The sequence below is a fragment of the Microtus oregoni genome, unplaced genomic scaffold, assembly GCF_018167655.1.
Source record: "Microtus oregoni isolate MIOR12 unplaced genomic scaffold, Mior012 000001F_ref0000356, whole genome shotgun sequence".
Classification (NCBI taxonomy): Eukaryota; Metazoa; Chordata; class Mammalia; order Rodentia; family Cricetidae; genus Microtus; species Microtus oregoni.
In genome coordinates this window covers 92,789,873-93,078,230 of record NW_024543060.1, presented here as the reverse complement: position 1 = coordinate 93,078,230, position 288,358 = coordinate 92,789,873, and the positions used below count along the sequence as shown (strand labels likewise).

The window sequence follows — 288,358 nt, the reverse complement described above, 5'->3', positions numbered from 1 at the left end:
CTCAAGGGCTGGGAAGGCAGGGACGTGACAGTGGTGTCCTTGGTGTCCTCAGAGCAGCTCGAAAGCAGCTGTGTCTGTTTGCAGAGGCTGGCACAGCTGGGTTGATTGACTGAAGACATTCCCTCCTAGAAGGAGGGGTAGGGCGGGCCCTTGACCTTCCCCAGAGTGGCCAGCTGCTTTCACCAGCCATTTGTGTGCAATTCTTCTCTAACTGCTGTGTCCTTAGGAAGGATCCTGGGGGGAGGAGGGCTAGGTAACGGGGCTCCAACGTCATCATGTGTGCCTTAACTTCTCTATTGCTGTGAAGGGACACTATGACCAAGGTAACTTATAAAAGAAAGCATTTAATTGGGAACGTGCTTACTGTTTCAGAGAGCTAGCCCATAGCTCTCAAGGCAGGAAGCACTACAGGCATAGCCCTGTAGCTCCTGGGAGCTTACCCCTCATCTATAAGCAGCTGACAGAGCGGGCTGGGCTTACCAGGGGCTTTTAAAATGTCACTTCCATCCTCAGTGACACAGCTCCTCCAACAAAGCCATACCTCCTCGTTCCTCCTAAACGGTCTACCAACTAGGGACCATAGACTCAAACACGTGAGCCTTTGAGGGGAGCATTCCAACCACTGCACTGTTTTGGGTACAGATTTACCAGCATGGCTGCTTTAGGGTCCAGCCTAGTGTTCATAGGCTCCGTGGAGCAGGCCTGTAAAGGTCCCAGACCAGCCAGCTATGTCCTGCATTACAAGTTCCTGCCACAGGGGACCAAGCCCTCCAGCTACCATGCCTCGCATGGTGGCTACCCTCTAAATTGTGATCCAAAAGAAACCTTACATTGCTTCTGCACACACATTGCAGGGACAAGAAAAATAGCTAATACAAACTCTCTTTATAAAGGGTCTATGGTCGGGGCTTTTGTGATACCCACAGGGAGAAAACTGCCATAAACACCAGTTTGCAAGGAAGTCATTGTTCGCCTGTCTGTCTTCTAGCCGATTGTTTCCCAGCAGGCCGATTGTTAGCTCCACAGACACACATACTGTGCCTGTCTTATTTAGCCCTGGATATCACTGGCTGCGCATGAGATAGCTCGAAGTGTATTTGCCCAATAGTGGCGGAGGGGGGCAAACCCTGGGGATGATGAGATCAGTGTACGAGAGACGTTGGGAAATGTGTTGTTGAAACACCTTGGCGATCTGTAAGGGAAATGTGTTGTTGAAACACCTTGGTGATCTGTAAGGGAAATGTGTTGTTGAAACACCTGGCGATCTGTAAGGGAAATGTGTTGTTGAAACACCTTGGTGATCTGTAAGGGAAATGTGTTGTTGAAACACCTGGCGATCTGTAAGGGAAATGTGTTGTTGAAACACCTTGGTGATCTGTAAGGGAAATGTGTTGTTGAAACACCTGGCGATCTGTAAGGGAAATGTGTTGAAATACCTTGGTGATCTGTAGGGGAAGTGTGTTGAAATACCTTGGTGATCTGTAAGGGAAATGTGTTGTTGAAACACCTTGGTGATCTGTAGGGGAAATGTGTTGTTGAAACACCTGGCGATCTGTAAGCAATTGGTGCTGCGGGAGACAGCCCAGGAGCCCACTTGAGGCCCGTGTTGCTTGATCCTAGAGAGCAAGTGGGTCTGGGAATCAAGTTTGAGTTTGAATTCTACCTCTTTCTGTGATGACGTCTTTCTTTAGGTATTTGGTTTTTCCTCTGTATAATGAAGACAATAATAATGCCATTTCATGGGGCTGGAGAGATGGCTCAGCGGTTAAGAGCACTGACTGCTCTTCCAGAGGACCTGGGTTCGATTCCCAGCACCCACATGGCAGCTCACAACTGTCTGAAAATGCAGTTCCATGAGATCTGACACCTTCACACCAACAAACATAATAAAGTTAAATAAATAAAAAAAAAGTTTTTTTTAAAAAATAATGCCATTTCATAGAGACAGAGTTTAGGAAACACTATATATATATATATATATATGTGTGTGTGTGTGTTTCTCTAATATATCCAATACTAATGCATAGCTTTTATTGGTGGAATGAAAGAATTAATGAGTTAAATGCTGTGCTGAGGAATATAGGAAAGCTGCTATGGAATAAAAAGACTCATTTTTTTTTTAGAAATATTTTTATTTTTATTTATTTTATTTTTCCATTCAAAAATTTACATTTCCTCCCCTCCTCCCAGTTCCCTCCTGCTCCCGACTCATATTTTTTTTAGATGGAATAATCTTTTAAAGACAAATATAGTTAGTCACGGGAATTTACGCTCCTAAACGGTTCCTTAACTGAAAAATGTAGGCTGTTGACTCCTCACTACCGAGGAAGCAAACTCGTTACCCAGCAGTTGGGGAACGCCCATGTCGGGCAGCTTTGGAAAGTAAGCGCACAGAGCAGGGTATGACTAACGACGCCCAACACGTCAAAACTGTCCAGTCAGACCCCAAATGTAGATGGGGCAGGTGTGACGAGACAGTACCTAGAAACAGCAAGCCGCTGTCCCTGGTGAACGTGGGGCAGTAGTCACGGTCTTACTGATGTCCTCACCCACAGCCTGGCTTCCGGCTGGCATTCAGCCACCTTGGCCTCAGAGGCTGCGCCTCTGCCTCCGCTACTCCAGGCGGCTGCAGCTGAGGCTCGTGGTAGTCTTGGCAGCCTCAGCGTGGTTCTTCCCGCTGAGGGAGGACTGTGAGTGAGAGGGTTCGCCTGCACTGCAGGGCCAGGGAATGTGAGCTGGCACCCTGGCTTGGGCACAAAACGTGACTTTGGGCTTCACAGTGGTTCCCTCATCACTGAAATAAGGGAAATGGGGAAATAATCCCCAAGGAGCCTTAGAGTTCCAGGACTCTGGCTCCTCCCATTCAGCATGTGTCGGCTGATGCCCGTGTGCTAGGCTTCACTGCAGATGTGGATGTGCGCGCGCGCGCGCGCGTGTGTGAGTGGGTGTGTGTGTGTGTGTGCGCGTGCGCGAGCATATGCGGTTCATAGCATATGTACATTAGGACCATTTGGAGGCGCTAGTCCTCAGCTTTCACTGATTTTTCTAATTATGTGGCAACTGGTTATTTTTTAAGTTATGGTTTCAGTCACCCCAGGATTAAACGGGGTCTTCAGAGCAATTTGGGAGTATTATATTCCAGATTTGTCATCATCTATGAAAGCCCTCACGCCTCAATTTTCTCACACCCCTCAACCATGCTTTTCCTGAGACCTATAGGAGAAGCAGATCAGGTGCATCCCCTTCATGTGGACATACGGGATCAGGCCTCCCAGCCCCTGAACCTAGATCCTTATATAACCACATCTGGTGTTGGAGGTCCTTCTGTCTATATGTTGCTTTTATTGATTAATACATAAAGAAACTGCCTTGGCCTGTTGATAGGGCAGAGCTTAGGTGTGTGTGTGGGGGGGGGGGAACTGGACTGAATGCTGGGAGAAGGAAGGTGGAGAAGGGACGCCATGGATCCATCGCCGGAGATAGACATGCTGAAAATTTGCTGGTAGGCCATGGCCTCGTGGTGATACACAGATGAATAGAAATTAAGATGTAAGAGTTAGTCAATAAGAAGCTAGAACTAATGGTCCAAGCAGTGATTTAATAATATAGTTTCTGTGTGGTTATTTTGGTTCTGGGCAGCTGGGATGAACAAGAAGCTCCTTGCTACACACATCCCCCAGGGATTTGGGTATCCAGCAAAAGCTAAGAAGTCCCAAACAGTCGTGCAATTTTCTCCTGGTTTGCTGTAGACCAAGTGTGAAGCTATTTGTACTAATAACATCCTTTTTCTATGTGTCGGAATTCTGCTAAATACTTTATATGCATGGTCTCATGTCTTCTTCCTTATCCATTCATCGGTCGAGGGTCATTTAGATTGTTTCCAGGTTCTGGCTATGACAAACAATATTGCTATGAACATATTGAGCACATGTCCTTGTGGTACGATTGAGCATCCTTTGGATATATACCAAAAAGTGGTATTGCTGGATCTTGAGAAGGTTGTTTCCTAATTTTCTGAGAAATTGCCACACTGATATCCAAAGGGGCTGTACCAGCTTGAATTCCCACCAGCAATGCAGAAGTGTTCCCTTTACCCCACAACCTCTCCAGCATAAGTTGTCATCAGTGTTTTTCATCTTGGCCATTCTTACAGGTGTAAGGTGGAATCTCAGAGTTGTTTTGATTTGCATTTCTCTGATGACTAAGGATGTTGAACATTTCCTTAAGTGTCTTTCAGCCATTTTAGATTCCTCTGTTGAGAATTCTGCTTAGGTCTGTACTCCATTTTTTTTTTAAATTAGATTGTGTGTTCTTTTGATGACCAATTTCTTAAGTTCTTTGTATATTTTGGAAATCAGCCCTCTGTCTAATGTGGAGTTGAAGATCTTTTCCCATTCTGTAGGCTGTCGTTTTGTTGACCATGTCCTTTGCTTTACCAGAAACTTTTCAGTTTCAGGAGGTCTCATTTATTGTTTCTCTCAGTGTCTGTGCTGCTGGGGTTATATTTAGGAAGTGGTCTCCTGTGCCAATGCGTTCAAGTGTTCTTCCCACTTTGTCTTCTATGAGGTTCAGTGTGGCTGACTTTATGTTGAGGTCTTTGATCCATTTGGACTTGAGTTTTGTGCATAGTGATAGATATGGGTCTATTTTCATTCTTCTACATGTTGATGTCCAGTTATGCCAGCACCATTTGTTGAATTTTCTTTTTTCCATTTGATATTTTTTGCTTCTTTGTCAAAAATCAGGTGTTCAAAGGTGTGTGGATTGATATCTGGGTCTTTGATTCAGTTCCATTGGTCCTCCTGTCTGTTCTTATGCCAATACCAGGCTGTTTTCAGTACTGTAGCTCTGTAGTTGAGTTTGAAGTCAGGGATTGTGATACCTCTAGAAGTTCCTTTATTGTACAGGATTGTTTTGGCTATCCTAGGTTTTTGCTTTTCCATATGAAGTTCAATAGTGTTTTTTTGAGGTCTGTGAAGAATTTTGCTGGGATTTTGGTGGGCATTGCCTTGAATCTGTAGATTGCTTTTGGTAAGATTGCCATTTTTACTATGTTAATTCTGCCTACCCAAGAGCATGGGAGATCGTTCCACTTTCTTGTATCTTCTTCAAATTTCTTTCTTCAAAGATTTAAAGTTCCTGTCATACAGGTCTTCCACTTGTTTGGTTAGAGTTACTCTGAGATATTTTATGTTATTAGTGGCTATCGTGAAATGTGATGTTTCTCTGATTTCTTTCTCAGGTGATTTATCATCTGTATAAAGAAGGGCTACTGATTTTTTTGAGTTAATCTTGAATCCTGCTACATTGGTAAAGGTGTTTGAGTTGTAGAAGTTCCTTGGTAGAATTTTTGGGGTTTCTTATGTATATCATATCAGCAAATAGTGAGAGTTTGACTTTTTCTTTTCCGGTTTGTATCCCATTGATCTCCTTTTGTTGTCTTATTGCTCTAGCTAGGACCTCAAGAACTATATTGAATAGATTTGGAGAGAGTGACAACCTTGTCTTGTTCCTGATTTCAGTGGGATAGCTGTGAGTTTCTCTCCATTTAGTCTGATGTTGGCTGTTGGCTTGATATATATTTTCTTTATATGTTTAGGTATGTTCCTTGTATCCCTGCTCTCTCCAAGACCTTTATCATGAAGGGATGTTGTATTTTGTCAAAGGCTTTTTCAGCATTTAATCAGATGATCATGTGGTCTGTTTTTCAGTTTGTTTATATTGACCCATTATGTTAACCACGCAGTCAGACATCACGATCTTCTAGACGTCTTGAGTGACTGTTCTTAGTTCCGGGTTTTGCTATCTAGATGTGTGTGCCCTGTAGAGCATCTCCCTCTTTCTGTGAGCTTGGCTTGACGTTCACTCTGGAGACAACAGCTCAAATGTTCCCTTCAACATCACATATCTGCTCAAACCTTGGAGTTTCAGTTAGGGTAAAATTAGGAGTCTCTTAATCCTTGTTTTGTTCTTCCTATGGCCCATCGCTCTGTTCACCAGTCACAAAGCGGGTCACCTGGATGGGAGTCCTTAGTTGGGGATGCAAGGACCCCACCTGGCCTCTTGGATGGAGATTCAAATGAGGTGCGGGAAGGGAAGGTTTTTGTGATCTGTCACTGACTGCAGGAATGTCCAGGCCGCCATGGCTCACAAACATGCTCACCTCACACAGCTAGTGACGGTCAGAGCTGGAGCATTTTTCGTCACAGGGTGATTCCACTAGGGTCACATTATGCTTTTCTGCTCTAGCCTCAAACGTAAAGCTCAAGCCGGCCCTGAAGCAGGGCTCTATTCATTTCCCAGGGGATCCTTCCGGCTGACCTACCGCCGGCCCGCCCGCGCCTGCCCGCACCCCACACCCGCGCCCGCCTGCCAAACATTCCTGCCTCTAAGTTTGTCTAGGCTCCCTGAGCAGGCAGGGTTGAGCCTGAAGCTGCAGCAGCACATTGGCGCGCTGGCAGGGATGGGCTTTTGTTGTCCCTCTGGGCTGCACCCCCCTCGCTGAGGCCAGTTTCACTCATTTCTCCTGGGAGCTGCTTCACCACAGAGAAAAAAGCCTTTGGAACCCTTCTCTTTTCAGCCCGTCTTTATTGAATTTCACCTCCATGTTTTCTTCTTCTCAAATAGGAGCGCCATTTATCTTGGGCTTTAAGCTGCGGAGGTCTTTAGAAGCTTTCCTTTTCCCCCAGCTGCATTTGTTGACACACAGTCAATCTGTTTCTTCCCTCGACTCCCCTTTTCCTCCCACGAAGCCCCCCAAGCAGGCCATAAAGTGTCTACAGCTGTGCCTTTATTACCCTTCCCTTTCTGTGGCCATAAGGGGGACGAGCTGAAATACAGCTCAGCCATTACCGCTGACAAAAAGGGACAATTTTAAAACATTTTTGCTTTTCATCAGGAAAGCTGACCGCACAAAAGAAAGTGCATCATTTTATTGTAAATGCTTTTTAAATATGGGTCACTTGGCCATAATCAGTCCCAAAGGACAGAGAAGTTCAAAGCCCCAAAGCGGCCCCAAAGATACTGAGTTTTTTCCCCACTCGGCCTTTGCCTGTTAAATTATGCTAATTGACACCAAGGAAAAGGGGAGTGGGGGTGGGAATCTCCAGCCAGCCCTCTCACTCTGCCTGCAACTCCCTCCCTTTCTTACACAGAAAAGCGCGAACATGCACCCGCTAGGCCAGGAGCGGTGACTGCAAACGGTTCGAGCCATTTTTCTTTTTGTTTCATTCCAGGGAGTACTAAGAGGAGGGAAGGCACTTCTGGTCTGGTTTTTCAGGATGGGGTGACTTGCCCAGCCCTAGTAGGGAGGAAACTCTTGTTATCTTCCTTGCAGAATTCCAGGGGGAATGTGCTAAGAGCCCCTTGGTTTGGGATTATGAGTTGATTTTTCAGGGGTACACGGAGGTGTAAGGGTGGGCAGCACAGCCCAGGGAAGGGGTGAGAGGTCCTCCTGTTAAAGTATTTATAGAGTGGTTCTCGGGGTTATAACAGAGTGGAGGCAGCAGAAGGGAGGGACACCCACGTAGAATGTGAAAGGTGTCCCCAGCTACCCTCCCCCTTTACAGTCTAGACCCCCCATGCTGACGCTGACTCTTCCTGCTTGAGGCTGTCTCTGGAGAAGGGATACAGATCATAAGATCCTCCTAGTGGCTGGAGTGGGGTCAGGGTTACCAGTCCCTGTGAACCAGTTGCCCACAGGGCCCCACAAGGACCTCGACGGTGCAGGCCGAAGAGCTGGACTCAAGCCTTGGTCAGTGCTGTTTGCCAATCCTGAGACACTGTGGAATGAGGTGACGGGGAAGGGCACCCAACACCCGGCACCCATATGGGATGCGTCTCCGGCAATGCTTGACAAGGCTGAGACGGCACTGGGCACCAGAGCCCCAGGATGGCTGGACCCCTTTGGAAAGGAATTGGCACTGAGGGTGCTAAAAAGGCCCGCCCACACTGAAAGGTACAAAGAGCCCTATTGGGTGAGACCAAGTGTCATACACCCAGTCCCGCCCCCCCCCCCCCCCCCAAGGGCAGAGAGTCTGATCCAGGATACACTCCTCTGTGCTAACCACTAAACTCACGGTTAACCAGGTCAGACTTTGCCTTCTCAGCCTCCATATCCCACCAGCAGATGAAGAATAAAAACAGTAGCTAAGCCCTAGCTTGTGGTGAAGACTGATTAGATATACAAAGATCTGTCACAGGCCTTGCCAGAGTGAATACTGTATTCCAGTATTAGTCCTAAGAACGTGAGGTGAGACGCGTGCGCACATGATCTCTCTCTGCCTCTGTCTGTCTGTCTGTCTGTCTGTCGTCTCTCTCTCTCTCTCTCTCTCTCTCACACACACACACACACACACACACGCACACCCCTCTGCATGCACATGTGTACTGACTGTTACCGTGTAGAGTCTACTTTCCACACAGTGTCTGTTTAGCCCCGGTGTCACTTCTCTCCTCAGAGGACCCAAGTGTCCTTTCAGACAGTGTCCCCACCATGCTCGCTGCTCTCTGACCACCATTTTACCTTGCTTGCTCTTTGGCCCTACGCTTACTTTTGGGTATCGCTTCCCTGATCTTTCCTTTCTGGGTAACAGCTGAAGCCCGCAGTCAGAATTAGTCACTAATCCGTAAAGGAGGAAAAGCTCCCTATCTTTTCGGTTTTTGGCCTCTTTTTTCATGTGAGAATTTCCTCAAGATCCAGTGACCTTTGGCTATCTCTTCAAATTGAAGAGACACGGAACATCGACGTGGGGGCTCCTCCAAGGTTGGCCTGATCTGCTGTGCGGCTCTGGCCTCACTTTCCCTTTCCCTTTTAGTTCTGTTCTAGGAAGTATTAACACTGGGAGGTGTGGCACAAATAATAAAAACCCAGAGACAGATATTGGGGTTCAACCTGAAGATCAGAAAAGCAAAGCAGCCAAGCCACTAGAGAGCTCTTACCTCTATGAAATCTTCAGACAGAAAAAGCAAGTTCCTGTTTCATCCTGCCTTGTATTCCTCTCTAGTGCTGGGATTAAAGGTGTGCACCACCACAGTCTGGTCTCTATGGCTACCTAGTGTGGCTGCTGGGACTAAAGGTGTGTGCCACCACTGTCTGGCCTGGGCGGCTGACTAGTGTGACTGTCTTGCACTGACCTTCAGGCAAGCTTTATTAAAATGCAAATGAACTATCACTACCAGGAGGCTTGTTTGGTCTCTCAGGATGGTGTGAACCCTGATCCTAGCGTCTTCCTAGAAGACGGCAAGGCTGTACCTACTAAGGACTCTGTGTGGAGCGTTACTGAGTCTAAGCCTTATAGGGAAGGTGTGAGGGCTGGAAGCAGCCAGGGATGGGTTGCTACCACTCTCTGCTCAGGTTGAACTGGCCTCCTGCAGTGCCCTGGTCAGACCAAGACTGTACAGGGCCCATGCACCTGCTGTGCCTTCTGTGTTCTTGTAGCTTCTTTCAGGTCTCAGCCCAAGCAGCACTCTGTTGGAAGCATTCCCTCAAGACCACAAAGCTGAACAGAGAATTCTCAACAGAAGAAGTTCAAATGGCCAAAAGATACTTAAGGTCATGCTCAACTTCCTTAGCGATCAGGGAAATGCAAATCAAGACAACTTTAAGATACCACCTTACACCTGTCAGAATGGCTAAAATAAAAAACACCAATGATAGCCTTTGCTGGAGAGGTTGTGGAGAAAGGGGTACAATCACCCATTGCTGGTGGGAATGCAAACTTGTGCAACCACTCTGGAAAGCAGTGTTTCGGTTTCTCAGGAAATTCGGGATCAACCTACCCCTGGATCCAGCAATACCACTCTTGGGAATATACCCAAGAGAGGCCCTATCATACAACAAAAGTATATGCTCAACTATGTTCATGGCAGCATTGTTTGTAATAGCCAGAACCTGGAAACAACCTAGATGCCCTTCAACGGAAGAATGGATGAAGAAAGTATGGAATATATACATATTAGAGTATTACTCAGCAGTAAAAAACAAGGACTTCTTGAATTTTGCATACAAATGGATGGAAATAGAAAACACTATCCTGAGTGAGGTAAGCCAGACCCAAAAAGAGGAACATGGGATGTACTCACTCATATTTGGTTTCTAGCCATAAATAAAGGACATTGAGCTTATAATTCATGTTCCTAGAGAAGCTAAATAAGGCGAATCCAAAGACAAACACATAGGCATCCTCAGGAATATTAACCTTCATCAGGCGATGAAAGGAGACAGAGACAGAGACCCACACGGGAGCACCGGACAAAAATCTCAAGGTCCAAATCAGGAGCAGAAGGAGACGGAGCACGAGCAAGGAACTCAGGACCACAAGGGGTGCACCCACACACTAAGACAATGGGGATGTTCTATTGGGATCTCACCAAGGCCAGCTGGCCTAGGTCTGAAAAAGCATGGGATAAATCCGGACTAGCTGAACATAGCGGACAATGAGGAATACTGAGAATTCAAGAACAATTGCAGTGGGTTTTTGATCCTACTGCACGTACTGGCTTTGTGGGAGCCTAGGCAGTTTGAATGCTCACCTTACGAGACCTGGATAGAGGTGGGCAGTCCTTGGGCTTCCCACAGGTCAGGGAACCCTGAGTGCTCTTAGAGCAGATGAGGGAGGGGGACTTGATCGGGGGGAGGGGGAGGGAAATGGGAAGCGGTTGTGGGGACAAGGCAGAAATCCTTAATAAATAAATAAATTTAAAAAAGAAAAAAAAATAAAAAAAAAAATAAAAAAAAAAAATAAAAAAGACCACAGAATCTCTACATCTGACGGTGTTGCCGCCTTTGCACACACCGGTGCAGGGACGGTAGCAGATGCTTAGCTCTCTTCCATTCACAGATACGCTGTATCTGTGAACTTTCTGCAGAATATCAGACCTTTACCACTGCTTTCATGTCCTCTGTAGCAGGTAGTGGTTCCTGTTTGATGCATGAGTGGGTGGTGACAGCACCAAGAACCATCTTCCCATTTCAAGGAAGGACTCCTGTATTGTTGCTTCAGGTCTTTGGGCCAGTTCTTCCAGAAGAAAAATGCTGTGTGCCAGGGTTCTCAGAGTTGCCTGGACAAAGACTCAGAGTGGGGGGCACCTACCTTTATTTTTTTTCCACCTCAGAAGGGACTCTTCCCTGTCTTCTCTGCTGGCATAAGGTCTGGAACCCTTTGGATCAACCCCTTCTTAGGGAAACTCTTGAATTACGGGAGTCTGGGGTGTCATACAGACCAGGAATCCCATGGTTTTGTGTATGGTGGGGGCTGGTAGGGAGAGAATTTGCCAACCCTCACCACGAATCAGTCAGTCTAGGCTCTCTGCGGCTCTGCCGGTGACTGCTGCAGATGTAGGGGAAGGCCCTGGCAAGCAGTGCTGGCCAATTCCCATGGTGTAAACCCTCCTACCATAGCCAACATCGCAGGGTTTTTATAAATCCCTTCATAACCTTTTGTAACCGCCCCTCCCGCAATAGAACTGCGATCCACCACCTGTTTTCCTTGAATGCCTCCAGGCGCTTCAGATAAGCAAATTTTGGTTTTCTTTTGATGTCGGTTACCAAGGACTTTAAGTCTTTAATTATAAGATCTTTTTAAAGCCTGAATTTCCCAGCTTCTCCTTTCCACACAATTGCTGAACACAGTAAAGCCTAGAAACAGACCTCCACCGTCCCTGATACCAGGATGTATATATACATGCAGTGCTTGCACACTCACGGCACAGTTTGTGTGGTATAGAAATGCTTGGGAACTGTAGTCTCTTCTTCCCTAAAGGGTGATGTATTAAAGGCTTATTCTTCAGCCTGGGCCTACTGGGAAGGAATGGAGATGTGGGGAGGTGGGGTCTATTGGGGAGGCACTGATCAGTGGGACCATTCCCTGTTGGTGGGATGCAGTCCTTTCTGTCCCCGCCTCCATTTGCTGGCTCTAAGATGAATCCGGCCCCAGTACACTCACTCGCCACCTTGCTGTGCCCCAAAGCAATGCCGTCAGCTGACCTTGAACTGAACCCGCCGAAGCACTGAGCCCACGACTACCTAGTCTCTTTTACGAGACAAATACCTTGATCGTTTTTAAATTACAGAAGCTAATACAGTGACCTGAAATTTTTGAAGTCCTGGAAATAGTTCTTTTTTGTTATGTATGGGTATTTTTCTGGCATGTATGTCTGTACCATGTGTGCCTGGGATTGCAGTTACAGAGGTTTGAGAGGCACCATTTCGGGGCTGGCCCTCTACAACATGCAGGGCTGTTAGCCATTGAGTCCTCCCTCTCGTGCCCTGGAAAGAATTCCTAGTTCTCAGTTACCCTCTTTGGCTCCCAACCCACTGAGTTTGAGATTCTCCACGAGCTGAATTTTCTTGCCTTCAGAAGAGATCGTGTTGATTGCGGTTTTAAGTATTTCTTGAATTCGCCCTCGTCCACGCCTTTTATGCTCCATTTCAGACCCTCCTTACCTACAGATGCTGCGACCATGGCTTTTTATCTTGTCTTTCTTTCCTCCAACCCAGTCTGCCCCATAGCGTGGGATACCTGTTGTCATGCCTACAGTCTCTCTGTAGACACACTGTGTGCCTTTGTCTATGAGCTCCAGTTTGAGGCAATTCTGGCAGGAACAGCTTCTCCCCTGTACATGTTAAGTTCATGCTCAAGTTAGAATGCCAATTACAAAGCTATCTGATCAGGCCTTTCTGGAAACCACGCCAGGCTCAGCAGCACGTCTGCACTCTTCCCAGTCTTTCCTGGACCTCGCCCTTTGCTCAAGTCTCATCTCCGCTGTTACTGACTTCACCTCCATGACTTCTTCCTAGAACACGGTGCATTCTCTGCGTTGTGCTCGCCACACTCCGACAACGTTGCTTGTCCCCCCCCCTCACAACCACAGGGGACACCTCTAAAAGAGCTGGTACCGGGCTCCCTACCAATCAAGGCTGTCGTCTTTGCATTTCCAGGTCCTCTGGGAGGCACCCTTGCTACCCACTTTGCAAGACTTTCTGATCTTGCTGCCATGGCATGCCGCCACAGTTGCTCTTCTCCAGTTGTTGCAGCTCTAACAGGCAGAGGCGACATCTTTTTAATGGGTGGGAGATGGGTTATCGATCATCATGCTGGCTGCAGAGATCTACGGTGTTTGCCACACTTCATGTAATGGAAATGTCACAGCCATTAACATTTAAAGAATATTTATTGGTATGGGAAAATGCTCACAATATGTTAAAGAAAGCAGGGTACAAATCTGTAAACACAGCATGGTCCAATCTTGTAGTAAAATAAATTATATATGCATAGAAAAAAATACAGGAAGGGGAATACACTAAAGATTACCAGTGATGCTCTGGGGTGGGGGACGACTCTGAGTCAATCATTAGTTTTACTGCTTCCCGCACTTTCCAAACATTCTACCAGGAGCACGGATGACTTTGATAGACAGGGGGATGCATGTTGAATGAGACTCATGTGCTGAGGAGCGATTAGTTACTTATAAAGCTTCAGCCTGTCCTATACGAAGGAAAGGTGGCATCTGCCCTGTCTGCTACTGAGGGCCACTGGGCACCTGAAAGGGTCACAGCCATCTGGGAGCTGTTCCGTCAGGCAGCTCGGATGCTTTTAGGACACACTTCTCCATCCGTCCTTCACCTCCAAAGTCTGGTGTGGGCAGAGTGCTGGAGACTGCAATGGTCTCTGTCCCATCACCCTCCCTCGAGAGGGAATGGCCCTACACCACTGGTCTCTGACCTAGCGGTGCCCAGGTCTTCATCTAAACTCTAACTGACCAAGCTTCTCATGCCCATGCTGGCACCTCCCTGGTGGGAAAGACTGAGACTGCTTCTGCTAAAACAGTTATTGCTTAAGATGGCCCGAGAACCGCCACCGTGCTGTTTCCATCTTAAAGCCTCTGGCTACGCGGCTGGGCACACAGTAGAGAAGGTGCTGACTTCAAGCCTGCGACTGGACTCTGGCCGGCGGCTGGGCTGGAGAGCCAAGGGGAAGCTCTCTGGAGAGGTGTTGCCTCCAGATAGGGTGAAGCTACAGAGCGGACACGGAACTGGATGCTCAGTGCTCTTTCTGTGTGCGAGGCGAAACTACTCCCCCTTCTTTCTAAGAATTAATCCTTTAGAAAAAGAAGTACCCCGTACAGAGAGATGGAAAGGGAAAGGGATGCACGGGACGTCCAGGAGCACAGCTGCGGCCGTGAGCACAGGGCCAGCGAGGGGCACCCTACCAGGCACGGCCTGGGGGACTAGGCGGCTACTCACGGAAAAGCTATCCAACCAGAGATTATAAAAATACTTTCAAAATGCATTTGTAGAATGAAATAACAAAATAAATTCCCTTGCTCTGGATTTTTCCATTTAAGCTAAAACTGCAGATGCCATTGGCCGAGACATGGAACACAAGTTCTTCCCAGCGACTATGGGTGGAAACCCTGGTCGCTTACAAGCGTTTTGAACTTGATTGATCAGAGCGGGTCATTAGGAAATATGTCTATGACCACAGCATCACACACAGTATTTTCTGGGTTGACTCTTTAGGTACATAGAGTCCCAGGTTTGCTCTGCCTTGGACAGCGGGTTTCTCTCCCATCCTGACATGCACCTGACCCCATCTGCACTGTGACGAATGGGTCCTGCAGGCCTTCCACCCTCAGCGGGCCTCCCTTGCTTTCAGTGCCCCTTCTTAAGTCTAGTAGACTCTTTCTGCTTTTGTGTGTGCGTGCTGGGGTGAAGGGAGTGGGGTGGGGGTGGGGCTTTTAAAGCCCAAGCAATCACACATTAGAAATAAACGTAAATCTTAGTGATGCAATGTTCTTTAAGGTTTCCCCTCTGAGTAAATTTTAAGAAACTTACATCTCTGACAGCTCAAAGGCCTTTTGCTATTCAATTCCTGATGTGCAGCTTTGTCAGGAATAATTTAGGATAAAAGCCATTCTCACTAGTACTACGCACGCTTTGCTCATTAAAGAAAGAGGGTAGGTGATGACAAGTGAGGGAACAGACGGAAAAACACTCTCAAACATAAACCGGGCAATGGTACCCAGAAAGAAACACACACACAGATGGCTAAATTGAATCATCCCCAATGTTTTATTTAATTTAAAGTTTTAAAAGGCAGTGGTTAAGCACATAATCTATGTGTGTGCATATATGCATGTGTGTGTACCTACACATACATATATGAAAGGAAACCAACCCCTTTTCAACTTTAGCCACTGATCAACTTGGCCCACTGTCTACATGATTGCACATCTACTTCATATGACCATTTCTAAGAGTAAAAATAAACAGCCTTAATCAGTTTAATAGTAACTATTTGTGTTTCTTTTTTAAATAAATAAAGTTACCATTAAACTGATCACATATGGTAGAAAGAACACACACAAATACACACAGAGACCCTTGTTTAAAACGTGACATACGAATGACCTTTATGTACAAATGGTGCTGTTGGCTCCCTACCCCCAGCACAGGCCATGAGAACCCCACTACTGGGGAGCCCCATCCTCTCTGTTGCCTGGAGGATGAGTGTGCACTCGGCACCCTGAGAGCTCAGAATGCGCGCGCTCTGGATGCCACAGTACGGATGGTGGTCCAGCCCTACGGTACGTGTAGTGTTCAGAACATGAGGGATGAATAGGCACGTGTAGCTGCCTGGAACGAAGCCGTCATCTAACTCCTCAGGAGAGCTGTGTTCTCAAGTTTAGCGGGGTGACATACAAACTTTGTAAGTCTGGGGCTCTGTGCATGTTTCCATGTGTATACAAAACTGAAGGGAAGTGTGGGGCTGGGTCACTGAGGAGTCCCCTGCCTCAGCCCTTGGTACTAGCTCCACAGGCGCTCATGTGCCTCGGGTTCTGGACAGACTCAGAAGGGGCGGTTTACATGAGTGGGTGGAAGGACACGGCTGGATCTTCAGCTAGGAATCCCGGCAACAGGACTGCCAGGCTGGACCAGGCTGCTGTGCAGAGTGAAGTCCACACTGCATCCTGATGAAATGGAATGACCGTTTCTGCTCCTAGCCCGCGACTGCCTAACTCCAGCTCTGTGTAGATGCCTCGATGTTGCAGAGAACACAGGACCACCTCTTAAATATGCTGGTTCCCCAAGGAACCAGCTCATGTGTTTCTAGCCAAAGCAAGGGCATACATGTTTAGAGAAGAAGATTCCCCTGGAGCTACAGAGAGAAGATGCTGATAAAAGCCATATTGAGAGTGGAACAGGCGACGGTGCTCTTCAGTCCGTGTCGGAGCTGGTCTCTTCGATGACGGAATACTGGCTGAGAGCTTCCTCCAAAGGCGTTATTGTCCCATCAGGCTTTAGTCCCATTGGTTTAAGCAACTCCTCTCTGGAAAAGAGATAAAAGAAAGAGAAAAAAGTATTCACCAGCATCACACACACCCCTCCCCCACCCAGAGCCACATCCTTTTAAAAAGAGAAGTTTCTAAAACCCAAAGTATTTTCTCTCAAGCTCTCTCTCTGTGTTGGTAATAGAAAGATGAAAGGGGCATGGGAAGAAAAAGGGAGATGAAAGACTTCATTCACACAAGCCAAACCCACTAAGCCAATTAAAGTATGAAAAGTCAAGGTCCAAATGGGCTCAGGACAAGGAGCAGGTCTCTTCTGTTTTGAATAATTAACTTTTTTTCCTCTTGTGGATTCATTTGTTTTAGAGAAGTTGAAGCTGCCAGAGTTTCACCTGCCCAACTTAGAATTAAACGCATGTTTCATTTAATGGAATCAATTTGTCAAATTTGGTTTTGTTCCCACCATCTCTGACTCAATGAATACTTGTGGATTCATTTCAAATCAGCTGAATTTCCCCACGTTTTCTTTCCTTTTTCTCGTTTAAAACACCATTGCTTTTGTTTGTGGCAGTTTAATTATGGGATTGACAGCCATTTTTAATCTCTTCAAAGCTCCCCAACTGTCTTCACCTAATCCAATTGTATCCACTCCACAAGTTACAGCCTCATCTAAGATGGTTAATTATTGATTAAGCCAATCAAAAAGCATCAAGAAAGATTTATTTAATCTCTTCATAGGCCGTATTTATTATTGCATGGAGGTCGTGACAAATCTACCTACTGAGTTGCTAACTCCAAGCCTTCCACTCCCAACAGGCTGGTAGTGCGCTTAAGAGTGCGTCGAAGGCACGGGAGTTGCTTAAAACTTATTTCTCATGGAGACGGGCACCACTGTCTGAGAATATGACGCAGCCGCTGTAACGCTGGTGGGCTCTGGTGTGAAGGGAAACAGTCACACCTCCCCTCTCCTTGCTACTGTCCCTTCAGACAGCACAGTGAAGCCTGGGGAGGTGAGCTCAGCTCAGTGACTGGGTTAAAGGAACAGGAGCCTATGTTATGGCTCTGGCTAGTGTCAGAGGATGACGCCTGAGGCCAGAGTCTGGGAAATGTGGCTGGCTGGCTAACTGAGGCTCCTGCGTGTTCTAAGTAAGAAACAGGATCAAAACCATAAAGCTCGAAGTTGGAAGGAGCCTCAGGGATCATTCAGTCCAACACCCTTTTTGAAAGGAGGCTGAGCCACTTACCCAAGGCCGCTTAGTGGCAGAGTTGGGCATGGGACAGGTCTCCTGAAACAGAGTCCTGTGCTCTTTGCAGTAAATCCATCTCAGCTGCCACCCTAACTGCACTTTTCCGGAAAAGCAGCCGAGTTCACTGCTCAGTGACCATGTAAAAGGAACTGCCACTTGCTGGGCAGACGAGGAAGACAGGCGGCAGCGGCTGCCCTTGACAAGTGGACGAAACAAACAGACCCAAGATGACCTGGGCCACAGATGGGGTGCGACAGTGGCTCCTGAGAAGCACGGCCGCACTACCCGAGGGAGGCAGAAGTCCACACAAATGAGGAGACTGTGCGGTCCCGCTGTCTTGTATGCCTGTGTTAAGTTGCTTTTGCTGCTTTGTGCTCTTATAAGGCTGGACAAGGAAGAAGTGAAGGGAGAGGGAAGGGTAACATGGCCAAAGGAAGGAGCTCAGCATTTGTCCTGGAGTGTTCACTGGTTCACACCCTCTGGGAGCGCTGTGCAGACTCACCAGGATGGAGGCCATTGTAATGGTGTATGGAAAATGAAAGAGATGGCTTGTGGCTGAGGCTGTGGGAAGGAGAGGCCTCACGCTTCAGGTGTGGAAGGGGCTGGGGAAGGAGAGTGTGGTTAAATGTCCCTTTGGCTCCAGGACAGGTACTAAGGCACTCCCTACAGGAGCCAGAACACAGGCAGATTCGGTGGAACGGTGCCTTTGTGGCAAACAGATAGAAATGCCAGTGGAGAGCCACCAGCAATGCTCTTGGCCTGCTCTGACCTGGCCACGATTGAGAATCCATGTTTTTCTAGTTGTGACTGTGATGAGGAACTGTGTGATACTGAATCCTAACGACTGATGTGAAGGAAAGGGGTACCTTGCTGAGAACAGCACACTGCAGGCTAAGAAAATTCACATCTGTGAAAACAAGAGCCTGGCTCAAAAGGCCAAAAACCCAAACACAAAACTTTAGAACCAAATGACCTAGGTTTAAAGGTGTTGGTAACTGAAGGCTGTGAGGGATGGTAGGGAAAGGCAGAAGCAGAACTGGCAGGGGCCCGACCAAAGGCAGCGAGGAACTGCCTGGCAGACACACCATTGACAGTACTAACACAATTACATTTCCATAGTAACAGGTCCATACTGGGACCAGCCGCCAGTGTGTGAACTGCCCAGCGACTTCCTACTCTTTAGTCCAACTTTACAACTGGGAATGGCTCAGAATCTTAGTTTTATGGAGAATTTACAAGAGTTAATTTACAGAACAAAGGGCACCCATCTTTTAATTCTCACTTGTTAACTGTTCTCCAGCATTTAGGGGTGCCCTGTATCACCTTGCACACGGCTCCATGCAATGTTCGTGTCTACTGACATTTCTGTAGGAAAGGCTTCAGTGCACCCTGACCACAGTCATGCATTCATGCAAATAAATTAAGACAGCACTGTGACGTGTGGGAAGAGCGAGGCTAAGGTCTGGACTCTTCCACCTACCAGTGTGAGATCTTGGGCAAGTCTGTGAAGTGGGGTCATGGTAACACTAGCTCTGCCTACTTCCCAGTGATGATATGAAGTCCCAGCACCACAGTGGTAGCAACAACAGCACCAGTACAGATCAAAGGGTTCTGGGGCCTGGAGAGGACTCAAGGATTTACTCTGGGAAGTGAAAAGCATATACAGGTTCTAAAGCCAGACCTGGTTTTTAGTTCTAGATCAACAGCTGAAGATCAACCTGAAGACCTGAAAACTCTAAACTTGGATTTCATTTTCAGTAGAATGGATCAGAAACACCTCACTAAGCAATCATGAAGGCACACACCACAGACTACATACAGTGTGCAGTGTAACGGCTGGGGTAGAATCAGAACCCACAAGCTTTACTCTAGTTCCTTGTGTTTACAGGAGGCTTCCCCGTCCTGATAAAATAGTGTGAGGGGTGGTGGGGGAAGAGTACACAGAGGTAAATAACAGATGTGGTCCCTGTCCTCAAGAAGTTTCAGTGTGGAAGAGAATACGCACATACATTAAACAATACCAAAGGATCACAGAACAGCAGATCAACAAGCTAGGATGATTGACAGGCAGAGCCTTCCAGCTCACTAGCAGACTCCTATGTGTGGAATGTGTTCAAGAAAATTTCTTGTCTTGTTTGGGAGCAGAAATGATCACTTACTAGTTTGTGACAGCTTTACCCATGGACCTGGATTGCTTCTCATATTCTCACGTCTAACTTTTCTGTTCTTCTCTATCCTGAAGCTAGCACAGCAACCTACAAACACCAAACACAATCTCTGCTCTAGACATGCTCATGGCCTGGTGGATGGGGGTTATCTTAGTTTCCTGAGGTCTGTTTGTGCCCAGGTTATTAAGACTGTCACCTGGCGATGCACACACAGAAAGGACATGGAAGGAAAGGGGGACATGTTACTACGGCTCTCTGCAGGAGGCAGACTGGAGGCCACACCGTAACAGCACTGAAGACACGCATCACAGAAGAAAGGCATCCCGGAAGCAGAATTAGTCAAGCGAAGGCACACAAGAGAGAGTTAGTCATGTGCGGGACTGGCAAGCAGGCTGGCTTGGCTGAGGAAAAGAACGAAAGCTCAAAAGTGCTGAGGCAGGAAAGAGGGGCTAGAGACCTGGGCTCCAAGGCTGGAACTGGACTCTGAGTAATTTCAAGAGTCACCTTCCATATTTAAGTGTATTTATTAACAATAACCATTACTATGACGTTTGAAGGCTGCAAACAATACTGCTCTGACATACTAAAAGAAACTGTTCTATGCTTTAGTCAGTTTTAATATCCTTCTGCACTCTGGCAAAGGGCCTTACAGAGCACAGCTTCAGTTAAGCACCTGTAAGCTACACGTAGCTGGTCTTTTCACAAAAGTCATGATCATACAGGCTTCTTTCTCGTAACTAAGTCATGAACAAGACACAGGTGAGATCTGTAAGCAAATTTGTTTTCATCAAGATTTACAGAACCAGGAAAGGATCCTAACCCATACGACACCCTGCAGAATGCTTTCCAAAGGTTTGCTGCTCTCAACTTGAAGGCAGAGTCCATGTCTTCTCGGGCTGTGGTTTTCAATGATCTGGTCTAGGACAGAGCACACAGGAGGTGCTTGGTGAGTGTTTCCTGCAAGGATGTAGTACATGGGCCATGGCAGAAGTGGAGAACGGCAGAGGACCACATGCCAGGAAGCATTCCTGCCAGCTGTGGTAGCTTCCCTGAGTCAGCACCAGCCCAAGTCAGGCGTCCTTGCTGTCCACCACTACCTGGTACAGACTCAGAGTCCTACGTCAGTCAGAGACTCTGGCCTCGTACAGTCTGCTGATCTGTCACAAGACCCTGAACAAGTCATTTGCCTCTTGAGCTATAATGAGGGGGTGGACAAGATGATCCGCACTATTCTATACTGATTGTAAAAATAAGTATCAGGCTACTAAATTTCAAATCACATACAAAGCTCCTGGGGTTTTAAGATACTCAAAACCACCATCCTAGGCCTTTCTGCTAATCAAGGTATTCTAACCCCAACGGTCAATGAAGCAGACCTCAGCCCGTCAGCAGGGAGGGACGACTCCTGAAGCAATGGCAGGCACCTCCCACGGGATCCAGAATGCATCACGGCCCTCACTGGTCATTCTACTCTAAAACATGCTAGGCGAGTGTCTAATAAGCATCACGGTTGAAATGTGTATCAGAATACGATATTCACAAACAACAACTGCTCCACACTTACCTTTAGTGCTATACACAGGCCTTAACAGTTACGACTGCCCCCGTTATCACCAAAAAGTACAGTGATGTCTACTGGATAAAGAGCCCATTCTAGGCACTGGGACAGTATCATGGCGGGCTTCTCATCTGATCAGGCATCTGGCCAGGGAAGAGATAAGCCTCCAAGAATGTTCAACTGGAACGAAACATCATTTAGAAATTTGATCTTACTAAACGATAAGGAACCATAGTCTGTAAGGGTGTGGCCAGGCAAGAGGACACAGATAAAGTACGTCCAAGGAAAGAAACCCTACTTCGCCCCAGCCTAACCTTTGGGACTGCCAATGGAAACCAAAAAGGGGTGGAAACTTATGGGATTTAAACATATTTAAATATATTGTTCTGTATGTTAACATCTTCCTGTTGGGATGGTACTCTGTGATAGTTCTTCAGAACTGTGGAGGTGGTCACAGGGTCCTATGTGCGGACCCCAGCACTGGGGCTCGGATAACAGCATGCCCAACTGCACGGTGCATGTTACAGAACAGGTCAGGTGTGTGTGTGTAACACCTTACTTGACCTGGAAGCGAGACACTACTCTTGTCCACAGCGTATGTTCTGTGCAATATAAACAAAGCATTGGGTTCAGTGCACTTGGTGAAAGCAGGACATAATCAAGCAGTTGGTAAAAACACATCCTTGTTCCCACTTGTAGGTCTCCCAAGAGTCCCTTCGAATTTACCTATACGAGTTTCAGCTTCCCGCTTGCCACTTAGCTTGGTAACGACTCAAAAATCATTCCCTTGTTTTCAAGGGCTCTTCTTTCTTGTCTGCTCTGTGTACTACAGGGCAGTATTGACACATGGAATTAATGACAGGGTCTGTAAGGAAACAACAGTCATGCAAACACCAGTCTGCTCTTTTGATAAAACAGCATGTTAGAGACCTATTCACCTCCCTCTAATTGAGTACTGCATAATAGTTCCGATCCTTTTGTCGAACATATTTTGTTCTGTGGTTAGAAAAGGAGAAAAAAGGGAAAACTGCTTCCTCTAATCACCCCTGATTAATTCTCTGCTCTAATGAGGGTGCTGCTAGTTAGCCAGGTTCTGTTACTTGTTTTGTTGACTTCTGTTCAATGTATAACAAAACCCAAGACAAGATAATTGGGAACCATTACTTTGACACAAGGATTCTTGTTCTTAATGTGAGGTTGGCCTGGAAAAAGAGCCCTGACATGTTAAATTAGCCATTTCATATTTAATTCCTTTTGGCCTTTGGAAGATGGGATGAAGCATTAGTATATAAATGAAGTATTTTAATTAAGGTAGGATGCCTACGGGGATGGATCCCGCCAGCCCAGAGGGTGCGTGGGACTGAGACCTGGGCTTCTCGCGCTGTGACAGCCTTGCTGACTGACAGTCACAGAACCCTGTTGATGCCGTGGGGGAGGGGTGGCCTTCGCGTGTGGACACTGATGCTTTACATTTTATCAATGGCTTCCGAGTGCAAATGCTCTTTCACCAGGACACTTGACAGAAAAGGAACAATAGGAATGGTGGCTTTACCACAAGAAAAAGGCCTTCCAATTGCATCTTAATAAATAATCGAGACCTTTTCCTCAGCCCTTATCATTACGTTCTAAGTTGGGCACTCGTGGAAAAGCAAAATATGCTGTGTAAGTATGCTGACCCAAGATAAATGGACACAGTGAACTGCTCACAACACCACACCCTTCCACTTTGTAATGGGACTGGGAACTAAAAATTCCCACAGGGAAGCTACTTTAAAGTGAAGATTCAGTAACGTGATGACGTGGGTACCATACTCATTCTCTTTTAAAAAGAATGCCCAAACCCAGTTTTAACAAAGGATCTTAGGACTTTTACTGCTTCCCTCATAAAGCCAGTTCTTTAGCTAGTGACGCAGCATCTGACATGGAGCAGGAAACTGGGGTGCGCGATGCTTTTCCACCATAACCTGCAGTCCATCAAAGCAGACCTGCTCCCTGCTGGCCTTTGGTGCTTCGCATTCATTTACAAACTGCTGAGCGTAGCTGGTAACTTGTCAGAACAGCACACTATCTGAGAGTTCTGGAGGGAGTCAGCCCTTAACCTGTGACGGCTCACTCCTCAATGATACCTCCCATCCTACTTAGACCACAGGATTGTCTCAGGACAACAGGGAGCACACATAGAAGCTTTTTGTTTGTTTGTTTTGATTTTTACATTTTGAAGCACTGAATTAGTTTTTTATTATTCTCATTTCTGTTAGAAGATAGCATGCAAAGCTCCTGAGCCTCAGTCACTCCCCATGTTAGCGCAGTGAGGAGCAGTGGGGGGAAGGCAGGGGCACAGCTGAAAGAGCACTGGTTAGTTTACCTTAAATAATGACATCCTTATTTCTGGGTGACATTGTGAGAAAACTTCTCTGCTCTATTGTCTACGTTAACACAATTACATGAGGTCTGCAGGCCAGCAAACTCCACTGAAGGAAGCAGCACAAATGGAAATTCTAATAATCTTTCCAATCAGGAAAATCTGAACGTTAAAAGGCAGGCAGCTAGGAAGGAGGCTATTTTTATTTTGTGTTTTGCTAACTGTCAAAAGCCATTTCAGCTTGTGCTGTAACCAAGCACTCAGTGACTCCAATAAAAAATACAAAGGGCACATGACATCGTTCTCTGGTGTCTAGCCAACCTAAAGAGGAGCAGACTTAAGCCTCTCAAAAGAGTCCTCTCGTTCTTGTAAGGGCGTGTCAGCTGAAAGCACCGAGCTCCCTTAATTGAGATTTCATGGCACCGTCATGATGGAGAACAGTGCTGCAGTCAGAAACATGAGCCGACCAACCACGGGGGCTGCACGTCAGTGGTCAATGGCCAGCTAGCCAGACAGAAAAGTAACGGGAGGTAAAACTGATTTCAAAGCTAGATTTAATTTAATCCCATACAAAAATTGGTCATTTTAAACACATAAGCTACTAAATAGTCAATGAGACACTTTCTACTCCCTTTTTGTCTTCAGAGGACATTCTGATCTGGATTAACCACACTTCAAGGGTTTAGTAGTCCTGAGGGCGGCTGCGTCTCTGAAATGCACCTGAGGAGAGATCTGGCCAGCTTCTCACAAAGGCGTGTGCAATTACAAGTTTTGGTATTTTTGTAAGTTGAGCAATAGAATTTATTTCTATGGAAAAAGTTATGATGCTACTTTTTATCCATCAATCTCTCATAACTTTAGACTTGATGCCAGAATTAAGAAAGCTATGTCCCCCATACCAATATGGCTGGCAAAAATGGGGGTGGGACTGGAAGCATGGTTAGTGCCAGGGAATGCATGGGAGAAGGAGGTGGTGGCAGAATAGGTATTGTTTGTTTACATGCAATTTCAACCAGTGTCCTGTGTAAGCAAACAGGCAATGTGCTCGGTAAACAGAGCTGGAGTGAGACTGGAAGGTGAGATCAGTCCACCCGGTGTCGATTAAGGAAATAAAGGGGATGCGAGGAAACACAACTGTGATGAAAATGCCCTTGGCCCACACCGGCTGAAGGCCGCGTCCATGTGTGCAGCCGCGTCCGTGTGTGCGCTGCTGCTGGGTGCAGGGGGCTGTGTCAGGCACTGGACTTCCTACCTACACTGCACTCCAGCTTCCTGCTTGAGAGCAGGCGCTTATTTTTGCTTTCAATGTCTGAGGAGGAGAGAGGAGGTGGAGAGGCAGGCAAGTTACAAACATCATATGATGTTTTCTGTAATCTTATATCTCAGGCTTGATTGCTAAATATACTTATCATTCTAGATTAAAGAAATTCATATCACTAACTTAAATCAGCCAGCCATGGCCCACATTTCTTTATGATATTCCTAAGATTGGCTAAGAAATGGACCTGACAATTACACTTTGAAGCCTTGAATCCTGCAGGTTATTCTATAGAGGAAAAAAAAAAACAGAACCAAACCAGACTTCATACTTGGAGGTTGGTCCTTTCCATCCCTGTACACTGGGGAAACCACAGGGCAAAAGGCACCGAGTTAGCTCTACAGGGCAGGGCTTACATGGTCCAGGTGATTTCCTAGCTTTGAAAACCCCCTGCATAAGGACTAGACACATCTGACACAAACATGATCTCCGTCCATACTCAGTCAGAGTATTCTAAGCACCAATCTCAACACCTTTCGAATCCTAGCTGGGATGAGGATCCTTAGGGCTATGTCCAGTGTGAAGGTTAGATGGACAGGTGACCTCAAGTTTCACAGTAATGGTTTTACACTTTTGACAGTAGTGTCTACACCCTACACCAAGCTCAGGAAGAGTATGTGGCATGACCAACCTTAGTCATCACTTTGGAAAGTGCTTTGGCACGGGCCACTGTTGCTAACCACCATCCTGGTGCAGGGGCTTCACATCTGCTCTCCTAGGGATGAGAAAAGGAAGTGTCTAGTGTCCACGCCTCGGCCACGCCACCTCCAGTCCTAGCCTCAACTCTCTCGGGCAGGAGAAACTGCAGAGGATGCTAAGAAGTGCTCTGGCAGACACTGTAACACAGTGGACAGAGCAAAGGCCTTGAGTTCTGGAAAATGAAGTTCCTGGTCTCACTTTATTTTCAAGCTGAAGAGAGCACACATGGGTGAGTGTACGATAAACTGCGGTCATCCGCTTAGAAATGCTTTGGGCATTTCTGTGTCCTTGCATTTCCCACCGGTCAGTGAGGTTAACATGCTACCTGAGCTCCTTGGAAGAAAGACGCAGTAAGCAAAGTCCAAAGACTTGAAAGGACCAAGTCTCTCTCCCTACAGTGAATGGCCGTTTCTCTCCAGAGCACTTCTTCCACTCCATGACCAGCCCACTGTCACTTCCGTTCCCTGGGAGAGGCACCCTGAACAAACTGCTTCTTTTCTTCAGGACACACAGTTCAACACATAGCTTTTGCCACAATTTCTCCTTTTATTTCTGAGATAAATTATACACCTGTTTCTCCCACTACAGTATGAGTTTTCCAAAAGCAGAAACTGTCTCACTTGCCTCCTAGCTCAGTGCTCTGCCCATGGAAGCTGCTGAGTACTGAACCTAAGTCTACTTAGCTGTATGGCATCTTATTTTTTCTTATTTTACCAAAAATAAGAAAAAGTCAATAGAGAGATGAAGCTTAAGACCGATGAGTAATACAGCACAGCAAACATGAAAGACACATGAAGGAGTGGTTTCGTCTGCGTTCTTGCTCTGGGATGCCTACGCTGACGTCTGTACAGATGTCACTGTCATTAGTGAAAGCAAATGTTAGAAAGCACACACAGGCAGACAATGTAAAACCACCGTACGTCATGCAAAAAGTCAACACGACTACGCTCAAAGTTACTTTTGCTTCAACTTCAATGGCAAAATAGGTTCTATCAGGGCCAAGACAAGACATCCTAGCTCTGTTCTGTACAGGCAAGCATAAGAGCCACCTTCAGCGTGAGCCAGGCACCTGCTGGGTGCTTCTCGGTCAATGTCTGTCTTCTTTGAGACATAGTTTAAATCAAGTAGGGCATTTCAGAATTAACATTTATGTGTTTACTTATTTAGTAGCTTCTAAACTATGTATAAAATATGTAGATACCCCTGGGATTAAAAAGAGAATTGATTTATGTGAATTAATACGGTACTTTATAAAATTGATTATCTATAAATAAGCCAAGTATCCAAATTACACTGTTTCCTCGTGCAGGTTGAATGGACCAACTATAGTAACTGTTAACTGCAGGAAATGCCTATCACCACAATAGGAAATGTAACTACTTGAGTGATCTACTGAGCTAAAACACTAACATGTTCCACTCAAGGCCTTGCTAACAATTTCCTTTCTGGCTTCCCCCAGACAGATCTACTGATCTTATTCTAATGTACTTATACCATCCTGCTTCATTAGCTACAGCAGACCCACTCGGAAGCTGTCAGACACATACAACTTATTTTTATATATATTCTTTTTTAGGAGAGGAGGGTGCTGGGGACTGAACCCTTTCCCCAGCTACCAGATCTTATTCTTATATATTCACATAGAGCTCGTTATTCTGCTCTAGTAAGAGTCTTATGACTATTACTAATTCCTTCTGGGAAAGGACAGAAAGGTAGGAGCAGCCGGCAGTCATCAAGTCCTACAATGCTCTGTAGACAGGGAAGCTACTTTTAAGCAGCTTCTACACATTACCCCTGTTACCCACCACAGAGAGTCACAAACAGCGCTATCTGCTATAATTCTGTGGAGCCGCAGTCATCCACCTCTCCTTCAGCTAAGCCTCTGGCTACAAATGTAACCTTGGCTTTCCCTGGAGCCCCGCCCCTTCCCTTCCCACCACCAGTCTCTGCCTGTTCTTCTCCAACTGTCATTTCTCTTAATGGATGAATAGCAGCCTTTATGGTTATGTGAAAAATGAAATGAACAGAAAAGATGTACCTTTACGTGGTGGCTGTCACCAACACAAAGAAACACTCACTCAAGATGACTTACAGGAGACAGTGGTTTAATAATGACTGGAAAATAAGGCAACCCATCCAAGCCTGCAGGAATCAGCTCTAGTAACTCCTCAGAAGAGGGAGTTGTTGATTAGCATATCTTCATTTAATTATCTACAAACTAGTTATTTTGGAAAGGAAGGCGGGGTGTGAAGCAAGAGGGGCTGGTTGCTTTTGGAATCCCTAATTAGTAAAAGTGCCGGCTTAAAAAAAAAGTCCTTTATCTGAGCTATTTCTTTTCACTTCTTCCTGAAGAGTATATGGCATTTTAGAATCCTTGGTTTCAGCAGCAACTCAAAAAGCAATACGGCAAACTTGCACATCGAAAAGGAAAGGAGAAAAAGCGCACCATGGTTTCAAACAAAAACCAAAACAGACTGAAACAAAAATACAAGAAGCAGCAAAATCACTGGCCCTAACTCAAAGCATTCTTTTAAAGAGAGGGGGTTAGTCAGTTAATATCAGAGCCGCCTCTAGCTCCTGCTCAGCACTGAGTGTTGACGTGACTCACTGACACACACCCAGAAGCGGCACCTAAGTCCTCTGCTGCCTGGCCTCCCTGCTTAGTAGACATGGATTCCAGAGTTGCTGTTCTATGGTGACTCTCAGTGAGAGAGACAAAGAACTAGAACATTCTTAGAAACCAAGCAGAAAACGGATGGGAATACAATACCTGGAAAGTTTATCAAGCATGTTGACAAGTTTCATGGCTTCATATTCTTTTTGTTCTTCTGTCATTTCATCTATAGGGTTTGGCATGGGTTCCTCTAAATGACCAGTGATAAGATTAATGCTACAAAAAGAAAAAAAAGTTATGCTGTATGTTTTAGAATTATGCTCTTTCTATACTTTTCTGGTCCAAATTTTAAGTTATATAAGAAAGAGTATAAATAGCCAAAAATTGGCAATAATTTCAATAATAATTTTATTGTATAGAATTGCTATAGGAATGTTTATTATTATTATTGTTGTTGTTTTGCTTTGGAAAATTAGTTTTTTTAATTAAAACTGACTTGCCAACTATTTTTTTAAGGCATGGCTGCTTTTAAAAATATAAAATTTGATTGGTGCTGTTGGATAGATATCCTTAGATGCACATCTTACTCATTTAATCGTAAGGGGACAAATACTTTCAGAAGTGTAACGAGAAAATCCATTTTGTGATACAGCATAAAACAAACATGTCCAAAAAAAGAAGAAAAAACAAAAACTGGAAAAATGATGACAGAGAGGCTGCAATCTGGAAATGAACGCATGCCGATTTATAATCTCAGGAAATTAGTCCATTAGTGAGACCACAGAGGTAATGAGAATCCAAAACAGTAAAAGATGAAGTAGAAGAGTAATTTTAATTCAATTTGGTCTAACTTAGGAAGAAAATGCAAGCTAGCCTACCAAGAGACAAACAACAGCATCTTAGCTTTCTGGAAACAGATCTAGAACAATGCTCACAGCAATGGATTTCTTATACCAGCTTTGTATGAAGTTCTAACACCAAACAAATTATACTCGTAATAAGAAGGCCACATTTCTTTCTTTTTTACTAAGAAGGGAAAATAAAACAGCTGTTTCAGTGTCTAATGTCTAAATATCAATACCTTAAAGCAGTATTCTTGAGGAGACACAGACACAGTTACAGTGTCTTGTACCAGCCAAGTACAGGTTGTTTTAATGACCAAAATGCAGACAGCAGGGCCAGCATTGCTAACAAATGGCTTCCTAAGGTCTTCCAGATACAGGACCAGTGCTCGCAGGGATGGTCCGGGATAAGCAAACCAATAGAAACTGGGAGGCGTGGGAGGCTGGGGTAAACTGAAGAAAAAGCTTCCCATGAGCCAGTGAAAGGCAGTGTAACTGACTGGCTCCTCTGGTTGTTGTAAGCGCGAGCTCACGGGTCACTGTCACTACCACCAGACTTCCTTTTTACTGTACTCTTCAGAGGTTACAGACCACAACAGATCCACGATCTGTGTTGCTGTCCTCAGACAGGGTCTGTGACTACAGCTGCGCCTTAAAAGCCTGCTCAGCAGGGGTCTAATGCTGTGTGCCTAAGAAACTTACCAAGGTTTGAGGGGGCTGGGCAGCAGCTCAGGGGTAGAGCCCTTGCTGAAAAACTAGGTGTGAGGTCATGCATTCAATCCCTAGCACGTCCCTCCCTCGTCCCCTAAAAAGGCAAATGAATAAATCAAGAAAACCCCGTGTTCCCATCAGCAAATTATGTACAAGTCAGAAAGCCGCGGAATTCCTCAGGGACAAAGAAAATAGAGCAGGCAGAAGACACTGGGACCTAGAGCCCATCTGCTGGCTCTACCCCTTGTTTCTAGGTATCCTCTGTGGTTCTTCAGGGACTCTGGGATGACCTGAAAACACGCAGACTGGTCACTTATTTCTAGTCTTGAATCACTCGGGGAAACACTCTAAAGACAGAGCTGGCCTGCTTGGGTCGACGTGTGAAGTTCCCCGTGTGACCTTAATACACTGGGCTCACTCAGTGCCTGATCAGATATTGCCCTGTAGTTTCCTTTTTAAAGGTGTCCACAAAAGAGAAAGGGTCTCTAGCTAGAGGCCCTCACAGAACTGCTAAACGGGTCACTGTATTTCCCAAGCTTAAGAACAAAGAACTGAACAAGGTTTCAGAAGAGTCTGGAAATGCAGAGTCCCCATTGCTATTTCCTAGGTGAACAAAGGTAATTATTACAGCTAAAACTCAAGCCCAGGAGTCGGGCATTCCGGGAGAGCACAGGCGCAGGCGCAGGTCACTACACTCCTTGTCATTGAGAACAGGCTTCTCACACTGACAGGTGTGATCTGGAGAACCACACCTGCACACTTCAGAAAACAATGACAGTAGCACAAGCAATTATGTACCTCAGAGAAGGGTCAGGACACACAGGTGAGCCCTGTGCTGTTGCGGATTCCTAGGTTGAGCAGAACACAGAACCGTTCTTTTCTTGGTACCCACTCCCCAAGACAAGGTTTCTCTGTGGCCCTGGTTGTCCTGGAACTCACAGGGATCCACCTGCCTCTGCCTCCTGAGTGCTGGGACTAAGGGCGTGTATTGGTGGGATGCCAGAATGATTCAAGACTTGCTTTGAGGCTAGCTCCCAAGTGACAAGGTCCTCTGCTGTCTAAGCACGAAGGCAGCATTTTCATTCTCAAAGAGCAAGGCCCCTCCCCGACCCATGGAGAAAACACAATGCCCCAGTAACCCCAGGGACTCAAGGTTCATTTCTCCTTTTAAACAGACATCTTTTTTCTTCCTTATGGTACTCAGGGGAATGTAAACAAAACCACATAAAACACAAGCCGGGACAATGAACGGTGCCACTCCTCCATGAGAAAAATGTCAACGTGTCCTGGCAGAAGGGACTCTGTCCCCGCCAGCCAGTCTCGTACAGCTTCCCGCCCACGAGAAGAGAAAACAAGTCGCCATGACAATAGCAAAGCTGTATATTTTGGAATGAACACATACCTAGCACTGTTAGCCCCTACAGCCCAACACTCAGCTTGATAGGTTCTAAGATCCCAACACGGTGAAATTCTGAGGTTATTCTTCCTTGGTGTGAAGACAGTCTTCCCTGCTTTAAGGACACTGTGGTGGACCTTTGGGTGTCGTCTTTATTTTCCCTGTCTGTCTTCCCCTCTTCCATCCTTCCAGGCCTATGAGTAGTTCTATCTTCCAACTAGGTGACAAGTATCTGAACTCCTATGTATACTAACCATGATATTTTTTTAAAATAAGACCATTATAAGAACTGATGAGTTATGATCTGACAACAGGAGGATTATGGCAAAAAAAAAGGTATGAGCAAAAGAGCATGTGTATAAAAGTTGAACTACATTTCAATTCTTTTAACTGTTTCTGGTCAATATCAGTAACACAAAATACTTAAAAATTTATTAGTGTAGTCAACAAACAAGTGCATAAAGATAGATTTTTTTTTAAAGTCCTGTTCCCTTATAGAACTTATGTTCTAACAAAAAAAAAAGAAGAAAAAAAACAGACCTAAGGAATAGGGAAGCTTATGGTGTGCTGAAGGTAGGAGGTGCTGTTAAAAAAACAAACAAAAACAAAAAAAAAAAACAGCGCAAAGAAGAATGAGGTGGAACAGAAAGTTATGTGATGTCAGGCTCTACCGAGGACTAAGCAGCTGTACACAGAGGAGACTCAAGCAGGACCTGGAGGTGGAGAGGGAAGAGAAACAGCAGCCATCGGGAGGATGTGGCCCCACAGTGAGGACTTTGATCTTGGTCACCAGGCAGTTCTGAGCAACTGCGAATGGAGTCAACAAGGTCAGTGGGAGCTGCTTTACAGCAACAGAGCTGGGCAGGGCCTTGGTGCTGGAGCCCCAGCTCTCCAGCTAAGAAGCCCGGTTTCTGCCAGCCAAGGGGAAAAGGATTTCAGAAAGAGCCAAAGTTTCAGCTTGGTGACAGTTAAAAGCAAAAGACCCAACTAAATTCTGAGTGTTATCAAGATGGAGCCGTGACTGACAGGTGTGTGTGAGCATGTACTGGAGGACGCTGAGTCACGTGCACGCCTGTGCTCTCAGGACACTGATTTCTGTTTCGGAATTATTAAAGAAAAGTAGCCATGTTAAGGAGCTATGAACAGGGAAGCTGCATGAACGACAAGTTCGTCTCTGACTAGTGGAGTGGAGTGGTAGGTGGAATACAGGAGCAATTAAACCACAAGTCCCCACTTCTTATCCTTTAGTAGTTACTACTGAAAACAGACAAGCACCCTCCGGAAAAACAACACATACTGTGTTCATACAGCATCTTATGAACCCATGTTCACCTGCGGTGTAAGATATGCAGCTCCTCAGAAAACTGAACACACACAGGTGATACTCCAAAGAAAGGAAAGAAGGGACCTGAAGAGATACCAGGGCACACAAGCTCAGCACTGTCAGCCACCGGTGAAAAATGGTGCACCAGTCTCATAATTGCCAATGGGTAAACACAATGTTTATACAGTAAAATGGAAAACCTTCCAGTCTTAATTTGGGAGGATATTCTGATACATACTTCAATATGGGTGAGCCCTAATGACAGACTAAGTGAAACTGGCCGATCACAAAGGACAATATGTGATTCCACAAATATGAGGCTCCTCGATATACAGACAGGAAGAGGCGAGGAGAGAGGGCACAGGATGGAAGATGCAAAGTTCTGGAGATAAACGGGAACAACAGTACACAGCTGTAATCGTGGCATTCTCAAGGCTGTGGTCTGCAGAGAAGAAGAGGATGGGGCTTTCTCTGAAGCAGCTGTGTTGAACACGCTTATATAATCTCAGCGTTTGGGAGCTGAGGCAGGAGGACGGCTTGAGAACTGAGACGGTTCCATTTTGAAAATGCAGGTACAACAAAGGCTGATGAGTGTGAGGAGGGGGCGTGAGTGTGGCAGAAGCATTAATGATTTTGCTTTCATCCAGGGTCTTTTATGATGAGATTTTAGATGTATTTCACTGGATGCTTACAGTCAAAACCCTGCGTTCCTAAATTAGTTAAATCCTAGTATGTACAAACACAGTCCTGATTAGGCAAAGAAAAAAAATCTGCAAGTCCTGATCTGTGGTTCATTCACTTCAAGAAATATTAAACAGTATAATTTCTACAATAACAAGACAATTATTACCAGACCAGAGCGGCAGAGGGGAAGAAGACCCAGGCACTGGCCCGACACCTGAGGTCAGCGTACTCGGAACTATCCCGAGTGCTGGGCACAGCTCTGAGGCTCTGCACTCACAGGTCAATCACCCGGGTCTCCTCCCCCGAAGACACCTCTGGAAGCCTGTGCACCTAGCCACTAACGTTTAGAATGACATAAACCACACCAGTTATCAAGGGGCTCCATGCTCAGAGACATAAAAGGAAACAGTATAAAATTAAAATTGAGCTGGGTGTGGTGATACAGGCCCAGTAATTGGGAGGCAGAAGCAGGTATATCTCTGAGTTCTAGACCAGCTAGGGCTCCATAGTAAGACCCTGTCTAAAACAGAACAAATGAAGAGGAGCTTAGACAGCTGGTGTCCTTTGTGTGATAAAGGACTTCTCTGAACACTGGACAAGGCTAGATGTCCATGCGGTGTGTAACTGGGTTCTATGCCTAATTGCAAAAAACCATTTCCAGTTCATTAAATACATTTATTTTGACACAATAAAAAGACTGCTGTAAAATTAACTGTGTCTCAAAGCCTGGACAGAAGCTCCACACAATTCCTGGTTTTAGATTCCAATAAAGGATTACAGGTTACCTTGGTGCATTAATCAGAATCCACTTACATTTCTGACACCGGGACTTGGGCCAGCTGATGAAAGGTGATTACTGCTGTGAATAAATGGATCATAAGAACAGCAGAGTGGGATCCTGGGCAAGACTCAACGATAAAGGGACAGTAAAATGAGCAATCCCTTCTAAACTTTCTAAGTTTGCTCAGACTACTAAAAAGTGGGTCACCCAGAGTGACAAAGGGTTGCTTGTGACAAGTATTTTATTCACTGTCACTTCCCCAGGGACCCTGGAGGAAGATTTTAAAGTAACACTAAAGATTCCACCAGGTGTTCCTCTCGAGAGGGCAGACTTGAAAGCAAACCGGACACTAGTCTATTTGAAGGGTGCACGACATACTTGAAAAACTCCTGTTTACGCTGATAATGAGCAACATTCAAAGACCGGTTTACACTGGAAATGTCTGGCCCAGTCTGAGCTGAGAAGGATTTCATTAAGGCTGCAAAGCCTAAGCACAGTTTGTCCTGCAGCAGAGAGCAACGGCATCAACACTGACTCAAACAGATGCTTTCTGAGGTCTGACATCATTTCCTGCACTGGGGGGGAGGCATGGTGTTCCTCCGCCTTCTCTGAGCTCCTTGTTAAGGTAGCATTCTGCACTTCCTAGTTACTATGGCCATTCTACAGGTCATCTCTTGGGTGGAATAAAGCACATGAACGGAAATGCAGTCACCCGTGAGTATTTGAGTTTCTGACCTTAGCTGACTGTGTCCACAGGCCCTGAAATTTGAGAAACGGTCAATGTCATCTCCATCTTTGTTTACAACCACAGGACTCTTACGTGGTGGCTGTAGTGTGTGCTTTAAGTCTCAGCTCCTGGGAAAGCTGGGGTGAAAGACTCTGCTTGAGTCTAGGACTTGGAGATCAGCCTGGGCAACACAGTAAGCACCCGCCCCCACACCACCAAACAAGGGGGCTTTTCCAACTCGTATATCATGACAAAATGATGCGGAAATGTACTTTATGGGAAAAATTAAAAGCAACAGCTTGGAAAACTAATTCGGAGCGTTGACTTCTTCCTCTTTTGTTCTCAAATACTTGACAGAGACGTTTAAGCCACAGCATCTAAGTGACAGCAGTCTATAAAGCTCACTACTTAAGAGCCACCGCCAGCCTTTGTTTCTGCTGAAGCCTGGAGGATTAGGGTGCTAAAAATAACACCATGCACTCAAACCTGACTTGTCAAGAAACAGGTCACACTGTTCCTGCCTGATGAGAGACTGGCCATTTTTTCCACTTTATGGCAATTTAATATTATGTTGTCAACAGAACACAATCTATACTTGATTTTAGATTGTGATTTTCTATTCTTGGTTACCTACTTCATGACCCATGTCATTCTACAGAAGACGACCAGTAGAAAACAGAAGGCCAGTCCCACTGACAATATCCAAAATGAAGGTGCCTTACAGCAACCAGTCATGGATCCCAGGAAAAACTCAGCTCAAATGACTGCTAGCAAGTGGGAATTGAGGATGAGCACTGGAGAGGACCAGGAGGAAGAAGGAGGAAAGAGGTGGCAGTTTGAGAAAACGAGAATGTCTTTAATTGCACATACTGACTTGTCCTCCAGGGCACTGAGACACCTGTGACTACAGTTCTGCACAGAGCCCGCCTCTTCCTTTTCTTGCTATGTGCCTTGCTGCAATACTTTTTGACTTGTAAGAATTTTTATGCAAGGCTGCTAAGAATGACTGAAGCGTCAAATAACCAACTTTAATACTTGATGTTGTTAGCTGTACATTCTATTATGTACGCATGTGTTAGTTGTACATTAGGAAGCCTCACATAAAGGAAGGTAAATGGTGACAATGCTCTTTTAAATTGATCAGCACCTAAAACTGCCAGCACTCGTACTGCTTCAGAGAGGGTAATGGACTTGTTGAAAGAATCGTGCAGCACAGTCCATGAAATCCCACCCTGCAATCACCTGAAGTCACTCTAGGGTACTATTTGAAACTGTCTCTAAAAGACCAGTAGGTGGAAAACTTACAAATCCACAAGAGAAAGCCAAAGGGAGCGGAAGACAAACCACTAACTGAAAGACACAGCCACTTAGTAAACAGAAACTTGGTACTATACTTTGGTTTTGCATTTTTGTATTCTTCGGTGTCCGTGTCCTCGTCCTCTGAGTACCAGTTATCTCCTCTTCCTCCAGCCAAGAGGCCCCTGGCCGCCAGCAGTCCTGCAGCGTTCCCATAGCCAGTGTACTTCAGCAGGCTGTCCACTGCAAAAACACAACAGGGTTCAGACAGGCGTCCTAGGTGCTCACCACTGACACCCACCTTTCAGCAGAGAAGCTGGGGCCACCTGCCATGGCAGGAACCTTCTCAGAGAGAGGCCTTTAAACATAGAGTGGTTAGGGTGAACTACCTACAAACACCCTACCTGCTATGAAGACTTAAGATCCTGTTTTTAAGATATCAGCAATTCTGAAACTGCTCATCCGTACACACTCTGGCAAACGGGGGGGGGGGGGGGGGGGGCTCTCTCTGCCCCGAAAGTAAGAGGCGTGCACCAACTTCCTGATCTCTAATTTTATTTTATTTTCTTAAACTAAAGATAATGAAAGTCAAATGGTGGTTCTGCATGTGTTGTATGAATAACCTTAATTTTTTTTTTATTCCTTAAAGAGATAGGAAGGGAAATATATAGGCATTTTAACACCTAAGGGTATTAGCAAATTGGAAAGGTTAATATACCACTTAACAGGGCAGGGCAGGCTGGGAAGATGCTTGTGACACAGGCATGAGGAGCAGAGTTCAAATCCCCAGAACTCATGTAAAAGCTGAGCAGGTACTTGTAAGACAGAGACAGTACTAGAAAGTCCCAGGGTCAAATGAGAGACTGCTTCAATAAATAAAGTAGAGGGCAAGTGAGGAAGACATTCAACTTTAGGGCCTTCATATGTATACACATGCACACCTACACACACACACTAAAAAGTAACATGTAAACACAGGAAGCCCACTGAGTCCGACCAGCTAGATTTCCATATGATCACTATTATTACTAGCTGGTAGAACTTTGGCTCTGGCCCAGTGTCTGACCTGTAGAAATGGAGTAAGAGCTGCATTCCTCAGAGTAAGGCCACTGAGCTTCTCAGGAAAGCAAGCTCTCCTTCTCTTAAAACATGATGTAAAATGATCATGTTACACCCACACACACAGAGTTTGGGGCACTGGATACAGGTAAAAGAAGCCTGCACTGCAGAGGTGTGTGTGTGTGTTACATAAACTTTTAAATACACTGAACAATTACTGGCACTTCATTTTCTTCAGGTACAATTTCAAGGCACACAATTATGTCTATAATAAAAAGAATAAAAACTGTTAGAATTTCCTCAAGGTTTTAAAGTCGAATTTCATAAAATGATATCCTAAGGTCGAGTGCAGAAAACAAACCACATATTCATCCACATATGAAACCATGCTAAAATTGAAATAGCACAACTCATACCATCCACCTCAAAAAATAACGCTGGAGAAAATTCACAGACGTACAGACGGGTGCTGAGGAGGAGGAGGGGGAATTCACAGACGTACAGACGGGTGCTGAGGAGGAGGAGGAGGAGGAGGAGGAGGGAGAACACACAGACGTACGGGTGCTGAGGAGGAGGAGAAGGAGGAAGAACTCACAGACGTACAGACGGGTGCTGAGGAGGAGGAGGGGGAATTCACAGACGTACAGACGGGTGCTGAGGAGGGAGAACACAGACGTACAGACAGGTGCTGAGGAGGAGGAGGAGGAGGAGGGAGAACACACAGACGTACGGGTGCTGAGGAGGAGGAGAAGGAGGAAGAACTCACAGACGTACAGACGGGTGCTGAGGAGGAGGAGGGGGAATTCACAGACGTACAGACGGGTGCTGAGGAGGGGGAATTCACAGACGTACAGACGGGTGCTGAGGAGGGAGAACACAGACGTACAGACGGGTGCTGAGGAGGAGGAGGAAGAACACAGACGTACAGACGGGTGCTGAGGAGGAGGAGGAGGGAGAACACAGACGTACAGACGGGTGCTGAGGAGGAGCAGGAGGGAGAACACAGACGTACAGATGAGTGCTGAGGAGGAGGAGGGAGAACACAGACGTACAGAAGGGTGCGGAGGAGGAGGAGGAGGAGGAAGGAGAGTATGTGCGTGGACTTCAGCTGGGGATGGAGTCATACAGAAGGAGGAAGGGGAGAATCAATACTAAGAATGTTTGAAGAAGCCACAAGGACACATGTGATGAGCTTGCTCACAAATACATACATCTAGAAGTGTGTATGTATAGTTTACAGGCACTTATGTCACGTGGATGATAACACTCCCTACAAAGTGCCACAGACTAACAGAACTCAGTGTCAGGCATTAGAAACCTCCCTTTGAGTTGTTAGGGAAGTCCAAGGGACCCCCAAAACAATAGAGGCCATTGTCCTTGGTTGCTTCCCAGAACTTGAAGACCCCACTACTGGGACACTATACACTTCAGACACAGGACTGAGAGGAATCAAGCTGCACTTGCCGTGGAAGGCTCCTCTCTAAGGACTAGCTCATAGTATCTGAGGATGCTACGCGAGCTGCCAAGGGAGCCAAGCTAGTGACAATCCTACCCAGCTGCAAAGCTGAGGACTGGCAGGGCAACTATTTCCAGAGGTGCAGTAGTGGCAGCACCTGAGGCTACCCACAGCTGTCTAACTATCTGAGACCCACTCACTAGAAGGGAATTGAACCTGTCTGGAAAGGTCACAGATCCTACGGGAAACCTACTACTTCTGTCTTCCTAACCCAGCATCATTTTTAACTGCCTTCAAATACTGCCCTGATGCCCACAGACAAACAGAGCTCCTCTCTGCAGCAGATGGAGGGAGGGAGTGACAGTGGAGTGGACAGGCCCATTCAGTGCATCGACAGCGAACACCTACAGCTAAGACTCAGGAAACACTGCAGAAGGTGGGGCGGAAAGGCTGTTACAACTGCTAAGAGCCAGAGGTCCAGGACATCTGCCACCAGACAGTGGCTTCCAGACACAATAGGGATGCTGCACCCATGAGATCTAAACAGTGGGCTCTCCTAAATAAGACCTGGGTAATGATTAATGACACCATGAGTCCACATGCCAAGCGGATAGGACAAATTTCGTAGGGCCCCACCCTTAGGTGAAGATTACAGGCCATCAATGCCGTCTGAAAAAGGAGGATCAGTTTCTCCAGGGATGAGCCCAGGCCCCTGAGAGGTTACTGAATCCCAAGTGGCCAGCCCTAAACACATGCACATAACAGCAACACCAAATCGACTCAGTAGGTTCTTGGATATTTATGTGTGTGTGAACATGCATATAACTATATAATATTACAAGAAGTCACGAATTTGAGGGGGGGTGAGAGGCATGGGAGGGGTGGAAATAATACAAACATAGTAGTCATGTGAAAATTTAAAAAATAATTATCTTGAGGACATTAAAGTAGTTTAAGACAGAGAAACAGATAAGAAAAGGGAATATTCTGGTCAGAGTATGAAATTATAAGGAATATAAGTAACACTAATTAATTTGTTAAATTTTAAAATACTTCAACTAGAGAGCACTTCTTTGATAGAAAAAATACCTACTCTGGGGACATATGAAGGCATACCTCCTTTCAAGGAATATAGAAAACTGGGTACATTTGTAAAAATGGAAACATGGGTTGAGTGAGATTTATACCATAAAGCCCCAGTTGGCCTGGGGCTCACCTCCCTCCTTCCCAGGTCTCCAGGGCACCGAAATCACAGTAAGGTGCTACCACACTCCGCTTCAACCAGTCATTCTTAACCCCAGACCTAAGGTAGCTGTATTCCTTCTCAGTGGTACTGGCAAACACTATAAGTTTTTAATGAGGGAGAGGAATTTGTGCCCTTGGGTAAATCTGATATACTGTCTCTTGCTGCCAGAGCTTCAAGCTGCAGAGATTCAAGTAAGTCAGCAAATGCCTAGTGAGCTACTGAGGGGACAAAAGAATTTCTGGGGTACACAGGTATCCTTAATACTCACAGAGGTCAGACAGGATGTTAGTGGTCAGATACAAACCCTCTGGTGATGAAGGGTCACAGACATAAGCCCTCAGAACACTGATGTTTTTAACACAGCATTACTACGATGCTGATTTTTATTTGGCGTACACAGGCTGGAAAATGAACCCGGGCCTCACAGAGGAGCACTGAGCTAACCCCATTCTTGGACTTTTTAAAAAAATAAAGATGTTTAGTGGTTTCAAAAAAGTGACATTTACTAAAATTTTTAAAGTTTAAATTAAACATTATGAATAAATGGTTTAAATGAATATATTTAAGAAAGACACAAAGGAAGGGAAATGACTCAGTGGTTAAGAGCACTGGTTGTTCTTCCAGAGGACCTGAGTTCAATTCCCAGCATCCAGATGGCAGTTTGTAACTGTAACTCCATTGCCCTCTTCTGGCCTCCATGGGTACCAGTCATGACAGCGGTGCACAGACACACATGCAGACAAAATACACACAAAATACACACAAAGAAAATAATGCTCAAAAAACGAATGACATAAAATGGCCCAAGATTAAGTAGTCTAAGGTCCCAGCGGCTGTGGAAGGTCAGGAGAGGTTAGAGAGGAGTAAACAGGACACTAATAAAGTGCTTCCCTTCTATGAGAAACTTTGTGGAAGCTACTCACTAACAATGACCCGGGGTTTTCATAAGAACAATGTTACTGCTCTTTTACGGGAACGATAAGCCAATTCTGTGGGAAACAGGCTACAGAGACGATTTAAGACATATTATTGTCTTCAAGATAAAGTTAAATGAAATCTCATTAAGTTTTTAAACAACTAAAAACTGGGGAGCAAAGAATGGAACCAAAGGGAATACAGAACTCTAGCAGAGACGACTACTGGAGAAGCCTTAGCTACCTCTCACGGTAGGGCTAAAACAGACACCGGGAAAGAGGCTTTCTAAGGGAGGGCTTTCTGTGGTGTTACAAAGACACACACAAGGGTGCTTGTGCTTTGTCATCATGACTGTCTGTGAAGTCAAACAATCCCAGCAAGCAGATGCGTCAGGTGCTGGAGACCCGCACTGGCAGGCACAGTGCTGGAAGCCTACCCAGATGTGAGTTCTATCATTTTACCACAAGGCAGAGGAGAGCCCGCTTAGGAGACCATTGTCCCTTCTCAGAGGACTCTTTCCATCCAGAGATCCACACCACCAGCAGCTCTAACCAGTCTCCTTTCCAGCCATGTCCTCCCATATCTATTTCCATACAGCCACCTAAGCCACGCTTCGTTCCGCACAAACATGGCTCTCCTGCTTCTCCTAAAGGCTCAACCCCCAACCACAGGTCTATAAGAGCTCTTCATCTGGCAGCCTCTTTTCTAAAGCTGGTTTCCACTCTGTGCATGCCTCAGACCCTACAATGTCTTTTTCTGTGACTATTTTCCACTCCTCTGGCTCCTTATAAAAGTCCTTCTCTAAGATGCCACGGTAGGAAGCACAGTCTTCTCTTTAGGACGTTATTCATCATTCATCACTGTGGGGGAAATATGCAAGACAGCATGGCCGTTATACTGAATTCACAGGAAGCACAAATGTTTGCTCTTTTACTTAATATTTATGGAACAATTGCTATCTGTAAGCTAAAGAAACTCGGTGTTGGGAATGCAAGGCCTGCAGAGTCAGAAGTGTAACAACTGTGGAAAAAAATGATCAACCTGAATGCCACAGAATTTCTCAGAGATGATGTCCACACTGCTCTTCAAAGACAAAGCTCGGGTTGGGTGGTGGTGGCGCACGCCTTTAATCCCAGCACTTGGGAGGCACAGGCAGATCTCTGTGAGTTCGAGGCCAGCCTGGTCTACAAGAGCTAGTTCCAGGACAGGCTCCAGAAATACAGAGAAACCCTGTCTCAAGAAAAAAAAAAAAAAAAAGAGACAACTTAGCATACTGACAAAGGAAGGGCATCTCAGCAACACTAAAGTATCAGTTTGTATTCATGGCAGGGGAGCACATCAGCAGAAGGAAAACATCACAGAGGTAACCCAATAAAAGTTGGATCACCAGGCAATGATGAGACAACACTAAACATTTACATGGAGGGAATGAGAAGCTTGTGTCCTCCAATAGCCACCTCCAAGACACACAGTAAAATCTGATTGGAAACAGGAGATCTGACTATTTTAATATTTTAAGAAAACTATTTTAAAGTCATTTAACAAGAAGTGGTGTGGGAACAGAATAGGAGAAACATAAAGATGGTATTTAGGAAGTAAAATTTGTAAGGTGCAGTTAGTTGTATATGAAGAGAAGACAGGCAGGGCACTTTAGACAATGTGACCTTTACAGAAGAGAGCAGATGGCACAGAAAAATTGAGGAGCATGCGCACTGAAGAGAATGCATTCACTTTAAGACAGGAGGTGCAGGTGTCTATGAGAAACTCAGGTACAGATGTCCAGTATGTAGGTGGCTACATGAGGGGTTCATCCTGAAGCAGAAGCCACAGACAGAGAGGATGGGGTTCAGAGGATGACTACAGGGAGCTAGATGTGGAGCTGGGATAGGTGTCAAGGACATCTAGGACCCCCCTAGCACACACACACAGAGCAGGATACAGATGAAAAGATACCCATCGCACCAGAGAGTTAGGAACCCACAGTGGGGAGGGTAGCAGTGAGGAGGACACGTTCTCCTGGAACTGGGAAGGAAATGGCTGACTCATGGCAAGGGGAGGTCTCCCCGGGTAGTGGGGATACTTGGAAAGATGCCAGTATGGGAGAGACTGCTGACAGGTGGACAAGGACACACAAGGAGAGCTCAAAAAATTAAACCAAATCTAGAGAGGAACAACTCACAGACGAAGAACTGAGAAGACAAGAAGAAAAATATCAACAGCAAAGAGGTAGTGTAGCGACAAGCTAGAGAGAGGCCTGCAGCCTGACACTAGGACGGAGGCCCAGGAGATCTGCACCTGTGAGCTACAGGCCAGCACAACTCACGGCTGTAACTCAGCCCTACCACCATGCCTGCCACATACTGGAAAGAGCGCAGTATTTCACAGATCGCTTTCTTTTGATTAAGCCATGTAGATGAATTTTAAGGAGCCAGAAGGAAGTCAGTTTAAAATTATTTTAGAAAATTTTTATTAATGTTGGCATGCAAAGCGCTAAGCTTCTTTACGGTATGTTCACACACATATGTCGTTACAGCTGGTTCTTACCCACTTCCTCCATCCCATCTGCCTCTTCCTAGCTGGTTTCCTGTTTCCCCGACAATGGCCTTCCTTCCTGCACTCTATTACCCAGATACCCCGTGGTTCATATTCTCTCTCTCATTTAGACTTCACATATGAGAGAAAATATGTAGCACTGTTTGTTTTTCTGAATTTAGATTTTTTTCTTACCATGATTTCCAGAAAGCACTGACTTTACAGAGGATAATAAAATTTAGTTTTGCCACAGTTGAACACATGTTGGTGGCATGACCACAAACCAGCATGTGCTCCTGCAGGCTGGAGAAGTGGGCTGGCCTGGCACAGGTGGACAGTTTCTCCCAAGACTTTACCCTTCGTGTTTTGTTTCTGACAGCTGCTTACCTCTCCACTTTCTGGTGCGAACACAGATCACAGCTCTTTAACGTTCAACTTAGCTTTGCTACATTGAGAAAGTTTAGCTACTCTGACTCTTTGAAAGTTATCTGACCTGCCCACAGACCTCTGCTCTCTCTTCTCCCAGACCCAATCCTGAGGCTCGTCCCTAGCACTGCAATAGAACATCAGCTGTGGCCTGCCTTCCTGTCCACAGCTCCTGTGGATCCCACAGACCATCCCCTCCATATGTTCCCTCCCCTAACTTGTCGCTGCCATCCCAGCCTCTAACACTAGCAGGCATTCCCTGTGAACACACCAGCTGGGCAGGACAGGCAACACACTGAGAACCCAGAGAGGAAGTAGAGACTGACAAGCAACACACCGAGAACCCAGGGAGGAAGTAGAGACCTATAGGCAACACACCGAGAACCCAGGGAGGAAGTAGAGACCAACAGGCAACACACTGAAAACCCAGGGAGGAAGTGGAGACTGACAAGCAACACATTGAAAACCCAGAGAGGAAGTAGAGACTGACAAGCAACACACTGAAAACCCAGAGAGGAAGTAGAGACCGAGGAACAAAGCACACACGCAACAAAGGCAAACCCAGAAATTAGCACCTGGACCTACAATCACCCCAAACTGAGATGCCTAGATGCCAACGTAAGAACACAATCAGTAACAGCCAAGGCAGTAAGTTCACACCAGAGCCCACTAGCCTACCACAGCAGGCCCTCAATAATTCAAACATAGTTGAAGCATAAGAAAAAGACCTTAAAACCAACTATATGAAGATGACAGAGGTTCTTGAAGAGGAAATGAATAAATCCCTTAAAGAAAGCCAAGAAAGAAACAGTTAAAGGAAATGAATAAAACTGTTCATGACCTGCGGAGAGAGACAGCTGGAATTGAGGGTCATCTGGGGAGTGGTTTGGAAACCTGGTGCAGTGTAAACTTCCTGGAATCTATGAGGGTGGCCTAGTGAAGGCTCTAATAATTGGAGGCACAAAGTCTGAACTGGCATTCTTTTGTAACCCGGCAAGGCTTCCAGGGGCAGGACTGGGTTGTATTTGGTTAAACTGCTAGCTAAGGGGTTCCTGTAGTGATCCCAGAACAAACCAGGCTGACAGAGGGTCACTGTCCACAAACCAACCAAGGTCCCCAAGGTCAACACCCGCACAGCTCACTGAATGCAGAGAGGTGGGGCTGGTGCCTGCATGGAGCCTGCACACCCATGTCCTAGCCTCCTGGGTATGGGAAGGTGCTCTCTAGGCTACAGAAAGATACCTGGACACCCACCAGCCTTTGACAAACAATCTGTCCCGGCTGCCAGACGTGCTGGGGCAATGGTGCCTCAGAACTTGTGCTCGTGGCCAAAGTCTGCTTTAACTTGAGCCCCATTCCACCAGCGGGAGCCCATGTTCAACACTGCTTGGACAGCCAGAAACCAGAAACTGGATGGCCCCAGGGACCTGGGGTAGAACCAACAGGACTGGTTAAAAAAAAAAAATCAATGAAATGACTTCTAATGATATTCTGCTATACTCATATGATGGAGGAAGGTCATTGGTTAAATAAAAAGAAACTGCTTGGCCCTCATTGGTTAGAGGATAGGTGGGAGGAGTAAACAGAACAGAACGCTGGGAGGAAGAGGAAGGGAGCTCAGACTCCACAGCTCTCCTCTTGGGAGCAGACGCCTCAGAGAGATGCCATGCGCCCAGCTCCCAGGCAGACACACGCAATGAAGCTCCGACCCAGGATGGACATAGGCTAGAATCTCCCTGGTAAGCCACCTCGTGGGTTACACTAGAAATGGGCTAGTCCAGGTGCGAGAGTTAGCCGAGAAGAGGCTAGATAGAAATGGGCCAAGCGATGATTAAATGAATACAGTTTGTGTGTTGTTATTTCGGGCATAAGCTAGCCAGGCAGCCGGGGTGCTGGGGACGCAGCCCCGCCGCCCTTATTACTACACTCATAGATCAGTGCTTTGTCCAGTCATCCTCAGAGAGGCCTCCTGAGGCAGCAGATGGGAGCAGGTGCAGAGACCCACTGTCTGAGAGAGAGAGAGAGAGAGAGAGAGAGAGAGAGAGAGAGAGACTCAATCATAGGTCTCCACCAGGTCCCTTTCCTTGCCACTTGGAATCCCATGGAAAGGGGAAAGACTATAGGAGTCAGAGGGGACGGAGGACACCAGGAAAGCATGGCCCAAAGAATCAACTGAACAGGTCCAAGGTCCAGAGAGAACCAGGTCCTGTGTGCACACTGTGGCTGTCAGCTGGTGCTTTTGTGGGGCTCCCAACTGTGGAAGCCGGTGTGTCTCAGACTCTCTTGCCTGCTCTTGGGCTCTTCCCCGCTGGGCTGCCATGTCCAGCTTCAGTGTGAAGGTGCTTCCACCTCACTGTGTGTTTTGTTTGTTGTGTCTGCTCTTTTCTGGTGGGAGTGGGAGAGGGAGGGGATCTGAGGGAGAGAGGAGAAGAAAAGCAGGGAGGAGTGGGGAGGGAGTATGGTCGAGATGTATTGTATGAGAGAAGAATCTAAAGTTATTTGATAGTCTCCAGTTCCTTAATGGCAGCACCAAGTTGTATCCAGCAGCGCCTACTCTCCACCCCGCAGCCCCTTGTCCTTTCAGCCCTGCTCTCCAAGAAACAAACTATTGGAAAGAGTCGGTCTTCTTCATCTGCCATTTTACGTGTAGACTGTCTTATTTTCATTATTACCAGCCTGGCTGCTGAAGCTCTTTGCATAAGCAAATAACATGAGTGTGGAAATCTTGACAGTCTTGTGTTCTTCTCTTCTGTGTCTAGCTTAAAAATACCTTTTGGATGGATGAATTTAAAAATATTCATCACAGCTATTTACTTATTTATTTGTTTACTTTAGTTTATGTGTGTGCTTGCACAAATATGGAGTCAGAGGACACCTGCAATTCTCGGTTCTCCGCAGCATCAAATTCAACGCTGACGTTCAAGAACTATCTATGAGCCCTCAAAGGAATGATTTTACTCCAATATATTTATAGATTTCTAGTGACTGAAAAGAAAAACCACATGACCAGAGAAGTTTCAAAATTTAACTAAAAAACAAAATGAAATAAAAAAAAACACCAAAAATACCAAACCCACAAACATTACTGTGCTGCTGGTCTGAGTTGAGCTATATTATAAAACTTCCCAAGTACTAGACATCCTAGGAGGAGCAGTACCAGCTATCTCAAATGAAAACAACCGACAGAATTCACTAGCAAAAGCATGCCTCACATTTGCTATGCACTGACTCCTCAGTAAGGTGAGACTGTCCTTAGATATGTAATCACGTCAGTACCCATCCATCCATCCACCCACCCATCCATCCATCCACCCACCCACCCATCCATCCACCCATCCACCCATCCATCCATCCATCCACCCATCCACCCACCCATCCACCCATCCATCCACCCATCCATCCACCCATCCATCCACCCACCCATCCACCCACCCACCCATCCATCCATCCACCCACCCACCCACCCATCCATCCATCCACCCACCCACCCACCCATCCATCCATCCACCCATCCACCCACCCATCCATCCATCCACCCACCCATTCATCCATCCATCCACCCATCCACCCATCCATCCATCCATCCATCCATCCACCCACTCACCCACCCACCCACCCACTCACCCACCCACCCACCCACTCATCCACCCACCCACCCATCCATCCATCCATCCACCCACCCACCCATCCATCCACCCATTCATCCATCCATCCATCCATCCACCATCCATCCACTCACTCATCCACCCACCCACCCACCCATCCATCCACCCATTCATCCATCCATCCACCATCCATCCATCCACTCACTCATCCACCCACTCACTCATCCATCCATCCATCCATCCATCCATCCATCCACTCATTCATCCACCCATCCATCCATCTTTGTTTTCTCAAGACATGGGTTTTCAGTATTGTCCTGGCTGTCCTGGAACTCATTCTGAACTCATTCTGTAGACTACGCTGGCCTCAAACTCAGAAATTCACTTGACCCTGCCTTCTGAGTACTAGGATTAAAGGTGAGAACCACTACTGCCTGGCTCATATATGAATTTTTTTTTGGAAAGATTTATTTATTTATTACGTATACAACATTCTGCCTCTATGTATGCCCGCACGCCAGAGGAGGGCGCCAGATCTCATGTGGTTGCTGGGAATTGAACTCAGGACCTCTAGAAGAGCAATCAGTGCTCTTAACCACTGAGCCATCTCTCCAGCCCCTCATATATGAATTTTTAAAAAGTATACAATAAATGTGTATTGATTGAAATAAATCTATGAAGAACTAACTAGCAATCTTCTTAGTCAAGAGTAATAGTACTATTAATAATACATTAATATCGAAAACCTTTGAGTGTGCAAGTGAGAGAAAAGCTCAGCGTGCTCTCGAATCTCTCACTCACAGCTGGGTAAGCCTGGGGCTGTCCCTCCCCTTCTCTACATCCCATGTTGCTAGGGACAGAGTTTGCATGAGTTCTGGGGATCTGAACTCAGGTTCTCATGCTGCACACCTCCCCAGCTCTGACAGCCATGTTTAACTGGGTGGGTAACATATATGCTGGTTTAGATTAACGCGCGTGCACACACACAAAAACAGGTGTACATGTGTGTGCATGAGCATGTGGAAGCGAGAAGGCACCTTCAGGTGTCATTCCTCTGGAATGCTATCCACTGTCTTTTTTTTTTTATTATTATTCTTTTTTTGTTTGTTTGTTTTGTTTTTCGAGACAGGGTTTCTCTGTGGTTTTGGAGCCTGTCCTGGAACTAGCTCTTGTAGACCAGGCTGGTCTCGAACTCACAGAGATCTGCCTGCCTCTGCTTCCCGAGTGCTGGGATTAAAGGTGCGCCACCACCGCCCGGCCTATCCACTGTCTTTTGAGGCAGGGTTTCTCACCGGCCTAAAGCCTGAAAACCAAGCTGAACTGTCTGGCCAACAAGCCACAGGGATCCTTCTCCAAAGGACCCTTCTGTCTCTGCTTCTCCACTGGGATTCTAAGTGTGCGCCACCAAGCCTGGCTCACCTGCCAACCAGCCTGCTTTCAATTCAGATTCGTTTGCAAGCATTTTACTGACTAACCCATCTCTCCAGCCTCCATACAGCTCATTTTTGGTCTAAGAAAATAGGTACGATCAGCGACTATTTTGACAACACATGTAAGAACTACAGTAACTACCTGATTACAAGATGTAAATCAATCTTCTTTCAATCATGGAAGAAATTAACAGTTCAAGAAGACGAGACTGAAGTAGGATCACCTTAAGAGGGTCCTTACGGGATTAAGTGGGTTTGGGCACAGGATGTCAGGCACATGACACCTGTCATTTCTAAAAGCTGTCATCAACATTCTAACATTTCAATTATATTGCTAATAATGCATTATTCCTATAGGAACTCAGATGATTGAACTAAAAAGTCAGAAATAAGGTTTAAGAACACAGAAGGTTTAAATTTTGAGGGCTGGGAATATAGTTCAGTAGTAGGGCAATTGCCTAACATGTATGATACCCTAAGGTCAATTTCCAGCCTTGAAAAATAAATAAATAAATTAACAAATTAATAAATATTTTGGGAAGACTGTTTTTCATCTCTGAACTACCTCGTAAAATTGGAGTTCTTAAAAAAGTGAAATAAAAATGCTTCAGTGTGATTTTTCTGTACAAAGATATTAATAAATAAGAAGAAATATATTACTGTTACCTCAAGGGTAAAGCCATACCTTAGTAACTTTGGATTTCTACGCAGTATATTCTACAGTTAGTATTCTGTGACTTCAGACTGCAGAACTCAGTGCCATCTTAAGAGGAAGAGAGGAGCCACAGAACTGTACCTCGCCATTAAAACAGTGGCGGACCTCTTTCAACGGCTTCCAAGTCCGAGATGCGCCGGGGTCCGGGGTCCGCACACACGAGGCCAAGTTAGATGCTCGTGTATCTGGGAAGCATGTTTCTGCATGTCCTAAGGAATGTGGGAGCACTTAGCCCTGCTGTCGGATTGCCACTGCCCGATGTCTGGACAACCGCAGTAACAACAGGTGAGCAACCAGCTCTGCAGGGTGGACTCAAGTGCTACATCAACAGGAAATTCTCAAACTTCCTCCAAAAGATAAAGAGTAAGGCAAAGAGAGTTTCACTTACCTCTCTCTTTGCAGAGGACGAAAAGGAACTCAGCAGCAATTTGCTTGACCCCAAGGTCGACATGTGTCATGAGGCGCACCAGCTTATTCCTCACTGTCGAGCCCACTTCAGGCCGGTTTGTCACATCCCTCAACGGTGGTAAAACCTGACGCATAAATGAAAAAGCCACCATCAGTTGGGGCCCTGGTGTGTGACAATGGTACTGTGCCATGGGTCAGTCTTAGTTTTATAAGAGTAAAATAATCATCAACAACAGCCACACCTAGATCATCTCATGTGCAGAGCACGGCTCTGTTCCCTGTCACCTGGTTATCTCAACACTTGCAGTGCTTCTGGTGCCTAGCAAACTTAATTTAAGAGTCTTTATCGAGTTTCTCTTTCTTGCAGGGTATGGCAGTATACACAAGCACAAGGCAGGCTAAACAAGGAGGAAATGAGCTCAAAGTCTGCTTTAGCTACATAGCAGGGCTGCCTCCAAAACCAAAAGGAGGGAAGGCCAGTGGAGCAGTTTCTGTGAGCATAAGGACCTGAGCTCAGTACTCAGAAACCAGGGAAAGTCCAGAGGTGGTGGCATGGGCTTGTGATCCTAGCGTGGGTGAGTGGAGACAGGAGGATTCTTGGGGCTTGCTGGCAAGCCAGCTTAGCCAAGCCAGAGAGTTTCAGGACAGCAACACAGGAGTGAGGGGGAGAAAGAAAGTAGATGGTGTCCAGGAGTCCACATTCCATACACATCTCCCATCTGCACCAGCACCCAGGGTTTCCCATTCCTCCACATACTTCTTTTGTAGCTCAAACCATATGGACTTAACTCTTTCAAGTCTAGCAGCATATTCAGTATTTAATTTTTTAAGATCTGTATTTATGCTTTTTAGTTGTTTAATTTTATAATAAAAATGGCTATTTCAGGTTGAATATTCCTAACTCCAAAATGTGAAACCTTTGAGTACTGACATGATGCCATATATAGAAATTCCATATGACAGGGAAATGAACTTCATGTGAAGGGTTAAGTGAAGATGTGCTAACGATGGACAAATCATCTTAAAGCTCTGGGTCTATACAGAACAAAAAGAAGTTCATATTCACAGCAGGGTCCTAGTGCAAAGTATCTTACTGTGTAATCTATGCAAATCCCCCAAATTTTAAAACATTATAAATCTGAAACACTTTTAGACCCAAGTATTTGAGGAAGAGAAAATCTATCATCACCAAGCTGCAACAGATCACACACACACACACACACACACACGCATGCACACACCCCCCGCTCTTTCTGCATGCCCCTGTCCAGCTGTTACTATCTCCCCCATCTCCCACCATTAGTCTTCTATGATCCTGTCCATGCTCTGGCCAGCTGGCAGAAGAAATATTTATTGTGTACCCTCTTTCCACTGAAGTGCATTCTGTGATTCTTAGGAGGCATGCACTGGGGTGTGTCTTTCTTTCTCATCGTTTCTCTCTTAACCCTAATGCTTATCCTAATATCTTTTTTCAAAAGTAAGTTCCATAGGGACAGTTCTCCTTTCTTTATTAGTCTCCTCTCAGTGCCTGGAATATTATAAGTGTCCAATAAGTATTTGTTGATTTAGAGGGAAATGAATAAATCCAAGTAATTTTCATTACATGATGTATTGGTTCATTCTCTGCTACTGTAAGAAAAGACTCACGGCACACTATAACTTTACAAAGAAAACCGTTTTCTCTAGTTTACAGTTTTGGTGATCCTACCTACTGGTTCTACTTCTGGTGAGGGCTTACTGGAGGATGGTATCACAGAAGCAGGATGTTTGTAGGAGTCAGGGATTTAAGGGTCATGTCAGCTCCAGTTTGTTCTGTGAGAGCTAAAGGGTCTCATAGGAACTCTTAAACCATGCTGGGCAGTGCCCCCCAAGACCTTTCCATGTAAACATTTCATGAGTCAATACATCTTAAAGGTTCCACATCATCACCCACCACTGCCGCTTTGGGGACATCAAATTTCTACCGTGTTCATAGAGCAAAAAGCACACCCGAACCACAGCAAGTGCCTTCTGTATAAAGAATGAGTACTTGCACTAGGCAACAAAGCATATTACAAAGTCGAAGAATGATCTACTGTGCACCTATTCAGACTGTATAAATGTAGCAGTTCTTTAATTGATTTAACTAACTGGTCCCCTTCCATCTCTATGTAATGTACAGGGATTGGAAATACAGCTATAAATTAAAAAACAAAAAATTTCAGACAAGTAATCTATTCAAATATTTCTAGAAAAGGTGAGATTAACATAAGGCATAACTCTACCGGGTTTATTTCCTATTTCCCTGGGAGAATGAGTCATGTGATAGGCGATTTCTACAGTAGATACCTTAGTATCTACAGGAAAGATTAGCATGCAAAATTTGTTAGCTATTTTGTTGTTACATGTCACTCCCAAATGGCACATGCGTTTCTCCTCACATTATCCTTCAACACTTTCTTGCTAAGCTGTATCCAGTTTCTCTTTGTTCCACAGCTCTTCTATAGGTCCCTAGACTATACCACCTGGGTCAGTACTTTCCACTGCTTTCATTTGTAACTGCTCAAATAGAGCACCCCAGGGCAGTTTCCCTTGGTACATGTGACTTAGATTTAATAAAGTAGTTGCTACTACCTGCAGTAACTAGTTAACAGGGAAGTTTCCCTTGGTACACATGAGTTAGATTTAAAAGGTAGTAGTAACTAGTTAGACCTAACTTCAACTACAGTATTATCAAAGCTACTAATCTGTGAATCTCCTTGGTGTTAGAGTTAGAGTTTGTGCCAAGTACATGCTCTGAGACCATGTGCTACATTAAGCTCCGCCTTCTTTGAGTGCAATCTACAATGTATCCTCTTTAGAAGTTTGTCTCCTTCTCTTTTCTTCTTCTCCCTCCTCCCTTTCCTTTTTTTCATAATCATTTTGTTTTATTGAGGTTCCACTCTCTATCTTGTTACTGTATTGTCCCCCAACCCTAAGACTATATCTGCAAAATAAAGTTAGGTGAAGAATGTGTGGTTTTGTTACTCTTGTTTCATTGATAGAATAATTTTACTAAGAGGTCTCTAGACTTAGCTACCTAGCTAGAGGACTTGTTAAAGATCTTCCTCTCAGCATAAGTATTTTTCTTCGAAGTCCAAGGACTATTTGATTAGAGTTTGAGAGAAAAACAACAGGACAGGCAAGCTGTATGTTTTGGCAGCTGCTAGGAGGAAGATGAAGAAGAGGAAGAGGAAGTCAAGTCCTTTGAGTTGGAATCAGTCCTGGAAGTCTGTGAACAGCTGTAGAAAGGGGGTGGGGAGTGCTGGGGCAAGTACTCTTAGGGTTTTGGCCAGCAGCCAAAGAACAGAAAAGAGGACAAGCCAACGTTACAGTGAGGAGCTGTACGCACCTGTGGCAAGGGAGGGCCGTGGGACAGGTAAGGGTCCAGACTGTGCTGTACTCTCCATGGATTCCCCAAGGTTTCATGTGCGAAAGCATGATTCCTAGTGTGGTGGTGGCAAGAGGTGGGGAGCTGACCTTTAAGAGCTGAGGCGACGGGGAGGGTTTCGGGTCACAGGGGAGTTGTTCCTCAGGGATTAATGTAAATCTGCTGAGACCCTCCTGCAGGGTAAGCTGTTACAAGCTGGGGTGCGCTCACTCTGGCTTTCTGCTTTCAGACACCATCTTCCTCCTTGTATACATGCTTCTGACACAGGCAATGCAGCCCTCACCAGAGCCAAACCAATGCCAGTGCCTTACTTTTAAATCTGTTTTCTGTCAAGTCAGGCTGCCTCAGGAATCTCGTTATCGCAATGATGAGCAGCAGACAGACATAAACATGGCCCCTAAAACAGGGTCGTTCACTGTGACTCTACCTGAAAATGAGAATTTGACAGGAAAATAGAAAACAAAGTCATCACACTGCTACCAAGACCCTGACCATAATGGATCCATGTCCTATGACACTGCAGGGCCTGGAATTAGGAGTGCTTGACTAGTTTATTTGGCTAGAGAAATTTCAAAACAAGAAAACATTGGGGTTATGATATTAGTGTTCTGGCTATTGTTAGATCTATAGTAAGAGTTGGAAACAAAAAGGAATGAAATAGAAAGATTTGTAAACCTTGCAGCTTGCCCAAGGAAGGAATAAAAACTGTATGTAACTAAAAGTAGGCACACTGAGAGACTGTTAGGGACTGGCAAGAATGTTAATTATGAGGTTACATACAAGCCTTGAGGCCATCTCCCAAGTCTTCTAGGCCACTCCCCACCCTCACCCCAGGCCAAGAGACGGGTCTTTCAGGACAGCACTGTCTTAGGTACAGAGTTCGGGTGCTCTGTACTGGCTTACTATCCGGGACCACCTCAGGATTTGTTTTCCTGTGTCCAACTGGGGAAGCTCTGGCTGCAGCCATGGCTCAACCAGGCAGAAGCTGGGTTCATATCAGAGCAGACTTTCCTGCCTCTCCACGGGGCTGGTTCTGCAGGTGTGCAGAATTTAAGACTCATGAGATCACGATGGTGTCAACCACAATTTCAAAGAAAGGCAAGCAGAAGTCTGCAGGCTCAGAGCCCTTGCAATGAGTGCCCGGTGGGATGATGCATGGTAGAGCTGCTGAGGTAGAGCTACAGTAGGGACCCAAGAAGCAAAGGTCACTAACAACACGTCACACCTGCTCAGGAAAGCCACGCATGTGTTCGTCATCTGGGCGATGGTCAGAAAAACTGCAGGAACCACAGGGTGCTGAAGACGCCAGACTTTCAGTGTCTTCCCCACTCTCAGCTCTTTCTTGGAATGGAAACATAAGCCTGGTGACTGTGCTACCACGCACACCGGAAGTGGAGGTCATTTTGATTTTACAGATAGAAGGAATTTACCTTGAGTTTCTGAAACTTTGTATTTTTTTTTGTTTGTTTGCTATTGTGTGTGCACATACACGCAGACATATACACGGAGGCCAGGGGACACCTCTGTGCCTTATTTTTCTCTCTGCCTTATTCCCTCGAGGCAGGGTCTTTCATTGTGCCTTGCCCTACGCTAATAATGAACCAGTCATCCTCACCAGTCCTCCTGTCACTGTCCCCTGCAGTGCCCGAGGTTACAGTTAACACATGGCTATGCCCAACCATATTACGTGGGCAATGAGGATTTGAACTCAGGTCCTCGTGGTTATGAAGCAAGTGTTCTTGCCCACTGGGTCAACACCCTGGACACCTGTTATTGTTTTGAGTCAGGTTTCACTATGGATCTCAGGTTGCTACCACTATGTACCTTAAGGGATGCTGGAACAAGACTATCAGGAGTGGAGTGGCTATTTTGAACGGTGAGGATGTGAACACTGAACATGAACAAGCGAGCCCAGAACTGGCTTTCTCTTTCTTTCTCTGCTTGCAGGTTTGCTAAGATAGGAATAAACAGCTTTGTGTTCCTTATGTCACAACTAGGAGCTGCTGTAGCTTCCATGCCTTCCTTACTACGATGGACCAGGAACCAGAATAGACTCCTTCCCCTTGAGTGGCTTCTGTCCAGGACCTTTGTCCCAGCAACAAGAAGTGTAACTAAAGTATCCAGTGGTGTCCTCCATCTCCCTAGGAATGTGATCTCTCAACCTGGGACCCCCATAATGAGACACATCCTCCCCTCTGCAGTATCGTCACAGGCTAACAAACAGCTCTCTTTTCACCTGCCCTGTCTCAACACCTCACCCACAGTGCGGCGTTTCCCAAGGAGACAAACGTCTTGTACTCTTGTGCATCTACACAGCATGTGGCTTACAAATAGGTTTCCAGATATAGAAATAGGATGTCCATATCAGAAAAAATAAACACAGCCAGTTTACTTGAACCTTGACTCTGCTTTTATATTAACAAGAACACAGAAAATGAAGTCTTTTAAGAAAGCATTTATGCTTCTGTGTATGGGTATTTTACCTGAATGCACGTCTGTGCGAGATGCGCATGCAGTGCCAGTGGAGGGAGAAGAGGGCACTGGACCCCTAGACATGGAGGGACAGACAAATGCGAGCAGCAGAGTGGATGCTGAGAACTGAGCCTCCCTCCGGAAGAGAAAGCAGTGCTCTTAACCCAAGCAATCTCTCCAGCCCCATGAAACATTTTCATTTACTATTCTTCACCAGGTTCTTCTGGCCAAGGTACAATTCTTTAAAGCAGTCAAACCGGTAACCACATAGGGCTGATTAACTTATCTGGCTGAAACAGTGACCATGCTTTTATTATTTATCTGCTTAGAGGGACACGAGTTCCTGCTTTTTGAGGTCTTCCATCAGCACTACTCCGGGGTAGATACACAGTAAGGTGTCTACTTCATGTTCACCACGTATCAAAGTGATCCTGACTGATTTATCAATGGGAATGGAGGATGGGAAACGATGCACTGACTTGGGCTACACTAAAGGACAACATCCAATAGTGGAGTTACCTCCGAGCCTTCGCCAGCCGTCTCCAGGGGTCTAACTATGCCACAGGGCGGCATCCACTCATGCTCCACTATACTCTTAGACACAGCAGCTCAAGTATTTTCAACACAGATGCAGTCCTACCAAATCCTCTGAAAAGATTCCAGTGTTTTCTCATCTTACTTAGAGAGAATCCAAAGTGCTATGCAAGCTTGTCATCGCCCTGTGGACTCTGCTGCCCTGACCGTCTTTCCTTTCTGCCTTTTGTCCAGGAACACTGGCTGCTGCACGTCCCGCAGCATACTGAGGCTTCGCAGCTGAGAACTCTCAACATTCTGAGACACTTCTCAGTTCTCCAACTTCCTGCTCACTGTCACCCTTTGGGAGCACTCCCATATCTCAGCGGAGCACTCCCATACCTCAGCTCTCCTCTCCCCTTCTCTACAACACTGACCATGCCCTGCAAGGGTAAAGGACTCATGGTACCGAATACTTCACAGCAGACCTCAGTGAGCATGTGCCGGGTCAATGGGAAAGAGTAACAATGTACACAAGACCGTTTATTCTGGTTAGAATTCATTAGTTCTACGTTAACAACATATAAACAAAGTTTTACATTTAAGATGTAAGCAGTTACCTGATCTTTGAGAAATTTTCGGATGTTCCGATGGGCTCGGGAACACTCTGTTAATAAGCTGAGAACTGGAGTTAGACCCTCTCTATAGCTGCTTCCCTACAAAGAAAACCATGCATGCCATATTAGTCCAGTTCCTAAAGGATGGCTCTCCTCCGTAACCTGAGAATATGAAGACATTTGTTTTTTTTTTTTTTTTTTGAGGGGAAGAAGGGAAGAGGAGGACATATCTTAGGATATCTAAGTTTACAAACAATGTTTAAAGTTACTTTAAATAGTATTTCCATAAGTTGTCTCCATTTTACTTTCTAGTTTTGTCTTTTCTGGTTTTCCCTACGTGTTCTAGGGTTTCCACCAGCTTAGTTAATGCGCTTCAATGAAGCCAAAGATTGTGAGATACATCGAAGCCACACTGCTGCCTTTAACACATTTACCAGAGAACGTTGAGTGACAGACGAGAGAAACTGAGAACAAGACACTTCTGAAGATGTCATTTTGGAATGAATTAGTTCTTCTAACATTTACAAAGTAGCTATGCAGGGAAGTTACTCGTTTTTCCTTTGCTTTCAGATACTAGCTATAAATTTGGTGTAAAACTACAATTTTCAGCATAAATAAACTCACTTATTTCTAGCAATTTATCGTTATTATGATAAAATGTTTTTTAAAAGTACAGCTATATAGCAAGCCAAGTACAAAGAACAAGCTTAGTTGTGAGCGCAAGCTGTGTGGTCGTCTCTGGGCAGGGTACACTGGTCTTGAGATGTCCGTTCCAAGGACTCACACTAGCAGCCTTACCTTGTCAATTCTCTTCTCCATAAAACTGAGTAAGACATGAATGGCCTCCATATTCATGCCATTGTATACCATGGCATTGTTTGTCAAAGCTGTGTCTTTCTCCGCTGTTTTATCACTGGGCAGTTCATCTGGAGTCGTGGCCTCTTGGGCTGTTTCTTCGTGGGTTAATGGACAAATGAGAACATCCAAACAAGAGACTGGAACATTGCTTAAAAGGTTGACGGCATTGCTGAAAGGCAATTTGAAAATACAATATTTTAGTATGACTGAATGGGCTTTTAAAATGCAAACATAATGCAAAGTTTGAAGGTGACTTTTAGGAGTCAATTAAAATTTTTCTTTTTCAAAATGAGCCATTAATATTACTTGGCATTTACTCAGAGAAAATGAAGAACCGTCTCAAACACACACACACTACAAATGAACGAGAAGCCATGTTAAATGGACAGACACAATCACAGAATGACACGTCCCTTTCTGACACGCTAAAACAGGAATTAGCCAGCTGGAATGCCAGCGCTTTAGTTCACTATGACAATGCTGGCTCTCAATTTTCTTCAGGGGCTTGAACTCCTTTTGTGGATTCACTGGTGTTTATTATCCCTTAAATCACAACATAATAACCTGAGAAGCAACGCCTGTGAGCTGCTCGTCAGATGCAACACCATTAACACTGCTGTTCTAGTCTCAAGTCCAGCCAGGCTGTTCTTCCCAAGGATTACACACAAACCTGAGATACACACCCGCAGGGGGAACCCAAACCTTGTGCTTTTGGCATTTCCTAAAAACTATTCTGTTGTTAACAAGAACACAAGAGGTTAAAATGAGTAGAAATTCAGAATTAGGCATGTTTTCGGTGTACAGATTTTCGTCCCTGTACTACTTCCTATTTTTGACTACCAGGAGAGGCAGTGCTCATATGGAACAGGATCTTAACAGCCTGCACCCCAGGACTTCCTGATAAACAGCAATGGAAAGACAGGCCTTGCATTTCCTAGTGACACAGAGGGAGTCTAAAAATAACCACATCCTGACTAAAAATAAACTCTTGCAAATACAGTTTACAAGTCTAACCACTTGGAAACCACAGGCAGGGCTTAATCCAGCTGATGCCGTCTTAATTTAGATCATAGCCATTTAAAATGTAATTGATAGTGACACTAAAAACTAAGACAAAGCAAATAGAGCTTTTCCTTTCTTTTACATTGAAGTATGGTTTTATTTATCCATGAATTACTATTTCATTCTTTTTATATTATAAAAAATAATAATTAGTAAAAATCCACTACAAATTAGACAAAGCGGAAAATAAGTGGGAATAAAAGTGATACGAGAACCTTTTCACGACCAGACGGCCTCCGGTCCAGTGTGAGCTCGGCCGTCCTCACCGGAGCTGCAGCTCCTGGTGCAGTCTGCTCCGCTGTTTGTCAACACTCTTCCACACACTTTCACAACTCCTTATTTGTAGTTTACAATGACTTGCTTCTCACTTAAGCATTTGGAAACTGTTATTAAAAACCACAGTCACTGGAGAGGAGAAGAACTTTACCTAAGAATCACTTTCTAAAACAGTACAAGCCATTCTGAAACCCTAACGTCCCCCAACACAAGACAGCCAGCTCTGGAAACCATCAGCAGTGACTCTAAATCTATCACAGGCCAGCCGGAAGAGTTTGAGATGGTCACTCCATCACAAAGGGATGCTTCTCCTTTAGATTCACTTAAAGGAGGAGTTTCCAGGAATTCGTAGATTTAAGAAGCCAAATGTAGAGCTGGAATTAACAAATATTTGATGTTTAAGGCTTTTCAAGAAAAGTTCCCATTTTCTCATTTCTCACTGAACAACTTGGTTCTCAAACAGCTACGAAATTAATTCTCTGGCTCGCTGTGTCCAGCTACTCTGTAAGCGAGGGGTCAGCCTTTGAGCCCTGTCACTCCTCTGACAGTTTTATTCGTGGGAGAAGAGTGAGATTCCCCAGCGACCAGGAAGTCAGTACTGGTGCACACATTTACACAATGGTGTTTGCATTCCTCCTCCAGGGGGTAGGAAGGCTGTGTCCATTACTCTCCTTTTCAGTTCCTAGAGACCATTAATCACTGTGCCCTGACGCCCTCCCAGCCCCCTCCTGATATTCAGAAGCAAGGCTTACTTACAGCAACTTGGAGCCTTGATTAAAGGCTTGCAGCTGTGGGAAGGGGAAGACAATCCCAAACCTCGTCTTCCAACAATTGCTGAACTCAACAGAACGCCACATGAAAGCGAGAAGCAAGCTAACAGTTCACAGTCATCAAGAGCAAGTAACAAATCGTATGAACAAATCAAGTTTCTTTATATATGAGGTTTACACGTGCATTTTCAAGCTTGGAAAGAAAGACAAAAACAAACCTCAAGATCTTCAAAAGATTCTCCTGCTCTCTTTAGTTAAAAAAAAAAAAGTGGAGGGGGGTTAAGTTTTGTTTCTTTTGAGGTAAGAGCACTTAAGCTTAAGATCAACCCTTCTGCCAGGTGGTGGTGGCACAGGCCTTTAATCCCAGAAGGCAGAGGCAGGTGGATCTCTGAGTTCGAGGCCAGCCTGGTCTACAGAGCTAGTTCCAGGACAGGCTCCAAAGCTACAAAGAGGAACCCTGTCTCAAACAAAACAAAACAACCCCCCCCTCCAAAAAAAAAGGATTCTACCCTTTTTACCAAATGTTACATATATGCTACAGTCCTGTTAACCACAGACCCTGCTGGACAGCAACACTAGAAGTCACAACCACAAACTGTAGGTTTTTGACTGATACCACTCCCACACCCTGCCCCTGGCCCACTATCATACTTCCTGGCCCTATGAGTTTCTGTTTTAGATTCCTTACTAAAGGGGATCAGGCAGTGCTTGTCCTTTTGCGTCTGGTTTGCTTAATTTATTAGTGTCTTCTGTACCTACTGACAGGATCTCCTTTTCATCACACATATGCACTTCTCACATCTTACCCACGTATCTACTGTTAGACTTTCAGGCTGTGGCCCTATGTCCACCTCCTGTCTGTCTCTATCCTTCCCTTCTCCCTCTATGTTCTTTATCTTATCTGTTGACAGGCATCTAGGCAGTCTTCACGTCCCTGACATCGTGAATAATGATGAACATGAGAGGACAGGTATCTCTTTGAGACAATGTTTTTTATTTCTTCTGGATATCTATCCATCAGTGTGGTTGCTGGAGCCAATGCCACTTCTTTTCAATTTTTAGAAGAACTATCACACTGCTTCCCACAATGGCTACGTTAACTCACACTGCTGCTCCCCATACCCTAGTTCTGTGGTCTTTAAGCAGCCACTATAACAGATGTGAGGGGAATCTTAAGATTTTGATTTGCATCTTCCAGGAAATTAGTAATGCTAAACATGTTTTTAGATGCATGTCTTCTTGGAGGAATGTCCACTCAGATCCTCTGTCTTACCTTCGTGCCAGCCTGCCTGCCTGCCTTCCCTCCCTCCACTCTCTTTTCCCCCTTACTCCCCTTCCCCCCCCCCCCCCTTTTTTCTTGGCAATCAAGAGTCCTGTGCTGGTAATGCATGCCTGTAATCCTAGCACACAGGAGGCTAAAGCAGGGGATTACCAACTGAAGAGGAGTTTAGTCTACATAGTGAGTTCAAGACTAGCCTGAGCTACAAAGCAAGACACTGCCATCCAAAGCACAACAAAGAAACGCATTCCCTATAGGTGTTTTAGCTGCTTACTCCCTACCGAAGAGGCAGGGCAGCGATGAATAGCTTCCCATCGCACAGGTGTGATTTCACCTGGGCAGTTTCCTGTGCATGGCAGCTTTGCAGGCTGAGGAATTCCCACCTAACTATCTTTGCCTCGCTTGTCTGTTCCGGTGTCAGACCCACGAATTACTGATAAGACCAAGCCCTACAAGTTTGCTTACTAAGTTTTACTGTTTTAGACTTTATATTAAAGGCTTTAATACTTTTTTAGTTCCTTTGGTATGTGTGTATAATGTGAAGTCACAATTTAACTTCATTATTTTACATACAGAAGCCCAGTTTTCTTAACACCATTTCTTGGAGAACGTGCATTCTTTACAAGCATGTGTCAATACAGCTGACTACACATTTGTAGTATGCAGATTTACTTCTAGGCTCTCTATGCTGTTTCAATGGTCTACATGTCTATTTTCATGTAAATGCTACCGAAATTTGATTATTGGAGTTTCATCATACCTTATGAAATTGGGTACTGCCATACCTCTGAAATTTTGTTCTGACTCAACAACCTTCACTGTTAGGGGCTTTCTGTGGTGATGCGGGGGGAAAGATGACAGCACTCGGACTGAGTTTTCTGCTTCTCTTTATGGTCACATGTTTGCTGGTGACACTGAGCTAGAGTTGTCTAGGCAAAGTAGCAGAGGTGCAATTCTGATGACTGCCTGTTAATTCATTTGTGTAATCAAAAATGAATAGGTGAAGCCCACAGAAACATTAAGTTCAAAGCAATATTCTGTAAAGCAGGGTAGGGCACATGCAGCTGCAGAGAGGTACACAAAATGATCCACTGGGGCGCAGAAAGAAAACAATTTTTACCTACTTCCGCTTTGCTCTCTGACCAATGTACTGACACTGGTGCCCAGACTTCAGCCATAGGTGCCACTCCCCACACAAGCTTCAGTGACGCAGAGGGAAGAATACAGATTCTGGGATATGAGAAGACCAACCGTGACCCCTTTTCCTTGGTCACGCACTTGCATTCATCGGCATAGGCTTAGGTGGCTACGGACTGCTTTTCCACGCTTCTGTGGGAGGAGAGGGCTGCTCTCTGGGGCCTCACATCTGTTAAAAGCTATCCCTGAGCAAAATTGTCAGCCTTGCTTCTTAAGTTTTAAGTTGAGCAAATTCTTACAAAACAGGCGAACTGTTTTCAGTGACTCCTGCAGAGGAAACCTAAATTTAAGACATTACTTAAAATAGTAGCACATTTTACTTTCTTTCTGACAAGAAAATGGCAGAATCCTATGTTTTTGCTGAGCCATAAGGAAAGTCAGGACAATTCAACCGGCTGCAGCATGGACTCACGTTTCTGAGACTGGGTCTCATGTGACCCAGGATACGAATTCACTGTGTAAACTTTGAGAGTGAGTCCCCACACCAGAGTGGCCATAAGTTCACTGAGTAGCTGACAGTGACCTTGAACTCCTGACACTTCTGCCTCATTACCAGAATGTACCCACCAAAAATTTGTTTAAAAACATCTGAAACTTGGGCCAGAGAGTTGGCTCAGGGGTGCTTGCTTTATCCCCGGTGTGAAGAGGATACACACTCCCCATCTAAGCACACATAAGGGAAAGCAGGCATGGTGTCAGGGGCTGAGACAGGATTGTCAGCTGGGGACTTGTCCAATCAATGACATAAATATGAAAGTTAAAAATGTAAAGATGGGAATTCCACATTGTATTACTGACCAGTTTTGCCTGACCCATACCATATACCCTGAGGAATGAGCTAATGATAAGGCCAACTCAAGTAGCAGCACATCTGAAGCCAACTGTGTAAAATACACAGAAGAGGCTACTAATGGAGAATACAATAAACTTGTGAGAGGTGAATTTAAAATTTTATTTTCAAAAATTAATTTATTATCACCTTTACTGTTTATTTCTATATATAATTCATGATATATCACACATAAAACAGCTGTATATAAAGATAATTCACATGTAAGTAAACACACTTGAGGGTGTGTTCCAAAAAGTTTTCCTACTTCTTGTGAGACTCTGAGCAATGGGAGTGGGGGTGTCACTGACTCTTTTGCCTGCACTTGGGACCCTTTTCCTCCTACTGGGTTGCTACATCCAGCCATGGTATGAGGGTCTGTGTCTGGCCTTTTATCTTGTTAGGCCATGTTCAGTGGATATCCCTGGGAAACCTGCCCCCCCCCCCCCGCCTTTTAAAAGGGAAACAGAGGAGGAGTTGATCTGGGGGAGAGAAGAGGTGGGAGAGGGACTGGGAGGAGTGGATAGAGGGGAAACTGCAGTCAGATGCAATGTATGAGAAAAGAATAAAAGAATAAAGGTTTTCCTACTAGGCCTAGAGATGATCAAAACCTCTGGAGACCAATGGCACAGGACACACTCAAAAAACTGTAAAAGGCCGGGTGGTGGTGGCGCACGCCTTTAATCCCAGCACTCAAGAGGCAGAGGCAGGCGGATCTCTGTGAGTTCAAGATCAGCCTGGTCTACAAGAGCTAGTTCCAGGACAGGCTCCAAAACCACAGAGAAACCCTGTCTCGAAAAACCAAAAAAAAAAAAAAAAAAAAAAAAAAACCTGTAAAAGGACAGAAACAAATGTGATAACAGCTCTGAGGGATAAAACTTAAAAAAATATTACATCTTATTGTGTGTGTGTAACACACACACACACACAGAGAGAGAGAGAGAGAGAGAGAGAGAGAGAGAGAGAGAGAGAGGGCGAGCAGTGCACAGGGATGTATGTGTGATTGTAAGTACCCCCAGAGGCCAGAAGGGGGCACCAGAACTCCCGGAGTCACAGCTACAGGTGACTGCAAACTAGAGGACAGCTGGGCATCTTTAGTGAGCACGAGCAGTAAGTGCTCCTAACCACTGAGTCACCTTCCAGCCCAGTGGAAAAAGTTTTGATACAGATTTGTTTCCTCCTACAAATGAGACAGTTCTGAGCATATTCTCATTTTGTAGACTTAATACCCTCAAGGAGACCGAAGATCTAGAAGGAGAGATAATGCCAGGATAAATAAGGTCTTAGGAGGCAAAAGCAAAATGTGTAAAAACAGCCGCTTAAATGTCTGAGACTTGAAGGTGTAAGTCACAAACGATCCCACACCAGTTTGGAATTATGATTAGTAGAATGGTTATTTATTTAAAGGGGAAAAACTTACAGATCACTGTCCCAGACAACAGCCCTCCTCAGGAAAGGAGTCTAGGAGTTGGAAGCGGAGCTGCGTGGGAAGCAAGAGCCGCAAAGCACATGGGCTGGTATCTTAAAGTCTATTGGTTGAAGAAGCAGAAGCAGCTCCCGCAGCACAGACTGGCAGGAAAAAAGACAGAGACTGCAAGAGATCTATTGGTACTGCCAACCGGAGGGCTTGAGGAGTTCCTGCCTGAGTTTCCATCACTGTTAGGAGGGTGGCAAGATCGTCGCCTACCCAACTACCTTTCTGTTCAGTTAATGTTCACTGTACACACTACATACATAGGTGTGTGTGTGTGTGTGTGTGTGTTCATATGCACGTATGTGTACTTGTCTAGGTGTCAAGGATATAGTAGGGAATAAGAAGGTAAGTTCTTTTATCCCCCTTTAAAAGGAAATACTTCATTTGTGTCTGTCTGTTGTGTCTATATGTGGATATATACACGTGTGTAGGTGTACTCATGGCCAGAAGAGAGCCTTGAATCCCTTGGAGTTGACTTAGTTGCAGTTGTGAGCTGCCTGACTCGGGTCCTCTGGAAGAGCAGTATGTGCTTTTAACTGCTGAGCCATCTCTCTAGCCTGATCTTTTTTTTTTTTTAAGCTTAATACTTCTGGAGGGAAATAATAAATGTGCAAGAAAATAAAGGAACAACATTAGGTTAAGTTAGTGATGAATGCCATGAAAAAAATGAAGCAGATGATAAAATAGGAATATGATGTATTTGTGTGTGCACTAGTCTAAATTAGGAGGCTGGAGAAGGCCGAACTGAGCAAGTTACATTTGGATTAAGTGCTACACGGTGAGAAGGAGCCAAGCCCTCGAATACCTGGGTAAAAAGCATTCCAGCATTTCCAGACGGCGAAAACGCAAAGGCCCAAATAAGCAGAGTGTGTCAAGGGAAGAAGAGGGGCAGACTATTTTGAACACAGAGCCATCTGGTTTGTAGAAGGGGAGGCTTTCAGAGGCTGGGGAAGAGTGGATCAGTGCCATGAAAATGTTTTGCTTGACAATAGGAAGAGGGACCCTGCCAAAAGCAGACTGCTCCCCGAAGAGTGAGGCCACTGCCTCAGATCTAATTCCATGGATTTATCCACTATCACACACTGAGAGACAGTTTTCATTCAGAAGACAGCGATGTAACTGGCACACTGCCACGGTGCGAACACACTGCCCGGCTCATCACAGAGTCTGTGTGACAGTCAGCACAGCATTTTCCCTGAAGTCTTGTAGGAGGCTGGGACAATCATAGGCTTCTCTGGCTATGCCAAGAAACAGTGTGAAGGCTTTCGGGACTGCACAATCTTACCCGCCTCCCCCATTTGGCCAAGCCGTCTTCTAAGTAAACGCATGGTATGCACTCCCATGGCTGTGTGGGACCTCATGCAGGTTGTTAAGGTTTGGCAGACTCATGTATAGAGAAGAAAGAGGGAGCTGATCAGGGGACACAGTTTCCCCAGATGGGGCTGCAGGTCCTAGGTGTGGGCATCATAACCCAACGAAGAGTTCTTGAGTCTTATGACTGAGAGGGGCCATGAGAACTTGTACACAGACATTTGCTTTTGAAGAACAACTCTGTGCACAGTGGACATGAAGCAGTCTGTTAGTCCATAACTTCCCACCGGGCTGTGGAGGTTGCCTGACTAGAGGTGGGAGGAGGGCAACAACAGGCAGAGGACAGACCTGTGAGGAAGACCTCCCTTCAGACCACAGGGAGCTGGTCCTTCAGCGACTGATAGTAGACTCAGTCACTGAAAACTACTCAGAACTACCTTGTGGACTCTTTCTATTCTCTCCTTGAACTGTCTTTTAACTTTGACTCCCATTTAGTGTTGGTTCCACCACGGCACTCAGCGGGACCTGAAGAATTTCTTCACAGAGAGTGAGCTTAAAGGAGCCTAGAGCGTTAACTAGAGCAGCAAAGGCCTGCCTTTCTGACTTCTCCAAAGCAAACGTTGTCTGTACGCTCACGACGGTGCTCATGGGGGAGGGGACGGCTCATTTACTCGTTAATTTACTAACGGGTGAGCTGCAGAGAATGGACGATATGTTTTCATCATTTTTTGAACCCTAAAGCTCAAATTAGTACTTAACACATGGCTTAAGTGCTCACTAGCAAGTGAATATAAATGGAAATAAAGTCATCTTATTTCCAAACATTTAAAGAGTGAAATATATGATAATTAGGAAATAATATTGTTAGGAGTTGAATAGAAATTCAAGATAATTCCTACCAATACCTCAATGATATTTTTATAGAAATAGAAAAACTCATCTTTAAACGCATATGGAATGTCAAGAGACTGAACAGCCTGAACAACCTGGAGGATCAAACTTCCTGATTTGAAAACAATACTCTACTTTAAGCACAGAGGTATACAACTGGCCTAAAGATACTTGGACCAATGGGAAATAAAGAATTCAGAAATATTCTCTCTCTCTCTCACACACACACACACACACACACATACACACACACGGAAAGGAAGGCTATTTCAATAAATGATGGCCAAAGCTGGATATCCAACATACAAACAAAAGAAGAGGATTTTACACACACAAAATTCACTCAAGATGCATCAAAGACATGGATAAGCACACGCTGGGGCCCTCAGCATGGAGAAAACATGGATAAGCACACGCTGAGCTCAGCACGTGGAAGAACTGAGCGCCTCAAACAATCTACCCCATGTCTGGGTCTCGCCCTCCCTAGCAGCTTGGAGGCCATCCTTGTCTATTTCCTATCCACAATAAATCAGAAATGTCCAGGTTTGGGAGGGTCTAAGTATTAATGGGTAAGCTTATTAATTGTGATAAGGAGCGCTAAAATACTTTCAGTTAAACGGTAGAGACAAAATAGAAGCAGGGCATTGTTCAGCACAAAGGTGGCTGATACTAACGACCACTACTCCAGCTGCTAGGAATAAACAGGAGAGAGGACCACTACTAGACCTGAGCGTGGAAACAGAGCTCAGGCTGTGCAGCCATGGGCGCTAACTTGTGTACCGGGCCACATGGGCTTTCCCTCTCTGATGGAAACAATGATGCCGACTTAGAGAGAAATTGACCAGAAATTTGCCAGCCTCTTTGTTTTTTATCATCTTTATCATCTAATATGAATGGAATTTCTGGCTTCAGGAAAAAAAATTAGAGTATCAGAAAACAAATATCTTTATATGATCAAAGGATAACACAAAAATGAGTTTCTGAGTGAGGTATTAAAAGCTCAGGGAACAATCTATAAACTTTAGGACCGAGTCTTCCACCACAAATCAACACGCTTGGTAGTGTAACAGAAGAGACAGTGGATGTAGCTGCTGTTAGGACTCACCGAGCTTGGGCCAGGAAGCCTCACAGACACCCACATATTACCCTATCCAGGGTCACCAATCTCTACAGAGTTCCCTAAAACAACAACAACAAACGAAAACAAAAGCACTGAAAAAAGGAGTAAAAAAAAAAACCTTGGAAATAACTTCAAGAATGAAATAGAACAGGGATGGAAGTGAATATGATTGAATTATATTGTATGAAATTCTCAACAAATTAATAAAAATACTATTTAAAAGATGCCTTTTAAGTTTCATCTTAAATACCTGGCCTGCGCCTGGCACCTGTGCAGGCTTACACAGAGCTGGGTCCAGGACACTGCAGAGGTGCAGTCAACACCTCAAGGGAGAGTTCCTGACCCTGGGGCAGCTCTTGGCACGTAAGTGGATTAGCCTGGAACCACCACTGTCCAAACTGATACTAATCTCTTTCTTCTGATTAAAAGGGCATGCAAGGCCATACTAGGGTACTGCAAAGTCAGCAGCAGCCACAATCTCCCAGGAAGGCTTCTGAGAAAGCCTGGGGATCCTGACTGTGGCTCTGGAGTGCATCTCTCTGTGCACAGTGCAGCTGATGCATTTTATCAAAGCAACTGCAGAGAGAGGAAAAGACTGTAAAAGGCCGAGTTTGATTTCATTTCAAAATCTGAATAACCTCTGCAGTATCTCTCTTCCCAAAGACCAGCACTGCGCTAAGATCGGAAACCCTTTCCTCAGAGGCCACTGGCCGAGCCGTCTGTACCAGCACAGCAGTGGCCACGAGACTTCCTTCTCTTACAGCCCACGTGCTCCTCAGCCTGGGGTAACTCATTTCAAAAAGAAACAAAACTTTGAATTTTGATGTGGAACTGTTAGTGTTGCTTGATTATGGAAAGAAAAATCAGAAAGGGTAAAAACACTTAATATGGTCATTTAGGATGTGCAGATATGTGGGAACAGTCTCTGGAAAATTAAAGGAATGTTTGATGCATGGTAAGGAAATATTTGCACATTTTTTGGTTTTTGGAGTGAGGGTCTTACAGCACACAGTCCTCATCTCTGGACTGCTGTTTTTATAGAAGTGCAACACACATACTCACATACATATGTGTATAAAACTTCACTGGGAATGTGTGGTACATGTGCATACTGTTGTGTGTGTGTGAATGTGGCTGCCCACACGGGGAGGTCAGAAAACAACCCAGGTCAACTTGGTCCCTGCCTTCCGCCGTGTTCTGATACTGGACCTCTGTTTTCCTGCTGTACCCACCAGGCTAGCTAACCCAGGAGCACTGGGGGTTCAAACTGGGATCTGCATGCTCACATGGAAAGCATTTCTACTGAGCCAACTTTGCCCAACCTTATCAAATATATCCTAATAGAAGACATTATGAGTATATTCTTACTTTGTAGTTTTTTATTTAAATTATTACTGTAAAAATATTCTTTGTTAAATACCCTTAAAATGACATAGTGAAAATATTAGTTAAGTATAGGAAAGAAATGGAGACCTCAGTTTTCTTATCCTTTGAAAATTAAAAAAAAAAAAAGCTGCCTCAAAAGGTTGGTATGATAACTAAAATAAGAAAACTGGGAGTCAACCTACCTCAGGACCCAGCAATACCACTCTTGGGAATATATCCAAGAGATGCCAATCATACTACAAAAGCATTTGTTCAACTATGTTCATAGCAGAATTATTTGTAATAGCCAGAACCTGGAAACAACCTAGATGTCCCTCATTTGAAGAATGGATAAAGGGGCTGGAGAGATGGCTCAGCGGTTAAGAGCATTGCCTGCTCTTCCAAAGGTCCTGAGTTCAATTCCCAGCAACGACATGGTGGCTCACTGGCCTTCAGGCATACACACAGAAAGAATATTGCATGCATAAATAAATAAATATTTAAAAAAAAGAATGGATAAAGAAAATGTTGTACATTTACACAATGGAGGACTACTGAGCGGTAAAAGTCAATGACATCTTGAAATTTGCAGGCAAATGGATGGAACTAGAAAAAAATCATCCTGAGTGAGGTAACCAGACTCAGAGAGACAAACATGGTATTGTACTCAGTCATGGATATCAGCAAAGGATAACCAGCCTATATAGTCCATGATCCCAGAGAAACTAGGTAATGAGTTTAACCCTAGGAGAGACATAGGTGGATCCCCCTGGGAAGGGGAAACAGACAAGACCTCCTGAGAAAATTATGAGAGGGAGAGAAGGAAGGGTGGAAGGGGAGAAGGGAAGGAAGGAGGAGAACATGAGGGAATGAGATGCTCAAAAAGCGGGAAGGACAGCGAGGGAGAGAAAGGAAAGAGACATCTTGATTGAGGGAGCCATTAAAGAGCTACTGAGAAACATGGCTCTAGGGAAAATCCCTGGAATCCACAAGGATGACCTCAGCTAAAGACTCTTAAGCAGCAGTGCAGAGGATAGCTAAATTGGTCTTCCCCAGTAATCAGACTGATGACTACCTTAATTGTCATCATAAAATCTTCAACCAGCAACTGATGGAAGTAGATACAGAGATCTACAGCGAGGCACTGGGCTGAGCTACCAGAGACCAGCCCAAGAGAGGGAAGAGTGATAATATGAGCAAAGAGGTCAAGACCATGATGGTGATACCCACAGAAACAGCTGACCTGAGCTACTGAGAGCTCACTGACTCTGGACTGATAGCAGGGGAACCTGCATAGGACCAAATTAGGCCCACTGAATGCGGGGGACAGTTGTGAGGCTTGAACAGTCTGTGGGGCCTCTGGCAGTGGGACCAGGATTTTCCCTAGTGCTTGAACTGGCATCTAGGAGCGCATTCTTTTTGGAGAGATGCCTTGTTCAGCCCAGATACAGGGGAAAGGGCCTTGGTCTTGCCGTGAAGTGTTAGACTTTGTTGACTCCACATGGGAAGTCTGAGGAGTGGATGGGGAGGTGGGGTGGATGGAAGGTGGAGGAAGCAGGAGGAGGGGAGGGAGTGGGAATGGGGATAGCTATGTAAAATGAGAAAAGATTGCACTAAAAAATCCTTAATTTAAAATAACAAAAGAAAAGGGAAAAAACTAAGTTAGCTTTTCTTTTTTCCGAGGGCCTCATACATGGTGGACAAGTACTCTACCACTAGTAACTCCCAGCCTGGGAGCAAACCTCCATAAAGCACTTAGCACAAGGAAAGACAGAAGCTGTTCCATGATTGTGATGCTATTGTTCTGGCCGGGGTTTATGGTTGAATACAACAAACACCAAAGTCTTATGCAGGCGTCCAACAGAACAAAGGCAAAGAGAACAGGACACAAATTTCACACTAAGGCGTAGCTCTGGCCTACCTGATTCAACACAGTATTTTCACTTTCTTGTGCTCATAATAGCTTCTAACTAGACACAGAGAAGGCAAGAACGAATGGTACCCACCTGTGCAGCTCTTCCGTTTTGTCTTCAGTTGGACCTACGATTAGTAAACAATGGCGAAGGACAGCTGCCATGACTCGGAACTGGTGAGAGTCGCTCTGTGGGGGACAAAGAGAGGAAGAGTTGGGAGGCTGGTGCAATAGCACATCGCTGTTCCCCAAGCATTCCTTTGCTATAAAGGGGGAGGCCAAGGTACTCCAAACCTTGAAAGCGGTAAGCAAACTGTTGCCATGAGATAGCAGCCACAACCACCTGCAGAACGGCTGGTGCCAGAGGGTGCTGATGGAGACACCCTGTTTCACCTTTGTGAAAACAGCTCCACTTTCTCATCTCTAGAGAGTCTAGATTCTTCTGTTCACTGCGGCACAGTGCGCCAGTTTACTCACTATAAAGCTTCAGACAACTGTAAATGGTATTCAGACAGTTCTTTATAACTGGTTCTCTATTCTTAATGACAGTTTCATCTCTTAGCTTTCAAAAGTAATGAGCATAACAACTCTTTATTTTATTTATTTATTTATTTGAGAGGGTCTTACTATGTAATCCAGACTAGTCTTTAACCTGTGAACTTCTGAATACTGAGCTAGCAATATGTATATACCACCATGGATGGCCAATAATTTCATTTTTCCCCATCTCTAAGGCCTAACAAAGTACCACAAATAATCAGAACTGTATCCCCTTACTTTCCCAATACTTATCTATTGTACCACAAATAATCAGAATTGTATCCCCTTACCTCCCCAATACCTATCTACTGGCAGTGAATTAAAGACACAGAGCTAGAGAAGAGACCCACAATGAAAAATAAAGCAAGCACTGAGTAACTGTTTTGCCTCTGCATCTATAATGAGGTCTTAGGCCATTACAGTTTCTTTTCCTTTTTCGGTGTGTGTACACATGTGTAATGTACATGCATATGTGCTGTGTGTCTATGTGTGTGCACATCTGTGTGCAGAGGCCAGCGTTTGATCCTGGATGTTTTCCTTTATTACTCTCTATTTTATTTCCTGACGCAGCATCTCATTCAATCTCTAACTCACTTATTTGGCTAGTCTAGTGAGGCAGCTCGATGCAGAGACCCTGTCTTCACCTGGGGCATGAGACTCCAGGCGGCTGTCACACCTACCTGGCTCTTGGGATGGTGCTGAAAGCAGAAATCTGGTCCTCATGTCTGCACAGCAGGCACCACCTCACTAACCACCTGCATCAAGGTCCTCTAGCTCTTTATACATAACAAGACACAGCAGAAAAGAGAAATATGACAGCCTGCATATGCTACAGTACGGCTCTCAGTTATTTCAAAAGTAATAACAACTAAGCTCCCTAAAGCGAAATATGTGTGCATGTTTCTAAGACTCCTCTCACAGACCCCAACACACAATAGGGCACACTTTCATCACTCCTAATATGGCTAGGAAACACTTTAAACAGCACAGTGCATCTAGATTTGAGACAGATGAGAGCTTCAGTCAGAACGGGACAGTGTCACCCTGGCTGTCAAGCGGAGTCTGGGCTGGACCTCACGTCAGTCACGCGTCTCTGGGCTTCAGTCCCTTCCCACACAGTTGCGCAGACATGAGTTTCTGCCAGGATCAAAGAAAATGGTGCGCATGATAGTGCTCTAAACTCTGAGCAGAACACGAAAGGGAGGGGAGGTGGGAGGGTAGGAAGAAGTGGAGTGTGACTGTCAGAGCTGGGGGAGCGCAGGGAGCCAGCAAGGGCCAATGGGAACCAAAGGTGCTAACATCTAAGGGCCAGGAGAAAGCTGTCGCCTCACCGCCCATCCCCAGTTCTTGAGTGAAAATTCTCTCTTAGTATACTCTTACCTGCCCACATGAAACCTATGTCAAACTAAACTATTGCTTAGCCACTGATAAAATTACCTCCTATAATAACATAAGTATGTGTACATATATATTTATACCAGGTGGACGAAGTGCACACCTTTAATCCCAGTACTCAGGAAGAAGAGGCAGGTGGATCTTTGTGAGTTCAAAGCCAGTCTGCTCTTCAAGTTCCAGGACAGCCAGGGCTGTTACACAGAGAAACCCTGTCCTGGAAAACAAACAAACAAACACACACCCTGTCCTGGCTGTGAAAACTGCGGCAGCACTCTGGGCTTTTCTTGAGCCACATCTCCAGATCTTGATTGATTGATTGAATTATGTAACAGGGTCTCACTATGTAAGCCAGGCTGTCCTTGAACTCACACCCCGTATCGCTCCTGCTCACTGCCAGAGACCACAGGTGTGCAGTTCAGCATGACAAACTTCTACACAACTATCCATGTTGGCCTTTCTCTAGCCTACAATGTAAACACCACTTCCCACCCCACTGCCTTCTTTACCTCTTCTTCCCAATTGTACTTTCTGTCTGCAGTGTCCCCTTTGCCCTGTGTCTACTTACATCTCCGTAAGGCCCTTTGAAGAGCAACTTCTGAACATGGGCTGCCCTGCCTCTACTTCCTGCTGTTAATTCCTTTTTGACCTTAAAGAAACTCCTTTTGTGGCTACCTGATCTGTATCATTGTGTTTTGTTAAAGTTCCTTTTGTGGAATAATTTGTAATTTCACGTATTTAACTGAACTTATACTTCCTCCACTATTATCTTCATGAAGACAGAAGGTATGTGTTTAAACAGGTGAACAATAAATTCTAATTCAAGTGTCAAGTAAAACATGTAGAGAGAAAACTGCCCGAATTCTAAGTGAACAACTTTTCACAAAATGAATAGCGATTATAAGTACCACGAGACTGACTAATGTCAGTATTAAGAACCCCAGAACTCTCCTATCATGCAGACGGCATCCTCCAGAGCTCCAACTTCCAACATTACATTCGTGAGTTTGGTTGCTACTAAACTTGGTATGGCTGGAATAGAACGGACTCCCAGTTTCTCTCTGGTTGAGACTGACCTATGCTGTATGTGTTGGAGTGGTTCTTTCTGTGCTTGACAGCAGTGTTAGGTTAAGTGCTGAGCTGACCCTCATCTGCCACAGCAAAAGCATGTGAGCTCAAGAAACCCTCTGAGCAGCCTGACGTCGTGTGTGACACAGTACAGAGAAGAGCACCATTCTCATAGTGAAAACCATCTGGGGCCTTCACCGCAGAAGAGAACTCTGGGGCCGGTGCAGGAGCCCTGTGGGGGATGGTGCAGGAGCACCGCTGGGGATGGTGCAGGAGCACAGCTCGGGATGGTGCAGGAGCCCCACTGGGACTGGGTAGATGGCTGAGTGGATAAAGTGAGCTCTAGTTTCAGCAAGAACAAAGTGGGCAGTGATTGAACAAGACAGTTGACACACACATGCACACATGCAAGCCCACATACACGAACACATATAGACACAAAACAGCACTGCTATCACATGAGTGCACCGAATATATTATATCACCATCTACCTAGTCACCCTTCTCTGATGGAGGAAGGTCATTGGCTAATAAAGGAACTGCCTTGGCCCATTTTATTGGTTAGAGGATAGGTGGGAGGAGTAGACAGAACAGAACGCTGGGAGGAAGAGGAAGTGAGCTCAGTCTCGACAGCTCTCCTCTTGGGAGCAGACGCCTGAGAGAGACGCCATGCCCCGCTCCCGGGATGAAGCTCCGACCCAGGATGGACATAGGCTAGAATCTTCCTGGTAAGCGCACCTTGGGGTGCCATACACAGATGATTAGAAATGGGCTAAATTAATATGTGAGAATTAGCCTAGAAGAGAATGGGCCAAGCAGTGTTTAAATGAATACAGTTTGTGTGTTGTTATTTCGGGCATAAGCTAGCCGAGCAGGCGGCCGGAGTGCTGGGGACACAGCCCCGCCACCCCTATTACTACACTTCTCTCAATGGGAACTTTGTCTTCCTGTGTGGGACATTCTGAGACTGCTGCCATCAACACACTTGTTACACGTCACTGGAATATCCTGGGTTCACACCTAGAGGGAATGCTGCATCATCAGAACCGTCTACACTCACACTTTACATTCTGACGTTTCTAGAGAGCACTGCCAAACGGTATTTTCCAAGCATACAGTTAGGAAAACATCTCACAAAGCGGGTGCCCCACCCTGCACAGCCAACCCCAGAAGGGTCTTCTGACACTCTCCTCACTTCCTGCACATGTGGTGTGAAGATGACAGCCCTGCTCTGGCACTCTCCCCGGGCACTGGCACAGCTCTTTGGCAGTCCCTACTCAAGCTCTGCCTACTTTACTGCAGGGCTGACGGTGTGCACACATCAGTGGGCATCTGCAGCGTGCTCAGGGCACCTGTGGTGCAGATCCCACCCTTCATGTGCGCCTTCTGAGTACTGGGGTTCCAGAAGCCTATTCTTATCCTCAACAGCACTCATCTTTGAATTTATTTTAATTAAGATCAATTAATTTTCCTTTATGGTTTTGTCCTTCTTTTCTTTAGAAGTCTTTGCTTATTTCAGAAATGTTTGAGTTGAGATAAAAATCATGAAGGCAATCTTCTATAAACTTTAATATTTTATTTGTATATTTAGGTCTCCTAACTCAGGTCAATTTTTTTGTGTATTATATAAAGGATTCAAATCCATTTCCCATCCACTTGAACTAGTATCATTTATCAAAAAAAAAAACAAAAAACGCTCTTGCTTATCCTTCCAGGTATCATAACCAGTCGTGTGTGCATGTGGTTCACTTGTACACTTCATTCTACTCTTCCGGTCTACATCTCAACAAATGTGTTAGAGGCATGCTACTTTAACAACAATTATTTAACAAAGAGAGCGGGGCCAGAGATAGTTCAGCAGGCCAAAAAAAAAAAAAAAATGCTTGTCATGAAAGCCTGATGACATAGGTTCCATCCCTGAACTAAGATGGATGGAGAACCAATTCTACAAAGTTGTCGTTTGATCTGTCATGTGAACGATGGATGGAATGTATACATCATCTCTCTCTCTCTCTCTCTCTCTCTCTCTCACACACACACACACACACACACACACACGATAAATTTTAAAACTAAAATTTACTGTTGGGTGTTGCAGTATACAGCTTTAATCCCAGCATTTGGGAGGCTGAGGCAGGAGGATACCTGTGTGTTGGAGGCTACCCTGGTTACATAGTGAGTTCCAGGCCAGCTAGGGCTACACAGTGAGACCCTGCCTCAAAAACATAAAATAAGTTTAGGCGTTAAGAGATGGCTCGGTGATTCAGAGTATTTTACTGCTCTTGAGAGAACTGTGTTCGGTGAGCAGCATTCACGAGCACCATCAACTGCAGTTCCAGATCAGATGCCCTCTGGCCTCTGTGGGTACCTGCATGTGTATGGTGTGTATAAATCCACACGGACACTATTTCCCTCTGTTGGCAACCACTGTGTACATCCCCCCCCCCTGTAATCTCAGCTCTCTGATCTCTTACGTGTCCTCAGTGTCCTCATGCATCCAGCAGAGCTAACATTCCTATCTGACTGACACCAGCACCTTCTCTTAGTGAAGCGTTAGATAAACCGCACACACAGGTCTTATTACTTTATGACTCAGATATGCGGTCTTTAGGAAATCAGTGTTCTCACATCTCCTCTGACCTGACACACGGCCCAGGAAGAGAAGGAAGACAGGGAAGAGGTAAGACGGGCAGGCTGAAGAGGCAAAGCGTCTCTGAAAGTTCTTCACACAGCTGTTACTCTTTACGTAGGGTCTGCTATTACAGCCACTCTCCTCTCACAAACTGGGCAAGACTCCACTTTATCCGCAAAACCATTCATCAAAGTAACTGTTGAAATGATTCAACAATTAAACACTGAATAGCCTGAGCCTTTTTTTTTATATTCTACCCTTTTCTACATTTCCTTCAAAGTCTCTAGAACCATCCTGCAGTAGAGACTGCTCAGTTGCTCCTGGTCCGCCCAGAGCCGAATAATCATACAGAAAATATATTAATTACAACACTGCTTGGACAATAGCTGAAGGGTATTTCTAACCAAATCTTCTATCTGAAATTAGCCCATTTCTATTAATCTGTGTATCACCACCAGGTAAGGGGTAGGTAAGTTTCTCTGGTGTCTGTCTCCTTCAGCAGCTCCCTGACTCCACCTACTCTCTCTATATCTCTTCCAGCCTGGCTATATTCTGCCCTGCCACAGGCAAAAGCAGCTTTATTCATTAACTAATAAGAGCAACACATATACAGAAGGCTGTCGCACATCACCTCCTGTGCTCCTATGGCAACTCTTGGCTAATGTTCCTTGGGCTGCCTGTTACACACACTGTATCTTCTGGGCTTCCGTCTGTCTCCAATCTGCCTGCTAACCCTGTGCTCCTCTTACTGCATGATACTTGGACACATGGGGAAGGGAATGGGAACTAAGTCAGGGATCTCTGGAAAACAGATTGCTCCATCAACAGAGATGTTGGGGGAAATAAAATAGGAAAGACAAGATTATTTTAAAACCACCCTTTCTGGAACTAAGCTTATATCATCTCACTCGTTCAAATATACTATTCTTAAGAAAGGGGAGAGGGAGACAGGAAAGAGTAGGGGGGGAGGGGAGAGAAGAAAGGTGAATTCACAGGTGAAGATGACACCTTAAGGAAGGGGACCTTCAGATTAAGCCATTATAATGCATTTGCAGGAGGCAGGAACTTTAATGCTGAGGCAGAAAGAAGTGAAACGAATCTGTGAAACCTCAAGAAAAATCCAGTCATTAACTTTCTGCTTTTGGTGAAACACAAATGAAATAAAAATACCTGCGGAAACAGCTAGAACCACAGGAAAATAGCTCTATTTTCCTTAGTGTAACATGGGCATAAATATTTTTAGTCAGATGCCTAGGGATTAAAACAGTGTAGATAGATACACTCAGGCAGTATGTATTTAAAAAAAAAACAACAAACTTTTGAAATCCTTTTTCCATCAATTTCAGGAATGTAGACTTCACAAGAAAATTAATTATACTCATGCTTAAATGAGAAAGGCTGTAAAAAGCTGATAAATATAAATACTTCTATTTTTATATGTATACTCAGTGGTTTTATTTACCCTCACAAAGTGTTTTTCAATGTACAAGTATTCTTCCATAAGATTCATCATCTTTAGTATTTCTGGGTGAGAGAGCAGCCATCAAATTTGTCTTGGATGCAGAACCTTTTAGTCTCCAAACAAAATCTTAGTTAAAAGTTTAAAGAGAATAGCAATAGCTATTTTTTCCAAAGGTTTATAATTTTTCAAAGGTTCCATCTTTCTTTTTAAAATTTCTCTTTTTAGGGTAGAGATGAAGAGCCTGGGAGACTCACCCCACAGCCCACTCCTAGGGACCTTTCTGCCAGAGGGAATGCATTTTGAGAGCCTTATTCTTAAAAACGATTTATCTTGGCAAGTTGGAGGCTCAAATCTGGAGCTAAGCTAGGAGGTGACTTGAGCCTGCCCTCAGCCCTGAAAAGCACTGTTCTTCAAGGACAGCATGGAGGAGATGAGGTCAGAGTGACTGCACTCTGGGGAAGATCCCCTCTGCTCACATTATGCAGGAAGAGTAGTGGAGAGTGAACAGAGCTCGCCTTCTCGGGGGTCTACAGGGAGTTCACATCTTCTGGTCCTTTACGTGGCTGGTTCTTGTGTAGCCTATGAATCTACATTACTTTCCTAAGAAGAAAAATATTATTTATTTTAAAGTGGATTCTTCAGTTGCTTTTTCATATAGCTTTATTTTGGTTGGTACTTAAAGCATTAACCATTCCATTGGCTCACTCAACTGAAGTAAATGTCCTTGGTCTGACAAAAACAAGACATGGACTCCAAGGAATGGGCCTTCCCACCCAGCCTCTCTGTGCTGTATCTGAGCTGTGAGTGTCCCAGAAAAAGGCACCCTGTGCTCTGCTCTCTGCGTCCTGCAAGTGGTATTTAATTCTAGGAAACTTCTGTCCCTGCATCCTGCATTCTGCATGTGGCTAATTCAGAAGTATCTCCATCCTGGCACCCAACTCTGTTGACTTATTGTCCGTTTCCACCTACAAAACTAAAGTTTCACGAAGGCAAAGCTGCTTAGTATTTGCCAGTGTGTTCTCCAATGCTGGGACAATGTCTAGCAGATGTTTATAAACAGCACATGAAGACACTCTTTATAAACAGGTTGTCAAAGATCCTATTTTCAGTACTGTTTATATATCTGAAGACCAGTGCTGGCTCAGTTCACGACACATACTTCATAAATGCTGCATAACTGCCCCATGGCTCACACAGGTAAACCTATTCTAGGACCACTGACCCTTTGTGGGGAGAGCCTGCGTCTCGAAGAATGAGTTTCCTGGAACACAGAACGAGGCTTTACCACTTCACCGTTTCCAGAGCTCTCCAATGCCACAGTCACTTAGCTGAAAGACTACCAGACGCTGTCTCAAGTACTGATTCTCACCATGGGGCCCCCCACACACTGTGGAGCAGCCACTGAGGTAGAAGCCACCTTGTCAGGATCCAAACAGTGCAGTGTAACAATGGCAAACGAACAGTCTCAGAGGCACTTTTACAACCAATTGGAAATCTTAAAAATACCAACACAAACAGTGTAAGAAAAATAACCACAGAAGGTACCATATAAGCAGAGACATAACATTTTAAATACTTCCAAATATTTGGTTTGAAAGCATACATGGAGCATGTGGGCTTCCCACATCTTTTCCTGCCAAGTCTCAGCAAGGCTGAGTATACTGCAGTCATCTCAAACAGCTGTTAGCACTCATCTTCAAATATTTGCGCTGTACAACTCAGATGCCTGTGTGCCCCCACTATAGCTACGCTGAGATAATCCTTCTCCAGTAGGCTGCTGGCAAAAACACGGGTGAGAATTACTTCAGACATGGCTAATGCTAGCCTCAAAGGCGGGAGCTGAACTGTACTGGTTTTTAAAGTTCAAGAAGAAGAGAACGTGAGATGCTGAGTTCCTGATGAACAATAGTGTGCTCCTCACTTAGAACTGTGGGCTTCTCAGACTACATTTCAAGTTCAGCACACCGTTCTTGCAGGAACTCAAATACAAACTATCCAATCCACCTCACTTGGGGTTACTGGAAGGCTCAGGCCACAGAGGAAGATCTTAGTCTAGAAATAAGTAGAGTGGCTTAAATCATTTCCCCCTTTTTGGCATAATTGGCCTGTTTCCTAAGGCCGTATGTAAACTAAATATCTTGTGAGTCTAGGCCCCTGAAGGCTTCACAGCACTGCAACATAACACCTTGTGGACTGCAGGGACAGGTGAACTACAACGTAACACCTTGTGGACTGCAGTGACAGGTGAACTACAACGTAACACCTTGTGGACTGTAGTGACAGGTGAACTACAACGTAACACCTTGTGGACCGCAGTGACAGGTGAACTACAACGTAACACCTTGTGGACTGCAGTGACAGGTGAACTACAATGTAACACCTTGTGGACCGCAGTGACAGGTGCACTACAACGTAACACCTTGTGGACCGCAGTGACAGGTGCACTACAACGTAACACCTTGTGGACCGCAGTGACAGGTGAACTACAACATAACACCTTGTGGACCGCAGTGACAGGTGAACTACAACGTAACACCTTGTGGACCGCAGTGACAGGTGAACTACAACGTAACACCTTGTGGACCGTAGTGACAGGTGAACTACAACGTAACACCTTGTGGACCGCAGTGACAGGTGCACTACAACGTAACACCTTGTGGACCGCAGTGACAGGTGCACTACAACGTAACACCTTGTGGACCGCAGTGACAGGTGCACTACAACGTAACACCTTGTGGACCGTAGTGGCAGGTGAACTACAATGTAACACCTTGTGGACCGCAGTGACAGGTGCACTACAACGTAACACCTTGTGGACTGTAGTGACAGGTGAACTACAATGTAACACCTTGTGGACCGCAGTGACAGGTGCACTACAACGTAACACCTTGTGGACCGTAGTGACAGGTGAACTACAACGTAACACCTTGTGGACCGCAGTGACAGGTGAACTACAACGTAACACCTTGTGGACTGTAGTGACAGGTGAACTACAACGTAACACCTTGTGGACTGCAGTGACAGGTGCACTCAATGGTTTTACTCTTCCCAACAGACATCAGCTGTGGTTGGCGAAGCTCAGTTGACAGGGTTTACCTTAACTTCCAAGATGGAAGTCAATACAAACACCTATCATTAGCCTGCTGCTTCTCCCCAGGCTGTCACTCAAAAAAGATAAGATTATAGAACTCGGAAGACTCTATTCTTTCTTTACCCCATTATTTTTATTTTATTTATGCATATAGGTGTTTTGCTTGCATGTGTATCTGTACCACATGTGGGCCTATTACCCACGAAGGCCAGAAGAGAGCATCAGATTCCCTGGAACTAGAGTTGAGATGGTTGTGAGTCACCAAATGGGTGCTGGGAACAGAATCCAGGTCCTCTGGAAAAGCAGCCAGTACTCTTAACTGCTGAGCTATCTCTCCAGCCCTTGAAAGATTACAACTTAAGAAATACCCTGCAGTTTGGAGAACCAACTAGTGAAGGAACACTTTTTCATTTCCCAACTTAGCATTCTTTTGTGTGCAGCTACCCATATCCTTGATTCCAGTGGATGTGTGCACTCCTCCCAACCTTACCTCTTTATGCACCTTCCAACTGTCTACTGTCACATTGAAGAGAGCTTTGAGGGCCTCGATGGCACAGTCTGTCTCCTGAGGTGGAAGAGGAGGTCCATTATGGTCTATGGCCGACTCGTACTCATCGGTCCACTTGATGCTAAAGGCACTTTCCAAGATCTGGGTTAGCAGCGGGAGTCCCTGGAGCTCATAGCGCAATTGTGACCTGATGTCAGTGTGCAAAAGTGACAAGAGGAAGAGCAAACGCAAGTCAAAGCACTTTATGTCATTGATAAATTTTCGGTCCTTGCACTTTCTCAGGAGGTTACAGAGCTTTGCAGCGAGATTCAGTTCCAGGCTGAGCTGTTGGGCCATCTGACTGTTGAACACGATGTTACACAGACACTTTAACGATTCCACAATAACCGGGAACTCTGACACCTTCTCCAAAGAATCATCTGACTCGTGCAGCTTGGCTAGTCTCAGCAGTATTTGCATATTTTCCTTAGTTGTTACAGGAACTAAAATCTTTTTGTCTCTGGAGAGAATGCGGAGCACTTCCAGGCAGGACACTTGACAGGTTGTTGGGATGTCCTTTACAAGGACTTTAAATATGCCTTCACAGAGTTTCTGAAAAACAACAAGTACGCAAAAATCACTATCTGGCTGATATTACTTCAAACAGTGTAGGCTCAAGATCTGGCTGTAAAAGGACTCTATTTTTTATATAAATCTCAAAAACATCAGAACCAGAAGGCAACTTCTGTGTAGTACACATCTTTCACTTCTAGAGATACGGAAATCGAGGGCCGGGGAGGGTGAGGAGCTTGCACTGGGCAGTGGATTGCAGCATTGGAGGAGCTGAAGGATGCAATCACTGCCTTCTCAGTCCATTGTTTTTCTTACTTAAAAATCACATCTTTTTTTGTCTTAAATCACTAAAGTATCTTCCATAACTTTAATCTTAGCAGGGCTTTAAAAAGCATAGTATTGGGGCAAAGGGGAAAAGAGGGCAAAACGCAGCTGTTCCTCCCAAGAGGTAAGGCTATAAGTGGAGAACTGGTCCATAGTTCTGTGTGGGTGCCCGGGGAGGCAAGAAGAGGATGTTGGCTCCCTTGGAGCTGGAGTTACAGGCAGTTGTGAGCCACCAGGTGTGGGTACTGGGACCAAACTTTGGTCCTCTGGAAGGGTAGCAAGTGTTCTTAACAGCTGAGTTCTCTCTCCAGCCCTTAATCTTATGTTTCAAAAGTATTTGTATTGCCAAATTTAATAACATGGCCTCAAAATTCTTTGTGAGCTATCTTCTTAAACTGCAGGTCTGCATCTCTCAAACTTAATCTCAAATACAGACCAAGTAAGTGTTAACATTCTATTAAGACATATCTGTATTCCAATATTCTTTAGAAACAACAGACACAGTAAGATTTTTTTAAAATTTTATTTTATGTGTATTAGTGTTTTGCCAAGGGTTTCCATCTCCTGTAACCGGAGTTACAGAGAGTTGTGAGCTGCCACGTGGGTGCCGAGGACTGAATCCAGATCCTCAGGAAGAGCCGTCAGTGCTCTTAACCTAACTCTCCAGCACCAGTAAGATTTTTTTTTTTTTTTGAGCCAGGGTTTCTCTGGAGTTTTTGATGCCTGTCCTGGAACTAGCTCTTGTAGACCAGGCTGGCCTCGAACTCACGGAGATCCACATGCCTCTGCCTCCCGAGTGCTGGGATTAAAGGCATGCGCCACCACTGCCCGGTGACCAGTAGGATTTTTAAAATGAAGTTTCTATTAGCCTATCATTAGACTTTAGCTCTTCAAAAAGAAGCTACATGGGGTCAAACATGATTTTGCCAAGACTCCCAGGTCATGTGCAACGTCCAGATACAGGCTATTGATTAACTAACAGAAATACTATTCTAATAAAACGTTTTCTAAAGGTAATAAGGAGCTCTACTAGACAAGTTAAAAAAAAAAGACACTATATAACCATGTCAACTCTACCTTGCCTCATCTGGTACCATGGCTTTCTTTTAATGTCTTTATGTCACTGTTAAGGCAGTGTTTTAAGTGGGTGTCGTCCAGGGCTACAGTGTGGCAGTTATTAGAATTACATGGGACAGGGAACTGCTTCCGTTTCAGATCTGCCAAACTTAACACACATACACACACACACACACATTGTGCATACCATTTCTCATGTGGTATGATCCTGGGGTAAAATCAAATAATCTTTATCACCACACAGTTTTTTCAAGAAAGAAATTATATGTCTTTTCTGTACATGAAACCAATACAGTCTCCAGTCTGGAATACAGGACTGGAAGAGATGGCTCAACATTGGCTGCTCGAGAGGCCCTGGCTTTGATTCCCAGAAACTACATGGAGGCTCACACCTACCTATCGGTAACACATTTCCAGGGATACAACGCCTCTTCTGGCCTCCGTGGGCATTGCATGTACATGGTGCAAGCATTTACCAACAAAACACCCACACACATAATGAAAAAGAATAAGAAAATAACTATGGAATTAAGTAAGTATAAAATGTAACATGTGAATGTGATATAGTACACAGATATCTTTACCTTCTAAACTCAAAACAAGAACAATTACAAAAGTCTTCAGAAACAAGAAAGAAGACAGCCATGCAGGTGACTTGAATAGCCAAGGCTACAAACAGACCTAAGAAGAAAGTCTACGAAGTCAGAGAGGCCTACAGAGTTTATACTTTACACCTAGAGGTCACCACACATCTCCTGGAACGAAAGACAAGAGCTCTGGTTTCCAGCAGCTGCCATCTAGTTTCTCCCGAGCACGTCATCTCACGACGACACTTCACACAGTGACTGTAGGCAACTTTTTACCATCGTGTAACATCAGTTCTTAGATGTCAACTTACTTTCTGAAAATACAAGTACTTAAGAACATGTAGAACTGGAGAGGTGGTTTGGTGGTGTAAGTGCTTCTCATGTAAACATGAGGATCAGAGCCTGGAGCCCTAGACTTCAATGTGTGTTGGGTGGGCATGGCAGTCTGCCTAGAATTCCAGAGGGCAGGGGGCAGAAACAGCATCGCTGGACCAATCTGCTTATTTCAACTAGTGTACAGGTGAGCTCTGGATTCAAACAAGATCCCTGTCTCAATAAGTAAGATGAAGGGTGACCAAGAAGACACGTGATATCAATCTTGGGTACACACACAGCCGACCTGCACATAAATATGCATCCATATCCAACACATACACACATGCATACACACTACAAACACATAAAAGAAAACGTATAAAAGAAGCAAGGGGTATTTAATAGATAGACTTACTATTTTACTGGACACAATAATTTCTACTCAAAGGATTTTAGAAGAAAACAATTGTGTACCACATTTGGATCAGTCAGTAAAATTGGGTGTTTATGTTTAAACCAAGCAAGGGGCTGAAGAGGCAGCCTTCTCTATGGCTCTATCTAACTGCATGGACGACTTTCCCAGTATGTATCGAGTTTGTAGTGGTGCTGTAGACTGAACCAAGGGCTTTGTGGGTGGCAGATAAGTGCTCTATCACTGAGCTACAGACCAATATTCAAATTGATTTTACTCTTAAAACTGTATGCCTACAAAGACAAAGTGTAAGTCCCAGTAAGAAAAACTTAAGCATAAGTGCCCAATAGTTCTCCAGTGCCTACAGCCAGGGAATGGGTATTGTTGTTTAATCACCATCTTTTCTTAAAGAAAACTGGAAACCAACCATGTGAGAGGCACATTACATGTTGAAGGTTCACTCTGGGCTCGAAACCTGTTCATCTTACCAAGGCCACTACAACCAGATCAGGATGGTGTAATCAGGAACAGGAGAGGGCATTTTACTTGTCTGGATTCAAATCCTGCCTCTTGTATTTCTCCTGGTATGAACTTGGTTCAGTCACTTTTCTTCTCTGGACATTGCACTTATCTTTAATCTCACACACACAGCACTTAGATCAACACCTGGCATGTGATAAAGATTTAGCACAGGTCTCATGAGACAAAACATCCTACAGTCTCCACTTTGGCACATAAGATCCTCTGATCTGTCTTTAAACTTTTTAAAACATGTATTTGTGTGCATGCACACTGGCAGAGGTCGTAGGACAACTCTGGAAGTTGGTTCTTTCCTTCCAACATGTGAACATGTGAGTTCTGGGGAACAAACACCTTTATGTACACAGCATTCCTGCTGGCCTACCCTGTCTTTCGAGTTTTCTCTGAACTGTTGGAACAAGGTGCCCTCCGAGTCTGCACTTCTTCGCCAATTATCTCACATGCAGCTCTCTGGTGTTCTGACCCTCTCCCCTCTGTGAGCACCAATCCCTCTCTGGTGTTCTGACCTCTCCCTCTGTGAGCACCATCCCTCTCTGGTGTTCTGACCTCTCCCTCTGTGAGCACCATCCCTCTCTGGTGTTCTGACCTCTCCCTCTGTGAGCACCATCCCTCTCTGGTGTTCTGACCTCTCCCTCTGTGAGCACATCCCTCTCTGGTGTTCTGACCTCTCCCCTCTGTGAGCACATCCCTCTCTGGTGTTCTGACCTCTCCCCTCTGTGAGCACATCCCTCTCTGGTGTTCTGACCTCTCCCCTCTGTGAGCACATCCCTCTCTGGTGTTCTGACCTCTCCCTCTGTGAGCACCATCCCGCTCTGGTGTTCTGACCCCTCCCCTCTGTGAGCACCATCCCTCTCTGGTGTTCTGACCTCTCCCTCTGTGAGCACCATCCCTCTCTGGTGTTCTGACCTCTCCCCTCTGTGAGCACCAATCCCTCTCTGCCCGCAGTTTAGTCATTTTCTAAGTGAAGTTTAAATTTTACTTTAAGTTTTCCCTAACCATTTTAACCTCCAACATTCTTCCTTGCCAAGGAATATCCTAGCCACAATGTGTGGTTATTATCCTGTATTCAGTACATCTGTCCTGGTTTTTCCTATGGTTTGCCTCAACAACACAAGCTGTCTGGCAGCACAAGGACTTGTTTTTATAAAATAAAATGTACTGCAATGCTGTTTGAATCAGGAAGATCTTCCTTACTATCTGACTCTGCCATTAAGAAGTTCCTTTGGGGTTCTAGTTGTATAATTAGACATGGTGTTCAACTTACAACAGTTATGTTCTGAGCTTCAGTTTCCCACCTGCGTAATGGGAATAATAGCAAAGCATCTGATAAGCAATGTCATGAAACAGACATAAAAACAGTCCTTCAAGGTGACTTTCATTACTGTATTTTTCTGTAACTGTTAACAGAGCAAGTGGAGCACAGGAAACAGCCACAAGACTCATGGGAGTTCCCAGGCTGCAAACATTAGCGTCTGCTGCTGTGAGCAAAGGCTTCCCCACAGGAGACTTCTCCAGGAGGCTTAGATTACTTAGATGCCTATGTTGTTTAAAATAGAAACGTTTTTAAAAACAACAAGAAGTTGAGCAGGGGTATGGACCAGGAGGAATTAGGTAAAGAAACGAGTGTGATCAAACACATTGCATGAACATATAAACTTCAAAACCATAAGAATAAAAATAATACAACCATACTATGTTCTATATACCAAAGAGCTTTACCCTGGGTCAAGTTATTTGAATTTTAATAATATATTATTTTAACAAACAATTATAATTATGCATACCTAATTTTGTTTCCTGACATTAAAAAACATTTTCCCAATTGCTACAGGGTTCTTATATAAACACAATTCTTAAAAAGATTTATTTTTACTTCATGTGTATGAGTATCTTGCCTACATGTAGTATGTGCATCAGGTACATGCTTGGTAGCCTCAGGGGCCAGAAAAGAGCCCTAGATGCTCTGGAAACGGAGTTACAAACAGGGATGAACTATCCATGTGGGCACTAGGAACTGAACTTGGGTCCTCTAAAAAAGCAGTATGCACTCTTGACTGCTAAGCCATTTCTCCAGGACTTCACAAACACAGCTTTAAATGGATATGCAGGCTGCAATTCATGCTGTCACTGCAGCTTTAGCATGAAATGCAGCCTGTCCAGAAAAACCAATGCATACCCAGCTTGGCAATGGCAGGTTTTTTTATGCATCTGCAGAACTAAAGTCAACTTTGGCTTCAGCTGTGAAACAAGCAAGATAAACTACGAAGAGAACATGAACATGCAAATGATCTATTATTATCTGTGTACTCCTAGAAAGTGACCTCTAAAACTTTTAAAAGCAAATTTCGTTTTAACTATAAAGAAAACACTTTTTTTTTAGTTTTTTTTTATTTTATTTTATCTTATCTTATTTTGTTTTTTTTTAAAATTTATTTATTTATTAAAGATTTCTGTCTCTTCCCAGCCACTGCCTCCCATTTCCCTCCCCCTCCCCTAATTAAGTCCCCCCCCCCTCAGCCCGAAAAGCAATCAGGGTTCCCTGTCCTGTGGGAAGTCCAAGGAACCCCCCACCTCCATCCAGGTCTAGTAAGTTGAGCATCCAAACTGCCTAGGCTCTTTTTTTTAGTTTTTTGAGACAGGGTTTCTCTGTGGCTTTGGAGCCTGTCCTGTCACTAGCTCTTGTAGAGCAAGCTGGCCTAGAACTCACAGAGATCGCCTGCCTCTGCCTCCCGAGTGCTGGGATTAAAGGCGTGCGCCACCACTGCCCGGCTTTGTACATATAGATTTCATACTCTACTGCAAACTCTAGTAGTCATTTTTCTATTTAACACCAAAAGACAGGGGGCTAGTTCTACCATGCCTAGTTTGAACATTCCCGTGTTCCTCTCCTTAGCCACAATCAAGATTTCCCAGTGTCTACTTTATAAATCCCAGGTGGTGAGGAGAGACAACAGCAAAGGTCTAAAGGATTCAGAGTCAAGTGGATAGTTATGGAGAAAATATAAGCTATGTTAACACGGCGAGCACAGAAGTTTCTTGTATTACTGACAGTTTGGGTTAGAAAAATTCTTTGTTTAGAAGGCTGCTTTGCGTTTTAGGACATTTACAGGAACTTTCAATTTCTACAGGATGTTAGTAACGCACCAGCAGGGCACCAACTCCTCACAAGAAAAAGTCTATGGAAATTGTCAACAGTCTCCCAAGGAGCACAATCAGTTCCCTCATTGAGAAACACCGATCAACCACCTAGCACACGTGAGTAAGATTTTCAAGGTACTGTGTGTGTGTGTTTGGTGAGGGGGTGGACAAAGGCAAAATTCTGAGGCTGAGCAGATCACAGGCTGGTGAAGAAAGCAGAAAATAAACAGTTAAAATATTACGAATCATTGTAACAGAGGGGGCTAGAGGCTCTACACAGCTGGAGAAAGCAGAAAATAAACAGTTAAAACATTATGAATCATTGTAACGGAGGGGCTAGAGGCTCTAGGTGGCTGGAGAAAGGGCAGCCTGGTTCTGGACTGAGAAACTGTGAACACATGGCGTAGATGGCGCCGAGGGCAGCAGCGCTGTGGAGCCAGGCGTCTGCGGTGCTGGAAGCCGGGGCAGTGAGACTGGTGGCAGGCTGCCGTGAGATGGAACTCAAGGAAAGCAGGAACCAGCCATGAGGAGTCTTACAGACTTAGCTCAACTGCTATGAAAAGTCACTAAAGAGTTTAAGTAAAGAAGAACTAAACCCAGCTAAAATTTAAAAACCAAACCAGGCTGGTTGTCTACTGAGAAGAGACTAGAGAAGAGTAAGCACAGCTTCAGCTGGGGTGGTGGCAGGGGACTGACAGGACCTGCTGTGTGGGAGAATGTAACGTGTGGGTCTGCTTGTTGGGGTTTCTGTCCCACCCGGTCCCCCAGCCATTTAGTCCCAGAGAAAATCACACAGAGATCTCCATAAGATTATAAACTGATTGGCCCATTAGCTCAGGTACGGAGGTATAATTACGAAGGTATTAGCTCCTTTAACGTACAGTAACCCACTATTCTTATCTATAGCCACATGGCTGGGTACCTTTTCTCAGCCAAGCAGATTACAACTTGCTTCTTTGGTGGTCTGGGCTGGACTGCGGGAAGAGCTTCCTTCTTCCCAGAATACTCCTGTTCTCATCGCCCTGCCTCTACTTACTGTCTGGTTGACCCGCCTATACTTCCTACCTGGCCAATCAGCGTTTATTTAAAACATGATTGACAGAATACAGACAATTCTCCCACACCAGGAGAAGATTTCTGGCTTCATCAACACACTTACAAAGGAAGGGATGACAAGGGAAAGGACAGGCTTGGAGAACTCTATATAAGGTCACAATACGTCTGAAATGCTTATAAAAATGTCAAGTAGGAAGTTGAATGTACGTGGTAGAGCTGTAAGCAGCCATCAAAGCTATGCTTTCTGTATGGGTAGGAACATTTCACTTATGACTGGATTAGACCGACCGCATGGAGAAAAACAGAAAGAAAAGGCACAAGAGCCCTGGAAAAGCCAACACCATGGCTGGCCTTTAAGAGGAAATTTAGAAGTGTGGGTGTTCTAGGAGACAGAAGAGAGCGTTTTATGGACGAATGCTCAGCTGTTCCACATGCAGACAGCAGATCGCTAGGACCTTGATAAAGACGTTTCTAAAGTCTGCCTGGAAGCAGGGAAAGGGGGCAGCAGAGCTCTCAAGACACAGAAGAAAAGCGTGGAGGTGTGCAGGGGGAGCGTCTGGTGGAGAGTGAGTGGACTTACTCCAAAGAGCGCTAACCGGGAGGACGGTGACTGGCAGAGAGTGAAGCCAAGAGCCTCCCTGTGTTCAAACGGACAGCCTGGCCGCAGACAAAAGTGCTGAGGGAAAACTTTTCTGTCATAGCCCCACAGTGGTCACATCATATAAAACACAAGCCAGCTCAATAGCTAGAGACAGCTCAGAGCGCCTGTAATGACCTTTCTAAAACTTATATATTCAATTACTAGTGTCACGATATCCTTGGGGTGGGCCCAGTAACTTCTAAGTATCTGTAGGAACCTCTCTGCCTTCTCATTTTATATATTTAGAGTCTTCTCAACTGCTCACCTTGCTAAATTAGTCCTATCTTCAAAACCATCCCAAAGCAGGAAGTAACCTCTTACAGCTTTGGGTCCAGAGAACTTAATCTCTATGGCTGCAGAACTGAACACTATCTGTGGAGACGCATCTCTCGTATCAACCTGGAGGGAGGCAGGCTCTGTAACGTATCTCTGCTCTTCCCTGAGTGTGTCTGATGCACCGAATGTCTGCAAGCACACACACACACACACATACACTGGGAGCTACAGACACTCAACAGGGCGCTAAAGCTCTGGTCTCAGCTCCAGTGCTGTGACTTCGGGTACAATGACAAGCTCCTCTCACTTCCTCATCTGTCAAGAACATTTATTTCGTGGTTTGTAGGGAGAATGAAAGGAGAGGACACGTATATGACACAAGAAATAAAGCCAAAGCGGATGTTCCCAACATTAAACCCCACTCTGTACTAGCCCAGGACAGTCAAAGGAAATGGTGACTGATTCTCACCACTCTTACACAGACCTCAGTCCTTAAACACAGGCCTACAATTCTCACCTTTTCTTTTTAACGTTTTTGCTCTTCTATTGCAGTGGTATTGAAATATGCTCTCTTTACAGTCTGCCACGTTCTCCTCAATGAACATGGACTTCCCCTTGTTATCTTCCCCATCCTGAACACCTTGCTACTTCATCTGGAGTCACTGGAATCAATCAGTACCGCTCGAGGGACAGGATAGGATCCTAATCTTAAAATGGACTCTGTGCATTCACCTGGTGGTCCCATGTCAGAGTCCTCGTGTATCTTCTGGACCACAACGACACTAAAATACTGGGACGTGGGGTGTGCATGTTAAATGTGCGTTACAGATTACAACACAAAAGTCAAAGGAATTTTTAAATTTTTAAACAAGAGAGATGTTCAAGGAATATTTATAGTCAAAGCAAACTCCCTTGGATGATGTCTTTCTAGCCAGTGAAGGTTATGCCAACACTCTCCACCAGACGTCAGTGGATATATATTCCACAGGGATCTAATTTTAGTCCTTAACCGGAACTGAAGGTCAGCCACCTGAACATGATACCTCTCAACTTTGGTCCTCTGTATAAGCGGGTGAGCAAAAGCAAGAAAGGAGGAGGGACAGACATGATGGAAGGGAAGGAAGGAGAGGGAGGAAAGGAGGAGGGAGGAAAGGGGGAAAGGTGGAGGAAGGAGGAAAGAGAGAGGAAAGAGAGGGGGAGAGGTGGAGGAAGGAGGGAAGGGAGAGGGAGGAGAGGTGGAGGAAGGAGGGAAGGGAGAAGGAGGAGAGGGGGAGAGGTAGAGGAAGGAGGGAAGGGAGAAGGAGGAGAGGTGGAGGAAGGAGGGAAGGGAGGGGAGGAGAGGGGGAGAGGTGGAGGAAGGAAGGAAGGAAGGAAGGAAGGGAGAGGGAGGAGAGGGGGAGGAAGGAGGGAAGGGAGAAGGAGGAGAGGTGGAGGAAGGAGGGAAGGGAGAAGGAGGAGAGGGGGAGAGGTGGAGGAAGGAAGGGAGAGGGAGGAGAGGGGGAGAGGTGGAGGAAGGAAGGAAGGAAGGGAGAGGGAGGAGAGGGGGAGGAAGGAGGGAAGGGAGAGGGAGGAGAGGGGGAGGAAGGAGGGAAGGGAGAAGGAGGAGAGGGGGAGAGGTAGAGGAAGGAGGGAAGGGAGAGGGAGGAGAGGTGGAGGAAGGAGGGAAGGGAGAAGGAGGAGAGGGGGAGAGGTGGAGGAAGGAGGGAAGGGAGAAGGAGGAGAGGTGGAGGAAGGAGGGAAGGGAGAAGGAGGAGAGGGGGAGAGGTGGAGGAAGGAGGGAAGGGAGAAGGAGGAGAGGTGGAGGAAGGAGGGAAGGGAGAAGGAGGAGAGGGGGAGAGGTAGAGGAAGGAGGGAAGGGAGGAGGAGAGGGGGAGAGGTAGAGGAAGGAGGGAAGGGAGAAGGAGGAGAGGTGGAGGAAGGAGGGAAGGGAGGGGAGGAGAGGGGGAGAGGTGGAGGAAGGAAGGAAGGAAGGAAGGGAGAGGGAGGAGAGGGGGAGGAAGGAGGGAAGGGAGAAGGAGGAGAGGGGGAGAGGTAGAGGAAGGAGGGAAGGGAGAAGGAGGAGAGGTGGAGGAAGGAGGGAAGGGAGGGGAGGAGAGGGGGAGAGGTGGAGGAAGGAAGGGAGAGGGAGGAGAGGGGGAGAGGTGGAGGAAGGAAGGAAGGAAGGGAGAGGGAGGAGAGGGGGAGGAAGGAGGGAAGGGAGAAGGAGGAGAGGGGGAGAGGTAGAGGAAGGAGGGAAGGGAGAAGGAGGAGAGGTGGAGGAAGGAGGGAAGGGAGGGGAGGAGAGGGGGAGAGGTGGAGGAAGGAAGGGAGAGGGAGGAGAGGGGGAGAGGTGGAGGAAGGAAGGAAGGGAGAGGGAGGAGAGGGGGAGGAAGGAGGGAAGGGAGAGGGAGGAGAGGGGGAGGGAGGGAGAGGGAAGAAGGAAAGGAGAGAAGGTAGAGGGAGAGAAGGGAGAGAGGAAAGGGGATGAGGGGGAGGGAGGAGGGGGGAAAGGTGGAGGGAGGGATAGGGAGGGAGGATGGGGTGAGGGGGAGGGAGGGATAGGGAGGGAGGAGAGGTAGAAGAAGGGAGGGGGAGGGAGAAAAGGGGGTGAGGGGAAGGGAGAGGGAAGGAGGGGAAAGGGAGGGAGGGAAGGAGGGGAGAGGGAGGGAGGGAAGGAGGGGAGAGGGAGGGAGAGAGGGAGGTAAGATGAAGGGAAGTTACTTATTAGTAGTGGGCGATAAGTAATTGGTTGTCCATTCTCTAAAAGAACTATTCAAAAATTGTATTTAAAATACTAAACATCTAATGAATTGCTGCTAGAATCACAAAACATGCTTTTAATAAAGTCATAGAGAAGGATTCTGGGGGTCAAACTTGAGGTTTTTCTATATAAAAAAAAAAAGCTAAACAGATTTCCTAAATGAATACTTACCCATCTGAGTCCATGTTTACTTACACCAATGTTATATCTATACATTTGGGATTTTTTTCTAAATCATATTATGGAAGACAAGGGAACTCTCACTTTATTACAGATAGAGTCTCTGTGACTGAAGTCGAGCTATGCCTCCTCTTCCTGGATGTGCTCATCTTTCAGCACCACCTAGGTTCTCTGAGGAACACTCACTAAGCTGGTTTGGCTCAAGTTTCTTAGCTAATTAGCCATCCTGAGAACGGTGCGCTGTGCCATCAAATGATTCCTAACAGATGGGAAAGACAGCTTAGGTGTAAACAAAAACTTAAAACCACTCAGCTGTCCCTCCTTTCTAGACTGAGGGTAGAAAAGCACGTGTAAAAACGCTTTCTCTTCAAACATAAATCCAGTCCACTACATTTCTCTTACTATTTAGGTGTCTTTATTTTCCAAAAAGTCCTTTTCTCCAATCCAGATGCCAAATCTTAGTCTTTAAGAAAATATAGGTTGTTAACACTGGCAGTTACAGAAATATCTTCAGGGCCGGGCGGTGGTGGTGCACGCCTTTAATCCCAGCACTTGGGAGGCAGAGTCAGGCTGATCTCTGGGAGTTCAAGGCCAGCCTGGTCTACATGAGCTAGTTCCAGGACAGGAACCAAAGCTACAGAGAAACCCTGTCTCGAAAAACCAAAAAAAAAAAAAAAAAAAAAAGAAAAAAAAGAAAATATCTTCATTTCCTGCATGCCAGAATTCCTCAAAAGAGAAAAATTTTAAGAGAATTATTAAGTGAAAAAACATCTATTTTGGGTTAATAGCAATAATACAAGACTCAGATAATTTATATTTGGGAGATTTAACACATGGAAAATGAGTGAGTATTAAGCATCTTTCAATATACAACAGCTTAAATTATGTGTTAAAATACTGAATAAATAATCCAAGGACTGTAGTCACAGAAAGCTCCTTGGTAGGCGTGTTATTAGGGTAGGAGAACAAGGTTGCTACCTAGCTGGAAAGAGGTAACAGAGGAACAGTGAAACATGAGCAGAACCCGAGAGAAACATGGAGAAACTAAGAGAATTAACCAGCGCAGACCTTGGTCAAAGCTTCCTGGATGCAGAGTGGCTGCTGGGAAACTGGCATCAGATGAAATATTCAGAACTGATGCCTCTGGCTCAGAATACCCCAGGGGGGTACCTGTATGGGACAGCATCCAGGGCCGCGTACTACAGTGGAGCTCTCTGAGGATGAGCTACACAGCGATGATCGTTAAAGGCAAGAAGAGAAACTGAAGACTTATTCTGGCCGCAGCTTTCCCACACAAGTTGTAACCTTAGGTAAAAAACTATCTCAATTTTTTTATCCATAATAGGAATAATTAGAATTACTGGCAAAGTCTAGGCCCTATGAGTTCTATCAATTACAGACATATAAATATTCCACTTTCCTTGACATATGAGCAAAATTTCTGAGAAATGAACAAAGTACTGAATAAGGGAATCAACCTTACACTTCTAGCAACAACAAAGAAATTCTGATGTATCTGAAAAAGAATCTGCAACACACTGGAATTCTAGAGCCCAAGTCCTGCAGTCATCCATCCAGCCCCTTGTGGGATACTAGAGCCCAAGTCCTGCAGTCATCCATCCAGCCCCTTGTGGGATTCTAGAGCCCAAGTCCTCCAGTCATCCATCCAGCCCCTTGTGGGATTCTAGAGCCCAAGTCCTCCAGTCATCCATCCAGCCCCTTGTAGAATTCTAGAGCCCAAGTCCTGCAGTCATCCATCCAGTCCCTTGTGGGATTCTAGAGCCCAAGTCCTGCAGTCATCCATCCAGCCCCTTGTGGGATTCTAGAGCCCAAGTCCTCCAGTCATCCATCCAGCCCCTTGTGGGATTCTAGAGCCCAAGTCCTCCAGTCATCCATCCAGTCCCTTGTGGCATTCCAGAGGCCCAGTCTTCCAGTCATCCACACAACAGGGGCTGGATGTGGAAAGTATGCTCTCTGATACCCTTCAGTGCTGGAAATCAGCTCAGTGTCTACACTCTACAACAAAACTCGAATCCTGGACACTTAAGAGTAGGTTAATAAGCCATACAATGGGCCAGTCCAGCCCGACAGAGTGTAATACAGGGCTATGGTACCAGGCTGCTGAGGTCTGAATCCTGACCTAACCCCTCACCAGTTCAGACAGCACTTTCTCTGTATGCCTTCATTTCCTCTCCTGTAAAGCAAGAAAAACCACAGTATGGACTTTAAAGCTCTGTTGAGAGGATCAGATGTGCACACGGACATACAGGGTTTCTAAGAGGAACGGCATATAGTATACTTTATCTACTAATACTTCTTTCAAACCATCTTATTGAGATATGGTTCACACAAGTCCAACCTGTTAAAGTACACAGCCCATTTGTTTTTAGAGTACATATTCACACTTGTGCAACCATCACCTCTATCTAATTTTAGAATATTTTCATCATTCCCAAAAGCAACTCAATACCCATTAGCAGTAAATCCCAGCTCCTCTCTTTCCCTAGTCCTCGGTCCCTGGCAACCACTAATCTATTTTCTGTCACTAAGGATCTGTTATCCAGGATGTTTCACACTAACACAACATCTGTCTGGCTTCCTTCACTTAGCACACTTTCAAGGTCCATTCACTGTTAGCATGCACCAGTTACTTTATTTCTTTAACTGAACAATAATCTGCTGTAGGAATATAACATATTTGTTCATCATTTACATGCTGATGGACATCTGGGTAGTTTCTACTCTTTGATTATTATGCAGCATACCTGTGTGTGCAGTTTTAAGCGGACTATGTCCACACTGCTCTTTGTAGCACACTCGCAAGAGACACTCTAGATGCCTAGGGGTGTAACTGGCATGTTAGGGGGTAACTGGTGTAACTTCGTAACTGCCGGTTATTTTCCAGACTAGATATACTACTTTCTACAAGTAGTGTATGAAGGCTTGCATATTTCAGCATTCTTGTCGATATTTGTTATTATCTCTTGCTCTAGCACAGTAGGGGTAGGCTGATTTTTTATAGCAGTTTTGATTTACCTTTACCTGATATCAACTTTTTATTTTGGAAACTTAGCTCTTTAGTTCTCTGTCAGAGACCAGCGTCAACATTTTTCTGCTGAATTTGGTTTCCAGTTCCCAGTGCATGCAGAGGACTATAGATTGTACCCTTACTGTGAGTTTATCCCCAGATAAAGAAACCTTTGTTATACTCCATTCCAGGACATGGTGGAACATTTTGATACTACTACAATTTGGCGCCCAACGTGGAGCGGTACCTTAAAGGTCACTGGCTAACAAGAGTTCCCCAACAGTTCTCCATGCACTGTAAATTCAGTTGTCTTCTGAGTAAGAGTTCCTGGGACTGAGAGAAGGCTCTGCAGTTAAGGGTGTTTGTTGCTCTTGCCAAGGGCCTGGGTTCAGTTCCCAGCACCTGCATGTTTATAAACTATTCATAACTAGTTTCAAAGAATCCAATGCCCCCTTCTGATCTCCATGGGTACAAGAATGCACATGACACACAAACACACATGAAGGAAAAGATATTTCAACATTTTTTAAAGAGTTCCTTAAATATTTTAGGTGACTGATGGAGGAAGGTCATTGGTTAAATAAAAAGAAACTGCTTGGCCCTCATTGGTTAGAAGATAGGTGGGAGGAGTAAACAGAACAGAACGCTGGGAGGAAGAGGAAGTGAGCTCAGACTCCACAGCTCTCCTCTCGGGAGCAGACGCCTCAGAGAGACGCCATGCTCCCAGCTCCCAGGCAGACTCATGCGATGAAGCTCCGACCCAGGATGGACATAGGCTAGAATCTTCCCGGTAAGCGCACCTAGGGGCGCTACACAGATGATTAGAAATGGGCTAAATTAATATGTGAGAATTAGCCTAGAAGAGGCTAGATAGAAATGGGCCAAGCAGTGATTAAATGAATACAGTTTGTGTGTTGTTATTTCGGGCATAAGCTAGCCAGGCAGCCGGGGTGCTGGGGACGCAGCCCCGCCGCTCTTATTACTACAAGGTGACATTTTTGCCAAATATATTAATTCTAACCAACATTTTCTCTAACTTTACAGATTATCTTTTTTTTCTTCCTGATAGTATCTTTTAAAGCATGACTGTTTTTAATTTCAACAAGGTCCAGTTATCTGTCTCTTTTTTGTTATGTTTTTGGTATCATCTGAAAGCATGGAGATTTCTGGTTTCCCCGGTAAGTTTGATCTCTTAGATCAAGATCTTTGATCCAGTCTCATTTTTAAAGTGTTTTTGTTCATTTTTATTTTATGTGTATTAGTGTTTTGCCGACTGTATGTCTGTATGAAGGTGTCATATCCCCTGGAATTGGAGTTACAGACAGTTGTGAGCTGTCATGTGGGTGTTGGGAATTGAACCTAGATCCTCAGGAAGAAGAGGCAGTGCTCATAAGAACTGGGCTATCTCCCCAGTCCCCATTTTCATTTGTGAGTAGGATGTGGAGCAGGAAAGGACCCGACCACATCATCTGCACATGGTTGTCTAGGGATCACTTCTTTTGGTAAGAGCCACAGTCATTCTCATGCTAGTTCCCAGTCTTGGCCACCATGGCTCTGTCCATTTTAAAACTGTTAAACTGCCCCCACCACTCTTTGAGACATGTTAGCTCAGGATGCATTCAAACTTTTATAGCAGCCAAGGCTGGCCTCTACCTCCCATACACCAGGACTACAAGCACACCCTACCATACACCAGGACGACAAGCACACCCTACCATACACCAGGACGACAAGCACACCCTACCATAACCCACTCCATTTTCACTTTTCTCCTCCATGTTTCTCTTGGCTATTCTGCCTGTTTTAATTTCAGAACTGGCCTATCAACTTCTAACAAGAAGCCACCTAGAATTCTAGAAGTGATTATACTAGATTGGTGGATCAGTGGTAAGAATATGGATATTCTACTTGTAGTAAGTCTTCCAATTCATAAACAAGGGTTTTCGTTTATTTAGATCTCCTTTAATTACTCTCAGTGAAGTCTTAGAATCTTTAACATTTAACTCTGAGCTATGTACTTGTTCTCAATGGTTCTCAACCTGTGGGTCACGACTCCTTTGGGAGTTAAATGACCCTTTCACAGGTGCCACCTAAGACCATCAGAAAACACATATATTAATGATTTATAACAGTAGTAACATTATAGTTATGAAGTAGCAATGAAAATAATTTTATAGCTGGAAGTCACCATAACATGAAGAGCTGTATTAAAGGGTCATGGTATTAGGAAGGTTGAGAATCACCGCTTCAAGGCTTACTATATGCACCTGAAAGACCTGCTCCAGATTAATATTCATTTTCTGGAAGGTATAGAAGTATCATTCATATATAGTAATTTTTCTTTTGAAATACTGTTATATACATTATATCTGTAAATGTCACAAATACAACAATAATTAAAATTAATCATTTCTATCAACCTTTTTGTTTTTGTTTTTCAAGACAAGGTTTTTCTGTGTAGTTCTGGCTGTCCTGGAACTTACTCTGTAGAGCAGGCTGGCCTCGAACTACAGAGATCTGCCTGCCTTTGCCTCCCGAGTGCTGGGACTAAAGGTGCGCACTATCACCTCCTGGCACAGTATTTGTTTTATTGGCCTTGTTTAGTATCACTTCTGCTTCTTTTGATTTGTCACCGGGGAATCCAGCTGCCATCTGGAGTCACTTTAACACAATACAGCCCTGCTACCGTTCACCTGTGTGGGAGTTAGACAGGGTACTTACAGACACTGAAGGTCACTAAAGGGGATCACGAGATGGCTCAGTTGGTAAAGGATTTGGAAAATAAGCCTGTCCGCTTGAGTCAGATTGGCAGAGCCCATGGTGGAAGGAGAAAACCAGCTACTGAAAGCTAAAGATAAGGGGAAAATCTTGACGGCAGCCGTGGAGTGCTCTTTATTGCACCTGTTAGCTGGGGGTCTCAGCACACCTGTCACCAACTTACTTCTCTTACTGAGCTCCAGAAGTTTTTTCAGAATATGTTTTCTTCATAATGAAGCTAATCTTGGGATTAGTTTAAACAACAACAACAAACCTGTGTTCATTTAAAAGAAATAAGTTTCAGAGGTTTCACTGCGGTGAGGGTTTCCAGAGCTCCATACTCCGCCATGACTGAGAGACACGCTCACAGGCACGTTTAGATGAGAAGATATACCCCCAAACTCCGTAATAGCTATTAAAAACACAATTCTTATCACCCAGCCACAAGTCCCTGAAAGAAACACAAAGATCACACAGGCTGGGCCAGGGAGACGGCTCAGTAAATAAGTAAGCACTTACCGGCAAGCCTGATGATCCAAGTTCCGGGCTGGTGTGCTGGACTGTACTCACTAGAGAGAGGAGAGGTAGACAGAGGATCCACAGAAGCTGGAGGGAGTGCAGCTGCCACTCCAGGAACGGGGCTAGGGAGTCTCTCACCACCACACGTAGAGTGCCATGTCCATTCCCATGTGGATGCATGTGCACACATTTTTTTTTAAAAAAAATCACATTAAAACCCTAAATCAGAAGAATTTTTCTGACCTTTTCCCCTAGATTGATCCTTTTGATTCTTTGACAGAAAATCCACAGTGAAAGGTACAGTTTGGTTTAACTACCACTAGACATTCATTCTGCTCACAAGTCAAGACCTGTAATAGATTTCTGCTAGAGAAGAGCTTTAAAAACAAAACTCTGAGGTATGAATTTGGTGTGTGTACACATGTTTTAATGGGATAAAAAATATTTAAAGTTACCATCTGTGGCGGTGGGACACCCTAACCCTTGTTACCATCTGTGGGGAGGGACACCCTAACCCTTGTTACCATCTGTGGCGGTGGGACACCCTAACCCTTGTTACCATCTGTGGCGGTGGGACACCCTAACCCGTGTTACCATCTGTGGCGGTGGGACACCCTAACCCGTGTTACCATCTGTGGCGGTGGGACACCCTAACCCTTGTTACCATCTGTGGCGGTGGGACACTGGTGTGGGAGGTCCTTCTGTCTACGTGTTGCTTTTATTGGTTAATGAATAAAGAACTGGCTTAGCCTATAGCATGGGAGGAGGAGGGCGGAGTCAGAGTGATGCCATGGAGCCGCTGGAAAGAGATGCTGAAACTTTGAGGGGAGGCCTTGTGTATATCGTGGTGATATACAGATTGATAGAAATGGGTTAAATTAAGATGTAAGAGTTATCCAATAAGAAGCTAGAACTAATAGGCCAAGCAGTGATTTAATTAATAGAGCCTCTGTGTGATTATTTTGGGTCTAAGCTATCCGGGAGGCTGGGAATCAACAAGCAGCCTGCTACTACAAATTGGCCCCCAACAAGGTGTTTCAGAGTGAGTACTGTCTTTGTACTATCTACCTATGTATTCCTTAGGTAAACTCATCAAGGAAATTTTAATTCAGATTTACAAGCCATATTAAGATTTTTCTTTTAAGTGTGACAAAGGCTTTCAGAACAAGCACCTATGCTTCGAGCTATCCCTAAGAATGGATTTAAAGTTGAAGATTAACAGTTCTGTCTTGGCACATTTTCCTTGGAGGAAGTAATGCAAACATTTGCCATTTGTTTTCTATAGCTCATGGTGAAGCCAGCACCTACGCAACTGAGGATGCACCAAGCCAAACCCACAGACCAACAGCCAACTCAGGAACCTAAGCCTACCACAGGCCCAGATGCACAGGATTGGTGAGAGTGTGTGGGTTACAGGCGCTCTAATATGTTGGATAGAGCCTAATCTAAAGGAATATATATATATATATATATATCAGAAATAACAAAATTGACTTTTGTATCCATATACATTTATTTTACTATATAAACTGGTTTGTAAGTAATACTATTTTTATTTAGTAAGGTAATCAATAAAATTCAGTTTTAGAAAAAATGTACAATTAAGAAAAAAGAAGCCAGGTGGTGTAGTATACACCTTTAATCTGAGCACTTGGGAGCCAGAGGCAGGTGGATCTTTTGTGAGTTTGAGGCCAGCCTGGTCTACAGAGTGAGTTCCAGGATAGCCAGGGCTACATAGAGAAACCCCCTTGAAAAAAACAAAAAAGAAAAAAGAAAAAAAAAAAGAAAGAAAAGGAAGAACAAAGCATTGCTTTATGTTTATGCCCCCAACCATACTATTCTAAAATACTATTTTGTATTATACTATGTTGTTATAATTATGTTCTGAAATCAGTGCAGTCTATTATAATCCAAAAGTTTACAGAAAAAGAAACCTACTCCACAGCAGTGACCCTCAAGTAGCAGCATTCTGTGCATTTCCTTGCTGTATTTTCTGTGTAGTTGTTACCAGAATTACAGCTCCAAACATATTTATCTTGCCCTCTGAGTGAATATTGCGATTCTGAAGTATAACTAAGAGACACAAAGCACAAAACCACACAGCCTGCTCTCATCACAGGCGTGCTGGCTCCACCCAACGTCCAAATTCCTTTCCCCAGCTTTTTGTTTGTTTGTTTGCTGGTTTTTCTAGGCAGGGTTTCTCTGTGTAGCCCTGGCTGTACTGACCTGGAACTCACGGCTGGAATTAAAGGCTGTGTCCCCAGGCCTGGCCCCCTCCCTCATCTCACTGACATCACTGCAGTGCACCGCAGTGCTGGGAGCTGAGAACACAACCTAAGTCACTCAAGTGCCGGGTCCCCTTAAAGAGCTCACGGTTCCAAGTTAGCAAACACCCCATGGCTGAACAGAAATGAGTCTGGAATTATAAAATACACTTGAAGTTTGGGTATTGAAACACTGGTTCTTTTGAGGGCAGTATCTCACATACAGTTAGTAAGGTATTGAAAAGTTCATTCTTTTGAGGGCAGTATCTCAATACAGTCAGTTGTCCTAGACAACTGTGGCTTTTCCACAGCTGAGAACGCTGTATTCTTAGCCTCAGGTCAAGGAGCTTCAAGCACGCTACTCCTCTCTTCACTCCCCAGTACTGAGATTGAACTCGGAGCCTCACACGTTAGGCAAACTGTGACCCTGAGCTGTCATCCAGCTCTAGTCGTTTTATGATGTATCTTTTTAACTTTTATTGCAATACTCTTTCCTGGCTTTGAGGGACGCTTTGGTTAAAAACCAAAGCAAGAGCTTTCACTGTCTCAATGTGGGTTTCCAGATCACTCATCATCTCCCCCCCCCCCCGGATGTTTGCATGGCACATTTGTTTACGGGCTGACAGGTAATCGCAGACCATGACTTAGGTGAAGATGTAAAGCAGCGCAGGTGCTTCTATCCACACACACGATGACTCACACGCACCTGTCACAATGTGCATCGCATGCACAAACACTGGAGATGCATCTGACTTTATTCCTTAAGGAAAATCCACACATTCCCATTTGCTGACTCCCAGTGGTGTCTCAACAGTGAGGAAATAAGAGCTAGAACAAGGCCTCAGACCGTAATGTCAAGTATTCTAAAATCTGCTTCAATGCATGACAGAGACACAGAGCGGGGAGCACTGAAGACCTGCACACAGAAGGGAGTTCTTTCCACGCGAGGCGCCACCACACTCCAGCAGTATGAGCACAAACCTCAGTCCTCAAGGGCACTAATGAGGAGAAGCCCATCTCTATAAAACTAAGAACCATGGCAGAGGGTCGGTAGCCAGATCTAGAGAAGTCAATAGAATGAAGTTGTTGTTTTTTTTTTTTTTGAAGGCACTGCCCCTCACACTATACTAGGTTGTCACAAAATTTTCTTTTTAATATACGTAAGATATTACTATGGGAGGAATTTTAGTTGATGTTGCTTTTAGCACAGCACGTACTTTATGAAAGGAGGGGAGGGCTTGAACTTCTGTTACCAAGTAGCTACTGACAGGCTCTAGAGCAGTGGCTCTCAGCCTTCCTGATGCCCCAACCCTTTAATCCAGCTCCTCTGCTGTCGTGACCCCCAAACACCAAACTACTTTGTTGCTATTTCATTACTGAAATTTTGCTACTGTTATAAATCATAAAGTAAATGTCTGAAATGGAACCCCCAAAGAGGTCAAGACCCACAGGCTGAGAACCACTGCTCTAGAAGCATACTTAGGACAATATATAAGATCAGCAAAAGAAACTATTCGGTAATTTGATTTCCTGTATTTTCACATTGAACTCAATGGAGAGAAGCGCCTCCTACTGTTTCCACAGAGAGCGTGTGTGCGGTTAGCACTGGAGCTGTCCCACAGTTTCCCTGCCAGTGTCTGAAAGGAAATGCAAGCATCAGAGTCACTAATGGTTTTAACCATCGGAGACTGGAATGGATTTGTTTGTCAATGTTTTCCATTAATGAGAATTACCTAGAGAGGTCCCTACTGACACTTGTTTACAATAGACCTCCCAGGAAGCAGAAACCTACACACACTGCAATAAACAGTAGGGCAGAAGTTACTCTCTCCAGAGAGCTGAAGGCAGCAGAGGGCAATCTCCACACCACAGATGCAAACAACCTCTGGATCAAAACAGATAGGCATGTTTTCATCATCACTCACAATACGCTATCACTTTACAAAGCATTCATATCATAATAGGCACCTAGCGATGATTTAAAGTATATGGGAAGATGAGGAACTTGAGTATCTGGGGGTTGTGTGCACATCAGAGGAATGTTGCTGGGAGCACACCCATGCAGACAGAGGGTGGGGAGAATGGTTAGAAAATGACAGGTTTTCTACTACTCTACAGAAAACAAACAACATGGATAATTAATATAGGAAAATTCCCTTCTCAACTAATATTTATAATATCTGCATTTAGCTTTTTATACGCCCGTATGCATGTGCAGGTGGGTGGGTGGGGTGTTCCCAGGGATGGATGCTTTAGTCTCTCTTTAGTCTGAACTGTGGTCTGTGGTCTGAACTGGAGCCCCGATTGTGAAGCACACTCTACTGACTGGGTGCTTATGATGAGTGAGAGCACTATCAAAGACCTGAAGTCTGCCCCAGGAGAGCATCAGTGTTCAAGGTGCAGGGTGCGTTCTGCCCTCCTCCCGTGCCTCTGTCATGAGTCTGCCGTTCAATGTGCTGCATTTAAATACCTCACTTCTTCTTTTCCAAGAGCGCAGATTGTAATTTGTTTCTTTTTACTACTTTATAGCATTCTGTCAACATACCATTTGTTCTTCCCAATATCCCTTAACTGGCTGTTTCCAATCTTTTGCTGTTTATGTACGTTTTAACGAAAAGATTTTGCTCACTTGGGTTCAATCTAAACATAAAACAGATCTCCAAAAGTGACGTATTTTGGTCAAAGGGCAAAAGGTCTCTTAATTAAACAGGTAATACCAACTTCCCCTCCACGCACTGTGTCGCTGGAACAAAAACTTGTCCCTGAAGATTACCTTCAGATATACACATGCTTGGGACCCACTCCCCAGCTTCTGGGTGTTCCTAAGAAGGCCAATTTTTAAAGCTATTCAAAAAGCATCTCCAGTCAATAAACTGTACTGCTGAAGGTTTTGTCTGTCCACACCCAGAAGCGAGCCCTCGCTGCACTCCATGGCACTCGTTTAGCAGACTTCCTGAGTTCACCGTGTACTGAGAATGCAGATGTGAAAGGATGAGTCCTCAGGGCCTCTCACGGAGGAGTTAACAGATAAGGAGGGAGGAAAACTAGAAACAGAGTACTCTGTATGTGTAACTACGAACATGTACACCAGAACATAAAACACAGGGGCAACAGAGAAAACTGGCTGCGAAGAACAGAGAGCAGATCACGGCTGCCACGCCATCCCGTCAGCACCGGAGGTCACTGGAAGACTCCAAGGCTGAGAATGGCACAGCCAGGCTGCGGCCTTAGGCTATGGGCAGGCAGCTACAGCCAGAGCCACAGGTCACAGAAAGTGAAAGGACAGCTCAAGAACTAATGTAGTAGCAGGCAGTAGAGGCACAGGCCTTTAATCCCAGCACTTGGGGCAGAGGCAGGTGGATCTCTGAGTTCAAGGCCAGTCTGGTCTACAGAGTGAGTTCCAGGACAGCCAGGTCTACACAGAGAAACCCTGTCTCAAAAACAACAATAGAAAGTAAATCAAAATAAACTAATACAGTGATCCAGATGAAGGTCTGATCTAAATCTCAGGAGGTGTAGAGAAACTGAACACAGACAGAGGTAATGGGCCGGTGTAAGGTTATCAATCCTCTACCAGCATCTAAGCCTCTCTTTTTCAAGAGCAAGAGATGCACTCTGACTCAGTCAGACTCTTATCTGATCTCGGAATCTGTGGGGCTGGGACAGGGGTATGGGAGCCAGAAAAACAAAAAGGGAGGACTGGTTAATCCTCATCCACCAAGGAAGGCAGCCATGCACCGAAGAGCCCTCTCTCACAGGAGCTCCTGATTCCATCCTCTGTGACTGTGAGGCTGGTAACCTACACAAGGTGACAGTAAGCAGGCACAGAACAGCAATGGAAAGCTGCTTTCCCCACACTTAGCCCAGCACAGCCATGCTGTACAGTAGCCAACACTGTGTACAACCTGGAATTGAGCCAGCAAAACAGGGCAACCCGTTAGCAGTAAAAACTTCAGTGCTAGTCCCACCTGAGCCTTTCTCCTACTTAAGTAAGCCCAGGGATTCGGTAGGGATGAACAGGAGGGGTTTGTGTGTAACCCATCCTAAACCTGCTACCTCTCTTTCTTCTCAGGATACCTGAAAAAGACTGAACTGAAACCAAAAACTAATCAACAACCATTAGATGAAAACAAGTCCACTGCTTAAACCATCCAGGAGTAACAGACACACATACACCACATACACTGACACACACACACATCAAACCTTACCTTTCTTTTATCTTCATCTGTTGGTTCAAATTTGAAAGTAGCCCTATGCTGAGGGGGGGAAAAAAAAGGAAACAGTGTCATTTTAATATATACATTTTAAAGATTTTTTTGAACACAATATGTAAACTAATTTTCTTATAAGATACTGCTTTCTCATCTCAATATTCTTATTAAAGACAGACATAATAATATTTAAAAATTAACATAAAGCCACATGAAAAGGCTATGGCGGCAACACGAAGGGAAAAGAGAGAATTAGGACAGCAACTACCCAGAAGGGCGGGAGGCCTTGCACAAGGCACTGAGCAACTGAGCTGGAGTCTGAGGGGTAACAGGTGTTTGCTGTAGATGTGTGGACCATATACTCATGAAGCTAGCAGCTCTGAGAAGAAAATGGGACACTTAAGAGGGTGGCACACGGAAGATGAGACTGGAGACACAGATGGGGCAGACTACACATCCCATCAGTGTGCCGGGTTTTATTTTTTGTATTCCATAAAAAATCATCAGAAGTTGGCAGCGGTGGTACACGCCTTTAATCCCAGCACTCGGGAGACATAGATAGGTGGATCTCTGAGTTCGAGGCCAATCTGGTCTATAGAGAGAGTTCCAGGACAGCCAGTCAGGGGTACACAGAGAAACTATCTCAAAAAAAATGAAGAAAGGAAGGAAGGAAGGAGGGAGGGAGAGAGGGAGGGAGGGATGGAAGAAGGGAGGGAGGGAGGGAAGGAAGGACAGATGAACAGAAGGAAGGAAGGAGGAAGGAGGCATCAGAGACGAGAGACGAGAGACAAAGAGAGACGTTACTCTGGAAAGGAGCCTCTGTCACTCTCACTTACTAGTTGTGACTTCAGGCAGTCAACCACCTGGCTCCTCTTATGAGAACAGCACTTAGCTAAGGGGTGACTTCGAGGGTTCCGATAGCTGTGGCCCAGAAAACACCACCTCACTGCCTGGCAGTATATGTTAGGGTGCTGCTGCTGCTGCTAATGATATTAACGAAAACTTAACTGGAAGGGAGAGGAGTGTCACGGTTCCCCTGAAATGACAGCCACAGTGCCCTTCCCACTCTGCAGCAGAAGTAGAGGGGAATGGGTAGAATAACTGTCTTGTTTGCATTAGGAGTGGTGGTCATTAGGAGAGCGCAGAACTACAGAAACGCTCTCCCGAATCCCACCTTGGTTTCCCAAGGCAAACCAACCAGACATCCTCTGCGCTCTCCACTGCTTCCCTAACTTATCTCACTGTCCATACCGACCAAGGGAACTGCAGCCCACCACAAATTATGTGTGAAAGACAGCACCGTTTTGGTAGTTCTGTTTTGTACCTTTGCAGAAATGGTTTTTTTTTTTAATATTTATTTATTTATTTATTATGTATACAGTATTCTTTCTGCATGTATGCCTGAAGGCCAGAAGAGGGCACCAGATCTCATTTCAGATGGTTGTGAGCCACCATGTGGTTGCTGGGAATTGAACTCAGGACCTTTGGAAGAGCAGGCAATGCTCTTAACCACTGAGCCATCTCTCCAGCCCCAGAAACGGTTTTTGAAACAAAACGAGCTACAGAAATGTTGGGAGGAGGCAGTTTGAGTGTAAGAAATAGTTAACGGAAGACAAGGGTCATCTAAGGAAACCTAAAGAGGCTACTCAAACCTGGATCAAACCAACTGAAACAGGGGACGTGAGAGAGAAGGGCAAGATGCAAAACTTTACATCTGGCATGGCAGCAGGCTGCAGGTGACTGGGGAGGTCTAGGGTGGAATATGAACAACATTCTGGAAGAGAGGTTTGGGCAGCAGCACATAGGCCAGCTCAAGGCGGGCAAGAGTGAGGCAGAAAGCCATGGAGGAGGGGCATCACAAGTCACTGTGATGCAGGACCATTTGACACAAACCTATAAAGGGGAAGTGATCTGCCAACACATACTAGAAGCCACAAAAATATTTGACCCCATTTGACCCAGAACTCCTACTCCTATGCGTTTATTCTAATGAAGTTATGCAGAGTGAGAGAAAAATTATCTGTTAGCACATTCACAAGTGTTTTCTAATATAGTAAAAGAGGCAAGCAGAACATACAACACTGAAAAAACTGTGTCAAAATATTCTACTGAACATATCGTATCCATATCATAAAATACTGTGTAGCCACTAAAAGAAATGTGACTCATTGGGGTTACTTTATAATAAAGAATCTCAAGAATAAATGAACACGGGAGGAAAGAAGAGAAGAGGGGAAGAGGAGGTCGTGAATCTGAGGCTATTCTTAGGCATTTACAGACCCAGGGTTGACTGAAACCTAACATTAAAGATAAGGAGGTAGCAGGCTAATGTTCTAATGGAAGCTCAGTAAAAGTTCCTATCAATGAAAACAATTATCCTTAGAAACCAAGAAGTCTTGGCTTTTGTCATTCTACATAAAATATTAACTCTGCAAATTATTTGGAATAAATGTATCTAGTTGTTAAAACTTAATACTTCTCCTAAATGTGTTTTTAGCATTTATAAGGAGAGGACAGTAAAAAAAAAAAAAAAAAAAGTAATTCTTGTTTGGAAAGATACTCAGTAAGTTACAAAAATATCTTCTAAGTATTTCCTACATAGAATTATTTTTTAGGGAGAATTCAGAATAGTAGCAAGAGCCAATTTTTCACTTTTCTGTTGCTTTTTCACAGCAAAACTGATCAAGATAATAATAATAAATTTAAATAATAAAAGCAGCATTTAAAAAATGTTTTCAAAGGCTCCATCTAGTCAGCATGAAAGTTTAATTTAATTAGAAAATATACTAGCATGGAGGGTACTATAAATTAAACTCTAAATGGATCAAGTTATTTAGAAACTCAACCCAAAGATCACTGTACCCAGCAGATGCTGGATTTATATGGAGCTAGCTTCAGTCACCCAAGCTAGATCAGACCTAAAACTCTACACCTCTCCTTCCAACATTCTTGAAAGACTTTAATTCTTTGAGGCAAGGCTTTCTGAGTATCTCAGGCTGGTCTTTAGCTTCTGGTCCTGCTGCCTTGCTCCCCTTTCTAAAGCTCAAATGGTGGGAAGAGAACCAGCATCCAGGTTCGCACGCGTCTCTAGAGCTGTTAGCCAGCCGACAAAGGCTTCTTTTACATTTCACTTCCAGAACAGGAGCAAATGGAATAGAAGTCAAAGAGTAAAATCACTGCTCAACTTAAAGACCACAAACTAGAACCTCTGCATGACACACCAGACTCATGACTGCAGGCTTTATCACCTAGGAGAGCCCCCCAAACTCAGCCATCAGATAACCTCAAATTTGAGTCCAGTCCGACTGCGCACCATGGGCAGCCCTGGTCAGGCCGCACTCTACAATCCCTAAGGTTTCCTTATGCTTTTGAATGTTATAACTGGCACCTTGTACATGGTAGGTATTTATTCAATAAATGGCCACTTCTGTTGTTACTGCATGGTCTCTGGTAAACGCTGACCTGTTAGAGAATTTGGGGTTAACACACTGATGTCTACAAGTACACTCAAAGACTACTTTTTAGGAGTCAAAACAGACTGTAAAACAATTTGGAAATAAGTACAATGTGTAACAAGGATATCTCTATGCAAAAACCTATGGCAAGCCCAAAGTCAAAGCTCAGCCTCAAAACTGGAAAGCAAAACATCCTCCTACATGGTCCAGGACATTTAAATCCCCATTCAAATGCAGGGCTGTATCTCCAGAACCGTGTCCATGTGAGCTTTCTGTCAGTCTCGTTCTCCCAGCACATAAAGGACGGGCTCAAGGCTACCAGCAGTCCTCCCTCCTTCCCTGTTCCCAGCTCTTGGAGAACTTGAATAAGTGACAGCATCTTAAGTAACTCTGACCTGGGAAAGGAATCTAAAGACCACATCTGCCACTTCCTAGCCTGTATGCAATCACCCTGCCACTCTGGACCTCCATCTCCTATTTAAAGAAATATGAAAATACTTCTACCCCTCTTGTAACTCCTAATATAAGGGAATTGTGTGTGTAAATTCTTAGGAAAATACACAGTACCTACAAGGCACTCAATAAATGTTAATAGGTCAACTTAGGAGTGAGAAACAGCAACTCCTTTGCGGAGGTGGGAGGACGGGGAGAGGGGTTCAAGACAGGGTTTCTCTGTGTAGCTTGGCTGTCCTGGAACTATCTCTGTGGACCAGGCTGGCCTTGAACTCAGAGATCCGCCTGCCTCTGCCTCCCAAGTGCTGGGATTGAAGAACTGCATCATAACTACCCAAACAGCCACTCTAATTTAAAGAATTGTTGTCCTTCTGAAGCAACGTCCCCTTGACAAACAGATACGTTTTTTTCTTCTTTCTGGGATAGAGATCTGTCTCTAAGATAGCAAAGGTCAGTGAATGAAGCAAGGATGTTTGGAAGTGAACGTCTGCACTACAATAGAGACCAGGCATATTCTGGAAACACACAGCAAAGGCTGCTCTGAACAGTAGGAGATGGACCATGATGATAGCCCTGGAAGGCCCATGGCTAAGACAAAGAGTGGGGAAGATCCCCAGGATCTCACTGTGCTCCATCAGTTCAGGGCCACAGGTTTGCTGGACAGAAGAACGGAGAGTGTAGCAAAGTTGAGCCACTTGGTCTTGGCCACATAAACTGTAAACTGAGGATCAGCGTGCTGGGAGCTGGGCTCCGGAGCCGGCACTCTAGCCACACCACCTCATGAAGGATGCAGACCTTCAGCTCCTCATAACTTAACGGGGAAGACTTCGTAGGCACACTGTGCTCAGTGCTTGGCATTATAGTTCACTGAATCTACTGCATGAGAAATAAAAAGAACGGTGTTTTAACCCCTCCTTTACAGGCAGGGCAGCCGGGGCTCAGGCTTGAACTAACTTATCCACAGTCATGAACTATTAGCAGCAGATGCGAGATCAGAACCAAGGCTCTTCTGATGCCAGACCCCATCTTCTTTCTGCTATACTTGCAATGACCAACTTATTATAAAAAGGTAACATCAAGAGCCTTCCTCTTCCAGCCAATGAACAGTGTCCATTCCCCTTCTGCTTGGGCTCCTCATTGCCCCACAATCACTTCTGACTCTAAAAAATTATCAAATCCATCTTTCCAGATACGAAAACTGAAGGGCAAGATATCTATCCATCTATTTTCTTGGGGTGGAGCCATCAACCATAAATCTGGACAGCGTATACCTATTCTTCTTGCCTGAGTACTGATATCATAGATCACCTTCCTATTCATGTCCCCAGTTTCTCCCTTTGAGGGACGGTGCTGCAATGTAACACAACGGTCACCTGTTTTCTGTGTGTTCCAATCAGCCCAACTCCACTCTTCCTGCTACAGCTAACAGTAAACATGAGTGCTGTCTCCTAACAGAGCTAAGTGGTCTCTTTACACCAAATCAGAACACTCTCGGGCTGGGCTTGGCCAGTGTCTGGGAAGGCTCTGAAGCACTTCAGGACATCACCTTAAACAACAGAGGACGATCCTGACACACGGACAACATTTACACGATGAAAGGGGAAGCTAAGCTCAGACAAGACGTGGCCATGAGAGACAGGAAGAACCCAACCTGAAGGGAGATCAAGGAGAGGAAGGGATAAGCTAGAGGAAGCAAATAAATATGGGAGCTAATTGGTTTAGCCACAAAACAGTGACTACTACATTAAGATCCCAGTGTAGGTCTTTCCTCCTCCCTTCCCTGTAAAAGAAAGTCCCTATTATTGCTGGGTATCTGGTATACAGTAAGTGCTAAATAAACATTAGTCAACCCAACACAATCGCCAAATTATTACACTTCCTTCTGAAAATCAGCTTGTGGCTCCCCCATATCTTCTCTGGAAAGCAATAATAAATCAAGTTAAAATAATACAATCTACGAAATAAGTACACCTACGCATGAAATGAGTTTCTCCTAAACTAGGCAGGTATGCTCAACACCAAAGCGGATCAGAAGGTGAAGGGGCTAAGATGTGACAAGGAGACAGCCCATGGATGCTCCCAAAGAAGGGAGGGCAGCAAAAACAGGCCCTAGACTTGGAGCTGGACAGCTAGACTCAAATCTCTCTTCCATTTTTCATTGGTTGTGTGAATATGGGGCTAATTATCATCCTAAATTTTACTGTATGTGAAATGAGGACTGTCCCCACTTTGTTCACTAGGTTGTTGGGGAGATGAAGTGGGAACGAAGGGTCTTTTCAGAGTATGTCTCCTCGGGGGGTGTTTTCTACTGTGAAGTATAAGGGGCAGCAGCGGACCGAGGATGGGAGGTGAGGAGGAACTGATAACTAGGAATAAGATGTCAGTTACCTAGGGTGTACTCTGGTGCTGGTGTGTTTTCACAGAAGAGAGGCATCAATCATCCTCAGACAAGCCTAGTCCCCTAAACTGACTAAAGGAGCCAGGTAGGCCACTTACTCAGGGAAACTGCTCAAGAAAGAGCTAACGGTTCTGGAGGGACACTCTCCAGAGAAGGAAGTGGTATTTACAACCAGATACCATTTCCCTGTAAACTGATAGAATAATGAATGGAGAGTTGGAAGACCTAGGTGGGAAGACTCTGGCTCCCAAGAATGACCTTGGGCTAGTTACTTAACCCACCTAGAGACTCCAAGGCAAAACACAGATAATACCTCACAGGACCGCTGTCAAGATTAAATGAGATAACGAATAAGAAAGCTGTTAAGGCGATACAAGTAACAGGTATTATTAGGAGTAGGATTTTCCACCCACTTACAACATAAGTCCATGACCTTGGGCGTGATTTCAGTCCTCTGCACCTCGGTTTCCTCATCTATAAAATGGGAAGGCTGAAACCATCTACCCTATAAACACTCTGAGGATCAAAGGGGATCACACATAAGACATCGACGCCTGGAGAACCAGACAATGGTACTGGTACATGAAGAGCTGCCATGGTTGCTCGTATGTCAAGGGCCGTGTTTATGCAGAGAAGCATGTATTTTTTACAGTATACAGGTGAGAGCCTCGCATGCATTTTATGCATCCAAGAGTGGAGCACTGGGCAGATGCGCATCTATGGATTCTGGGGGTGTGACTTGCACGCTGAGGAAGAAGACCACAGGACAGGCTACTGGGCCAGGAATCGGAGGAGTGGGCGCTACAGTGGAGCGGGGGGGATGCAGGATGCACGGGTGGGAAAGGTTGGGGGCACAAACACGCATGCCCAAGCCGGAAACGTTTTCGGGGGAGAGCAATGCGCATCCCCGGAATGAGGGGGGTGGGGGAAAGGATGCGAAGTGCGAGCCCCGAGGGCGGCCCGGGGCGAGACAGCAAAAGCCCGGGGCCAGAGCTCTTTACCTTGTCGCTGTAATCCCTCAGGACCCGCTCGATAGCCCCCGCCTCGCCGGCCCGGACGATGTAGAGGGCGCGCTCTTCATCCATGGCCGCAGGTGCGGGGGAGCCGCGGCCGCTGTGCGCGCCCCAGCCGCTGCCTCCCAGGTAAACGCCTCGCGCCCCCGCTACCTCGCTCCTTCCCAGCTTCCTTCCTTCCCTCCTTCCCTCCCTCCCTCCAGTCTCCAACCCGCCAGCCTCCGCCCGGGCAGGCCGTACGTCACCGCCCCTCAACTTTCACCCCGAGACGTCACCGCTCCCCCAGCAACCGGCGCCTCGAGGCCTCCCCCTGCAAGGCCCAGGGCTTAATGGAGGCCTGACGAGCCGCCAGCAACGGGGTCAGGCTCTGCCCCTGCCTACTCTCATCGATCTACCAGCCTTGGAGAAGAGTTTAGATCCGGAGTTGGCTTTCACCAGCAGAACTGTCCCTCCTGACACTCTATGAATCATTCCCCTTAGCGGACAAGAACTGGCGGGCAGCTCCCCACCCATCTGCGAGTCCACGGCTACTGAACTACAATTCCCGGCATGCAACGGGGTCATCCCATGCAGTCATCTGAGTTGGTCGTGAGCCGAATCGCATGCCGGGATTTGTAGTCAGCCATCGGGAAAGACTGCCCACGGGGGGCATGCTGGAAATTGTAGTCCTTTGAAGACCGGAAACCAGAGTCCTGCGACCGCCCGGGGCTAGAGGCGGAGGGACCGTTAGTGGGAGGGTCTAAACTGTGTTCTGCTGGATTTTTTTTTTTTTTTTTTTACTTTGCTGACCTGCACCAGACGTGGCTGGTTGGACTGACTAGCGACGGTGAAAATGCCGGCCCCTGGTGGGAGCTATCAAGCGCCGGTTGCGTTGCTTCTCTGCCCAGTTAGCGGTTTCAATTCTCACCCGGTTGCAGCTGTGTTATGCACTAGGATGCAGCAACATGGGAAATTGAACACAGGTCTTTGTGGAACCCAAACTGATAAAACAGTTTGGCCTAAGCCCCAGGGATCAGTAAATGAGAAAGTCAAAATTTGAATCCAGGTCTTTCCCAAAAGTGGCCACCCTCCAACCACCCATAAATGTCATACAACCGAGTAGCAATGGAGGCAGTGGGGATAAAGGGAGGGGGCGTGTGCATGTTTGCCAAGTGTTATTTCTGTGCCGGGCACTCACACTTCACCTGGGTTCGCTTAATTCCTCAAAAATTCTCAACAAATATTTGAGAACCTGTGCCTTTCTGGGCAATCTTCAGTATGGACACAGTGACCTCAAAGCAAGTTTCCTCCTCACTTATGCCGTCCGTCCTCGGGAACATCACCATGAACGGGGCCCTGCTGTTCTCATCTGAAAATGATCAGTCTTGAAAAATTAAAATGCATAGTTTTAGAAGGAGTTAGAGGCTGTTCTGTGCTACCAGGCTTTTTCATAGGAAATAGATGAATTCTGAAAGAAATTTCTAAGTGTTTTATCTCCCAAAAAATCATCTTTGATGCCTTCCCTGTTGGCCTCTTCAGCTGAAGAGGAAGGAGAGCTGGCAAATGTTCATTCATTTTATTGGGTTTCTATTATAAATTGGAAATATTGGGAATTTGGAGCTAGACAACAGAGAAGCTGGGTCTACGGAGCTTAGATTTCCTGCGGGTTATACTTTAAATGGAGCCAGCATTTTATTGTACATGCAGTTGAACCAATCATTAAAGAGCAGGGGTTTGATGACCTTTTGTTATTGAGACAAATACTGAAGTCCATCAGTAAAGGAAAAGATTTGCTTTGGTCATATAAAACAAATGTGGTTTATGTCTGCATTGCCTGTGGCCAGGTGGTGCATCATGACTCCCTGGCAAAGTATGGCAGAGAAAGCTGCTCACCTCATGGCAACTGGAAAGCAAAGATCCAGAAAGGAGCCAGGGCCTAATATTCCCCCCAACAGCATGCTGCCATGGACCTAACTCTTGGTTTAGGTTTTAATGCCTCACCACCTCCCAACAGTGCCATGGACTGGGGACCAAGTCTTTAATAAATGGCCCAGATATTTCAGATGCAGAGTATGTAAAAGGATAGGTGCTGTATCTGTAATAAATAAGATCAGAAAGATTTTAATGTGATTCTCCAAAGAGAATACTTCTAAGAAAGGTCATGAAAACTACGATTCTAAGATTAAAATAGCATGTCTTTCCCTTTACAGACATATACTACCCATGATTTAAAGGGGTCCTTGAAACAAAACTTAATGGATCATTGACAAAGGATTATTTCCATTTTATAGAGAAGAGGTCCAGGTGAATTAACAAACTGGAAATCCAGCTGAATGTTGTCCAGTACTTTCTGAAGTCCTGTTTGGGTAATTATTTATTTGGGATGTCTTAGCATTTCTATTGATGCCATGAAACACATGACCAAAAAAACAAGTTGGAGAGGAGAGAGTTTATTTGGTTTACACTTCCCAAAGGAAGTCAGGGTAGGAACCCAGACAGGACAGGAATCTGGAGGCAGGAGCTGATGCAGAGGCCATGGAGGTGTGCTGCTTACTGAGTTGCTTCCCATGGCTTGCTCAGTCTGCTTTCTTATAGAACCCAGAAACACCTACCCAGGGATGGCACCACCCTCAATGGGCTGCACACACCCCCTTGGATCACTAATTTAAAAAATGCCCTAGAGCTGGATCTCATGAGGCATTTTCTCAATTAAGGCTTCTTCTTCTCTGATGACTCTAGCTTGTACCAAATTGACATAAAACCAGTCAGTAGAGGGGTCAAAGGTCTCCAGAAGAGAAAGAATATAACAAGAAATATCCCAGTAAGGATATTTAAAAAAAGGGGGGGTTCCCACTGGGTGGTGGTGGCGCATGTCTTTAATCCTAGCACCTGGAAGGCAGAGGCAGGCGGATCTCTGTGAGTTCGAGGCCAGCCTGGTCTACAGACCAAGTTCTAGGACAGGCTCCAAAGCCACAGAGAAACCCTGTCTCAAAAAAGAAGGGGGGGGGGCTCCTACACATCTTTGAAATGTCAGCTTGGCAGAAATAGGCTATTTTTTTAAGGTCCCAATTCTGTATTTCTAAGAAGAAATAGAAAAATGTGGACTTGCATGAATTAATAGCTTGGGATTTTGTATTTTTAATAATTTTAATAAGTATTTATATTCTGATTTTATGAATCAAAGTAACTTTGGCTCTAACTCAAGTTGTTCTTTAATCACCGACAAGACTCTAGTCCCAGAAAAAATGAAGTGGCTTGTCCAAAGTCAACAGTCAAAAGCAAACTCTGGGACGGAGCCTCGAGCAGACTCTTATGTTACTTCACCTCCCAAGATACTGGATACGCAATCCTTTCAGTGACTGAAAACGCCAGTCTATCACTAAGTCTAGCTTCGCTTAGGTGGCGTGGTGCCAAGGAATTAGGATTTAGAGCTTGAGTTATCAAAGCAGCAAACACTTAAAAGGTATCACTTTGGAGAGATGCTAGCGCAATGCAAACCTATGCAGAGAGCTTTGCGATCCTCAAAACACTTCCTTATAAATTATCTGACGTAACCTTTACAATAGCTAGAAAACATGCGATCAGTAGGACAGGCACTACCTTTATATATATAATGAAAATAGAAGCTGCAATGTTGATTATCTTACTCACAGGTGAATAAATCTGTTGGTTTAGCTAAGGGATGGATGGGCTCTGTTCTGTGAGTTAGGACCAATGAGAAAGCCTACAGACAGATACTAGTCATTTATTTATTCATTTCGGACTTTGATACATCTTGCTGTAGAATTTCCTCTGGTCTAGCAGCAGGGTATTGGACTGCGCCACCCTGAAAATCTTTCAGGGGATGCGGGCACGGTCGGCCCTGAAAACCCAGCGCTCCCACTCCAGGTACCGTACTTCTTCGGACGTTTTCCTTAGAGGCAGAAATTTAGAAATGATAAACAGCTCAGGATGGTAACTGTGGTTCCAGGGCAGGAGTTCTGGAAATTCCAGTCATTCAAGATAGGGCCTGTCACTTGGTAACCATCCTGTGTGGGGCAGCTACTCGGCCGCTCTTCACCCGGTGTCTTCAGTTTTGGCACCAGGATTGATTTGTCTTATTTTAGATCTTCTTTAAAAAAAAAAAACAAAAAAACCCCCAAAACCAAACTATTTCTAAACCAACAAAAAACATTTGCATATGCAATAGTTTAAAAAGTATATTTAAGTCGGGTGGTGGTGGTGCACGCCTTTACTCCCAGCACTTGGGAAGTAGAGGCAGGTGGATCTCTGTGAGTTTGGGGCCAGCCTGGTCTACAAGAGCTAGTTCCAGGACAGGCTCCAAAGCTACAGAGAAACCTGGTCTCGAAAAACCAAAAGAAAAAAATCATATTCCTGAGAATCACTTGTCAATTCTATGTTTATCATTGTGCGGACATGAAGAGTTCTGAGTCAGTCAGTCTGTGCTGAGGCCTGGGTATCGGTCAATCCAGAAGCTTGCCAGAGGATTTAAACAGCAGTTGGGATTTCAAAACCAGTGAATGGATATTTCTGAAAGAAGATCATGCAGTGGACTAGTTTTTGGGTGATCTCCTAAAAGTTTTTTGAGAAACTAAATAACATGGCAGAATGATTTATCTTTACTTCATTTTTATGAAGAATGAAGTCACCCTTTCATAGCAAACTAATTAATGTAGTTTGTTTCTCTAACGAATATTCTCCATGTTTTGGAAATATGACATTATGTTAGACTCCATGAAAAAACAAAAACAAGTAGAAGCAATTGATCTCATTGTTTGAGGATATAAAAACCAGACAGCAAATGAATTCTTCCTAAGAGATAAGAAGGGAATTGAATGCACTTACTACACACATCAAGCAATGAGAAAAGCGGGTGGTGAGGAAAGCTTTCTCAGGCAATAGGAAACGTTGGAATGAAATGCTGGAAGAAAGGCTCAGACTGTATGCAGTTGAGATGGTTCAGCCAGTGAAGGTGCTTGCTGCCAAGTCTAACGCCCCAAGTTCGGTCCCTGATCCCACCTTGTGTAAGGAGAGAAGCAAATCCTGAGAGCTATCCTCTGACATGTCGTGGTGTGCACAATTTAGAACTAATGGTAGCCAGCCTCAGCAACCTTTCCAGGGTTCTCACTAGTCTTTGGCAAATACACCTATGATTGATCTGTACTGACTGTATACAGTAGGTTTTCAGTTAGCACAGGAAATGGTCCTTGCCCTTCAGGAGTTTCTATTGACCCGAGTTCTGAATGTTGGTCAGCTCTATCTGCAGTTTATTGACTTGGAATCTGAAACACATCCCCCTTGGGAAAATCTAGCCCTTGGGGTGGCCATGCAGAACTGTCAACAATTAACCTGGCCTAGGAGATGGGACTCCTCAGTCCCAACTCACTGTGAGTCCCAGAAGCCAGTGGTTTGTCAAATATCTTTAAACCTTTCTTGAAACCAACAGGGAAAAAAGCCTTTAGTGAATGTTCACTCTGTTTGGGGTAAATCATTTGTGCTCCTGGGATGCTGATTTTCTCAGCTGCAATGAACCTACTTTGTGGGATGTCATAGGGTTCAAAGAGATGGTTGTCAGTGTGGCCAGCGCAAGAGACTTGGCATGGAGAGGCCATGCCCAGAGTTAGCTGGACAGAAATGGGGGAAGGGAGGTTGGTGTCCTTAAAATAACTCTGAATCTCCAGGATTAAGATAGTTGTTCTCGGGTTATTTCTTAATTTTGTTTTCTTTTTCTGCTACTGATGTTGTTACTACTTTTTAAATATTTATTTTTAATTATGCGTATACGAATGCATAGGTGCACGTTACACGTGCGCACGTGTAAATGCAGATCCCCAAGGAGTCCAGAAGAGTGTCGGAGCCATTGGAGCTGGAGTTACAGGCTGTTGTGCTGGGAACAGCGCACGCTCCTAACTGCCTGCTGAGCCATCTCTCCAGCTCTGCTGCAACTGTTAAGAGAGAAAATTCCAAGGCAATGCTTGCTTTGTATGACTTTAAAGTAACTTCTTTCACAATGCATGCTGCCATACAGTTTGAAGACAGTGACCCTGCCTCTGTGTGTGTGTGTGTGTGTGTGTGTGTGTAAATAAAGAATCTAAAGCACCCTTTCAACACCTCCTCAAACCAATGCCTTTGCAATTAAATGTATTGAAATTCACATGTCAGAGGAAATATATTCTCACACCCCTTTCTCCCAGCACCTCCTTTTGCAGTAAAGCATTAATTTACTTACCAACATTTGATTAAACTCTTAAGGTTCAACCCTAGGAGGAGGCAGCAGTGGACAAAGGGTTATTGTCATTCATCATCAACACATTTAAGTCTTCCCCTCCAGTCGCCTATGAAGGATTAGCATTTCCCTGAAAGGAGCAGGACGGAATAAATTGCATCCCTGGCCAAAGAACTGCCAGCCCCTTTCAGCTGGGGGCACATACCAGGAGCTTTTCCCATGTTAGTCAGCGGTATCTCAACTTTTGGGCAGGGCCTACATCTGAATTTCATGGGTTTCAGGATCAGTCAAAATAGAATTGTAGGGTTGTGGAGGTCAGAGGCCACCTCTGTCAAAGGGTAGTGACCTTAACAGCGAGAGGCAGCCAAGCCCTCTCCTACTTCCCCCCACACCCCAATGACTTCATTCTAGTGAATGCTTGGCTCATTGCTCCTTCCCTGTGGTGCTCCCCACCCCAACCTGGTAATAAAAATCCCCCTGAGACCTGATTTAAAAAAAAAAGAAAGAAAAAGAAAAGAAAAACGTTTTATTGATTTCCTTTGTTTCTGATCCTTTATAGAATAACTAAATCTTGGTCCTTGATTGTGTTTTGGTCATGCCTTCCTTGGGAAACGACAGAGGAAAAGCTGTCATCCTTGCACAGTGTATGGAATGCCACCTTGGGTGGAGGGGAAGCCCTGGGGCCCTTGTTAAGGAACTGCCTTCGTTTAACGATAGCGAGCAGTTTCTCAGAGCTTCCTAGCGTCTCTTGGACCCCAGTGCGCTGTGTTACCTCGGTCAAGCTTGATTGAAAAGCTGCAAAGTTGCTTAGAGAGGAACAGGGTAGGGTAGTGGGGAAACAAAAGGAGGAAGGAAGAAGGCAGTGTGCTGTCGTAGAAGGAGCTCAGATGGACCTGGGGGTACTGTTCAAATTCCAGGACTGCCCATTAAGCTGCGTGCCCTTGAACAGGGTGTAAACAAGAGAGGTAACCATGGACCAGGCAGGATTAGATGTAGATGCGGTGTATCTAATGTGTCGGGTACCTGGTGGACCCCAGGCGATAATGTAGGTGGGCTCAGCGCTCTCAGAGACTGAGTGTGAGCTAACAGTGACACAAGGGCCTTCTCTAACGACCGTCTTGCCTTGGCTACATTTCAGCCCAAAGACACCACCTATCTCTGTTCCCTTAGAGGTTAGTCTGTACCAGGACATCTTTGATACCGGCCTTCACAGGGGTACAGTTTGGCAGTTTCTTGAGAATGAATTTATCTCAAACTCTCCTCAGACCTCTCCATTATACTGTTATAAATACCTCACACCGGTCCGGCAGCTGTTTCTGAAGCTGATTTCTCTCACCCTGCAGTCATGGTCAGACCTGATTCCTTGTCATAAAGGATCACAAAGAACCGAAACCTTTATAATGAGAAGAGGAGGCGGAAGACTGGGGAGTTCTGGTTTCCTCACCCGCCATCTCTCTTCACCCACACACCTAGCAACAGCTCTTAACTCCGTGGCCCACGTCTTCTGCCCCACCTACACCAGCAGGAGCAAAATGTGGGGGTGTTGGGGGTGGTCTGAGGTTCAGGAAGAAAGAGCTCAGGAAGGAGGCTGGTGAAACACAGAAGGCCCTGACCGCCCAGGAAGAAGAGGAGTCTCCAAGGACAGTGTCCTGGGAGGCTGCCAAGGGACCAAAGCTGTGATGTCCCAGGTTAGGAGAGTCACGCAAAGTGACAGGGTCTGGCATGGATGGAGGGCCAAGTCACGGCACCACAAAGAAGGGAAGGTTTGATTGTGGATAAAACTAGCACAGCAGAGGCCGTGGAGAGGTGACAAGTTTGCATAGATAATGGCTCTCCTCTTTGGAGACACTGGGACCCTGTAGGAAAAAAAAGAAACCTAGAACTCACATGAAGTAGGTCCCTGAATCTTGGAGCTTCATGGTGGAAGGCTTGTGGTTTCTCAACCTTAAATATATATCACCCAGAGAGCATAAAAATCCTGGTGCCTACACAGTACCACATCTCCTGTTATAGGAATGTCCCTGCTGCAGCCTGTCCTTGGTGGGACCAGGATTTGGCCTCATTCACCGCTGCTTCACCCTAGTAAGAATATGCCAATAAGGAGATCCATCATTTGTTTTTAAGCGTCTGGGTGACTCAATACGAAATCTCTGTTCTCATTTCATTGCAGAGAGCTTTCCTCCTAGGCTTCTGGAGGCCCATGGCAACTCCTCTTTTCCCCCTTTGCCTGTAATAGCATATTTATGTCATGCCCTTTCCCTGGGTTTAATATTTCAAAATCTTGCCATCTGCTAATGAGAGAGGGACAGAGCCCGGGGCGCTCCCTGTATATCTCCAGCTTCACTGTGGACATTTTGATGGCTCCTGAGGCAGATATCCAAGCCAGTCCTGAACAGAGGGAAAATTGCAAAAGATTTCTGCTGGGAGAAGGGCTGGTGGGCAGGGCTGGATAAGAGGGGGTGATGGGGTCTTTGGAGGTGACAGGCAGATGTGCCAGCTGTGCTTGCCGGCATGGCCCTCAGGCTGAGTGCTGGCGTCAGCGGAGAAGCCTCCCTGAATCACTGACCAGCTGTTGCCCTAACTTGTGGGTCCACTCTCCTTCCCCAAATCTGCTAGCCTTGGTCTTTCAGCACAGACACCATGATCTGGAATTTCAGGGCCAGTTAACAGGCCTGCTTTGGGTCCAGGATACAGAGGAAGCACACCCAAGGTCACATGACAGTGAAGCACCTGCTACCCTAATGATCTGGGCTTTAATCCCATGATTGGGCTCCCTCAATGGCAAACATCCCCTATTTGTGTGGGTTGTCTTCTCCGAGGGGCCACACATCCCTTTCAGTTTAGATGTGGGATGACGAGGCATGGCGAAGGACACAGCAGGACAAACGGAAAGGATGCCACGGGCCTGCAGTGTGGGTGACATCCTGGCTGTAGATATTCATGACTTCAGACAGTCTTCAGCTCTCGGAGCTTTCAAGAAAAAGTCCTATTGCCAAAACTCTTCTGCGCCTCCTCTGAGAAGTGCCCAGCCCCACTTAGCCGCCAGCCTCTCTCATCCTCACTCTGGTGACTGGAGAGGAACCGCCAGAAAGAGAAGATGCCAGCCCCCAGGAGCTGTTCCCTTTCAGCGTCAGAGCATTTCTGTTTCTTAAGGTGCACGGTTTAACACATTTGGGAACACAGCTATGCCCTGGGCTCCTGGGGAGGATGCCCTGCGCCCGCTGGCCCCCATCTCAAGCTGCTTCCTTTGTTGGTGTCATTCATTCCTGGTTGAGCAGTGAGGGGCGCCTGCTCACTTGGAAAGGTCATTGAGCCTCTTCTCCCTCTCTCCACCCCAGGTTCTTGTTAATGGTGAAGAGCTTTCCCCTAACGGGCTGCTCAGCTAACGAACTTGTGACTGTTATTTGCAAATGGGCGCTGTTTATCCTGTTACCTGGCTGGAGAATTGATAATGACTTGTGGTTTGTTGTTGTTTGGGTTTTGGTTTTGTTTTGTTTTTGTGCTCCTTGAGACAAAGGTTAGACAGACCACACCTTTGTTTACACAGCACTTGCTTTGAAGTCATCCTGAGGTTTATTCTCAACAGTGCCTAAATTCCAAATTACATTCATCCTCTCTCTTGCTTTCATCATAGAAAGCTAATGGATTGTGAACCAAAGGTCAGACTAATTTACCATGAGAGAATGAGATCCAGCATCTATGTTCTTTTTTGTAGGATAACGCAGCTGAATATATTTAAGGGGAGGCTATGTGTAACACAAATAATTTCCATCTTAAAATCATCTTTCAGGTATAAACTTGTTATGTAATAGCACACAAGGGCTTGGCTTTAAAAATAAATCGAAATGCAAATTAACTTGTCACATTCTCATACCTTTGGGTTAGCACAGTCACTTCTGAATAGGCTTCTGGAAATCTGTGGTTCTGCATCTCTCTTAGCTCCTAGATTCTGAACATTTGGGCAAAAGGAAACCACTTCTTTTGTATCCCGTGCCCCTTAGCCACGGAACCAAAATGCTGAGCTGGAGAAGGATTTAACTCTTGGGAAGTACTCAGTGATGTTCCTGTTCTGTGGGTTCTCAGTTAAAGTGAGGCACTTGAAATATCTTCACACCCAGTGATCATCAAAGCATAATGAACTTGCTGCCAAGGGAGCGCTTGATGATGCTGAGCTGAGGGAGAATATTCCTTCCTGCAAGAGCAGGCTGGTAAATGGAGGGCAGATCCCATGCTGTGGAACAGGGCCTCTCCACACCCACAATGCGCTATTGGCACTGTGCTCACTCGGCCGTCTGTCAGGACAAGATGCATGGGCCTCCCAAACTGTACGACAAGTTGACAGGGAACTGAAGAAACAAACTGTACACAGTCACATAAGGCTTTTGCTGTTTGTTTATTTGCTTGTTTGCATTTATTTATTTATTTATTTATAGACCAGACCTAGGCTGACCTTGAACTCACTATTCTCCACCCTCTGCCTTCTCTGTGCTAGGATTATAGGTATATACCGCCACACTCAGCAAGGCCTTTAGTTTTGTTCTGCCTACCCATGTCCCAAGAATTTAAGAATGTTTTTTATATCATAGACACACAGCCGGCATATCAAATGCAAATGAAAACCAAATGGAAGCTGGTCATTTCAATACTTTTTATTTGAGTGTGAAACCATTCATATCTTGCACAACTGTACAGATAAAACTATTTCCATTTTAGCTGTAGACATGATTATCACACTGGGTGGTGTGATCAAACATTTTATTTACAGAACATTTGCTAAAACATCCGATGTCATATTTCGATTTATTTCTTACCCATAGGGTAATAGGTCCACCATAATTGCTTGGTGCATCTTATAATACAGAAAGAAAACCTATGTTAATCTCTAACAAACCTCACAAATATCTGCAAATCTGACAAAAAAAATACCTACGAAAAAATTTCCCCAAAGTACAATACATTTTTATTTCCACACATACACAGTATAGTATAGACTCAAAGGCACAGCTTTGAATTGTTTTTTCTAGCAAAGTGTCGGAAAATATTCTAGTCTTATGAAGGAACCAGGACAGCTGTCACACTTGGCGCTGGCTAAGTGAAAGTCTGATCCATCCAGCCTCACAAAGCAGCAGAGTGGAGGATGATGCGGACCGCCATAAACCCACACTTCTCACAGAACTCAAGAAAACCCTCTCCTGCCTTTCGCTGATGCCAGCCATTGTGCAAACTTAGGACACAACCTTGTACATAGAAGAACTGGTCCTACGGACATCAATCAACTAAAGGCGGAACACAACAGGCCTCCTCAGTCCCTCCAAACAGTGCTTACAATCCCAAGACAATGCAGGTGACATGGCAGGCGTGAGTGGAACACGCTGCTTAGCATTTTTAGGAACTTCCACGTAGCCCTAGGACTCCAGGAAGTAGCAATGCCACCACCACCACAAGTCAGGAGGTGGATAGCGCCCAAGGGCTGGGGGCTGTACAGTGAGATGACAGACAGGGCAAGGCAAATGCTCTCGGTAAACGACGTGCCCACCCAAGAATACAAACCGGATTCTGGCTCCAGTATCCATCTTTAAAGACTTAAGAGCTTTGTCAACGAGAAAATAAGTACCCTACAGGGAGTGGCTGCCATGCAAGGTCATGGAACAGAGGGGAAAGGCACGGGTTGGCCTGCCCACGATAGTGCTCTCTAGAAACAGTCAAGTCTGGCTTGGCGACAGGAACCCAAGCCCAGGGACTTTTAGTAAGTCCTGTTTCTGAACTAAAGTCTATTCATCCCAGGTTGACCATCCTCTTGCTCATTAGGAACATGGACGCTTAGGAACAGCCCGCGAATTATTATGTATAGAGATAAAGTCTTCTGGAGGGTGGGTATTGGGTTTATTATTATTATTAATTATTAATATTAAATATGAATTCCTATGAAAGCAGTCACTTAGCCCATCCAGTGGAGGCCTCTCCGTTGATGTAAGCAAAGCCAGGAAAGTGTTGCATGTGCTCGTACTCAGAATTCCTGCGCGTGGTCAGGGGTGGGTACATGTCACTCGAGTTCCCGTACCTCGTGGAATGCACAGATGGGCTCGTGTAGCATGCGTTGGCTGTTGGCACCTCTGGCCAGCGAGGAGTGACGGGGGTAGGATGCAGCCTGGGAGTGCCGCTCATCAAGCAAGGCTCCATCCTAGAAGTGGGGCTGTTAAAAGGGTACTTGTGGAGGAGAAACAAAGTCCACAAAATTAAGGTCAGCTTCAAGTTGCCTGCACCCAAGAGCATACGTATGTAAGCTAAACATTGCAAGACACTATTCACAGGTGGTGATGGAAAGGAATCGGTGAGCCTCTGTGCAAGTGTGAATAATCAGTGGGAGAGTCTCAGGGGTCTCGCGGCTAGAGGCTGCCCGTGCTTTGCTCACACGGAATGACTAACTGTGAGCTGTGGGTCTGAAATACTCTAAGAAGTCAAATGGTTCGAAGAGAGAACCATACCCAGCTGGGAATACTGAGTAGTAGTGGTGGTGGTGCTGCTGCTGCTGCTGTTGGGTGCTGTCGTTGGGGTAGTGGTGGTGGCTGGGGTGGTGGTGGTGGTCATGGTGATGGTAGTGGATGGTTGGGGTGGTGGTTGTGCTTGTGCGTAGTAGTAGGTAGTGGTGGTGGTAGTTATGCGTGTGTCATTGTGTATACACACTAGCAAGTATGTCCAGTTAAGTGTGATTGCTGGATAGGTTTGAGCTTTATCGATACTTAGGGAGATGTGATAAGTCCTATTCCATCAACCCAAGAGAACAGCCCTACCAGGTAAAACACAATGACATTAAAAATAGCATTTTACAGCTGAATTCAATCATGAACCTCAGCCACAAGCAGGCTTTTGAAGAGAAAGCAAGCCAACAGCTTCAAAGGTTATTATTAGTGCCTGTCATTTAAAGAACATCTCTCTCTTTTAGGTTCACATTCACTGGAGTCCTGGAAGATGTGCAAGGAGGAAATGGTAAATGAATGCAGAGGACGGAGTAAAGAGACAGGGAGGACGGAGTCAGGAGAGACAGGGAGGACGGAGTAAAGAGACAGGGAGGACAGAGTCGAGAGACAGGGAGGATGGAGTCAGGAGAGACAGGGGGATGAGTCAGGAGAGACAGGGAGGACGGAGTCAGGAGAGACAGAAGGGACAAAGTCAGGAGAGACAGGGAGGACGGAGTCAGGAGAGACAGTGGGGACAGAGTCAGGAGAGACAGGAGGGACAGAGTCAGGAGAGACGGGGGACAGAGTCAGGAGAGACAGGGAGGACAGAGTCAGGAGAGACAGGGAGGACAGAGTCAGGAGAGACAGGGGGGACAGAGTCAGAAGAGACAGGGAGGACGGAGTCGAGAGACAGGGAGTACGAAGTCAGGAGAGACAGGGGGGACAGAGTCAAGACAGACAGGGAGGACAGTCAAGATAGACAGGGAGGCAGCAGGAAAAGGAACTTTGGGGCGAATCAGGCCAAGGAACAGGTGTTGGCAGAGACAAGAGGAGGGAAGGCGCTCTAGAGAGTCAGGAGGGAGAGGGGCTCAGAGTCCTTCTTTTGCATTCTTCACTGTTGGAAGGACAGCTTTGGAAACATGGCCCTGTCAGAATGATGGCGAGGGAAGGGGCTAAGGCTCCCTTAGGAGTTCATGTTTGCAGGGCAGTCAGCACAAAGATGTCCTTGCTATGCTTAGGGCCAACAAGGACAGGAGCCAAGGAATCAGGACGACAAGGGCAACATGGAGGAGAGCATGTGTGAATTTCTGTCCCCCATCTGTCTACCCTGACAGTTGGAAAGTGGAGCCCCCAGGGATTAGGTGGGAGGTGCCTCCAGTGAGGGAGACAGACAGGCTGAAGCCTAGACAGCACCCTGGTGCTGACAGCAAGGAGCCCCTCGGCCTCTTTGAGCTGGATCCCCAGGGAAGCAGGAGACAGAGGGGAGGCTTGGGCGATATCAGGAGAACTAGCTACGCAGGACTCAGGAAGAGGGGTCTCAGGTGGAGCACTGAGAACCTTTCCCTCACATAGGACCCCTGCTTACATAGCGGAGGGCAGCTGCGCACAAGAAAAGAACAGTTAAGAAAAAGGGTGTAGGAGGTGTCTGGGAACTCCAGGGAGAAGGACCGAGGGCTGTTGCCAAGGAGACTGCAGACAGCATGCCAAGGTTTTCATAATCCCCATCAGATCTGCAGCACTGGCACAGCCCCATGTGCCGTGCAGAGTGAGGCCCCAGCACACTGTTTGGGAGGAGTCAGGGTGGCTCCTCAGGCCTGTGAATGAAGATTCTCAGGGAAAAAATCTAGATCCCAGATGTACTAAAAAGATGACATTAAGAAGAACCAATGATGCTCTCCCAAGCGAGACAGCTGGGTGCATGTTACCCTGGCCCCCTCAGAGGTCTCCCTTTTCATCTAGGGGCACGGTGGGCTGGTCTTCCCTTAGGTCCTACCCTTTTCCCCACTCTTTATCTCAGCTCAGACATCAACTCCTTAGAGTGACTGTTCTGAACATGCTGCCTCAAGAAGCCAAATGCCCTACCACCTCCACCCTGCCTGGCAGCTGTTTCTCCCCTGGCTTGCATTCAGATGCTCCCTGTGGGGCTTTGTTTTATTCATGATATGTCCCCAAAACTTGGTACAGCGCCTGGCACCTAACAGGTGCTAACCATATTTGGTAAATGTACACTGGGCCAGTCCTAGCAGAAAGGACCTTCAGGGTCATCAAGTCTAAACTCATTGTAGAAGCGGGAAAAGCTGGAGCCATGCCCAGTGTCACGGAGCATGACAAAAGCCCAGACCTCAGTGGCGCAATCTCCCCATATCAATCTTACTGATCTAAACGTGGCCTCCCTACCCCTTGCAAACACTTTATTCTTGCGTCTTCCTTCATCAAGATCTCTCCTCCTCCACAGAGATAGGCCTTGGAATGCTGACCCAGGCCACCGGAAGCCTGCTGGCCTCTCTGGCCTCGGTCTGGGTAGGTAAAATGTCACAGCATGGACTTGGAGCCCTTGCCACCAAACTCAGGAGAGTATAGTTCTTGTGCCTCATCAAGGACCCTCAGCACAGCTGTGCCCAGAGGTTGTGTCATAGACTCCAAAGAGCAATTGCCTGGAAATGAAACTGGCTCAAAATATCTCCAGTGTGACAATACAATTCTGTTAGCAGTGTGGAAAATTCTGTCCCATTAGGTCAGCTAATTGCACATGAGTCAGTGGCTTGCTTACCCCCTAGTGTAAGAGGGCACTGAGAGGCGGGATGGTTGGAGTGCCTGCTGCCTTGGCCCTACGGTCAGTGTGCCAGTGGAGACTGTGTGCAGTCTGCCGGGAGTGGCAGAGGCTGCACAGTAGCGTCCCCCCTCACCTTTCAGACTTCACATCTGGCTTCGTGCAAGGCCCTTAAGCATGCTGGGTACAAGCTCTGGGGTGCCAAGAGCTCAGGCCAGGATAAAGGAGCTTTTGTGGAGACGGGTAACAGGAAGTTATCAGTCTGGACCGAATCACAAGCTGTTGCTGCTCATTTTTAAGATAAGATAAATCACTAAATCATTACCACCTCTTGAAAGGAGTGCATGAGGTGCGGTATTGCCTGTGTGTGTGTGCATGCGCGCGTGCGTGTTTAAAGTAGTCAGCAAGAGGCTATGATTTAAGTCCATCTTGGTAGTGATGACTCTTGGCCTCTTTGGAACTGTATTAGGAAGTCTATTTTGGGAAACGACTCCCTACTCCAGAGGCGGACTTTCCTGTCCATGGAAAGGGAAGACTGAGCCCTTTATCCCTGCTCCTTACCACATGGCCGGCTGCTTGGGCAGGGGGTGAAAGGTGGCTGAGTCAGGAGTGAAAACTGTTTTCCTATGAAAGACAGCTCTCACTGTACGCAAGGCCTGCCAGGGGCTGCCCAGGGCCCCCCCCCACCCCCCCAGCAGCCTTCCTTTTGGCCTCTTCTGGATTAGTAGGACGTGTCTCTCAGACTCTTTGTCAGACAGTCCACATCTGCTGAGCTCTTAGGGTCAAGATTGGTCAAACGAATTGGAGTGAAATCACTTAGAAACTATGTTGTAAGTTTTCAAAATGTGCTGGCCATTACTAAAGTTCATTTTTGAAAGGCAGAGGATCGTGGTCTATTAGTGATTCGAAGAGCCTCGGTGACTGACTGGAAGGTCCCAGTGTTCACTTTCCAAGTGAGGGCAATGGCCTGCTTGAAGCCACATAACAACTCAGTGCTCAAACAAGGCTCTTTCATTTCATTGACATCCTGGGAGTATATCCTGGGCAATCACTAAAGACCCAGCTCTGGAGTGGGTCCTGGGAGTCTGAGGGGGTGAGAAGGGACTGGCTCTTGCCTCTGCAGAGCCAGAACAGAGCAGAGAGCAGAACTATATAAAATAGAACACCATTATAACTGAACGGCAAAGGATAATGATGAATGCAAACAGCATTAACTGTGAGCCAGATCTTATTCTATTCTTTATTAACTGCCTGACCACAGCTACTATGCCCTGTGAAATGGGTATTATAACTTATCTCCATTTCCCAGATGAATTAATTGAAGCTCAGAACTATTTAGAGGCAGATCTGGAATTTGAACCCAGGGAGTCTAGCTCAGCACTTAAAAGACTTTGCAACACTATGATTGATTGATATGTGGGTGCACACACATACATATGTGGCACATGTCTGCATGTGTGTGCATGTGCATGTGGACCAGAGAAAAACCCCAGGTGTTTTCCTTTTGTGCTGTCTACCTTTTTTTTTTTTCTTTGAGACAGGATCCCTCACTAGCCTGGAACTTACCAAGTAGGCTGACTGGCCACTGAGTCCCAGGAACCTGCTTGTCTGTCTCCTCAGCACTGAGGTTATAAACATATTCTACTACACTTACTTATGTTCTAGAGAGCAAATTTAAGAAAGCACTTTACTTGAGCTGTCTTCACAGCTGTGTGTGTGTGTGTGTGTGTGTGTGTGTGTGTGTGCCTGTGCATGTGTCTGTGTATTTTTCTCTACTGTGGTCCAAGAGGCTCCCAAGGGGGAGAACCCTGAGGAAGCTGGTGGCACCCCTGGCTGTGGGCTGGTTGGGGCCAGGCAGATGAAGATCGCAGTGGCCATGGCATTGGTCAAACTACACTTGAGCCATTCGGATGAGAAAGAAGGAACAGCTTTCCTTCCTCGTGGAGTGCGTGCCTAGCTGTATGGATGCTGGTTGATCGCGTGACTTTTGAACTCCTGGGCCATGTTCACACTTATGGTTGCTGACAGGGTAAAGACTGCATGGCCAGGTCTGACTGAGGCACAGAGATATCCCACCCACGCGGTCCGCTGTTATGTGATTCAAACTGGCCATAGCAAGCACGTGCTGTGTAAATAAGAGCCCTCAACAGCATACACATGTTCACGGGAAACACTAGTGAGTTTGGATCACTCTATAACTTAAGTGCTGGGGTGCATGTGAATATCACAGTCCTGTAGGCATCCTTCTGCTGGGAACTGGAGTGCTCATTTGTTTGTTTTTGATTTTTTTTAAGACAGGGTTTCTCTGTGTAGCCCTGGCTATCCTGGAACTCACTCTGCAGACCAGGCTGGTCTCAAACTCACAGATCTGCCTGCCTCTGCTTCTTGAGTGCTGGGATTAAAGGCATGCGCCACCACCGCCCAGTGCAAGTACATTTCTTTTAAAAGACATTGTTTGATCATGAATTTTCTTCTTCTTCATCCCCATGAACCTTCTGTAGTGCAATGTGTTGCCCATGCACGGGGAATTGAGACTTTGAGTTCTGCTCTGGGAAGCTGAGACGACTCGACCCTACAGTGGATTTCAGCCTTGTACATTCAACTTTAAATTTTAAAAACCAACTTGATATTCTCTCAGAACTTGAGATTTAGTGAGAATACAGTGCCAATCTCTAGGCTTTGTTGACCCCCAACCCAGTGGTTTTAAGTCCCTGACATGGGGCTGGGGCTCAGAGTTGAATTTGTGCTCAAGTCTGCTTTGCTGGATGGGTAAAATGGCCTTTCTGAAGTTGCTGCTTCATCTTTTTTAAAAAAATTATTTATTTTTATTTAATGTGCATTGGTGTGTTGCCTGCATGTCTGTCTGTGTAAGGGAACTGGAGTTACAGAGAGGTGTGAGCTGCCATGTGGGTGCTGGGAATTGAACTCAGGTCCCCCAGAAATCAGTCAGTGCTCTACTGAGCCATCTCTACAGCCCCTTGCTGCTTCATCTTTAAGAACTGGAGAAAATGCAGTCTTTCTGAGGTTGTTATGGGAACAAATGAGCCCATCTATTTCAAAGTGCCCAGAGGTGCAAGTTGCTTAAATGTTAATGGAAAATGAAACAAAGGTTGCTTTGTCTCTCTCTGTACAGGACCTTCCCTAAGAGAGGGACACTTCAACACCGACCTCGCCCAACAGCTTGGGCAGAGGATATGATATAATTAACTTTTACCCACCCCACTTTACAGATGGAGACTAACTAAACTGTGAACCATAAAGCTTAGTAGTGGTAGTAGTAGTGTGTGTGTGTCTGTGTGTGTGCACGTGTGTGTACGTGTGTGTGCTGGGGATGGTAGACTGTCAAATGCCCTTGTCCGAGAGGCACAGCACACGACGGTGGAGAGGCTGGTTGAGTCTTCATCTGATATGAAGGGTTTCTCTGTGGACTGGAGCTTAGCTCTTGGCCATTCCTATTAAGACCAGCCATTGCATGATAAGGGTCCCAGCTGGGTACTCTTGTGGCTTCCAAAACGGACACTGCAGACCTATCTTTGACCACCAGGGTCTCTGTGGCCTTTGAGGAGAACTTGGCTTCTTTATATGGTGATGGTTTTAAAAATATCACCCTCCCCCAAAAGGAGCTCTTGAAATTTCCTGGGGTAGGGGCATGAGGCAGTAGAGAAGGAAGATAACAGCCAAAGCTGTGGTGTGATGATGCTGTCCTTGACTGGAGTGCATGCTTCCAAAGCAGGATGCTTCTGCCTACTTCCCTACTGTTCCCCTGGAAGGTGCAGCTCTGCTCACATAAAGCAGGCACCCAGATGAAGTAAGGAGGGAAGGAAGGAGGGAGGGAGGGAAGAGTGCCTCGACTGTGTGGAGTGTAATCAGTCACACAGGGGCATTGCAGCCAGGCGCACAGGCTCTGCTCCCAGGAGAAGCAGCACCCAAGGAGCCGGCATCTCTGTGTCGCAGCCAGAGGTCTCTAATGAATGCCCCCGGGGATGACTTAGTGGAATCGACTCCTTGGCTTGTCTTGGGATTAAACCAGGGTTCCCCTTGGTACTGAGATGGAAATCAAAACAGACGACTGTTTACCCTGAGTGCCTTCGTATTGGGGATACATTTTCCTCACTGCCTCCCTTGGAGGCCAATCTGTGTGCTACAGGCTGATGCAATGCAGTCTCATCCAACCTCCCTCCATCCCGCCCTTGCCCTCCTAGGCCCCTGCCCACACCAGCCCCCTTTTGTGCTTATCCCATGGGGGGGGCACAAAGCCCACATGTGACTTCTCAACCTTCAGAGCAGACAAAGTACACTTAGCCTATCCCAACCATTGGCTCTGCTGACAGCTGCTTCCATCCACCCAAAACAGTGAGAGCCACATCTGGGAGACAGTGGGAGATTGTGCTCACGAGCCAGAAAGCAGCCACACTTCCTGGGCTCTGACCCTTGCATAAGTCGCTCTGTCTCACTTCTGCTAGGGTTATCTAGAGTGCATGCAAAATGCCAAGCACAGAGCCTGGCATATCTGGGAGAAGTTAGCGGACTTTTGATGGGTTCTGTGTGCTGTGAACTGGGGATAGACACTTAATCTCTGCTTGGAGACTCCTGCAGAGTTAGAAGTCCTGGCTGACAGGGTGTGGGGAGTGTGACTGGAAGAGAAGGCCCAGAGAGTGGCAGGCACTTGGTAGGGGCCTGGAGGAAGGAAGGGGATACTCTCAGGAGACCTGCAAGGCCATAAGATGTTCAGATGATAGGCAGAAGAGATTCCCAGCTCGGAGAACAGTGCCTACAGACAGGGAAGACAGGGACGTTGGTGCAGACGCAGGGCCCTTGCACAGCTGCCGGGGCTCTCACGGGGTAGAGAGTGGTAGGGTGGCCAGGAAAGGAGCCCAACATTGAGGAGTAAGCCAGGGAAATGACTGCAGTACGGTACCAGACTCCGCGTTATGGTTTTGGGTTTTCCAGAAGACCCCTCCAGCTGTAGGCAGGGCAAGCTTTAGAGACAGAGATCATCATGAAGGCCTGTTATTATCTAGGTTAGACATGAAGGCCTTGAGCTAAGGCAGGAGAGCCAGGATGTCAAAGACATTTTAGAACACAGAATTGAGGCTGGGTGTGGTGGCACACTCTTTTAATTCACCACTCGAAGGCAGATCTCTATGAGTTCAAGGTCAGCCTGGTCTACACAGTGAGTTCCAGGACAGCCAGGACTATGTAGAGAGAGACCTGGTCTCAAACAAACAACAACAACCTCAACAACAGCAAAAACTCAGAACTGGATGGACTTGGTGATCAGTCATGCTTGGGACAATGCAGAGGGTGTCTAATATAACTGGAATACCCACCAGTGGCAATCTAGCTACTTCCTCAACTTCCCACCACCCCAGGCTGGCCGTGGAGGGCTCAGTTTGCTAGGCTGTGATGGGTGGGAGTAATCAAGAGGGTCCATTTCCAGGATGCTTCAGGTTAAGATGCCATGTAGGTCAAATCTGAACACACCCAGAAAACCAAGAGACCAGCTCTCATGATGCAGAGATCCGACGGATGCCATGAGGGTAGCGATGGGGAAGCAGACACAGAACCACTGTGAGGTGGGAGCCTAGAAAGGACCAGCACAAACAGCGAGCTGGATTCTGGCGTCAGAGAGGTCAAGGAGAGTCAAGAACTCAGGAGAACAATTAAGCGACGTGATGTGTAGGGAAATGACGTGATCACGAGCACCACTTGAGGGCGTTGAGCTGGCTGCCCTTGAGGACCGGCAGCGGGCACACACATTGGCCTCATTAGCTGAGTTTAGTTGACTTGATTGGGCACCGAGCATAGCCAGCAAGACCTCTGGCCCTACACTCACCTGTGCAGAGCTCCTGTGGTAAGGGGAGTAGTGGAGCGGCCCAGAGATGGCCGTGTCGTGAGGCAGGGCTGGATACTGGCTCTGCATTGGGTGAGGATGCTGGTTGCCATAGCTCCCGTAGTTATAGCTTCCCGTGTACCTGAAAAGCAGCAAGCACAATGGATGTGAGTCACAGCAGAGAACAGTCAGCCTGACACCTTGAGAAAAATCAACCTCGTCTGTTTTTTCTTTTTGTCCCCCCACCACCGGTTTTTCTTCCACTTGATCCCTTCCAACACCCTATTGGCCTTGCTGTGGCAACTCTGAAACCCCAGGTTGGGTTTGCTTTTCCCTCAGCACTCTTGACAAGCTTGCACCTCAGGGGATGGAACCTGGCTCTGGGGGAACCTCCTCTCCCTGTGTCAAAAGCCATCGCACACCCTGAAGTCAAACGGGGAGAAAAGAACTGCTTTGGACTTTGTGTCTTTGCATTCCTTGACTTCCGCCGGGCAGTGCAGGTGAAGAGCCTGGGGAACTTGATGGCGAGAAAAAGCAGGTCAGAGACCCTGGTGCTGAGCCAGGCTCTGCTCTGTCTCGCACTGTGATAGGGACTCACTCATGGTCCTGCTTCTCACATCTGTGAAATGACACATAGGGTCATGCTGGAACCACTCATGTGACAACCATGCCACGTGTATGCAGGGTCACACGAGCACACCGGCCACTACTGCCATGACTGCATATTCTAGCATGTCCTGGCAAAGAACTGAGTCTTTATTCTATCATCCTTGTAGGTTGAAAAAAGGGTGAGAAATACAATTCTAAGAGCACATTGTGATGATGTAGGGAAATACCTCGGGGAATAATGACTGCCCCGTGGAGATCCTGGGGCTCTGAGCCGTGGGGACACACTGACCTATAGGCCTGTGCACACCTTCAAGCCCTCTATCTTCTGCTGGACCACCTGTGTGGGAGTTGCCTGAGATGCCCCTGCGCCGCAGCCATTTTGTGGCTTCTCTGGCCTGTGAGCAGCTGCAGGTGAGGCCCCAGCACTGTGTGGTCCTTCTCAACGCTAAGAGTGGTTTTGAGCCTCTGCTTGGGAAGCAAGGCATAGTCTCTGTCTCCTGACAGGCAGATCACGAGGCCAAGGGCTGCCCGAGTTCAGGTAAGGCTTCTGAACAGACGTGCAGGGCACATATCCCAGCAGCACCCCCACCCGGGTCTGCATGCAACACGGGCTAAACTGTTCTCTGATCTGAATCCTTCTGAAGTGAAATGCCAAGCAGGCCACCTACCCGTGCTCCTCTCTGTGGGAGTAGACTGGTATCCTGTGTGTCACAGAGGAGGAAGGCATGTGGGCGCTCCTCATACAGGGCAGTTGTTGCGAGTTCTCAGCTGGGGACCCAGCAGCTGTCGTCACTGTATATGTTAGCGACCACGTGTATGACTGCATTGCTCCTACGGAGACAGATTGCATGGCACTGGTCACTAACGGTTGTGGCTTCCCACTGCTCCTAAGCTGAAAGCCAAAATCGTTCGTTACAAGGCACCCCCAGGTTCAGCTCCCCTGCAGCCTCTGGTCTAGCCGCAGAATTATTTCCTGTGCCCACACTGCTTCTGCTGCCCAGCATCCATACTCTTTCCTCACTACCCACTCAGTCTTCAGAGATGAATCCAGAGAAGCTGCCTGCTAACTCCAGGCTAGCGGGGGCCCCAGTGCATTGTGGGCGTCTGTGGTCCCTACTTCAATCTTCAGTTCCCCATTCTGGAAGGTACGAGATTTGAAGGTGTGAGGTTTGATGGATGTCCTCCCCCCCCCCCCCGCACCAGAGTGCAAATTCCGTGAGGCTAGGCATGTGTCAGTTTGTCCAACCTGGCACCTAGGATAGTGCCTGACTGTCCAGACACTCAGTAAAGAGGAAGAAGAGGGACGGGAAAGACCAGAAGAGAGGAAGAAAAAGAATACAAGGCCTGGCACAGCGTGGCCCAGGCAGGCATCACAAATTAGCTTTCCATGTTCAACTTGGACTACTTTAAGCAATGTAAGCAGCTCACTCGACTGCAGCCCATCCCATGCCCACCACTAACTCCATCTGTTGCCTTAGTGCCTGAAACTGCTGAGGACCTGGGCCGTAGGGGCGGCTGACAAAGGTCCTCTAGAGGTACATTTTATACGACGGTTAGAATTTTTGTAAGAACAATTTAAAAGCTTGCTAAAAGCAGTAACCTCATTAGACAACTTAATTTCTGATAAATTTTAAAATGTTGAGAGCAGAAATAAAATCATTTCACAAGGTGTAAGGAACAGGATTCGGTGTTCTCTTTTGGGTACACAGAGAGCTGGAGAGTTGCTGCTTTTAAGGGGCTGGAGAAATGGTTCTGAGGTTACAACTACTCTTTCAGTCTGCTCTCCCAAAAGTTCAGTTCACATGACCACGCACAACCATCAGTAACTTCAGTCCCAGAGAGTATCTCCCTCTTCTGGTCTACATGGTACCAGGGGATAATGTGGTGCATACACACGCAGACAAGCAAAACACCCATACACACAATGTAAGATGAAAAATAAATTTTAAAGAAGATAAAGCAAAATCCTGTATTGTCTGCAGAAGCCCATTTCTACTTTAAAACTCTTACAGGAAGACAAAGAGTTTGCACATTAGAATTCAGCCTGCCCTTGCCCCAAAGCTTTGCTGATAGCACAGGGAAGGGTGGCAAGAGGGGGCAGAGCAGGTGGACTCGAGTTTTGTCATAGGGCAGAGACCTGGCAAGGAGGAGCCGGGAGGAAGGAGGGAAGGAAACCTTACTGTAAATGTATTGTTTTATTACTGAAAGTGCTTGGCACTAAGAACTTATGTAAATCTGCAAACTCGGAATGCAGATAATACCGTTTTTAATAAAGTGGCAAAGATTTACTTCAAGAGCATGACAAGGAGGTCTGTTCTGTTGAGCATCTATCACAGCCAGGCTGTGGGCTAAGTGCTTCACAAACATCCTTAAATTAGAAATTGCTCCTAAGAGCTGTGCCAAGATCAGAGAGAAGACTCCGGAGATGAGCTACACCTCAGTGACTGGATTAGATGTGCCTCCCTTCTCCAAGCCTGAGCCCTTCCTTAGGGGTGAGGAGAGGCTCCACTGGCAAAGCACTTGCTGCACAAGTGGGAGGACGGGAGTTCAGATCTTTAGAATGGACGTAAAATGCTGGAAGCGGCTGTGCCTGTGACCCCAGGGAGGTGAGGACAGGAGGGTGCTCCAGGTTCACAGAGACCTTTCTTACAAACAAGGTAGAGCGTGACAGAGGAAGCTACCTCTGGCCCCGGCATGTGCACGAATGCACAAATGCACCTGGGTGTACTTGTGAGCACTCGATTATGTACCCATGCACAGATAACAAAAGCATCACTTTCACAAGATTATTGCACTCTTAAAATTTTACATGCTTCCTTTTTTAATATTAAAATGTGCTGCTTCTGGGTGAGCAAGCTGATCATTTTTAAATTTTTGGTTTTATTTTGTGTTTTCTATAATAAACGCATTTTGCTTTTGTGAAAAGAATTCATAAAAACGTAAACAGATTTACTAGGAGAGCTGTAATGAGAGGGAGTGAAAAGTCTGAGAGAATAAGGAGCCAGTCACAACAAGTAAGCGCTTAGCCCTTCAAGCCCCAGTACCCCAGGCAGTGGGCAAAGGCAGTGGCTATTCAGAGAGGGGCAGTCAGGAAGGCAGAGGGAATGCAGCAGAGGGGGCTTTGTCTGAGCCCCTGGTGCACAGCAACTGTTAATCCAGGTCTTCCTCCCCAGCATCAGGCCTGCAGAGGCAGAGGTGTGCAGTAAACTTTGATTCCATTGAATCTGTTGTTGAAGGAGCCAGTACTACGAGGAATGGCAGTTATCAAACAGAGAGCTGGAACTCCTGGGAAAACAGGCCCCCTCGGTCTAGGGAACAAAACCTCTAAATGGCCAAGTGCCAGCATCTAATGCATCCACTCAGGCAGCCTTAAGCAGATTAACACCTACTGGCTTGGGTGAGAAGCAGTTTCTGTCTGGGGAGCAGAGACAGCATCCCCTGAGCGCCAGCTCTTGGGTGGGGACCTCCAGTGAGAAGCGCTGCACAGGCTGGGGCTCAAGGGACACTAATAAAGGCCAAGCTGACACAGCCCAAACGCTCGTCATTTGTTGGTTAAACAACAGGGCTTCCCTGTTGCCTGATTCCCATATTTCCTTCCTTAGCCTCCAGCCCCACACCACGCACACAACCCCATATGTTTAACGGTCTGAGGGTAGTGGTAGGGCTCCCGAACATTAAGGATTTTATAAAGACCCCCCCAAGGGGCAGATGATGGCTGCTTTATAATGCCAACACCACGATAAGGGACCATTCTCTCCACAGCCGCAGGAGGACACTTTCCCTCAAGGTTGTGTGGGTTTTGAATGGGGTCGCAAGCACAGGTACAAAGTGTGCTCGGAAAAGAAAGGTGGTCAATAATATCTTCACCCAACATAAAGTAGCATGTAACAACCCACTTCCCACTCCCAGATCCCCGGAGAGCCATGGGTCAGCAGGGAAAGGGGACAATGCTGCTGCTTCCTGTCACACAGCCTGCTGAAAGTAAGGAGCTTTCCACCAGTGCCGGGAATCGAATCCACGTGCTAAGCAAGCACTGAATTACATCCCCAGCTCAGAAGTTGTGAGATTCTACTGAACACTTGTGTAAACTGCCTTTTCTCCAACTGTCCAGCTCTACAAAATCACCGGACCTCTTCTCCCACCTGAAAAATCTGACCTAAGTCTTTGCTTGCAGTTTCTCAGGAATAAGCTCTGGTGAGTGTGTGGAGAATTTGGAACTCGATGCCCTAGACATTCGCCGCCAGTCACCTGCAGCTGATCAAACTTAAATTATCAAAACCACACGGGTTTTTATTTGAGGAGCTGTATCAATTGTGGTGGATTTTTGCCTGCTGTACGTGTGCGCACTATTTCCATGCACAGGGACTGAAGTTACAGAATGTCACGCGGGGGCTGGGAACCAAACCCAGAACCTCTGCCAGAGCATCCAACGTCTTCACCCCTAGCCATCTCTCCAGCCACGACAGACAATTTGCTTGTTTTTAATTACTATAATCACAAAAAGTTCTACTTGGATAATGATACTTGTTTCCTGAGATACACTAAACAAACTTGTATTATATCATCCAAGATCGAGACAGAAGGATTATGTACAGAGATCTGCCTGTACCTCTATCCATATGCTTCTGGGCTGCCTCAGCCCTTGGGCTAGCTGTGTTTAAGGAGCATGCCCACCGACATAGGAGGGAGCTGTGTTTAAGGAGCGTGCCCACCGACATGGGAGGCCTTGCCTGTTTGAGTTGTTGCACTAATAGCTCCATGGTCAACATTGGATTGACCAAAGTGCTCAGGGGCAACAAATGGGCTCCCAGGAAGACATGCTGACTTCACCTCCTGGCACGCTCCCTGACTCCCATGCCATAGCCAGTCTTCACTACACCAAGCTACTTCTGCCTCCGACATGTCCACATGCTCCTCCCCAGCTCCTCTGTGGTCGAGCCCTTGTGACTGACAGATGCCAGCTCCTCAGAGAAGCACACTCTGTGCACCGGCTGGGCAGGGCTCCACAGACTTGTTCACAACACACTGCTGTTTTGCTCCTGCCTCTCACAGCCATCTGGAGTTACACATTTACCTGGGACTTCACGTCTGTGTTAACTCTCACCCACCAAGGGGCAGCGGCCATATCTGCTTTGTTTTCACTTCTGTACTTCCAGGGCTGGGCACAGACTAAACACAGAACCCTTCTTTATTGCACGAACAAATGAATAAAAGATGAACAAAGTCAAGATGTGATGGATGGAGTGAAATCAGCGCATGGGAAACAATCTTTCTTTCTGCCCTGGTTCGCGTCCCCTAGTTCTGTTCCTTCAGTGAGGAGGAAGGAGCTGTGATGGAGGGGCCACTGTCAATGAGTCACCAGTGCCCACCATTGGGAGCCACCAGGCTGAGGCGTCCCAGTTGTCCTAAGAACAAGCGGCTTTTGTTACTGGGGAAGTCGAAGGGTTAGTTATCTTTGGGACATCCTCAACTGCTGTGGAGAAAGTACAGCTGGGCCGGCCAGATGTCCTACAGTCAGGGCACTTGTGAGGAATTCCCCTGTTTCACTGGGCGCCCTAACTTCCCAATGATTGAGTTGTCTGGTTTTGTGTTGCAGGGAACCTGGGTGGGAAGCTGAAAACATGAGCTTAATCGTTAACTTTTATTGTCATTGCTAAAGGAGGGAACACTTAACATGACATCATAAATGGGGGTTTTAGAGCCCTTCGGTGGCCTGCCCAGACAGAGTCTGAGTGTAACATTTTGTTTCAAATGACATTAAAGAAATGCAGCCCGATGTCATGTTAAATGGACGGATCAATTAGGCACCCCTGCCATGCCCGGAGGCAGAAAAGAGCCCCCTCCCCTAGAGTGAAACTTTCTGAACTTTGCCTGACCAGGAGGGAGGCAGCAGGCCCACAGAGATCCAGGTGGGTGGATGGCGATAGGCTGGGCTTTGCCCAGTGGAAATGCTGGTGTGGACTCCCATACCAGCCACTTATGAGATGTCCACAGGCTTTAGTAAATGCACTCGACACTGGCCTTGACCTTCTCTCCCGACTCCCACCTTGTTTACAAATGATAGCACAGTTTTAAGATAAAATCCATCTCTGTGTGGACATGGAACTAGACACAGACATGAATAAGTAGAGGAACTGTTTTCCTGGTGCATCGAAGGCCGCCACGAGGCTTTATGCTACTGATACCTTGTGCTACATGAGCACACATGCTATGATCTGGTCATTGCTGAAAAGCGAACATGTGTCCATCCAGAAGACGACACTGGCTTGGTGAAGAGACTCTGGGATCTGCCTGACCGTGACTCTTAACTCACCCTGATAATCGTTGATCAATGAAACCTGAACTTCTGGTCTGGCCTCCGCCTTGAGTCCTGTGATTACGGAGCTGTGCTGACACTGGCAGTTTTATGCACTGCTAGGAACTGAACCCCAGACTTCATCAACATCAGTCAAACAAAGCATCTTACCAACTAAGCTACACTCACAGCCCTGACTCTGGGCTCCTCAGAGGAAATGGCAACATGGCTCAGTGGGAAGGGGACTGGCCGCTCAACTCCATGACCTGAATTTAATCCCTGAAACTCAAGCAGGAGGAGGATAGAATCAACTACCACACATTCCCATCTGACCTCTGTGAGTGCACACATTCACACATACACATAAACAAACAAATGCAATTTTTCATCTTTAGCTTTTTGGAAAGTAGATGGAATATAAAACAGCAATTTAATAAAACTACCTGGCACCAACCTCATACACTGAGTTACCATTTTAAAGAGCACAATGGGTATGTTTTACTGGATTTATATAATCATTTTCTAAGTTATAATACTATTCAGTGAAAGTATGCACACGACCCCAAAGTTAAGAACTCTTCAATGCTACATTTATAGTATACACATGAAGCCATGCAGCTTCTTAGGAGATTATGTGTGTGTCTCTTCTAAGACCATGGCCCATTGCACATCAAGATCTGGTCTATAGATCCAGACTTGGTACTGGAGGAAAACAGTATAGATACTTTTATGTAGGATGACATTTTTAATGCCCTCTGGAGATACCTGAGAACAAAGCTGGAATGTGCCAGAATCTTCAAAGCTTACAATGTCTGAGGAGAGCCTGTTTCACATTTATACTTCCAAGAAGGTACTTTTATGACCTGCAGCACGTTGCACAGAAATCTCTCAACTCTTTTACGATATTCTTGTGGCCTTGGTGAATGTCACACCTGCCCCTACTTGGAGGCCTTCAAATCAAAGGAAGCCAGGCGGGCTCACGGGCAGGGTGACTCTGAGAGGCTCAAGTTAGGTTTCCCTGGATGCCCCTCACACCCTCCTGTCTCCCAACCACCCTGATCACACTGTTTGGGATGCAAAACTTCCCTGTGTGGTTCAGAACACAGGACAGCCATGACTCTGTGTTTGTCCTGGTGATGGTGGAACTGTTAGGAGCATGGCTCAGAGAAGTGGCTCTGGGCAGCTTGTTGCCCCACTGGAGACCCAGGGATGATGATAGAAAACTCCGACCAGGAAGGACCCCAGGGTGCTAGAGAGCTGTGAACAGCGCTGTCAGCCAGCAGAAATGTTTGTGTTTTACCTCCACTCGTTCTTTTCCCAGGGAGTGCCCCAACTGCCTGTCTGAGGTTTGTTCAGCTGGGTTCCAGAGTTTCCAAGCAGTGTGTCTGCAGGCACTTCCCATGAGCTCGTCTAAGCTGTGAGAAGCTGCAGGCCTGTGGGTCTAAAGACCCGCTACAATCCGGGGAACCTGATACTGGGAGAATGGGCACTTCCAAATGGCTGTATTTAAAACGCTTTCCTTGTGACAGAATCCCCCGTCAACCCTGTGTGCATGCATGCAGTGGGTTTCTGCTGGAATACAGACTTCCTTCCTTGGCAGCCCTGCAGTGTTAGTTCACACCTTGATTGCACTGTCTTCTATGATGCCTGTCTTTACTTCTCTCATCCCTGTGTGGCCTGTTGGTAGCAAGGCCACACCTAGCACTCAGCATCGGACTTGGCACCTTAAATAGATTATATGTATGTATGCATGCATGTATGCATGTATGTATGTGTGTATGTATGTGTATGTATGTGTGTATGTATGCATGCATGCATGTATGTATGTATGTATGCATGTGTGTATGCATGCATGTATGTATGAATGTGTGTATGTATGCATGTATGTATGCATGCATGTATGCATGTGTGTGTATGTGTGTATGCACACATGTACTCGCACTGCCCTTCTCTCACACACAACCTATGAAATAGGATTCTGTGCTAAAGATTTCCGATGCATGCTAAAAATACTGCCTCAGATGCTGACCCTGATATTGCTGATGAGAAGTCTGGTGTCAGTCTGAGTCTCCTTTGGTGATTATCTGTTTTCTTTGGAGCTGGTAATATCTTTCTAATTTTATTCAGTGAGTTTAGAGATGACTTCCACCCCTTAGCCCCATTTAGTCACCTCAGGATTCAAAGGAAGGACATGTTATCCTAGGTTTTATCTCGTTAGTGTTCTCTCTCTCCCACCTTTCCTCTTCCCTCCCTCCTGAGTTGGCCGTCTTTCTCCCCTGTCTCACTTCCTCCCTTCCCTTCCTTCCTTTCCTCTCTTTTTTTAATTTATTTATTTTTTAATTAAGAGCTCACTCTGTAGCCCCCTCCCACCCACCCAACAGGCCCAGTATGACTTCAAGCACTTAGCAATCCTCTTGCCTTACAGCCTCCTGAGTTCTGAGGTCACATGGGTGAGTCACCATGACCTGCTCTTTCTGGGAACACTTCCTTAAAGTGTGAACATTGGGCTGGGCACACACCTGCACTCCCAGCACTCAGAGGCAAAGGCAGTAGGTTCACCACAAATTTGAGGCTAGCCTGGTCTATTGATAGGGAGTTCCAGGTCAGCCAGGACTGCACAGTAAGATGCTGTCTCAGAATAACAACATGCTGTAATTCCTGAACGGATTGGCTCTTCCTCTCAGCAGAGCCCACATACTCAACATTATCTCTTTGCATTGACTGTGCTATCAGAGAATCTCTTAGCTCATTCTTTTAATTCTCTTTCAGTTGTATTTTATTTTCTGTCCCATCTCTGTTGAAATTTCTCTTTAAGCAGCTGTTTCTTTGAAGATCTCTGACTCTCATGAGTATCCCACTGTGCAATGCTGTTTCCATTGACAGCAGTGCTATGGTGTGTGTGCACGTGTGTGTGCGTGTCTGTGCATGTGCACGTGTGTGTGCGTGTCTGTGCATGTGCACGTGTGTGTGTGCGTGTCTGTGCATGCATGTGTGTATGTTAAAAGCACCTTAACCTAAAATCAATTACACCTTTCAACTCAGTGCATTTGTACATCAGTTGGGTTGTACATCTACCGTCATAATCCATCCCCAGAGTTTCTGATCTTCCCAAACTGAAGCTCTGCCCTTCTGTCTCCCTGTCCCCTGCCTCTATCCTCTATTTTACTCAATGAATTTGATGACTTTAGGGCCCCCATACAGTGGAGTCAGACATTTGTCCTTTTAACGCCTAACTCATCTCACTTAGCACAATGACTTCAAGATTCATCCAGGTTATAATGTTATATTACAATGCCATTTCTTCTCAAATTAAGGCTAAAATTATTCCATAGTATACTATGCTTCTATCCATTCACCCTTCAATAGGCAAAGGACACAGTGCGTCCTTTCCACTTTTCACTATTATCAATACTTTTATGAAAAGTGATATAAAAATATCTGTTTGGGGTTCTTTCAGTTGTTTTAGACATGGGTGGGTACCTAGGCTTGGGCGATTCTCGGGCATGGTTTGGCACATGAGAACACAGCATGTATCTTGTGCTGTGGGTCCCTCATCAGAACAGCCTTCCAGTAGTGAGCTTGACAAGTCACACTCAGGGTGGCCCACGTGTGGCCCAGGACCAGCTCTGTTCACAACGGCTGCCTCACTCAGTTGTGCTGTGGCTTGACACGGCCTCCTGCCTGTTCACCTTCCCTTGACATGGCCTCCTGCCTGTTCACCTTCCTTTGACATGGCCTCCTGCCTGTTCACCTTTCCAGAAACATCGCTCAGGTTTGGGCTCACATTTCTGGTTTTCAAGAATGCCTGTATACACCCATAACATTTTAATAATTCCAGTGGCTTACTTGGGGGAATAGAGATTTACCATATGTTTAATCTGCCCATCAGAGGCAGCGACATGTGGAAGACGTGCTAATGAGTGATTTGAGACCCGCCAGTCTTCCACACATTCCAAGATTCCCAAGTCTTGGTATCCCTCTGTCTTTTTAGGAAAACCGTTTTCCAGAAATCTCTTGCCTTCAGCATCTATCCGCCACCCAGTACTTTGGAGGCTCCCCTTACCTGTTGTGCTAAGGCCAGTGTACTCGGGGGATGGGTTGCTGGCAGGGGAAGATGGAGGTGGCACCTCCACAGATGTGGCAGATTTTTCTGGAGAAAATGACGGCACTGGTGAAGGAGTGGGTGGGGCAGCCTCGGTCAGGATAATCTCTTCCTGGACTTCCGCTACAAATGGAGAAAAGGTAAATTCTTAGATCCCAAGGTCAAGGCCGACTGCCTTCACAAACCACAGAACTGAAACACGCTTTCTAATCTGCATTGCACTGGTCACTCCCTGCTCAAGCCCGGCAGTGTTTCCACACACACAGGTGCCCCTCTACAGAGGAAGATGGTGTGGGCTCCTCAGCACCTGACCCCCTCACCACAGCTAGCATCTCCAGTGTGTGGAATTAAGGAAACAAGACAAGACAGAAGTGAGCGTTTAAGGCAGATGGCTAAGTCCCCACATCCCCACTGAAGGTTCTGCTCACCAGTGCTCCCCTCTCCCTTCATGGCTTGCATGAGCTCATTGGCCCGCTCCTGACAGTGCAGAGACTCTAGCAAATAGAGCACGTAGTCGTCAAACATCAGGTGAATTAGGTGGAAAGACCCTGGGGAGAAAAGATCACATGGAGAAGGGAGTCAGACCACCTGTGCATTCCCCCACCTGGCCGACCGCGCGCATGCTCAGGACCTCATTCCTTTCCTGCAGGATCTCCGCCCTTGTGGCTAGAGCGCTCTGTTCTTTGCCAATATTCCCAGCCAGGCCCATTCATTCCCCTCCATGCATATGGCACATGCCGGGCCACTTCCAAAGGTGCCTGCTCCCCCAGTTCCCGGCAGCACCATCCTGGCCCCCGCACTCCTCACTGCTCAGTGTCCATCAGCAGTGACACTCATTTCCACTCTTTCTGAGGCAGATCCTTTAAGAGCGTGCACGGCAGCCTTTTAGTTCACTACCAATGGACCTGATGTAATCCCAGGAGCAGAATTAAAATAGTAAAATTGCAAGAGTTATTTCCCTAAATGCTTTTTGAGACTTGTTTTGAAAAGGTACCGGGTGGGAAAGCAATGAGACTTTCAAGGAGTACTCATTTTGAGTGTAGATCATTACAAAGGAAAGCGAATGGTTAAAGACCATCCCGTGTACCAATGTCTGGGTTCAACAGTCTCCGAGGTCTAAATCCACCCTGCACAGACGACATTGTGATGTCTGTGGTTCAGCCTACCCTGCCTAATTCTGTTAAGAGAAACCGAGTTAGATTGAGTGAGTGCTGTGTGGCAACACTGTATCAGCCCGTGTAGGTTACTGTGTTTGATCTGCATCTCAGCCACAGGAGGGAAATAGCAGTTTCTCCCAAAGGGAGAGCATGGGCCTTAGGAGCCACGGAAATATGCAAAGCCACTCAGGTAAGGGGCAGATCCATGGAAACATGCAACGCCACTCAGGTAAGGGGCAGACCTCACGGAAACATGCAACGCCACTCAGGTAAGGGGCAGATCTCATGTAATGTGATGTTCTCTGAAAGGAAGACAGTGAGCTCACATTGCAGAAGGAGATAAGTATACAGCAGGTGCTTAGTAAGTGGTAACTAGTTATCTCAAGAACCATACAATGACTGATTCATCCAGCTACAGTAAACAAACAGTCAAAGGATAGCATCCAATACTCAGAGCATTCCTAATGAAGAAATTATTTTATTTGCTAGGATGTTGGTCTAAGCCAACATGGACGGAATGAAACATCCACGAACTGATCAATGAGAGTGGAAAACCCTGGGACACACCCAACAGGCGTGTTAATTTTCAATCGTTCTTCAAACAGGAACTCTGTAGAGCTCATGCCCCTGCCTGCCATCCTGCTGTGGTTCTCTGAGTACAGGAATGAATGAAGACCCTGTCTTAGCAAGGCCTGTTGTGTCCTTTAAAGCCCATCGTTAGGGTGATTGGATAACAAGCGGTTCCGTGCCAGGGTGTCGTGGTCCAGAGGATAAACATAGAAGCAAAACTGTGGAGGGGGAGGAGAGAGAGAGAGAGAGTGAGAAAGAGAGAGGGGAGAGAGAGAGAGAGAGAGAGAGAGAGAGAGAGAGAGGAGGATGCTGTAGAATTCCCCCATCCTCACTCTGTGCCCAGCAGAGTCAGCAACACAGCAGAGACCCAGCGCACACGTATCAGAGGGAACAGGAGTGGGCAAGCACTGCCCACTCCACTGTGTGCGGCGGGCTAAGCTCTTCAACCTTCCAACAGCAATGGGAAGGTTTATTCTTTTCAGCTAATATCTTGGGAGAAATGAAAGCTTAGAGAGTAAAAACCACTTGCTGGCTAAACTTTTTTAGCTTATAGAAAATAAGAGCATTCTAAAATGAACATTAGTATACTTACCATATAGCTTTATGATATGCTTAACGTTTTTCTATATTTAAATCAGATGTATTTTAATTGAGGGAAACATTAAGTCCCATGTTCCCTTCCTTACTGCAATTTCCCTCACCCCTGATGTTAATCCCTTTGAGTAATCAGTAATCTTGGATCTGTTATTGTTCATGTGTGCTGTAGACTGCGAATGTACATGCAGAGGTCCACAAGCAACACATGGGTAGTTTGCCGGTGTGAGGAAGATGATAAACATGCTACACAGTGTTACGCAGCCTGCTTTTGACAGTTCTCTGTTTGTAGATGCAGGCACCTTGGCCTGTAAGCTGTAGCTGAATGGCCCTCAATGCCACTTTGCCCATGCTAGGTAGCTGACAAATTTTCATCATTGAAAATACAAAACAATCCTGTACAATAAAGGAACTTCTGGAGACATTACAATCCCTGACTTCAAGCTCTACTACAGAGCTACAGTGCTGAAAACAGCCTGGTATTGGCTTAAAAACAGACAGGAGGACCAATGGAACCGAATAGAAGACCCAGATATCAATCCACACACCTTTGAACACCTGATTTTTGACAAAGAAGCAAAAAATATCAAACAGAAAAAAAGCATATTCAACAAATGGTGCTGGCATAGCTGGATATCAACATGTAGAGGAATGAAAATAGACCCATATCTGTTGCCATGCACAAAACTCAAGTCCTGATGGATCAAAGACCTCAACATAAAGCCAGCCACACTGAATCTCATAGAAGAGAAAGTGGGAAGTACACTTGAACGCACTGGCACAGGAGACCACTTCCTAATTATAACTCCAGCAGCACAGACACTGAGAGAAACAATTAATAAATGGGACCTCCTGAAACTGAAAAGATTCTGTAAAGCAAAGGACACCATCAACAAGACAAAATGACAACGTATAGAATGGGAAAAGATCTTCACCAACCCTACCTTGGTTGAGGGCTGGTTTCCAAGATATACAAAGAACTAAAGAAATTGGTCATCCAAAGAACAAATAATCCAATAAAAAATGGGGTACAGACCTAAACAGAGAACTCTCAACAAACGAATCTAAAATGGCTGAAAGACACTTAAGGAAATGTTCACCATCCTTAGTCATCAGAGAAATGCAAATCAAAACAACTCTGAGGTTCCACCTTACACCTGTAAGAATGGCCAAGATCAGAAACCCTGATGGTAACTTATGCTGGAGAGGATGTGGAGCAAAGGGAACACTCTTCCATTGCTGGTGGGAGTGCAAACTTGTGCAGCCCTTTTGGATATCAGTGTGGCGATTTCTCAGAAAATTATAAAACAATCTTTCTCAAGACCCAGCACTACCACTTTTGGGTATATACCCAAAGGATACTCAGGAACTCATACCACAGGAACATGCGCTCAACAATGTTCATAGCAGCTTTCTTTGTTATAGCCAGAACCTGGAAACAACCTAAATGGCCCTCGACCGAAGAATGGATAAGGAAAATGTGGTACACTTACACACTGGAGTACCACACAGCAGAAAAACTAATGACATCTTGAGATTTGCAGGCAAATGGATGGAGCTAGAAAACATCATAGTGAATGAGGTAACCCAGACCCAGGAAGACAAATATCATATGTACTCACTCATAAGTGGTTTTTAAACATAAAGCAAAGAAAAACCAGCCACAACTCCAGAGAACCTTGACAACAAAGAGTACCCTATGAGAGACACACATGGATCTAATGTACATGGGAAGGAGAAATAGATGAGATCTCTTAAGTAAATTGGGAGCATGAGAAGGCAGAAGAGGAAGGAGGAAGGGAGAGGGGCGGAGAAAAATATATAGCTCAATGTAAACAAACAAACAAAAAAGACAAGCAAAGCAAAAACATACAAAAAACAGGAGTCCGTTTTCTGGGCCTGCCCTGCAGCATGGCTGATATACGCAGCGACACTCTACTAGAGAAAACTGGTTTTCTCTTTTCTGATAGATATCAATCGCAAATAATTTCTCGGTTATGGGTAGGACTCGGTGTCCACTTCCCCTTCTCAGTGCTGGGGATTTTGCCAGGCTCTGGTCTGTGCAGGCCTTGTGTGCACTCTCAGAATCTCTGCAAGCTCGTGTTTCAGTCCTGTTGAGTCTGGAAGACACTTTCCCTTGGAGTCAGTCATGACCTCGGGCTTGTACAATCTGTCTCCTCTTCAGCAGAGATTGCTGAGCTCCGAGGGCCAGGGCTGGATAAAGATGCCTCATTTAGGACTAAGCACTCCCAAGTCTCGCACTCTCTACACCTTGTCTCAGCTGTGGGTCTCTGTTAATTCCCATAGCCTGCGGGAAGAAGCTTCTCTGGTGAGGGCTGAGCAGCGCACTGGCCTGTCAGTATACATTCTACTGACATATCAGTGTACGTTATACAGAGGCACAGGACTCTTTTATTGCTGTGTTCCTTTAGTTGAATAACAGTTGTAGATTTTTTCCCCGAGGGCCCATCCATAGGATTTCAAACCTCGGGGTAAGATAAAAAATATTTAAGGAATTCAATACAGACATGAGCATCACAGCACTGCGAAGAAGAATGGATGGAGTGAGGGGGCTGTGAAGTTGTTACATTGTTCAAGATGATAAAGACATTCACTTATGGTGAGAGGCGATAAGTCAACCACATGTTACAATCTGTAGAATGGAAACTAAAATTTTATACCACTTTCACTGTGATATAGTTCATATTCCATACAATCCACACATTTAAAAGGCATGATTTAACGGCATGTTCCATTTGCCAAGATATAGAAATGTTACTGTTTTATAATGTTTTGCATGCTTTGACTTTCCTCAATACAAACAACTAGTTCTAATAGGTTTTTGTGGTGTCTCTGGAGATTGCTATATGTAAAATTTTGTAAATAAGGACAAGTTAACATCTAAAACAAACAAACAAAAAACTGGCTACAGTGACTATTTTTGAATCTGTCCCCTAGTATCCAGGTCTAGAAGTCTAAGCAACAGAACCCAAGAACACCTACCCCTCCAGTCTTAAGAGGTAGCACCAAACCACCGCCCAGAATGATTTACACTCTCCCCAGAGCCATGTGAGGTGCTGGCAGAGAGGGTGGGAATTTTCAGGAGCCCAATTACTATAAAGACATGCGTAGTTTCATGTACTTACTGTTCAGTAGAACCTCCTCTTTCATACATTGCTGTTTGTATTTGTTGCTTATTTTTCATACTGGGGTATTTTCTTAAAAATAATTATTTAACTACCAAAGGGATATCTTAGTGGATAAGGGCATTTCAGTGAGCTTTACAGCTGACGTTCTTTCCTTGGGACTACATGGTGGAAGGAGAGAACCAATCCCCACAAGTTGTCCTCTGACCGTCACATGTACCTGTGCCCCCCATAGACAGACATATGGATAGATAGATAAATGATAGATGATAGACAGATAGATAGACAGATAGTAGACAGACAGATACATAGATGATAGATAGTAGATAGATGATTGATAGATGATAGACAGATGATAGATAGATAGATGGACAGATAGTAGATACATAGATGATAGGTAATAGATAGTAGATAGATGATTGATAGATGATGATTGATAGATGATAGACAGATGATAGACAGACAGACAGACAGACAGATAGATAGATAGATATGATAGACAGATGATAGACAGATAGATAGATAGATGATGGATAGATAGATGGATGATAGACAGATGATAGACAGATAGATAGATAGATAGATGATAGATAGATAGATAGATGATATATAGATGATAGACAGATAGATAGATAGATGACAGATAGATAAGTAGGTGGCTTATTTAGAGTGATTGCAGCATATTCTGGATTTTAATTATTTGATATTTATATCCATTACAAAACATCTCCCTCCCTTCCATGTCCTTTTTAGAAATGTTTTAACTTTGCTCATGGGACTCATTAAACACAGTTTAAAATCCCGCAGTGCCATCCCTGGGGTGGCTGCAGTTCCACCAACTGAGCCACGAACACAGCGAGAAAACGCAGTCATGGGTGACAGCAGAGAAAGGACAGCAGGAGCGCACTATCTGGAAATCTAAAAACTTACCAGGAAAACAAGTGATCACAAAGTGTGTGTGTGGAGGGGGGGACTGGCCATGAAGAGCAGGCCCAGGGGCGGAAGGTAGAGCAGGCCCAGGGGCGGAAGGTAGCTATATTTGTGAGTTATCCTGTGGTCACGCAATATCCTACAGTGTCTCTGGCATCATTCCCTTGACCCTGTTGTGAGGTTGGAGGTGATATCACTCTGGAGTATTTAAAACATACATATCAAAGTCTCTTCTCCTAACATTTCCTGTGGCCAGGAAACTACACGGCCAGAGGAAGAAGCCAAGGCTCTCACCTCGTGCTGTATTTTTACATTCTTTCAAGATTCATGATAACATAGATATGTATATATATTCATGCTAAATATATAAGTACATGTGTATGTGTGTATATGTGCTTTTTTTTAAAGAAACAATTTCCTATTCCAAGATCATAAAAAGATCATTTCCTATTTTTTAAAGAAAGTTTTAAGGTCTATTTCTGTCATTGTTATTGTTTTTCATTTAGATGTTTCCTTTTGGGAGTTGGAGCATCCAAGTTTTCTTGCCTTAGAAACACACTGGTCTGAGCCTCTCTCCCGTCCCATCAGAAAGCTGTAACACGGGGAGCTGATGGCTGCAGACAGCTCTGCTCCTGCCAGTCTGCCTTTGGCCTCTGCGGTGTTTCTTCCGTCTACCACTGTTGAATGTCACACTGTCTTGCTCGCCCTGCCCTCATCTCCACAGCCTCTGCACTCCCCAAGCTCTCTAGAAATCCAAGTGAATTTATACATGAATGAGAATTAGCATCTTTTGGGGGCTTGAATCTTTCCAAATATGAGCTGTGACTTTTTCCTCGAAGGACTTTTCCCCCTTATGTTTCTTGAGACAGGGTTTCGCCGCGTGGCCCTGGCTGGCTTTGAACTCACTGTGCACTGAAGCTGGGCTTGAGTTTGCAGTGGCCCTGCCTCAGCCTTCTGCGTGCTGACAGAGCATGCATGCACACAATACCTCACCATAAAGGTCTAGAGATCTTCATACATTTTCTTAGAATTATTTCAAGGTACATTTTAGTTTTAGTTGCTACTATTACCAAAAATAATTCTATTATTTTTAAATTATTTTTCAATGTTGTTCTGAGAATGTCAATGATTTTATAAAAACTGAAGTGACTTAATTTCTACTTAGCTCATAGACTTTTTTCTTATGTATGTATGTATGTGTGTGCGCACGTACGTGTGTTTATGTGTGTGTGCCACAGCATGGATGTAGAAGTCAGAGGACGATTTGTAAGACCAAGTCCTCATCTTCCACCATATGGGTCCTGGGGCTGGTTCAGGCAGTCAGGACTGACAGTAAGCCCTTTACCCATGGAACCATCTTGTCAGCCCTGGCTTCTCTTCTCTTTGCCAATCATAATGTCCTGAAATAGATGACTTTGTGGTTTGCTTCTCATTCAGATATTTCCTTTACACATCACTGGACAGACCTATTGTGCATACTTATTAGAGAGTATGAGAAGAAATCTTATAAAACATCAACATTCGATGTAGTCTTTATTATGGAGATTTTAAAATAGTCTTTAATATTCCCTGGGATTTCTTCTTTCAAACAGTTTCTCAAAAGTTGCGCCTGGTGACTGCTAACAAAGGCTTTCTTTTCTCTCTGAACCATGAAGATGCAATGCGAATTTCTTTTTAATCTATGAGTGCAGGACGCTACTTATCCATGATTAGACTTTGAATCATCCCTATCAATCCCTATCCATCATTATTATTATCACAATATCATCATTGTTATTTTACTTTTTGTTTTTGGGAGCGGGTGTGAAGGCACGGGTGTGTGCTACTGTGTGCATGTGGAGGTCAGAGGACAATTTCTCAAGTCAGTTCTCTCTGTCCACTATGTAGGCTGCAGTGATCAAACTCAGGTCATCAGAATTAGCGCGAGCACCTTTACACCTACTCACTGAGACATTTTACCCACCATTAATCATGATTTAATAAAAGACAAAATCTTGGCATGGTAACATGCACTTTTAATTCCAGCCCTCAGGAGGCAGAGAAAGGTTCGAGGTCTACATAGCGAATTTCAGGACAGCCAGGGATACACGCGCGCGCGCGTGCACACACACACACACACACACACACACACACACAGAGAGAGAGAGAGAGAGAGAGAGAGAGCGCAAACCGCCTGGAATGAGAGCTTCTAGTGTTTTCATCTGTGGGAAATGATGTGCCTCTGATTCACAGTGGTCTTTTCTCCTACCCTTCTCACCAGGTTTGAAATAGAGATTCGCTCATAAAATGGGTGTTATTGCTTTCCGGTTTTTATTTTTATTCTTTTACAGGGATTTTCATAAGTTAAGGATGATTTATCTCATATAGTTTAGAAAATCTTGCCTCTTAACATTTTTTGCCTGCTGTTTTCACAGGAAGAGAGGCTTCCTCACTTATGTGGTTAGTGTTTCTATGTTTTGTTTGATCTTCAGCTTGCCACCTATGTTCTGAGCCTTCTTCACCTCCTCAATTCTTGCCATCTCTCTCTTTTTTTTTTTATTTATTATGTATACAATAGTCTGCCTCCCTGTATGCCTGCAGGCCAGAAGAGGGCACCAGATCTCACCACAGATGGTTTTGAGCCACCATGTGGTTGCTGGGAATTGAACTCAGGACCTCTGGAAGAACAGTCAGTGCTCTTAACCACTGAGCCATCTCTTCAGCCCCTTGCCATCTCTTAAATGCTCATAGTATGCTATTTCCCCCGTAAATTATGGTTATGTTGTCATCGTGATAATCTCTTCATTCATCTTATACATACACTCTACATGTTTACTGTAAAAACATGTATGGATAGACACACATTTCCAACAAAATAGGAAGCTATTTAGTAGTTGTGGTAGAGACCAAGATCTCTACATGCTTTAACTGTTCCTTCAGCATTCAATTCTCATTAGTTCATGTGATATATTTTCTCATAAAACTTGGCTTTACCTTTGTAAAGAACACACATAAAGATTAGTTTGGGGGCCATCACTATGTCTCAGTGGGTAAGGCCCTTGCTGCCAACCCTAAAAACCTGAGTTCAGTTCCTGGAACCCGTAGGGTGGAAGGAGAGAGCCACTCCCAAGGGTCGCCTCTGACTGCCTCCCCTTTCATCAATAACAAAGGCATGTAGGAAGGATTAGCTAATTAGATTTGTTTACATAAATTCTTTTCTCATGTGAAAACACCCCCTCCAAATTCATGAACATTCTTTGCATTAAAGATTAAGGGAGAGGAGGCCTGGAACTCTTCAACTGAGTGTCTGCGACCTTCGCCGTGGATGATCACCATGCGCACTCATAACAAGAATCTGTTTCAGGCCTCGTGGCTTTGGGGCGGTTTGTGACCAGCAGTGATGATCAGATAATCGCAGTTTCTCGTGAGCCAGTGCACATGTGGCTTTCTTTCTCTTCTTGCTGAAGTGCATCCTGTAGCAGCACTTGCATTTGGATGCGTGTATGTGGATAACAAATTCTCCTGGCCTTCACATAACTGAATTGACTTCCTGTTGCCCTCACTCTTGAGTAAGTTGATAATTTTTGTTCTCAGCATTTAAAAGACATTATTCCATTGCTGGCTGGCATCTTTTAGCATTTCCAACAGTCTAACAATTCTTCTTTTCTCTCATCATTTAAATCTTAAAAAATATTAATCCATCAATTTAAAATCATCAGTGTGAATAAAATAAAGTTGTCACCATTCACCTGAGCCTGCTGACAGTGGGGATAGAGCGAGTGTGGTCAGGTGGGTGGGTCTGAGCCAGAGCTCTCCCAGTCCACCTCCTTGATCTTGGGCAAGGAAATTCCACATGCTCCCTTCCTACCCCATGGGTTCATCTGCCCTGCAGAGTTAAGGTGGGAAATAAGTGATCTTATATTTTTGCTAAATATTTGTTAAAATAATTATTATTGGCTTCTGTTCCCTTAGTGCATGTCTAATTCTAGGAAATCCTTCTTAAGTTCCACACTCAAGGCAGCAATAGGCAATCTACTAGGCTCTCCATAAACACTGGTCCATAGTTCCCACTGGTATTGAACTGAGAACGGCAGGTGGGACAGGACAGCTTAGGAAAGAGCACACACTTGAGCTGAGAAGGAAGCCTTGCCCCTGCAAGAACTCCATCTCTTATGCAAGTCCTCCTTCTCTCTGGGCCCGGACTGGGGTGGGGAGAGGGTGGAGAAGGAACATTATGCTTTCAGGCCCCCTCCCTGGAGTGGGCCTAAGTGATGCTAGCGACATCAGGGTCCTCGTATTTAGCAGGTTCTGGGTAATGGGAGCTAGGACGCCTGAGTTTACGTAGAGAGGCAGTTTAGACGATTCCATCACAGCCACCAGGTCTGGGAGCCGCTCCATGACAAGAGGCCCACGGGGCCTTCCAGCCCCAACCCAGGAGGGGGCCCTTTGGTGCTGGACCACAAAACCATCGTGAGGAAAAGTGATGTGTGGAAGGATGTGTAGCCCTGCCCCATCCGCTGGGCTGTAACGCTGGGCTTTGCAGACAGTTTCGCTTGGGAACTGCAAAACTCAACAATGAGTCAGATGAGCCGAACCGTTCCTGAGTTTGCTGAACGGACTTAGAGGCAGCATTGTTTCAACTACTCAGGACTGAGAAGAGTGAAACTGGGTTAATGTCTCTCTTTTTACGGTATGTGTGTGCGTGCGTAAATATATATGTGTGTGTATATCTATACATTTACACACAGAGCAAATATATAATATATGTGTATATTATATATATCTGTATGTATTTGTCATTTACCCCACTTTCTAGCACGTCCTAAAATAGTACGATTGGAAAAGAAATAAACTCACTAATTTTAACGACTCACACACCCCAGGAAAAAATGCGAGGCACCAATAACCACACTTGCTCTGTCCAGGCTTCCACTTTTACACAACTGAACTACAAACAGCAATGCCAAGGACACTGCCACCCCTGCATGATGAGAGGTGGCGGGGGATGCTTACTCCATGGGTCAACAAACGGAAGAATAAGCACTAAGACAAGGAGCAGAGGTTCCCCACTTCTCCGTACGCATGCATGTGTTTGTGTGGAAAAGGTTGAATCTTTGATTCTGAAGCAATGAAAAAAGAAACCTCAAGATACCATTCAGCCATTGCTTAAGCAAGAGCAGCTACCCACAATGGCCTTTCCGGAGCTGCAGGGGACGCGCCAGCGCTCACCACCACGGACTAGAAGTCATCAAAATGCCACATCTGATGGCACTGCCCCGGCAGCCATCATCAGAGCGTGTCCATGCTCCCTCTGCAGCTGAAGCGTGGGCAGGCTCCGATAACCCCAGGGCCGCAGTGAAAGAAATCGCCAGCAAAGAACAGAGAGACAGCAGGTCCTCCCGACCCTCCTGCGCTCCACCACACTGCACTGCACCGTATGACACACCTGGGAAATGCTGACAAGTCCGTGGAAAGTTAGATGGAAAAGTGTCAAATTAAAACCAGGACAAAGCTGAGAGTTGATTGGCTTAATCTGAAATTATGAGACACAAGATCACACCTATCTTTGCAGAGTAAGACAGCATGGAAGATTACCCAGAAATGTCACCAAACACCCCAGCGCACCGGACGACAGAGGCCAGTGCTTGGAAGTTTGAAATCCAGATGCCATCTTTCCAGGCCCACCGTCTTTGCTATGGACCGACTGGACCCAGACACACATCCTCTCTGCTGAAAGCAGGCGACTGTGTCCTGCAGGAAGCACAATACTGTCACCGAGTTGGGGACCAGGTTTCTGTCTGCAGAGACGGATCTCGGAGACAGATCTCCAGTGGGGAGCAGTAAGTGAGGAGTTGGGGGTGATCCAGAAAACAAATGGAGTGCAAAAGCCTTCTTCTAGAGAGTAGGCCAGAGTGCGTTTCTCAAGACACATTAATCAAAACATCAAAGTCAATCATCTGACAAATGGAAAATGGAAATAAAAAGCAGCACAAAGTAGCCCTGGGTGTCAGCCAGGCCATTTGCAAAGGCTTAAATTCAGAGGCCAGTCTGTGCCCAGTGTTAGAGTGCCCACACCTGTGGAGCTCTGCAGCTCGCCCCACAGGAGTGGCAGGCAGGTGTAGTGATATCTCTTTCATTTAATAAATAAAGCTTTCCTGAAGATCAGAGGGTAAAACAGCCACCCTGGTCAGCCTCACAGACCAGGCAGTGGGGACACAGTCACACTAGTTTGCCATAGAAACCGGGCAGTGGTGGTGCATGCCCTGAGTACTCCAGAGGAACAGAAGACAGGAGGAGACAGCTCTCAGCTCAGTCTCTGAAGTTCCTGGACACAGGGTCGCCATTTCAGACTGAGGTAGACGTAAGAGCCAGTGGCTGACTGCTTTGCTTTTCTGACCTTCTGTCTCTGGGTTTTTATTAACCAGGCCACAGGTAGACACTGAGGACAGGTGATGAAGGGTGCTTGGCTACTGCCTCCCGTACCTCCTTAAATGTTGGCAGGTCTCTTTGTCAGCAAACCTCTCATTTCCACACGGCTGCTTCGTATTTCCCCTTGAGCGTTCAGTGCCCTCTTGCTTTCTGAAGAACCTAGCAGAGTTATGTCCCACCCCCAACAGATGCCTTCGCGCCGACATCCTCGTGACCTCAGAGACAGCAGGTGGGACTGTGACTGATTCCAAAGAGGTGAACTCAGTGCACAGAACAGTGGCTGGACATTGTGTGTGTGTGACACCGGATACCTTACCGAAGCTGGGAGCACTGTGCAGGGTCATGTCCCGGATCACCCTGGTGCCAAAGCAAGACCACATCAGCAGGAACTGCTGCGCTACTTTCTTCAGGGACCCTTGTCTCTTGGCAGCCACCTACAAGCAAGTAAACGGTTTTAATACTTCAGTTCAGCATTCACTATTGGCTCTGAAAAACGAGGGGAGGCCTGCAAGCCTTCAAGTTCAAGCCTGGGAAGCAGTGATTTTTTTTCTTTTGACTTTTTGATTTTGGCAGCATAAACACACTAAATAAAAGCTGGTACCAAAACGTTGTGCAAGGGACAAGTAAGGGATGCAAACCTGGGTGAATCAGGGACTGGCGAGTCCTGTCTCTGTTCCCTCCACCTCCCAGGTTGAGACCAGGTCTCCTCCCTGCAACCCCAGAATGCTATGGATGCTGAGGAACACCAGCTAGCTCATTTGGGGTTCTGAGACAACCACCATCTGCAGGAGCCACGGCGGCCCCTTCCCTTCTGCCCTACCAACCTTCACAACGCATCGGTCGACCATGGTGTCCAGCCATTCTATGTACGACTCAATAGGCGACTGCTCCTCCAGCAGGTGGTCAAACTCCTGGTACACTGTAAACAGAGCAGAACCCACACACCTTGCTCAAGCTGCAGTTCCACAGAGGCTGGACTGCACGGTTCTTCATGACCCAGCTGAGATGAAACCCTTCCAGCCCTCCTCCTGCCCCTCTCCAGCAGACACCCATTACTGTCTTTATTATATATATCATCGATAGCACTGGCCAACAGCTAGTCAGGTGTCAAGTCTCCTTGCTGGATCTTCTCTAATGTCCCCATGGAATGCATTATCTGTGCTACAGCTGTTATCCTGGAAAGACTTGCTTAACCATTAGGCCAGGCATTGCCATCTCTTGCTGTCTATCCAGGACGGGACACGAGCAATGACCCCACTGTTTCTGGTCCACAGCTATTCTGTGTAAGGAGCTTGGCCAGGCTCTCAGTGCTACGCATGTGTACTTAGTGCATGCTAATCAAATGACATCACCATTCCCCTTGCTGCCCTATCTTCAGCTTCAGGCTAGGAAAGGCAAGCGTGGAGTGCGTGGGAATCCGTGAAACTCTGTGGGAAACAGGCGCGTGGCTGAGGACACTTGCATTGCAATCATCTCTCTAGTGAGGATTTTCCGCGTGGTTTTCAGACATGGAGCTAAATAAATAAAACCACAGTTCAAGCGCTGTACATTTTTTGTTTCCACGCAGATATCTGAGCAATTTTTCCCACGTGAGAAGGCCAGCCAGTTGGCTCTATTTTGCTTGCTCGATAACTTTCTGCAAGTCAAACAGTCCCCATGCTTAGTTAGCATAAAGATGGGCTTTAAAAGACATTGATCTTTCTCAGATTACAGACGAGGTGTGCCGTGGCTAATATTGTCACCATGACAGAACAGAGACTAGCCTAGACACTGGGCTCTGGGCCTGCTGTGAGGGCTTGCCTCCCTTGGGTTAGCTGCCTCATTGTGGGTGGTGCCATTCCACGGGCCAGGGTCCCAAGGTGAATGAAAAGGAGAACACAGCTGAACACAAGCATTCCTCACGGTCTGCCTCTTGACCCTGGATCACCTCACACTGCTGCCGTCATGACTACCTTGGAAGGACACCACAGGGACACGGCAGGGACACGGCAGAGACACCGCAGGGACACGGCAGGGACACGGCAGGGACACGGCAGAGACACCGCAGGGACACCACAGGGACACGGCAGGGACACCGCAGGGACACGGCAGGGACATGGCAGGGACACGGCAGAGACACCGCAGGGACACCGCAGGGACACGGCAGAGACACCGCAGGGACACGGCAGGGACACGGCAGGGACACCGCAGGGACACGGCAGGGACACCGCAGGGACACGGCAGGGACACGGCACAGCCTAAGAGCCACAGATGTGTCTTTCTCTGTGTCAGACAACCACGCTTTGTTTGCCAGTGGTGACAAAAACGGTTGCTAAGTGCCAGGCACTCTCTTTAGTGACTTCTATGGGCACAGCAGTCAGTTAACCTTAAGGCAGACCCTCAAGTGTTAATGTCATGACCCCAGAGCTCAGGACTGCCTGGTACAGAGTAGAGGTGCAGCTGGTTACTCAGTGACTAGACGGACAACCCAGGGAGGAAGTGCTCTCTTTCCTCCCACCTGCAAGTAGAGAAACCGAGGCACTTCAAGATGAGGGAAAGCCAAATGTTTCACAGCTGGTAAGCAGCAGCTACGATTCCAAAGAGCTCTGCCGGTGCGGCTGCCTCATGACCAGTGCCGTCGGGAGCACTCCCCTGTGATCAGTGCCCTCGGGAGCACTCCCCTGTGACCAGTGCCATCGGGAGCACTGCCCTGTGATCAGTGCCATCAGGAGCACTGCCCTGTGATCAGTGCCCTCGGGAGCACTCCCCTGTGATCAGTGCCATCGGGAGCACTCCCCTGTGACCAGTGCCCTCGGGAGCACTCCTCTGTGATCAGTGCCCTCGGGAGTACTCCCCTGTGACCAGTGCCCTCGGGAGCACTCCCCTGTGATCAGTGCCCTCGGGAGTACTCCCCTGTGACCAGTGCCATCAGGAGCACTGCCCTGTGATCAGTGCCCTCGGGAGCACTCCCCTGTGACCAGTGCCCTCGGGAGTACTCCCCTGTGACCAGTGCCCTCGGGAGTACTCCCCTGTGACCAGTGCCCTCAGGAGCACTCCCCTGTGACCAGTGCCCTCGGGAGCACTCCCCTGTGATCAGTGCCCTCGGGAGCACTCCCCTGTGATCAGTGCCATCGGGAGCACTCCCCTGTGACCAGTGCCATCAGGAGCACTGCCCTGTGATCAGTGCCCTCGGGAGCACTCCCCTGTGACCAGTGCCATCGGGAGCACTCCCCTGTGACCAGTGCTCTCGGGAGCACTCCCCTGTGACCAGTGCCATCGGGAGCACTCCTCTGTGATCAGTGCCCTCGGGAGCACTCCCCTGTGACCAGTGCCATCGGGAGCACTGCCCTGTGATCAGTGCCCTCGGGAGCACTCCCCTGTGACCAGTGCCCTCGGGAGCACTCCCCTGTGACCAGTGCCCTCAGGAGCACTCCCCTGTGATCAGTGCCATCAGGAGCACTGCCCTGTGATCAGTGCCCTCGGGAGCACTCCCCTGTGACCAGTGCCATCGGGAGCACTCCCCTGTGACCAGTGCCATCAGGAGCACTCCACTGTGATCAGTGCCCTCGGGAGCACTCCCCTGTGATCAGTGCCATCGGGAGCACTGCCCTGTGACCAGTGCCATCAGGAGCACTCCCCTGTGACCAGTGCCCTCGGGAGCACTCCCCTGTGACCAGTGCCCTCGGGAGTACTCCCCTGTGACCAGTGCCCTCGGGAGCACTCCCCTGTGCACTAAGCCTACAGTATGGCGTCCTGTTTAACCCCTCTGCATTATTCTCATCATATGGAACAAGAAACCATGATCTCCATGCACTGGAACCAAGGTTCCAGCAAGCTCTTTTGGGCAAGCAGCCCCTCCCTTTCCTAAGGCAGCCCTTAACACCCATTCTATTCTAGTGGTGTGGGAGCTAAAGTGAGCCAGGCATCCCTGCTCAGGCTCCACGGCACAGGTGCAATGGTGACCGTGACAACAAGAATCTGCAGATGTCAGCTGGTTGGAACGAGAGTGAAGTGCCCCCACCCTGCTCAGACTGACTTCTGGGACCACTGCATTGTGCTTCACGGCCTCTGCTCCTGTCTACTGGGAGGTACAGGTATGACACCTATGTCCTGGGCCTTAGGCTTGGCCGCTGGCTCAAACGCTCCTTTCTGGCATTGCATCACACAGTACCGTACTCTTTACCAAGGTGCAGCACAGTTGTAGGTGAGCGTGGGACTCGCCACGGACCCTGGGCTCCGTGTCAGAAGGGCAGTGTCTATCCCAGCCACCGCCCAGCTGTTCACAAGAGCCTGATCCAGGACAGACGCTCAGTGAGGACCAGCTGGACTCAACTGAACCACAGCATAACTGCGGCTTCAGATGACACCATCCTATCCTGCATCTAAAGGAACTTGGAGAGAGAACCCGAAGAGTCTCTCTCAGAGACGGAGGCGGCACTGTCATCCACAACGCTGCAGCACAGATTCAGCCTGGCCCCTTCACTCAGCCCTGCTGCCTTTATTTTTCTCTAAGCCTGGTTCATATTTTCCTTCCCACAAGAGGTTCTAAGGGTGAGGGAGGTCAGTATAAAACTGTGAGTGGTAAAAACTGAGAAGCAGCGTTACCGAATGCCAGTTCCATGCCTGGCGCATTGGGAGGCCTGAGACATAGTGACCAGCGGTTTCCCACGGGCTGTTAGGGTGCTTAGGAACACGATTTCTTTTGATCGAGCTGACAAGGAGGGAAGAGAGCCAGAATCGTGCCTGAAAGCTGGGGAGATGGCTCAGTGGGTAGAGTTTGAGGGTGTGGGTCTGGATCCCCAGAACTCACATTTAATGAACAGCTGTGTGCGGCGCAGCTCACAGCTATAATTTCAGCGCAGAGACAGGAGACTTCCCAGGAGCTTAAAAGCCAGCTGCCTTGGTGTGCTGGCCAGTTTTATGTCAGCCAAGAGGAGGGAGCCTCGACTGAGAAAATGCCTCCAGAAGATCTGGGTTGTAGGGTATCTTCTTTGTGATTAACAGGGCAGCACCCAGCCTATCGTGGGTGGTGCCACTGATGGGGGTCCTGGGTGCTATAAGAAAGCAGACCGAGCGAGTCAGGAAGAACAAGCCAGAAGGCAGCGTTCCTCGGTGGCCTTTGTATCAGCTCTGCCTCCAGGCTCCTGCCCACTTGAGTTCCTGTCCAGGCTACAGTGTGATGGGCTACAGTGTGGAAATGGAAGCCAAAGACACCCTTTCCTCCCCAGGCTGTTTTGGTCACGGTGTTTCATCACAGCAATGGTGACCCTAAGCAGGATACCTGGCGTAGGCAGTGAGGAACAGGAGACCCTGTCTCAGACAAGTTGAAAGCTGAAGGCTGAGGTTGTCCTCTGACCTGCATACACATGCTGTGGCATAGGTGCCACTACACACACAGACACATGTACACACACAGACATGCACGCGCACACACGTACACACACACAGACACGTTTTGTGGGAGTGTCATATATCAATCTGTTGATTTCATTGGTTAAGCAATAAATAAACTGCTTGGCTGGCCCTTATAGGTTAAAACATAGGTGGGAGGAGTAAACAGAACAGAATGCTGGGAGGAAGAGGAAGTGAGCTCAGACTGACAGCTCTGCTCTCTGGAGCAGAGACACCATGCCCCACTCCTGGGCAGACACACACGATGAAGCTCCGACCCAGGATGGACGTAGGCTAGAATCTTCCCGGTAAGACCGGTGCTCACAGATTATTAGAGATGGGTTGATCGGGATATCAGAATTAGCCAGTAAGGGCTAGAGCTAAAGGGCCAAGCAGTGTTTAAATGAAACAATTTGTGTGTTATTATTTCGGGGCATAAGCTAGCAGGCGGCCGGGGTGCTGGGGACGCAGCCCCACCGCTCCTACTACTACAGACATGCACGCACACGCGCGCACACACACAAGCGATGAAAACAAACAGAATCCCAACAGAAAGTGCTCAGGAAGACCCTGTACCCTCCCAAGCTCAGTCCCACTTTACAATTTTGGTCCCCTCTGCTCTTTCCCAGCAGAGCTGCCCTGGGCTGGAGATGGCACAAGGAGCAGGTTCCAGGCCTAGCACCGCCACGTAGTGATCACACGACCCTGGGGAAGCCCCGTCAACTCTCCGGAGCTGAGTTTTCTCAGATGTAAAACGGGAGTGACAGGAGACTGTCCCCCATGTGGCTGTGAAGCAGAATTGATGACATCACACACAGTGGGTTTGATAGAGTACTTGGCAGAGAACTGGCATCTGATAAACTGCATTATCTTCTCAGCGGTTCCCCCTAAGACGCAGTAGCAGACAAGTGGGCAACCGTGTGGGAGAAGGCCAAAGAACCTGGGTTAAGGCTGGGGTCCGGTGGAGGCCAGGTTCAGATATTTAGGGCTCTGCTGGCCTTCGAGAGGCCTTGAAAGGAAGTGCTTTCTAATAGGGACTCTCAGAGGATATTGGGTCATAAACAGCCCAGGCTTAGACGAGCTGGCAGAAGACAGAGATCCCCTAGGACAACAGTGTGGAGGAGCAGACCCTGCCACTCAAGGGGGCTGTGCTTTTCTGAATAGACCCCTCCTCCTGGTGGGCACTGGAGCGATGATGTAATTTACCCCACACAGAAGAGATGGGTCTCAGACCGTCTGCCTTCAGCGCCACCCTCCCTGGAACCTCTGAGGGGCACTGACTACTCCACCTGAGTGTGCACCCTGCTGCCCTTCTGAGGAAAGGAAGGCTGGCAAAGTGAGGCACGCTGAGCAGTCAGCTGGGCCAAGGCTCAGAGGAGGAACAGGAGTATCTAAGGTGGTGTCCCTGTGTTTCACTCTGGGGAGCAAACTCTCACCCACACGGGGGCTGCCTGCACTGCAGGAAGTCGTTATCCCTACAGCCATGAACGCATGTGCATGGGAGCAACTCGCCACCCATTCACGTCTTCTCAAACTTCAATGTGCATGGTGTGTGTGTGTGTGTGTGTGTGGCGGGGGTGGAGGGAGGGAGTGGGGAGGCCCGGCTTACGGTCACATGACCCTCACTGTCATATGGTCACTGACACATAGGCAGCTTGGATAGCTGGCTCTATACCGACATACACCAAGGCAGGCCGTACGTTTCAGTTCCCAGCCTTTCTGTCACTGCCTTGGAGGTATGCGTGGCATTCAGGGTCACATGCGGGGTCCTTTGTATGACATTGTGTGCTGCCCAATGGCATCAGCCATGTTGACACATATCCTCTTAAGTAAATTAGTCCTCCTGTCTGGGCCGAGCCATTTAACAGGAACAATAGAAGAATGGGACCCAGGGAAGGGGGCAGGGTGGGAATACCACTTGAATATTTATCAATTAAAAACAGAAAGAGAAGGACTGCAGCCCCAGGGACACCTTACACTGAATGATGAGTCTGCGGTGCTCATCCCGGGAGTCCTCCATGGTGTAGAGAGTCTGCTTGGTGATGCTGCTCAGGTCCACGTTCCTCCAGTCCTCCAGCATCTGGAATGTGATGTCCGCGCTGTGGATCACCGTCCGAGATGCCTGTAATGCAATCCAACCGTCGAGAGTTCCCAGTTAAAAGCCCGCCTCTCTGTCCCCCATGTGCCTTCTGAGCGGGTATGCTTGTTGCATTTTGTAGATACTTGGAGATCCAGGGAAACTCAATTTTAAGAAACAATGGTGATACCATGACTTGAAAAATTCACTGAGACACTCCTTCTTCTTCCTGAGGCTTTCTCCTCCCCCTTCTTTTTCTCCACTACGGTGACCTGCACCAGGTCAAACCCTGCTGTTGTTCCCATTCCCTCTAGTCTTGACCCCAACAATAACCTGTGTGTCTCCGGTGCCAGAAAAGGGACAGGACCACACTGAGGAACTGCTCTAGCCACCCTGGGCCCAATGGGTCAGAAATTTCACAATAAATATTTTTCACATAAATGTATCATCAGTGCTCCAAAATATACAAAGAACTCAAGAAATTGGTCACCAAAAGAACAAATAATCCAATAAAAAATGGAGTACAGACCTAAACAGAGAACTCTCAACAGAGGAATCTAAAATGGGTGAAAGACACTTAAGGAAAAGCTCAACATCCTTAGTCATCAGAGAAATGCAAAGCAAAACAACTCTGAGATTCCATCTTATACCTGCAAGAACGGCCAAGATCAAAAACACTGGTGACAACTTAGGCTGGAGAGGATGTGGGGTAAAGGGAACACTCCTGCATTGCTGGTGGGAGTGTAAGCTGGTGCAGCCCCTTTGGATATAGTATGGGCAATTTCTCAGAAAATTAGGAAACAACCTTCCTCAAGACCCAGGAATACCACTTTTGGGTATATATCCAAAGGATGTTCAATCATGCCACAAGGACATGTGCTCAACTATGTTCATAGCAGCTTTGTTTGTCATAGCCAGAACCTGGAAACAACCTAAATACCCCTTGACCGAAGAATGGATAAGGAAAATGTGGTACATTTATACAATGGAGTACTACATAGCAGAAAAACTCATGACATCTTGAAATCTACAGGCAAATGGATGGAGCTAGAAACATTTTGTGTTTCTAAGTAAAAGGGAGCAAGAGAGTGCAGCTGGCACAAACTCTCAGAAAGACTATGTGTCTTGGTTTTCCTCATAACCACTGTCTTCCCTGCATTCCAGTCATCTGTCAGATTGTCCCCAGAGCAATGCCCAGGGGCTACCTTTGCCACAGCTGTCCAGTCTAGAAGGGCTTCCCTCTGTCCCTAAACCATGTCGTGTGCCTTCGATGACAAGGACAGATGTAAGGAGACCAAGATGGAGCCTGCCTTGGACTGTTCTCAATCAGAATACCCCACCTCCTGCCTTGTCATTGCATAACCAGGGTCCCCCAAGAGTCAGATGGCACTCTACAGGAGGGGCTACAAACGGGAATGTGTGAAGGCAGTTGATGGGAACTGGATAGCTGGGGCGGATCAGCTCTGACAGGGAACTTGAGATGAGGGGGAATGCCGCGTGCCAAACGCTGACGACTGCCCAGGTAACAGGGTGCTCTGGGTGAGCTGCTACTTCCTCCAGTGTTTCTATATGTAACTAGGGTGTCCAGATGTCATCCTGAGCAAGGGAGACAACTGGCATCTCCTGGGGAGAGGTCAAAGGTGCTGCATACACAATTGCACCTCAAGTAACAACAGTAGTTGACAAACCCAGCAATTCAGTTCAAGGAAACACAAAATTGGGACCCCAGATCATATACAAAAGGTCCAGGGCAACCGATGTTGCACACAAGTTACAACTTTGGCTAGGGGCTGAGGTTAGTGCCTTATGTATAGAAAGGACCCTGCTATGCCACTGACTTGACACCAGCCACAGGAATTTATCCCTGTGGATGTCGCCCCTGACCTCTGCAATGACCTGGCAGTGGTTAACACAAATGAGATCAGACAGCTACCTGGCAAAGGTGATTCAGCGATGTTTGCCTTCGCAGAATTTGGGAAAACCTTCTCGACACTGCAACAAGAAGACAAGAAGCTAGAAACATTTGCATGTTTGATGTTCCAACCAGGAGCAGGTTTCAAAACGTGGTTCTTTCCTCATTGGGCTTCACCACCCTGCCTCTAGGTACTAGCGGGCATGCCCCTGTGTCTGACTCTTGTGTTTCAGCTCCAACAGCCATTTTCTGATGATGATATTTAGGATACGAATTTCAAAGTCACACACATGCTGCACTAGCAGGTGTGGGAAACCGTGACATTAACCAGCCGTGAGCCAAAGCAATTATCTACTTGGCTTTCACTTTGCTAATTGCAAACTCATTGCTTTCCAGCTAATCGCAGGAATCAAAGGAAAGCTTTGAAGAAGCCCCTTTAAGACACGGCATGTCTCATCGGAACCGTGACTGGCTCACTGCTGTGTGGCCAGGGATGCTACTGGCGTGGAACGTGGGCTGCCCCACAAGGGAACTTGGCATTTGTCATTTCGGCCAAATGGCCTCTGTGGGTTTTGATTTTTGAAAGGCTGTTTGTCTATCTGCCCTTAGCATCTGATTATTTGAAGTGAAGGAACCTTATATCTGTTGATTTATTTTCTTAAGGCATGTCCCTGTTCACAGTCTTCATTCTTCCAGTCTTGCACGGAGAAGGGGGGGGTGGTGGTGGGAGGCTGGGAGGCACTTGCTTCCCTGCTCCTGCACAATCTCCAAACATCCAGGCTCCCTGGGGAGGAACCACTTCCTCCAAGCAGGCACAGGTGGAAGGCCCAGCCCACCTCCTCCTTGCTGCAGACTTTGAGCGGGCTTGTTTTGTCGGTGCTGTAATTAAAACGGGCACGGGGCATTCTTCTCATTAATTTCTGAACTGGTCATGAAATAGTCAGAAATTTCCCCAGGATTATTCTAATTTGTACTCAGAGCGGGCTTGGTTTGAAAAACAGTGTGTGGGGTGGAGGAATGGGGGGCTGTGTGTGCGGGGAGATGAACTTCTAATTTTCCAGGCCGATCAATTGTTAATCCTGATCCTTAATTACTTTTTCTTTAACTTTGTGATGTGGAATTTAGTGCTAGAGGAAAGAAAAGAGCTGAGAGCGTGAAATAAAGCAGGCTCTATCAATAGGTGATGGGCACCGCAGGGGCCTCCCAGTCAGTCTGAAAGGGCTGCTTTGCCTGCCGAGAAAGGGTAATTTGATCGCCTTCATTTTCCCCACTGGCACTTGTTGTAGCACGGACTGCACGCTGTATTCAAACGGGCCTTTTAAGAAACATATTTTAAAACCTTGTTTTGCTTAAAATCATCTCATCTTTGTTCAATGGCAACAACTGTGTTGTCACGAGTCTTCTCTGCGCTCAGACCATTGAGAAGAGTGGAGCCAGGCTTTTCAGAGCAGGCTAAGCTGGGGACTACAGGCACTACTGTGCCAAGAAAACACTCGTGGCTCCAGCCCCGTATAAGAAATATTAATTTGGCTTTCTAATTAGGTGGAGAATCTGTGAGGCTCTTACGCTAGCTACAGCCTTTTGTGGACAGGAGTTTCAAGGACACCTCAAGCATTAAGTTTAATTTGTGGATCCATGGCTGTGTGGCTTTGGGGAAGTTTCTCTGCTGTCCAAATCTGACATGCATAGCACTGCACAGTCTGAAAACACTGTATGGTGGCAGGAATCCTCCATGCTCTTCTGCCTGCCTAAGCCTGATTCAGCCTTCTGCCCAGGCAGGCGGGGAGCGCTGAGCCATCAGCACGGTCTCAGAGCACTCTCCTTCCGATGTCCTACCTCATAGTGGTGCCTGCCGTAAGAATTAAGTGGAGTTAGGAGTATTGTGTTGACTGCTGACTTTGGAATCCTGTCTCTGCTTCCTACTTCCCAAGGCGCCAATGAGTCCCTTCCCCTTGCTAGCAGCAAACATTTAGCAAGGATTAAATGAGTTCTCACGTGGGAAGTACTTAGCCTAACCCCCAAGCGTCAGTGACTCACATGACAGGAGTGACTTTGAAATGCTGCCCTCACTCCGTTCTGCTCCCAAACTCAATACTTACATTCGAATTTGATGTTCCTCAGGTTTTCTGGGAGGTCATGGAGAGCCACTTTCAACCACTCGTCCAGCTGCTTGGCGAACTTTCGGATCACCTGAGTTAAGCTGAAGGAAGAAATTAGTTTACGCGTGTCCTGAGCTTCTGCGCTCCCAGAGGAATTCATTTCACACAACCCTCTGCTGGCTGCTACCAACAGACGCTGCTGGTCAGAGCAGCCCAGAAGCACAGCGTGCAGCCTGTGCCTCAGAAGATCCAATGGCTGTGGGGGAGGAGCTTATGGGTGCCTTGCACAGTGGGGGGTAAAAGCCACTGCAAGGTGAGGTGGCACCCAGAATTCATTCCCTGAGCAAGACATTCTCCTTGGTACTCTGGGAGCGCCTTCTGTCAGGGGTGAAGACAGTGGGCCTTGGTCTAAGGAAGCTGTTCTGGAACTGGTCTCCACACACTGTACTTTCCTCCAGTCTGCTCCAAACACCCAGCTGGAAGAATCCATGTGCGGTGTTTAGAGATGCCTACTCAGCCTGGCAACCTGCTGCCATCGGCCGGAGTTGGGAAGAGTTGGGAAGCACACACTCATTTAAAAAAATATACATGCATGCATACATACATAGATATCATTTATTTATTTATTTAAATGTGTGTATGTGTGCGTGTGTGCACACATGTATATGCACATGTGCAAAGGCAAGTCAGGACACATGTGTGCCATGAAGGAGAGGCCAGAGGAAAACCCGAAGGGGCTAGTTTTCTCCTCCTACCATGTGGGTCCCTGGGGCTCTAAAATGGACCTTGAAGCCATAGTATATTCTGAGGATGGAGAAAAGTGGGAAGGGTTTAGGCCCAGGAGGCAGCCAGGGGCCACAGGATTGCGTGGGAAGGGATTTGGAGCTGAGGAAATAGAAAGCACCACTTTCAGATCCCCACATTAAGACCACTTGTTTGTGGCCCCAGACTCACTTTCCTCCTGGGAGTTGTGGGGCTGGGGGGACCCTCTCTCCATGGAGGCCGTCCACACCACCTGACCCAGGACCACGCCACTTACCCTGTCCTGGCTCGCTGCTGTCCTTTACCTGTCAGACCGTGGTCACCAATCTCCATGGCATTCCCTGCTGTTTTTCTCTTTCACCCACTCCAATCTTTCTGGGACTCTTAGCCCTGGCCCTCTCTAAGACCCTCACCCTCGAGTCTCCACCCTCCTCCCTGTATGGGTGGCACAGCTAAGTACCCCTTTAAAAACGGAGGGGCTGGGGAGATGGCTCTGCAGGCAAAGGGCACAGGGTGTAAACACGAGATCTGAGTTCAGATCTCCAGAGCCCCACACAAAGCAGGACATGGTTGGACTCTGTGCTCCCAGTGCTGCTACGGCATGACAGGAGGTGGAGAGAGGAGACCCCTGGAAGTCAGGTCAGCTGTGGGGTCAGCTGTTCCAGATAAGACGGAAGAGGAGGGCCAACAACAAGGGTGTCCACTGGACTCCACATGTGTGCCACGACACTTACGTACATGGAACACACACACACACACAGACATAAATAGCTGCTACTGTCTCAGCTGTATCCCTTGAGCCACCACATTGTCATTCTTTGGCTCCATGGACCCTCTGCGGCCTTCTTCAGCCTCACTGTTCCCGGCCACACTCCTGTCCCCCAGCCTGCACGGTTGTCCCTAGGCAGCACGCTCCATCTAAGCAGATGACCTATGGAGTCTTCTGTTCTCAGCATTGCTGGGCGTCGTGGCAGTGCTTCACTGTGACCCTGTCCTCGGGAAATCCCGGCTTCCCTCGGCATCGGGGACCCTGTCCTCGGGAAATCCCGGCTTCCCTTGGCATCGGGGACCCTGTCCTCGGGAAATCCCGGCTTCCCTCGGCATCGGGGACCCTGTCCTCGGGAAATCCCGGCTTCCCTCGGCATCGGGGACCCTGTCCTCGGGAAATCCCAGCTTCCCTCGGCATCGGGGACCCTGTCCTCGGGAAATCCCGGCTTCCCTTGGCATCGGGGACCCTGTCCTCGGGAAATCCCGGCTTCCCTCTGCATTGGTGGATGTGTCTCCTAGCTGCTCCTCAGCCACAGCTCAGTGCCCTCGACCCCACTACTACAACTCCAGTTCAGAGGAGCGAACCTCACCTCCGAGTCCTACTTCAGACTTCCATGGGCACCAGGCACACAGATGGCCTGCAGACATTCAGGCAAAACACACAACACACATAAAATAAAAATTAAAACACATATATTATACAGATCTTTGATCTAGTCCTGGGCCCTCTTCAAAATCCTCCTGTCTCTCTTAGCAATTTATCCACACCCATGTCAGCTACTGCCTGTATCCTCCTATCTCCAGCACAGAGGTCTTCGGAATGCCCAGACCCAACACACCCCGATGAAATCCCTCTCCCTCACAGATGCACTTCTCTTCTCGTATTCCCTGTTTCAGAATGAAATTCTGCTTTCCATGAAGTTTCGTTTTTAAAGTTTATTTTTTCTTTATTTTAAATGGGGTGCATACTGTGTACTTGAGCTACAGGCATTTGACTGGATGGAGCTGGAGTTACAGGTGATGCAAGCCTGAACTTAGGTCCTCTGAGAAAGCAGGAGGTGCTCGTCCGTGTGTGTGTGTGTGTGTGTGCGCGCGCGCGCGCACCATCCTGGCAAAGAGGAGCTCCTCACCCTTAAGCTACCTCTTCAGCCCCAAAGCTTTGTTTGTAATTTGCTTGTTATAAAATGTTTCAAACAGACCCTAGGGTAAGATAATAATAATAAAACCCTCCAAGTACTGAGCAGCCCCAATAATCGCCAGTATTTTATCAGTTTAATTTACAACATGCCTTTTTTTTTTCTTTTCTGGGACCTTTTGGCAAATAAATAACATTATTCACCCCCAAGAACTTACTGTGAGAATTCACAGAGTTTAAATAAATATGTGCATCTCTGTCATAATGAATTGTACTTCCTTGGGGTACCTAAGGCTCAGCTGGGGCTCCAATTTCCCCGCTTCTCTTAAAGACAGCTTTTAGTTGATCTGAATTAATGATATGGATGTATTTCACATAAGATATAACATTCAGTTTCTTAAGCTTTCTATATTCAGTTATGACTGACTCACTCACTTTGTTGTAATTTATTCTAGTCAACTCTTCAGTGTGCTTCCTGTAAGGCCTAAGAATTGATCCAAAATGGCCACAGTTTTCTGTTTAGTCCAGGAAACTTCCCAAGTGATCCTTGTGCTGCATCTATCAGGAGGATGTCCATGGCTCAGTGTCCCCTCTGTTAGTGTATCCGTGGCTCAGTGTCCCTCTGCTAGTGTGTCCATGGCTCAGTGTCCCCTCTGTTAGTGTATCCGTGGCTCAGTGTCCCCTCTATTAGTGTATCCGTGGCTCAGTGTCCCCTCTGTTAGTGTGTCTGTGGCTCAGTGTCCCCTCTGTTAGTGTATCCGTGGCTCAGTGTCCCCTCTATTAGTGTATCCGTGGCTCAGTGTCCCCTCTGTTAGTGTATCCGTGGCTCAGTGTCCCCTCTGTTAGTGTATCCGTGGCTCAGTGTCCCTCTGTTAGTGTGTCCGTGGCTCAGTGTCCCCTCTGTTAGTGTGTCCGTGGCTCAGTGTCCCTCTATTAGTGTGCCCGTGGCTCAGTGTCCCTCTATTAGTGTGCCCGTGGCTCAGTATCCTTTTCTTAGTGTGTCTATGGCTCAGTGTCCCTCTATTAGTGTGTCTGTGGCTCAGTCTCCCTCTACATAGACTCTTGCCCCTTTCTAGTAAGGACTGCAGATTTTTACCTCCAAATTACTTCCCAAATGCATTTAATGTGTTCCCTTTCCTGCCAGTTCACCATCTCTTACCTGGGCCCCAATATTGACATCCTAAGCACCTTCCTTACCTTTTGCCTTCTACCTCCATCCCTGTACAAGGTGAAGGGAAGACTCCTCCTGACATTTATCATGCTGATCTGTGTCATGTAGTAGTCATGTAGTAGTTTCTCACTCTTTACAGCTCCCAAATAAATCAATGCACAGAGTCTTACTCTTTCTTATAGATGCCCAACTTTAGCTTGGCTTATTTCTAGCTTTTCTTAAATTGTCCCATCCATCTTTTGCCTCTGGGCTTTTTCCTTCCTCTTGCTTCTGTATATCTTACTTTCACTCCTACTCTGTGGCTGGCAGGGTGGCTGGCCAGATGACTGACCCCTAACATCCTCCTCTCCTTGTTCTCTTGCACCTTCCTCCTCTTCCAGACTTCTCCTCCTGTTTATATGCTCTACCTGCCAGCTCCGTCTGTCCTTTCTCCTGCCTAGCTATTAGACATTAGACCATGAGGTGTTTTAGAGGCCAAGACCACAGCTTCACAGAGTTAAACAAATGCAGCATAAACAAAAGCCACACACCTGAAAATAATTTTCTACAACCATGTCACCCTCAGGTTAAAAATTCTCAGTGCCTTCCAATGTTCTGAGATTGAAACCTGAATCCTCCAGCTTCTCTTCTCTCTGGTCCCCTTTGCTCTGTTTTGGGTTCCACTGGCCTCTGAGCAGTTCCCTTTAATTTAGGATTTTTGTTCCTTGAGTTCTTTATACCAAAAACATCTTTCCCTTAATTCATGGGCTCAGCTCCTTCTCATCCCTCTCAGACTGGCTGTCACTTCTGGAAGGAAACAATACCTGATGCTCCCAAGATGAGGTCCAAAGCTACAGTTATTCCTCTGTGTGTGTGTGGGCGGGGGGGGGTTGCGATTGTGACAGGCCATTCTGTGCTGACTTATAGGATCATGTCATACATGAACATCTTTCTCTAGACCATGAGCTCTGGAGCAGAGGTCAAGGGCTACGTCTGTCTTGCTTAGCCTTTCTTTGTCCTCAGCACCAGATACATCGTAGGCCCTCAAGAAATGTTCGCTAGATGTAATAAGTAATAAATGTCTCTCAATCTTCAGATGGACAGATCCCAGACATGTTCCCCTCCCTCTGCCCGGGCTCCCAAAGCCAGTGCCCACTCTGCACATGCTACTGTCTACTACACTCCTGCCCCGGATAATGGCACCCTCCCTTCTTACCAGCTCCAAATGCTGCCCACCTTGACTGCAGCATTTGAAGTCACTGGGCTGCCCCTCCCCCATCATGAGATGCCTGTGCTGCCTCAACACTCAATCCTACCACAGAGCTAAAGAACAGTAACTCTGGCTCCTGTGATGAAAATTAGCTATAGGCAGGTTAGCACAGAACAGCAAGCCCTGCTTGGACATTGCTGTAGCAAGCCAGGTAAGAGGGAGGATAGGTAAGAGCAGAAATGGTGGGAACGGTGCATTAAGGTCAGACTGGAATATTCTAGAGGTCAAGCCAGCAGGCTTTCCTGATGGTGGAGGGGTGTGGCTGAGGAAGGAACGGAACTGTGTCTTCTTGAGAGAAAGTGGATCTAGGCATGGCACTTCACCAGGACGGTTCCACAGAGGCACAGCACTCCCCAGCACTGAAGGCAGGGTCAACTCAAAGCATTCAGAATGTCATAAGGCAAATCCACGCTGGCTAGTCAGTCTCAAACTGAGGCTGAGTTCTACGTGGAGGTGGCAACTTCTCAGAATCTCTGGCTGCTCTCCACAGAGGGCCAAGCTGTGGAGCAGCGCTGGGTGACTGCCCAGGGGCAGGGGCAGCCGTGTGCTCGCTGTAGCTGGCACACAGCCGGAGCTGGGAGCTGGCCTTTGTCTGCAGTCAGAGAGCACAGCAGCACTGTGGGGGGACCTCTCGCTTGGGGCAATTGTTTGCTTTTATTAAGCTGAAGAAAAGTGTGGAGGCATTCAGCCCAGAGACGGTTCTATTTGGGGTTTAGAGGCTTTTAAAACATCTCTCTCCTCTCTCTCTTTCCCTCTCTCCTCTGTCTCTGTCTCACTCTCTCCCCTCCGTCTTTCTCTCTCCTCTCTCTCTCTGTGTCTGTGTGTCTGATATATGTGGGTACTCACATGTTCAGATCAGAGGACAACCTCAGGTGTCAGTGTCTCTCTTATTTGTCCCCTGTAACCTAGCTGGCCCACAAGCTTCCAGAGATGTTGCTGTTACCACCTTCGTTTGCTTCAGGAGTCCTGGGATTGAGTCTTACCCACGGATCCATCTCTCTAGCCCTGGGTCCGTAGTCTTTGAGGCATTATCTAAACACTGAGGTTACTTTGTGGCAGCGTCCATGAGGAGGCAAGGTGTTATCCCCTACATCTTTATAAATGATAACACAAGGAGCTACCCACCCTGACCCCCCAGCTATGCCACCTCCTTCAGCATCTACTGAGCCTCTTCTTGACCCTTCTGCCATCATGGGGGCTCACCAGGAGGGAAGGGTTCCCTTAGCTCCCCCACCTCACTCCCTAGCCCAACATTCCTGCATGGATGGATCTGAACCTGCACTCAGGCTCCAACTGCTGTGACTCTCTCAGGACCCTGGGTGACTGCCAGCCCTGAGCTGCTACAACAGCCAGGAAGTGTTGATAGCAGACACCTGCTAATGGGCAAGCCTGCTGAGCCAGACACTAAACACTTCACACATTCTTCCCTGTTTAATCCTCGCCTCACCCTGTGAAGTGGGTATTATCATCAGTCCTTCCAGAGAAGTGAGAACCAAGCCTCAGAGGCAGAGCGTAGTGAGAGGCAGAGCTAAGGATCAAGCCCCCCCCCCACCCCGCCCCCCTACAGGCTCCTAGGGTGACAATTCCCAGGCCGGGTGCTCCAGGCCTCACATCCTCTCCAATGCCTTCTGCTTTTCATTTAGCATCTCTGGCTTGGTCCTTGCTCTTTGGCTTTTTTTTTTTTTTTTGTTATCCTTGTGACTAACACACACACACGCGTGCACACACACAAGCAATACTTTATTTTGCTACATCGGCAGATAACACTGTTAGCCCTCTGCCAAAATCTCCTGGAAGAGGTAAGCAAGACAACACACCATTCCTGGAATAGAGGTGCATGGCACTAACACACGGAGGCTTCTCAATGCTGCCCCGGGTCACCTCCGCTGTGGTTACAAAGTGGTTAAATTCTGGGCCACTGAGTTGGAAGCTGAGCCTCAACCTGGCCAGGGTCATGAGTGACAGCGTCTATTTCCAATCCAACAAAGCATAAGGCCTTGGGTACTCAGGCAAGTTGAGAAAAAAGTGAGTTAGCTGTCAGGCAGACCCTGGCCTTTGCAGTGGCTTTGCCCTCTCAGTTCAATGTGAAAGGGACTGAATTAGTATGTCTGAGACCACAGGGCAGTGGGCTAACTGCGTGATTTCTAAAGAGTCTCCAAGGGTCTACTGGAAACTCAGTGCAGCAAGCATGTTTGAGATATTTGTGGTTGTTTGAGACAGGGTCTCAGTGCAGAGTCCAGGCTGACCTTGAACTCACAGAGTTCCTCCTGCCTCTGCCCCCTGAATGCTGATATTAAAGGTGTGTGCTACCACACCCAATCATGTTAGATATTTAATGTTGTCCTCTAGGGCCAAGCATTGAGACTAGCACATTGCAGCAATTGGTAAACACTAGTCTAGTGAATGAATGAATTCTGGCTGTTTTCTTATTTGCACACAAAGGCAGATAAGGCATTCCAGCTCTTAAACTCCGCTGCCACCTCTGTAGAAAGAAGTCTGTCACAGACAACAAGGTAGGGATGAACAAACTAAGCCTCAAGCAACTGTAGAAGTCACCTGGGGAAGGTCTAGGACTGAGGCAGAGAGACTGGGAGAGGAAAGAAAATCTAATAAATAAATTCTAAACTAAGCACAAAATATTCTACAAGAATTTGAATCTCGAGTTACATAGCAGCCCAGGGAACCCTGAAGACGGAGATTCAATTTCTGCTGACTGCTTAGGAGAAGGGGCATATGTCCATTTCTTGGCATAAACCCTAATCATCTCAGTATCCACTGTTCTAAACACTGCTGGACAGTCAACCAAACACTAAAGCTGGCAGATGGATCAGTGAGGGAGAGTTTGCTGTTCAACACGAAGACCTGAGTTTGGATCCCCGGAGGCCACAAGGCAGCCATGTGCAAGGGCGTACCCCTGCCATCCTAGAACTGGGAGTGCGATGAGAGGGGAGTCCTGGACTTGCCGGCAAGGCAGTCTGCTGAACTGACAAGTTCTGCGTGCAGTGAGAGATCTTATCTCAGACAGCACACACGTCACACATACAGACACATACTGTCTTAGGTTTTATTGCTGTGAAGAGACACCATGACCACAGCAATGCTTATTAATGATACATTTAATTCAAGAGTCTCACCATTTCAGAAGTTCAGTTCATGGCAGGGAGCATGGCAGCGTGCAGGCAGACATGGTGCTGGAGTTGAGAGTCCTACATCTTGACTCAGAGGCAACAGGAAGTCGACTGACTCACTGAGCAATATCCTGAGCATAGGAAACCTCAAAGCCCGCCCCCACAATGACACACTTCCTCTAACAAGGCCATATCCATTCCAACAAAACCACACCTCCTAATAATGCCACTCCCTATGAGCTTATGGGGGTCAAATACATTCAAACTACCACACAAACATACATAATCATACATAAGAATTTTTTTTAAAAAAATCAAGGAAAAGAACCCTCTCTAAGGAGACAAAACAGTCAGTATACGCAAATAATCAAAGAGACCCTAAAATAACTATAAAAAGATTAATATTGATACAGATCTAATGGAAAAGACAAACGGTGTGCAGGACAGCTGAGAAACTTCACCAGGACGGAAGAATCACTTTATAACGGTGGTGGGGGTGGGAGCAATGGCTCAGCAGGTAAAGGTGTTTGCTGCCAAAGCCTTGTGACCTGAGTTTAATCTCCAGAACACAGGTAAAAACCGGAAGGAGAGAGCCCACTCCAGCCCACTCCACAGAGTTGTCCTCTCACCTACACCTGTGCCGTGCACGCGCACAGACAATAATAACAGTAATAATAATAAATGACTACATGTGGAAACTTTTAAAGAATCCAATGATTTGTCAGATATGAAAATAAAATCAAGGTATGGTAACACTGGCAGCTGAGTTAAGAATCCAGGAACCTGAAAATATTTTAGTAAAAATTAACCAATCCAAACTCAAAGGTGAAAAGGAGTAAAGCAAACAGGCTCCCTTTGAGAGCTGTGGGATGATGTCAGGCGGCCTGGCATCCACACTGCTGAAATGCCAGGAGGAGAGAAAGGAGAAACAGAGAGGATAATATCTACTCTCCAAAGTAACGAAATTATAGTTAAACACAGATCCAAGAAGATTCACAAACAGGCAGGATCCAAAACAGAATTATAATAGGTCACTGTCAAACACCCGAAAACCAACAATAGAAAGAAGCTGGAGGGGTCACGTGGGTGGGGGCATTTCCACGGAGGACAAGATACATAAAGCACAGATATGCAAGTCTAAGAGTCAAAGACAAATGCATGGACTTTTAAATACTGAAAAGAGAATAGAACACACAAAAACCTTTGCCAATCTACGGGCTGGGGAGGTGGCTCCGTGTCTAAACTGTCTGCTATACAAGCCTGGGGCCTGGGTTTGGGTCCCAGCAGCCATGTGAAGGCCAAGTGGCCTGTATCTGTGACCCCAGCGCTTGGGAGGCAGAGATTTGTGGATTACTGGGGCTTTCTGGTCGACCAGTCCAGCCATAACAGTGGCTCTGAGTACAGAGAGAGATGCCACCCCCCAGATAGGCAGGGGTAACTGAAGAGGACACCTGGTGTTGACCTCTAGCCTCTCTCTCACACGCATGCACACACACACACACACACACACACACACACACACACACGGGTGTGTCGGTCACTTTTCTGCTGTTCTGATAAAGCACCATGACCAAGACAACTTAGAGAAAAGCGGATCTATCTGTGGTAGAGGGGTAGCAGCAGCCATGGTGGAGAAAGCTGCAGCAAGCAGCAGGCACACGTGGGGACAGGACACTCAGAATTCTTTCCTTTCCCATGAGCACAAAGCAGAGGGCAAACTAGAAGTGGCAAGAATCTCTAAAGTCCCAAAGGCCACCCCCAGCGCCATGCGCCTCCAACAACGCCACACCTCAACTTCCCCACACAGCACCACCAACTGGGACCAAGTGTTCAGACACACGGTCCGATGGGGGGGCAGTCTCACTCAATCCACCCCGAGGACCTACAAGTCCTCACCAGCAGACCCACGATACACGAAATGTAATGTGCCACGGGCAGGAATGTATTATACAGACAGATACAGTTTACCCCTCAAAATCAGGAATAACGAGAATGAGAGTAGATATAAAAAACTGGCTTCCGAGGAGTCTGGAGACGACGTTCAGAGATGGCACCTCGCAAGGGGAAGGAAAAGAAGGAAGAACAAGTCATCAGCCTTGGGCCTCACGTGGCTGAAGGAGAGAATGTATTTGGCGTCTGCCACATTTTTGCGTCCTTCAATGACACCTTTGTCCATGTTACCCATCTTTCTGGCAAGGAAACCATCTGCCGGGTGACTGGTGGAATGAAGGTCAAGGCTGACAGAGACGAGTCCTCTCCCTGTACAGCCATGTTGGCTGCCCAGGAGGTGGCCCAGAGGTGCAAGGAGCTGGGCATCACCGCCCTGCATATCAAACTCCGCGCCACAGGAGGAAACAGGACCAAGACCCCTGGACCTGGAGCCCAGTCAGCCCTCAGAGCTCTTGCTCGCTCAGGCATGAAGATTGGGTGGATTGAGGATGTCACCCCCATTCCCTCTGACAGCACCCGAAGGAAGGGAGGTCGTCGTGGTCGCCGTCTGTGAACAGGACTTCTCAAATTATTTTCTGTTAATAAATTGCTTTGTATCAGCAAAAAAAAAAAAAAAAAAAAAAAAACTGGCTTCCGTATCTTCGAACTCACTGAAAGACAACTGTCTAAAGGAAAACTATACATACGGTAGTTTGCAAATTTTTAGCATATATAAAAAGAAATGACAACAGCACCAAAAAAAGAGACAACAAATTCAACATTACTGTCATAGATTCTTTTTTATTTCTTTATTTTCTTTTTGAAGCAGGATCTCTCTCCTGGATGTCCTGGAACTCACTATCTAGACCAGGGTGGCCTCAAACTCACACAGATCCACTTGCCCCCACCTCCCAAATGCTGGGATTACAGGTGTGTGCCACCACAGCCAGCTAGGAATCTGACACTACATATAAATCAAAGCAACTATTAACTTTTTAAAAGATGTATCAATAACAATCAATAGTTATGGAAATAAATAGAATGATAATGCATGGCCCTAAACCAGACACAGGCAGAAAGATGTTTTGGACAGAACCAGTGGAGCTAAAACAACTACCAAGATGGAAGACTTGAACTAACCATGTAATTGCATGAAACATAAAGTCTAGACGGGGGAAATCTCCAGATCAGATAAACACACAAGGTCTTACTCTGTGTAAAAACACAAGACAATGTATGAACAGAGTGACAGAGTAATAAGGTGGAAAGGCAGTGTTCTTTAAAATGCTCTAATACCCACATGACTGCTGAACAAGAGGTATTACTAGGACATTAGTATTAATATTAGTATTATGTTATTATGAATAACACAAATGTTGTATCTGTGTGATAAAAAGCAATCAGTTCTCCAGGCAGACACAACATTCTAATTTAAATGTATGTAACTAAAAATCTTCAAAAATAAGTTTCAAAATGAAACACAAATGGACAGAAACAGACAAATCCACAATGGAAGCTGGAGATGGAAGCCGACAGAACGGGACAGAGAGTCATTACGGACAGGGAGAGCGTGGGCATGACATCAATCAGGTCGACCTCACAGACATTACAGCATGCCTCATCAAACGACAGCCCAACAACACAGGTTCTGGGCTATCAGACAGCTGAAATACACCTGGCAGACCTGATATGATGCAATGCATGCAATATGACTACAGGGAAATTAAAACAGAAATTAATAGCAACACTATCTTCATAAACCCAATATTTGAAAATTAAACACTTCATTTTTAAAATAATCCATAGATTAAAGAGAGAGTGATAGGAAAAGTGAAGTTACTTTAAATCAAAATGAAAATAAAACATATCAAAATTTGTGGAATAAAGCTAAACAATTAGAAAAAATTAAGACATTAAGTGATTTTACAAGAAAATGAATTCACTTGAATTTTTTTTATTTGCTTGTTTTACAACAGTGTCTCAATTGTAGCCCAGGCTAGCCTGGAACTCCCTGCGTAGCCCAGGCTACGCTCAAACTCATGGTAAGCCTCAGTTTCCCAAGTGCTCGTATTACAAGCATGAACTACCTATACCAGACTAAACAGATAGGTTTTAATCCATGGCATGTTTCCATACAACGACTAAAGAGAGGAGGAATAAGTAGCTCCAAATCAATTTTAAAAAAATCAATAAAATTGAAACTAGAAATGTGACAAGTCAGAAGAAGCAACAGCTGCTTCCAAAGAAGGAGAAAGAAAGGAAATCCCAGTCACTCACCAGGGAACAAGAAGACATCATCACAGATCTATAGACGCTGATGTGAAGTAAAGAAATACAGACCACTTTAAGCTCAAAATTGCCAAGTTTTGGATGAAATTTAAAATAAAACTGAAGTGAAAACATTTCCCACCTCATCTTGTAAGAACAAATATTTCCTGACACCAAAATCAAAAAAATAAGATGTAAGAAAAAAAAAAGCCTCAAAGGGCACAGACATTAATAAACTGAGATATGGAATCCACAACAAAACAGCAACGCAGATATAGCAATGTGTTTCAAAATTGTGACAGAGTGTATTACACCAGCTAGGACCACGGGTGACAATGGACATCCTCACACTTTTCCTGGGCCTGATAGGGAAAGCTTGTGGTGTTTACAAGGTGAAAGAATCTACAGTGTTTGAAAATAAAGCAATGTGAAATCCACAACACTTGCATTCTAAGGGGGATAATAAAATTCAAAATACTTTCATGATGAAAACTCTCAGCAAACAAGCAATGGAAAGGAACTCTCTTGATCTGATGTCGTTTTCTACATCTTAGTGTGAACACTCCACTCCACTCTCTCTTTTTAAGACGTGGGAGAAGGTGAAGATGTCCGTCACGGGTCGGTCCTAGCCAGTGTAACAATACTGTGGATGAAAGGGGTCTAGAGACTGGAGATCAGGAAACAAAATAGTCTCTTGGCCTAGATTATACATTTATACCTACAAGTAGTAGTCCCAAAGAACCTACCATAAAAAACTATTAGAATAAATGACTTTAATAACTAACTTCTCAAGACAAAAGATTCACACACAAACTAAAGTCATGTTTTTAAAGGAGTAATAAACGATTGGAAACTGCAGAAGCACTGTAATAGGACCCACAAATAAATAAATACAAACCATGTTCATGGACTAGAAGAACCAATATTAGTAAGACGATGTTTCTAATTGTGTTTATGAACTCAGGGCAGTCTCTAACAATATGCCACAGCAAAGGAACCATTTTGAGAAAAATAAGTCAGGTCTCCTATCACTTGTTTGGAGTTGACTATAAAGCCCGTTATAACCAAGGCATTGCAGTGTGGGTGGAGACAGGGCGTATCAAGGAATGGAACACCACCAAGAGTCCAGGGTATGTCTGCACGATTGGCCAATGTTCTACCAGGCAACAAAGCAACTCAACAGAAAATGTTCAGCCTTATCAACAAACGGCGCTGGAATACTTGGCCTTCATCTATAAATCCAAAAATAAAAACTTGATCCCTGCACTTCACATCATGTACAAAACTAAAATTTGAAAACCAAGTCTATTGGTGTCTTCCTGGACTCAGAGCAGCTCAAGAGGCCGAAATGAGACCAGGAACCCGAGACCAACTGGGAGGAAGCAGAGAACCCAGTGGTGGAATGCTTAGCATTTCTGCTGGCTTCAGCCTTCAGTAACATACACACACAACGCGCACACACACACATGCACACACACACAACACACACACACACACACATACATGCGCACACACAACTCTAAAAGTACAGAAGAGTGTGTGTGCCTTGAAAACAGAGTTTCTTCCTGGCATCTGTCCAACATCCACACACTGTCCACATGTCAGACAACAGAAGCACTCTAGTGGACTCTTGAGAAGAAATGCTTTAAGCAACAATCTAACCACAAAAGAATACAAATCAAGGTGAACAACAATAGCTCCCAACACTCTGAAAGTCTGAAATGCTCTTTTTCAATTCTTATGGCAGTGGGACTGCAAAGGGAAATCATAAAATAGGCACAAAATAATTTTCAAATAGCGCATATCAAACTCTAAGGAACACGGCTGAAACAGTGTTAGAACATGACTAGCCTGTGTGAGGTCCTGGGGCTTACCCCGAGCATCATATAAAACTCGGCATGGTGGCCCAAATCTGTAATCCCAGCACTCCGGAGGTGGAAGCAGGGGGTCAGGTCATCCTTAGCTACACGGTGAGTCTGAAGCGCCTGACTGCCCAGACCACTTGAGACCTGTTCCATAATTGACAGACGAGCAGGATGGCAAAATAAGCCAGTGACCCTCTAGGAATTCACCCTATGTGTACACGCCATGAGTAAGGTGCACAGTGGCAGAACATAAGCTCACCTATGGGGAATGCGGGTCTTTGCGGGTGTGAAATCAGCTGGATTGCCCAGGTGGACCCTAACTCCAGGGGCAGGTGTCCCAGTGAGAGACAAAGGAAGATCAGGATAGAGGGCAGAAGACCATGAGTAGATGGGGGCAGAGATCGCAGCGATTCAGTGACAAGCCCAGCAACACCGGGATTGCTGAAAGCCACCAAGGACCAACAGTGTTCCAGAGAGCCTCTGTGAAGACAGCCTGCGAGCCTGTGACTTGGCACACCTGACTCATTTACAAGGGACACTCAGGAAGGCATGGCCAGGCAAAGAAGAACCCAAAGGGCAGAGGCAAGTGCCCTCATTTTCAGCCACTGTGTGACAATTTATTACAGACTCCACAGGAAACTAATATGCTCCTCCATGTCACCCCTCCCAGCATTCCCTGTAGTTTAACAGGACTTGAAATCCCAAAAGACCCATAAAATTCAATATGGCAGAAGCCCACGCTTACAGGGACCTTGAGCTTGTAGGGAATGCCCTTTGACACAGCACCAACGGTGCACATACCCTAAAGGAAGGACTTGTTAGGACACCTGAGAAAAGGTTGGACAAGCAGAGAAAAACTCACAGAGAAATCTTTGCAAACTGGGGTAAGATGCTGCCTGCTCTCAGGCCCGAAGACAAAGGGCAGAGTCCTGCAGAGGACAGCTGGCCAGAGGCAACCTTACATAGAGGGGGCCAGAGAAAAGTCCCCTGCTTCCCCGTGAGGAAGTTCAAGGCCGGGATCCTGGAAAAGGGCAGCAAGCAGCACGGCAGAGAAGGCAGAGAAGCCACACAGCAGAAGCACGGGGCGGAGCACTTTTGTGTGAAAGCCAGGCACAAAATGGTCTGCCCAGTGCCACCGTGCCAGCGAGAAGGAAAAGCCACGTGCTCTGGGCACTAATGACATGCCCAGCGCATGAAGATGACCATGGAAGTGTCATACTGATTTCCACTGTGCATTTGGGAGCTATTTTCAAAGCAGGAACATTCTATTCACAGTCAAACTACAACTTTTAATTTTTAAAAGTCCACTATTAATGGTCTTTACCAGACCTTGTTTATAATAATAGTAAAAGAAATTTAAAGCGATAGCCAGTGCCTGGCTCCTCCCAAAGGGAGGCGAGGCCCAGCAAACTCACCTGTCGGGCAAAGCCTGCAGCACTGTGGGCATCAGAACTCCGGAGATGGCCTTGTAGAGGATGGAGTCACACACGCCCACGATGTTCACCACCGTGGCGGAGCCTAGCACAGGCAGCATGTGGGGCGGCATTCCTTGCCAAAAGTGCAGAAGGAAACTCTGAACCTGCATTGACCCAGAGAGAGCGGTGGTCAGACACAGCCTTGCACATGCTGCAGCTCCGGAGTCCACTTCCCGGTGGGAAGGGGAGCTGCCCCAGCTTGGGAGGATGCTGTCCACACTTACAGATGCCCACTGCTGGACACCTGCCAGCCCTGCAGCCTGGTGCTGGGCCTCCTCGCTGTAAGCTGAACTCCAAGGGTCAATTATAAAGGTCAGACAGGTCAGAACGCTAGCACCCATTAGTCTCTGAGTCCCCTGGTGGGTAGGAAGGGGAAAGAGGCAGTAGTTACAGTTGAGAGCACAGGAAGTGTTTGCTACCTGCAAACGTAGCCTAATTCATGTGTGTGCCAAAATCATGGACAGAGAGCAAGGAACTTCTCATATCCCAAACTCTCACTTTCTCAAAGTGTGTGGTGTCCTTGTGGAACGAGAGGTGGTGACACACGGGACAAACGGGCAGGAGATAGGAGGGCACGTGACACACGGGACACACGTGACACACGTGACACACGAGACACACGTGACACACGGGCAGGAGATAGGAGGGCACGTGACACACGGGACACACGAGACACACGGGACACATGAGACACACGTGACACACGGGCAGGAGATAGGAGGGCACGTGACACACGGGACACACGGGACACACGGGCAGGAGATAGGAGGGCACGTGACACACGGGACACACGGGCAGGAGATAGGAGGGCACGTGACACACGGGACACACGTGACACACGGGCAGGAGATAGGAGGGCACGTGACACACGGGACACACGGGACACACGGGCAGGAGATAGGAGGGCACGTGACACACGGGACACACGTGACACACGGGCAGGAGATAGGAGGGCACGGGACACACGTGACACACGAGCAGGAGATAGGAGGGCACGTGACACACGTGACACACGGGCAGGAGATAGGAAGGCACGTGAAGCACACGTGATTGGCCTTTTCCTTTGTCACCAGGACCCTGAGCGAGCAGGGCTCTGCTGGACGCTCATAGTGGAGTCACTGTTATGGTGAAGCAGGAACTGGAGGCTTCCTGAGGGTAAGCAGATGGCTGAGGGGATGCTCTGAGCAGAGAGCACCTTGGTGACCCCACATCCACAGCGTCTAGGGTGGGGTTTGAGACCAGGAAAGGGGAGCAGAAGAGGGCAGCCCTATGTACACAACAACACCCCTAAGTTGAGAACCCATCGGGAAGCTGGATTTCTACAGGGCTGACTGGAGCCCTGGGTTAGGCACCGTTCTCCCTGCTCCCCCACAAGGCGCTCTCTTCACATACAGCATTTTTCAGGTTCCCATAAACCAGCACTGATTCAGTGTGGGACACATAACCTGGGCTCGCTGTGTTGGAACTGGCATTTGTATTTTCACTGTGTGTCCCGTTTTCTAATACGACACTGCGGATCTGATGACAACAGAGCCTGGAATCTTTACCTCCACTTACAGAGTTACCAAGTTCGTCGCCTTTGGATCGCTGCCGGGCTCTGGACGACGGACTTGGGTGTCAGTGTGTATATAAGGTTTCTTATTACGTGGTAGCTGGGGTCTGGCTTATTCCCTGGCCCATGGCTCTCTCTGCTGCCGCCCACTCCATAGATTCCTGTCTCTGCCTGGTGGTCTGCACCACCCTGCAGACCCTGCCAGGATCAGGTTCCGGATCCCACCAGTCACTAGACCTCATCTTTCCACTACATAAACTCTGCCTACTTCACTCCTAAGAGCTGGTAGATTCCAACTCTGCTTTCCTTAGCCCTGCCCCCATTTTCTATAAGCTGCCAGCTTCTAGCAGAACGTATGGAAAAGACCAGCTGCTGTGTAGAGTACAACAAGTCCACTGAGAGACTCTAGCAGACATCTGTCTGTAAGAAGCCTGCTCAAGCCACACAAGGAACCCTCATCAGTCCCCAGGCTCCGAGCAGCCATTGTATCACGTGTTCCATCCACTGTCATCCTCCCTTCCTTCTCTTCCTCTGTCACTGAAAGTCCAGTGGTCCCCACTCCTCTGAGAAGGAAAGGAAGGAGAGAGAGACCTGAGGTCAACTGTGAAGTGGGACACAGGAGAGGAGAGCGTTCCCACTCAGGACAGAGCTGCTCTGACCCCACCCTGGGCTGGATAGGAGGGGAGGGAGAGGGAAGAGCTGAGGTGGCTGCCTGAGTGGCTGGGCAGAGGGTCCCAGCAAGGTTAGACTTGGGAGAAACAGACACACAGCAGGGGATTAAAACTCTGGTTTAGCCATGTAAATCCAGGACAATCAAATCTGATGCTCGGGACTACGTGTGTGAGTCGGCAGGCCTTTCAAGATGGCTATAGTGATTTCTACCCATTGTTAGGATGAAATACGATGACTTATATAAAATGCCTGGCATTGTATAGGCATTGGATAAATGGAAACTTATCATTAGACAAAAGGAAGAATTCTGGGAAGGACTCCGCAGTCCTTGCGTGCAGTTTCCGTGGAAGAACCAGGCGAACGGCTGGACATGACCACTGAACCCCAGCATCCTGGGCTGTCCATCCAAGCTCCTAAACTTTCACCTGTCTTCCAGGGGAGCACCAGATTTTTTTTCCCGTTTATTTATTTATTAAAGATTTCTGTCTCTTCCCCGCCACCGCCTCCCATTTCCCTCCCCCTCCCCCAACCAAGTCCCCCTCCCTCATCAGCCCAAAGAGCTATCAGGGTTCCCTGCCCTGGTGGGAAGTCCAAGGACCACCCACCTCCATCCAGGTCTAGTAAGGTGAGCATCCAAACTGCCTAGGCTCCCACAAAGCCAGTACGTGCAGTAGGATCAAAAACCCATTGTATTTTTCTTGAGTTCTCAGTAGTCCTCATTGTTCGCTATGTTCAGCGAGTCCGGTTTTATCCCAGGTTTTTTCAGACCCAGGCCAGCTGGCCTTGGTAAGTTCCCGATAGAACATCCCCATTGTCTCAGTGTGTGGGTGCACCCCTCGCGGTCCTGAGTTCCATGCTCGTACTCTCTCTCCTTCTGCTCCTGATTTGGACCTTGAGATTTCTGTCCGGGGGAGCACCAGATTTTTAACAACGTTTATTCGATTTATTTTTATTATTTTGTGTGTATAAGTGTTTGGCCTGCATGTGCATCTGTGTACCACATGAATGCCTGTTGCCCGAGGATGCGGTGAGCCTCCATGTGGGTGCTGGGAACTGAACTCGGGTCCTTTGCAACAAGTGCTCTTAACCATGAAGCCAACTCCCCAGCTCCCTTATTTTTTTTTTTAAAAGAACATCTAAGCAAGGTTATTTTTTTAATCGCCTTTCCATGCCCGTGTTTAGTTTACAGCAAACACACGGATAACATGTAGAAAGACATCTAATGACATGGTTTGAGTTCTTACTTGGCTTGGCACTGGAAAGTGCTCAGTAAAGCAACAGTTACCAAAATGTCTATCATCTATTTTGTTTTTGCAGAAACTTGGACACTTTACATACACTATTTAGTATATGCTCCAATTTTGCTATGAGATCACCGACCAATTTTTTTTGGCTTTGTGGGCACAAGGAATTTAGTGTCCTGGTCAAGCAGATGCCTCGATTCTCTTTGGCTTTTCCCTCTGTTCTTTCCTTGAATGGAATATCCTAGAGCAGAACTAGCGTGGACTTCTTGCACTCAGAGATGGCCCTGCTGATGGGGTTGGGAGGAAATGGAGAGCCTCGAGGGATGAGGAGGGCAATAACCCCAAAACCAGTAAGGTGGACGATCTCTCAGAATCTGTATGTGTAGACGTGCTGATGTGCTGGCCAGATGGCCCTCCTAATGTGTCACCATCTACTCAAATCAAGGGACATTCAATGCCGCCTGATCTGCACAATGACCTCTGTGAGACAGGGAAAAGGGCAGTGCCTGCCTGGTAGCATGGCTGTGAAGGGTGGGTGGGCCAATGGCTGCCAGGGGCTTCTGGACACCAGGCCCTGCACCTGGTGGGAGTTAACGTAGGAGCGCTGTGAAGTACAATACTGTAACAGAGCATTTGCGGCATAGCCATGTTGACCTACCTCGTCAAAGTTGGCTCTTATGACAGTGTCCAGTATTCTCTGACAGTGTGTTCTGTACATCATAATGAAGGTAGACACCTGTGGGGTGAGTGAAGGGTCAGTGAATAAGGAGACATTCGTACACAATGGGGCTGCCCTGGGGATCGCAGCCTTGATACCATTTGTTCCACTGGAGGGATGGACTTCACCCAACAGCCACGCATCCTGAAAGGCCTGAGGCGGGAGGGGGATGGTTGACTCGCCTTGGCTCCCGGCTCTGTGCTCATGTGGCACCCAAACACCACCCTGCAGAACCAAAGCACTGGTTTTACTCTGCCCCCATCTTCCACCCTGAGACTCTGGGCTCCAGGAAGATCAGACTAACATGGTCTTCACACTCATGTGTCCAACACACTGTAGAGCGCTTAGCACATGGCACAGTAGGGCTGGAGGGGGGGGGGCTCAACTCTCCTTGTGGCTATAACATTGAAAAAAATAGACCCCAAGGCATCATCTGTATATGTGCTTCCGCAAAAAAGTATCGTAGACATTTGGGAATTCTCTGAACTCTATCAGAGACAGAGAGAGAAGAAAGGAGGAAGAGAGAGGGGAAAGAAAGGAGAGAGGGAAGGAGGGAGGGAGGGAGGGAGGGAGGGAGGGAGGGAGGGAGGACAACCATCCCTAGCAATCACTTTCTATGAAGTTACCTTTTCCTCAGGAAGACTGGCTGGCAGATTCAGGTCTTTGACATTTGGAAAGTCTGGCAGCAACGTCCCAAGCTTGGACCGGGGAGAATACGCCACCGTCTGTTTGGTCACTTCTCGCTTGCCTGTCTCGCTCACCCAGGCTGCTCCTTTCTTCGAATACATCACATCATAATACTGGGAGCTTTCCTTCACTGCTATCCCATAGTAATGGTACCTGGGCCGCCGAGAAAGAGACAGATGGGGGAGTACACGGATCATTATTAGTTGGGGGTTTCCTGGGTTGGAGAATGTTGCTCAAAACCAAGGATGGCTGGACACATCCAACCCAGGGCTGAAAGAGTTAACTCTTCTATAAGGCTTGACATCCCTGAAATCTACAATTAAGCCAAAGTTCCACGTTGCCAGCCATCAATCAGGCAGGTAAAAATAACTGAAATTGCCTCCTACAGAAAATGTTAAGTCAAATACTTTGCAAAGCAGAAAAGGGAAGAGAAATTTTCCATTAATACCTGATCTCTAATGTCTACCAAATACCTTCCCAAGGGTACCTAACATCTCAGTGTCCCCTCTCTGTGGGGATCCAGAGCAGAATGTGCTCATGTATCCCCAAGAAAAATGTGCCTGGCCATGATTATCTTCTTCAGTGAAGGCTAGTCTCAGGGACCTACGATTTGTTCATTCTTATTTTATTATTATTGATTTGAGTCTAGGTTTCACTGTGAAACCCTGACTGGCCTGGAACTTGCTATTTAGGCTAGGCTGGCCTCAAACTCTCAGACAGCCACAGAGATTCTGCCTCTGAGTACTAGGATTAAAGGCGTTTGCCTCCACACCCAGCAAAAGCTGCAGTTTTAAGAAGATACATTCAGTGTCTGGCGTGACCCTGAGTGCCAAAGACCAGAACCTCTCCTTAACTCACAAAAGGCATAATCACAGACACATTTTCAGTTACGACTAAGGAGGGACAGAAGGAGGCTGCCTTTGCTGTTGATGGAGGTGGCGGGGTTTTAGGGTTTTGATTTATCTTTCCGTACTGAGCACTTAGGTTCGGAACACTTCGCAAAGTACTTTATTCGCATTAATTTGAAAATAACCCTCTTCTGAAATGAGGATTGCTGCGATCATCCTAAAGATGAGAAAAAAAATGAAAAAAAGAAACGGTAAGCGATTTGCTCAAGGGCGTAGGGCAATTTCAGGCAATGACAGGCTGTGGGCCAGTCTGTTTGCCTACACAGCCGCTGTGCGCCACTAACGGCGAACAGGGTGTGCCTCAGAATTACTTCTGGAGCTTAACAGACACGCAGGTTCCTAGACCCCTTCCCAGAACCTACTGATTCAGAACATTTGAGAATGGGGCCCATGAACCAGCTGCCCACCAGCTTGAGGGCCACGGCAAGAAGGGCTTGACATACGTCATTTCACAAACTCCCCACGAGGCTAGGAAGAACTCACACTTTACAGTTTACAAACAAGGAAGCCAAGGTCTAGAGAATTTACCACCCAGGTGAGCGGGCAGCAGAGGCAGGCTGTGAGCCTCTAACGGGCTTTGCACCTCTGAGTCAGTGATTCCCACGCTTTATTAACACTAAGAATCACCCACAGAGCACACGGCAGCATCCTGACCCCCAAGATTCCGAGTTAGTGGTCTAGGGTGGAGTCTCGCAGTGCAGTGGTAAGGCTAGGGTAACCGGGGGCCTCGTTTTCAGAGACACTGGTCAATGCATCAGCTACTCTTCTCTCTGCACAGACACATGGCGATGGGTCCAGGGAAGCATTTTGAGTCCTGGGAGGTTTCATTGGGAGGGAGAAATGGGGGCACTGTAACCTTCCCTCTCACAGCCCCCTTCCTGCTGGTACCATTCTGTGAAATTTCTGCCCAGAGGGCAGCTCGCCTCCATCTGCATGCCTCCTGGGATGAAGTACTCAGGCCCTCCGAAGGCAGCCCAGCTCATTTTCAGCCGATGGAGTTACCACAAAGTTCTTTGTGTTGAGCTAATATCGACCGTCTGGGTCTTCTACTCCCCAACTGTCACATAACTGCCTTTCCCTCTGTGGGCCCCCTGCGGGGGAGGGGCTGGCTCCAGTGACTCCAGAGGTACCTTCTGGAGAGGAGACAGTTGTAGCATACTGCCTTAGCTTTAAAATGTTCCTTAGAACTGCTTGAAGCCAAGGTAGTCATATCTTAATATGGAATTATGGGATATTTACAACATTATAAGAACAGCTAACTTCTTGATTAACCACACATGTTGCTGAGATCATAAATTACAGTACAGTTACTGTTCTGGTCTCGTCCCCTCTTGGTTTTGCTAGTTCTGGTCTGAAGGGAGTATTATCAGTCCTCAGTAGCCATGCCTATGTTTGGTCTATCAAAGCGGGTTTGCTGAGGGATTTGGGGAGGCCACGCTGCAGCAGGAGACTCCTTTGCAGCCTGAAGCACCTTGCTGCCTTTAGATTGGCTGAGAAGGTGAACAACATGGAAGGATCCTTAAGGAAGTAGTAGAACAGGGCTCTGAGCATGCAAAGCTTCAAACACGGGGGCTGCCCAGTCTGCTAACGCGTAGGTTAAAGGAAAAGAGAAGGGCAAAGAGAAAAACATGCTCTCTCAGTAGGACCATTCTCCAAGTGCATGCAGGGCGGGAAACACATATGTTCTGTTCCTGCCCTTTCTGGTTTCCCTATCAACTCTCCTGCTCCTTCTTAGAAATCCAAGTGTGCACTGGAGCCAGTGGTTTCCAAACCACAGACAAAAGTTTCCATCCATTTTCATCAACCCTCCCACCCCCACCTTGAAAATGTCCTGCTGTGTGCCTCGGGCGGCTTGGCCTTTAAATTCATGTGGTCTTAAACTTGTGCCTCCTGCCTCAGACTCCAAGGCCCTAGGATGACGGGCAGAACCACCATGTAGGGTTCAAATCTGGCTCAACCAAGATTCTGAAGTACTGACTTAGAGTTCACCAATGAACAATTAACAAAGAATCTGAGTTTTGCACTCTGTCCTTACTGAAGTTGCAACCTTATTTTTGCCAGAATGTTTCTTTATAAATGAAGTTAGGAAGTTTGTTCTTCAATGTAGTCACCCTGGGAAATAAATCATTGAGAAATTATCTTAAGATTTCCTTTAGTTATTAAAAAATTTTCTGGGCATTCCTTTGGGATTTCTCCTAAGAGCTTCTGATACACACACACACACACACACACAGAGAGAGAGAGAGACAGAGAGAGAGAGACAGAGAGAGAAAGACAGAGAAACACATGCGCATAGACAGACAGACAGACATATACGCAGAGACACGCACATAAACACAATCAGGCTTACGCACAGATGCACACATAAACGCAGACAGACACACCACACACACACATGCTCACCTATTCTCACTTTCAGGCTTCACCAAAAAAAGGGTTTTCCTAAGTTTGATAATCTGTTTCTTCCCCTCCCACTCCCAAAGCCAACTCTTCATTGGAGGATAAGAATGTCCTGCCCAAAGCCACTGGTGGTGGCACAGGCCTGTGATCACCGTGGTAGGAGGATCAGGAGTTCAAGGCCTTCTTCTGCTGTATATCCAGTCTGAAGCCAGCCTGGGCTATCGAAAACCTTATCTCATCATAAAAACCAAATCAAATGAAAATAAAAACCTAGGGTGTACAGCTCAGAGGCCATTGTGAGTTTCTCAGGGTAACCATGTGGGGTGTGCCTTTGAACACCCCCCCCCCCCAAGACAAGACTTTTAGTCTTATATTGTGATTTAAGGTTTTGATGTTTGATAGCTCCTTGTGCTGCCTTGCTGGGGTGGTCAAAGGTCTAGACGGCTACCTGAGAAGAAGGCACCCTCTAGTGGAGCTGCTGTGCACCTTAGCATAAGGAAGGTTCTTAGAAGTCTTGGAGCACAAGAAGTTGTTGAACTGGGGCTGGCCAAACTTGTGTGGCCACCTTCCTCTCCCAAGGAGCACTTCCGGATGCTGAAAGTTTCCAAAATATCTTTAGAGGTGAATCCTGGGTATCTTTGATGGAGCAGGACAGGTTGGGTCCCCCTTTCTGGTACACACCTGGGAGACAGGTGTCCTCATGGCCATCACTTCCTCTGGTCCTAAGCGACAGTTCCTCCTGAAGGCCTCTCCATACCCTGCCCCCTTCTCTTTCTCTACTATGGCCTGAGGTCTCCATGTCAGCCTTACGTATCAGAATGTTCCTGGCAAGCCACGCATGATGAGACCTGTCATCTCACGATGTGAGGGACTCAGGCAAGAGGACCACGGTGAGCTGGAGTTTTCAGAGTAAACTGTCTCAGACAAGGGAAGTGAAGCAAATGCTCGCAGGCTGGTTGAAAAGGCGAAGGCAGGAGGAGCCTCCGGCCTCTCCCCATGTTCTTGGTGGAGACGGTTTGTGTCTGTGGCCCACTCTGTACAATCAGAGCAGAGGTCTCTCAACTGACAGTCCATACAACCTGGGGACGGTCTAAGAAGTCACAGGACTTCTTGAAAATATGCAGAGGAGATTGCTTTACAGAGAACACTTGGGGACAGGCTGGCAAGGGTCAGACGGTAACAAACAACTGGGCCAAAAGTCCCAGGCTTTTGGAAGGCCAGCCTCTCCTCCATGTCCCCACTTAGGCTCAGATCTCCCGCCAAGGCCGAGATTCAAACTCCAGAGGAGAGGTCTGGGGTCTTCGCTCAAGGCCCAGGGGGTTGTTTGGTGCTTACTTTGACTGTCCTCGGGTCCCGAGTCTTCTGGTGGTTAGCTGAGGGAACTGCTGCCTTATGATCTGTAAGACAACGCGAGAGCCAGTTACCCATCAGGAAAAAGGGGGAGGGCTGGTGTGTGTGTGTGTGTGTGTGTGTGTGTGTGTGTGTGTGTGTGTGTGTGTAAGACAACGCGAGAGCCAGTTACCCATCAGGAAAAGGGGGAGGGCTGGGGTGTGTGTGTGTGTGTGTGTGTGTGTGTAAGACAACACAATAACCAGTTACCCATCAGGAAAAGGGGGGGCTGGTGTGTGTGTGTGTGTGTGTGTGTGTATGTGTGTGTGTAAGACAACACAAGAGCCAGTGATCCATCAGGAAAAGGGGGGAGGGCTGGTGTGTGTGTGTGTGTGTGTGTGTGTGTGTGTGTGTGTGTAAGACAACGCGAGAGCCAGTTACCCATCAGGAAAAAGGGGGAGGGCTGGGGTGTGTGTGTGTGTGTGTGTGTGTAAGACAACACAATAACCAGTTACCCATCAGGAAAAGGGGGGAGGGCTGGTGTGTGTGTGTGTAAGACAACACAAGAGCCAGTGATCCATCAGGAAAAGGGGGGGCTGGTGTGTGTGTGTGTGTGTGTAAGACAACACAATAACCAGTTACCCATCAGGAAAAAGGGGGAGGGCTGGGGTGTGTGTGTGTGTGTGTGTGTGTGTAAGACAACGCGAGAGCCAGTTACCCATCAGGAAAAGGGGGAGGGCTGGTGTGTGTGTGTGTGTGTGTGTGTGTGTGTGTGTAAGACAACGCGAGAGCCAGTTACCCATCAGGAAAAAGGGGGAGGGCTGGTGTGTGTGTGTGTGTGTGTGTGTGTGTGTGTGTGTGTAAGACAACGCGAGAGCCAGTTACCCATCAGGAAAAGGGGGGGAGGGCTGGTGTGTGTGTGTGTGTGTGTGTGTGTAAGACAACACAATAACCAGTTACCCATCAGGAAAAGGGGGGAGGGCTGGTGTGTGTGTGTGTGTGTGTGTGTGTAAGACAACACAATAACCAGTTACCCATCAGGAAAAGGGGGGAGGGCTGGTGTGTGTGTGTGTGTATGTGTAAGACAACACAATAACCAGTTACCCATCAGGAAAAGGGGGGGGCTGGTGTGTGTGTGTGTGTGTGTAAGACAACGCGAGAGCCAGTTACCCATCAGGAAAAAGGGGGAGGGCTGGTGTGTGTGTGTGTGTGTGTGTGTGTGTGTGTGTGTGTAAGACAACGCGAGAGCCAGTTACCCATCAGGAAAAAGGGGGGGCTGGTGTGTGTGTGTGTGTGTGTGTGTGTAAGACAACACAATAACCAGTTATCCATCAGGAAAAAGGGGGAGGGCTGGTGTGTGTGTGTGTGTGTGTGTGTGTAAGACAACACAATAACCAGTTACCCATCAGGAAAAAGGGGGAGGGCTGGGGTGTGTGTGTGTGTGTGTGTGCGTGTGTAAGACAACGCGAGAGCCAGTTACCCATCAGGAAAAAGGGGGAGGGCTGGTGTGTGTGTGTGTGTGTGTGTGTGTGTGTGTGTAAGACAACACAATAACCAGTTACCCATCAGGAAAAGGGGGGAGGCCTGGTGTGTGTGTGTGTGTGTGTGTGTGTGTGTGTGTGTAAGACAACACAATAACCAGTTACCCATCAGGAAAAGGGGGGAGGGCTGGTGTGTGTGTGTGTGTGTGTGTGTGTAAGACAACACAAGAGCCAGTGATCCATCAGGAAAAGGGGGGGCTGGTGTGTGTGTGTGTGTGTGTGTGTGTGTAAGACAACACAATAACCAGTTACCAATCAGGAAAAGGGGGGGCTGGTGTGTGTGTGTGTGTGTGTGTGTGTGTAAGACAACACAAGAGCCAGTGATCCATCAGGAAAAGGGGGGAGGGCTGGTGTGTGTGTGTGTGTGTGTGTGTGTGTGTGTGTGTAAGACAACACAAGAGCCAGTGATCCATCAGGAAAAGGGGGGAGGGCTGGTGTGTGTGTGTCTAAGACAACACGAGAACCAGTTACACATCAGGAAAAGGGTGGTGGCGGTGGTGTGACTGAAGGCAAGGCTACAGACCCTGGTGCACTAACTTGTAGGGGTCTTTGGGCACCCTAGAGAGAACTCTGGTGTGTGTGGCGAGCAGGTGGACAGCGCTTTGATGGTGGGGCTCAGATCCTGAGGGGATATCCCTGGGCTGTGGTGCTTTACTCCCTGTATGTAGAGTCCAGAGCTTAGCAAGCACGTAGTGTGCTTCAGAACCTCCTGGTGGTTCCACGCCTTCCTCGGAGGCTTTCCTTCTTACACTCACTCGGAACCCCAGGCACTCTTCCTTCTGGCTAAGTCCTGAGCAGATGTCCATGGTCAGAGAGATGCTGAGCCTGCTTCCCCAGCCGATGGGGTGCAACACACTGTCCTGCCTGATGACATACTGAGCCTGCTTCCCCGCTGGCGGGGTGCAACCTCCAGGACTTTCCCTAGAGATAAGACTCTTTTCATCACATTGGCTTCCTTTTCTCCTCCATGCCAGTGCTTTCACTGACTTAACCCATCTGTGTGATAAACAGGCACCGGTGCCTGCTCGCTGTTAGGGTTTTCCTTCTGTGATGTCTGAGGACTCTGGGAGTCATGTCGTCTGCCCTTAACTGGAGTGACGAGTGGTGCTGGGGTTGACTTCACAAGCACCCTTTGGGTGGGGCAGAAGGAAGCAGACAGATAGTGAGAAATGAGATCTTAGAGGGGAAGCGTGAAGATTGCCCGCTTTGGCACACTAGGGAGCCTTCAGTGGGGAGAACAGACAGACAGGCAGCCTTGCCTCATCTCGAGGTGGGGGAGAGAAGAGATAGCTCACATGGTCCTCAGAAAATCTAGTGCAAGAATATCATGAAACCACATGGGGAGGAAAATGAGACTTTATAAACGTGATTTTGTGGGTTCCTGGGTGTGGCTCACTGGGCCAAGTGCTTGAGATGCTCAAGCTGAGTTCAGATCCACAACACCCATGTAAAATGCTGTGCACGGTGGCACGCAAGTGCCTATTATCCCGGTGTTAGGGATATGGAGGTAAAGGATTTGGGGGGCTTGGCAGCCTAACTGGAGACCCCTAGATCCAAGAGAAAAACCCTATCTCTAAAGATAAAGTGGAGAATGATGGGTAAGAGACTCGACAAGGATCTCTGTCTTCCACACACATGCATGTAAACACACATGAGAAACAGTGATACTAAAAATGATCCAATTGGTCTCTGAACTACATATGGTTCCACTTTCATAGTCATGTGTCCCCTGGGATTGCCATGTCCTGTGTAAAATGCAGTATCGGAGTTTGGGTCAGTGAACTCCCTGCCCTGTGGTGCAGGCTAAGTCTACACCAAGGTCTAACGGCCTTGTTCCCTCACACTGGTGTCAGCCTGTGGCCAGCCCCTCCAGAGGCTCCTCGCCTGATCAGCCGCAGAGGAAGGTCCAGAGCAGATACTGCCAAGGGTTAAGGATGAACACCAGCGATAGCCCAGGACAAGAGGGGCATAAATGCTGAGTCAAGAGTTCATGCTGGCTGAAAGAGAGTCATGATTTCGGTTCACATTTCCTAACCACTCACGCAAACAAGATAACAATAGTGACAGAGGAGTACCAGCAATCCATCAGGACACACCAGTTTCTTAGAATAAGCAGGGCCTCTCTTGTGTTTAGCCCTGGGAAATTTCTCCTGTGCAGATGGGTTCAGCAGTGAAGTGCTCTATATGAAAAAGGTAACACTTGGTGCTGTCAAAACTGTAGTAAAAGGCCAGCAAGATGGATAAACATACTTGCCTCAGCCTGGTGACACTCAGGTTCCATCCCCAGGACCCACAGTGGAAGGAGCAAGCTGCGTTCTGGCCTCCACATGTGTGCTATGGCATGTATATGTGTGTATACATGCGTATACGAGTATATATACGCTCATGTGCATACACAGTAAACAAACGTAATAAAAAATTGAAATCTATAGTACAACTAGAATCCTCCAATTCCCAGCGACCCGATTAGTACAGCGGTTCCTCCGCAACGGTTTTACAGTATATGTCAGGGCCACGGATACTCAAACTTTCTGATCTACAAAATCTAAGAAAGTTTCCTAAAGTGAGAACACAGAAGCTGTGGGCCTTCTAATAAGAGAAAAAATAGAAACACCATGAATACCCCAGGGCAGGGGACTGGTTAAGTACATGCTGTGTATACATTCAATAGTACTCACATCGCCGTAAAAAAACGGTCCCAAAGCCTTTTGATATATCATGATGTCAAAACAGCTTGGATTGGATACCAGGTAGACGCACACGTTAAACTCTAGCTATAATTTTTGCTTGTAAAGCTGCGCGAATGAGCAGATTATGTGGAGAACTAAACTGGGAATTCTCTAGGGTGGTTGGGTTGTGGGTAGGACAAAAACTGGGATCCCTGCTGTCCTCAACAAACTGTGCATTAGAAGTCATCCTGATTGACAACATTGAGGATAACCTCACAAGATGCATCCCAAATCAACCAGAATGTTAGAGCGTGGCGTTTTCTTTCTCTTTAACAACGTAAACCATTCTCTGTTCCCTGCAAATCATCTCCGATAATAAAAGAAACCAGCGCTGTTTTGTTTGGTTGCTAAGTCTCATTATCACTTGATTTAAGAGGCTGGCTGGGTTCTGAAGCCCTGTTCTGTTTATGTCCATGGTATCCCACACAACCTCCGTAGAGCAAATAGGCAAACCTTTGGCTGGAAAAACAGAGCCACAGGCTCAACTACAGACAAGCCACAGGCCACTGGGACATAGGATCAGGCTTCCCAGAGTCATCTGTTCTACCTCCGTGAGTCAATACGAGTTACAGTCCAGGTCCTTGTCATTCTCTGTCTGGGAATTCACTGACCAATCTGACCTATGATCCTCTCCTTTGCCAGCAGTTTGGCATAAGCTGTATGTTGGGGTGGTGCCTTTACCATCTTTGTGACCAGTGTCACCGCCTGCTAATTTCCCTAAGAAAGCAGGGTGTCCTCACTGTCCCCCAACTCCATCCCTGCGTCTCTATGCCCCTTCCAAGTCTGCTCTAGCCATGTTATCTCAGGAGGCCCTGCCTCCAGTCCAGCCTCCTTAACAGGGGCCATCTAAAAGGCAAATGTGGTCATTGCATTTTGTCATTGGAAATGCTAGGGACCTTCTTGTTCTCCGTGTCCATTCCTTCTACCCTCATGCCTCTCCCCCAAGTCTCAAATTGATATCTTCCTTTTCTTTGTCATTACAGACAGACAGACAAGCAGACAGAGATATAAACATATGCACAAATATACACATATAACCTGTTGAATTCAGTTTGGGTTTTTTGTATGTATATGGTTTTAGGGTTGACCACTTTGTATTAGATAACCAAATCGGGGGCTTATGCTCAGGAAAGGCTAATGTTCCCTCTCTCTGCAGTCACTAGTGCCTGCAGTTCTTTGGAGGGTGGGGCCCCACGATCTCCCCCATTCTGACGGTCATCGCCCAGGTGGTGTTTTTGCAGTCGTTTTAGGAGAGACGTCAGTCTCTCAGAAGACTTCCTGCCATTCTGGCTCTCGTGATCTTTCTGAGCCACACATTTTATCTTATAGTTCCTTTTCCCCTTTCTGTGACTAAAATACAGGACACAAAACAATGTGAGCAGGGTAGGGTTTATTTGGTTTATAGTTTGAGGGGATATAGGGCATCGTGGCAAGAAAGGTATGATGAAAGCAGGAAGCAGCTGATTATGGCTCCAGTGGTCAGGAAGAGAGTGAACAGGAAGTGGGGTCAGTCAATAAAATCTCAAGAGGTTCCCTTCCTTAGTGACCCACTTCCTTCACTAAGGTTCCACAGCCCTCTCCCAACGGAGCTAAACGTAAGGCAGGCCAAGTGTTCAAACGCAACACCTTCCCTTCTTCAGGTTGTCTAGTTGCGATGAAAAAGTAACGGATGCACTTTCTTGTGAGGCACTGGGTATCCCCACCTGCTCTCCTACCGAAGTGATTGGTACGCTGGGACTAAACAGCGGGGCTTGGTGTTGTGCCCACTCGGTCCCAAGCTTGGACTGGGTGCCATTAGTCACTTCACAAACAGCACCTCTGCATTCGGCACAATGCCAGCGCTGAGCTACTCCCCCTGACTCGGGAACTGGGCATCCTACCAGTGACATCAGCGCACGAGACCTGAGACATGCGCACTCCTGATCAACCATCCCACCAATCACATCCGCTCACCAGACACAGACCTGAGACGTGCACACTCTCTGAGACATGCGCACTCTGGACTCAACGCCCCAGCTCAACCACACTCCTTCATGAGCGAGAGCATCCCCAGGCTCTTATGCTTTCCTTTAACGCCGGCTTTGGCCTTTCTCTTGCTTCCGCTTGTTCCCACTACCTGTGTTTGAGGGACCAATGATTTCTTGATCTCATCCCCTCTTCAGTCACGATTTCTCCTCTGATTGCCTCACTCTGACCCTCTCGGAAAAGCTCTCATGGCTCTGCCGTGAACAATATCCATCTTTCCCTGCCCTAAGAGGTTACAGAAAATGGGGAAAAGTCAAGGGGACGATGATGCCAGCGGATGGCCTAACAACTCAAAATCCATTCCTATCCAGAAAAGCGGAAATCTGATGATTAAATGCTTCTGTTTGATAAAAATACAGAAGTCACTAACAGAATTAGCAGAAGTCATTCTGGACACACACACACACACACACGGACACACACACACACACACAGCGGCCCTCTGACATTCCCCCAGGACCACCTGTCTCAGCAGAAGCTCGAGTTCCATTCTCTGCTTCTCACTGTCCTGTGTCCAGCCATGCTTCACCTTGACTTTTCCATGGCGCCTCTGGACAATGTCCAGCCCTACTATGTTCCACCGGATGGGGCCTGCCTTCATTCCCGTCACCTCTCCTGAGCCTGTGCTCTGGCCATCGGAAACTGGTGCCAAGTTTCAGTCACTGCTCTCTCCCACTGGACTTTGCCATGGCTGTTCTCCTGGACCAGCACCTTCCTCCATGCCTTTTGTCTGCCTGATACTCATGTACTCTTCAGATCTCAGCTTTGACCTTATTTCTCCTCAGAAATACTCCCCGGAGACACTTGATTGGTGGCTACAATGAAATGATTGCTTTTAAACTGGCCAATTAAAATGTATTGTGTTCATGATGTGCAATATGGTGGTGGTGGTGGAGGTTTGAATGAGAATGACCCCCATAGGCGCGAATATTTGAATGCTTCCTCACCAGGAAGTGGCACTATTCAAAAGGATTAGAAGGATAAGGAGGTGTGGCTTGTTGGAGGAAGTGTGTCACCAAGAGCAGGCTTTGAGGTTTCAAAGGCTCAGGCTGGCCCAGTCTTTCTCCTTTCCTCTCTCTCTTTTCCTCTGCCTATGGATCAGGATATAGCTCTCAACTACTTCTCCAGCACCATGCCTGCCATGCCTGCAACCACGCTCCCTGCAGATGATAATGGACTAAACCTCTGAGACTGTAAGCCAGCTGCTCCCAGTGAAATGCTTTCTTTTGTTGCAGTGGTTGTGGTACCTCTTCACAGCAACAGAACACGGAGACAAGGACATTCTGAAGTGTGCATCATGAAATGGATAAATTAGGCTGATCAGGAGAAGCATTGCCTCCCACACTTGTCTCTTCTTGGGTGTGCAGCAAGGACACCTAACACTCTCATGGCAATTTTCAGGAACAGAATGCGTTATTTACCTTTATTGCCGTGATGTATAAAAGACATCTTGAATTTATTCTCTCTAAGTAAAAATTTGCAGCTGCTGACTAGTGTCTTTCCCAAATCCTGACCTCATTTATCCAGTGCTGGGACAAAACCCAGGGTTCCTACAAGCGAGGCAAGCGATCTGCTTTTGAGTTACATCCCCGGCACTGACATTCTGTAGGATCTTCGTAAGCAAATGACCAGCTCAGCTCTATCAGTCCCCACCTGGGGCTCTAAGACTCTAGGGGGATGAATCTTCAGCCTCATTTTCTACGGCTCCTCCTGATGCTTGGCAGTGTGTGGTGTTAATAACTATCAGGTTGAGTAGTAGGACGTTATCTTAGACTCAACAGCTTTCCTGGAACACTGGCTAGAATCCGGACATTGTGTGACGCCCTGTGGGGTATGACGCTGAGCAAAACAGAAACTGTCTCTGTTCAGATGCGTGCATCTCAACATGAAAGGCCAAAATGGAGAAAATAAAACACAAAGCATGCTGTTTAAAACCAAAGACAAAAGTGCAGAGTGAGGGGCTGGGGATGTGGAAGTGGGAGGGGCTGGGGGGGATGTATAAGTGGGAGGGGCTGGGGATGTGGAAGTAGGAGGGGCTGGGGAATGTGGAAGTGGGAGGGGCTGGGGATGTGGAAGTGGGAGGGGCTGGGGAATGTGGAAGTGGGAGGGGCTGGGATGTGGAAGTGGGAGGGGCTGGGGAATGTGGAAGTGGGAGGGGCTGGGGATGTGGAAGTGGGAGGGGCTAGGGAATGTGGAAGTGGGAGGGGCTGGGATGTGGAAGTGGGAGGGGCTGGGGAATGTGGAAGTGGGAGGGGCTGGGGATGTGGAAGTGGGAGGGGCTGGGGATGTGGAAGTGGGAGGGGCTGGGGAATGTGGAAGTGGGAGGGGCTGGGGATGTGGGATTGCTCTTTTGTTTGTTACGGGAGGACAGTGACAATATGGTGTGGTGACCAACAGGAAGTGAAGAAACGAACCCCCAGGATCTTCCTTCCAGGCTCTGGGGGTCCAGAAGCCCTTCAGGAAGACTGGGGGGATATGGATGGAGGGGAGGCAGAAGAGACAGAGGAGATGGTGGAGATGAAGCCACGAGTGAGGAGAGACCATGGGGGGGGGGGGCGTTGCAGGCCCCTGTAAGCATTCTGCTTTCATGGGGTGAGGTGGGAAACTTCAGAGGGCCAGAAGCAAAGAAGGGGGGGGATCGGCTCTCGGTGAGTCTGGCTGCTGAGTGGGGAACTGGCTACAGGGTGAGGGCAGAAGCCAGAAAACCAGCCAGTAGGCTGCTGCAGCCGACCAGAGAGGTGACGATGGGACCCAGAAACTGGAAGAGTAAAAGGATAATTCTTCTTTCATCGGCCATCAAAGATGTTCCTAGGGTGTGTCAAGAGGGGAACCACGATATCTTTGTGGATAATGGTGTCTATGTTCACTGTTGGTATTTTATTCATTTTGCCTCATAATAGTTTCTCAATAGCAAAGTTGCAAAGTCAGCCAATGTGCATAATATACACTCAAAACATTGTGTGTGTGTGTGTGTGTGTAGTGATTGTGGATATGTGTGTGTGTCTGTGTGTGGATACATGGATATATAAGTGTGAGTGTGTGTGTGTATGCGTAGTGATTGTGGATATGTAAGTGTGTATGTGTGTGGATACATGGATATATAAGTGTGTGATGTGTGTATGTGTGTATGTGTGTGGTATACATGGATATATAAGTATGTGATGTGTGTGTGTGTAGTGATTGTGGATATGTGTGTGTGTATGTGTGTGGTATACATGGATATATATGTGTGATGTGTGTGTGTGGTGATTGTGGATATGTGTGTGTGTCTGTGTGTGGATACATGGATATATAAGTGTGTGATGTGTGTATGTGTGTATGTGTGTGGTATACATGGATATATATATGTGTGATGTGTGTGTGTAGTGATTGTGGATATGTGTGTGTATGTGTGTGGTATACATGGATATATAAGTGTGTGATATGTGTATGGTGATTGTGGATATGTGTGTGTGTATGTGTGTGGTATACATGGATATATGAGTGTGTGATGTGTGTGTGCACGTGTGTGCGGTATATGCATGTGCGAGGACATGTGTGGTACATATAGATGTGTACGTATGTATGTAGTGTGTATAAAGACAAAAGGAGAATTCGAGCACCCTGTTTCTATGAGGAAGGGTCTCTCTGAATGTAGAGCTGGGCTGGTGGCCAGCAAGCTATCCTCCTGCCATTGTGTCACCCACATCCCCTGCCCTGGGGTTACAGACCCGTGTCCAGCCATGCCAGGTGCTTTATCAGAGTGCCGGGGATCTGAACTCAGGTCCTGTGCTTCACACCAGGTGCTTGCTCCCACTGCTCCTCTTTCCCAATACCCCAGATGCGATCTTTGAAGGGAAGCAGGGCATGTACATATTTTTACAGTGTTTTAAAATGAGAGACTGGGCAGGGTGGTGGTGCACACCTTTAATCACAGCACTCGGGAGGCAGAGGCAGGCAGATTTCTTTGAGTTTCGGGCCAGCCTGGTCTACAGAGTGAGTTCCAGGACAGCTATGGCTACACTGAGAAACCCTGTCTCAAAAAAAAAAAAAAAAGAAAGAAAGACTGGAAAAAGTATTTTGCTCCTTCTGCCACACGAGCATCAGGTCTCGTCTGTAGAAGAAATGCCGTTTATCCCGGGAACGGGGCCTGAGCTAAGCGAAGGCAGAGCAGCGACGGGTGCCTGGGCTTGTCTCCTTGGGCTCCATCACTCAGAAGTGAAGGAAGGATGCGGGACAAGAGAGAGCCCACACAGACAAGCTTCCAGGTCCCAGACTAGAGCAAGGATGTGGGACAAGAGAGAGCCCACACAGACAAGCTTCCAGGTCCCAGACTAGAGCAAGGATGCGGGACAAGAGAGAGCCCACACAGACAAGCTTCCAGGACAGGGACTGGAGGGAAGGAGACAAGTGAACAGATGAAACGAAAGGTTTACATTTCCTAATGCCGACCCTGCATCCCTTTCCGCTATCACTGAGACCCTCTTCCCCCTGGCACAGTCCGTTGCCGACAGAATCAGCCCTCCTTGTGTCCACCCTTTTCTGGGCTATCAGGGGATCACACTAAATCCAGTGGTCAAGCTTATGTGCGGCATTTGTGGGATGAGAGTATTTGGCATTTAGTAGCTTAATCTTCACCTCCTCGAGCTTAAGCAAGTAAGGAAAGAAACAACAGCAGCAAAGCAGCCTTTTCCAGGAAATAAGTCTGTTCAGAGTTGGGTGTGGGGGATGGGCAGAGGCTGCAATGCACCACATCTTGCCTGCCCCAGCGGAGTTGGGACTTTTCCCACTCTGAGCAAAGAAAGGCTCTTGCAGGTGGCACCTCCTCCTCACAGCCGCAACAAAATTCTGTGGGAAGGCTTGGCTTCTTCTTTCTTTTTTTCTTTAAGTGTTTCTTATGGGCTGCAAATTACAAATGAGTCTCCTCTTCTTTCACCAAATCATCAACTGGTCCCTGAATCTGAAAGACCGGCATAATTTCGTTGGGAGTATCCAAAAAACCGCAGGATCGGTCCAGCCCCACGAGGGCTGTTCAGCTTTTAATTTCTGGAGCAAGACTCAGCAAACAGTAAAACACTTTTGTGGCATTGTGAAGGTTGAGCTTCACTGTTTGATAAATGAGCAGACGGGCAGGCAGCCCCTCTTTCTTCATTTGTGTGGATTCAATGAAGCCTGCCTAAAGAACGCCACATGCTGTTCTAGCTACTGATCTAACATTCCGCAGCATCCCAGCCTTCCAAATTCCCTCAGTCACTCGTGAAGTCCACCCTTCTCTCTTTCAGCCAGGGCAGGCAGAGCTGGGGGTTGGGGGAACGGAGTGGGGGTGGGAAGTGGGGCCGTTCGGAGCGGCGCTCTTTAGAGCTGCTGGAATGATTTCAGGTGGCACTGAGTGGCCCGTATGCATGGTCCAGCCTTGGGCAGGCCCAGCACGCACGGCACCCATGCATAATTTTGTGGGTGAAATATTTACAGAACACAGGTTGTAGGTGTGCGTTCCTGAAACGGCGTGGCCACACAGTGGCCCTGTGGTGAGATGGGGAAAGGAGGGCAGACACCCACGAGCATCACTGAACGCCACACACTGTCTAAGGCACGTTCCTCTTGGTGTTAAAAGTGACCCTAAAGCATTTCCAAATTGAGACCCGGGATCTAGCCAGTGATCTAACCTCTTGTGTTCGCAGCCCCTTGCCAGAGGAAGAGACATGAACAGGATCCCACTGACCTCCCCTGATCTTTAACCTCGCTAACACTTGGCACCAGGAAGCCAGCAGGTGTTCATCAATCGTGTTCATCAGCAGTGCATGAAAACCCGCAGATATGTCCTCTCATGCGGTGCCTCAAGAGATACCTCCAGAGCCATGCAGTGAAGCCACACGGTCCCTGTCCTCTGCAGACAGGCTTCACTCCGGGCCCTCATCATACGGCCTCCATTGCTTTGGTTCCCAAACTTAGCCACCGGGCTTCTTACTATTTCTACAGATTCAACCCAGCAAACGATCTAAAAGAAATCCCAGGGTGACAGAGCAAGTCTGAACCCTCCCACGCCCGAGAGGAGACAGGATACTGGGTACGCAGTGAGTAAGAGATGCCGAAAGCCGATCTGAAGGCAAGTGGTGGGTCCCAGTCCCGGGGCCATTTGAGTGTGGGAAAAGAAAGGCTGGTCAAACAGAAATTGACACTTAAGGCCATAACACCGTGTTCTATAAGTATTCACTGTGGAAATTTTGAACAAGAGCAAGACAGAAGTTGGTTAAGGATCTGAGTCCCACCAATTTAAATCTAGAAGTAAAGTGAGCTAGTCACTCTCTGTTTTGACAATAAACCTCCTTGCAGAGGAGGAAGAATTGAAGCCTAGTGGTGGGTGCAAATAAAGACTTCGAAACATCCCACCTCTGTGCCTCCTTCAAGTATCTGCAAGAGCAATTTTGCGTGGGTTATAAGGATCCAGTCTATACGTACACACTCACACACACGTGTTACACACACGTATTTCCTGGAAGTCACCCATTTGCACATGAGCGTTGAAGTTCTACTTCCACAGAAAATTCTCCAAGAGAAGTTTCTACAAGAAGTTCGTGTGGACTGTGAAGGGCAGAAGTATACTTCCACAGCCCATGCGTGAACGGATGGAGGTGTCTGGGAAGAGCCCAAGGGAGGGGAGGCAGCTGTGAACCATGAGGCAGGAAATGTGGATGAGGGCTGCAGAGGGTCCATATATCCATGCGTGAACCAGGGACTGTCCTTAGGGTGGCTGGGTGCCGTGCAGCATGTGTGTGAGACGGTGACAGCTTTGGCAGACTCGTCAGAGCGGGGTGACTTACGTAAGGTGCAGGTTAAGTCAAAATACGGAATAATCGCACAGACGATAATAAGAAAAGTGCGGGCGGGGAGGCAGTCCGTGTGACGTGGGACATTTTTAGAACAATAGTTTTCAAAATTGCTCAGCATGAAGAGCACCGAGAAGGGCTGGAACATTCATGCATTAGGGATGGTATATTAAAGAAACATGAAGTATTAGAGCCATGGAAGGCTGCTATGATAAAATGAAATAACTGTAACTAACAGGCACTGAGTACTTCTGAGCTAAGTGGTATTTACAGTCCCCAGAGCTGATTTCATGAGTCCACTTTACAGACTGGGAAACTGGGCCTGGAGCTCCTAAGCTGTCTGGGTTCTTGTGGCTGGTTAATGCTGGGGTCGAGCTTCAGACCCAAATGACCTGGGAAGATCTGCAGGGTACTACACTAAGAAAAGAATTAACCAAATATATATGTTGATATGAAGTCACATGGACAGTGGGTACCATATTCTAAAGGCTAAGGAAAGCATATGCTAGCATTTAAAATAGAAAGACACTCTGTCCGTACAACTAATTTTTCCTTTGAGTGATGGCAAGATATCTTCATGAAGACCCCTTGGTATGTCTTCAGGACACTTTCATGGCCTGCATCCATGGACGTGTGAGTGACCCCTCTTCCCATGTCAGGACAGGAAGGAGGTGGGCAGAATGGAGGAACTCTCAAAGGGGGAGGTCTTATTTCCATCTGTGTTACACATATGTGACCACTAAGCACAGATCCCCAGACACATGTAGCTGTTCCCACCACTGAGCAAGGCTGGCCAGCAAGAAGGAAGAAGCCAGACATTCAGGGAGGAGCCACCCCCACCATCCAATCTCAGAGTGACCGCTATAGTTCATTCATATCTCACCTTTCCCAGTGACTACATTCACACAAACACAGCCCTCTGGAGTTCCACTTCCCATTCCTGGTTTCTTCCCATCTTCCTGACATCAGCACACCGGCCAGCTCAGCTGGTGTGGGCGGGGCAACCCTGCCAGCTCAGCTGGTGTGGGCGGGGCAACCCTGCCATCTCAGCTGGCGTGGGCGGGGCAACCCTGCCACCAAATGCAGCAACTTGAGAAAGCCCCCCCCTCCCTCTGATTTAACTTCCCCATCTAGAAAAGGATGGGCTCATACCGACAGATCTCTAATCTCCCTCATAGATTAAGCTCTCAGTGTGTGGAGACAACTGGTAATAGTCATGGACTGTATTCTCTTTGAGTGTTGTGCTTACGGCCAAGGGCCACCAGCAAGGCTTCATGGAAGTGAAGTTCGCAATGCTCAATGAACTCATGCACTCAGATTCCACTGTCAAAACTATCTAATGCCTTGCCGTGTTTCTACCTCTCCCCAAGAACCCCACAAATTGTGGACCAAAAATTTTGTCAGCCTTATGGTCTCCAGTGGTCATATGCACCACCTGGGCTACTTTTAACTGGCTTATCATCAGAGCATTGGCAGACAGGGCCCTGTCCTGATGACTCAGCTTCCTCTGTTCCAACCTGGAGGCGCTGCAAAGGTGACGTGCGTTTGGGAGCAGCCAGGATTTGCATTCGCATTTTGATCTTTTCCAGGTCAGAGACAGTCCGGGATGGTGACCTCTGTGACGCTGAACACTGGCGGGGAGGGGCAGCTACAGCTGGCCGTGTGGTCGTGAAGGCAGAGAGCTAGAACTCGATGGCGTGTGATGCTGACGCATGAGATGTCCCACAGCTCCTTAGGAAGGATGCTCTGTTGGGGTGATTGTGCCCGACTGTAGGGTGAGCAAGGCCCTAAGCGTGTTTAAGGTGGGGCAGCTAAGCCGTGTTGCGCAGCAGGTTCCGTGTGCTAAGCACGTGTCTAACTGTTGACGTTTTCAGCTTTTAGTAGATGTATGTTCGTGTAACCCCACTGTACGTCAGAGAACAGTCACACCCCAGAGCTCTCGGCCCGGGTTCCACGTTATAACTGAGATGCAAGTATGGGGATAGCCTCAGAGAGATAAAAATTGCTATTTCCTCTTCCTCTCTCTTTCTTATCAGTAACTTCAGGTAAAAGTAAAACTTGTTTTTAATCCACCCGCCAGATGACACTTTGTTCAGAATGCTGGCCCAGCGATACACTAAATCATACATGTGCCTATGCAGGCGCACACGTCAGGGTGATGGTACAAGAGCGGGAGGGGAGGAAGGAGGGTGAGTGCAGGGTGCTCGCCTGTGCCGTGTCATGAAGGTGGCTTGATTAGCCGTAAACGCACACTGGAAATTGCGGGCGAGCACTAAAATTCAGTTTTTTAAAAAAGCACAACTGATACAAAGCCAAACAGACACATGAAAGCAGGGCCGTATGAGATGTCCAGTGGAAATAAACAGGGGAACTGTCCGCGGCCCAAGCATGGGAGACTGAGTTCAAATCCCCAGTATGGCTAAGTGCAGCTGTAGCCCCAGCGCAAGGTCCCTGAAGCCCACTGGGCAGCCAGTCTAGACAGTCAGCCTGCCTCACAGGATAAAGTAGAGAGCAGAGAAAGACACGGTCTCCACACACATTACATGCACGTATGTACACACCCGAACATGACCGCGAAATACACACACCTACAGAGTACTGCGCCAGAAGCTGAGGTGGTAGGATCACTGTAAGTTCAAGGCCAGCCTTGCTTACACAGTAAATCTGAGACCAAACGGGGCTAAATAGTAAGAGTTTAATTAAAATGGTTAATTAAAATAATTAGGGCAGGGAGGGGAAACTGTCTTGGTGGTTAAAATACTCAAAAGCACAAGGACCAGAGTTCAGATGCTCAGCATCCACAGAAAAGCTGGGTGTGGGAGGCTGGAGCAACACCTTGGCAGCTGAGAGTGTCTGCTGCCCCTGCAGGGCAGCTGCATTCGTTTCCTAGCTTGCAACCACCTCTAACTACAGATTGATGCGATTCTGACGCCTCTACAGGTACTCACATGCATGCATGTGCACACACACACACACACACACACACACACACATGTTAAATAAATAAAAATGAAAATAGAGTACAATAAAATAAGACATGAAATAACCAGGCATAAGGGCATATACCCATAACCCTAGCATTCAGAAGGTCAGCTGCAAGTTTGAGGCTGATCTAGTATACAAAGCAAGACTTTCTCTCTAAATAAGTAAATACACATAGATAAATAAATACATAGACCAAACTGTAAACAGTGGGAAATAGCAAAACATAAACACAGAATAAGGAATGAGGACAACGAATAGGAAACTAACAGCTGCAGTAACATTGCTCCCACTGTGTCAACAATCACTGCAGGTGAGCATCACTCTGCAACTGCACCAATCAGAGAGAAGCTGCAGGTACTGGGCAGGCACTGTAGGTTAAGCCCCGGGAAGCCAAGGCAAGCAGATCAGGACTTGAGGCCAATGTGAGCTGCACAGAGAGCCTGGGCTGTGCAGAAAGATCCTAGCTAGACCTTGAGAAAGAGACAAGATGTCGGGGAGAGACTGTTGGCTTGTTGAAGTAAATAAAGAAACAAGATCCAACTATATGTTGCTTACAAAAAAAAAAAAAACACCTTTAAATACAAAGATGCTTAGAGATGAAAACCGGATGGAGAAGGAATGCCAAGATAAGAGTCATCAAAAGGGCAAGGAATTGCTCTGACTTCAGATAAACCGACTTAAGCCAAGGAGCACTGTCTAGCATACAAGGGTGGGTGGCACACTGACCAAGGGGCCAATTCCCCAAGAAGGGGCAGCAGTTCTTAATGCTGCTCAGAACAACAGAATAGCAGACTTAGTTTCAACATGGTACAGAAGGCCTAGCTACCTAGTGTAATAAGCAGGAAAAGGAAATAAAAGAGAGATCAGGAAGAATGAACAGAATGGTCTTCATCCACAGATAACGTGATTGTCGATGAAGAAAATCAAGATATATTGAGAAACAAACAAAAAACAAATTTTTTAAATTAAAAAGAAATTATAGAAGTGTTGCAGGATATGAGGTTAATACATAAAAGCTTTTTCTACCACCAGCAATGAACACAACACTGCTTACATTGGCACTCTCAAAAATGAGAAGTCGTATAAGTGCAGTTAGATGTGTATAAGATCTATATGAAGAAAACTCAGTGGAAAGAGAGTCAAGGAAAGCTACATAACTGGAGTGGCATTCCACACGCATGGATGAGAACAACATACAATCTGGTTAAGATTTGAGTTCTTCCCAACACGATGTATACCCTAAAGCCTAGAGCCAAAATCTAGTCACTGTCCAAGTATGTTGTTACATGCCCATGCACTAGGGTGCACACACACAGCTACACACACAAAGCACACATGAGCATGTATGTATGTACAAAAGAAAAAAAGAGGTTAAGGATGTGAGATCACAGAAAACGACCTAAGCCACTAGCAAAAGCCAACCCAAGAGCAGTCCAGTTAGAATCTTCCGCAACCTCTCCACTTTCTGAATAACTCCAGGACCCAAGGTTACTGCCGCTTTCCCAGAAGCCAGTGCTTGTGGAGTTTGGTCAACGGTGAGACATCTCAGGCCTCACTTGTGGCAACGAAACTGCTGCCTTCATCTTTACCAACAGCGGTTTCCAGGCAGGCTGCCCCAGGGACAGCTTCAGAGTGGACATCTGACTCATTGTTTGTCAAGGGAGGGGGGGTGGGGAGAGGGCGCTACCAATAGAGTCTCCCTTGAAAATGAAGAAATACCGTTCTAAGTTAAAAGTTCACAGATTAATCGTAAGTTTGGATACCCCTGCTCAAGGGCAGGCTGTACCCCAAGGTTTGCAGAATCTGGTTCCCTTCTCCGGAGGAAACAGCAGCTGTAAAGTACAGGAGTCTCAGGATGGGCAACTGTGTGCTTGAGATTTCAATACAACAAACTCATCATGGACCCTCAGCAGGCACCTTCTGCCCCCGGCAGCTGGCAGGACAGTCCCAACTTGAGTGTGTTTGGACTATTGGCAAGGAGGATATCCTATTTACTTATGGTCTTAATAATAAGGACAATTCCTTTCATTCAGTCTGATGACTGAACATAGATGTCTCTTAGTGTCTGTGTTGGAAGCTTTGGCACCAAAATTCATGGGGAGGAAGCTCCTCATTCAGAAAACCATTTGAAGACATCTGTGTGGTCAAATGTGTCAGCGGAGACCAAGAACCCGAGAAGAGAAGAAATTTGGCAGGAGGTGTCTCAACAAGGAAAGGGAGAAGAAAATGGGCCTGGGAGGCAGTCCAGAAGGAAAAGCTAAGAGACACAGGGCAGAGAGGGGCTGGGATTAGTGGGAAGGAGCTGAGGACCAGTAAAACCTACTGATGAAGACTTGATCCCAGCCTTGTTGAGAAGTAAAGATGCCTACGAACTTCACAGGGGTTTTCTGTGGGCTGTCACATGAGAAACAATAGGACACCATGCTTCATCCATGGTCCTTTGGTGTCTGGAACAAGAGCTGCCCCATAGACCCTTCCGTGACGAAGGGCCATCCAATATTGCGGTCTCTGGCCAAGTGTTGCTATTTGCAGTGCAGCCAACACAACGGCTGGAGGGCCAAGCTCTTGCTTTTGTGGAAGTTTCAATAAGTTAGATGCTGTGTGTGGCTAAAGAGCACAGGGGTAAGGAGAGATGGGATAGACAGAAGAGGAGTCCAGGTCAGGGGGCTTCTAGACCACAAACCTCTGGGAATTTGACCACATCTTAAAGGGAGCTTAAAATGGGAATGGAAGGGCTGGAGAAATGGCTCAGTGGTTAAGAGCATTGCCTGCTCTTCCAAAGGTCCTGAGTTCAATTCCCAGCAACCACATGGTGGCTCACAACCATCTGTAATGAGGTCTGGTGCCCTCTTCTGGTCTGCAGACATACATGCAGAAAGAATATTGTATACATAATAAATAAATAAATAAATAAATAAATATTAAAAAAAATGGGAATGGAAGTGAAGAGCTAACAGGGAAGGATAGACTTTAGTCAAAGTCCTCTCGAGGAAGAGTTCAAGGACATGCCAAAATGACCACAGAGCTGTGGAAGTTTTTGTTTTGTTTGTTGTTTTAAAATAAACCCTTCACGCAAGCAAATCAATAAATGGTGTTGGTTTTCTTTACATCATAATTTGAGCTAAAGGATGACTGCTTGCATCTGTACACAGAAACTTCAAAGATGAATTCATAACACTAACAGTTGTGGTCACAAGCAAGAGGTGGTTAATATATATCTGAGTTGCTGGGTGACTAAGTCATTTTCCAGGCCCCACTGATATCTCACCTGAACCTTGTTGCTTCCCACAAGGCAGCTGAGGCTCAGAGAGGTTGCATGTTAAATTCTTAGAAGCTGCCCAAGCTGCCCCTCTATCCGTACCTACCTAGCCTTTCCATTGCGGCCGCTTCGTGAGGATGCCAACACAAGCTGGTGTCACGGGAGTCATAGAACACTCTCCCTTCCCTCACTGCTGGTCCAAGCCTCTCCGAGCAGCACATTGGACCCCCTCCCTAGGTCCTCCTATGACTACCTAACATGGGCTGGGGAGCCTGGGACCACCAATGTCATAATCCAGGATGGTTTCCCAGTCTCTCCAAGGCAGGCATTACCAAGCCAAGTGCCTCTCTGGTCCCAGGTTCACCATCAGACGTAGATGCACTTGTACACTCATATCTGCATCTTGCAGAAGAAACATTACTCTGTGCATGTGACACACAAAGGAAAGACAGCAGAGGCCTTCAACTTCTTGCTTCATAATGCTCCTGAATTGACTAGCATTTTTACAGTCAGGTATTGCCAAACCCTGTAGATTGCTTTCTTCTGGGGTTTGATTTGGTATTGTTTTGGTATAACTGTGTGAGGAATTTGCAACAAAAGATCACCTCGAAGTCACCCAAGTGTTTATTTTAGTAACTTCAGAAAATAAGAATTGGGATGTTTTAAATCTGTGTGTTATGGGCCAGCAAAATGACTTAACAGCACCTGCCGCCAAGCCTAAGGGTCTGAGTTTGAATCCCAAGACTCATAGTGGAAGGAGAGAATTAGACTTTTGCCTCTCGTCTCTGTCTCTGTCTCTCTCTCACACATACACAAACACACTAAGTAAAAACCAAATATGAGTGAGTACATCCCATTAGCCATAAATAAAGGACATTGAGCTTATAATTCACGTTCCTAGAGAAGCTAAATAAGAAGGTGAATCCAAAGACAAACATATAGGCATCCTCCTGAATATTAATTTTCATCAGGTGATGAAATGAGACAGAGACAGAGACCCACATTGGAGCACCGGACAGAAATCTCAAGGTCCAAATCAGGAGCAGAAGGAGAGAGAGTACGAGCAAGGAACTCAGGACCGCGAGGGGTACACCCACACACTGAGACAATGGGGATGTTCTATCGGGAACTTACCAAGGCCAGCTGGCCTGGGACTGAAAAAGCATGGGATAAAACCGGACTAGCTGAACATAGCAGACAATGAGGACTACTGAGAACTCAAGAACAATGGCAGTGGGTTTTTGATCCTACTGCACATACTGGCTTTGTGGGAGCCTAGGCAGTTTGGATGCTCACCTTACTAGACCTGGATAGAGGTGGGTGGCCCTTGGGCTTCCCACAGGTCAGGGAACCCTGATTGCTCTTCGAGCTGATGAGGGAGGGGGACTTGATCGGGGGAGGGGGAGGGAAATGGGTGACGGTGGAGGGGAGGAGGCAGCAATTCTTAATAAATAAATAAATTTAAAATAAAAAAAAACTAAGTAAAATGTAAATTTTAAAAAATTTAAAGTATGTGGATTATCTAAAGTTGGGGAGCTTAGACTGACCTTCCCAAAGCTGGCCGCATTGACGGGCTGGGTGTCATTCTTCTCGCAGAAATCCAGGTAGTGCATGTACAGGGCACTGCGAGGGATGCAGACGCCCTCGGCGATCTCATAGTTCTCCTCCAGCCTAGAGAAATAGACGCTCAGTGAGAAGAGCAACAACAACCAAGAGTCTCAGCTCCCCTTCCTTCCAGCCTGGTAAGGTCTCAGAAACAGGGCTCTTCCTCCACGATGAGAAGCCGGGGTCACCTAATAGGGTCAGCAGGTTCCTTTGCCTTTGGTCCTGGTTACTTTTCCAGCCCAAATTCCAGTCCCTCTACTATGAGCTGACCCTGGCCTGGACACACTGGAGAGAAAGGTCCCTTCAGACCTTTAAAGCTATGTAAGAGCTTGCAGGAGCCCCGCTCAGCCAGGCTTCAAACCATGCGTTCACTTGGAAGCCATTTCTAACAGGAAGATGTCAGAGGCTATGTGACAAGAGTGGTAGAGAGGAATTATCTGAGCAGACTCATGGGCAGGCAGAGAAGGCACAGCTGGACAGTCACTGGTCACTGCCAAAGGGAGACTTCATGATCCTAGTAGAGTTGACCTCTGGTTATGCTAGGGTCTTCTTCCTCTGTGCGGTATTCAGGCTGGTAGTGCTATATCCCGTACATTCCTGCGTGCAGGTTAGGGGTTCTGTGGAAGGAAATGTCCACTCTCCAACTGGGTTTGGTGACCGTGAGCCTAACCTAACCTCAGGCCTCAGTTTCCCTTCAGAAGTGATGACTGATGACTACGCTTTAGGGTGGCTATTGATATCAAACAAAGTGGTATTGTGTATTATAAGTACTGGGCCCAGATGTCCTGTGAATGGCATTAGGAGTCCTCAATCTTCTTTTCCATAAGACACTTTGCCACACCTAAGTATCCCAACTCTGTGATAGACATTGAGGACACAGAATAAATATAAATAAGTTTTGAAGGTTTTTTTTTTTTTTTTTTTTGGTTTTTCGAGACAGGGTTTCTCTGTGGCTTTGGAGCCTGTCCTGGAACTAGCTTTGTAGACCAGGCTGGTCTCGAACTCACAGAGATCCGCCTGCCTCTGCCTCCCGAGTGCTGGGATTAAAGGCGTGCGCCACCATGAAGTTTTTTTTAAAGTAAACAGAATTTAGGAATCCAAATGAATTCTGCCTTCAATGATATCGATCTGTCAGAGACCTCTTCCCACACCCCTGCTGTGGAACATGACACCCCGGAGGAGCCTGGGTACACACAGCTCATTAAACACTCCAACAGAAGACAGTTCTCCTACGGTCACTGGACTTTTAGGGAAACCATTCAAAAACAAACAAACAAACCCGGAATCAAGTTTGGGGGACACTATGATGAGTACCCGTTTTCTGGGATTTTTTTCCTTGCTCTTGTTGTTAAAATAAGGCATGATTCTTAAGCAATGTCCTCAAGTAGCTTAGCCTCACTCTGAGGCACTTGCCAGAGAAGTGGTCCAGCAGTGTCGTAACTCAAGTAGAATGAGGACAGGGCCTTCCAAGGGGCCCCCTTGAAGGGGTGCCACTCACTGAGCACTGACAAAAGTCAGCTCAACCATTTCAAACCTCATGCATGAATCTGACCCCAGGGACGCAGGCAATGGCAGGGCCGAGTGCTGAGGGGTCCCGGCCGTTCAGTCCACGGCCCTCTCTTCGGAATAGGCCTAAGGAGTAGTTCCTGGTTCTCAGGTTCCAGTAAATACCTCAAGCAATTCTTTCTAGAGGACCAAATACCCTGAGACTGGGGGAGTATCCAGTCACCTCAGAATCCATGAAGTCCCCCATATCCCTCAGCATACATCGGTGTCTGGTGTTGATGGATGGATCATTTCAATCACTTAACTCATTCAACAAATGTGTATTGACCTTATCACCCTCCAGGCACTGGGGCCATATCATGGTGAGCAAAATGGTCCTGGATGGCATACAGTGAGCAGATTCACAGTAAACAGAGGGATGGAGATGGGGTCTGTAATTCCACACACACTTCCTGAGGGCTAAGCAGTGACCTCAACATAAGGAAGCAGGTTAGTATGGCCCCTGAGTCAGGATGGTATGCATATTCACGAAATGTCCCACATTAAAACATAGACAAATTAAGGAAACAATGGTGAACAAAATGAAGCCGTTCTACTCCAGTGCAAGTGTCCTCCGTGCTAGCAATGGAACTCTACCTGGGTTTCACCTGGGGAAACTGGCTCCAGGTACAGAGGAGGCCTCTTCAGGATGTCCTGAGCTTTGGATCTGGGATGATCCCTAACTGCCGCTCACAGCACTGCTTCTCTGTAACTTCAGAGGCCCAGCTGAGGCACAGACTTTATAGGGACCCCATAAATGAAGCGCTGTCACCACTGGGGAAGGGGAGTCTTACATGTCTGCTTTGTTTTGTCTAAGCACCAATGGCTCAGCTTTTAAACCCCAGGACTTTGCACAGAAGAATCTGGATTCCTGGCTTCTTATGAAAAAGCTGAGATCTGGCAACCGGGACCAATATTCCCTCATGACAACAATGGGCCAGGGTGACATGTGCCCTGGGGTTGGCCAGAGTCCTTACTCCTCCCCATCGTTCTTACACCAAGTCTGTTTTCCGTCCCTTTCCTGGCTCCTGTGGGCACTTGTGTTGGCATAAGACATGACCTAAATCCCAGTTCAGTCTCCATTGGGGAGAATGACACAGGAAATGAGAATCTGGAAATACTCTAACCTCCCGACCAGAGACGCCTTTGAAAAGGGAAACCCTGGTTAGTGTGTAGCTAGGAGTGGATAATTACGGCTCCACAGAGGACTTCGGGTTGAAATTTTGTAACAGCTCAAATTCATGGAGTTTGTTCTAGGTGCCAGGCACTGGGTAGCCAGGGTTATTTTCTTTCAATTCTCATGGTAATCACATAAAAGTTAGGCATGTTGACACATGCCTGTAACCTTAGCACTCAGAAGGATGGCGTGGGAGGGTATGAGGTTTGAGGATCATTTAGACGAATATTGTGTGTCCAGGCATGGCCTGAGCTACACAGTGACAACCTGAGTTAACAAGAAAACCCAAGAGAAGCAAAAACAGAACAGAAAAGCCATATGAAGTAGGCAGTATACCGACCTTTCACACGAGAGACTAAGGCTCAGAAAGTAGAATTCATTTGCTAATGTGACCAGAAGCCTTTTCTACTGCTGCAGATGGCGGAGGCTCCAGACAGGGGAACCACAGAGAGCAATAGATGTGTCCTGTGCTCTGAATGATGGGGACATCTGCCTCAGTGGGAGGAGGGGCTTGCAAAGGGAGACCCGAAAGGAAAGGAGGGTGGGGACTGTGGAGAATCTTTAAATGTGGCTTGACATGCCGTCCTTGACAAGGGGCTACCTTAGCATCCAGATGACGGAGGGGCTAGGGATGGCTCATGGGGGAGGGGCTAGGGATGGCTCATGGGGGAGGGGCTAGGGATGGCTCATGGAGGAGGGGCTAGGGATGGCTCATGGGGCTAGGGATGGCTCATCGGTTAAGAGCATTTACTGCTCTTTTTCTCAGCAACCATGGCGGCCAGATCACAACTTCCTGTAACTCCAGCTCCAGGGATCCAACACTATCTTCTGACCTCTACAGGCAGGTCTATGCATATCACACACACACACACACACACACACACACACACACACACACGACTCGGTGTGTGCAGTGCTTGTTGTAAAGCCTGAGAACCTTTACTGTGAAGCATGACCTCGGATCTCCAAAGCCCATGTTTTAAAAGGAAGCATGGAGGTGTGTGCGTGTAACCCCAGAGTTGGATATGCAAAGACAGGGGGAGCTTTGGGGTTGGCCAGCCAGCAGACCAAGCCAGTAAGTTACAGGGCCAGTGAGGAACTGTGCCTCAAAAACATGATGTGGAGAGTGACTGAGAAAATGGGACAGGATACTCGATGTCAACCTCTCACTCACACATGCGCTCTCTGTACACACGCACACACAGACACACAGAGACACACACACAACTCTCAGAGGCAAGAAAACCTTCTTGCCTGATTACTTCTAGAATGCTCTATTAACCACAATGATACTGTTGATAAAGGTTAAGAACATGAATGTAAAGCTAATAGGTTCTGTTAACTGATAACCAAGTATAAAGAACACAAAAAGGCAAGAAAGTAACCCCCACAAGTTCCATCTTAGACTTACTAGTGTTCCATTAAACTATTTCCCTAAATTAACAGAGGTTTGACTTCAGGCCATTGTGTGAGGGACATTTTCTATTCTAATACACCAACATGAGGGTAGCCGGGACTTGAAGAAAGGAGAGTGTCCCTTTGTGCTGTGTTAACGTTGTCCTAAGTTTACTTTAGCCCAAACAATCCAAGGATTCAGTGGTAAAGCAAGCTTTTCAAGCCACTTGGAATCTGTTTGTGGGACACTTTTAAATGAGAGAACACCCCTTCCCCTGCTAAGGGACCAGAGCGGCACAGTTAAAGGTGGCAGTACCTCTGAGGTGGATGACCAAGGATAACTAGCAAAGTTGGGTTAACTGGTATTTTTCGCATGGATCAGCAAACACTGAGACTAGTCTGGACGCACTGTACTAGTTCAGGCAAGAAGTACTAGGTCTATGCTTTGATGACTCCCATGGGAGGCCTGGCGCTTTCTGAATGGAGATGGGAGAGGAGGGGATGGGGGAGGGTAGAAAGGAGGTGGGGGAGGGAATGGAGGAGAGGAGGGAGGGGAAACTGGTCGGTATGTAAAATAAATGAAAAAATATAGTAATTAAAAAAAAGTACTGGGCCTGTACTGAGTCAAGACAGCATGTGGGATATAGGTCTCCTTTTGTCAGACTGGAGAAGTAGGCAGTTACTCAGGTGGGTCTCAGGTTCCTAACCTGAAAAGGGGTCCATCCCATTGTCAGAAATGCCCCAAGATGGGTAAAGCTTGGAGGACATAATGTTCTCAATGTGGTGTTAAAAACATGGATTCCCAAGCTGAGAGTAAACCCAGTGCTCAAAAGGCCGAGGCAGGAGGATCACCATGAGTTTGAAAGCAGTGTGGACTATAGAGTAAAACCCTGAGCCCCCAGCCCTGCCACCAATAACAAAAGGCACTGGCTCCCAGGTGTACTCCTGGTTTCTCAGATCATTATGTGTCACTAAAGTCACGGTGCTTGCATTTCTGTTCTGTGGCCTATTTGCTGCTAACTCTGACCAAGAGATCAGGACTGAAATACAGCACCCACGGTGAGACACAGCAAGTGAGATGAACCCCTAGCAACAACAAACTATTTGGTTCTGCTCAATCAAAGTCACGGTTCACACAGGCTGAGCTAATTAAGCCACTACCTGTGAAAAGCCAGCGCCTGCTAACCTACTACGTTTCTGTCGGGTTTTGTCCCTGTGACTGGAGCGGCTGAACCTCTGAGTATCCAGGTGCCTTATGACTATGAAGCATTTTAATAAGCTCTGTGAGTGATGGGCGTAATTGGCACGCAAGGGCACCTTTGATGCTAGAAGGATGCTCCAGGAATAGCATTGTGACGCCGTCCCTCAGACCCCCTGGCAAAACCTAGCGGCTCGGCGTGTGCACTGAAGTTACTAATTGGAGCATCCGCTCCGCTGACAGAGGCGGGAAAGAGAGAAGGCAGTTAATTACTTCTCTTCATATCTGATGATGAATTCCCCCTTCCCTCCCTTCTTTAGAGGACATCATTAGCCTGGCATGGCGGGTGAGCCACGCTGCATTTCACCTGGAACACGCACACATGCACACACACACAATTCTGGACTTGCTCTATTTTCTTACCTTCTATTTAACAACTTCATTGCATTTGAATTGAGCCCGTGCTATTATGGGCAGATAATGAACTCGGTCACCAGCTAGCGTGAGCCATTATCTGAGACACACATTTCTTAAAGGAGATCTTCTTGGAAGGCTTCAGCCCGTGGCCTCCTGGGACACAGGGGAGCAGCTTGGTATCAATGCTCTCAAGCAACAGAGAATGTTGTGATGCCTGGAACCGCGTCTCTTCTGAGCCACGTTTTACCTACAGCTTTTTATGTATACACATGCTGTCAGGCAAAGTGTCCACCTCTTCAGTTACTGCTCACTTATCTGGAAATGCTACAACAGGTCTACTTTACCAAAGCAGGATCTAAAAAATAAATCCCCAAAGTAGAAAAGCAGAGATGGCCACAGAGACTGGACACTATATTGTTTTGTTCTGCTTGTCTTTAGAGATAGTGTCTTACTATGTGTCTCTGACTGTCCTGGAAATCACTACGTAAACCAGGCTGGCCTCGAACTCAGAGAGATCCACCTGCCTCTGCCTCCCGCATGCTGGGATTAAAGCTGTGTGTCACTGTGCCTGGCTGGGTTTTTTGTTTGTTTGTTTTGGGATCTGAGACTGCAACAGTAGGAATTTGCTGAGCAATGAGAGCCGGGCAGTGTTCTACACCTTCAATGGCTCCACACTGCCTCCTCACAGAAGTCCAGGTTTCTTCCCTGGACATCCAAGGCCTCCACTGTCTGACCCCTGACTGATTCTCCAGCCTTCACTTGCCCCATCCTTCACAGATACCCTCTCTTCAGCTATTGGGCTTTGCCCTGTACCTTAAATACATTTACCATAATGTACCCATACGTGTCATATGCACCCATGCGTGTCATAATGCACCCATACGTGTCATATGCACCCATACGTGTCATATGCACCCATAGTGTCATAATGCACCCATACGTGTCATATGCACCCATAGTGTCATAATGCACCCATACGTGTCATATGCACCCATACGTGTCATATGCACCCATACGTGTCATATGCACCCATACGTGTCATATGCACCCATACGTGTCATATGCACCCATACGTGTCATATGCACCCATACGTGTCATATGCACCCATACGTGTCATAATGGACCCATACGTGTCATATGCACCCATACGTGTCATATGCACCCATACGTGTCATATGCACCCATACATGTCATAATGCACCTATATATGTCATAATGCACCCATATGTGTCATATGCACCCATATGTGTCATATGCACTCATGCGTGTCATAATGCACCCATAGTGTCATATGCACCCATACATGTCATAATGCACCCATAGTGTCATATGCACCCATGCGTGTCATAATGCACCCATACATGTCAAATGCACCCATAGTGTAATATGCACCCATACATGTCATAATGCACCCATAGTGTCATATGCACCCATACATGTCATAATGCACCCATAGTGTCATATGCACCCATGCGTGTCATAATGCACCCATAGTGTCATAATGCACCCATAGTGTCATAATGCACCCATACGTGTCATATGCACCCATATGTGTCATATGCACCCATACGTGTCATAATGCACCCATGCGTGTCATAATGCACCCATATGTGTCATATGCACCCATACGTGTCATATGCACTCATGCGTGTCATAATGCACCCATAGTGTCATATGCACCCATACGTGTCATAATGCACCCATAGTGTCATATGCACCCATACATGTCATAATGCACCCATAGTGTCATATGCACCCATGCGTGTCATAATGCACCCATAGTGTCATATGCACCCATACGTGTCATATGCACCCATACGTGTCATAATGCACCCATACGTGTCATATGCACCCATACGTGTCATATGCACCCATAGTGTCATATGCACCCATATGTGTCATAATGCACCCATAGTGTCATATGCACCCATACGTGTCAAATGCACCCATGCGTGTCATAATGCACCCATAGTGTCATAATGCACCCATACGTGTCATGTGCACCCATAGTGTCATATGCACCCATACGTGTCATATGCACCCATACGTGTCATAATGCACCCATACGTGTCATATGCACCCATACATGTCATAATGCACCCATAGTGTCATAATGCACCCATACGTGTCATAATGCACCCATACGTGTCATAATGCACCCATAGTATCATAATGCACCCATGCGTGTCATAATGCACCCATAGTGTCATATGCACCCATACGTGTCATATGCACCCATACGTGTCATAATGCACCCATAGTGTCATATGCACCCAGTGTCATATGCACCCATACGTGTCATAATGCACCCATACGTGTCATAATGTACCCATAGTGTCATAATGCACCCATACGTGTCATAATGTACCCATAGTGTCATAATGCACCCATACGTGTCATAATGCACCCATACATGTCATAATGCACCCATAGTGTCATAATGCACCCATAGTGTCATAATGCACCCATATGTGTCATAATGCACCCATACGTGTCATATGCACCCATACGTGTCATAATGCACCCATACGTGTCATAATGTACCCATAGTGTCATAATGCACCCATACGTGTCATAATGCACCCATATGTGTCATATGCACCCATACGTGTCATAATGCACCCATACGTGTCATATGCACCCATGCGTGTCATAATGCACCCATATGTGTCATATGCACCCATACGTGTCATATGCACCCATACGTGTCATAATGTACCCATAGTGTCATAATGCACCCATACGTGTCATAATGCACCCATATGTGTCATATGCACCCATACGTGTCATATGCACCCATACGTGTCACATGCACCCATATGTGTCATATGCGCCCATACGTGTCATAATGCACCCATACGTGTCGTATGCACCCATGCGTGTCATAATGCACCCATACATGTCATATGCACCCATACGTGTCATATGCACCCATACGTGTCATAATGCACCCATAGTGTCATAATGCACCCATACGTGTCATATGCACCCATACGTGTCATACACACCCATAATGTCATAATGCACCCATACGTGTCATATGCACCCATACGTGTCATATGCACCCATACATGTCATAATGCACCCATAGTGTCATATGCACCCATACGTGTCATAATGCACCCATACGTGTCATAATGCACCCATACGTGTCATATGCACCCATAGTGTCATATGCACCCATGCGTGTCATAATGCACCCATACGTGTCATATGCACCCCTAGTGTCATATGCACCCATAGTGTCATAATGCACCCATACGTGTCATATGCACCCATAGTGTCATAATGCACCCATACGTGTCATATGCACCCATACGTGTCATATGCACCCATACGTGTCATAATGCACCCATGCGTGTCATATGCACCCATAGTGTCATATGCACCCATACGTGTCATAATGTACCCATAGTGTCATAATGCACCCATACTCGTCATATGCACCCATAGTGTCATAATGCACCCATACGTGTCATAATGCACCCATACGTGTCATAATGCACCCATAGTGTCATAATGCACCCATACGTGTCATATGCACCCATGCGTGTCATAATGCACCCATACGTGTCATATGCACCCATACGTGTCACATGCACCCATAGTGCCTGGTGGCAGTGAACCACATATACAGTAGCAATGTCCTAAGAACAGAACAGCAACCAAAGGTTGTTGTCTGTGGCATCACAGTCGTCCTGAGAGCAGAGTGGAGGACCTTCCTCCCGTGTATGTGCTGATGCAGGGGTGACATACCAACTGTGCTATCAAGTGCATGGTGCATGTGCGTGTGTGTGCGCGTGCGTGCGTGTATGCATGGTGCGTGTGTGTGTGTGTGTGTGTGTGTGTATGCGCGTGCGTGTGTAAGTCAGATGATGACTCATGGAGATCAGTTCTCACCTTCCACCATGTGGGTCTAGAGGTTGAACTCAGGTCCTAGGCTAGGTGGCAGGTACATTTACCCACTGAGCCATCTCACCAACCGACATACAAACGTTTTGGTGGCAAATGACTGCTACGGGTGTGTTTATCATAAGTCATTCTAAACGATGACTTCAGAGTGAGCATGCTCCTTGAGCTCACTCGTCCACACCTGCAGCAACCTCGTCACTGGACTGTGTCATTCTCTCCTGTGTCAGGTTTAATTCCCCTGATTTCCTCATGGCCGGAGGGGCGATCAGTTGTAACACATACCACACACACTTCTACGATGCTCACTCAACAACGCCGTGACCTAAGACCTGTGTCTCCCAGGACATGTGTCTGCGGCTAGTGCGTGACTAAGGCAGATCTGCCCATTCTGCAATTTTTTGGAACTTGAGTGACTTTGAGAGACATCATCTGATGGGGGTGGAGGAAGCACTGCCCCAGTGTGTCCTGAATCTGCAGATCTGGCCAGTCCAGAGCGGAGAACAGAATGAGAGTTCTCTCTGCCATTGCAATGACTGGAGCACAGAACCGTCTGATCCGCCCCTGGGTTTGCTTACAACTTCCCAGAGGCCTGGGTTCAGAAACGTAGGTGCAGGGGTCTGCCCAGCTGTTGGGTATCCAGGTCTATTACTTGGGGTTTTACATTTCCCACAAGCTATCAACGCTTCTGTCCAGGAGGAGGCTGGGGACTGGAGGCCCTGAAGCTAAAGGGATTCTGACACAGTCTCCTGTCCCGTGTCCTCCGTCTTCTTTATCCATTCCCCATCTCTACCTCTCCTCACCTTACTGTGGCTGGTGGGGCCCCAAAGATCATCTTTGTGGGTCTCCTTACACCCTTGGGGAGGGTTCTCCACATGGAGCAGAACCCCAGGCAGACCTAGGAACCATAACCTGGTCTAAAATACTGTGATGTTCAGGTTTAAATGGTCAACTAGCTGCAGCCTAGACTCACCTGGGGCAAGAACTGGGTGAGGGATGGCCCAGCTCCAGCAGACCCATGGGTGTGTCTGTAGGTGGTTGTCTTTATTGTTGGCTAAATCCACAGTGAGTGGCCGCACACTCTAGACTGGGCCCTGAACTGTACCATTAAAAAAAAAAAAAAAAAACCTAGCCAAGCAAGAGTGAGTAGAAAACCTTCATGTTATTCATCCCCCCTCTTCTGGACTGTGGATGTGGCGAGACAGGCTGCTGGAGCCCTGGGTGGACTTCTTCAAAAGGATGGACTAGGATTCTGAGTAGAGAAAATCCTTACTCTCTGCTATCTTGCTTTTGAACAGGTTATTTCCTTAAATTTAAAGAGGGAGAGGGAGGAGGAGTAAGAGAAAGGAGAGGGAGGAAGAGACAGACAGAGAGCACAGAGACCCAAAGAGGCACTAATTAGATCCTCTAGACCTGGAGTTCCAGGTGGTTGTGAGCCACTCGAGGGGGGCGCTGGGATCTGAACACAGGTCCTCCACAGAGGCAGTGTGCTCTCTTGACCACTGAGCTGTCTCTCCAAACTGTCTAGGACATTTGTCATAGCAACTGAAACAAAACGAGGACAGACATCCAAGTCTGACTCTAGAACAGTGCCAGGTCTAGCAAGCCACTGGTGATTTGTGAGAACATTTTAAAGAGAAACACTGAATCTATTTGATTTCACACTAATATCAAATATCAACAGCCCATGAAAAAAGGGAAAACGTTCACACCTCCCAGCTACCCCGCCAAGAAAGCGACTCCTCACTGCCTCATCTTCAGCCTGCTGGGTACTGGGGGACCCTTCCGTCTTTTGCTAGTTGCTGAGGAGGAGACTGCCCCCACCCTGATGGTGCACAGGGCTCAGAAAGGGCACAGTAGTGGGTGCGGGAGGGAGCAGGCCACAGAGGAGCCATGCATTGGCAGCAGGTCAGCCGGCATGGCCCAACAGGGCCGCTTTCCATTTCAAAATCTCCAGTGTGAATAGGGCTGATTGTGTGGCTGGGATTCCAGCGGCGCCCAGCATCCCCAGTGAGGTGGGATTTACTCACCCCCATGACCGAGGTTGCTGGAAAGGGTTTGGCAGGAGCCCTTGGACAACATTTGCCTGTTTTCTGCTGGAAGCTGCCTCCAGATCATGTGGCCCCGATTCTTTTTGGCTGCTTGGCAGTTATGTTATTTGTTCCTCCGAGGAGGCCTGGTGTCTCCAGGGTGGTGGGGAGGGGGCTTGGGAGGGGAGGGGCCAGAGGAGAAGCAAACCATTCCTAACCCAGTTCTAGTGGCCAGCCAAGTCGTCCCAGGGAGGCTGGGTGCTGTCAGCCTGCGCAGCTCTCCTCAACACCCCTATGGGAGCACAGTGCCACAGGAGACAGAGGACAGCGCGAAGGACCTGAAGGACTCAGACATACGATTCCTATAGAGAGATTCCTAGGCTTGTGTGTCTAAATCCTTTGTAGTGCAGGGGAAGACAGAACTGGAAACGGTTTGGGGGCAGAACTGCAACTCCATCGCCAGCTGTTGTTCTTCATGTGTGCACGGAGAAGCCCTCCCCAGGGCTGCAGAGGCCCCATGTGGAACCTTCTGTGGGGTCCTCTCTATAATTCAGAGGTGACATCTGGACAGACTTAAATACCTAGCACGAGGAAAAGGGGCCGGCTCTGCAGCTGTTCTCCAGGCAGCGCCCTGTGCCTCTTAGAAGGAGTCTTCAAATGTGGGGGGAGGGGCGCACGCACGTGCCATGGCAGGTGTACGGGGTCATTTCTGTCCTGCCGTGTGGGCTCCATTGGGTTGTTAGCTCAGTGACAGGTGCTTTTGGCCCCTGAGTTACCTCCTCATCCTGAGGTTAATTCTTTATTAGCTAATCCGGCGTGACATCAGGATGTTAAGGAATAAAGTCAGCCGTGGATCTATGGAGTCTGGGGCAATGGTGGAATACATCTGTGTGCCTCTTATAAGGAGGATAGAAATAAAATAAAATACAAATTAAAAACAGTGCAAAATTCCCTGGGTGAGTGCATGTAAACACACACACCCACACGCCTTACTGAAAAGTTATTTCTGAGAAAAAGTAGAATAACTACAGTGAAAATGGACATTCGTCTAATCTTCGGTTTCATTTTCTAACAACAATAAAAAAAAATGTGTTACTTGTGTTAATGACAGAAGAAACAGGAGGCATCTGTGACTATATGTATTCCTGGCCTTTCATTGAACACTAGATGAAGGGGAGAGGAGAAGTATGCGAGCATCCCTGAATCTGCAGACAGAGCACTGATGGACCAGCTCAGATTAACCTCTGAGCTCCCGGGCAGCCAGAGAGAAAGGGAGACGTGCTGGAAGTCGCATTGCTGTTTTCTGTAGGATGAAGGCTGCACCCAGTTCCTTCTGAGAGACAAAGCTTTAGACTGGAACCGTATCACAAAAATAATAACCATTCACGAGGGAGCTTTATGGAGGGGGTGGGGTTAAGTGTGATGTTCTCACGTTTAGAGGAATGCCCTACACGTTCCCTTCATACACACCATTCTCCCTCATCAGGATTTTGGTTTTGGTGTGCATGTCTTGAGACAGTATGGTGTAGCCCCTCAAACTTGGTATGTCAGAGGGTGGCCTTAAGCACCTGGTCCTCCTGCCTTCACCTAGTACATGCAGGGATAAATGACACGCACTCCTCCTCTGTACCGCAGCCATCTTTGCACACGCCCCTCCTCTGTACCACAGTGTTCCCTGCACACGCCCCTCCTCTGTACCACAGTGTTCCCTGCACACGCCCATCCTCTGTACCACAGCCATCTTTGCACGCTACACGGCTGTGGTGCTTTGAAGGAGCCCAGTCTGCTCCCCTCGTGGGATGCTGGTGTGTGTGACCAGACCGCTCCTCGTGATTAACACTATGACTGGCACAGGGAAGTGGGCTTCTGGGGCTAAGGCCCGGGCCTAGAGGAAGCTATCCTTGGCAGAATATGAAGAACACTGCCTTTCCTGGAGCAACATGCTGGCCCACTGGCTTAGTTCTGAGGACAGACCCAGGTGGTGATAAGGCTTCTCTGCTTGACTGACGGGCTTATCTCTGAGAGGCTGTGGGGGCCTCAGAACCGCCCGAGGGTGTCACTCTCCTCCCAGCCCAGGTCCTCATCACCTGCTCCAGAGCTCCACGTGGATCCTGGGCATAGGCGGAATGTCCGCTGTGTGCTTGCTCATCCTGAAAAGTGGAGAGCCAGGCTACAGCCTCAGGCCACTGGAGCGGTCCTGTCTGGATGTTCCTCTGGCCTGGCTTCTGCAAGCCACGGTGTCACCTCCCAGAAGCTGTCACTTCCTGCTCATCACAATAGTGCTGCCAGCGTCCTTTGGTACCACTGAGTCGTCCCATAGCACCCTCCTCGGGCTAATATGTTCCTGGTTTCCTTTCTGGTCCCTTAAAAAATCATCACTGTGGGCGTAGCTCAATTGGTAAAGTGCTTGCCTAGCTAGGCCAAGGCCCTGGATAAGCCAGGTGTTAGTGCCTGGCCCACACTGTAAACCCAGCACTCAGGAGGTAGAGGCCAGAGAGTTCAAGGGCAGCCTGGGCTACAGACCCTGCCTCAAAAAAAAAAAAAAATTAAACAGTTCTGCTGGTCTCTTCTACATCTTATCCCAGAACAGGACCAGCCCTGACACATAGAAGGTATTCATTAAGAACTACTTGAATTTAGTTAGTGACTGAAGCTCTATTAACATACAATACAAAGGAAATTGGAGACTGATTTGCTATTCCTAAAAGAACATATTTTCAAATTTGCTTTGCCAGTTGGAGGATGAAGTCAGTTCTAGAATGATCCACTTGCCTCATCACAGACAAACAGATGCTACAAGGTGGGTTTCTTCTGGTATCTTTTTGATATTTTATAATGAACTGTTTCAGGTCGCTAAGAAGAAAGCGTTGCTGTCTTGTGTTTCTAGAAATGCCCATACCCAGTATCCTCTGCACGGACGCGTCACTCCTGTGGTGGCACCATGGCACAGAACTGGCATGATATTTGGAGACGACTACAGCCGCAGCTTTGCTAGGGGAAGTAGATGGAGATCACCTGCCCCTTGATTTTTGGCAGGGGTTGGGGAGAATAGCATCCCATACAGCCAGACTGACCACAAACTCACTGCACGCAGGGAGACATGAGTTTCTAACCCTTTTACCTCCATCTCCCTCCTAGGGATGACAGCATGAGCTACCACATGTGATTCATCGTGTATAAAGGATCAAAGCCAGGCCTTCTGTATGCTAGGCAAGCACTCAACAAACTGAGCCAAATCCCCAGGTCACAGTCTTTAGGCTAATGCTTGCAGAGACAAGAGGAGGACAGACGGGGAGGGAGGGATAGCGTTCTGAAGGATATCGCCCCCCCCCCCCCATAACAGCCATCAGCTTGCTGTCACCAAATACCAATGGTGGCTTTCCTGTCCCCCTTATTTGTCCATGTGTTCCTTCTCACTGAAGTTCTGCTAGCAGGCTGACCGCGGAGACCCCTGGATGGCAAGCTGAGTTCTACCCCAATGCCCTCTCCTCTGTTACCTTCCCTTCCTCTCTGCATACACCAGCCCAGAGACGGAAAGATGACAATCCTTACAGCCCCAATCTGAGATCTCTTCTCAGTCCTTCCAAGCACCAGGCTGGCACTTAAGAGTCCCCCCCAGATCCCTGACTCCTCCCACTTCAAAAGCCGTAGACCACCAATGCTGTAACTGTCTCGGTTTTATGTTCCTCCTCTATAGAACGGATGCAGCAACACGAAGGCCATTGACTTAGAATGACATAGGGCATGTACGTGAGCCCTGCACATAGGCTGGCAAGGAGTCAACGTGAGTACCTTCCTCTCTCCTGGGTTCCCTGAGCTGGACTGGTAAGACAAAAATAGCCTTCAGTTGCCAGGTTCTCTGAAGCAAGGGTCTCAGGTCAGAGAGCTCAAGGGTTCAAGGCCACAATACAATGTTGAAGTAAAGCTTCAAGAAGAGGGGCTCGCTGTACATTTCATCAAGTCCAGGAATTTCAAACATTAACGGGAAGTCATTCTAGAGGATTACTTTTGTTAACGCTATAGTGTTAACTGTATTTCCCGCAATTGTTAATTCACTCGGGGCTCCTAGGTTAAGGATGGACAGACTTGCATTTCTATCATTTACTAAAACTTCATCCATTGTAATAACAGATTCTATTAAAACTCGGAGGCAGAGGCAGGCAGATCTCTGTGAGTTCGAGGCCAGCCTGGTCTACAGAGCTAGTTCCAGGACAGGCTCCAAAGCTACAGAGAAACCCTGTCTCCAAAAACCAAACCAAAATAGAACAAACAAAACCCACTTAAAAAATTCACATGAAATCTCATCTTTACCAGTATTTCGATAATGGGAAAATATTTACCCCCAAAGAAAAGACATATGAAAACTCAAATCACCAGGCCAGAGCTAAGGGAGGCCTTTGCATTTACCTGCAAACTACACAGATTCAGGTGACTTACCAAATGTCAAGTAAGCGTGACAACACCCAAACAGCCGAGTGACAGGCTGCCCTGCTAGAAAGGCCTGTGCGGCTGACATTGGCTGGCAGCGAACACTTACCATTGCAGAGTGGCGGGAGTGGAGTGGGGCTTGGAGGCTCTGTTATTTTCTTTTTCCTCATCTGTTAAATGAAAGAAAAAAGGAGTTGGCTTCTGTTGGCAACGGGAGAAAGTCAAAGGCAGCTCGGTGACCCCAAGTTTCCAAAGACTGGGTCTCCCGCAGATGCTGCTGCCTGAGACGTCGACATCTTGGCATTCCAACATGCTAGCCTCGTTACACGCTAATCCAAACACAAGGAAAACGATGACTTTTTCAGACAAGATCTCACTGTGCAGCCCTCATCATACACGGAACCTGGAGCTTACTATGTAGACCAGGCTACCCTCAAACTCAAAGACATCCACCTGCCTCACAAGCTCTGGAATTGAAGGTGTGCACCACGACACCTGAGACAGAAAACTGACTCCTACAGAAGGCTCCAGTCCACTTTTCTTCGTGTGACAGCCATAATTAGTCTGACAAGCCACCCTTTGTCGTCATGAACTTCTAAAATGCTCCAGTCAATTAAATATTTTGGACATCTGTCTACATGGTTTGAGGACTTAAGAATAAACATAGTGTCCTCTCTCACTGCTACAGACTGATTGCTTGTGTCTCTTCGGTGTCTTTAGGAAATTAGTCAACCCCTTCAGCTCCCTAGTGACTCGGATCAAAGTTTTTATGAAAAGACCCAGAGCATCACTTTGTCCCTTCTGCTCTAAGCACATGCCAGGAAGGCTCCACCAATGAGCCAGGAAATGGCTCCCACCAGAAAGAAACCTTCAACGAATGTCGTTGCCTTGCTGCCTTTAGAAACAGCTTGAGGTGTTTTGTTGGAGTGACGAGGACAGACTTAGACATTCGTCATCTTATCTCTTTGTGACCTCAATGGGGCACTTTAGGACCGTGAAGGCTGTGTAGGAATTCAGGGGAGCCAGAAGAAGCAGTATGGCAGGCCAGAGTCTATGAGTCATGCGGCCTCTTTTGTAAAGGGCTGGAGAGTAAGCAAGGTTTTCAGTCCAAGGGGAAAATCAAGAATATTTTTGTAGAACGTTTTCTTTTGGATACCTAAGATCAAATTCATGTCAATCATCCTGCCTTCGCCTTCTTGAGTGCTCGGATTAAAGCCACTGTGACTTACTTAGAATTTGTACAAGAAAGAAAGCAAATCCTTGCTCCCCCACATTTTTTTTCAAAAATTCAAAGTACAGTAATTACAACCACGAATGTCTATAGCATATCTACTAAAGGGAAGAATAAAGTTATCTCAGACAGGCGCTTAACATTTCTCTTTATTGGGATTCAGTTAGAATTCCCCAATATCAAAAAAGCTCATCTGTAGAAGTCACCTATCTGTAAAAGATTCCATCTAGCAAAAGAGCCATCAGGCCGGTCAGACCACAGGGTCCTGACTGCTAAGTCCTTCAACGCAACAGTTCGAGCAATGGATCAGTCTCTGCCCACCCGAGAGCTACTGAGTCTTTCGTCCAAGTCCCAGTGAGGATAGGATTATTAAGTGGAAGATCAACACAAAGTCTCTAGATCCACAAATTTAACCCAAGAAAACCGCCATAGCCTCAGATAATTTCAAAAGAAAATCATATACATGTATGGAAATACATGATGAAATTCATTATTTCATAAAATTAGTACATGCTAAAAAACTGGCTTTTAAGAAACTGGTTGGCCAGGTGTCATACATGCCTGTAATATCCAAACCCAGAGAGCTGTGGGAGGAGGGATAGCGAACAGGTCATGATCAGTGGCAGATGTTTGTAAGGTCGGGATGACCTGAGTTACCGTGGAACTCCATAGCAGAGGCAGAGAAGAAGCTCCCGGAAGTTGTTCTCTGACCTCTATATGCACTCTGTAGCATGTCACTCCGCAACACGGATGACTGTGTGCGTGAGTGTGTGTGTGTGTGTGTGAGCGTGTGTGTGTGTGTGTGAGAAAGAGAGCGTGTGTGTGTATGTGTGTGTGTGTATGTGTGAGGGAGAGAGCATGTGTGAGCGTGTGTGTGTGTGTGAGAGAGAGAGAGAAAGAGAGCGTGTGTGTGTATGTGTGAGGGAGAGAGAGAGAGAGAGCGTGTGTGTGAGCGTGTGTGTGTGTGTGTGTGTGAGAAAGAGAGCGTGTGTGTGTATGTGTGTGTGTGAGAGAGAGCGTGTGTGTGTGTGTGTGTATGTGTGAGGGAGAGAGAGAGCGTGTGTGAGCGTGTGTGTGTGTGTGTGAGAAAGAGAGCGTGTGTGTGTATGTGTGTGTGTGTATGTGTGAGGGGGAGAGAGAGCGTGTGTGAGCGTGTGTGTGTGTGAGAGAGAGAGAGAGCGTGTGTGTGCGTGTGTACATGGCTCATCTAATACATGTGGGATGCTGCCTCAAAGATGTGCAAGGCCCTGGGTTTCATTCTCAGCATCTCAAGCAAAGAAAAAGCAGGGGAAAGAGAGAGAGAGATGAAAGAGAGAAGGAAACTACACTGACCAAACCTACAAATACTCTGAACAAAAGCTGGCACAGAAAACTTCCATGGAAAGGAGCTAATACTTGTGAAAACAGCTTAAATAAAATAAGAATGAAGATGGTGTAAGATGCTGGAGGCAAATGAGTGTCTGCCCGCCTGACATTGTGACACAATGCTGTCATGTACAAAGTCTGTGCTCAAGAACTGTTTAACCAAGCTGCCCCCCAAAATCTCATAATATTCTGTGTAAGTTCATGCTTAGGCCAATTCACAGTTATCCTGGAAGCACAGATCCTGAAGGCCACAGGCTGGATAAATCCCACCAACTTCTTCCTAAAATCTTCATTTGTTTCGGGAAGTTGAGTCCAGGAAATATTTTCCCCAAGAGAGCAGATTGGTATCAGTATAATTCTGATTAGAACATGGGGTTGAAAAAAAAACTTTTCCCACAATGAAATGGAAATTGGTGAGAGACTCTCTGTCCAGTAAGGGACTGGGGAAGAGACAGCAAACCTGTGCCTGGGCAGGGAGTGGTGGGCTGAGGACAAGATCAATGCTGAGGGTGCAGAGAAGGCAGGGAGTGACGAGGACCCTGAATTCCACACTGTGCCTCTCGTTAATGGGCCCCCAAATCGCTTCCTCTGTTTTGAAATCCAATCCCATTCCCCAGGTAATAAAACTTGTATCCGTCCGGTATTCTCTCCTCTGTCTCCCAAACTACAATATTGATATAAACACTATGAGTTCTCAGGCACAGAAATGTCAATCCTCAACAGATTGAACACTGTGTCATCTGCTTTGACACCCAGATCCCTTTCTAAATGGTTCTTGTTCCTTCCAGCCTAACTTGGGCGGCGTCACCTGCCTGCAGGCCTCTCCCCAACCCCCAACACATCTGGTTCTGTTCTGCTGCAGCATCTCCCAGCTGAGCCGTCTAGCCCACATCTCCTCTCCCTGAGGGCGAGCTCACTCAGAAGGCAGGGGAGCACCCAAGCCACATTTCTTTGTGTCACCTCCTGCCAGGGCCTCAGAACTTAACACTCTTAACTCCGCTCCTACAGTTCAAACCACAACAGCAAAGGTGGTTTGATAGCGTAGTAAAAACCACGGAACTGAGGCTGACATAAGAACGCAATCAAGCTAGGCTATAGTGGCTTAAAAAAAAAGTGAGTTCTCCATACAACATGTGACTGCCATCATTTTGACTGAGGTCAGGTGACCTTACTGCCACCTTTACTGAGGTCAGGTGACTTCACTGCCATCTTAACTGAGGACCAGGTCAGGCGACCAAGTCCTGCCATCTCCTGCCTGGTCCCTGATGCTGACTCTGTTACATGTGTGTTTTGCGGAGTGCCATGCCTTTGGGAGTGCCCACCAAGAGCATCCATTTCGCCCAATTCTTGTTCACTGTGTGTGTGTGCATGCATACATGTAACTTAAATGCACCTGTGCTTACTGTTAAATGTTATAATTGTCTGTTCATTGTATCTTATGCCAGACTACAAAGCAGTAAGTCTCATGTTTTAAATTGGTATGTACTTTTAAGGCTCTTACATAAAATACTATATATTTAATCCAACCCTGCTTTAAAATACATTAAACTGTTCTTCACTATTGTCAGTTATAGTGGAGCTCAGACCCAGCTCTCCAGGCAGATTCTGTACTGTAGTTATAACTTATCTATACCCGATAAACAGTCCCCAACTTCTCAGAGATCTGGGAAATATTGTATTTAAATGTTTAATTATTAAAAGACTTTTCATAACAAAAAGAGACAGGCTGGCTCCTAGCAGCAGCACTCTACTTCCTCCAAAGAAGACAGAAGACAAATGGGCACAGAACAATGTCCATCCAGTTTGTTTCAACTGCCAAACGCTGACCACTGGGAAAAGCTGCCTTTCATCTCAACTGAAGATCTCCAGACAGTGGACAGAATTGCTGGACTGGACAGCCTAGCTGCTCAGGTCAAGGTAGGCCCCGTGCTACACAGCAAAAGACAAATACGACCCTCAGCGACCATGGAGGACCCTGAGGAGTAGCTCTAGGTGCCAACCAAGTAAGTTCTCTGTTGGTTTTTAATCAATAACTCAAGTAAAATTTTGTCCTTCCCAAAGATCTCTGATGAAGACTGACAGCTGAGAGGCTTTGTCATTTAAAAGGACAGCCTCACCAAACAAATTTCAGTAAGATATTCTCACTCACGCTGCCTTTCATAGTCTTAAAGATACTTTTAATTGTGCAAAAATATCTGTCACAGTCATTCTGTTGCTGCTTAAAACTTCCTCTACTTGCCTCTTCCTCGACTTTCTTCTACCTCTAAGCTCAAATCCCGGCTCTGCAGGTTGTGGCCGGGTAACCCAGAGAAGCCTTTCGGTCTCTTGCTTCCTCCTCTGTAGAGATCAGAAAGCACCAAGCACACAGGGCTCTGACCCCTGCTACAGTATGCACGCTATCACAGTGTCCCTAGACTGTAATTTCTCCCAGAGGGCCACCCCCCAGGCACAGCCCTGCGCAGCGGCCCCATAGCCCTTTGTCCTCCTCCTAGTGTAGCCCTTGTCTCTGGGTAGTGTGGGGCCATGTGGAGTCCTGGCCTCCAGCTGCTCTTCCTTGCTAGAGATCTTTACTTTCCTTCTGATTTGAGGTTTTTTTTTTTGTTTTGTTTTTTTGTTTTGTTTTGTTTTTCGAGACAGGATTTCTCTGTGGTTTTGGAGCCTGTCCTGGAACTAGCTCTTGTAGACCAGGCTGGTCTCGAACTCACAGAGATTCGCCTGCCTCTGCCTCCCGAGTGCTGGGGTTAAAGGCGTGCACCACCACCGCCCGACCTGATTTGAGTTATTAAAGGCTGTGTCAAAGTTGTTTACCAGCTCTGCTTCAGGAGCACGCGTTCCTTGTTGCCTTGGCCTTGAGGATCAGAGGATAAGGTTTTCACCTGTTGGCCCACCTGACTGTTGGGTAGATAAGCCTCCATGGTGCTCTGGAATAAGGGGCTTTTTACCAGGTCTGTGTTCCTGTCTGTGCAGTCTCTGTCTCTGTGTGAGTCTTTGTGTGTTTCAACCTCCAGCCCCTTGCCCAAAGCTCGCGAACTGTATGGTAGTGCATAGAGTGCAGACAGGCGTGGTGCACTGCAGGGCAGTATTGCTACTTCATGACTGTCCAGCCTATTCCAGCTTCTGAAACAAATGCCACAGAGTAGACGACTTAACAACAATGTCCTTTCACACACTACTGGAAGTTGAGAAGTCCAAGGTGATCAATGCGCAAAAAGATTCTATGTAGCATATGCAGTACTCTGCCTCGTGACAGAATGAGTGGAAAGCTCTCTGGGGCCTCTTCTATAACGGCACTCATTCCGCTCTCAAGGACCCCACGCTCATGCCCTAGGTCCCTCCCTAGACCTCTGCCTCTAAATCCCGTCACTTTGCTTCACGAAGTGATCGACAGCTGCCGTGCTGGGCGGCAAGCTCAGGAGGGCTCAGACCTGGCAGCACACCATGCAACACACAGCAGAGGCTCAGACCTGGCACCACACCATGCAACACACAGCAGAGGCTCAGAACGTATTTGTGGAATGAAGACTGAATGAAGACTGAAGGCTGAGCCCTTCTCTCTGGCTTCAGAAGGCACACAGAGTAACGGCAGCACATGAAGGGCACACTCGGGAGACGCTTAGGTGCCAAGAATACGCTAGGCTCTTAGAGATGCTGTTTGCTTTCGCAGCTGCCCTAGGGAGTGGACGATTTGCACACATAGAACACCGAATGTGTCTATGGTGTTTAGCGTTTATTGACAGGAGAGCAACTTATTAGCATTTTCTCCTCTTACAGAGGGAGAGAGGGAGGCACAGAGAAGTACTACGATTTGTCAAAGGTCACGTGACTGTTGGTGGACTGATGACAATGATCACACCTTCCTCTTGTCAGCCTCCCAAGCTCGAACTTGTACGATAAAGAAAAGCCTGGCTTGCTTTCTGGCCGCAGTGATGAGCGGGAGGTATAAAGAACACAGTTCCCACATACTGTTCTCCCTAGTGGTCCAGCCCCTGTGCTGATTAAATTTGCCGCAGCCAGCTCCTGTTCTAGCATATTTCCTGCCTTGAGGCTGACTCGCCAAGTTTAACGTGGTGGGAGAAAGTCTCTGAATTAATTAATTACCTCTTCAGCTCGAGAGAGGGATGGCTCAAGTTCATGTGAGTCTTGGGTTTCACTTCCAAGTTCTAATTCTATTTGCTCCCATTGTGCTGGCCTGCCCACACCTGGCCAGGACTCACCTGCTGGGAGCGGGCAGTTGGCAAATGTTCCATTTCCCCTGACTCCCTAACTCACACCACCTCCATTTCCCTTGACTCCCTAACTCCCTAACTCACACTGCCTCCATCTTCCCCTGACTCCCTAACTCACACTGCCTCTATCTTCCCCTGACTCCCTAACTCACACCACCTCCATCATCTTCCCCTGACTCCCTAACTCACACCACCTCCATCTTCCTGGACTTCAGCCGGTGCGCTGGGAGTGTAAGCACCCAGGTTCTTGGCAGCAGCACCAACCCTTGGCAAAAAGAAATCCTCCTCCCTGTGGGAACAGGGCTGGGTCCCAGACAAAACAGTGATGCTGGCAGCATTGCTCTGAGGAGCCAGTACCTGTTTTCTCTCCCCCTTCTGGGTGAATTCCTCCATAGCCCCTGTCTAGGGAGGGGCCACCTAACTCAGATGTGAATCCCAAAAGCTGTGTAAGAAAAACACTTTCACTACAAAAAAAAATCATTTTTTTTTCTATGTGAGGGAAGAGAAACCATCCATAATTTTTAACAATAATGGCTCGCTTGGAAAAACTGTGTCCGTGATACGCAGAGGGTGCTCATCTGTCCACCGCAGAAGCCAGCTCCATGAAACCAGGAGGAGAAAGACCTGGAGCCCAGAAGGAAGATGGGCAGAGCATGCACTGTTGACAGGAGTAAGAAACTGGTCATTATGGTCCATTTTCAGTCTGAGGTGGCTTAAAGCGCATCCGTCAGATAAGCAGGAGGCACTGGACCCCTCTCTTCTCAGCTAGAAGCTGGCACCTGCTCGCCCGGGCACTTTTTGCCTTTTCTAAGGGTTGAAAAGCTACGGACAATTTGCTGAATGACAAAGCCCCCCACCCAGAATCAAAACAGTGGAGGAGAGCCGGAGGCCCAGGAGGCTGGGGAATTTGGGAGGAGGACTATCCTAAAAGAGTCTCCCTCCCTGAAGACCTCAGCCCGTGACCCGAAGAGGAGGAAATACACTTAAGAATGTAAAGCCCACCATTCTGTGCCAGGTTGGCACGCCAGTCAGGCTTTGCCTTTTCTGTGATTGATGCCCGCTTTGCGAGGCCATAAAATAAATCTGAGCAAGTGGGCCATCTTTATCAACGGAAGGAGAAGCATGGGTGCACCCCAGCACTCTGCCATGAGGCTATGAGGAGCAGGCACCCTGCTTCAGAGTGGGGGTGTAGACTAGCTCCTCCCACGTGGGGGGCGTTCCATGAAAAGTCTGTTCAGCAGCAGCCCCACAGGGGGGCTATACCCGGACTTACAGGAATGACACAAATTTAGATGACTTGTAATGGGAAGCTTGGAAGGGACCCAGTGTCTGTCTGATTAAATAAATGACAATGCATTCTCACCCTGGAATACCATGCAGCTGAGAGAGAGAGAGAGAGAGAGAGAGAGAGAGAGAGAGAGAGAGAAAGAGAGAGCGCAAACAGAAGAAGGAGGAGACCCTCCATCTTCTTTCCCTTCTACTTCTGTGACAGGGTTCATGTGGTCTAGGCTAGCCTCAGTCTCATCATATAGCCAAGGATGGCCCTGAATGCCTGATCCTCTTGTAGCTACCTCCCAAGCAATGGCGTTACCAACGCAGAGAGCCAGGCTGACCCAGACGAACACATCAGATCACAGCACAGCACACGCACACAGAATGGACTGTTATTTGTGTGGAAGAACACATGTCTTACGTGCATTAAGAAATCCTGGAAAATGTATTTTTAAATGGATGAAAGCAGGGGTGGTGGGATGGTTCGATAGATAGAGGAATGGATAGAGGAAGGCACTTGAGCCAAGTCTGAGGGTATGAGTTCAAGCCCCAAGACCCACATGGTGAAAGGGGAGAACTGACCCCTGCAAGTTGACCTCTGATCTCCACTAACTAACTAACTAACTAACATGAATGAATGAATGAATGAATGGATGGATGTAATTCAAAAAACAAAAACAAAAAAGAATGGGTAAAAGTGATCACTGCTGAGGAGCTGAAGTAGAAGGGAGAAGAAATGGGGAGGGGACAGGACTTCTAAATAAGGACTTTTTTTTTCTTAAAGCATTTTGGCTTTTAAATCGTGTGAGGGTGTGAGCTATTCAGAGCCCTCTAAAACTGAAGACTTGACATGACCAATCAGAGGGGTCATCTAAAGGAAGAATCTTGTCTAAGTGGTTCGGGGTCTCTAACCCTGATACCTGGTCTAGCTCCAGGCTGTTTGCCTCCCTTCCTTCCTGTGCTTTGGCATGCTCTTCCTCCACCTTCCAGCCCCAGGCCCAGGCTCCGGGCCCTTCTGGATGAAGTGCGGCCATAGGTGACTGAAGGAGAAGTGGAGGACCCTGGCAAGGTCAGAGCATAGAGGGGGACACTTTCCTCCCCACTGAGTGTAGGGACCTCAAGGTCAAGCTGGGAGACTCTTGGTGTGGGAACAGAAATGAGGCCCAGGAAGGAAAGAATGTGGGGGGCATAAACCACTCTGCATGCTGGTGCCTCGTGGGCAAACTGACAGCCTTGCTTTCCTGCAGGAAGCCTGGCTGCTGACACCCAGGAAGGCAACCCCAGTCTTCAAAAGCAGACCGGGGCTGGGGGAGTGGCTTCAAGATAGCATGCTTGCCTAGCATGCATGGCCCCGGGTTCTGTCCCCACCACCACGATAAAGATCACAGGCGGCGCTGGTGGCGCTGGTGGTGCTGGTGGTGATGGTTATAAAAAGCAGCGTATAGATTTCCCTGCAGGAGACATCCCTCATTTCTGACTTTATGGTGTTCTCTGGCCCAGCAACTCTCTTTGAGCTCTCTCTGCCACTGTCAGGGAGCTTGATGGATTTACGGAGCAGGTCTGGGAGACAAGCCTACCTCCCCACCCCATCCTCTCTCCAGTGGATGAGGCTTAGCAGTCTTCTCATCATTTTTTTTCCCTGTTAGGAATTTCAAATAAGATCTAACAGCATTTCCTATTCCCCAGAATCCCTTTTATGAAGTTACGAGACCCCAAATTGGATAATAAACTGAGACGCGCTGAGCATGCTCCGCAGAGAAAGAAAGGAGGCTTTCGCTTACATAACCTGACACAGGGCGCTATTTTAATACAACAGCGGTGAGTCACATCACCTTGTGACCCGCCGTGACCCTGGGCTTCCCATGCTGTCCCCAGGCTTATGCTATGAATATCCTGTCACCTCCAGCCATGGTGAGTCAGGAGGGTTGGAAGGTAAAGGAAGAAGGCAGATCTGGGGGCGAGGTGAGATGTGACCGGGGAGGGAGAGGAGGAAGCCGGCCCGGGTAGAAGATTGGAGGCAAAGAGACTCCTTCCCCACAGGCACCACAGCACTGCATGTGTGCAGCAGGCGGGTGGGACAGTCCTGGGGCCCAAGGGAAGGCTGTGGCTCCCACTGAGATACAGCCTGGAGGCCAGAGTCCTGTGATGCCGAGGTTCTAGGGACATGGCCGCCTGGAGGCGAGAGGACTTGGGCACATCTGTGTTAGACCGGCATTCTCTAGTTCCCAGAGACTGAGAGAGGAGTGGGAAGGATCCCAGTGATCTCTTGCTCTTTGGAGTCATCTTATCACCCGAGGCCCTCTAGTCCCCCTCCATGACTAACACAGAAAGTCTGTACCTCATCTTTTCAAATCTGTACCTTGAGGGGAGCCACAGAGAGGGCCCTCTTAGCTCTAAGCCACATGCCTGGAGATTCGGCTGTGGCCTGAAATGGTCATCTTGATGGGCCTTTCCTGAAGCCAGTGCTTCAGGGGTACCTTGGCCACCAGACTGACTTGCAATTCCTTCTTTGAAATTCCAGGCATCCCATGATAGGGCTGTGTTAGGGTTAGTATTGCTGTCATGGAGTACCATGACCAAAAGCAAGCTGGGGAAAATGGGGCTTAGTTTGCTAATATCACATCACTGTCCATCTTAAAGGAAGTCAGGGCAGGAAATAAAGCAAGGCAGGATCCCAGATGCAAGAGCTGATGCAGAGGCCATGCTGCTTACTGGCTTGCTCCTTGTGCTTTGCTTAGGCTGCTTTCTCATAAAACCCAGGACCATCAGCCCAGGAGTGGTCCTACTTATTATAGGTTGGGACCGTCCACATCAATCACTAAGTAAAAAAATGACGGTGGCGCACGCCTTTAATCCTAGTACTTGGGAGGCAGAGGCCAGCCTGCCTGGTCTACAGAGTGAGTTCCAGTATAGCCAGGACTACAGAGAGAAACCCTGTCAAAATGGAAAAGAAAAGAAAGAAATAGAAAGGGAGGGAAAGAAGAAAGAAAAGGAAGGAAGGAAGGAAGGAAGGTCTCTAGGCTTGCCCGCATACAGCCTGATCTTCTTGAGTTATTTTCTTTCTGAGAAGACTTGCTCCTCTCGGCTCACTGTAGCTTGTGTTGAGCTGACATAAACCAGCTAACACAAGCCTGAGGCTCTCATTTCCCAGCCTATTTCCCATGCTTCTTTAGCCTCACAACCCAGCTCGTGGCTTTCTCCTACTCCTTTGTCATCTCTGCAGTAGAGTGGACATGGTTAGACATGGCCGTTGAGGGCCTGGGAGACAGCCCACAGGTGAGACGCTTGCTTGCACAAGGATCTGAAGTCAAACCTCAGAACCCATGTTTTTTAAACAGCCAGCGTGGCAACTGCAAAGCGGCAGGCAAGAAAGTGCTGGAAGAAAGATGGGCTAGCCAGAGCCAGACAGAGGTGAGGATGTGCTGCGGGAAGCTGGAGTGTCCAAGTGTCCAGAAGTCCAGATTAGGGAGGAAGGAGCAGAGGACAGAAAACAGACCTGAAAGACAAGGACCAAGAAGTCTGCAAATCTGATAGCAACCTATAGATCCAAGAAACACTGCTCTGCATGAAGAAGAAATACAATCAAGTCCCAGGTGGTGTGGACCATTGTTATACCAGTGAAAAGAGAAGGCCAGGAGAATAAATTCAACAGCATCAGGAAAACAGCACACTGCATTCAAAGAAATGACGATTACTCTACAGTCTTAATCCCAGAGATATTTTTTGTGTGTATTTAGAAGATAATTGAATGTCAATTTTAATGTGTTGACAGGAAAATCAAAAGTCCGATTCCCTCACCAACCTAGAATTTTATACCCAGCAGAAGTAGCCTTTAGAAATACAGGCCAATAAAGACACCTGACATGGCATGTACCACCCTGTACTGAACTGCAAGTGTCAGAAAAACAATTTCTTCATGCAAACATGAAAAATAAACTCAAGTACTGACAGAAATAAAGAATATGCCAATCACCAAAAATAAATACTAACCACTGAAAACAACAATATCTGGTGTTGTGTGGGTGCTGGACACAGTTAAACCAAACACACTCGAGTGAGAGCTTGGGAGGTCAGAATGAGGTCACAGAATTAAACTCAGGGTGGTGCTCCTGTGCTGAGCATGCAGAGGAAAGTGGAAATCCATTGCAGACATAGCAGGAAAACTGCAACCCCAAGATTTCCACTCTGTTGTGTGTGTGTCTAGGTTTGTGTGGTTGTGTACACACGTGTGTGGTGGCCTGAGCTTGACACTGGTGTCTTCCTCAATCACTCTCCACATATTTTCTGAGGCAAGGTCTCTTACTTGTTTGGCTGGGCACCCTGGGAGCCCTGAGGCACTCCTGTCTCTGCCCCACAACATGGAGTACTGCTGATGTGACCACATCACTCTTGATATGTGTGCTAAGGTCAAACCAGTTTCCGTACGGTTGTGTAGTCAAGTACCTTTAACCACTGAGCCATCTCTCCAGACCAGAATTTTCTCCTAAAAAAATGTCTACTTTGAAAATGAGCCAAGGAAAGCATCTTAAATAAGCATTCCATAACACTGCATCCCCCCCCCAAAAAAAACTAAAAAGAATAAAGGAATAAGGACACATGGTTCAATCTTAAGAGAGAAAGAAAAGGCAACACTAAGTATGTTGATAACAACACCAATGAAGTGAAGAGTAAATCTTCAATGAAGTGAAGATTAACAACGACATGTTTTAAAGTTGTAGGAAAAAAACAGCCTTGGGGCAACCAGGTGGCAGAGGGTTTGCCTAGCACACACGAAGCCTTTGGGGTGACTCCCAGCACCATACAGAACAACAAAACAGTAATGGATAAATAAAAATGCTGTGGATCCCCTGCGGCTGCAGTGGCAGAAGTGACGCAGGTCCCCGAGCAGTGGCAGTGGGTCATGTGGCAGCGGGCAGCAAACAGCGGGTCCCCAGAGCAACCAGTCCCAGGCAGGGACAGCACTTTACCCAAGTGGCTGCAGGAGACCATGAGGAGAGACAGACAGATGGGCATGCCATGCAGAGTTAGGTTGGATATTTATTTAGTAGGTTATGGAGGGGAAAGAAGGGGAGAAGAGCAGAGAGGCAGAGAGAGAGAAAGAGAGAGAAGGGAGAGATGGATGAGAGAGGGAGAGAAGGCAGAAGGAGAGATGTGGGGAGAGGCAGAAGCTGCCTCTTTGAGAGGAAGAGACTCAGGCTGGAAGCTGATGATCAGCTTGCCTTGGTGAGGGCAGGAGGGGGCGTGGCTTGTTTCATTACAACCACCACCTACATGGTGGGGCTGGAGGAGGGTTCATTAGCAGAACCTGTGCCAGCAAATGTGCCACCCTGGGTTTCCTACGAGCACCAAATAAATGACACCGAAAAACCTTAATACTGAATTCAGCAAAATCAGAAAAAAAAAACAAGATGAAAAGCATACCATAACAACCCAGAAAGAAGCTGGTGTAGCTGTGGCAAACCTAAGGTAAAATATGTTAGTGGTGACAAAGAAGAAATGTTTGATGACGGTCACCGATGAGAGGATATAGCAAGCTAAAAAAGTAGAAACAAGCAGGTGGCCTTTGCCAAAATAAAGCCTGTGCTGGGACAGGAGGGAGGCAACAGCTTCAAATGCTGACATTATACAGAGGTTCTGTCATCGAGCGGAGCTAGGGAGGAGCTGGGAGCAGAGCAGCAGCTAAGCACAGCCAAATGCTCAGAAAGCCAGCCTCAGAACCAGGAACAAGCCCCAAGTAAGAAGTAGTGACGGAAAACTGAAAACAGGTCGGGTGGTGGACGCACACACCTTTAATCCCAGCACTCGGAGGCAGAGGCAGGTGGATCTGTTGAGTTCAAGGCCAGCCTGGTCTACAGAGTTAGTTCTAGGACAACCAGAGCTACACAGGGAAAGTCTGCCTTGAAAAAAAACAAAACAAAAGGGAGGGAGGGAGGGAGGGAGGAAGGAAGGAAGGAAGGAAGGAGACAGAAGGAAAAACTATGGCATATAACTAAACTATGCTTAGAGAAAAACTTTTAACTTTGAATGTACATCTTAAAAAGGCTCAAAATCAATTATCTACCCCCAAACTAGAGAAAGTCAACAAATTAAATTCAAAGGAAGAAAGGAGTAAGTAATAAACACGGGAATAGAAATAAATACAACAGAGAAGGGTGAACTGAAAGAAGTCATGAAGATAGGACAAGAAATAAAAAAAGGGAGAGTCTGGATACATACTGCCTTCCTAAGAGATTCTATTGCTGAGATAAACACCATGACCAAAAGCAAGTTGGGGAAGAAAGGGTTTATTTCACCTTCGACTTATATGGCTGTTACTGAGGGAAGCTGGGCAAGAACCTGCAGACAGGAACTGGAGGCCGGAGCAAGCCATGGAGGAACACTGCCTACTGGCTTCCTCATTGTGGCTTGTTCAGCCTGCTTCATTATACACCCAGAGTCACGTGCCTGGGGGTGGAGTCATCCACAGTGGGCTGGGCCCTCCCATATCAATCACTAATTGAGACTAATTAAGACTTGCAGGCCAGTCTTATGGAGACAGTTTTCTCTACTGTGGTTCCCTCTTCTCAGATAACTCTAGCTAGTGTCAAAAAGTAGCCAGGACACATAAATGTTAACATAAGAAATATACATCCCTTACAAAACCAATTTTTGGAGGCTGGAGAGATGGCCTAGTGGTTAAGGGCACTGGTTGTTCTTCCAGAGGACCAGGGTTCAATTCCTAGCACCTGCATGGCAGCTCACAACTGTCTGTAACTCAAGGATCCAACACCCTCACCACAGACATATATACAAGAAAACATCAATAAAATGAAAACACATTCATTAAAAACATTCATTAAAAATAAAGATATGAATAACCTTATGCCCACTTAAAATATTTAATCTGACGTTGAACACCCTCCTTCAAAGGAAATTCCTGTAGACTTCTCCCAAATAGTTAAGAACGAAGCCAGTCTCTCACAAGCTCTCCAACACAAATGGAGAAATGGAAGCTCTGCATTCCTTTTTGCGGCCTCCACAGGTTTCGCAGAGAAACCTGAGAAGGACATTCCAAGCACTCACAATCACAACCAATAAATGCCATCAACATAGAGGTCGGATCTCTCACCACACAGCAGTCAGGGTAATCCAGAAATTATCCTCAAAAAGGTGAGACTTCTGACCAAGGGTGGTTTATTCAAGCAATGTAAAAATTCAACAATCACTATAATCCACTAGTGAAGAGTAATTAGAAAATAACAATACTGACAGTAACACTAAAAGACACCAATCTCCTGGGAATAAAGACTCCCCACTGAATGTGTAGACCACTTCTGGGGGAAACTGAAGATGATTTAAATATAGAGGCCAAATGAGGTTAAAAATTCAAGATTGCCACGAGGTTGGTTTTTCCAAAATCTTTTGCTGTTGTTTGTTTTTTGAGACAGGGTTTCTCTGTAGCCCTAGCTGCCCTGGAACTCACTCTGTAGACCAGGCCGGCCTAGAGCTCTGCCTGCCTCTGTCTTCCTAGTGCTTTGCCGGATTACCCAGCTTGTTTTCCCAAACTTTGAAGAAACACATTTGTTTATCTTGATTTGATGTGTGTGTGTATGCGTGCCTACATGTATGTCCATGTATGTCCATATGAACCACGCATGTGCTGGTGTCCCAAGAACGCCAGAAGAGGCTTCAGATTCCCCGTAGTGGGAGTTACAGGCGGTTGCAAGCAACTGGAGACAGTTTCCAGAACTAAATCCAGGTCATCTGAGTGATGCTCTTAATTACTGAGCCATCTCTTCAGTGTCCTGCCTTCCCAACTTTTTACAGATTTAATGAAATCCTATTTTTTTTTAACCTTAGTAGGGTTTTTTTTTCCTACATGTAAAATATTACCAGCTGATTATAAAGTCTGCATGGACTTGTAAGAATGTAGATTGTCCAAAATAATGGCAAGGAAGAAAACCATGAGTCATGGTGATGCCTGTGGGTAACCTTAATACTGGGAAGGCAGATGCAAGAGGGTCACAGTCTGAGGCCAAGCTACACACTGAGTTCCAGACTAGCCTTGCCTAAGCACCAAGATCCTGTCTCCAAAGAAACCAAAGTCAAAGGAAAATATCGTGAGGTCTTTGTTAGCAGGCACCACGGCCTATAAAGGTGCAGAAACAAAGACTGCATGAGACAGACAGACAGACGGAATAAGAGTGCAGAATATAACTCTGCACCCTGTTAGTGGGCAACGGATGGTCTTCTCCAGTAACGGACCTCTGCTTGTAGAAAATTACTAACAAACTTTGATATCTCCTTCACGCTTACATGCAAAACTTCCAGATGGGCAGTTGATGCAAAGGTAAAATAATGAAATCCTATATAACAACATATCTTCATAACCTTAAGGCAAGTGAATTTTCTCAACTCAGAAAGTGCTGTGGAGATGGCTCAGTGGGATAAGGCACTTGCTCCATCCTGGGACCCACATGGAGAAAGTTAACTCTTGGAAAATGTTCTCAGGCCTCCACCTGTGTGCAAGACCTACCCCCAACTACGCACACACAAAATAAATAAATGCTAAAGAAAAACCAACAATTAAGAAGGCCAAGTCATTTAACATTCACATTCAGAGAATGAAAAGGGGAGTGGGGAGAAGGCTCAGCCAATTAAGTTTGCCTTGCAAGCCTGAAGAACGCATGAGAAAGCCAGGCGTGGGGAGGGCACTTGGAAACCCAGTGCTGAAGACGGCAGAGAGGGCAGGCTCTCTGGAGCCTGGTGGTCGGCCAGCCAGCCTATTCAGGCAAGTGCTAGGCCAATGAGAGACCCTGTTTCAAAACACAGGGTGGGCTGCCCCTTCAGATCACCAGAGGTTGACTTCTGGCCTCCACTCAAGTACATGGATACCCACAAACACATGCATATGTACAGGCACAGACGTGTGCACGCACACAGAGTGGAAAGGCAAGCCACAGATGGAGAGAAGGTATTTACACTACTTTTACCTGGTAAATCCCCCTATATCGGGTATAGGAAGACAACATGATCTAAAAACCACTCAGGAAGAAGACACGAGCAGGCTGTGGAATCCTAAGCATATGTAAGATACGCATTAGGTATCTGAGAAATGCAAATTAAAACCACAGCGATAACAACAGGCATTTGTGTGGACGAATGGGTGCAACAAAGGCCGGCAGGAAAGCAGTCACCCGGAAGCCTCTGCTACATCTGGGAATCCACATCGGCTCAGCTACTTCAGAGAGACCTATCTGCTAAAGAGAAGTATACATTTGTCCTGTGACGAACTCAGCAGAAGTGAGCGCCTGAATCCACCAGACACAGGAATGTTCAGAGCACCAATCTTGCTACAGACCATAAAACATGGAAGAGGCAGGCACATTTCCAGACTCAAAACCATCACACCATAGCACCATAGTCAGACAGAGACACTATCAGGAGAAGAAAACTACAGACCAGCATCTCGCGCACACACTGATGCGAACACACTCAAAATACTGGCGACTAGAACACAGAACACTCTGCACTGACCAAGCTGGATCAGTTATTTGAGGGAGAAGAAGGTACAGCATATAAAGACCACTGTAATTTATATACCACATTAACATAAGAAAGAGCACAAGCTGAAGGAGTCTCCTGGGGGCTGGTGGTGGGGTGGCCCCAGCTTAGCCTTGGAGAACCCTAACCCTAGCTCAGGCTGCATGGCTCCCAAAGGGGGAAGCTACGAGTGATCCACAGGCCTGACTATAAGTCACAGCAAAAGGACAGGTGTCCATGTGGAAATCTGCATCCTGCGGTTGACTCTAGTTCCCAGCTGAGGGCCACAAGACATTTCCAGTTCCCGACAGCAAAGGCATTTGTTGCTCTAAAGCCCTACACCTAGAACCCAGCTATGTTAACATTGGGTCAGAGAGTGCTCTCCCCTTCGGGGTCTGCATCTGCACAATTATGGCACCATCTAATGGGAATCTGTGTGGACCAGGCTAGAGACAGGCGTATAAACAGCAAACAAGGCTCTGCCCTGACCCAGAGTTCCACGCCCACGGGACTGGAGTCCTCTCTCTGTGGAACATTCCTGGTTGGAGTGTGTCTTGTTCCAGGTGGTTTGCCCTGGCCCTGTGGGATGCCGCAAAGGAGCGAGGCTCAGCACTTACTTTCATCGTTAGACACAGTCCCCAGAGGTGTGTGGCTGGAACAGCGTTTGCTCTCGCTTTCATTGAGACATCTTTCAATCCAGCTCTCTACAGGAGGAAAAATAAACAGTGAGTCAGAGAGGTGCCATGTGCACGAGACAGGAGCATAGCAACCCATTAGAGAACACGGCCACGAACCTTCCCACAGGTCAGCCTGGACCAGAAACGGACTGTCCATGTAGCTCCGTGTGCAACACTGCTGCTGAGTTTGCCCAGCAGCTAGGAGGCAACATGGCCATTGCAAGACCCATTGAAGATTTCTTGATCCAAATCTACTGATTCTGGGACGTTCGAAGCCCAGTACTGCCAACTAAGGATCCTCTTTCTCTACAAATGGCATGCACTCCCGAGAAGGTTTGTGAACCATAGTCTGATCAACTGGTCATGCTTTGCAAACTTACCTGTCAGTCAGAGAAGCTTTCCTTCAAATAAAGACAAAACCCCAGGGGATCTGGTTGAAGTGGAGGAGGGCAGGGAAGCTGGAGGTCACCTTTGTCAGGTGGTCCCCACAGTATAGTGAGAGCAGAAATCAAAGGTCCCAGGGTATCCATGAAGCACTTTTAAAATCTAAAGAACTCTGGTTTTCTATCCAATTCTAAAAGTTAATTAGGGGTCTATTGTTCATAATATAGCATAATGTTTATTCCAATTTCATTTTTTAAAAGATTTATTTATTTATGTATACAGTACCCTGCCTGCAGGCCAGAAGGGGGCACCAGATCTCATTACAGAGAGGTTATGAGCCACCATGTGGTTGCTGGGAATTGAACTCAGGACCTCTTTAAGAGCAGTTAGTGCTCTTAACCGCTGAGCCACCTCTCCAGCTCCAGTTTATTCCATTTTCTAGAACATCCCCTACTCATCCAGTCATTCAACAACACCCGCCACACACAATCACTTGTGTCCTTTGAACACAGCATAGCCCAATGCTGTGCTCTCAGAGGGAGGAGTCAAGCACGGGGCCCCACCTGTGTTTCCTTGGGCTCCATTTCTTCCGGGATGATCCTTACACGGAGGAAGAAAACTGCAAACAGCTGAACAGAGCCCAGAATAATACACAAAAGTCCTCGCCTCAAACGTTCACCTGCTACCTCAAGATTCTCAAAGCTGCACTTCTGCCTGCATGGCTCACCGGCTAGCTGGTGACATCACGATAAGTCACAGTGAGTCAGCTTTGGGACATCAGCTTCCAAAGCCATCTTCAGGCCTTTGGATTTGCACATCCTTAACGATCAGGCTTGTGCCAAGCTGTACTGTTGTTAGTTGTTATGATCCTACTATGTGTGTGTGACTGTTTATGAGTCTTGTCTCCCTAAACATAATGTTTCCCACAAATTCTGTATTCTTTATCGTGTGATTTTACATAATGTGGCAATTCTTGGGTATACAGAGTGGTCCTAGGGCAGGACTGGCTCCACTCATGGCTATGTGGTTTTCAATACTCTTGCTACTTTCTTCACCTTCTCTCCCTTCCTATTAAATAGTCTCAAAGTACAGCTCATTTTATCCTTGGTGTCAATATGCAACTCATGCTGGCGATGCTCCTGCCTCGGCATCTCATGCCATGTTTGCAGGCATGTACCACCACCCCGACCCTCACTGCCTTCGTAACGTGGAGGCTGGCACGTCCCCCTTCCTCTCTTATCTCATCCAGTTCTCAGAACCACTCTCTTACATGCAAGGATCTTAGTCTCTGTTTTCCTAGAAAGTGGCCGGGACTTAAAGGAAGGCTCAGTAACCTGAACCCTATTCTTCTGAAACTGAGGGAAAATCCTTAATGAGGACCTTAGGTCACAAGCTGCAGAAGGAAGCTGGGCAGGTGAGCATGCTCCACCAAGTGAGAACCAAGTGAGGGCAAGCAGCAGGGAGACGGGCTGCATTTTGTTCTGTTTTATAGCGATGTCCCAACCAGCCGTTCTTTTAAAAGCTGCTTCCAAAATTACAGACAAGTTGGGGAAGACATCCAAGGAGAAGAACAAAGGCCAGCTTGTCAAGAGGAAATGGAAATCTGGTGTTTCCGAGCAATCCCGAGGAGTGCAGAAGCTGAAATCACGAACACAAGGCTCAACCGCACGGCGCGGAAGCCAGCCGCTTGTAACATTGCAAAGCTGGGAGGTACAAGGTGGGTGTTTGCTAAACATTACATCCCAGAGCAAATGGGTTTCCAGGATCCTTTCCAGCCTTCTCTGGAAAGTTATCACTGTGATTTGCTCACTTCTAGCCCTGACACAGTTCCCTGGTAGCACCCATGGCTGACGATGACGGCATCTGTCACCATCAAACCACACCACCACATTGGTATCTGCAGCCTGGGAAATGGCTCAGTGAGGCAAGCTCCAGGGTCTGAGCTCAGCTCATTATTATATGCCTAGAACCCTGGCACCGGTGAGGCAAAGATCTCTGGGGCTTGCTGACAAGCCAACCTCATTTACCATGTGACCGTCAAAGACAGTGACACCCTGTTTCAAAAACTAGGTAGACAGTGCCTGAGGGTCTTGAAGATGTCCTCTGCTCTCTGTAGGAGTGCACATACACACACACACACACACACACACACTTGCACCCACATGCACACACACACACGTGCACACACATGCACACATACACACATACACACATGTGCATGCACACACACATGTACACACACGTGTACACACGTGCGCCCACATGCACACACACGTGCACCCACATGCACACACACGTGCACACACACGTGCACACACATACACATGTGCACACACACGCACACATACACACATGTACCCACACGCACACATACACGTGCACCCACACACATGCACACACACGTGCACACACACGTATGCACACACACACGTGCACCCACGTGCACCCACACGTGCACCCACGTGCACACCCACACGTGCACCCACGTGCACACACACGTGCACACACACGTACGCACACACACATGTGCACACACACACGTGCACCCACATGCACACATACACATGCACCCACATGCACATGAATATTCACACACACATGCACGTGCGCACGCGCGCGCGCGCACACACGCAGAGCAGTGCTATTGCTGCTATTGGTCTGGGCTCGTCCCTGATCCTCAGGTAAGGACACATACCTGGCTGCTCGCATGTACACGGAGACACACATCCTCACACACACATATTCTACTTTCTTCCTTTTATGAGACTAGGACCCAAGGGAGAGTCTTGCTGTCACTTACTGGATTATACCCAAGTCAGTCCTGTTAACCTTGGAAGGGCCTGTCCCACATTGTTCAAATTGGGACATGGATCACCATGAGCTGGGATCAAAATGAGCTAGGACTTGTTAAGGGGATGTTTTAAGGCTGTGGAGACAGTTCAGTGGGTGAAGTGCTTTGTTGAGAAAGCACGAGACCCGGAGTTCAGATTGCTAACATCCATGTAAGAAGTTGGGCGTGACGGCGTGCCTATCATCCCAGGGCTGGGGAGCCAAAGAAAGGGCGCTCCCTGGGGCCAAATCAGTGAGATCCAGGTTTAATGAGAGACACTATCTCAAAAATGAAGGTTTGGAGCCTCTGGCATGCACATCCACACTCCACCCCCAAAGAGGAAGGAGAGAGGGGGTCAGCACATTTTGAGGTAAGAAAGCTAAAACTTAGAGCAGCTGGTGGAGGACAAGTCCAGCACCCAAAGGTTGTAACCTCAGTACCCCAAGTGTGGGCTGAGCCTCCTCTTCCTCCTGCAAAGCCACGTGGCACCCAGACAGTGCCAGGGCTGCGGCCTCAAGCACAACCTCATTTGTGTCAGAATGCTCGCTAACACTCTACCTACACATGACAATTTTTGCTAAATCTGCTTCCCTACTTCCTTGTCAGCCTTTGCCATGCGTGGCAGGCTTCAGTTCAGAGCTCAAACAACTCGGGAATGAAGTCCATTTGGCTTTTTCTTCAGAGTCCCCATCAGACTCAAGCACAGAGTGCCCAGCCTCACCTCAACACACGCCACATTACTGCCAGAAGATGTCAAAGAATGTGTAGCTTTTAAGCACATCTGTCCACACAGCTGCAGGATTCCCTAGTCATCTTCATCGTGGAGGCCGTGAAAAGCACAGCACATCAAAGGCCTTTCCCAACTTAGAAAAGGCAAAATTCAACAAGCATCCTTTTGTGATGTGAGACGCTGTGTTAGAGACACACTATGAGTGACAAAAACACAAACAAGACTGGCTTCTAGCCTCCATGATCATCTAAACACAAACAAGACTGGCTTCTAGACTCCATGATCATCTAAACACAAACAAGACTGGCTTCTAGCCTCCATGATCATCTAAACACAAACAAGACTGGCTTCTAGCCTCCGTGATCATCTAAGAGCAAGGCAGACATTATCTCCTGATGTAGGATGTCCTCTGTATATCTGTTGTTTTTATTGGTTGATGAATAAAGCTGTTCTGGCCAATGGCTTAGCAGAGTAAAGTCAAGTGGGAAATCCGAACAGAGATATACATAGAGAGAGAGTAGGCAGAGTCAAGAAGATGCCAAAGTAGAAAATGCCAGAAAATTACCAGTAAGCCACAGCCTTGTGGTGGTACATAGATTAAAAGAAATGGGTTAATGTAAGATGTAAGAGCTATATGCCTGAGCCATTGGCCAGTGTTGTAATTAATATAGTTTCTGTGTGATTATTTGGGTCTGGGCGGCCGGGAAACAAAACACAGTCTCCATTTACCAGGACCCTTTAATGTCTACTCTCTGACTTTAAAAGAATCTTTACATGTATGTATCATGTGTGCCCGGTGCCGTCAGAGGTCAGATCCAGTGGGTTTAGAGTTACTGATAACTGTGAACTACCACGAGGGTGCTGGGAACCAAGCCCAGGTCCTCTGAAAGAACGATAAGTGCTCTTAACTGTTGACCCATCTCTCCAGCCTCCTCCCTTTGTTTGGACACGGTCTCATGATGTAGCCCAGGCTGGCCTCTAATTTTCAGTCCTGCCACCTTCCACGTGCTGGATTCCAGGCATGTACCGGAACTCCCAGCTTCTGTTTACCATTTTGAACCCAGCTGCACACTATGCCTGGCCCCAGAAATGTTGCTAGATAAACACGGCTGGATGCATTCCTCCCCGACAGACAATATGAAGTTCCTGTTGCATTCCATATGGCAAGGGTCACTCAAGAAGGCATTGTCATATATTGGTCTAAGTCAAACCTCAGAGCAGTGTTCTCGCCATGTTCTGATATTTCTATTTACAGATACTCGATGTGGAAGCTACAAAGCAAGGCCGGCTGTGAAGAGCCCTGCCACAGGGCGCCATCTTCCAGGACAGAGGAAGGAGCTTTTCACTCATACTTGATGACTTCCTGTAGTGAAAACCAAGCTGCGGCAAATGTAGCGAAGGCTGTGAGGATGGCTGTGAGTTGGGGTTACTGGGCTGCACCCACTCCCTTCATGGGGCTACTGGGCTGCACCCACTCCCTTCAGCTGGGGCTACTGGGCTGCACCCACTCCCTTCAGCTGGGGCTACTGGGCTGCACCCACTCCCTTCAGCTGGGGTTACTGGGCTGCACCCACTACCTTCATGGGGCTACTGGGCTGCACCCACTCCCTTCAGTTGGGGCTACTGGGCTGCAACCACTCCCTTCAACTGGGGCTACTGGGCTGCACCCACTCCCTTCAGCTGGGGCTACTGGGCTGCACCCACTACCTTCAGCTGGGGCTACCGGGCTGCACACACTCCCTTCAGTTGGGGCTACTGGGCTGCACCCACTCCCTTCAGTTGGGGCTACTGGGCTGCACCCACTCCCTTCAGTTGGGGCTACTGGGCTGCAACCACTCCCTTCAACTGGGGCTACTGGGCTGCACCCACTCCCTTCAGCTGGGGCTACTGGGCTGCACCCACTCCCTTCAGTGGGCTCACAACTGGAAGGAAGATGTGATTGGGCCTGCCCGAGTTTCACTTCCCAGGCGCTCACCCAGCTTGGCTCGGAGGAAACTGGGAAACCCTGATTTCTATGACTTTCCTCTGTTTCACAGGATGACACTGAGGAGAACCGCATATGGTATTGGGTTTCCTAGGAGGCTGTGGAAGAAGTAGGAAGTTGCCGCATCCAGGAGGCAGCAGGTCCCAGGTGGCCCAGACTTAGACTTCTGCACTGCAAACACGTGCTAATGTATTAGGGGAGCTGTTTAAAATGACTCTGAGAAGCCCACATTCCTCAGGGCTTGCAGAGCGTGCGCACAGGAGCCTGAGATTTCCTATCTACTTGTTCGTTCCAATTCTAACAGAAGTTAAGCAGCCAGAGCCAACGTTATCTCCAGTGGACTAGGGCCTCAGGGCTTATTTATTCGTTTTCTGTAATTTATCTTCCCCACCCTTAAAAAGTAACAACCTTAATTGCCTTGGTCAGTATCTTGTCCCCAAGAGCTAAGAACACTTAAGTAACCAGTTGGCAGGGATGGCTAATGAAAACAAAACAAAAAAACAGTTACTGGAATGACAGACACGGAGACCCTCTATCAGAAGAGGTCTCAGAAGAAGAGGAATTTGGACGGAAGCGAAGACAGCAAGGGAACGAGCTCTTCAAGGAATCAGAATGAGGAAGGAGGTGGCTGACACAGGGGTATCCAGGGAGATGTAGTCGGGTATAAGGTGAAAGGGAAGACGGAACTGGTCTTGGTGACTGCAAGAGTTAGAACTAGGGAACTCAAGTTCAAGTCCCGGCCTCACCACTCACTATCTATGTGGTGTTGGGTTCCTCAAAGCCTGCCTATCAGGGTTCCCCAAAGATGCCCTAAAACAGAAATGGCAAAGCACCTAACCCACTTGGTCTCATGGGTCATGGGAAAAAGGGAAGGTACCATCTCCCAGGACCAGGGACACACTGCTGAGAGACACGGCCTGACAGCCAGTGGGCGTGTGAACCACAGCCGTGGCCAAGTGTTTACCATATGCCAGCTACCCTGTGTCACCTGCCTCATCTCTACTCCTCGGAGACACCAAGGCAGACAGCCCACGGGCTCTGATTTGTTGGGAGGAGGCTCAGGCGGCTGAGGAGAACCCAGGTAGAGAAACTCAGGCAGGCAGTGGCTGAGCTGAGCTGCGTCTGCCTAACTTCAAGCACTCGGAACAAGCAAAGTGTATATGAAGATGCCATGGCTGAGGGAAGACAGTGTCCATCTCAGCCTGGCTGCCTCGCAGTCAGATCAAAGGGGTGACGTGAGGTATTTTAGGCACGAGGGCTGTGGTCAGAGACAAGGGCACAGAGCAATCAAAGGGCAGGCGAGTTCTGGGAAGGGTGAAGAGTTTGTCAATCTAGGACCCAAAGACTTGGGAGGAAGGACATGGATAGGTGGTGGTGCCTTGGGAGCAGCTCACAAGGCCTGGCTCGCCAGGCCAGGAAGCGTGCAGGCACCTGGGAAGCAGCCGGCCCTGTCAGTGGGAGCGTCTGCGTCTGAGGAACCGCTGACAACAGGAATGTCTTATGCAACACCTGAGAAAAGGCTGCCTGACAGAAAGTGTCACCGGGTTTTTAATAGAAGGTGTTACTCAATACACGCTGTAGGAGCAGTCTTTCAGAACATTGTATTGCAGCTTACTGTGGGAACCCACGACTGTACAAACACCACATGAAAGGGTTGGTATGGCAGGCAGATGGCTGCCAAGGAGGACCTGTCTCCAGATCCCTTCCCCAAAGCCCAGGTCATTACCAGAGGAATGGTGGTGCCATGGCCTGTGTCTCATTTTCTCCCAGCCTCTCTTTTCTCTTCCCTGGCTCCACACTGGTGGGGACACACACAGGAGAATTTGGACCCTAGGAGGCAACAGCTGTGGCCTCTCCAAAGGGCTCTTGAGGTCAGTGGTTACCACGGCAATGCCACAGGCCCTAGCCCAGGGGCCCCTGGGTTCTATCCAGGAAGGGGCTGGACCACAAAGACAGCCCCTCCCCTTATTTAACTTTATTCTTTCCCACGTTCGCCAAATATTGATGTGGTGCCTTCTGCTCCACGCTAGGCTAAAGATCTAGAGATGATCAAAAAAGCCAATCAAGTCCTGACTGGGAGGACCCACGTCCCACAGTGGAGACAGACCCAGACAGACAATGAGATGACTTCGGAGCACGAAGTGAAGTGAAGGCTAAGTAAGAACCGTAGGATGGGAAAGGTGGGCCCAAGGTACCAGTGTGAGGTAGCAGGGACACTAACCGCTGGTCAAGGAGGGGACACCGGAGGACAGAGGCCCAAGGCAGAAGTGGGCTTGGAGAGTGGGGAGAATCCAGGAGACCACTGGGATGGGGAAGAGGGGGCATGGAAGAGCAACAGGAAGTCAGGAAGGGCTGGGGCATGCAGGGACTTGGTGGCTGAGGGTAGAACTTATCCCAATGTTCTATGAAGTCATCTGAATACCCCCTCAGCTTTCCAAGGATGTCTTGAACCACACAGCTCCAAATGGGGAGTGTATGAAGGAATCTATATCTGTCCATCCCTCTGTATCAGGTCTCTGTAGCGGATCATGAGCCTGGTGCCAGCCGCACGCCACGGGCTCAGCACCTTCAGAGAGGGCTGAAGTGTTCAGCTCAGTTCTGGAGAGTCACATGATAAAAGATGCAACTACCTTGACATGGGGGATGAAAAAGAAATCTGACCTATTTTAAGAGTTGGGAACCTTCTTAGAGGAAGAGATAGCTAAGAAGTTAACAAGGCAGGCACAAAAAAAGGGGGGGGGGGGAAAGAGGTGTAAACATGGCAAAGAGGGAGGAAGGGGAGGTCCCTGGAGGAAGAGCATGCGCAAAACCCCTGAGGCAGGCAGAAGAACGCACTCAGGAAACTGACAGGTTGGGCCATTGAGACAGGTACCTACTGAGAAACCTGAGGACCCCAGTTCAAATCTCAGGACTCACACAACAGAGAGAACCAACTCTTGAAGCTGTCCCTCTGGTGTGGACTAGCAGGAGCACTCGTCCATTGCTGGTGGGAGTGTAAATCTGTGCAGTCACTACGGAGATCGGAGTGGCTGTTCCTCAGGAAGATGGGAACTGATCTACCTCAAAATCCAGCTATACCACTCGGAAATATACCCAAAGGAGACTTCATCTTACAAGAAAGAACTTGTAGCTTTCCAGAAACGTCTTGAACCACACTGCTCCAAGAGGGGGTGCCTATGAAGCAGCAGCCATGTTCATTATTGCTCTGTTCATAACAGCTGGAAACCGGAAACAATGTCACTGTCCCTCAAGTGAGGAATGGATAAAGAAAATGTGCATTTACAAAATGGAATATTACTCAACTGTGAAAAAGTGACATCATAAAATTTGCAGGAAAATGGATATAACTAGAAAATAATCACCCTGGGAGAGGTAATTCAGACCCAGAGGCCAACTGCTGTGGGAGTGTCATATATCAATCTGTTGATTTCATTGGTTAAGTAATAAACAAACTGCTTGGGCTCATAGCTTAGAACATAGGTGGGTGGTGTAAACAGAACAGAATGCTGGGAGGAAGAGGAAGTGAGGTAAGACGCCTCAGACAGAGACGCCATGCTCCCCGCTCCCGGGAAGATGCACGCGATGAAGCTCCGACCCAGGATGGACGTAGGCTAGAATCTTCCCGGTAAGTGCACCTAGCTGTGCTACATAGAATATTAGAAATGGGCTAGTCCAGGTGCGAGAGTTAGCCTAGAAGAGGCTAGATAGAAATGGGCCAAGCAGTGATTAAAAGAATACAGTTTGTGTGTTGTTATTTCGGGGCATAAGATAGCCAGGCGGCTGGGGTGCTGGGGACACAGCCCCGCCGCTCCTAATACAACAGAATGGCACCCAACGCTCCTATTACTACAGCCAACTCCAGTGCGTATTGGCTTCTGTGTGAATACCAGCTGTGAAGTCAGTGATACCCAAACTATGACTGTAGAACCACAGAGGGAGAGCATAGAGTGAGGAACCAGGGGCACAGAGAGACCTTGCTAGAAAAGGGAAGTAGAACAGATAATCATGGATGGAATAAGGGGACACTGGTATGGGAGGATCAAGGGTGGAGCGGAGAGAGGTTTGAGGGAGGAAATATGGGGACATACAGCTAAAATGAAGGAGCATTTGAAGGGAAGTATGGAAACCTGATACAGTGGAAATTTCCTGAAATATTTACATGGATGAAGGTGATCTAAATGAAATCACCAAACAGTAGGGGAGACAATCCTAACTGCCATCTCTTGTCACCAAATGAAGCTTCTAGTACTAGGGCTAAGTTTCATTGAGTCGTTGGCCAAAGGGGTCATGGGAATCTCAAACCACCCAGGCTGATGCTGAGACAGCAAAGCCCCATTGCTGAAGACAACACTTACACAACTCACTGGGCGGGGAGAAGCCGAGCCGGGCCTATATGGAGCCTTCTCCCCTATGTCCTGGTGGCTTGGGTACAGGAAGGTTCTCTGCATGCTACCAAAGAGAAGCATAACCACTGGCCAAGCCGCAGAACCTGATCTACGATTTGTCCTGCCTGCCAGGACGCTGGTATAATGGGGCACATGGCATGTGGGAGTCACCGACATCTGACTTGGTGTAAGGCCCAGGCCACAAGATGGAACCCATAGCTGACACTGCTTGGGCGCCAGGGACCTAGGGCCTAGAGTAAAACCCAACACTACTGGTCTTAAAAAACAAATTAGCGATAAAATGACTCCTAATGACATTCTGCTGGGCTCACATATTAGCGCCTTGCTCAGCCATTATCAGGGACGCTTCCTCCTGGCACAGATGGGAACAAATACAGAGACCCACAGCCAGACCTTACCCAGAGAGTGAGAAACCGTGGAATACTCAGCCCTAAATGGGATGTCTCCATCAAATCCCTCCTGCCAGCACTCAGAGAACCCCATGGAAGAGGAGGCATAGAGTGTAAGAGCCAGAGGGGATGGGGACACTGGGAGAATGAGGCCCTCTAAATCAACTGGAGCCAACTTCACAGGCGCTCACAGAGACTGAAGCCGCGTGCCCAGGGCCGGCACGGATCAGCACCAGGTCTTCTGTGTATACATTATGGCTTCCAGTTTAGTGTTTCTGCGGGATTTCTGAGCATGTGTTTGAGTGGGTCTCTGGCTCTTGTGCCTTCTCTTGGGCTCTTTTCCTCCTGTTTGTTTGTCTGCTCCAACTTCATTATGATAGTTTTTATTTTATCTTAGTACATTTTATCATTATCTCTTAGAAGCCTGTTCTATGGGAGACAGAAAGGGAGTGGATCTGGAGGGAAGGGAGGAGATGGGAGGAACCGGGAGGCATAGAGGGAGAGGAAAACATACTTAGGATATATTATGTGAGTAAAGAATCTATTTTCAATAAAAAAAAAAACAAGAAAAAGAAAGTTGTTCTCTGACCTCCAACTTGACATATGTATGCATGTCATACACAGACACTAAACAAAATATAATTAAAAAGTTAACAGGTACCTTGACAGTCACTGCTCATAGTTGAGTGCTCCTTCTGCATGTAAGTACCGAACCTGCCCCATCTGGTACTCTAAGATGCTGTGACCCGCACACATCCAAGCCTGCCTCTGCAGTCAGTGCTGGCTAAGGCGCCTGGCTTTTTTGTTCGGCAGCTGGTTGGGAACCTCTCAGCATTTCTGAGTCAAGTGGGAGATAGGCAAAGTGCCTGTGGGCCTCTCCATCAGCGCTGCCTAAACACGACCTTGGAAGGGAGGCTTGGAGAAAGAGGAGGTCACGGAGGGAACTGCGGCAGGTACATTAGCGTTGAACAGCTTCATCAAGGCCCACTGAGACTTTGCAGGAAGGAAGCCAACTGCACTAGTCCTTCAGACAGGCCCAACTTTTTGACATTAAGGCAGGATATCATCTACGGTTACTTTCAACACGTATGCCATTGGCACCTGTTCCTCCCAAATTTGCAAAACAAAACAAACAATAAAACCCCTCACGATGTTTTAAGTTCCCGATTCTGTGCTAGGTCATTCGTAGCTACCCTTTGCCATGGGACACCCACAGGGTTGCTGCTCCAGGACAGACACGGTGAGGAAGGAAGGAAGGGCTGGGTAAAAGAAAAAAATAAATGATGCAGATTAAAATCTCACACCCGTCACTAGACCTTGCAGGGAACTCCAAGTAGAACTAAAAGCATCCCACTGAGATGTAGATGCTGGGTATAACTCTTTACCAACACAGCCATCAGGGTACTGACTTGCCCACAGTCACGTGACTAGCACGGCCTTGGGTGGGACTGAACCTGACCCCTGTTAACCAAACATGGCCACACATTGTGCCGGCTTCCGTTTCAAGAGACTGCAATATTTACAACTCTAAAGCAGGCCGAGAGACTCACCAAGGTCATTGTTTAGGAACCCTCTTCCCTTCCCAGGATGCACCCGTGGTACTTAGTGATATTTATCCAGTTATCAACTCACAGAAATGTGCTGAGACCAGAGAGGAGGAAGGAGCTCGACTCTGTCTCCCGTGGGGGAGAAGGCCAATGTCAGAACACATTTCTAGAAACAGAGAACAGCGTGAGAGTTAAACAACCATAGACCCAGCCTGTACAAATTTCTCCGCCCTCCACTTTCCTGCCTGCCATACCTACCCAACATCAGCAGATATAAATTGCTCAGTGTCTGTCATTACAACGTTGATAAAACTCACAGAAAATCAGAATTATCAGATCCTTGGCAGTCTCTGAATGGCTTTTCTCTTTAACTATGTCTAGGTTTCTTCTCCACCGCTGTTAGGTGATGCCCATTGCCCTGAAAGCCCAGTCCATAGGCCTCAAGCAGATTTGAACTAGGCTTCAACCTCTGAGACGGGCCACCAACAAGCAGGTCATTCTCCTTGGCGAAATACTTTCTTCCTTCTGACCTGCTCATCTATTGCAATCGGCATGGTTTTAATCTTGGAAAGAGATCCCTATCTGCCTAGAGTACCGTTCCTTCTAGAACCCACTTCTCCTTTGTCCTCGTTTTTGCCCAGGCTAACCGTCCACAGATGGGACGTGTCTCCAGGAACCTTCACTTCCCTTCCCCTGAGCACCCATTACAGGGTTCTCCTGTGACTCTACTCTTCATAGCCATCCCTGGGTCACACATCCCCGTGTCCGTTCACAGTTCACGCCAGCAGTAGCGTTCACTGAGAACCTAGCCCTTCACTTCTTGCTGCATCATTCTGGACAACCCTGCCCAGGAGAGAGGGGACCGCATGCTGGTGACCACGAAGGAATTCTAGTTTTACCACCCCCCACCTGGCTCAACTGGCTCAAGGACAAGAGGCAAAGGAACTTCCCTAACCCCTGAAACCCGCATCCCCTTGTGGAAAACACCAATCTGCCCCTGGGAGAGTTAAATGCAGAGCGTGCTTTTCACGGGGTCAGCTCTGACCAAGTTCTAGAACAAAATGGCCGAATCACGGTAACAATTCCTGGTGTTTGCTTATGCCAGCGGCTCCCTCCTTTCTCTTTCTCTCCTCCTCCTCCCTTCCTCCTCTCCTTCCTTCCTTCCTTCCTTCCTGCCTCCCTCCATTCCTTCCTTCTGCCCTGTCTTCCTCCTTCCTCCCTGCCTCTCTTCTCTTTTCTTTCTTATGCTCTGACAATGTAGCAGTTAAGAGCACAAACTGTGAAGCCAACCTACTGAATTTATGTCCCACTTTCTTACTCTGACTATGGGTGAGCAACCTGACAACCCTTGAAACCTGTTTTCTGCACCTGAAAAACAGGCACTATACTCAAAAACCTTCTGGATTGCGAGTGAGGGAGAATTAGATACGGTGAGGCACAGGAAGTGCTTTGCCATCGTCATCTTTAAGGCATGCCCAGTCGAGATACCCCCTTTAGTTCCCTGTTGTCCTCTTCCCTGTTTGGTCCTTGGATCTCTTGGTATTCTGAAAAGAACATGGCCTTCAAAAAACTGGAAAACAATTCTAACTTCCCTTACAATTGATGGGGTATACTCCATAGCTACAGGCAAATTACTGAATTTCCTCAGCCTTGTTTCCCTCCTATGAAAACCGTCTGCCCTGAGGTTGTTATGACGTTTAGGGGGGAACATCGGAGCTCCCTAAGAAGTGACTGTGCCCCGCTCGCCTGCTCCTCCCTGAACAGGACAGCAGACCTGCAAGAACAGGAAGGTGGCGGACAAAATGGGTCAGCATCAGTGGCATGCCTGGCACACAGTAGGGGCTCGAAAGAGCGGGGGTCCATGTGTTGCTTAAGTATTCAGGACTTGCCTCCATGAGATCTCAAGTCAAGCTTCCCAGAACGCGAGCAGAGGTTCCCTGTCCCTGTGGTATTAAGGTGAATTTCTGTGTTAAGAAAATGCCTACTGGCTCTGAACGTGTTACAGACACCCTGGCAGGTGCCGCTCACTGTGCAGGCACAGCACAGGTAACGGGGACGATGCAAGGACACTATCTTCCCTTCACACATATGTGTCTGCAAACACCACGGGACGGAATGAGGAGCACGGGACTCTGTTGTGGAGAAACCAGCACCCCTGTCCCTGGTGACAGAGGTTTTTAACTGTATGCAGAGAGCCGCTGCTCCTCCAGAGAGCAGGAATTCAGTTCCCTGCACACATGGGAAGGCTGGCAGGCAGCCTGTGATTCCAGCTCTGGGCATCCAAACCCTCTTCTGGTCTCTGCAGGATCTTGCATGCAAGGGGTAAACAAACATCCAGGCTCATGCACATAGATAATAAATAAATCCCTAAAAACCCGCAGTGTCCTCCACTTTGATGTCATGACACTTGGGTACTCGCTTACTGTGTAAGTCAATGCCTGTGAATGAAGCCCTCCAAGCCTTGGTTTCACTGAGTGTCAGATGGGAACGACAGCTTGTGCCAGGCCACAGGTTTATGGGGCAGCATCACAAAAGACAAAACACAGTAGGAAGAAAAGTAGGTTCTCAAACTTGTTTGTGTATGGTCCTGGAGGTGAGGGGTTGTCTCAGAAATCATCACTACTGGGAAAAAGGGAGCAAGACTGTGGATCCATCATTTACAGTGTGCCAAGTCCTGTGAGAGCTCTGTGTGGGCTCCTTCAGAAACCCTCACACTCGCTTATAAGACAGACACTTTATCAGCCCCACACATCCTCTCTGGACAAAGCCAGTTATCACTGCTCTAAAGCATGCCTGTCCTGCGATTATATACTTCACACGTAGTCTGTTTCAACGGCCAGGTTTTTATATGCAACCTCTTCCACGTGAAGGCTCATCTAATATAAACAGGTATGAAGCCCTGAATGGCGTTTGTAAGATGTCAGATTCACCAAGCAGGAGGGGAGCTACTGACCCAGGTGTAAGCTCTGGCAATGATATGAGATGCAAGGCTCGCTGTATGCTGAGGTACCTTGCAGGAGGGACCACATGTAAGCATCTTTCGTCAGCTGCTTCCTGCCAGCGCCAGGTCACAGTGCCCACGGGCAGTCAGGTCCCCTTGACAGTGTAGCCCCAAAGAACTGCAGTATGGGCTACTTCCTCTAACAAGAACATGGCAAGATTTGACCTCCAAAGACTAGAGTGAAGGACGAGAGCTAGGATATGCAATCAAAGTCTTCCTTCCACGTATAGGTTTTAGTCGGTGAAGAACACAGCTGGCTCTGAAATCAGGAAGCCAGATCAGGATGCTGTCTGGACAGTGGTGGTTAGGCCTACATGTGTTAGCTAGATCCTCTGAATCTCAGGGGCCTCATCTGTGAAGTGGGTCTACAAGATGTAGTACATGAGTTCAATACGACAGGTAAGTGAGGAATCGTGTGTGAATATTTGAAACAGGGTTGGGAAACTTGTTACTCACTATCCAACTTCAAAAAGAAACTTGCTTGAATAAAAGGAATCTGACAGTTTTGAAAATATCTAGTCACCTGGCAATCCATTGCCAGGTTCCTGCCTAGTTGCTTTCTTCCCTCTCTCTTTCCTTCCCTTCCTTTCTCTACCCCCTATTTCCTCCTCCTTCCACATGTCTGTCCTCTGGACCTGCAGAGGTCCATACACATCCACACAGAGTCGTCCTTGCTTGTTAGGGATCTCAGTGCCAGGAACTTTGAAAAGGTCCCAGACACCACAAAGCGCCTTGAACCAAGCCTCCTGCCTGCCCTGTCTGCTCCACAAGTGTGGCAGGTACTGTCCAGGGCCGCTGAGTGTGCACAGGGGCAAGTGTGTGCAGACAGCTCTCCTCACTTACAGCATCCCTCATCTGTGTGGGGGGAGCCAGGGATGAGAGTACCCTGTAACCTGTAACCTGGCCCAAGAAGCCCCATTTCTTGGATCACAGCAGTTTTCAGACTTACAAATGGACCCTTGAATAGAGGAAAGGCTCTTCCTTCCTTCCTTCCTTCCTTCCTTCCTTCCTTCCTTCCTTCTTACCTTCCCCCCTCCCTCCCTCCTTCCTTCCTCCCTCCTCCTTCTTCTCCTTCCTCTTCTTCTTTTTTAATCTAAAAGCCTGACATCTGTAGAATGGTCCCCTACCCAAAACACAGCAACCTCACGAACTCTGCCACTGAGTTGAAAATGAAAACTCACAGGACGGACGGCCTTCTCACAGCCGCTCAGCCCTCTAGAAGCTTCCAGGTTTCAACACATCAACCGAGGGTTGCAAGCCCTCTGCAGTCCTTCCTCATTAGCTCCAAAAACTTTCTCGGCCAGACGTAGGTATGTTCCATGGCGCTAAGTCATGCTTTCTGGAGAAACTTTTGTGTTTTGTGTTTGACAGAAGAGTCAATGAGTAAAGAGACAAAACTCTTGAGAGACAGAAATTTTACCCCAAATGCTCATCACCTGAAGACAGTATGAAATAATCTGGTTTTCTTCTTCTTTTTCCTATGGAGCAAAGAACTTCATGCAGACACTTGTTTTCCCTTCAGCCCAGATTACTGCTGCAGAACTGAACTCACAACGTGAATGGGAAACGTTTAATCAATCAGTTCCATAATCAGGAAGTTTAAATTTGTAATGTGTCCAGTTCTGGAGATGCATGCAATCCTGATTACTCCAAAAGGAACATGGCTTTCTCCTGACCACGTAGATTCAGCACATAAACTATAAGGAGGTTGAGTGCATGAACACCCCACATTTAGCCCAGTGGTCCTGAAAAAGATAGCACGGAACTCAAAAAAGTCACCTGTGATCACTTGTCAAATTATGAACTATGTAATTCTAACACCCAAGGAAACACGGCCTCCTTCCAGAATCTAATGTAAAGGACAAGATTTGACAGACAAAGACAAATCGACAATTTTCTCAACAAGATGCATTTGTGCCTCAAAATCAGATGTTGGTCTGAGGGTGTAATTAATAGTTACTAATTATTCTCCATGTCAATGACCTTGTCCAAAGTCAACTCAAAGACCCAGTCACTTGCATGGACTCCTGTTGCATTTTCCCACCTGGACCGTCTCGGGCATCAGTGCTTATGAGCTGGTAATTCTCTGCTTGTACAAAGTAAATACCTACTGCGTTCCACAGTTCCTCTTAGCATCTAAGCAAAGCTAATACAATTGTGTGGTTAGAAGACAGGACCTAAACACTAACTAACCTTCTCTGGGCTGCAGACTATTCCCAGGGCTTCCTTGTGTTTTTAAATTAAAATGAGTGCAACATAAGCCAATGTTTCTGGATTCTCTGTTCAATAATTATTGGTTGTGCATGGTCAGATTCTACTTTGGAGTTTTACTGAAGATTAAATAACCACAAAAGCAGAGCCCAGACACGCAGTTTAAAGAACTCATGGGTCTGGAGAAATGGCTCATCAGCTAAGAGCACTGGCTGCTCTCACAGAGGACCCAGGTTCAATTCCCAGCACCCATGTGGTGGCTCACCACTGCCTGTAACTCCGGTTTTAGGGACCCGATACACCAGACATGCACATGATGCAAATACGCACACACATGCAGGCAAAATATTAATATACATATCTTTTCAAAACTCTATAAATAAATAAAATTTAAAATGAAAAAGAATCTCTATTCTGATGGTCTATACAGCACAGCGGAAGCCACCTAATCTGCTAGCACGGTTAATGCTGTCCTAGTTACCTATATTTGGGCCAAATTCAGGTGAAAGCATATAGCTGTGTTTCAATCTTTTCCACTTTTTATGATCTCTCTTTCTATTTCTCTCTCACTTGTGTGTATGTGTCTGTCTGTCTGACTCCCTAGCTTTTAATAGCAAAAGCCATAATTTAGGTAAAAATCAAATTACCAAGGCATAAACACAGCAAATGGTCACTTTTGTTCCCATATTAAATACACACACACACACACACACACACACACACACATATATAATGTCTACGCACGCTGGGGAGATGGTTCAGATGGGAAGAGTGCTTACTGTGCCAGCAGAACGACCTGAGTTCAGACCCCGATAGAAGCAGCCGCCCACATCTTGTTAGCCTATTGCTGCATGAGGTGGAGACCAGAGGGCAGCTGCAGCTTGTAAGCTGCTAGTCTAGCTGGATCCAGTGAGAGACGTCTCGAGGAAGAAAGATGGCGATAGAACCGGGCACCCGAGGCCCTCCTCAGGCCTCTCTCGCATGGTATGCAGAGAGACATACGCACTTGGGGATACATCACACACATACAAACACTGCAGGGAGGGCAAGAGAATTCAATCTTTTCTTTCCTTGATGAAATGACTTTGAAAGACTAGACTTACTGTTTCCTGGAAGCCACATAAAATGATTTCGTTTTTAAGCAGGAAGACAGGAGGAGAACCCAGAGAAGGGCGCATCAGAGGCGCCTCATTCAAGAGCCAAAAAAGTAGGAGTTTCTGGAGGCTTCAGGCAGGGTGTCCAGAGCACATCTCCTCCACCCATCCCCAGATCTCTCCCAGGACCCCAACTCAAGCCAACAGCTGTTGCCTCCACAATGATGTGTGTTCCACACCCTTTATGCACTGAGGGACACAGGATGGAATCACAGCAGGGAAGACCACGAAGGGCCTTTTTATGTCGAGGGACAGGTATGAAACGAAGACGATACTTATTCCTCAGTCTAAGCCCGTTTGAAGAGAAAGCTCTCCTGGCTTTACAATGGGGCCAGAATAGAGATCGATGGTAGAGTTGGTGCCCAGCAGCCTCGAGGTCCTGGGTCCCATCCCTACCACTGAAAATATTCTATTTAAGAAAGAAAAATGGAACAGGCGAAGTCTGGACAGCAAGCATCCAGCTGGATGAGGCAGTCTAAACCCTCTCCAGGAGGAACCCTGCCCTCATTTTCCAACTAGATACCAAGAACTGAGCTGAGGTGGGCTAGGGCACTGTTAATAATATCGGGGTCTAGCACTGGCTGAGCAGTTTCTTGGGGCCACATGCTAAAGTTATTAACATGCACAGCCTGCTGGGTTTTCACAGTAGCCCCAGGCATGGGCCAGCTTTGCAAACAAGAACATTGAGGCCTGGAGAAGGCATGCCAAAGAGCTAGAGACCAACAGACAAGGATTGAAACTTTGGTCTATCTCCAGACTCCAGATCCCATGTTCTTCCCGCTACATCTTGTTGTATGTGCCCAATGTCCCATTTTAACACATTCTGTGGTTGACAACATACCTCCAAGGTACTGTTTGTTAAGTTACCTAAAGACCATATGCATCACCACCTGGCTTAACAGCGCATGTTTCCCTGGCCGACTCTGTGGTCTCTATCTGTATGTGATAGATGCAACTAGGGCATTGACAGAGATGAAACCGTGCTCTCTAAACTTCAGATGGATCAAAAGACTTATCCATAGTAAAGACTTCCTTTCAATCCCTACTTTTTTCAGCAGTAAATTAAATTTCATCTTCCATGGTTTGAAGGGTTGTTGTAACATTTGGGGGAGAAATGGCATTCTTTGCTTTAACTAATGGTACATGTTTCATTCTCTGTCTATTCTTCTCATCGCCACCTTCTTCATAAAAGGAAGAGGAAGAGTTGAGACAGTTTTGTGCCTGGCGCGCAGGGACAAACAATGGGTCACTGTAGGTTGTCTGTGGTGCCCTCTGCCGCCCCTCATTGTGCTCTTATCCCTTGGCTGAACTGCCATTGCTTAAAACAGAATGATATAATGTACACGGAAGATATTTCAGGGCCGGCAAGAAGACGGCTCAACCGATAGAGGTCGTTGCCCTGAGTTAGATCCCCAGAACACATATAAACAAAGAAGAAGACAAGGGAACTCCCACAGAATTGTTCTCTGGCCTTCACACACCCACAACAGTGCACAGACATCCCATCTCCCAGGAATAATAATAAAAAAATAAATTAGAAATACATTTAAAATGCAATTAATAGGGTAGGGCCTGGTGGTTCACACCTTAAATCCCAGAACTCAGGGCAAAGGTGGGTGGATCTCTGTGTGTTTAAGGTCAACTTAGTCTACAGAGTGAGTTGTAAGCCTGTGAGGACTACACAGTGAGCGCCTGTCTCAAAATAAAACAAGATTTTATTTTTCAAGATCGGGTTTCTCTTTACCTTTGGGGCCTGTCCTGGAACTAGCTCTTATAGACCACGCTGGTCTTTAACTCACAGAGATCTGCCTGCCTCTGCCTCCCGAGCGCTGGGATTAAAGGCATGCACCACCACTGCCTGACTAAAACAAGATATTTTTCAAAGATACAGTAGGCCCCACCCCCATCGACCAGGGGATCCCACCCCTTTGCTTTGTTGTAAGACTATACAATACGCTGACCAAGATGGTCAGCCCGGAGAGGGAGCAACCTTCCCTCACGTCTGGCTTTCCTGTTTCTTCCACCACCAGCAGTAACCTCTCCTGTTTCATCCTACAGGGGGACTGCGCAGAGTCCTGGTAAGGTTGAAGTGGCATGCCTGTCATCCCACTTGCCCTCACCCCTGCCTCAGAATCCTAAGACGACTCCCATGTCCCTTATGGCGCCTGCCACTCCCAATGTATTCAGTTTCTCTTGAAACACACACTCTGCAATCCTTGTCAGTGAGGTGTGTGGCATGGATGTCCCCAGGATCTGCCATCCAACTGAGACTGAGTGAACCCCAAAGGACTCTTTGCTTTTTCTTGAGACCTCCCAATAGTCAGTCTTGGAGTTCACTCTTTCTCACCGAAACCCTCGTCAAACTACAAGTCTCTAAGGAGAGGCGGGCGGGTGAAAGCTGCGGCAGAGATTTTGCCCACCTTTTCCGTCCTGAAGAGTTTCGGGACCCCTAGAGGGGCAGCCGAAGAGGGTCCCAAGAGACCTGTAGAACATGTAGGGTGGGCAGTCAGGGGCCTGAGGAAGTGAAGCTCTGACCTCCCAGCATTCTGCTTTGTGATGTCATCACGTTAGAGCTCAGCTTATCTTAGAACCCATGGCCTGGCAACAGCGGGGACAGAAGGGGACTGCCTCCCTGCCTCCCTCATGTGGGACTTGCGAGGACCCATTTCCCTGAAGCTACTCTACAGACAAAAGTACCTGATAGGTGTCACGTGCTGTGTGTGTCGCCAGACACATGGATGCAAGTCTGTCATTGAGCGGTACAATGTTAGCTAGAACATAGCCATTTTGTTTCTTTTTGAGACAATGATTTTTAAATATCCGTGGCTGGCTGAATAGTTGGTATTTAGCCCAGGCTGGCCCCAGACTCCCAGTCATTCTTTTGACTATGCCTCCTGGAGTGCTGGAAAGGCAGGGCAGACCATACTCAAATATAGATATTTTTATATCTACTCCATATCTGTGGATGAAGCCAACAGAGTCTCAAACAAATGGGAAGGGCCCCTTTGCCCGAGCAGTCACCAGGGAGTCAGAGATGCAAGAAAGGAACTAGTGTGGTTTTCCTTTGATGGTGCATTTTGGAACACTGGATTGTGTGTTCCTCTCCGACATATGTCAGGCCTTTGCTGCTGCCTTCAACAGCTAGAAGCCCCAACACTGAACACAGCTCCTGTAAAATAAAACCTAGTGTCTTTTTGTAAATTCTCTCTGGAGTTGGGGAATTGGGAGGAGATAAGAATGCACCTTGGGCTGACATTAAGAAAAGAAATTGAGAATCTTTTAAAATGAGTTATTCAAGGTTCTTGACTATTGAATTCCCAAGTGACCCCCCCCCACCATGTGGTTAGGAATATTACTGCTTTGGGGAGATGTAGTTCAGACAGTGCTAACAGAACAGTCTCACATACTGCTTCCTGGATCCTGCTGTAAAGCCAACCCTGGAAGAGGGCTAGGTCTAACTTGAGAATCCCAGCCTGAGCTGTCTGCGTCTTTTCCAGGCAGAGACACAGCCTGGGGAGGGCTTGGTTGACTTAAAGTCGAGTTACAAGTGGCTGCTTCAGAAGGCTAACTCAAGTGCTTTGGCCGCCTGAGAACTGTCAGCCAGGATACCCGCCCCGCCTCTTAGACGTCTGACCAGCCACGGAACCCACCACCTTTTCAGATCTAATTTGAGAAGAGGGATGATGAGAAAATCCCTCCTGGGCGACCCACGGGTCGTGGGGAAGAAAAGCCAGAACCTTTCATGCTGGCTAGCCTGTGGCTCTCGGGGAGGCGGGCGTACTGCCCAGCTGGCGGCTCACTCAGGACCAGGAGGGAGGCTGGAAGAGGACCCGGAGAGGCGGGGTGGGAGCAAGGGTGCACAAGCCGGCTGAGAAAAGGTGTAGCTGCTGGAGAGAAATTAGAGACTTTGGCCCCTCTGGGAAGCAGGACGGTCCAGCACTCACACAGCGCTGGGGAGGCCCCAAACACACTCCTCTCCCTCCTTGCTCTCGGCCCTTTGTTGTCCGCCTCTGGCTCCCGCTCACGCCCTCGGGTCCCCCGCCCCCCTGAAGTCACCCCAACTGCACTCATAATATTTTGCTTTGCGCCGGGTCTGTTTTCCACCACCAACTTCCAGCAGTCTCCATGGCGACGCACTAGGGGTAGAGGAGGTGGGGGCTGCGGCGGAGGCTGCTGTTCAGATCCCAGGCCCGAGCTGCTAAGCAGCCCTGGCTAACTTTTCCGGGTCTCTGGGTACCACGCTGGGAAAGTGCACTATTCGGGGCCCGCCTTGGATAATCGTGTAATCGCGAGCCCGCAGGCCCGTGGAGTTAAACCTGTGTACCGCGGCCGCGTGCAAGACTGCAATCGCGGGTATCTGGAATCCCGGGACCACGGGACACTCTTTTGACCCTGCTGCCAAACTCAGATGCTAGCAGGTGGTAAGAGTGGGACCACGCGAGTCCACCTCTCCGGCCACACACGCACACTTACCCACGCACGTCTGGGGCCTGGAGCTTGGCTTAGCACAGGAGCAAGGCTCAGATCTTTCCCTGCTTCCTGCTATGAGCCAAGGACCGGCTCTCCGGGCTACACAAGGAGGCTACTTCTACTTACCCAGAGCTTCTCCTGGGGGCAAAATGCAGGAGGTTCCAGGCCTGTCTCTCTGGGGTAAAAACCTAAGGCCCCAGGATGTCTCATCTTAGGGCCCATGAAACGTGGCTAGACCTAGTACCGGGTCACCTTCCCTGCAGAACCAGGAGTCTTCCCACCAGTGGGCCCCAGGCATGCAGATCCTATCTGAGTTTTGGAGGCGCAGGGTGGATGGGTGGGTGGGTGGGGCGAACTGGGTAGAGTTAGAAGCTTCTAGTCGGAGCGCCAAAAATGCACCTTTCTAACGAACCATCCCGTTTAACAAGAAATGACCCTTCTGACGCATAGGCGACCATCCTCACTTGGCACAAGTCCTAGGTGGCTGAAAATTCTACCCATTTTCCTCGCTCATTATCGAATTTCTGAGTAAGGAACAGCTGAACAGAGCTGCTCTGTGGAGGGGCATCTGGAATCATACCCGAAAGGTCACACACAAGTAGCCACCTCCAGCGGCCCCTCCTAGAGAGTGAGGGCCAAACGGGCCTAAGAACCAACTTTGAGTTCAGCCTGCTGGCGCTAACTGTAAAACCTGTCCCGACGCACCCGCACGTGGATGGATCCTAAGCGCGCAGGCTGCCTTTGCAGTCCGGAGGAGCTGGGCGAAGCCGCCAGAGTCCGTCCTAGAGGGGCTTTGCTTTGTGGTGGTGAGAAACCAGAGCCGAGGACCCAGGAGGCGCGCGCCGGCTCCAGGGCCTCCCCCGACTGGGCCATTGTCTTGGCCCCACACTTGTAGTGTGTATTTGGGAAAAACTCAAGGAATATATTACCAGCTCGATGCGCGGAACAAAGGGGTGAGTTTCCGCAGGTCACGCTGAAGTGGGCCCAAAGCAGGGCACTAGAGCCCCGGCCCCAGCAAAACCGTTCCCATGCCCCAGGCACTCTGCGGGGATTTTCCTTTTAAAAGACAGAGACTGTAGCTTCGACTTGCCGGCCCCTCTAAACATGGATGCTCCGGACTTCGCTCCAGCAGATGCTATGAACCTGTTGTTTGAGCCCGTGAAGAATGAAATTTCGTGTTTCTAGGCGAGCGCAGGGGAACAGAATCGAACTGCCTAGTGGAGCGCTGGGCTCTGCACGCCCGGGGAGGGGGAATGAACCTTTTACATAACAAGGGAAACTCAGAAGAAAGACTAATTGGATTAATTCTCTGGAAGGGAGGCGAAAGCAGGCTCCTGGATCGGACCTTGCCGCACACGCACTTCGCTTGTCCGGAGTTTTGCACGTGAAATGTCACCTGGTGCGCCCGGAATGACTTCTCAATTGCTGCCATTAACCAAAACTTTTGATTTTTAATTTCAGGAGTGTGAGAGGAGAGCGGAGCGGGGAGGCACTGGAGTTTTATAACCCATTTGGGATGTTTGCAGTTGGGCTGGGGGTGGCTAGTGCCCCCCCTCCCCCGCAACCACCTAATAATCCGGGATTAAAAATAGAACCTATCCACAGTTCAACAGCACTCCGCACCAAGCAAGGACTCTAGTCCTGTGGAGGAATCAACTAAAACCCAGCTGGGGCATGCCTGATTTGGGGTATGAGGAAGGCCCTGAGATCGTGTAGGGACCCCTTGAAACTCCTCAGCCACAAATTCTGTATAAATAGATTTAATCTGGTTAAATACATTTGCTTTTAATGTTGTAGTTTTTAGGTTTTCCTTGAGTTAAAAAAAAAATAATGACGCAAAAGTTTGCTGTTCCCTATCGGGGACCAGTATTAGTGGGGCGTGGAGAAGACCACAGCGGGGCCTGAAGGTCTGTGCAGCGCGATGCACTCCCCAGGCAAGAACGCTTCTTGCCTCTGGTGTGTGCTGGCAGATTAAAGAAGGCTCAGGCTTTAACCACTCTCTGGGGGCTCACAGCCAGCCTGGGGAACGTGAGGGCTTGATTGCCTCCGAGACGGAAAAGTACCCCGGGTCTGCGGTCTCCGCCACCAGGTCTGCAATGTAGGCCAGGAGAGGCCTGGAACATTCCTCCCAGAAACGAAGAACGGCTTCTGGGAAGATGTCGAGTGGCTTGGCCCATCACGCCTCTTTTTGCGACCTGCCTAGAGGTGGGTGGAGTGGGGGCAGAGCTGTCTGCGGTGTTTATTTGCAAGTAAGTTATGTGTGTCAGGGCACAGCTGCGGCCAGCAGGCACTTGTTGCTCGGCTGCGATGCCCTAACCTTCTCCCGGGTTTCAATGAAACGGGCCGCCTCTGTCCATGCTGCCTCCTTCACCCCCAAGAACCTCGAAAGCTGAGGCCCAGCAGGGATCGGAACAGCTTGGTGGAGAGACTGGGCCTATGGGAGGGATTACACTTTTTGAGGACTTCTATCTACATGGAAATGACGTAGTAAAATGAATCTAGATTTAGAAGTGTGGCGGGTCCCCAAAGATGCTAGACATTGAAGCTGACTCACGGTTCGACACGGAGAGGCTGGGTATTTTCGTTGTACGAGATCCCGTGTCTTCCCTTCTTTAGTGAACCACGGCAACCCTAGAGCCTGATGCCCCACTACACAGCCCTCTAACCAAAGGGCAGTTCGCAGAACTCAATGCCAGAACTCGGGCCTCTACTGATGCTTTGTATTCGCCCCCCCCCCCCCCCCAACAAGGTTACAGCCTCCGTGTGGAGCGGCTAGTGTGTTGCCTCTTCGCGCCTGGGCTCCCATTTCTCACAGGCCAAAGATACGAATGCCCCAGGACCACCGGGTTCGCCGCCGCCACTCCCTCCAGCTGCGCGGCTCCTGCAGCAAGAGCCTCCACCTCCCGCGCGGTGAAACGCGGTCGCCCTCCCCCGCCTTTGGAGCGTTCCCGGCCCTCACCCCAGATCCTGAGCACACCACTACCCTGCCCAAAGCCAGGGCAGCTGCGGGGCCCGGGATGGGGAGGCTGGCTCGCAAAGTTCCTGCAAGCAGCAGCACCTCGAGCTCGCCGCGAGCCAGAGAGCATCTTTATGCAACTTTATGCACAAATGAAAGCGCGCTCCGCAGCGTGCGCGCACGCGCACACACACATTTACACGCACACACACTTCCATGCATTCACTTACACATTTAGCGCTGGACCGAAAACTTCTGCACTCCTTCTCACCTGGGATCTCACTGTCAAGTTGAGCAGCCTGAACTTTTTGAGCTCTTTCTCAAGTCCCCCCTGTCCCTGCTCCTTTCCTCCCAGTATCTTCCCCCCAAGTCCCACCAGGACTAACCTGTGGAATCCATGTCGGGTTCCTCCAGTAACCCACAATGCATGCTCTTCCCATGGACAGCACAGACGCCCCCCAAAAGTCCTGATATTTGGGGATCCCCTGTGCTAGAGATGCCCAGGGAGGAAGGGAGGGAAGGAGGGAGGAAGGAATGGGTAACGAGAGAGAGAGAGAGAGAGAGAGAGAGAGGGAGACGATGGGCGAGAGGGCAAAAGGATAAAGGGGGAAAAGAAAGAACCAGACGAAAGAAAAGAGGAGGCAAAGAAGCGAGGGAAGGAAGAAAGCGAGCTGGAGCAGAGGGAAAGAGCGAGCGAGCGAGGGGACACTCAGTAATCCAGTCGGGCAAAGCCAAACCCGTCAAAATGTTTGCGGATGTTTCATGGGAAAAAACATCATTTTATAGGAGCCCCGATGGGAGCAATGTCATTGATAGGCCAGCGGGCCTGATGAATGGCCGCTCGTCAGATGGGGCCGTGGCGAGGCGCACTGTGAAGCCCATTGTGGGCCTGTTTTGAATAAGAAAAGCCGCCTCCGAAAAGGGGGGCTCAGAGCGACGCAATCCCAGCCCTCCGACTTCCCCCTTCTATTATAGCATTAGCAACGTTTTTCTTATTTAAAGTTCCAGAGGCCTTCTCCAGCCTTAGCCCAGCACTCATTATAGGCGAAATCAAAATTGGCTTAGATCTGCCCCCCTCTCCAGCCCTCCCGCGCCGGAGCCCCGCGCGGTGCAGCCATGGAGGGGGGTGCAGAAGGTGTCGGAGCCCTGTGCGGCCACGAGTGGGCTTAACTCCTTTTTTTCTCTCCCCTTGAGACACGTCCCATTTCCGTCCTGAGTTAGATTTTGAGCAGGGGCCCTGGAGCAATGCAGAGGGAGTGTGTCTTGAGTTTCTTCCACGTAGATCCGCGGACATGCGTGGGAGTAGAGGGTTGGGAAGGAGAAACTGAAGCCTTAGGTTCCCGTCTCCAGTCTGAGAGACAAGAAGGACGCTTGGCAGGGAGGGGTGAGGGGCTGGCTCGCCTCCTCCACAACTTTTGTACCCCTTGTCTCTCGCCCAACGGGTCTCCCCAGGTCTCCGTGCCTTGCTGTCTCGGTCTCCTCTTCTCCTTTGGCTGCCTGTCTCTTTGTCTCTCCCTAGGACTACGTCCCCCTGGGTCTCTGGGACCCCCACCCCCACCCCACCCCCTTGCCACTTCCCATAACCCTGTCTGTCAGTCTGTCTGCGTCCGGGTCCCTCCCTCTTCCCATGTCCCCCGGCTCCCCCCTCCGCCACCCTCTCGGTCCCCCACAGCCCGCAGCGGAGTTGGTGAGAAGCCCCCCGGCGTCCGAGTTGGGGGACGCCGCTTTCCCAGGAACCCCTCCCCGGTGTAGATGAAAGTGCAGGAGGAGGGGGCCGGGGCTGGCGGACCGCAAATTGGGGGGGGGGCTCCCGCCGCCCCGGGAAAGTGGCCGCTCGCGGGCCGGCCGCGCTGTGATTAGAATATGAATGGGCTCGGCGGGCGGAAGAGAAAGGCGGATTACCCCGCTGCTTTGACCATGGACAGAGGCAGCGCTGGCGGCTCAGGGGCGGATCGCCCGGGTCCCTCCCGCCGCGCCGGGTGCGCTTCTTGCCCGCGACCCCGGGCCTGCCCACCGTGGGCCTCCGGGAAGCCCCCGAGCCGCGCCGAGTGGGACAATGGTGGGAGGGGGCAAGGGACCAGCACGTGCCGCGTTAAGGTCACGGGGCGCGGGGAAGGGGCAGTGCCGAGTGCCGGGCTGAAGGCTGCGCTGGGTTAGAATCCCGGCTCTGAAAAGTCCATCGTTTTTCTGGGCCTCAGTTTCCTCGTCTGTGAAATGGGATAACGAAGCTCCTTCCCGTTGCTCTCCCCAGGCCCTGACTAACCTGCGTGGGTAATTGCTCCTTCCTGCTCTGGCCTCTACTGAGTTCTAACCTGAGTCGTGTCCAGGGAATATGGTCACAACCTCACACGCCGCCCTGTCGTGCCCAGAAGTCCTCCACCCACACCCACACCGGCACACCATTTCCCGCTGTGGTGGTGGGTGAAAAGCTTTGGCAGCCGAAGGGGTTAAATAAGATCCCCTCCTACCCTCGTGGGTTCGAAGTTACAGATCAAATGCCGGGTCTGTCTCTTGAAGCCTCACTGGCCCTAGGACGAAATGCTAGGGTATTCATTGCGGGGTGCACTGGGTGATCCTGAGGACCCTGTCTCCAGGGAGGGGAGCTGCCCCACCGGGAGGTTTAGGGTCCTCTGGGGAGCCCTCTACCACCGACACTGGGGCAGAGGTGATCTGTAGGCTGGTGAGACTGTTACACAGCTGTTGCTAGCTAGATTACACTCACCATCCAACGGAAGGGGTGGGCTGGGCTGCCCCCACAAGGCAAGGGGGACAGAAAAGGGCTGCGAGGTCCGGGCAGGCCTGGCCTGCGCTGGACAGGAACAACTCAGGGTGGCAACAGGGCCCTTCTCATCACTGGCCTGTTCCGCTTGGCCTGAGAGGAGAGAGATTCTCAGAGCTTGTACTGGAGTGAGGAGGGAGACAGCCTGGCACCTATTAGGTTATGTGGCAGGCAGGCCTGTTCCATGGAGGAGTGGGCAGATGTCAAAGCCGGTATCACTCGGGAGGTGCCACTTGAGTTCAAAAATAGTGCTATCTTTCACTGGAAGTCAGATAAAAATTTCAAAGCGATGCTGCCTAGGGGCTGCCCACACCAGTGTGTCTGGGCCGTTCACTACATAGTAAGCACACAGCTGTGAAAGTCTGACATCCTTCAATACAAAGGTTTCATTGAGAACTAGTGTCTACCACTTCCACCAACCTCAGGGATAGCATCTCATTTAACCCCACTACACAAGGAGCACACACTGCTGTCCCGCCTAGGGAGGACAACGGGAGGTCAGTGCGCCCAGTCTGGGAAGTCCAAAAGGCCATGATAACACCTATCACTTACTACCCTCTAGAACACAGCACAGGAGGGCAGTGTGAGGGGTGTGTGTGTGTGTGTGTGTGTGTGTGTGTGTGTGTGTGCAGATGCTGAGACACGGGGGGGGGGGTGTATATATGACAAGGATGGGGGAAATGAGGGCCAAGCCAGGAGCTGAGTTTTAAGGACAGAGGAGAGGCGAAGGCCAACAGGCGAAGGCCTGTCTGGTATGTAAGGACTGAGCGTGGACCCAAGGACGGGTAAAGGAAGGTGCTCTCCTTGGAGGCTATGCAAAGGAATGGGTCTTGCATCCGGAACTAGAAGTGCATTTTGGGAAGATCACAGTGACCAACTGTGGTGGCAGGAAGAGAGGAGCTGGCTTCTGGAGGGGGCAGCGCCATGACTCACAGATGCAGCAGTGGGGGCTCAGGGGACTGAGGAGAAACAAGTGCTTTCCTGGCCTTGATGCTGACTAACCATGGCAGAAGAGAAGGGGAAGGCACATGCATTAGCCAGGGGCTGCCCACCCCACTCACGAAGATGGGCCAAGGAGGGGTGGGAGATGGCAGGAGGAGGCAGCAAAGACCATGCGGCCTGAAGTACCCATAAAACTTGACAGTAACTGGTGGGCAGGTGGGCAGACCCAGGAAGACAGGGACTGGGCAGGTTTTGTGTTACACTGGTGGCTACAACAGCCTCTGGAGGGCTTGTTGTGTGACGTGGAAGTAAAGCTTGTAGGAAATGCTCTGGGTTCTGCTCCTGTGCTGTGGTCCCCATAGCCCTGCACTCAGCACCCTACCCAGTCCTTCCCTCCCCGCTCCCCCCCCATCATTAAAGGTGTGATGTCATGGGGGACAGGATTCACAGTTTCTAACTTCCCTTCCCTCCTACATCCTGGCTCCCTGCCCACTGGCTCAGGGTGCGGTGATTAGCACAGGCCCCAGCCAGCCTGAGCTTCCTTATGTACACTCAAGTGCTCTCTCTAGCACTGGATTCTTAGACTCCTGATTTGCCTTGCAAGCAGCCCCAAGCTGGTTATTGGTCCCAAAATTAGAGATACATGTAATCGACGGGAACCTGCCCAGCAGCCTGGAGGGAATCTGCAGACCTGTGATCCAGACATAAACATGATAAAACAACAGTTTTATCCTAACAGTTGGTCTATTGCTCCCTGCCATGTTTAAGGGAATAAGAGAAATATTAATAATGGCTGAGGTCTATTGAGCACCACTATGAGTGAGCCGGGGCTCTAAGAGTTTAAATGGATTATATTCAATTATCAGAATAATCTGGATAGGTACCATACTTATACCTGCCTTTACACAGGTCACAGAGAGGGGGTAAGTAACTTGCCTAAGATTACATAGCAAGAAGCAGTAGAGTTGCTGGGTGGTGGTGGCGCACACCTTTAATCCCAGCACTCGGGAGGCAGAGGCAAGTGGATCTCTGTGAGTTCGAGGTCAGCCTGGTCTACAAAGCGAGTTCCAGGACTGTTATACAGAGGAACCCTATCTCAAAAAACCAAAAATAAATAGAAGGAAGGAAGAATAAAGTAAAAATAAAAAGAAGCCACAGATGTCCTGTGAGAGTCCCGAGATGACCACTCCACTATGAAGTGATGTCCCGAGATGACCTCTCCACTATGAAGTGCCTGAGACAGTGAGTCCAGGGAACCGGTCACTGCATTCCCAACTGAGACCAGTTTTTATACTGACCCCACCCCCAAGGTGGATGGTATGTACCACCCCTAGAACCACAAGGAGCCAGGCCTTTCCAGGTACCTGACCACCTCATACATGAACTTCCCACACCTCATCCTCCCAAGCCCCTCCTGGGGTTCTGGAACTCAGTCTGTCCCCAGGGGACTCCACCTACACCACAGTGACTTCTCTCCACATCTCTGCTCCCCAAGGGTGCCACGTGCCCATGGCCCTCACCAGGAGAATCTTTTGCCTCCTCATCCCAGTACCCTGGGGTCTAAGGCCCGGAGCCTGCCCATCCTCACTGCTGTGCAAGCCTGCCGTCCCAGCTACTTGGCCAATGTGGGTCCAGGCAACTGAGTGAGTCTGTCTCGAAGCAACAAGTAAAAGGGGATCTGGGGATGTGGAGTGTTTGGAGCACGTTCTAGACCAGCGGTTCTCAAGGGTCGAATAACCCTTTCACAGGGGTCGCCTACAACCATCAAAAACACAGATATTTACATTACAATTCATAACAATAGCAAAATTGCAGTTATGAAGTAGCAGTAATGAAATAATTTATGTCTGGGGGTCGCCATATTATGAGGAACTGTATTAAAGTGTCACAGCATTAGGAAGGTAGAAAACCACTACTTTAGACCCTAGGTTCAACCTCCAGCATTACAAGTAAATAAATAGTAAATATTTTAAAATAATATATCCCTTTCATATTCCTGGCTGGAAGAGGAAGGAAAGCAGCAGGGAAGGGAGCCTTCTATCAGCATTTCCGGCTCATTTCTCTTTCTAGAACACTGTATGTCTCAGTTTTTTTCTTCTCAAAGGCATCCTCGAAGAGAGGTGTTTAATTTAGCCAATCACACAGACCGTTCAAACAAACTTGAGTTCTGTTGGTTAGAAAGAAGCATGCGGGTGGTGGGAGGCAGAGGCAGGCAGATCTCTGTGAGTTTAAGGCCAGCATGGTCTACAGAGTGAGTTCCAGGACAGACAAGGCTACACAGAAAAAATCTGACTCGAAAAACCACCCACCCGCCCCCACAGAAAAAGAAGCAGATATTGGATAAACAGAGCTAGACTCGGCTCCTCCCAGGAACATATTGAACATAAATCTTTTCTCTCCCGATCCATCCCTTTGTCTTTTCTGGAATCTTCCATGAACATTTTAGCATTCACTAAGCATCTCCTATTTTAAATTTCTTCAGGCTGGTGAGATGGTTTACTGGGTAGGACGCCTGCTGGAGCGTGATCTTTAGAACCCACCTGGTGGAAGAGCTGACTCTTGTAAGTTGTCTTCCAGCCACCACATGTGTGCTGTGATGTGAGTGCTCCACCTACACGCCCCTCACACACAAAATAAATAAGCAAAAATTATTTGAAAGGGAATTAAATGTTTCCTTTGTTCTCATGCGACCTTCTCACTCACTAAACCAAATCTCCACTTCCTATCTGTCTCCTGGTCGGGTTGGTAGGTTTTTTGTTTTGTTTTGTTTTTTGGCTTTTTCGAGACAGGGTTTCTCCATAGCTTTTTTGGTTCCTGTCCTGGAACTAGCTCTTGTAGACCAGGCTGGCCTCGAACTCACAGAGATCCGCCTGCCTCTGCCTCCCAAGTGCTGGGATTAAAGGCGTGCGCCACCACTGCCCCGCCTGGGTTGGTAGTTTTTTGTTTTGTCTACCAGACACAAGGCAGAGTTAAGAAGAGGAAAACACAACTGAGAAACTGCACACATAAGATACTCTGCAGGGTAAGAGCACCTGCCTCGACCTTGCAAGCCTGTGGGACATTTTCTTAATTAGTGATTGATAGGGAAAGGCCCAGTCCCATTGTGGGTGGAGCCATCCCTGGGCAAGCAGTCCTGGGTGCATAAGAAAGCCAACTGAGCAAGCCATGAGGAGCAAGCCAGTGAGCAGCATCCTCCATGACCTCTGCATCATCAGCTCCCTCCTCCAGGTTCCTGCCTTGAGTCACACTGACTTCCTTCATGCCGGGCTGTGATGCGGCATGAGACGAAGTCAACCCCTTCCTCCCCGAGTCACTTTTGATCAGAGTGTTTCATCATCGTTACAGAAGCCTAGACACCACCCCAGATGCCCTCCAGCAAAGAGCGGTTTATGAGCACACGTCTACTTACCTCCAAGCCATTCCTTCGCAGCCTCACCCTCGTCCTCCTCCCACCCTAAGAGACAAGAGTCCCAGCCATGGCTGTTCTGTCAAGTGTAGCTACTGATTTTCTGCTTCCCACTCTCTTGTCCATCTCTGTCGATCATTTGCCCTCACCTTGATTCTGAGGCTCTCAGCTCATTGTCTCCCTCCCAGGACCTCCCTTCCTGACTGGTCCCTAAACCCCTGGTTGTGGAGGACCCAGTCTCCCAATCTCTGCTTCCCTGACTACTCTCCTCCTCTGAGACCTTCCCCTCTACTTTATGGCCACTGCTTATGGGGGGGGGGGCGAGCACGTCACCTCATCCCCTAACCTTGGCGTGTGACTTGCTCAGAGAGTGAGAGCTTCTGCCCCACCTCAAGGACAGTAAGTTCCCATGGTTGTTCGTCCACGGCAATCAAAGAACTCTTTAAAGTGGACTGGAACACATCACCCTGCCTTGAGACCAAGAGCAAGCAGCCTGCGGCCTGAAGAAGCAATGCCCCAGACACCCCAGACTGCTGCAGAAAGCAAAGGGCCACTGTGGCTTTGGGTGGCTGGTTCTATGGCATCCCTAGGCCCTCCTAGGTTAGGTTAGGGGTACTGTGGGGAAGAATTCCTCAGTCGGGTCCAGGAAAATTGTGTGGTGACTCAAAGCATGGCAGGGATCATGGGATGGGGAATAAAGGGGCAGAGGCGGGAAGCAGGACTGGATTATAAAGAGTAGGGCTTGCAGCTGGGTTGTGAGTGGGAAAATGGGATCATGTAGAAGTCCCGTGTTTTGAACTTTAAGAACAGGATACGTTGTGGTTCTGCTTACTAACTGGGGAACTCTTGGAAGTATAGAGATAATCTTGGCTGCCTACTTGATACATCTGGGAAGGAGGACTTGTGGGCACATGTTCTTGAGTGTTAATTGCTGGAGGAGGGCCCAGCCTACTGCGGGAGGTACTGTGCTTAGGCAGATGCTCCAGGGGTGTATAAGAAAGCTAACTGAGCAGGTGAGCACTGCTCTTCTCCTGGTGGCTGCTTGAAGCTCCTGGTCATGCCTGTAACTCCAGCACTTGGGAGAGAGACAGGAGTTGAGGTCAGCTTTGGCTACGCAGCCTGAGCTACCTAAGACTCTGCCTGAAATGAACCAAATAGAAATCTAGAACAGCAGCGTAAACGCTGGAGACCAAGCCCTCGGAACATGAGCCTGACAACCATCAAATATTTGCCGTCCAGATCGCCTGATTTCCTTAACAATTTGTTCGACTTGGTTGGTCTGAATGAAGATTCAAAGCAGCGCCACATAAAACAGCCTGCTTCAGTGCTTCTTAATCTGGGGTGTTCTCCTTTCCCTCCCTCAGTCCCTGTCCCTCTCTCTCCAAAGCCAGAGAGCCCCCATCTCTGTGAGCCTACCCCATCTGTGAGCAGACCCCCATCTCTGTGAGCCCACAACTGTCCCTGTGAGCCCACCCCATCCCTGTGAGCCCAGGGCATCTCTGTGAGACCCCTCCCCCTTGCCCTATGGAAACCTTCTCTCCTGGGGGTCTCGGGGGCTATAAGTCGGCAGCTGGATCTAAAGGATAAGATCCAGGTTTACAGCTCTGACAGAAATAGCGCGTGGGAAGTGGTGTGCACTTTCTGTACCTGAACATCAGGGTTCACAGACGCAGATAGACGTGTCTGTTACTAAGGAGACTGCAGGGTGCAGGAATTACCAGCAGCACCAGTTGCTCCCAGAAGCTGCTTCCTTATTGATTTTAATATTAGCTGGCAATCATCGCAAAAACTGGTTTTATTTATTTATTTTCTGATGGGTTGTAAGAGTTTTCTAATAGTTCCTAGGAACTGTTTCATGGCCTCGAGGCAGGCTCACAGAGGAGAGCTGTGCAGGGGGAGGTCACGAGACAACCTTGGATGCCAGACCTCTCCTGCCACCTTGTCTTCCTTGACTGAATCTTCTGTGTGCGCTAGGCTTGCTGGCTCAGCCTTTGGGTGCCCTGTTTCCCGTTCCCCCTTGCCCCCCCCCCCCCATCTCACTACAAGGGCACTGGGATTCCAGATCCATATCCAGCTCTATAGATGGTCTGGGGATCTGAACTCAGTTCCTCCATCTTGACCCACTGGGCCTCCTCCCCACCCCCACCCCGCCCCATAATGTTTTGTTGTTGGCAGCTGAAGAAGCCCAGTCTTTATTGTGAAGATTTAGGTTAGCTGGGAAAGAAGTCAAACTGGCTGATGCTTGTTGAAGCTATGCAGACCACAGACTGCTGGGGAGGTGGGGAGGAGAGAGGATGGGAGCTGTCCATCATATTCCGGGTCAGGCTTCTGGTGCGCCAATGTCTGTGACTTTACACAAATGTCTGTTCTTCATGGCTTCTTTTCTCCCTTGAGTGAAACACAGAGACTGGGCATGGGCAGGAAAGGGAGTGCCATTCCCTCCCCAGGGCCCTGGGACAGGCCTCAGGAGAAGCCCCCATCCTGGAGCGGAGGCTTTTGTTATGGAAACAGCTCTGGACATATTTCACAACTATGAGTCTTCTCTCTGCTAGAGCCATAAAGGGGTTGTTCTCAGATCTGAACCGTGAGAACCTGGTGGGGTTACTGGCAGGGCAGTGCTGAAGCCTGGGGTCCCTGGGAGCCTCTCGTTCCTGCAGCAGGCTCCCACTGTTCATGCTGAACCCCAGCAATTCATGGAAGCCACCATTCATGTCTTCCTGTCACTTCACAGGGCTTCTGCCCCATCTGTCCCAGGTCTCTCTGGAGCATCCTGCTCCTCCATCTTTGGGAGGGCACTTGACCCTGCAACATCAGCCTCCAAGCGATCCGAATGCTCATTGCTTTTCAGAGTGTCAGCTTTCTCTGATCTGTAAAGAAGTGATTTTTTCCTAAGCTCGAAGGATGAGATAAAAAGTTGACTCTCTTATTTCATGCAGCTTTTTCTTTTCATTTTCATTTTTTAAAGGAAGCATGTAACACACTTAGAAACCAAGTTTCTAAAACCATGTCTGGTAAGAAAGGTTTAATATTTTAGTTCCTGTCCCAAATATCCTAATTTTCCTTCCATAGAGGAACTATTTCTTAACACACACACACACACACATACGGGGACACACACACCCCACATCACTTTATCGGCTCATTATTGCTAACTGTTAGATAACATAATTATGATGCAAAAAGATGCTGATCCACTTAGGAACCTTAGTTGGGCCGGGGAGTGGATGCTGTCAGCTAAAATAATCCTGGGTCTGGAGAGAAAGAGGCTCAGTGCATAAAGGCGCTCGCTGCCAAGGCTGGCTGGCTGACTCCAGAGAGCTGTCCGCTGGCCTCTACTAGAGAACCAGTGGACTGCAGTTTCACTGAGTCTCGCTCCAGGCAGCACTGGGTGGCTGCAATGGTGCAGGAGCTCTCTGCAGCCCTTCCTATCTGGTGTCCCCCCCAGCTGCTTAGGATCTTTAGAGCCTGTAACTCAACAGCAGACAGACAGGCTCTCTGGGCATGGCTAGCTAGTCTGTGTCCTTACTTGAGCTCCCCACTTTAAGACTGTGCCCGGGTCACCATTCATGAGGTGCTCAGTTCATCTTTGAGCCTAGGGATGTTTGTGTGAGTTTCCGTCTGTGTGCTGGTTCACTGTTGCTGCCCGACTGGGAAAAAAAAAGTGGACCCTCAAGGCAAGACCTACCCTAGCTGTGTTTTTTAATAGTCCAGAAAAAACACACATTCATATCTAAAATTACTACGACCCTGCTGGACTGTTTTTCATGGATGATAACTTGTGACATCTTTAAGGGGATTTCTTTCATAAATTAGCCTATTCAGATGCCCCCTCCCTAAGATGAATAGTAAGCATTCATATTGTCTTCAAATATCATCTTATTCTCTTTTAAGAGCGAACAGTTAAAACCATCATTGTTTTAATTCGCTCCTCATTGTTTTGCATGGTCTCATTTTCCCCTGGTCATTTCCCCTGTGCCAGAGAGCTCTTCAGCACTTCCCTTCTGCTTTTACTGTCTACCCCTCTTATCCTATCCCAACTCTTTCGGCAAGGTTATGAATTAATTTACCTTCATTAATTAACAATATATTATCTGTAAATTATTAACATTTTCTCTATGCCACTTTGCTATCTCTCAAGTCTCAAATGCAAGCACTTTTATTGCCGTTTTCTAAGTGCGCTAGAATTTTCTCTTTCCTCCAACTGAACAATGGTGGTGGGTGTAGCATGAATATTAA

At 47.2% G+C, this 288,358-nt stretch overlaps 3 protein-coding genes across 8 annotated transcripts; 1 reads left to right on the top strand and 2 right to left on the bottom strand.

Moving 5' to 3' along the window:
* Window positions 1-15,050: 15,050 nt before the first annotated feature.
* Window positions 15,051-114,309, bottom strand: Ric8b (RIC8 guanine nucleotide exchange factor B). Of its 3 annotated transcripts, none has more exons than XM_041667960.1 (10): window positions 113,784-114,309; window positions 106,474-106,521; window positions 81,840-82,448; window positions 71,259-71,353; window positions 57,619-57,847; window positions 56,824-56,919; window positions 49,790-49,934; window positions 36,116-36,260; window positions 28,413-28,532; window positions 15,051-16,331 (listed from the first exon to the last, which is right to left on the bottom strand). In XM_041667960.1, the coding sequence occupies exons 1-10, from the start codon at window positions 113,865-113,867 to the stop codon at window positions 16,220-16,222; spliced, it is 1,683 nt and encodes a 560-aa protein (XP_041523894.1). In that variant the 5' UTR covers window positions 113,868-114,309; the 3' UTR covers window positions 15,051-16,219. The 3 variants fall into 3 exon arrangements, with proteins under 3 accessions (XP_041523894.1, XP_041523899.1, XP_041523897.1); XM_041667963.1 differs by lacking the exon at window positions 15,051-16,331 and adding an exon at window positions 25,575-25,658; XM_041667965.1 differs by lacking the exon at window positions 28,413-28,532.
* Window positions 114,310-124,655: 10,346 nt separating this feature from the next.
* Window positions 124,656-277,823, bottom strand: Rfx4 (regulatory factor X4). 4 transcript variants are annotated; one of them, XM_041677571.1, is made up of 18 exons: window positions 277,382-277,823; window positions 250,874-250,960; window positions 232,750-232,810; window positions 216,483-216,606; window positions 195,597-195,658; window positions 190,893-191,106; window positions 190,207-190,284; window positions 186,021-186,184; window positions 170,331-170,431; window positions 168,253-168,311; window positions 166,220-166,364; window positions 159,697-159,791; window positions 159,189-159,306; window positions 146,496-146,615; window positions 146,029-146,190; window positions 136,339-136,501; window positions 135,065-135,203; window positions 124,656-126,207 (listed from the first exon to the last, which is right to left on the bottom strand). In XM_041677571.1, exons 1-18 carry the CDS (start codon window positions 277,422-277,424, stop codon window positions 125,935-125,937), a joined length of 2,208 nt encoding a protein of 735 aa, XP_041533505.1. In that variant the 5' UTR covers window positions 277,425-277,823; the 3' UTR covers window positions 124,656-125,934. The 4 variants fall into 4 exon arrangements, with proteins under 4 accessions (XP_041533505.1, XP_041533510.1, XP_041533528.1 ...); XM_041677594.1 differs by having other exon boundaries at window positions 126,038-126,193; XM_041677584.1 differs by lacking the exon at window positions 124,656-126,207 and adding an exon at window positions 134,552-134,812.
* Window positions 180,566-181,092, top strand: LOC121464560 (40S ribosomal protein S14-like). The gene has a single exon (XM_041677606.1). The coding sequence runs from the start codon at window positions 180,591-180,593 to the stop codon at window positions 181,044-181,046; it is 456 nt and encodes a 151-aa protein (XP_041533540.1). The 5' UTR covers window positions 180,566-180,590; the 3' UTR covers window positions 181,047-181,092.
* Window positions 277,824-288,358: the final 10,535 nt, after the last annotated feature.

Coding starts and splice junctions, on each gene's coding strand:
- Ric8b (XM_041667960.1), bottom strand. CDS start 113,867: ATGGATGAAGAGCGCGCCCTCTACATCGTCCGGGCCGGCGAGGCGGGG. Junction 56,920..57,618: donor TGGAGAAGAGAATTGACAAG/GTAAGGCTGCTA, acceptor TTTTCTTTGTAG/GGAAGCAGCTATAGAGAGGG. Junction 16,332..28,412: donor ATGCTTGATAAACTTTCCAG/GTATTGTATTCC, acceptor TCTCTTTTCCAG/AGAGGAGTTGCTTAAACCAA.
- LOC121464560 (XM_041677606.1), top strand. CDS start 180,591: ATGGCACCTCGCAAGGGGAAGGAAAAGAAGGAAGAACAAGTCATCAGC.
- Rfx4 (XM_041677571.1), bottom strand. CDS start 277,424: ATGCATTGTGGGTTACTGGAGGAACCCGACATGGATTCCACAG. Junction 250,961..277,381: donor ACCCGACATGGATTCCACAG/GTTAGTCCTGGT, acceptor TTCCTCCTGTAG/AGAGCTGGATTGAAAGATGT. Junction 191,107..195,596: donor GGGACCCGAGGACAGTCAAA/GTAAGCACCAAA, acceptor TCGGCGGCCCAG/GTACCATTACTATGGGATAG.